Source organism: Molothrus aeneus, chromosome 28 (assembly GCF_037042795.1).
Source record: "Molothrus aeneus isolate 106 chromosome 28, BPBGC_Maene_1.0, whole genome shotgun sequence".
Taxonomy (NCBI): domain Eukaryota; kingdom Metazoa; phylum Chordata; class Aves; order Passeriformes; family Icteridae; genus Molothrus; species Molothrus aeneus.
The window spans coordinates 4,394,025-4,597,058 of record NC_089673.1 but is presented as its reverse complement, the minus strand read 5'-3'; the positions used below and the strand labels follow the sequence as shown (position 1 = coordinate 4,597,058).

The following is a 203,034-nucleotide window of genomic DNA, read 5'->3' as shown; positions in this document are numbered from 1 at the left end:
CACTCCACACTGGCACAAAGCTGTGCCTTGCACACTCACACTCCACACTGGCAGACAGCTGTGCCTTGCACACTCATCGTGCTGAAGCCCTGGGGCTCTCACCCTCACCATCCTGAGCCCACTGGGGTTGCATGCTCGTCCTGCCAGGGCCAGCGTCAGGCTGGGACACGGGCACGGTGCCGTGCCAGGCCCAGTGCCACTCTGCTGCCTGCAGAGGAACAAAGCCTCTCAGTTCCCAAAGCACTGTGAGCACCCCCCAGCATCTCCCTGTCCTGTGCCACGCTCCCTGCAGCTCTGCCGCGCCCTCTGAGCAGGGGGAGTGCCCTGCTGCTCCCACCTGGGCCTGTGGGAGCTGGGATTAATGCCAGGACCCGATGGGTCTGGGGGGCTGGAACCCCATCTCTGCTCACTGCAGACCCTCCAGTGGAGTCCTTCCCTGTGTTGGAAGCACTGTGTTTCCTATGGAGAACTCCCAGTCCTTCTGGGTGAGGTGGTGATTTCCCTGAGGGGCTCTTATTTCTGCTTGTAGTTAAATTTGGGTATTTTCTCGGGAGGAGTTTCTTCACTGAAAGGGTGATTAGACATTGGCAGGGGCTGCCCAGGGAGGTGGTGGAGTCTCCATCCCTGGAGGTGTCCAGGGAATGACTCAACATGGCACTCGGTGCTCTGGTCTGGTTTACAAGGTGGGGATCATTCACAGGTTGGGCTCGATCATCTTGGAGATCTTTTCCAACCTCAGTGATTGTGGGAAGGCGGGAGGGAGCGGAGCCCGTCTGGTGCCCGTCATCCCCTCGCTGTAATCTGGGCTGATGACAGCAGATGGCTCCCGAAGCCCCTCGGAAACCCGCACGGACCCCCGGCCCCGCGGTGAATTCACCCCGCGGGTGAATGAGGTGTCAGCTCCAGTGCTGCGTCCTCCAGGAAAAGTCCCGCAGGCCAGAGTTCCTGGTGACTCGTTGGTGTGACAACATCACTGCAGGATCACTGCCGTGGTGCTGCTGCATGATGCAATCCCTGCCTCAGAGCCGGCTGAACTCTTGCCCTGACAAACTCGGGGACAAACCCTGCGCTCAGGGTGCCCACAGCCCTCTCTGCTGCCCCGGGAGTGCCATCCCGTGGGAAGGACGGAGTTCTCAAGGACAGGTGACGTGCAGGTGCCAGAGCAGCCTCTGCTTGTTGAACAGGAGCGGCTCAGGGCTCAGTGTGCAGCCCCAGGGTGTTTGATGGAGCCTGTTTCACCCACAGAGGTGTTCCCCGGCCCTTTGCAGAGCTGGCAGAGCTCTGGTGGCTGCTCTCCTCCAGGAGTAAAGTCCCTCCTGGCTCCTGGTGTCTCTGAGAGCTGTCATGGAGGGGGAAGCTAGTGCTGGGAACTGCCCTTCCATGACACCTGGTCCAAGGGAATCTTGGCTTTAAGCGACATGAGCCCAGGAGCCTGATAATTCCCACAAGGTCCCGTAAGTGAACACATCCTGCGCCTCCCTGATGAGTCAGCTCTGCCTCTTGGAGACACGGGCTTTAAATGATCTGAAAGCCTCTTGCAGCTGGTAATTTAGAAATGGAATAATGATTAATTAAAGATATATCTGTCCTTAGGGGTACTGGGTCTTGTATCTTCTGGTTTAGGTGTTGGGCTTGTGTGGCTTCCGCACAGCTGAAAAGAGACAGGAATAATGTTTTTTCAGATGGGGTGGGGTCAAGAAGGGCCGGTGAAAGATGGCTTAAGTGCCTTGACCTCGATTTTTTGGGTCTCATCATTTGCTAAAGAGGTCAGGGTGAAAGGGTGAGTTTGTTTATTCGGAGCCCAGCAGTGCTGAGGACCTGGCCGGCTCTTTGTGCTGAGTCACGGCCCGCTGGCCGCCTGCGCCGTCCAAGCCCCGGGAACCTTTCTGTCCCCAATTCACATCCTCGCAGTCCCGCTGGCCTTGGCAGGCCGGCCAGGCTGCACCGTGCCCCCCACTACCGTGGACATGAATTGTTCAGTCCAAAGACGCGTCCGGTTTGCGGGGAAGGAGCCAGCTGAGCTCTGATCCCCCCGAGCCGCAGCGTCCCGCGGCTGCTGGGGAGGTTTTGCGTGAGCCCTGCTGCCTCTGTCCTGCCGTGACACCGCAGGCACGGCCGGGACGCGCTTGTGTAACCGCTGCTCCCGGCTCCGCAGCTCTTACACAACCCAGCTGGTGTCCTGGGCCAGGGCCACGGGCGGGGAGCGCTGCTCCGGGGCTCTGAGCCTGGGGCTCCTCACCGGGCAGGGGTCGCACCTGCTCTGTCAGCACCTGCGCTCGCTCTGGAACCTTCCATCCCGTCCGGTCGCTTTCAAAATCGCGGTGTGAAAGCAATTAGCCCAATTCCTTAATTTAGGTGAGCTTTAACGGCCAGGTTGCAAAAGGATCTGGGTAGTGCTTTAATGGAATTAAGCCAGTGCAGAATTTGAGTATTTATTTCAGCCGGGATCATTATGGTTTTGCAAAAGCCAGGCTTAAGCTGAATTAAGTGACTCAAATGAAGCAGCTTGTGGCCAGAGGAGGCCCTAGGGACATCAGACTCGTATAACCCAGAATATAACCCAATATAACCCAGAATTTCTAACGCAGCTGCTGCTCTGCAGGTCAATTCCTGCCGCAGGTGAGACCTGGAAAGTGATGTTCTGCCTTCTGTGGCACCTGCCAGGGAAAACCTTGGTAGTTATGAAACAGGGGACAGACCTCACCTGGGAGGAAAATAAGCTTGGTCTTAGGAGGAAGATACAGGTATGGAAGATAGAGACTCCCTCCCTAAAGGATTCCTTGATAGCTTTGTGTTAAAATGATATACACCTAGCAGCAGTATGGGCCAGGCGTGTGGAGGAAAGAGCAGCCTGGCCTGAGAATGGTAGGAAAAACTCCCAGATCCCTTTTCCAATAAACAAAAGCCCCTGTAAACACGAAGAAGAGCCGGAAGAGCTCAGTGCAGTAATTAAACTCTGCATCAGCTGTCAGCCTGCTGCACATACAGGTGAGGGATGTGTCCTTAGAGAGCTTCTCTGCAGTTCCTCTCAGCTGGGGCAGGATCTGCTGATCACCGTGAGCTCTTCCAGCCCAGGGCTGCACTTTGGGACTTGGGCTGCCCCAGCAGTTCTGGAAACATCTCGGTGTTACTGCAGCAATTGATTCATTTCACTCTTGACCGTCCTTTGCCAACAGATCTTCTAAATGGCCTGGATGTGGCTGTGCCTGAGCCCGGGCTGGCACTGGCTAACCATGCCCCACTGCCCAGCCCAGGATTTCTTGGATCCAGACAGGATTTGCGCTGGGAACTCAGGCAGATGTAAGTGGGCATGGAGGTGACTTCAGGAAGACAGGTGTTGTCATGCTGAGCACTTCAAGAAATGAGGCCCAGAGTCTCATTTGGTTTTGCTGTCTTTAGATGAAGGAATAATCCTGTTGGGGGGTGCTGAGCTGACTCCCAGCCAGCCTGTTGCTCCTGCTACATCCCACATTGCCTGCTGGAAGAGCTGCTGTCCCAGATTGGGCTCGAGATGCTTGCACTGCAATTCATTTTGTTTTCTGTTGTCTCACAAGGACGGATCCCCTTGTAGCACTGTAGTGTTTATTTTACGATTCCCAAAGCTGTGATAGATTTTTGAGAAGTTTTTTGCGTCTAATCTAGGAAAATTCTCCAGCTAAATTGTAGCGGGTACTTTTTAGGCAGTTTAAAAATGGACAGAAAAGAACCATTTCTCTGGTTTCACATGGCTCATCTACTACTATTGACCTGAAAACAAACAAACCCAACCATCTCATAACATTGCATGTTCATAAATCAATTTTTTTGTACAATTCTAATCTGTAAGTCTGCAGTTATTGATACTGTAGTAAGAGAAGAGCTTTGACACTCCATAAACCTTTATTCCAAACCAAGAGAGATCATTCCCAATCTGGTCTACTTTAAAAAGCAGACTGGTGCTGCACATATGCACACCTGGACAGACCTGGTGAGGAAACTTCCCTTTTCCCATCTAAGTTAGACTTAAAGATATACCCAGCAACTACAGGTAAAAAAAAAAAAGGCTTGAAGAAGAACCTGGTGCTGCAGGTTCCTCGTCTGTTTCTCTCACAAAAAGCCCGTTCTTAGGCTGGATGTTTGTCCTTGATTTGCACCTCAGTGTTTGTCAGGAAAAACTGAAAACTGGATCCTGCCCTCCTGCAATTTCTCTATTAAATCCAATTATTAGGGATAGAAACTCTCTCTCTGGACACAAGGTAGCAATTCCTCCGAGCGATCTCCACTTTGTCCACAGCACTTCCAGGAGCAGCAAAAGCGGGGCCGGAGCGGGGCCGGGCCGTGCGGGGCGGGGGCATCGCGGCAGCGCCCCCTGCAGGCCGGGGCAGCGCCTGCGCCCGCTCAGCGCCTGCGCCCTGAGTTGTGCTGAGCCTGGTCCTGAGTGGTGCTGAGCCAGTGCATGGTGGGGCTGAGCCGGGTTAGGAGTGGTGCTGAGCCAGTGCATGGTGGTGCTGAGTCTGGTCCTGAGTGGTGATGAGCCTGGTTAGGAGTGGTGCTGAGCCGGGTCCTGAGTGGTGCTGAGCCGGTGCATGGTGGTGCTGAGTCTGGTCCTGAGTGGTGCTGAGCCGGTGCATGGTGGTGCTTAGTCGGGTCCTGAGTGGTGCTGAGCCGGTGCATGGTGGTGCTGAGCCTGGTTAGGAGTGGTGCTGAGCCGATGCATGGTGGTGCTGAGCCCGGTCCTGAGTGGTGCTGAGCCGGTGCATGGTGGTGCTGAGTCCGGCCCTGAGTGGTGCTTAGTCGGGTCCTGAGTGGTGCTGAGCCGGTGCATGGTGGTGCTTAGTCGGGTCCTGAGTGGTGCTGAGCCGGTGCATGGTGGTGCTGAGCCGGGTTAGGAGTGGTGCTGAGCCTGGTTAGGAGTTGGTGCTGAGCCGGGTCCTGAGTGGTGCTGAGCCGGTGCATGGTGGTGCTGAGCCTGGTTAGGAGTTGGTGCTGAGCCGGGTCCTGAGTGGTGCTGAGCCAGTGCATGGTGGTGCTGAGCCCGGTCCTGGGTGGTGCTGAGCCGATGCATGGTGGTGCTGAGCCGGGTCCTTAGTGGTGCTGAGCCAGGTTACGAGTGGTGCTGAGCCAGTTACGAGTGGTGCTGAGCCCGGTCATGAGTGGTGCTGAGCCGGTGCATGGTGGTGCTTAGTCGGGTCCTGAGTGGTGCTGAGCCGGTGCATGGTGGTTCTGAGCCTGGTTAGGAGTGGTGATGAGCCTGGTTAGGAGTTGGTGCTGAGCCGGGTCATGAGTGGTGCTGAGCCAGTGCATGGTGGGGCTGAGCCGGGTTAGGAGTGGTGCTGAGACAGGTTACGAGTGGTGCTGAGCCCGGTCATGAGTGGTGCTGAGCCGATGCATGGTGGTGCTGAGCCGGGTCCTGGGTGGTGCTGAGCCGATGCATGGTGGTGCTGAGCCGGGTCCTTAGTGGTGCTGAGCCAGGTTACGAGTGGTGCTGAGCCGGGTTAGGAGTGGTGCTGAGCCGGGTCCTGAGTGGTGCTGAGCCGGTGCATGGTGGTGCTGAGTCGGTGCATGGTGGTGCTGAGCCTGGTTAGGAGTTGGTGCTGAGCCGGGTCCTGAGTGGTGCTGAGCCCGGTCATGAGTGGTGCTGAGCCCGGTCATGAGTGGTGCTGAGCCGATGCATGGTGGTGCTGAGCCCGGTCATGAGTGGTGCTGAGCCGGTGCATGGTGGTGCTTAGTCGGGTTAGGAGTGGTGATGAGCCGGGTCCTGAGTGGTGCTGAGCCCGGTCATGAGTGGTGCTGAGCCCGGTCATGAGTGGTGCTGAGCCGGTGCATGGTGGTGCTGAGCCCGGTCATGAGTGGTGCTGAGCCGGTGCATGGTGGTGCTTAGTCGGGTTAGGAGTGGTGATGAGCCGGTGCATGGTGGTGCTGAGCCTGGTTAGGAGTGGTGCTGAGCCTGGTTAGGAGTGGTGCTGAGCCGGTGCATGGTGGTGCTGAGTCGGTGCATGGTGGTGCTGAGCCTGGTTAGGAGTTGGTGCTGAGCCGGGTCCTGAGTGGTGCTGAGCCGGGTCCTGAGTGGTGCTGAGCCCGGTCATGAGTGGTGCTGAGCCGATGCATGGTGGTGCTGAGCCCGGTCATGAGTGGTGCTGAGCCGATGCATGGTGGTGCTGAGCCCGGTCCTGAGTGGTGCTGAGCCGGTGCATGGTGGTGCTTAGTCGGGTCCTGAGTGGTGCTGAGCCGGTGCATGGTGGTGCTGAGCCTGGTTAGGAGTGGTGATGAGCCGGTGCATGGTGGTGCTGAGCCTGGTTAGGAGTGGTGCTGAGCCTGGTTAGGAGTGGTGCTGAGCCGGTGCATGGTGGTGCTGAGTCGGTGCATGGTGGTGCTGAGCCTGGTTAGGAGTTGGTGCTGAGCCGGGTCATGAGTGGTGCTGAGCCCGGTCATGAGTGGTGCTGAGCCCGGTCATGAGTGGTGCTGAGCCGATGCATGGTGGTGCTGAGCCCGGTCCTGAGTGGTGCTGAGCCGGTGCATGGTGGTGCTTAGTCGGGTCCTGAGTGGTGCTGAGCCGGTGCATGGTGGTGCTTAGTCGGGTCCTGAGTGGTGCTGAGCCGGTGCATGGTGGTGCTGAGCCTGGTTAGGAGTGGTGATGAGCCTGGTTAGGAGTTGGTGCTGAGCCGGGTCCTGAGTGGTGCTGAGCCAGTGCATGGTGGTGCTGAGCCTGGTTAGGAGTGGTGCTGAGCCGGTGCATGGTGGTGCTGAGTCTGGTCCTGAGTGGTGCTGAGCCTGGTTAGGAGTGGTGCTGAGCCGGGTCCTGAGTGGTGCTGAGCCGGTGCATGGTGGTGCTGAGCCTGGTCCTGAGTGGTGCTGAGCCGGTGCATGGTGGTGCTGAGCGGGGTCCTGAGTGGTGCTGAGCCGGTGCATGGTGGTGCTGAGTCTGGTCCTGAGTGGTGCTGAGCCTGGTTAGGAGTGGTGCTGAGCCTGGTTAGGAGTGGTGCTGAGCCAGTGCATGGTGGTGCTGAGCGGGGTCCTGAGTGGTGCTGAGCCAGTGCATGGTGGTGCTGAGTCGGGCCGGGCAGAATGGGGGATGGAAGCGGGCGAGGCGGTGTCCCGGGGGGGGAATCGGTGCGTACCGGGTGGGTACCGGGTGGGTACCGGGTGCGTGCCGGGGCTCGGTGCGTACCGGGTGCGTACCGGGTGCGTACCGGGTGGGTACCGGGTGGGTACCGGGTGCGTGCCGGGGCTCGGTGCGTACCGGGTGCGTACCGGGTGGGTACCGGGTGCGTGCCGGGTGCGTGCCGGGGCTCGGTGCGCACCGCGGCCGCCGCAGGCCGGAGCGGGGCCGGGCCGTGCGGGGCGGGGGCATCGCGGCAGCGCCCCCCGCCGGCCGGGGCGGCGCGCGCGTCCCCGCTCCCCGCAGACAATGGGGCGGCGGCGGCGGCGGGGGCGCGCGCGCGGGCGGGGCGAGCGCTCCCCGCGAGAGGCGGGGGGCGCGGGGCGCGGGGGGGTGGGGGGGGGGGACAGTTCGGCGCCGCTCCGCGCACGCGCGCGCGCGCTCCCGCCCCGCCGGCGCGGCGAAGGTTCCGGAGCCCGCGCGCGCCCCCGCCCCGCCCGCGCCGCCGCCGCCGCCGCTGTCACCGTCACCGCCACCGCTGTCAGCAGCCGGCTCCGGTGCGGACACCCCCGCAGCAGCGGCAGGTACGGGGTGGGGTGGCTCCCGTGGGCTGGAGGGGAGCGCTGAACCCCCCGGGCGCGCTCTCCCTTCGCCGCGTCCCGCGCGGAGCAGGCGGGGGGGGGGGGGAGAGAGAAAAAAAACCAACAAAAAAAATCAATCAAGCCCCGAGAAGCAAAATCCGTCCATTTCATCCCAAAAGCGAGGGGAGGGGCGTGTACCGGTGCCGGCGCCCCGGGGCTGCGGCAGCGCGAGGCGCGGCCCCTGCGGCAGCGCGGGCGGCCGGGGCAGGTGCGGCGGGCGGGGAGCGGCGGCCAGGGATGGATGGATGGAAGGATGGATGGAGGGAGGGAGGGATGGATGGATGGAGGGAGGGATGGAGAAGGGCGGGTTTGGGGCTTTCTCCCCGCTTTGCGCCCGTTTCGGCCCCGTTCCTCCCGGCAGGTGGGGCCGGGGCTGCGGCAGGAGGGGCGGCAGCGCGGGGCCATGTTCTGCAGCCGCCTCGAGGGGGGAGGCAGCGGTGATTAAAAACGGGAAATTAATCAATAACGGGAAACCGTAACGAGAAAGCGTTTCGAATAAAAAAAATGGAAAAAAGGAGCTGCACACGCCCAGCCCTAAATTTTGCGTGGGGGGAAGCGATATTGAGGTCACGGCACCCCGGCGCTGCCCGGCTTTGTTGCACCCCCCGGTGCCCGTGTCGAGGGGTTTGGTGTTTAACGTGAACGAGGTGGGTCCCATCCTGTTGAATCCCGGGTGTTTTCCAGCCCCAGGATGGGGATGGGGATGGGGATGGGGATGGGGATGGGGATGCCCAGCCTCGTGGGTTTGGGGCTGGGATGGGGCTCCTTGCTGTCACTGGTAGTGCCTGGATGTGCTGGGCACATCCCAAGCATCCCAGTGCCATGCTGGGATTGCCCTTGTCATGCTGGAATTGCCCCCTTGTCCCTTCCATCTTCCTCTTCCCGTGCTGTCTCTCCTTTCTTGTCCCCAAATCCCACCAGGTGGGGCGTGGAGCTGCCCCCCCCTTTCTGGGTTTTGCCTTTTTTTTTACCTGTGGTTATTGGGTATTTCTTTATTTTAAGTCTGACTTAGCTGGGAAAAGGGAAGTTTCCTGGCCAGGTGTTTCCAGGAGCACACACCCGCCCTCCTGCCTTGGAGCAATTCAACCTGCAAGGAGCAGAAACAGCTCATTCCAGGTGAGGGATGGAGATTTCTGCCTGCATCCCCGACTGCCACATGAGCCCAAGGGAGGGTTGGCTTAGGCAAGGCGATTTTTCCTGCTGTTTTTGAACACCTAGAAACGCAATCCTGCTGCTGCTCGCAGAGGGCAGCTGCCATCCCTTCAGAGGGAGTTTCTCCTTCCATTTGCTGTGGTACCACCCCGCGAGGTGCAGCTCCATTTGCAGCGAGAGGCTGCTCGTGCTGGAAGGAGCAGCTGAGAGATGAGCTAAGCTGTCACCATTTGTATGCAGAGTATTCCCGAGCTTCCCCAGCGTGGATGTGGGCAGATGTTGGGTGCGTGTCTGAACCAGTGGAACAAAATTTGCTGCTGAGGATCCTTAATGTGCCTTGTCTGTCCAGCAATGGCTGCCTGCTTCCATCCATTGAAGGGGCTTTGGCTCTGCTGCTAGCACGTCACATTTTTGGGGTGTTTAATGGCTTTCCTTGTGGGGTTCAGTTTTCTTGGCATTATTTTTTTTAGGGTGGTCAAAACAGGTCTCAGTTGGGCGTTTGCAGGCTGCTCTTGAGGGGAGAAGAATTAAAACCTCGTTCTCTCTAGGAGTAAGGAATTGCCTAACCCAGTTATGCTTTGTTCACTCTTGAAACACAAAATGCTTGGTTTTCGCCCCAAGATGAGCAACTTAAGGACAAAAGCAAAGTGCTGGCTGATTTACCTGTGATTTGTAGAGGATTTGAACATAGAATCGTGGAATGGTTGGGGTTGAAAGGAGCCTTACAGACCATGTCGTTCCACCCCCCTGGCATGGGCAGGGATATCTTCCATTAGACCAGATTGCTCCAGCCTGCACTCCAGGCTTGCAGGGATGGGGATCCACTGGCAGATGGTTCACACCTGATTAAAGTATTGCATTTTCTCATTCTTTGAGTAAGATGCAGGTGGGGTTCATTTTTTGAGACCCGGGGACCGCGATGCCCATCCCACAGACGGTGTCACAGATCAGATAGGGATGTTTATCCTGCAGGGATTAACTGGGGATAGCGGTGGTGGGAGCTCTGTGTGCAGCTCCCTGAGGAGGGGATGGGCCCAGCCCCTGCAGGTGGCAAGTGCAGGTTTGGTGTGTCTCCCTCTGTCAAGCACTGTGTGAAGTATTTGCGCTGTGTGTGAAGTATTTACAGCTCTTGCTTCCAATTTGGGCTTGCTCACCCTTCCCACTCCCCTGTATCCCTTGCTGCCCTCTGCTTCCAGCCTCTGCCTTCCCAAGGTGTTCCATTCAAACTGTCCCATCCCCTCTGTGCTTAAAGAACTGCAGCTTCAGGAGGACCAAGCAAGTGTATTCATTTCATGTATTATATATATATACATGAAAAGGGAGTGCTGTAGCTTTGTCATTTCCTTCCCAAAAACCGTGGGGAAATTCTGCTCCCCTGGCCAGACCTCATAGGATAAAAAGGAGGAAAATGTGACACTGTAGCTGCCCTGTCTCGGTGAGGAAGAGCTGGGTGTAGCCAGTCAGGGATGCTCGTAGCATGCTGCTGCTGAGGTGGGTGTTTCATCTTCTGCCTTTTGTGTTCCTCTGCTGCATTTCAGAGAGCCGTGTTCCTCGTGGAGTGCTCATTGATCCCTGTAGCACCACAGGCTTTTTTCCAGTGTTTTCCAGGCGCGGGGTTTGGAGGTGTGTGGGTACCACTTTGCTGAGCAGTCCTTGAGGATGCAGCAGCAGGGATGGAGGGAGTTGCTCCCTGCTCACCTTTGTGTCCCCACGTGGAATTTGGGCTCGGCAGCATTGCGGGGCTGTTGGAACAGCCACGTTGGGAGTGTTTTGGAGCTGGTGTCGGTGCTGAAGCTCCTGAAAGGCTGCCTCCATCAGCACGGGAGTGACAAATTGTCCTGACACATCCTGCAGCACAGCCGTGGCTGGTGGGCCCGTCTTGGTGCTGGGTGTGCCCACCCCAGACCTCCAGACAAATCCCTCTGGGTTGGCAGAGCGTGGAAAATTGGATCATGAGGCACTGGCTGAGGGGAAATGCTCAGGGTGGCCGGTGCCTTTCTTCCCAAAAGCAAGATTATTCAAGAACTGAAAGAAAGCTGTGGATTTGAGTTTGTCCTGAGCAGAATAATCTTATTTTGTCAGCCCAGCGTGCTGATGAGGCTTGGCTGTGGTGCTGATGTCCTTTGGGGCAGTGCTGCTAATTTAGCTGTAGGAATGCTCTGACACTTGATGAATGAGTCAGGGAAGAGCCAGGGCACTGGTTTCCACCTGGCTCCCAGTATTTTCCAGTTTGCTCAGCTTGCTGGCTGCTGAGCTCAGTCAGTTTGTAGCTTGGCTGGTTCACTCCTAGGCTGTGTGCTAAGGCTGGACCGAGAGGTGGGAGCTTGTAGTGCAGTGCCTTGGGCTTGTGGCATCCTTCTGGGTGATGCTGGGAGGGTGTTGGGGCTGCTGGAATGTGGCAGCGGGGTTTAAAAGGAATTTAGAGGGGTTGTGGCTCTGCACACAGGTAGAGCAGCCAACCCTGAGCAAAATGGGCATGGCTGATGCTTTCTGGCTCCTTCTGAGGTCTGCAAACCCACGAGTCTGTGGGAAAGCACCGAGAGCCCTTTCTTGGAGCAGAAGGGGCCTCTCTGGCTGCCTTGGAGCAGCCAAGGCTGTTAAGCCCTGAGGGGATTTGTTCCCCTCGTGTACCTGTCCTGTAGCACAGGGAGCCCCAGCTCGGCATCCTGGCTGTTCCCAGCCTCAGCTGAGAGGAGCAGCAGCTCTCTGAGGGCCTCTCCCTCCTGCTGCAGTGGCAGCAGAGCCGGGCTGGCTTTCTAGGTTTTTCTGCCAATGCAGTGTAATCTCTTCCTACCTCGGGGGCTCTGCTGGCCTGGCTGTGCTGCTCAGGCTCCAGAGCTGGCTGGGTGGTGCCTGGGGCTCACCCCACGGGCACATCCCCAGGGCTGGGGGTGCTCATCAGTAAATTGGGCAGTCCTGGCTGCTGCCTGCCTGTGGAGATGGAAAAGGAAGCGATTGCAGAAGTGGCTGGGGCTGCCGGTCCTGCAGAGCAGCACGGAGATGTCCCCACTCCCCTGGCAGCAGGATTAGGGTGAGTGGCCTGGGGCAGAGCGGGGTGGGCTTGGAGAAACCTCCCTGAGCCCCAGGCTGGCTCTGCCTTGCCAGAGGTGCAGCCCCCAGCCTGGGGGAGATGTGGAGCTGCTGCTCTGGGCAGTGCTGTTCCCTCCTGGCTGTTCAGCACCCACAGCCCTCAGTCCCAAACTGTCTTTGCAGGTCACCCTAGGATGTGCTGGGCAGAGCAGAATTGCGGCCCTTTAGGCAAACCCTGGTGAGGTTTTTAGGTGGGCACAGCTCTGCTGTGAGGGACTGAGTGAATGTGAGTCTCTCTTGCAGCAGGATGGATCTCCCTCCTCCATCTGTGAGCTGGAGCTTTGTTTTACACTGAAATCTGCTGGTTGTAGGCTGGGGTTTTTTTTGAGTGCCTGTGGAAAGCATGTGTGGTTTACACTGGAGTCTGGAGGAGAAGTATCTGCGCCTTTCGACTTGAGTGGGTTTTCTTTGCAAGTCTAATGAGCTTTTTTGCTCCTCAGAAATCAATCCACTGGTTTTCCCCTTTTCTCTCCTAGCAGACCAATTAGTAAAGGTGGTCATAACACACAGCGTGCCTCCTGTTTTCGGTGTCTCTTCTTTAAATATCCAAGGAAAGGGAGCACCGGGGGATACCTTCTGTGCAGCTAAAAGGATTATTGCTGCAGTTGGGCTAATTATTTCCATCTTTGCAGCCTCTCCACTCTACCTGCCCTGACCCCTCTGCCTTCCCTCCGTGCTGCCCTCCAGAGCAGTGGGGTTGTCCCACCCTGGGCAGGGCTTTGTCCCCAGGTGTGTTTGGACAATGCCCTCAGGCACAGGGTGGGACTGTGGGGGTCGGTGATCGCTGTGGTCCCTTTCAGCCGGGGATATTCCGTGGTCCTGTGATCCCCAGCTCCGGGGTGATGCTCCAGGGAAGGACGGAGGCTGGCGAGGTGCAGTCCGAAGGGGCAGGAAAGGCTGTGTTAACTCTTGACGCTTCAAGAGAGGCGATGAAATCACTTGTACTGAGGGGTTTGAATAGCACGTGTGGGACTTGAAGGGCTTTCTGCCACTTATCAGCTGCACTTTGTGGCTCCCCCCCAGCCCCTGCCCCGGGCTGTCTGCCTGGAAGTGCCAGATGTAATTTCAGATGGGTTTCATCAGCGGCTCGAGTCAGTTGCCGCAGAATGAAATTCCATGAGGTGCTTGTAAATGACTCGAAACATCCAAAGAAGCCCCTCCTGTGACTCCGGAGGACATCCAGCTCAGCCTGTTTGGGGAGGGCTGGAGATTCGCTTCTGAGATAAACCAACTGTTTTCTGTGCCCTGCAAAGACGCGTTTGCACTTCTGAAGCTGAAATTGGCACAAGTAGGGGAGGTGTTCAGAGTGGTTAAATTGTTCCCTGTCCTAGGAAACATTTTATCTTTTCTTTGATTAAAGGTTCCTTGAATCCTGGCTGTGTCGGCTCGGTCTCAGTGTGCGGTGCTCAGAAACCAGCTCTGCTCCTTCTCTGTGAAAGGAAATGTCACTTCACCTGGGCTTCCTGGGGCAGGGGCACATCTGGCCAGCTGTTCTCAGCCAAAGCCCAGGCAGACCAGGGCTGTCACACCCAAATCGAGAGGCCAAGTGATGGGCAAGCAAGGCTTGTCCTGCCTGGTTGCTGTGGATCTCAGGATGAGCCTCGGGCAGGGGGAGCAGGGGCTGTTCCTGCTCTGTGTGTTAGCTGGAGACCACGGGATGACAGGAGAGAGGAGACTGTCCCCAGAGAAGGGATAATCTGCAGGGATTCCTTCCTGGAGGCTGGTCTGTGTTTGTGCCCACTCAGGGTTATGTGAGGAGCCTTTGAATAAAAATGACATTTATATATGAAGCTGTATTTGACTTTGGTGCGGTCAGAAGAGAAGGAAATGTAAGATTTGGAAATGTGGCTAGTGCTGACCCACCTGGTACAAAGTGCTGACTCCTCCCTGCAGGAGCCAGTGCTTCATTGCCCTCCTCAGATCCTGCCTGTGATGGGGTGAGAGTGGCTGGGGTTGAGTTACCTGTGGGCTTTAAGGCGAGAGGAAACTGGGTGATGTGGCAGAACTGGAGCTTCTCCTGCTCTCTGCTGGTAGCTGTAGTTTGTGGTGTTAGTGAGCCCAAAGCTGGGATTTAATCCAAAGTCAGAATTGCCTTTTGTGGTTGGTTTTTCAGCTCCCACTGACTCTGAATTCAAGGGCAGATTCCACCCTGAGCAAATTCTGCCCTCTGAAGTTACTGCTTATGTGTGTTTTACCTCCTGCCTCATCAGCATGACAAAGGGTGCTGCCTGGAGCTGCCTGGAGGGATTTGTACAAGAAGCTTTTAACAATGGACGTCTCCAAATTGGACAGAAAACTACACGGTTTTCCCTCAGCATTTCCCGGTGTAATAATGGAGAGCCTGGCAGGCGCGAATAGGCAGAAGTAATAAATGTTGCTGTTGGGAGGGAAGAGGAAAGCAGGTAAAATCTGTTCAAACTATGGCATGGCTTGGGGTCACTGCCTGGGAGAACAGATTTAGAGAGGATGGGACCAGAATGAGGGTATTGGGACCAGAATGAGGGTATTGGGACCAGAATGAGGGTATTGGGACCAAAATGAGGGTATTGGGACCAAAATGAGGACGTTGGACAAAGGGAGTGACTCTGGGGTGTGTGGAGCCCTGCAGGGTTCTGGTGGTGGGTGGGTGATCCAAAAAGAGCAGCTGAGAGCAGGAGGGGTCCGTGGGGCTCCCTGGTTTTGTTCTCATCCTGAGCAGCATCTTGGGCACACCTGAGCCTGCTGTCCTGTCTGCTCTGCTTGCTCATCCATCTCTCCTGTTCCTGCCCTCTCACCCTTCCATATTAAACCCTGCCTGGCAGCCCCAGGCTGGTGCTTGCCTGAGAGCAAGGTGGGGGACTCAGCACCCTGCAGGATGTGGAATTCCAGCATTGGGAATTGCTGAGCTGCATCTTTATTTCATGGTTTTGGAGCTTACTTTGCATGAGCGCTGCTTTTCCCCCATGTCAGTGGTAGCTGGATCACTTTGCCAGCTCCTCCCTTCCCCCAGGTTCCTCCAGGCAGGAGGTGAAGAATGAATACTCTTTAATGTGAAGGCACTTATTAATGCTTAATCTCTCAAATATGTCACTGCTTTTGTGTCTAATAGCAGGGCTTATTGTCAGGGCTGTCTGAGGCCCGTGCTCAGCTCCAGAGCAGGTTTCCTTAGCCACTGCTGCTCACCTTAGCAGAGGAGTTTTGGACTTTTGGGCTTGTTTGCTCTCTCAGCATCCAGGAGCATCTCCTTGTTTTCTTAAAGGGAAAAATCGTGCTTAGGGGTTGTGGTGTTTGTGTCCAGGTGAGCAGCAGCACCTTCTCAGTGCCGGGGGGAACACCAGGCTCGGGAGGGAGCTGGGCGGGTGTAAAGTGACTTTTTGAGTAAGGATCGCCTGGCACTGGAGTGCTGCAGCCAGGAAAAAAAAGCTGTGAATGCTTCTCCTCAGCAAAGGGGCAGTCGTGTGAGGTGGGTGAAGCTTTTGGCTCGGTGGGGAGAGCAGAAGGCTCCTGCCTCCCTCGATAAGGGATGACAAAGCCGTGGCTTTAGGTGTGGTCAGAGCCTCTCCAAACAGGCTGGCTCCATTCATCCACGATAAAAACAAGCAGTGCTGACACACACCAGCGGCCCTGCATCTTCCAGCCTTTGTTTTAGTGATCGAGAGAGAGCCTGTGACCCCGGGGAACATGAATGGAGCCCTGGTAAGCCGAGAGCAGGAGTGAGATTATTTTGGGGCAGAAGTGAGGCTGGGAGGCAGGCGGCCCCTTTGTACATGGCACACATGTGACAGCAGAGCTGCATTTAGAGCTGAAAGAGGATAAAATCCCCGAGGAGGCTGATTGCACCTCGTTTATTTTTAACTAATGTACTGGGGGAGATTGAGCTGGAATTCCGAGACTTGGGGCAGGCTTAAATTCGGACAATTTCCCTCATCCCTGTGAGGAGAAAGATTGGCACCAACTGGGCTAATTCCTGGGGAAGATGAAATGCATGTGGATTATGGATTTTTTTTTTTAAACTTTCTCCTCCTTTAGCCTTTGGGTTAGGAGGGGAAATAATGGTTTTACAACTCTTAGGCTGAATTTATGGTCCGTGTTCCCATGTGGGCTGTCACTTAGTCACACTGCCTGCATCTGCTTGTGCTGCGAATCTGCTCATCGGCCCCATAAAACTAAAATCAAGACAAGACAGATTGCTGCTTGATTGTCATCCCAAGTGGCCCAAACTGGGCAAAGACCAGCTGGGGAGAGACATCCAAGAGCTCAGTAGGGATGTTTTGGTATAAAGGTTTTTATTTGCTGTTCATCCTTACTGTAAAATCCTCATTTGTCTTGTGCCTCAGCACAAACTGTGCTCCCTTGTTAGGAGAAATAAAGGTACAAATGCAGCTACTGTCGGGTTTTTGTGCTAGAAGGAAGAGCTCTGGCTCTCAGATTCTGTGCAGGGTGTGGGGAGCCACAGCCATCTCCCATCACAAGTCCCTTGCTGTTCGTGTCACGCAAAGCATGAGCAGAAACAGGCACTGGTGCCTTGTTGATCCTTGTGGGATCAACAACTTCTGGGAGCAGGGCTGGAGCTCCCGGGTGTTCAGGGGGTGTGAACCTGTTGGGGTCCCCACCTGCTTCCCCTGGGCTGGCGTGTCCCAGTCCCTCCCCTCCCTGTCAGGAAATTAAGGATTCTCTCATCCTTACGCTCAGCTCTCCTGCTGATGTTTGTTTGTTTTCTCTCTTGAGCTTTTCCAGATTAGGCTTTTTTCCCCCCCCCCCCCCCCCCACTGCGTTTATCTTCTTACTGACCTGATACAGATTTAATAAAAAAATGGAGCTTTTCGTTTTAGTAAATACAGTTGTGAACATTTCGGGGAACAGTGTTTTTTCTGCTGTTATGCAACAATATAAAAGCAAAACAGCGACACTTGATGAATGTCCCATTGTTTGTTGTCTTTTGGCATTAAAGAATGAAAGATGATGTTCAGGAAACACACTGTGACTTTTGACCTCATCTGAAGAGCCTCTGAGTCATGAAAAACAAAAATAATTCAGCAGAGCCAGACAGAAGCTAAAACAGGCGTGACAGAGCTTGCTCTGGTGGCATGGTGGCTGCTGGGGTGAGGACAGGTCCTGCTGGAGCCCTGAAAACTGGTGAGATCTGACGCGTTTGCTGCTTTCTAGGCTAAGGAACCAGTGTGTCGAGAATGCCTGAGCCTTCCCTCTGTATTTATAGAGTGTCCTGGTGAGCTCCTGCTGCATTCCAGCTCTGCCAGTCACCCCTGGGGAGCTGGAGCTGGGCACGGGGGCCAGGGACTGGCTGGTGCCCAGTTTGGGGTGTCAAGTGGCTGGAAGTGATGGCTTGGTGAAATGAGCACGGTGTGTGGAGTGAAGGGGAGACTGGTGCTGTCCTGCAGGGGGGAGCTGGGCTGTTTCAGGCTGGGAACGCTCGTTCCAGCTCTGCTGCTGCACACCCTGTCCTTCCCCTCTGCTCCCCTGGGAGGTGTTTCTGCCACTGCACCCTGGAACCCACTGCTGCAATCGGGATGGGATCCTGCAGGGGGAAAGCAGGGATGGGATCCTGCAGGGGGAAGGCAGGAATTGGACCCTGCAGGAGAATGGCAGGGATGGGATCTGCAGGAGGAAAGCAGGGATGGGATCCTGCAGGAGGAAAGCAGGGATGGGATCCTGCAGGGGGAAAGCAGGGATGGGATCCTGCAGGAGGAAAGCAGGGATGGGATCCTGCAGGGGAAAAGGAGGGATTGGATCCTGCAGGAGGAAGGCAGGGATGGGATCCTGCAGGAGGAAAGCAGGGATGGGATCCTGCAGGGGGAAAGCAGGGATGGGATCCTGCAGGGGGAAAGCAGGGATGGGATCCTGCAGGCGGAAAGCAGGGATGGGATCCTGCAGGAGGAAGGCAGGGATGGGATCCTGCAGGAGGAAGGCAGGGATGGGACCTTGCAGGGGGAAAGCAGGGATGGGATCCTGCAGGAGGAAAGCAGGGATGGGATCTGCAGGAGGAAAGCAGGGATTGGATCCTGCAGGAGCAAAGCAGGAATTGGACCCTGCAGGAGGAAGACAGGGATGGGATCCTGCAGGAGGAAAGCAGGGATGGGATCCTGCAGGGGAAAAGCAGGGATGGGATCTGCAGGAGGAAAGCAGGGATGGGATCCTGCAGGAGGAAGGCAGGGATCCCTGGGGAGCCTCACCTTGGCTTCTCCCCTGGGACAGGCTTTCTGTGGCTGCCAGAGCCATGCCAGCCATGGTGGCGTGACAGTAGCTGCAGCAGATGGTGCCGTTGTCATCGTTTTATTTTCTATCCATGTGCTGAAACAGCTCAAAATAACTTCAGAAATGATGGCCCAATCCATGGAGAATGTTTTCCTGGCCCTCAGAAAATCTCCTGCAACGCTAGTGGCCACAAGGCCCTCCTGGTTCTGTCTCATCTGCTCTGGCTGGGATCGCTCACTAGACTGGAGCTGTGGCATGAAGAATCTTTCATATTTAATATCTTCATTACTGTGGCAGCATTGAATATTCACAGAACTTCTGTCAGGGTGCAGCAAATGTTGTCAGCACTGTGAAATCAAAGACAGAGGAGCAGCTGAGATCAAAGTAAGCAATAAACACGCACCTTGTGTCTCACAATGTCTTTTCCAAGCCTGAGGCAAAACTTGGTGGGGCTCAGGTGCAGCTGGGTGGTGGCTGGTGCTGGCACAGCAATGGCCTGGCAATTTTTGCAGTCAAATGCAGACCATTTGACCCATGAGGAGGAAGAGCAGAGCCAAGGAGTCTCTGTTCACAGCCTGCCCCAGACACCCTGATGGATGGATCACCCTGAGAGCTCTGCCTGGCTGCGGATTCTCACCCTCCTGGTCCTGTGAGGCTGTTCCACGTGTGGCTGGCTGACTGAGTGACTTTTGGGGTATTTCTCAGCTCTTTGATTGGCTGAATTGCATTGCAGGGAGCTCAGGAGGGGTGTAGCAGCGCTCAGTGCCCTCCCAGATGGGCTGTGCTGGGGGAGATGGGGATGGTCTGGATCCACCAGCCTGTCCCCGCCTTGGGAGCTGGTTTGGTGCCCATTGGAGCATGAAATAAGTTCTGTCGGCTTGTTTCTGGCCTCATATTGATGGAGAAGATTGTGATGGCCATGAGACCCTGCTGGCCACAGGAGCTGCCCTGTGTTTGTGAGGTGGCAGCTGTCCCCAGAGCGGGTGAGCCCCGCCGGGCTCCTGTCCCCAGAGTGCTCTGCCAGCAGCTCTGTCCTCTGCTGCCCATCCTGGGCACACCCTGACAATCCCAGTGAGCCACCCAGGGCAGTGTGGCAGTGTCAGTTAGTGGGAATGGATGATTTTCTGCTTTTCTTCCTTCGGGCAGTGCAATCTCTCCCAAAGCCATTGCTGCCTCCTCATGGTGTCCTTTGCCAGTCAAGGTAAAGCAGGCACTTGATGGGGCAGAGCAGCTGCTGTGCCATCGATTGTCCCGATTCATTAAGACTCCGGGGGCATTTTTTTGGGAACTTCTTTTCCCTCTTTTCCCCCTCCCCATCAATTCTGGGGGCAGTGGGGAGGCTGGGGGAGCAGTCTGTGACTCTGTCCTGGGCTCTGCCCTGCCTGGTGTTGCAGCCACATCTGGGCACGAGCCCAGCCTTGGGAAAGGCAGTGCTGGGAGGAATATCAGCCTTCCAGCACTTTCTGTTCAGTGAATAATGGCTGCTACAAGCCTGAGAGCTGCCGAGCCCGCCTTAAACCTGCGGCAGCAGGGGGGGAGGCTCTGGTTTGCAGCAGGTTGGGCTCAGCCTGGGATGGGAAGAGTCAAAGGGAATTAGCTGGTAAATAAGATCTGCCTTCTCTTTGATCCGCTCTGCGTGTTCAACTGCTTAAAGGCTTCCCAAGCAAGCGGGATTTTGGGGAGGAAGAATTTATCCCCCCACCATCGACCATCTCGGGGCTGGGTGGAGCTGCAAGATGCTGTAGCAGGGGGTGGGAAGAAATCCTCAGGCAGCCTGGCAAATCCCTGCCAAAGAGGCTTCTCTCCCCTCTCTGCAAAGAGCCTGCTGAGCACACAGGGCTGCTTTAAAACTGCTGCTGCCTCCTTTTGTGCTGCCACGTAAGCCCTTCTGATCAGAGCTCTAATCTACCTAAAGTTAGGGGGACTTAGGGGCAGCCTGATTTTTGCATCATGTTATGGCATGAGCTGGGTGATCTGGAGGGCCAGCACCTCCCTGGGCTGTGCCCACCCTGAAATGCCCTCTGAGAGCTCGCAGGGAAGGCTGGGGTCTGCTCTGCTGCTGGGAAAGGTTGGTCAGGTCAACCAGGCCGGAGTGAGAAGGAAATTAAGAAGGGGTGGAAGATCAAGGAAGGAAGATCCATTCAGTGCCAGGAGATGCTGCAGGTGGAGATGGAGATGCTCAGGCTTTGAGGTGGAGGTGGAGCAGGTCACAGTTGTTTTATTGGGGACGTGCAGACAAACCCATTCCCCCTGTCCTGCAGCTCAGGCCGTGGGCTGGGGTTTTTGTGCTGGATAATCTGGTCTCTAATTGCTACCCTGCTCCGAGGCAGCTGCTGAACTGGGCCTAAGCTGATTTGGGATGGCAAATTCTGTTAGTTTAATTCTCAGCAGCCCTGAGGAACTTACCAGCATGTGAGTGAGTTTTCCTTGGCTTTTCTCCGGCCGTGAGACCCCCGTGGTGACCCCTGGCAGGGCCCTTGGCTCTGAGCAGCTCTGAATTGTAAGGGCTGTGCTGGGGGAATGGAGTGACAGGAAAAGAAAATGGGTGTCCATGCTGCTGTGGGTGAGACTCTGGTGCCCCAAAAGCTGTTCTGCTGTGAGCCCAAACCCATCTCGTGTCTCTTTGAAAAGTGTCCAGCCCCTGGAGAAAGGGGCAAAAGTTTCACACCTCCAAGGAGTTACTCAAACTATAATAAATATGGAAAAATTGTAAAAAGAAAAAAGAAAACATGCATTTTGGAGACAATTTCTTTTGCAGCTCTGTCCTATTGCTCCAAGAGGCATTTATCTGTCTTTGAACCTAAAAGAAGTTTTCCGTCCTCTTGACTAGATATCCTGAAATTCCATGTAATTTCTCAGCTCACTGCATATTAGTGCCTGCAATTAATGAGATCATCGTCCATATTCCTTCCTCTGTCAGCTTCTGGGAAAAACAGTACTTGGAGAAGAGCACAAAGGACATGAAAAGGAAGTTGCTTATGAATTATGAACAGCCTTTCAGGCTGATATTGTTTCACGGTGCTGTCACTCTGTTTTAATTATGTAATTCAGACGGAATGATGCTTCTTTAAAGCCCTGTTCGTGTTTGATCACCTTTCAGAAGTAACACTTAGCTCGCGTTTGTTGAATTTTCATTTTTGACAACAAGAGCGAGTGCTTTGTCCCCTTTCTGATTAAATAATGGGGAAGGAAGATGCTGAGCACGAGACAATAGCCTGGAGGCTTGGGAGTTACCTGGGTGATCACTTGGATATTTTGTGGGTATTTTGTGGGTATTTCGTGGCTGGAATGAGGGGTGGAGCTGCTCCTTGGGCCACTGGTGAGTCCCAGAATGTGCAATTCCAGCCAGCATCTCCTCCTGCTGCTGAAATGTTCCTCTCCTTTCCCTGTGTTTTCCTGCCCTGGTACCTCAGGGCCCCTGCACCACCCGCAGGCAGCTCTGCCAAGGCCGGGTTTATTTTGGGCTGGGCTGTGTAAATCGAGCCCCCGGTCCAGCCTTGTGATCCCGGGATTGTCCCTGCCCTGCCTGGGGACAGTCCTGGGCCGTGTCCCCTGGGCTGTGCCCACTGTGACCCACGGAGGGGCTCTGGGGGGGCTGTTCCCCTCTGCCTTGTGCCAGGGCTGGAGGTGCCTGGCACAGATTGCCCAGCTGGGTGCTCCTGGATCTGCCCTGTCCCCCTCCCCTCCATGGGGCACCCTGGGCTCGCCTCGTCTGCAGCCTGGGGTTTGTCTCCCTTCCACTGCAGAGGAGCTTCGTGCCCAAGGGTTGAGAGTTTGGGCTCTGAACTCGCCGGGCAGAGGGTGCTGGAGGCTTTGTGCGGGGTTTTTGGGGCTCCCCAGGGGCTGCAGGGTGCAGGGGGCCCTGGTGCCTCTTTGGTGTAGGGCAGGAATTGCTGCTGCAGCCTGGACGTGGGGCTGGGGACAAGGAGCAGCTTTGGGCTGAGCCAATGGTGCCTTCCAGTGTCTGTGGGAAATGGGAATATTGGGAAATATTTCCAAGGACCTGCAGTGACGGGACAAGGGAATGGATTTAAACTGAGAGAGCAGGTTTGGAGTGGGTATTAGGAGGATGCTCTTCCCTGGGAGGGTGGGCACAGCTGGGGCTGCCCTGGATCCCTGGCAGTGCCCAAGGCCAGGCTGGACAGGGCTTGGAGCCCCCTGGGACAGTGGGAGGTGTCCCTGTCACGGCAGTGGTGACACTGGATGGGCTTTGAGGTCCCTATCAATGCCAGGAAGGCTCCGGGTTTGGAAAATGGGAGGTTTGGAGGAGGAGCTGTTAATTATGGGATGGGCTGTTGCTTTTTAGATAGTGTCCCTGGTTAAGGAGAATAGTTCTGCTGGGGATGGATAAGGTTCTTTGGAGGGTTTGTGCTTTATCTGCCATGTGGATGGTGCTGTTCAAGTTTATCTCTGTGCAGCTTTCTTTGCTCTAATTATGCATCACTGAGCCATTGCTACAAGGCGGGGCTGGTTTTACATTTTTAAGAATATTTTAGAATTTTTTTTTTCCCCCTTGATGTTATGTTTTTCTCTGAGAAGGATTTCCCCTTCCCCCTCTCAAAAGGAAAAACAAAGAGGATTATCATTGTGGACTTCTTTCAGAATTTTCAGTCCATCTTTGAGCATTCGAATCTAGAGTATGCCATTTTAATAAGATTTAAATTCTCTTTGGTCACGGGAGTTCATTACCTGAGTGAAAACCCAAGGCCAAGCTGAGACTTTCCCTCCCTCCCGTGCCAGCTGGAGGTGGTTTTGTTCCTCACTGAGGGTGGCTCAAGGCACAGGGGACTCTCAGGAGCAGCAGGAGGACGCTGTGCTCCATCTGCTGGGAGATGTCTCTGCTCTCCAGAGCCATCCAGGCCTCACCCCCAAACCTCTGTGTCTGAAGGAAGGGGCTGCAGCTGGGTTTGAGGTGCCCCCAGGGTCCCCCTGAGTGTTTCAGTGATGGACCTCCACGCCCTTGCTGGTGCTTTTTCCCTGTAACAGGAAGGCAGCTCTTCCTCTCAGATTGTCTCTGAAAAATTAATGGCTGCATCCTCCCGAGCTGCATTGTGCCGTGCCATGGTGGGAGTGGGGGCTGGCCCTGCCCGTACCTGAGCAGCACAGGCAGGGAGCAGCACCTCAGCTGCTCTGCACAGCCCTGGCCCTTCCTTTGTGCTGCAGAGCCCCGGCACCGGCTGGTCAGGGCAGGCAGTGACCACCAGCCCTGCCCACAGCAGCCTCCAGCCTCTGCTGAATCACAGCACGGGGGCTGCAGCCCTGCATGTCCTGGAGAAATGCAAGAACTTCCCCTGGCTGCAGCCCTGCATGCCCAGGAGAAATGCAAGAACTTCCCCTGACTGCAGCCCTGGCATGCCCAGAAGTGCAAGGACTTCCCCAGATTGCATGTCCTGGAGAATTGCAAGGTTTTCCCCAGGCTGCAGTCCTGGAGAAATGCAAGAACTTCCCCTGGCTGCAGCCCTGCATGTCCAGAAGTGCAAGGATTCCCTGAGGCTGCAGCCCTGCATGCCCAGAAGCACAAGAACTTCCCCAGGCTGCAGCCCTGCATGCCCAGAAGTGCAAGGTTTTCCCCAGACTGCAGCCCTGCATGCCCAGAAGTGCAAGGTTTTCCCCAGGCTGCAGCCCTGCATGCCCTGCAGAAATGCAAGGTTTTCCCCAGGGGGATGCTGTCCATGGAGCCAGCAGATGAACCTCCAGCAAGCAGTCCCCTCTGCATGGTGCCCCAGGAAATGGTCCAGAAAGGCAAGAAAGGACCAGATGTGGGCAGACACTTGACTGCTCTTCTCCAAAAAACACCTGGGAGGGAGAGAGGAGAGGAGGCAGAGTCAGGGAAAGCCTGGTGCGGATGCAGCACGGCAGATTTGGGAGTTTTTGCCCTGGATGTGCAGCTGGGAAGCAAAGGTGTCACTGCTGGGAGGTGTGTGGTGAGCAGAGAGTGGCTGGAGGGGCAGGAGCTGCTGCTGCCATCCACATTTTCCTGCCCAGGACAGGGCAGTGCTTTGGGAAAGCTGCTGGACCCAGTGCCAGGGGCACAGAGGGAGCTCCTCCACGTGCACACACACCAGAGCAGCACCTTTCTGTGTCGTTTTACACTCAGGTCTGTGCCTAGGTCGCTTTTTAACACTAAATTTTAGTATTTCAGTGCTGTAAATAATATCAAGCATCAGCCAGATGAGGTCTGGATATAATCAATATGATCCTTTCAGCTCTTGGCAGCCATATGTCCAAATAATTAGGACCCGCCAATTAGAGCAATAATTAGATACTTAATTCTTTCTTATTTTATACCTCCATTTTTATGGGTGATTTCATTCCAGTGCAAGTCCTCCAGCTTCCTTGGTTCTCCAGTCCTGTCAAATGGCTTTGTAGCTGTCTAAGGCAGTAATTAAATTGCAGAGTCATCTTGCTAAGGCTTAAAAAAAAAAGCTGGGTGAGAGATCTGGTTACTGGCCCTGGAGTTTCTCTTGTGTGGTTCCATACATGCAGTTAATTTATTGCCAGCAGACAAAACCACAAGTTTCCTCCTTGCTGCTGGTAACCTGAGCTCCACTGCTGAGCATGTGATCACACTAATAGCTGATTATTAATCACTGCCAATGGCTGTAATTAAGCAGCTCTTAGGAAGGCAGCTAAAAGCACTGTCTGTCCAGCCAGCACAGAGCACCCTGCACCAGGGGGCAGATGATGGTTGTTGGAGACTTCATTTCCTTTTGCAGATCAATGCAGTTTAGAGAAAGGGCTGGGAGGTTTTGCACCTTCCTGCTCCCACCCCTGACCTGTTTGCTTTGCTCTGTGCTGTGCTGGGGCTCTCTGAGCCCTGCAGGAAGGGTTTGGGGTTAAAGCAGGGGCTGTGCTGTGCCCTCACAGCCACAGCTGAGCGAGACCCTGTCCTCTAAGAGTCCAGAATCCATCCCTGGACAGTCCTGGTGTCCCCCCCCCGTGTCACTTTTGGGTGGCTCTTAAGGTGATGAGTGTGTTGTGGTAGCTGTGTATCCCTGCTGGACGTGTCCACAGGGATGGAAGGATCCCCTCCCAGAGCAGCATCACACCCCAACAGCAAATACAGCTCCTGGGAGACTGGTTAAACTGGGAAATGCAGAGTTTGGAGTGTGCACAGGGGTCAGTCAGCACTTAACCTGCTGCTCTCATGGCCCTCCTGGGGCAGAGCTGTGCCAGAGCAGTGTCCTGGGTGCACCAGGGTGCTCACTTTGCTTGGCACGTCTTAAATACTCCTGGAACTTGAATGCAGCTGGCAGGAGTTGCCTCTGTGTTTGCTGTGAGGGATGCAGTGACTGGCACATGCTTTTGCTTGTGCAGGACTGCCCAGACCTTCCCTTGGCTCCTGTTGGGTCAGGTTTTGCCTAATGGGTGTTAGTTTTTACTCTCCTTTTCAGGTACCTTTGCTGAGAGGTGGCAGAGCAGCCTCAGGACACGACCATGATGGAGGATCACGCACCTGGCCAGGAAAAACACTTCTCCTCAGGTGAGCACGTCCAGGAGGTGGTGAAGGACCTGCTGGGCCACTGCTGAGCTAAGGAGGGAGAGGGAGAGCACGGTGGTGGTGTGAGGGCCCCTTGGAAGGACACTGAGGGTCAGCCAGGGCACCACAGGGAGCCCACAAGATGCTCCAAAATGCACAGTCATGGCAAAATGCTGCTCGTGGGTCTCACTGTCCATGGAGCAGAATAACCCCAGACTAGGGGGGGAATCCCACTGCTGCAGCTTTGCAAGTGTGTGTTTGTGTTCACTCCTCAGTTTGCTCAGGAAACACAGCACTGTTTTTATTTGGGGTCACAGCTCGAGGATGCTGCTTGCTGCCTGCTTTCCTCACCTGCACAGGGCCCTGGGGACAGCTGAGCAGAGAGCTCTGGGAGTGGGGGCCATGCCAGACTCTTCCTCACCATATTTCAGACCTGCATTTCTTCAGAAGCTTTTCCTTTTCTCATTCCACCGTGCTCCACAGCTGAGCTTGGAAACCCGCGCTGCCAGCAAACCTGCTGGGACTCACTCCTGGCTATGCTCCACATAAACATCATCTTAATTTCCTTTTCTTGAGGTGCTTTGGACACCTCTTTGGCCAGATAAATGGATGGCCTCTGTCCTGGAGAGCATCCAGAGCCTCCATTCATCCTGGCTCTGCAGCATTGCGGTCCAACAGCTCCTCTCAGCTTGTCTCACACACCACAGGCTCCCAGGGATTTCGCTTCTTCTTTCCCAAATCACTTTTCCCAGCTCTCATTATTTGATTTGCCCACACCCTTGCTGAGGGGAGACTTGTGCCTCTTGCCCTGCTCTTCCAGAAGACTTTTGCCACCGTTTCTTGGCACAGAATGTTGTCCTGCTCCAGCCCTGTCACAGCCATGGGCTGGTTTGCAGTCCTGGGAGTGCTCAACCTGCTCTGGGAGGGAGGGAGAGGACAACAGAGGCCCAGAAGCTGCACATCTTTCCTCCTTACGTTGCTGAGATCTCCTGCCTGCTTGTGCCATGCTTTGCTGTTTCTGCCTGCCCAGTTCACTGGGCTTTTCTTTTGCTGGTGGGTTTCCTTTTGTTCCTTTTGGTGGTCACCCTGGTGCTTTTGGTTGGCATTTTCACGCTTTGCTTGCTTTTAGTTCAGGTGGTTTTTACTCTCCAGCTGCAGCTTCTTTGCAGCTGTGGCTCTGGGCAATGAGAGTTGGTAACCCCCAGGCCCCAGGTCATAGCCAAGGACTTGTTGTAAGTATCTGAATGTTTTCCAGGCTATCCCCTTCAGATACCAGTCGATGATGGATCGGATGAGCCTGTTTCTGAAACTTCTGACGCTAAGAGCACCCCAACTACAGAAGGTGGGAGCTCTTTGACTTTCTGCTTTGGAACCACGATGGATGGGGTCGTGGTAAACCTCACCACAGAGTCCCCGTGCCGTGTCCTGGTGGGGTTTCTCGGGGGAGAAACCCCTTCGTTGGTCTCATCACTAGTGGTGTTTGCTGAATGAGGTGCAGAGTGGGCTGGAAAGCAGAAAGGTGAATTGTTCGTTACAGCTCAGGAAGTTGCTGGTGGTTTGTTTCCTGCAGACTTTGCAGGGGCTCTGCAAGGTCCTGGCAGTGCAGCCAGGAGCAGTCCTGTGTTGAGTGACACAGCTTTGTGTCACTGTGCTCCCCAGGTCCTGAATGCCTCGCGGGTAGAAAGACTGATTCCAGAGTGGTCTAGAGACTTGCTCACTGTTGTAATTACCTTCACTTTTTTTGCTGCTCAAATCCCAAGAATCTGCCTTTGGAGACTTGAGGTAGAGGCTTTAGCTTGCAAAATTGTTCTGAAAGGCAGGAAGGCTGGGCAGAGGTGCTGAGCAGCCCCAGCCCTGTCCCGCTGGAGGCGTGGGCTGAGTGATTGTTGGGAAAGCGCCTCAGGAAATCGGGACATAGAGCCCATCTGGTGCAGGAGGGGATTTTACCCTGCTTTCCAGTTGGAGTGGGGCTGTCAGGACGAGCAGCCAGCGCTGTGGCAGCTGGGGCTGGGTGTCCCTCTGTCCCAGAGCACGATGCAGCCACGCTGGGGTGTTTGGTGCAGCCCAGGGCAGCTGTTCTGTCCTGCTCCAGCCCAGCCGTGTCTCCAGGCAGGATTGCTGTGCACCAGGGGCTGCTTTCGGTGGTGGATTCAGCAAAGCCTTCAGAAGCATAGGGAGCACATTGTGGCACACAGTGTGCCAGGGGGCAGCTCATGGTGTCCCTGTGGCTCTGCCTTTGCTGTGCCACGCTCAGATGTTCCCTCTACCAGCTCCTCTGGCTCGAGGGGGAGCCGAGTGCTTCTCTGAGCAGAAACTTCTTCAGGCCCATCCTGGCCTCCAGAGGGCTTTGCCTCTCAGCAGCTGTGTGAAAGCTGTGTTGTTTTTCAGATGCCACAGCACCTTTAGTGGAGGAAGGAGACCACGAGGATCAGGGTGGTGCGGAACAGCACGGGGAGATCCCAGAAGGAACCACAGGTGAGGGAGACCAAGGTGCAGCTTCATCTCTTGCTGCAGACAGAGCAGAGAGCTGGACTGGTCGGTGCTGTGAGACAACACCACGAAACCTCTCACAGGGACACTGCTCCCAGTGCTGCTTCCTTCTTCTCCAGAGAATTCCTCACTCAGGGCTGTCCTCTTGCCTTCCCCATCCTGGGGGGAACTCGCAGCCTTTTCTTCTCTCTTCCTCTGCTCCACATCTCACCATCCTTCTGCCTGGTGTCTCTGTGGTGGCTTTGGCTCCCACCTCCAGGCTCCTACCTGCAGTTCTGGGTCGTTCCTGTGCCAGCAGCCCCTGGGTGCCTGTCCTGCAGCTCTGGGGCTCTGCCCAGCCCCGCGGGTGTCTTTGGAGTGGCAGGTGAAAACCAGGCCACTGCAGCAGTGCTTTTAAGGGTAATGCAGAGGAAGTGAAGTGACTGATTCAGCCTGAATGCCCTGTGGGCACTCACTGCACCTGGGCCTGGTTTTCCAGGGAAGGATGGGGCCTTCCAGAGGCAGAGCAGGGAGTGACTGTGGCAGTGCTGTGTGTGGGAGAGCAGGATCTGGGAGGGCAGGTCTGTGTGCGAGAAATGAGGACGTGTCCCCTGTGCCATAGCCAGTGGCTTTCCCTGGCAGCATCAGGCAGGACCTGAGAAAAGCAGCGGGTAGAAAAGGGCTTCTGCCAGTGCCAAGCACTGAAACAAACTCACAGCAGTGAAATTTCTGTGCTGCATCCAGTCTCTGTGCTGCTGGCAGAGCCGTGGGCTGAAACACGGAGGCTCTGGTGCAAGATCTGACTGTCCCAGGGAGCCACTGTATCCTGAACTGCTTGGAAAAAATGGAGAAAACAGAAGAAGTCCTAGTTTGACTGGAGAACTGTGGCATACCAATATCAGTGTTTAAGCTAGTTTGAAAATAGTCATAGAATAAACTGAAAAAATGCTGATGGAGACAAACCATCATCACTGTGAAGAAAACCATGCTTCTCTGATGTACCTGTAGTCCCGAAATTCAGGATTTCTCTAGATTTGTACCAGGATTGGAATTGCTGGTCTCACAGAGCCTTGGCAGGGTTCACAGGTTGGTCACAGGCACCAAGAAGGTGAGCACAGGTAAGAGACACTCACGGGAGTGCTGCTGGCCATGTAAAGGCCACGTGGGGGTAGAAGAGGAGATATGCATCCACAAGTTTCCTTGCTCCTTAACAGCCTGTTTTCTGCCTGGAAAAGCTTGTACTAACCTGCCATTTAGGATGTGGAAGCTGGTGAAACACTGCTCTGCTCTGTAGAGCAGGGGCTGAACAGACCTACCCAGATCCATCATCGGTGTGGGGAGATTTCCTTTCTGTGATGCAGCAGAGATCCCGCTCCTTCTGCTGGGCAGCCTCAGCAGGGAGGCACATTCATTCTCCAGGCACATGCTTAAACTCAAGTTCTTATTTTGATCCTGTTTTTTCCCCTTCTTTCTCCAACCTGGGAGCAGCTGAAGAGGCGGGCGTAGGAGCCACTCCCAACCTGGAGGACCACGCTGCAGGAGATGCCACTCAAGGTGGGTCAGTTGTCTGTCACTGGGACCATTTGGTGCTGCCCACGTGTGCAACTGGTTGGTGGTGGCTTGGGGATTCTGTTCTGTGGGGAAATGCTCTGCCCTGCTCAGCAGCTGTGCAGTTCTCCCTGTTCCTGGCAGAGCAGGGCCATACACGCTTGGGGTGTTCCAACATACTCATTTCAGGCAGCTGCAGTTCCTCATACACCAGATTTCCCTCTCAGATGGCCAAAGCCAAGGTGTTTGTTTGTCCACCTGCACAACCAGGGCGTTCTCCAGGCTGGGAAAGCTGATGGACAGAGCTGGGATGTGCTGGGGCCAGAGGAACTGCTCAGATTGAGCAGAGGCAGTGCAGGCCCTGTGCTCACACATGAAACCAGCAAATTATTTAATTACCGTGACTTTCTAGAGTAAAATAGGACTCAAACCTACTCACTCATGCCCTGACTTCCACATTAAGGGAGTTTTCTCCTCAGCCCAGTCCTGGGGAATGTGAGTGAGGAAGGCAGGCACAGTGGGCAGTGAGTGTTCCCACAGCATTCATTGTCAATCTGCTTAGAAGGGCTGAAAATTACCCAGGGACCATTTGGCTACCTGGAGAGTTTCTCTTGACTCTCCTCAGTTCAGACTTGATGGAAAGTTGGTTTTCCCAAAGCCCCCAGTGCTGGCTTGATTCCATGGGGCAGACTTAGGGGTTGAGACTCCCTGTGCTGTTTCTGTCCTGCCTGCACTGCACACCACAGCACTAATTTATTGTGCTGCTTAAAATCTTAGGCAAAAGCCATTTTGTGAAGCAGTTTGCTGTGCAGTAAACATAACAAATCCCTCCAGTTGAGCAGTGTCTTTCCTTTTCATGGCTCCATTAGTGCTTTTAGACATCCGTGTCTTTTACAGAAGTAAAGAGGTTTTGCCTTCTCAGCTCAGGGCAGAATTCAGGTTGTTGTTGCTTTCCACACAGAGATGAGCACAATTCTGTGCACTCTGCTCCCTGCAATTAGAATAAAACCTTTGCTTGCCTGGCCAGTGGTTTTTGGACTGTCAGCTCTTCTAAATATGAAATAGTGGCTCCATTACAAAAAAGAAATCAGGATTGTTAGTGGAGGGGGTTGAAGTTCTCTCTTCTCTCTGCCCTGGTTTTAGTGCTGTTTCTCACCAGGTTTTTACTAAGCCCTTTCTGCCTTGTCCTGGGATCTTTCAGCTGTCACATCCAAGCTCTTGGTGTAGTTGTTTCACTTAACTGTGATATTCTCTTAAAATGGGAAGGATGCTGATGAAAGACCAAGTCGGTCTCGACTTCATCTTTTCTTGTTTTAGTCTTGTTTGTCCATCTGCCAAAGCCACAGTTGTGATATCAGGGCTCTGATTTAGGCTCTTTACCTGATCAGTGCTCAAAGAGACCAAAGGGTCCTTGAAGCTGAGCCAGCTCATAATACAAGAGGCACATTCTTACTGGGCTGGTGACTCCAAAGCAATGCACCCAGGTGAATTCTCCATTGCTCAGGGCATCTTTCCTTCAGCTGGAGGGATTTCCAACAGAAAAGCTCCAGCTCAACCTGGAAGACCTGGCTTCATGCAGCAGTTGTTGGGTGGAATTGTAAAGGTCTGTGTCATGCACAGAGCAGTGACAGAACAGAGTCCCCTCTTCCACACACACACACCAAAAAAGAAAAGAGAATCAGGCAAATCTTTGCCTCTGTGGCCTCAGGCTCTGGGGTTCAAATGTCACCCAGCCCAAGTGATGGCAGAGCAGCAGCATTGGAGCTCTCAGGGGTCCCAGACTGCTGTGGCCCTGTGGCTACAGCCACGTTCTTGTCCCCAGTCCTTTCCCTGCTCTGGCATGGCATGGAGTGCCCTTCCCAAGCTCCTGGGCAGTGGGAATGATCCAAGGGCAGAGCAGAGCTGGTCTGAGCTCTGAAGCCAGGGCTGTGTGTGCCTGAGCGTCTCCCAAGGGGAGGGGAGGCCAGCAGGGGCTCTGTGAGGTCAGGAAGAAGAAGGACAGAGCTCTGGCCCTTGCTCAGTCCCTTGGGACAAGAAGAGATGGGCACTGACCAGCAAACTGATGGCCCAGTGGTGGTGTTAGGGAAAATGGGAACACTCTTGGCTTCTGGAAACCTCTACAGCTCAACCAGCTCAAGGGGTGCAGGGTGAACCCAGCCACCTCCGAGCCGGGCCCAGGCAGGAAGCTGATCTCCCAGGTGCTGTTCCTGATTTCCGTGGGGATCAGAGCTCTCTAAAGGCAAAAGCCACTCTAGGAGTGAGTTGTCTGTTCAGTGGGGCGGGGTGGGACTTGCTTTTATCCTTGATTGCCAGTAGAAATGCTGAATCTCTCCCGTTACGTGATGTTTGACATGCCTGTGCTAATTTCTTGCCCATGCTTCACACCCCACGTCTTCAGCTCCAGGCGAGCCGAGCTCTGCAAAGCTCCAGCCTGGCCCCCAGGAGCGTGTGGGAGAGGCACTGAAAGGTGCCAGCCAGCCCCCAGAGCAGGGGCTGGGGCCTCAGCAGCCGCCCCTGCCCCGTGAAGCCAAAGCTCCAGCAGCAGCTCCCACCAGGATCGAGGTCACCATCCCAATCCCCCTGGACATGTACCAAGGCTCTGGAGGCAGCAGGGACCAGGCAGGCAGAGAAGGCAGCAGTGCAGAGCCAGAGCTGGGCCTGGCAGGAGCAGGAGGCACAGGTGACCACAAAGATGGACCTCTGTGTGCCAGAGCCACGATCAAGGAAGGTTCTGGTGGACGGGAGAGGGATGAGGACCGGGATATTGATGAATCTCCTGGGCAGGGTTTGCCTTCCCTCGTGGATCAGTTTGTTTCTCCGGCACCTGAAAAAGGCTCGTGTCCAGCAGCTGCCCAGGAGACTCGTGAAGAATCTGGTGGAGAAAACAAGTCCAAAGGTGTCCTCAGAGACACCCCAGGAGAGGCACTTCTGGTCGAAGCTGAGTCACATAAAGCAGGAGAGGACCAAGAGGAGAAGCGAGAGCTGCTGGGGGAAGGAGGCGCAGCCACCGCCCTGCCAGAGCCTTCTGGAAGAGTCTCCCAAAAAGAGGCTGAGCCCAAGGAGGCAGAAGATTCCGGGCCCGTGCTAGAAACAGCCAAGCTCCCTGCTGAGGTGGAAGATGCTGTGAAGGATGAAGATGCTGCTTTGGGAGAGGCTGTGCCAGCCTCGGGGGGCCGCCGGCCGCCCCGCAGGAAGCCCGCTGGGCCGGCGGCAGACAAGGGCAGTCGTGTCCCTCTGCTCAAAGGTGTGTGCTCCAGCACTGCAGCTTGCTGCCACCGGGGCTGCTGCTGCTTGGAGCTGGCCTGGAGCGTGCTGTGACTGATCCAGAGCGCTGCTGCTCCCTCCCTGCCCTCCCTCCTCACTCAATCCAGGCCTGGATTGACAGACCCTTGTGCTGCGGTTCTGCGTGCCTTGCATGGTGCTGCCGTGTCCCTAATCATGCTTTTTTTCACCTGTTTTTGTTTTGATTTCCTTGGATCTGTTGGGTGGGGCGCCTTCACTCCCACCTGAGAAGAGGAGGACCTGGACGTGGCTCTGGCATGGTGGAGTGGGGCTCACCTGGCGTGTGCAGCTTGTTCCAGCAGGACACGTGCCATCTGGTTTGCATGTCTGCTCCAATAACTCTTGGAATTGGCTTTCCTAAAGAGGAGGGAGGAGGAAAAAAGGCAAGGATGGCAGGTCTAACCATGGAAAAGCTCCCACGCTGATCCTGTTTCTTGTACTTTCCCCTTAAATGTCACTGCTGACTGCTGCTGGAGGCACGGGCTGCAGCCAGCAGGGCCTTTTCCCACTGCCAGGCATGTCCATTGCTCTTCCAAAGCATCCTGCTGCCACCCCAGCTCTGGAGATGGGGTGTCCCTGGGTGTGCCAGCACAGTGCTGGCTCTGGGGGCTCGGCAGGAGCTGCCTGTGTGTCTGGAGGCATTGAGACAGTGTGTGGGGCTGGGAGGGCAGCCTCGGGCAAAGCTTTGAGTTCACCACTAAGTGCTCGAGCATCCCTTAGACCTTTCCTTTGTGTTTCCCACCTCTCCTGGGGTCAGGAATGTCCCAGGGGCCCAGCTCAGAGGCCAAAGGCAGCCGGTGCTGTGAGCTGTGGTAGGGAGCCAGGGCAGCAGGACACCTCACCGTGCTGTACCTCAGCTCTGGCTCTCCAGGGCAGGTCCTGGGGGAGGCTCTGCCTTTTCCCCCAGCTCCACACATTCCACAGGCTGGCTTGGCTGCTCCCATGGGCCTGGGAATGCTGCTGGGCTTGGGGCTCTGCTGTGGGGCTCAGGCAGAAATTGTGGATGGAGCTTTTTTCCCCTGGAGCCAAAGCTCACAACTCATTTCTCCTTGTTCCCTGTGGGATCTGCAGGGTGCAGCTTCCCTCCTGTGCTGCAGGCACTGGCATGGCTTGCACTGGAGCCTGGAACCACAGCAGGGTGGGGAGGCACTGCCCAGAGCCAGCCACCTTCTGATTCAGTAGGAGAAGTTCAATTATTTAATGGTTTTTCCCTTCAAAGGCAGAGATGCTTGGTGGCTGTTTGGCTCCGGCCTTGCTCCAGTTCAGCTGAATTTGGGAGGGGTCAGGGCTGGATTAACAGCATCAGGAAAGGGCTGATCCCCCAGGATGAGTTTCCCAACACTGGGGAGAATATCAGCAGCTTCTCCTCCCAATTAGTTGAAGATGGGGGGGGAAAAAGGGCTTTGTTATGAGTGCCTTGGAGTGGAAACCTTATCTCCTCCCCATTTCTGATCTCCTAATTAGACTGACCCAGGTGGAAGGGGCAGAGAGCAGCCTTTCAGGAGAGATGGGAATTTACAACAGCCAGGGATAAAAGTGCTCTGCAGCACCAACTGAGGAACCCCTGAAACCAGATCACAGAGCTGCTGGACTGGGGCTTCCTCCAGTTTGGGTCTCTGTTTATATAATTGTTAGAACAAGTGGGTGTTTCCGAGGGTTGAAGGGAACTTTCTGTGCTGAACTGGATGGATCCTGCAGGAGCTGGGTGGAAATCTGGGCGAAATGCTCCCTCACAAACCTCCCTGGTGTGTCTGGTCCCCAGTGCTGACTAACACAGCATCACCTGCTAGCAACAGAAGGAATGTGATGTGGAGTGGTGCAAGGATTTCTGCAGGAGGTGGTGACTTGGTCACATTTCTGAGAGCAGTACTGAGGGACAGGGAACACCCCCAGCAGTGTCTGGAGTTTATGACCAGTCCCAAGAGGTGTAACTGTGTGTTTCCATCTGTCAGGTCGTGTTGACAAGGAAGGGACCGAAGCTGATGAAAAGAAACCCAAGGTAAGCTGAAAACCCAAACCAGGGGTGACACCTGTCCCTGCTCCTGGCTCCTCTCCTGCCCTCCTGCCTCTTAGGAAACCTTCCCATTATGTTCCATTTTTCCATTTGTTTTCAAGAGTGTTTTTGTTTTTTCCTTCCCTCCCCTGGGTTTGGATGGTGCAATCCATGGGTTTTTTGAGGGTGAGGAAATGATCCAAATCTAAATCAAGCACGTGGCTCATGGGGTTGGGTGGGAGGTTGGAGAAAGCATTTTATCAGCCCAGGACTGAAAAGCAGCAGCTGACCTTGGGGCAGGCTCAAAACTGCTCTGGGGACAAGCATAACTGTGAAAAGAGCAAAACATGTAATTAAAACATTAAATTAAATAATCTTGGCCTTGCAGACCATAGAATATCCTGAGCTGGAAGGGATCCACAAGAATCATCAAATCCAGCTCCTGGCTTGCCCCAGGACAACCCCCAAAAAAGATGCTGTGTTGTGTTCTGGGTGAGGAACAGAGTTTAGTAATGGGTAAATCCCAGAAGTTAAACAATATCTGTCACACTGGTAATTTGGAGGAGGTTTAGCTCAGATGGCCATTTTCCTGGTTATTGCCTGAGTGGGATAATGGACAAGCTGAGGGGAAATGCAGTGGGTGAAGAGTTAAAGACGAGGAATAGAAATTGGTTATTTCTCTATGTACAGCCCTGGCAGTCCCTACCCCACACCCAGCTCTGTATTGCACCTTCTAATCCTATTTAATGTCACCGATCCCGTTTTATTTCCCCTGCCATGCTGATTTTCTTTTGTTTTTTTTTTTTTTTGTTCCCATTTTATTTCATTTCATTTCCACGTTCCAAGAAATCCTCACCTTGCCCTGCCAACCCCCCTGGCTCCACTGCCCCCCTCTGGCACGCAGCCCCTCCGAAAGCACCCGGTGCCTCCAGAGCACCCTGCAGCCCTGCCAGTGCCTCCAGAGCACCCTGCAGCCCTGCCAGTGCCTCCAGAGCACCCAGCAGCCCTGCCAGTGCCTCCCAACGAGCCTGTCCTGCCACCCCCAGGCCTGCCAGCGCAGGGATGCAGGAAAACAGAGCCAAGGTAAGGGACTGGGCTGGGACAGAGGCCAGGGCAGCACCTGAAGGCATTCCTGGCATTCCTGGCTGCTGCAGGTCCTTCCCTGTCCCTGGAGAGGGGAATGTGCTCCCTCCACCCAGGTTTGGTGCTGGGAGGACCCAGCACAAAGGGCTCCCTGCTGCAGGTGTGCCCCCACCCCCCTGTCCCTTCGTGCCCTTCCTTGTCTGGCAGCTCTGTCTGTGTCTCACAGGTGAGCTTGAGCTGTGCCAGAGCTGCAGGTGCTGCGTGGGGTTAGGGAGTGCAGCACATGCATGGCTGATCCTGCAGGGTGAACAGAACCTCAGAGCTTTTTCCCTTTGTGCCATTCAGTCACATAAACACACCCATAGGGAAAGCACAGGGGGTGCAGGTCACAAAGAACTGCAAAATCCTGGCATGGTTTGGGTCGGAAATGAGCTTAAATCTCATCCAGTGCCACCCCTGCCATGGCAGGGACACCTTGCACTGTCCCAGGCTGCTCCAAACCCCAGTGTCCAACCTGGCCTTGGGCACTGCCAGGGATCCTGCTCTGGGCACCTGTGCCAGTCACAGATGCTGGGATTAATTTATCTTCCGTACAAAATTTTGGCAAAACAGGGGAAACCAAAGGGCGAAATTTAGAGAGCAGAGGTGTGACCAAGCCAGGTGTGAGGGTGCAGTGCACCTTTCCTGTGCCCTGCCTGTGGGTTTGGGACACAAGGTGTGAACAGGCACATTCCAGGTGTGGGGAATCCCAGGGAAAATTGGGAGGGGTGCCAGCCTGTCCCTGACTGATCCCAGGGGTGCCAGCCTGTCCCTGGCTCTCTGATCCCAGGGGTTTCACCCTGTCCCTGACTCTCTGAGAGGTGTCACCCTGTCCCTGACTCTCTGACTGAGAGGTGTCACCCTGTCCCTGGCTCTCTGATTGAGGGGTGCCACCCTGTCCCTGGCTCTCTGATTGAGGGGTGCCACCCTGATCCTCTCTGATCCCAGGGGTGCCACCCTGTCCCTGGCTCTCTGATTGAGGGGTGCCACCCTGTCCCTGGCTCTCTGAGAGGTGTCACCCTGTCCCTGGCTCTCTGATTGAGGGGTGCCAGTCTGTCCCTGGCTCTCTGATCCCAGGGGTGTCACCCTGTCCCTGGCTCTCTGATTGAGGGGTGTCACCCTGTCCCTGGCTCTCTGAGGAATGCCATCCTGTCCCTGGCTCTCTGACTGAGGGGTGTCACACTGTCCCTGACTCTGATCCCAGGGGTGTCACCCTGTCCCTGGCTCTCTGACTGAGGGGTGCCACCCTGTCCCTGACGTCCTGCTGTGTCCCCAGGGCCCGGAGGCGCGGGGTGGCTCCAAGACGGGCTCGGCGCGCGCGGGGCAGGCGCAGAGGAACTCCACCAACGCCACCCGCATCCCGGCCAAGACCCCCACGGCCCCCAAGACCCCTCCCAGCTCCGGTAGGTGACGGTGGCAGCGTGTGCCGGGGGCTGGGTGGTGCTGCTGGGCAGTGCCAGGGGTTAATGACCGAACCCAGCCCTCTCCTGGGACTCTGAGCCCTTCCAGGTGCTGCTCAGTGCCTGCGTTCCTGCAGTGTCCGGTGTGTAGGAGAGGCCGGTTGCTTTATCCCGTGGGATTTCCTCAAATTTGGAAGATTTAGGCAGCTCCATTTTTTTTTAATCCATCTGCTCGTTTTCTCTCTGATGATATTCACAAAGAGCAGGGGTAAGAGGATCAATTCTTCGATTACAGGAATGGAGATTAGCCCATTATGCTCAGAGAAGAAAACCCCAGAAAGCATCAGGCATTGTGAATTTCCATTAAAATGGTGCATTTCACTGGATGTATACATATATTTCATACTTAACCAGAGCTGCATAAAACCTTAAATCAATTAATTTTCCAGCTTTATTATGTTTAAGCATCTTTCTCATTCACTAAACAGGCAGAAAGGAGCAGAAAAAGCCACCTCCTGCAGCAGCAAAGACTGAGAAAGGTGATGTTTAAGGGTCTTCTTTTCTTCTTTCATTTCCTTTTCAAACTGGGGACAGTGCTAAGCTGCTCAGCGATCAGCCTTAGTTAATTGCAGAAAATAATTTTGTGCAAGTGCTTCCAAATTTCTGATAGAAAAGTGGTTCTGAGTGTCTTTTGTCTGTAATTCATCGTGCCACGCTCGGGTGGGGAGTCTTACTGACGATCCAGGCAGTGGAGACCATCTTCCTTCTGGGATGTTAGGAAATTGCCTTTGAATCGCAGTTTTGCCTTCAAAATGGAGTAGAAGAAAGCGCAGCCAGCAGCCTCCCCCTGCGCTGGGCTGTTGGGTGGGCTCTGGGACGAGGCAGAGCAGCCCCCAGGGGCAGCAGGGGAGGGCTCCTGACCGGGGCTGTGCTGTGTGCAAACTGCAGGTGAGCAGCCCAAGTCCGGAGACAGAAGCGGTTACAGCAGTCCCGGCTCCCCCGGGACTCCAGGCAGCCGTTCCCGCACCCCCTCTCTGCCCACCCCACCAGCCAGGGAGCCCAAGAAGGTGGCAGTGGTTCGCACGCCCCCGAAATCCCCGGCCTCCGCCAAGACCCGCGTCCCGCCGGCCGCCGCGCCCATGCCCGACCTGAAAAACGTCAAGTCCAAAATCGGCTCCACCGACAACCTGAAGCACCAGCCCGGAGGTGGCAAGGTAAACACAGCCTCTGCTCCTGCTGCGGGGGGGACAGAGTGTGCTGGACGCTGCCTCTGGGCTGCCAGGGCCTCCCTGCAGCGGCACTGGGCACTGGGCACTGGGCACTGGGCACTGGGCACTGGGCACTGGGCAGGGCTCCAGCCTGACTCTGCTCCACCTGGAAGGTTTTTGGGGTTGGATGCTTGGCCTGGAATTCCTTGCTCAGCTGTCCCACGGAGAGCTCATGGTGGTGAGGGTCTGGTGGGGGAATGACATTCCCTGGTGGTGACAATGCCCAGGCAGGGACAGCAGGCTGTGGGCTGAGGAGTGGCAGGGTCAGGGCTGTGTTTCTGAGTGCCACCCCGTGCCTGGAGCAGGGCACAGGAAGGTCTGTCTGCTCCTTCTGAGGGTCTCAGGCTCAGACCCCACATTTTGCCAGACATTGGGATTTTGGATCCAGCTCTGTTGGCAAGGTTTTGGGTTGTGTTGTGCCACCGGGTGCTACACAGTGCGTGGTGGCACAGCCAGAACTGGTGGCACTTCTGTCCTTTCAAACACTTTGCACTCCCAGAAAAGTTGTTTCACAAGCAAAGTGACCTCTGGGCTTGGGAATGAGGGTCTTGGATTAAATTCTGCAAGCCTGGCAGGGGACACTGCCTGTCCTGGGGTGACACTGCCTGTCCTAAAGGTGACACTGCCTGTCCTGGGGTGACACTGCCTGTCCTGGGCTGGCACTGCCTGTCCTGGGGTGACACTGCCTGTCCTAAGGGGGCACTGCCTATCCTAAGGGGGCACTGCCTGTCCTAAGGGTGACACTGCCTGTCCTAAGGGGGCACTGCCTGTCCTGGGGTGACACTGCCTGTCCTGGGGTGGCACTGCCTGTCCTAAATGTGACACTGCCTGTCCTAAGGGGGCACTGCCTGTCCTGGGCTGGCACTGCCTGTCCTAAGGGGGCACTGCCTGTCCTGGGGTGGCACTTCCTGTCCTGGGGTGACACTGCCTGTCCTGGGGTGGCACTGCCTGTCCTGGGGTGGCACTGCCTGTCCTAAGGGGGCACTGCCTGTCCTAAGGGGGCACTGCCTGTCCTAAATGTGACACTGCCTGTCCTAAGGGGGCACTGCCTGTCCTGGGGTGACACTGCCTGTCCTGGGGTGGCACTGCCTGTCCTGGGGTGACACTGCCTGGCTGCAGACCTTGCAGAGCCATAACAAACCTTCCCTGAGTGCTGTGCATGACATTTTGTGTGAGCAGGTGCCTCGGTGGCTCTGAATGTTCCCCTTTGGCACGGGGGGAGGCTTTGGGCTGGCTCCTCTGCATCCTGTGAAGTGGCAGCCTGCTTCTCCATGGCCTTTCCAGGCATTTCCCACCGTGGCTGGCGATTCACTGGCTTTGTGCCACCATCCAGGGGGGCTCTGGAGCCTGGGCAGGGCTCTTGGTCATGAGACAGCAGCACATGAGCACAGTGTCCTTTTTGGGGGGCTCAGCCCTCCTGCCCACTTAGCACAAGACATGGGTTTTTCTTCCCACCCCCACAAACCCTGTTCTCCAGGGATTTTAGAAGGAACCCTTGTTTACTGGAAAATAGTTAAATTATTTGCTCGTTCTTTTTAAATCCAGCTTTCACAAGTTGCTTTTTTTCCCCCCTCTCTGCTTCTCTGTTTGTTGTTGTTGCTGAAAGAGTAAGAACAGCTGAATTTGGGACAATTCCTTGCTCTTTGCAGGGGAGAATGGCTGGATGCTCTGCTGGGGATTCTGTAGACTGCTCCCAGCAGAATGGCTGCAGCTGGAGCAGAAGGGGCTGATCCCAGACATTTGATTTGAGGCTGCTCAGAAATGGGTTTGGAGCCTGTTGTCTGTGCAGATTCCAGACCCCCAGGCTGGGCAAGCAAAGGAGCAGCCAGGCCAGGTCTCTGCCTGTGCTGCTGCATGTCTGAGCACTCGTGCTGTGGCTGCATCACCCAGTGAGGCTCTGGCACAGCTGCTCTGGCACAGCTGGGTCCTGATTTGTGGAATGGTTGATGTAAACTGGGACAATCCTGCTGGAGGCACACGCCAGCCATGGTGCCTCTCATGCTGGAGAGCCAGGGCACTGCAGGGAGCTCTCCTGGCCGAGCAGGCTGGGGCTGCAGTGCTGCCATGGAGGCCAGGTGCCTGCTCAGCTCTGGAGAAGGTGCCACCAGGAGTGTCTGTGCCCAGGGAGGTGACACTGCCGGGGGCTCTCGTGGTGCCTCTCACAGGCTCAGACCTGTGGGCTGTCGCCTGCATTCACACCCGTGGGGGTTGTGAAGGCACTCCAGGGTGTGTGGGGAAGGAGCAGGGGTTGTCTTCACCCTGGGGCTGTCTGGAAGAGCTGCTTGGGTGCCTGAGGTGGCTCCAGGGCAGCTCCCTACACAGCCAGGGGGAAAACGAGCCCTGAGTGGAGCCAGCTTTGTGAGCACGGAGACCAGCGTGCAGGGAAGGCCTTGGGGCTGCAGGGAGTGGCCAGCAGTGGTGCCCATGTGGCCCCAGCCCCACTCCCACCCACCAGGGACGTGTTAGGAATGTGCCACAGCACTGGGGTGGGGCTGCATCCCCGTCCTGGGGCTGCATCCCTGTCCTGGGGCTGCATCCCTGGGATAGGACCTGGGGCTGCATCCCTGGATTGGGACCTGGGGCTGCATCCCTGGGCTGGGACCTGGGGCTGCATCCCTGTCCTGGGGCTGCATCCCTGGGACAGGAGCTGGGGCTGCATCCCTGGATTGGGACCTGGGGCTGCATCCCTGGCCTGGGGCTGCATCCCTGGGCTGGGACCTGGGGCTGCATCCCTGGCCTGGGGCTGCATCCCTGGCAGCATTTCTGGCTTTCTCTTGGCAGCTGTGGAGGGAGTGTGAGCCCTGTGCAGAGCAGGGCTGGGTGTCCTCTCCCAGTGCTGCACACACAGCTCCTGCTCCCCAGCCTGGCCAGTGGCACCTGTTTGCCCAAGGCCAGGTGTGCCTGGCCCAGAAGGGGACTGTGCTGCCTGGCATGGAGCTGGAGCTGGAGCTGGGCAGGCATTTTTCTCTCAGCTCCATCCCTCCTCATCCCCTGGCTCTGCAGGAGCTGTCTCTGAGCCCTGGCGGTGCCTCAGCCCTGCCTCCCAGCGGGTTTGCTGTGCTGCCCAGAGAGTTCCCTGTTCTGTTCAGTGGAAGGATCCAGGCTGAGCTGGCTTTTTGGCTGGTGTTTGTGGCCTGGGACCCAGGGCTGCAGCACTCCCCAGGCCTGTCCAGTCTCGAGCTACAACCTGCCCACCTCCATCTTCCCTTTCTAGCCCAGGAACAGACAAATCTGTGCAGCAAGCCAGAGATTTAGATTTTCCTTTTTTGCTGCTGGCCCTGGAAGGCAGGTTCCTGGTTTTAGGGCTGTAACACATGGTCAAGCTGCAGATGGTCATGTTGTTTCTCACGCTCTTTTCTGGCTACTAAAGGTGCAGATAATTAATAAGAAGCTGGACTTTAGCAGCGTTCAATCCAAGTGTGGCTCAAAGGATAATATCAAACACATCCCGGGCGGAGGCAGTGTGAGTACCTTCACACTTTCAATGCTCTATCTTAGTGCTGATGATAACTGGCATGTTGTGTACACTGAACTGCCAATGCTATCTGCAGTGACCCTGCCAGCAGATAGCTATTGGTGACGTGCAATGACTCTTTTCTGGCTACCAAAGGTGCAGATAATTAATAAGAAGCTGGACTTTAGCAGCGTTCAATCCAGGTGTGGCTCAAAGGATAATATCAAACACATCCCGGGCGGAGGCAGTGTGAGTACCTTCACACTTTGAATGCTCTGTAATAATCCTGATTTTAGTGGCATGTTGTTACACTAATCACCAATGCTATCTGCAGCCACGCTGCTGTCACATAGCCATTGGGGACGTGCTGTCATTTAACCCTTTAACCCAAAAATGAACCCTAACGAGTCCTGGACATGCCTGCCATGGACAGAACTAACTGCCCCGTGTCCAAACCACGTCTGTAACCAAACATCCCAGCAACCCCAGGGCTCTGCACTGCCTGGAAGGCTGGAAGCCTCCTGGGCTGTGGGATGGGGCCCCTGGCACAGGGTGATGCAGGAGATGGGTAGGTGTATGAGCAGACCCAGTCCTCATTGCTCAATGTGCTGCTAAATTGGACATGGTCCTGCCCAACATGTGAACGTGCCCGTTCCCATCAGGCAAGTATGATCCGTGCAAATATTAAGTTTCTCCTTGCTAATGAATGTGTCCAGCAGCGCCCACGGGGGCTGAGCCTGAAGTATTGTTGAGCTAATTGATTTGAACACTGGCATTTCCAGCTGTTCCCACATAATCCAGACTCAACTTTCAGTTACTGTGCCAGAAACCTGGAGAAACTCCACAGAGGTTGGTGGATTTACAGCTGGAGACAGTTTGGGTCCAGGAAAGATGCTGGGCTGAGGAAGGCACATCCCTGAGACCCCAGGCTGTGTCACTGGGGCTTGTGGGGCCCGCTCTGAGATGTTCCCCATGGATTTTCCTTGATCTCTGTGGACGCCCTCCCTTGGAAACTGAGCCTTGCAGAAGGCTTGGCAGGTGAACACAGGGACACAGCTGGCTTTGCAACCTCTGGCTTAAATTTGGTGTCACTCTGCAGTTCCTTCACAGGCCAGAGGAGCTGCTCTGCAGAGCTCACACCGCTGTGAAGCAGTTCCATGGTTGTTCCTCTTCCTTACTCTGGGGTCCTGCACTGCCTGGGCTGCCCAGGGTGAGGTGGGCCAGGAGCTGGTGCTGGCCACGCATCCCTTGTGCTGTGGCTGGTGATGAGCTGGTCCCTTCCTCCACAGAGCTCACACCGTGGGCCTTTGCAGCTGCTCTGGGTTAAGAATTACCTGAATGTTAATCTGGGGGCTGTGATCCCTCCCCAGGCCCTGCCAGAGCTGAAAACCCCACGGGCTCTGCCTGGCTGCAGCAGCTCTGGGAGCAGGGCCTGACAGGGGCAGTGTCAGTCTGTCCTGGGGCTCCTTGGGAGGGGGGCAGCAAGAGACCCCAGGGCTTCAGAGGCCTTTGGACTTCAACCCATGGCAGCAGCAGCCCCTGCCCAGCCATCCCTGCTCCCAGAGGGAGCTGCCACTCCCTGGGCTTGGTGCCTGGGTTTTGAAGCCTGTGGATGCCCTGACCAGGGGATGCCCCGGGCAGGAGTTGGCCTTGGCATTGCTGATGCTGAGGGTGGGATCCCCAGGTCTCTGGCACTGCTTTCCCAGGCAAACAACTCTGTTCTCCTTTTCCCTTCTTGCTAAAACGGGGAGGATCCTTCTCTGCTCCCCAGCAGGATGGGAAGGGATGACAGAGTCCTGTCTGTCACAAAAGGGACTGGGAATGAGAGCAGAAAGTTCCAATTGCTGACTGCTTGTTCTGGAAACGAGAGGACTTTCAGTCCCAGGTCTCAGTGGTGCCTGAATTGCTGAGAGACCCTTCAGGGTCACAGCTGGGATTAGAAAGGCACCAGCTGCCCTTTTTGGGTCTGTTTCCTACTTTCCAACCAAATCCAGCTCCTCTCCTGCCCAAGTGCATTAAACGTGTGACCTTTCCCTACGCTGTCCCCACGTCTGTGTCCACGGTGTGCCCCCAGACCCTGAGGGTTGCTTTTCTCCCTCTCTGTCTCCTGTCAAACGTGCCTCTTGGTCTGTGTGAGCAGCAGAGACAAGGCAGGTCAGCAGGGCTCTGTGCCTGGGGCTGTTGCTCCTGATCCTGGCTCCAGGCTGGGGTCAGGGTTGTTTCTCAGGGCTGTGACAATCACTGAGGGTGCTGGGGCCAGGTGGGGACTGCAGGATGCACCCTCCCCTGGGGCATTTGGGGTCAGCCCCAGTGCTGGGACGGGGAGCAGAGGCTGCAGTGGATCCTGGTGCTGGTCTGGGGGCTGCTGGCAGGAGTCAGCTCCTCTGCACAGCTCCCTTTGGTGCTGGCACATCCTCCTGGGGCTGCTGCGGGCGTCACACTGCTGTGGTGCCTGTGGGGAGCACAGAGAGCAGCAGATGCTCCCTGGGAAGGCCAGGCTGTCCCCAGAGCCAGCCTGAGGTGTGGATGATGCATTTTTCCTGCACAGCCCCACTCACCCAGCAGCAGCTGACCCTCAGGGGCTGGTGGGAGCCCCCAGCCAGGCTCCAGGGTGACCTGGGGGGTTCTGGGGGTGTTTTGTCCCCCTTGTCTCCTGCTCCTGCCGTAGCTGCCGTGTGTGTGCCTGCTCTGAGGCTCCTCCCTGGTGTGTGGCTGCTGCCCAGCCCTGCAGCCCCGTGCTGTCCCTGTGTCTGTCCCGTGTCCCCGTGTCCGTGCCACGAGCGCTCTGGGGACAGGGGGGGATCCCTGCAATTGCTGGAGCCCACCTCAGAGACATCGTGGGCAAAGCACAGCGAAACAGAGCTTAAATGTCACAAAATGCTGTTGTGGTTCAATACTTTATAATTTTTATAATTGCCATTTTAATTTCTATGATGTGAACTCCAGATATTTAGATTTTGCTTTGCTTTTTTTTTTTTTTTTTTAACCCTTATTTCCGTTACAGCATTTTTCAGAAATGCATATTTTGGTCACTCTTTTGAAAGTTCTGTGCACATTGATCATTTCTGTTCTTTCAGTTTTTGTGGACATAAGCTTTATGTTTTACACCAGAAAAGGTATTTATTTTTTACGTTTTTCTCTCTGGTATATCTCCTCCTTTTGGATGATGTGTATGCAAATCTTAAATTAATTACCACTCCACTTTCTCTCTCACTCGAGCACTTAAAAATTGCCTCTACTCCCCCCTCTGTGGAGAGGTGATCTCGTGCATGCTGACATGTTAAGAGGCTCCTGCACACGGGCATTAATGATCTCCCATTTCTGATGGCAGTTTCTTTGGTGTCATTAATCCTCCTGGGGCTGGAGCTGTCCTTTCCCTCCAATCCAGCTCAGGTGCTGCTGTGTGTTGTGCTCCCCCTCCCCAGCTGCCCGTGCTGGCCTCCAGCTCATCCCCTTCTCCTCTCTCCTACGGGCAGGTGCAAATCGTTTACAAGCCAGTCGACCTGAGCCATGTGACATCCAAATGTGGTTCCCTGGGCAACATCCATCACAAACCAGGTACCCTTGGGGCTCAGGGCGGTGGGAGAGGGGCAGAGGGCTGGGCAAGGGCAGGGGCTGAGGGGAGGCAGTGACTGGAGCGCCCCAGTGAGCCCTGCAGTGCTGGGTGCTGCTCCCAGCTCCTGAGCCGCCTCTCACGCTTCTCCTGCAGGTGGTGGCCAGGTGGAGGTGAAATCTGAGAAACTGGACTTCAAAGATAAGGTGCAGTCGAAAATCGGGTCCCTAGATAACATCAGCCACGTCCCTGGAGGAGGCAATAAAAAGGTAAAGGGGCCCTGGGGACAGGTGTGTGCTGCTGTGGGTGTGAGGGGACAGGGGACAGAGCAGTGGCACTGCCCAGGATGGCCCCTGAGTGAGCACGAGCCTGTGACAGCCTCTGCTGTGGTTTCCTGCTCTTTCTGCTGCCTCTGGAGTTTTCTGTGTCTCAAACCCTTCCCACCAAGTGTCACCATCAGCGAGTCCCGTGCTGTGCTGCTGCTGCTGCTGCTGCTGTGACACCGAGCTGGCAGCTGCAGAGGTGTTGGATCCCCAATGAAAGTGGAGCATTAAAGGCTCAGCTTTATTTAGAGCAGGTGACTTTGCAGCAAACCGGCCCTTCAGAAGGTGATTTCTCCTTCCTGACCCAGGGCTCTGTGAAGGGAGGGGAGTGTTGGGGGGATGAAACTGAGACACAAAAGGCACTCGGGTCAGGGAAGTGAGCTGGGGCTGAGCTGTTCCCACCAAGGCTTTGATGGTGACTTCAGTGAGTCTTGGCCAAGTAAAACAGCCCCACAGCTGGGCTTCAAGGCCACCAAGTCCCCAGCAGGCAGGGGGGTGAGGACATCAGGTAAGCACGGAGCTGAGACTCCAGCCTGGCCACACACAGGGTTCAGCTTCCCCGGGGAAAAGTGGGTTTTATCTTGCTTGTTTTTGCAGCACTTTTGTCTCAATGGGAGGGGAAGGTTCTGTTTCAGCTCCTGTATTTTGGCACTTTGTTCTTGGCCACGTGCTCTCTGTGCAGCTCCAGCTCTCACCTCCAGCTGGCCTCTGACTGCGGGACCGCTTGACTTCCTTACCCTTCTCTCTGCCGTGCATCAGCTCCCCTGTGCTTCACTGAGCCTTTTGCCATCGGTTTTGTGATCCAGTGATGGCTCTGGCACATCCTGGCACATTCACTGGGCCATAGTTTGAAGAACTTGCCTTTTTCAGGGGAGTTTCTCTGCAAGGCTTTGACCCAGCAGTGGCATCACCACCTCAGCCTTCCAGCCTGCTTAGGCTGCCTCTCCCCTGCCTAAACCCAGCCTGGAGGAGGTTCTGGGTGTAACTGAGTCCAGGTGCAGCTCTGCTGCCCCTTTCACATGTCCCCAAGCCCCTCCTTGCTCTGTGACACACAGATCCACACCGGGACTCACAGTCCACAGCTCTTTAGGCTGAGCTCTGGTTCCTGTGCTGGGTGTGCCATGGGGAGCTGGGTGCTCTGTGCTCTGCCCAAGTCCCTGTGCTCTCCTGTGCTGTTCCTGGAGTTTTCCCCCCTGGCTCCAAAGGCAGCCACTCTTCTTTCTATGAGTCAGTGAATGGCCCTGTTTTTCAGATCTTTTTCTCCCCAGTTTTCTATTTCTTTTCTATATTTTTTGTCTTTTTCCTTCTGGCTGGCATTTCTTGGATCATGGTTTTTGTTGCTGATGCATTTTTTGCCCCCCACTGCCCTGGGTGGGTTTCTTCACCTGTAGAGAGAGAAAGGCAAGGAAGACAAGACCTGGACCCCGAGCCCAGACCCCGCTGGGCTCCAGGCCCTGGTGCTGGAGCCACTCAGCCCCATGGAGAGCCAGCCCCCGGCCTTGCACTCGGCTGGGGAGGGCACCTGTAAGTAGCAAAGCAGATCCAGTTCAGCGGGAGAGGGGTTTGGCTCCTGGGAGCAGCAACGTGGGCTAAGGGGAAGCTTCACATGCCACGTCCCCCCACGATCTGTGCCAGGGGAGTGGGAGCAGCCCAGGCTGTGCCCTCTGCGTTCTGGGACCCAGGACCTCTCCTGGGGAGGATTTGGCAGCATCCAAATGCTCAGGTCCTGCTGTTGCCTCTGGTGCCTGGGACATGCTGAGGCCTGGGGACTCTGGGTCGCTGCTCTGAGCTCTGCTGCCACCTCCCAGCAGCCGTGTCTGAGCGCGCACCTGGCAGGTCCCCCTGTCCCCGGCCACGGCCCTGAGCGCCCTCCTCTCCCTCACAGATTGAGACTCACAAGCTGACCTTCCGCGAGAACGCCAAAGCCAAGACCGACCACGGCGCCGAAATCGTCTACAAGTCCCCCACCATCTCCGGAGATGCCTCCCCGCGCCGCCTTAGCAACGTCTCCTCCACCGGCAGCATCAACCTGGTGGACTCCCCCCAGCTGGCCACGCTAGCCGACGAGGTGTCCGCCTCGCTGGCCAAGCAGGGCTTGTGATCGCGGCGCGGCGGCCACCAGGAGAGAAGACGAGGAAAGGAAACGAAAAAGAAAAGAAACAAAAATAATAATCTGGCCTTCTTCCTCTGTTCCTTTTACAGCTGCTTCCCCGTCCCTAACTGGTTAATGATTTAACCTGCTTTTACTGTTCATTCAGCTCTAGCTCCAGGACTTCAAAATCAGTGACACTATGAGGTACAAAACCTCCTCTCCCCCTGCTCCTCGGAGCGCACAGCCCGTCCCGTCGCGTCCCCGCGCTCCCCCTGCTCCTGCCCTCGCTGTCCCAGCCCTGCCCGGGGCCCCCCGGCGAGGCGGGGAGGGGGCCCGAGGGGCGGCCACAGCACGACGCTGACCCGAGCACCCCGCACCAGCACAGGGCAGCGGGTGGCCCTCCCGGGAAGGGGCTGTGACCTGGCCCAGCTCGTGTCCTGCCGCTGGCCGGGCTGGGTGCGCAGCCAGGGCTGCGGGGAGGTGCCCTCCCTCCCTCCTTCCCCGCGTTAAATTTGCCTGCTGATTTGGAAGAAACCTTTTGTTTTTATTTCCGAAAGCCGAGATGTGTATGAAGATAACGGCCCCCTAACCCGCTCTCAGCTCCGGCAGCTGGAGTCCCGGCGAGGCCGGGTGCCCGCTCCGAGGGGCCCCGGGCGGCCGTTCCCCTCTCCGTGGCTGTGCTGGAACCGCTGAGTGGATGAGTAGAGGCTTTTCCCCATTCCTTTGGCAGCCCCTCGTGTCGTAGAGTAGATTTGTCTGTATATGCTTGGACCGTGCCAGGGTGATTGTTTTCATAAACGAGCATGTGTTTGAAAAATAAATGCTGTAAGTAGTTTTGAGCTGCCCCGCGCCGGCTCCGCCGCAGCCCAGCCGGGGGCCCGGGGAGCTCGGGCGGCTCCGGCCGTGCCCAGCCCCGGTGCCGCAGGAGGAGCCCGGCACCGCATGTCTGCCGGAGGAGGGGCACCCACAGCTCCAGGGCTGGGATGGCTCCTGGATTTGGGTGCAGCTTGTGACATTTTTGGGTTGTTCTTTTTCTTTCCCTGCAAGGTCAGCTCAGCGATGGCGGAGGTGGCAGCTCCATGGCTCTGCTGTGCCGGTGGCAGCGGTGAGACCCCGGCCGGACGCGGGGGAGGCGGCAGCAGCTCCCCCAGCCCGGGGCCAGCGGCTGCTCCCTGGCACTGAAGCCCCTTTGCGGGCGCTCCCCGGTGTGAGTTGGCAGCGCCTCACCCCTCACACAGCACTGACCACCCCAGCACACTCGGGGACAGGAGCCGGTCGAGTTATTGCTTTGGCTGCTCTTGTTCCTGTGGCTCCCTGGGGAGCACGAGGAGGTCCCGTGGCTGTCCCTGCCTGCCCCTTCCCTCTACAACCAAAGAGGCCGAGATGCCACCAGTGCAGCTGTGTGTCCTCCTGCCCTGTCTCCCCCAGGGGCCCCAGCCGAGCTCTGGGGGTTCAGCTGGAGCTGGGAGGGCAGAGGGGGCCCCTGCACCCCCGGGCTGTGCTGCAGGGAAAGCCGTGCTTTCCCAGCAAGGGCTGCAATCCTGGTCCGACAGGGCTGGCGGGGGTCAGGGCCCCTGGTTGTCCTTGGGGTGGTGGCTGGGTGCCACCAAGGCTGCCAGAGCAGCTGTTCCTGGGCAGAGCAGCAATTCCTCCCCGGACAGGACCTGTGGGAGCTGTGAGCCCCCTCTCGCCCCTGTCCCTCTGCAGGGCTGGGCTGCCGCAGGCCTGGCTGTGGATGGACGTGGTCTGGGGGGTCCAACCCTTCTCTGTGCAGCCCCAGGAGCTGCTTTATTGCTGGGGAGAGGCTGGTCCAGCAGCACCATCGTGTCCAGCTTGTCACTCGCTCCGTTCACTTGACTCCATGATTGTAAGACTCTGTGCTCCGTCCCTGACTCTGTAGCGCTGTAGGAGCCGCCGCGCTTTTTGTCCTTTGTAGAACGAGCAAGTTGGGAGAACCCTCAAAGCATCACCTCCTTACCCCTCTGGGCTGCAGGACAGGGTAGCTGAGCTCACCCGTCCTGTGCCACCCCTGTCCCCTCCGTGCAGCCCCGGAGGGACACCAGCACCCAGGGTGGGATGGCCTCGGTGTGCACCGAGCTCCAGTGAGCAGCCCCTTCCTACTCTGAGTGTCCTCAGCCCCGGCTGTTGTCCCCCCCGGGGGCTGTGGGGTGCCAGGACAGCCCTTTACAGCCACCACGTCACCCGCTGTCCCCTCCAGCAGCCCGAGCCACGTCCCCTGCCCCAACCCTGCCTTCAGACCCAGGCCCGAGGGTCCGGTGAGCAGCCGGACAAAACCTGACCCCCGGCTTCTCCTTTACTCCACACACATCTTGGGTCTGAAAAGGGTTAAAACCGGCACTGATTTAAAAAAAAAAAAAAAAAAATCGTATTTCTGCACTCCAAAAGATTCTGCGTGTTAGCCAAGGTCGGTGCCAGCCTGTGTGGTGTTGGCAGCCCCGTGCCCCCCGCGCCGCGCCGGGGAGGGGAGGGAAGGTTTGATCTCAGTGTATCATTCTAGCTTAGCTTCTGTCTGTGGGTGTCCATAGTGTATCGTGTGTTTAACAACTGGTTTACACTGTTGCCGTAAAAGTGAATTTGGAAATAAAGTCATTACTACGATAATGATAATTGGCACCTCTTTTGCATGGGGGGATGTGGGGTGGGGGATCCATCCACAGAGTCATCGACTGGGGCAGCACCGAGGGGCAGGGACTGGGGTGCAATTTTTTACTTTTAAAGCTCCCACGCTTCTTCCTGGGGCACAGAGGGGTGCAGGAGGGGTGACCCTGCCTGCCAGAGCCAGGAAGGACCCAACAGTGCTTCCCTGGATGAGAACCAGCAGCACCCAGTTAACCCGAGAAATGTAAAATAACCCCCAACCCAGGGGTTCCTCCTCTGGCTGACAATAACTGCTGGAAAATAACATCACACAGGAAAAAAAGAGGCCACTGAAACGCAGGAGGGAAGGAGCTGATCTGAGTGCACTGAGGGCCCCTTCCCAGTCTCAGCCCAGCCTTTCACACTCATCAAATGGAATATTACATTTTAATTTTTTTTTTAATCTTTTCTTCTTTTTTTTTTTTTTATAAGCACATTTGTGCTTTGCCAACAGAATCAAGACATTAACAAAGATCAGCTTCTCGGAAGAAAAGCATTTCTATATAACAAGGACATTACACAGCTCAAAGCAGGAAAAGAAAATATTTACAAAATACAAGGTGGGTTTGTTTTTTTTTTTGTGTGGTTTTTATAATGCTAAAAGGGTTATTCAGAATTTTCAACCTTATAAATAGAAAAGCACTTCTGCAGAGGGATATGGTAGCGCCGTTGTTTGTTGGGTTTTTGTTTTAAAGAAACGATGACGGATCCTTTAAACTAGAACAGAACCAAAACCACGAGATCATGTTGAAAATTGTGAAAACCCCGACCATGAAGCAGTTCAGCGACTATTTCTTTACGATTACAAAATGGAAAAAAAAAAAAAAAAAAAAAAAAAGTCCTTTGTAATTTTTTTTTCCCATTTTTTTTTTTTTTTTTTTTTTGGTGATGTGATTATACATAAGACAGGCACAATGCTAGCAACAGGACAGGGCCCAGGAGCCACACCGTCGGGACCGGGAAGCGTGACAATGGTGGGGACGGTGTGCGGGGTCCGGGATTGCTGCGGGTGCGGAACCGGGCGGGAGGGGACGGGGAGGAACAACAAACTGGGGCTCAAACTCAAATACCTGTCAGGAGGGGGCACGGCGGGCGCCCCGAAATGAAAGGGAACCGGCACCGGAGCTGGGACGGTGCGGGAGTGGAGCGAAGCTGCGGTGACCCCGGGCGGGACCGGGGTGACCCTGATGCCCCAGCAGGAGCTGCCTCCATCCTTCCCTCTCTGCCCCCTTGTCTGACACAAACCCACCTGCGGGACCCCCGGCCCGGCCGCTCCTCGCTCACAGCTCCCCCAGCTGCACCAGCCCCAGCCCAGCTCCGGCTGAACAGCCCCACCCCAAAGGGCATCCAAGTGCTCTGGGAATTCTGTTCCTGCTCAAAGCATCGGGGGCTCTTCCCCTCCCTGCCCTCGCCACACACCAAGTGTGCACAAGGTGCTTCCCAACTCCCACCTCTGCCACACCAAGCTGAGTGTGGAGCAGCCACAAGGTCCCTCCTTTCCCCCTGCCAGGAAGGCAGCCAGAGCCATGGCTGCTCCAAACCAGGGGAGAAGGAAGGGAGAGGTGTCCCCAGGGGCAGAGCGAGGATCAGGGAGGGACAGAATCCCCCCCTTTGGATACCTGGAACTACAACCTGGGGCAGGAAAAGGCAGGAGGGTGAAGTGCAGGTGGGCACTCTGCAGGTGAGGACAGCCAGACGGTGAAGGTTGCAATCCCAAGACATCACTTTTCACCACTAATTTCACTCCACTAAAACCTTTCAGGGTGGGGGGAGTGGGTTAAGAGAAAACGACACCCTTTTGGTGGGAAAAACTATCCCCGAAATCTGCTAGTCAGCTAAATCCTGTGCTCTAGTTTTATACACCTAAAGGAGGGAGGAAAGGGGAGGGGGTCTGGTGGGCTGCTCCCCTCCCGAGGCTTCACTCCGCTGGGAGGAATCTGGGGGCTCATTCATGTGACGAGGAAACATGGAGAAGAAAAAAAAAAAAAAAAAAAAAAAAGAAAACAAAAAGAAAAAAAAAAAAGAAAACAAAAAACAGTTTCTAAACTCCTTAAATTCACTAAAAACTGTGAAAATTCCCGGCAGGATGTTTGAATATCAAACGCAGATTTTGGAAGCTTTAATGCCAAGAGTTAGTTCTGTGTGTTGGTTTGCTCATGTCTCCCCGTGTGTCTCTATCTGTGCGCTGGCCGCAGGACTGCGGAGCAGGAGGAGGAGGAGGAGGAAGAGGAAGAGGAGGAGGAAGAGGAGGAGGAGGAGGGGGGGGCCAGCGGGGCTCGGCTCTTGAGGCTGGGCAGGCTGGGCGAAGCCGAAGTGCCATCGCATTCCCGGGAGGATTTGCTGCCCGACGTGCGGCGGGTGCAGCGCGAGAGCCGGTCCTGGGGGTCGGGCTGCTCCTCGCACTCCGTCCGGGGGTCGTAGGAGAGCGGGAAGGTGCGGCGCTCCCAGGGCTGCACGGCCTGGGGGAGAGACAGGAGTCACGCAAAATCCCCAGGAAATCCCCGCAAACGCCTCCTGTCCTCACTCCCGGCACGGATCCGGAGCTCAGAGCTGCTCCTGGTGCGGGTTCCCAGCTCGGAGCAGCGCCCGGGAAGCTCCAGCAGATGTGGAGAGGACATGGAGGCAGCTGCTGGCAGCGCTTCCCGTGCCCTGATCCCACCTGGGCCAGCGCTCCAGCACTGCCCACAGGCAGCTGCCAGGCTGCTCCCCACACCAGGGTCACCTGCGGTGCCACACCAGGGTCACCTGCGGTGCCACACCTGTGTCCCAACACCACGGCCACCTCTGGTGCCATGTCTGCCTCCCCATACCAGGGTCACACCTGCGTGCCCACACCAGGGCCACCTATGGTGCCACACCTGTGTCCCCACACCAGGGTCACCTGCAGTGCCACACCTGTGTCCTCAGACCAGGGTCATCTGTGGTGCCACACCTGTGTCCCCACACCACGGCCACCTCTGGTGCCATGTCTGCCTCCCCATACCAGGGTCACACCTGTGTCCCCACACCAGGGTCACCTGCAGTGCCACACCTGTGTCCTCAGACCAGGGTCACCTGTGGTGCCACACCTGCCTGCCCACACCAGGATGACCTGTGGTGTCACACCTGTGTCCCCACACCAGGGTGACCTGTGGTGTCACACCTGTGTCCCCACACCAGGGTCACCTGTGGTGTCACACCTGTGTCCCCACACCAGGGTGACCTGTGGTGTCACACCTGTGTCCCCACACCAGGGTCACCTGCCCTGGCCGCAGCCAGCACCCACCTGCTCGTCCAGGCCGGCCTCGGGCGTGGAGCACCGCGTGTCCTCGCTGGACAGGAGCCGCAGGGAGTCCCGGGACAGGGGGGTCAGGGGGGCACAGAGCAGTTCAGGGCTGATGGGGCTGCGTGGTGAGTGGGTGTGGGACAGCTCCAAGTGGGAGTGGTAGTTGCCCACCTCAGGGGATGCTGGCTGGGGAGTCGAGGGGTTCCCCAGCTGGGGGGTTGTCCGTCCGTCTGTTGATCTGTAGGACCTGAGACAGGAGCAGGTTTGAGAGCCCAGCCATGCCCCCCCCCCGCTGCCTGATCCTACCCCAGGATCCTTTTGCCCTGATGGGAACACGAGCAGGGAATGCCACAGCCCAGAGACAAAATCCACCCAGGCCCATCCCTGTCCCCTTTCAGTGTCTGGGTGCATCACTGATGCTGCTCTCCTGTGGTTCCATGTCCCACACATCTCCTACACTCCCAGTGCTGCACAAACACCATGGTGAGAAGCTCCCTATGGAATCAAGACACTTCCAAGTGTTTGCCCCTCCTCACACCAGGTCACCCTTGGAAGCAGCTCGAGGACTGAGTGCAGGGAATCAGCAATGCTGGAAATGCAGCAATTTCAGCAGCTGGGAGTGGGAGGAGCACAGTGAAATCCCGAGACCTCAGATTTCAACCAAGAATTACAAAAGTCTGAGCTCTGACACAGAGTCCAGATAAAAACCCACAAGCTACAAGCAGAGAAATATAACTGAGTTCCCAAATCCACGTGCAACTTTCCGAGATGAAATACAACAGCAAGTGGCCATCAAGGACTTCAAGGGTAAGAAATGGGCTAAAGAAACAGCAAAACATCCCAATCTCCAGGAGCACTAGGAACTGCAGCTGCAGAGGAAACAGGGCAGCAGCAGCAGCACGAGGGGGGTTTGCCACAGGCCAGGTTTGCACACCTGCAGGAACCCCCACAATGGCAGGAACTGAAACCAAAGCAGCATCAAGGGCAGGGACAGAGCTGTGGCTCTGCCCCAGAACAAAGTGACTTCAGGCAACCAAATCCTGGTGATGGAACTGAGAAGAGCAAATCTCTTCTTGAGCAGGTTTATGATGAGATCAACAGCTGGAAACAGTGGTGGTTTTAGACACCCACTCATAAAGACACAGCAGAAAGGGAACTGAGTGCCCAGTGCCAGTGTCCCTGATCTGCAGGAATGATGCCATTGCCAGCCCTGTGCCTTACCCTGGACTCTGGGCTGGCACAGCATCTCCCACACTTCTGGAACAGCAGAAATGCTCGAGGAAGCACTTGGTGCAGCTGTCTGCAGCCAAACTGGGCTGTGGCTTCACCCCCACCTAAGCAAGGCTGTGCCCCCTCCCACCTGGGCTCCTCAAGCTGGATGACGCCAAACTTTTCAACACCAGCTTTCAGCCATTTGTAGGAATCCCCAGCTGCTCCCAGGAGCACCCCAGTGCTGGCAATGTGGCCCTGAGGGCAGGGCTGTACCTGCTGCCCCGGCGCTGAGGGGGGACACTTGTGCTCCAGAGCCACCGCGCCCGCTCCATCTCCTCACACTTCCCGTGCCGAGCAGCAAAGGCTGAATCTGACAAGTCCTCAACCTGGGAAGGGAAGGGCAGAGGGCTCGGTCAGAGCTTTCTTCTTTAAAGCAATCATCTCTGTACAGTTTTGCCAGCACTAGTTGAAGTGAGAAATTAAATGTTATCATTGAGTTGTAGGATGTCCTGAGTTGGGAGGGACCCACAGGGATCATCCAGTGCAGCTCCTGGCCCTGCACAGACACCCCAAAAATCCCACCCTGTGGCCCAGAGCATTGTCCAAACACTCCTGGAGCTCTGGGAGCCCTGGAAAGGAACCAACTCCAGCTGTTGGTTCCCTGCTGAGGTCCCTGCCTCTGTTCCCTCCATAGACACTGCTCATTTACCACCACCCTCATCCCACATTACCTGGGAAATAAAAATCCTTCTTACCTCCTCGTTGTCCTCCTCAGGGTTGGCTTTCAGAGCACTGATATCAACTTCACGCCAGCTGCAACACAACCACCATGGGCATCACTCAGGGCACTGCTAGAACCAGCTGCACATCCCCCTCCCCTCCCAACACTGCCTTCTGGGAAGGGGAAATTCCACCCTGCCATGAGGAGCAACACACTTAAAGCTCAGTTTGAAGCACCAGACCTCCTCAGTGGTCTGGTAGCACAGCTGGAGCTCCCCAAGGGCAGAGGAAGCAGAGCAGAGGCTGCTGCATTTCTTTCTCTTCCTCCCACAGGCTCCCTGCTGCCCCGCTCTGAAATGGGCCAGGGAAGAGCACAGGTGACCAGGAGGAAGACAGAGGGAAGTTGGGAAGAGGCAGAACTGCAAGGTTAACCCAGCCCAGGCACCTGCAGAGCTGGGAAACCACTGGGACCTTTGACTTAGCAGCAAGACAAGGAGACAACCAGGAGTGACTTTAAACTGAGCAGACACTGAGCTGAGCAGTTGGCTTTGATGGCCAAGGGCCCCTCAGAGAAAACACTCCCAACTTAGCCAGTCTCCAGCAATGCTATGATCAGTTTTCCAACCTTTCCCTTACTCCCAAGAAGAAGCAAAGCACTGTGCTTCCCCTCTGGGGCTGGGGCAGTACCTGGGGGTGAGGATCTCCTTGTACTGCAGCTTCTCCACGCGGGTGGTGGCAGCCACGGACATGGGGATGACGATGTTGTTTATGTCAAAGGAGCTCTCACCCCTCCTCCTCCTCGGCTGCTGCAACAGGGAGAACCATGTGAGAAAGGGATGTGGGGTCTGGCACGTGGGAAAGTCATCACAGGAAGTCAGTGATGGACAGAGGACAGAATGGCCCTGTCTGACCGACGGACACTTCAGAGCCAACACCAATTTGCATCAGACTAGAGTTCTCCTACTGCTTGCTCCAAGTCCTCTCCCCAACCCAAAATCTACTGCCCCAGCAGCAAGGAAAGCCAAATCCCAAGGTGTGGCTGCCCAGAGCAAGGATTGACCCTTTGGATGGAGAGCCCTCACAGACCCGCAGCTGCCTGGGACGCTTGAACACAGGAGCTCCACCCCTGAGCCCAGAGTGTGGAGCCCAGGGCCTGGAATCCTCTTGCTGGGGGAGGGAAATCTCTTCATCTTGCATTTCTGAACGAGCTTGTGAAAGCACAGCAGGAAAAGCAGCAAGAGAAAACCAGGGTGGGTGTGCAGAGCCAAGGCAAGGCCTCCTTGAGGTGTCAGAGCTGCTGAGATGGGCTGTCCTCTCCTCCAAAACACCAAGCACACTCAAGCTGAACCACCACTGGGTTCTTCTGACACCCTGATGTCACAGCTGGTGATGGAACAATTGAATTCTGCAGTGAAGGAACCCAGTGGGGACCCAGAAGCCCATGGCAACAAGCCTGGAGCAGGGGGCTCAATGAGTCCTGCTCTGCTCTCCCTGGGTCACATCCAGGCTTTGGCCCCAACTACCAAATGGGGGGGCAGAAAGAAGCCAAATCCTTCAGTGGGCCACCTGTGAGCTCAGCAGAATTCAGTCTTTCATTGAAGGGCTTCTGCTGATGTGGGCCTGGGAGGATGAGAGCATCTGGCGGAGGAGCTGTGCCATTGCCCTGTCCCAAGCACAGTGCGAGGGAGTTTCGGCCCAGTCTCAGAGCTCGTGAAGGTCCCACACCCTGCCACCCTCAAGCACTGTGGCAGTCTGAGTGTGTCTCAGAAGATGGTCTGAGTTCAGGGACTGCTGCACAGGTGGAAGATCCCCACCACCAGTGCTGTGCCCTGGCCCTGTGACCCCAATCCCATTCACAGCCCGGTGACACCGAGGGGAGCTGTCCCAAGGGAAGCAGCACTGCTGGGGTTCAGCTCTGCTCCTGGCAGCCCCACACTGCTTCAGACACCAAAATCTGGGTGTGCACCAAAGCCAAGGGACTGCTGGGAATGGAAACATTCACCAGCAGTTGCTGAGCTGATGGTGAACCTGGAACTGCAGCACAGCCAACACATCCAACACCCACCCAGCAACCCCAGCAGCAGCTGAACCAAAGGGTCCAGCGTGGCAAGAGGAACGCTGAGCACTCCCTAGGCCAAAATCTGTGTACCAGCTGAGCCCCCACGATGGGCTGAGCCCAGAAGCCCTGGGAAGGCAGCAGATACTCACAGCAGTGCCAGAGGTGCCCTGGGAAGCAGAGCTGGCGGGAGCAGAGCCCTCGGAGGAGGTGGAGAGCTGCCGAGCTATGGGGCTGTGAGGGGTGGGGGTCACAGCTGCTGCCAGGTAGCTCGGGCCACCGACGTCCGTGTGATGCTTCAACACTGCACAGGGAGGGGGAGAAAATGAACAACAACATTAGCAAAAAAACCCAGCCCACCCTAGGGGGTGGTGGTGGACAGGAAAGGACCATGTGCACCAGAGGTGGCCGGTGCTGAGGAGCACTGTGCAGGAAAGAGAAGCCACCTTCTGAGGGGCTGCCCTGGGGAAGAAGCAGGTTAGAGCACACGAGGCATTGCTGTGGTGGCGGCTCGGCCCGAAGCAGTGCGTGCCCCCTTCTGTGTGGGGCAGAGAGGCTGGGGATGCAGCAAAGCCCAAGCTCCCCCCGAGACACCTGCCCCTGGGGGCCTACCTTCACTCCTCTCAGATGAGCAGTCTCGCAATCGCTTTTTGTCAAAGGCAGGAGGCTGGGCAGAGCGCTCTGGCGCTCTCTCGGCCTTGGACACGGCCGAAAAATCGTCTAAAGGCGGCCTGTGTGCCTTGTCTGCTTGGGCTTTTTGATGGGAGCGCTCTGAGGAGGGGAACAGAGAAAGAGCTATGAAATGCCTGCTTTCACCTCTCTTTCTGCTGGCACAGGAGACTGGGGCAGAGTTTTCCAGCTGCACAAATTGTCCACACCATGGGGGTGGCTGGGGAGGTGTGCTCAGAACCTGTGGCACTGCTGTGGGCACGGCTGACACCGAGCACGGGGAGGTCCCTACACACCTGAGCTGCACCTGCACACAGCTCACCTGCAGCCCTGCCATAGCCCTGCCTCACCCCTGGGAGCGGGATTGAAGGGCATCCTCCTCCTCCTCCTGCTGGGGCAGGGGCAGCACTTACTGGCCGCGGTGAAGAAGGAGTTGACCAGCTTGTGGCGGTCCTTGCGCGCGGGGTCAGCCAGGCTGGGGGGCACGGGGGCTCTGTGCTTCAGCGACAGCTTCTTGGGAGCTTTAGTTTTCTCGTAGGGCTTGTTCTGCCACTGGGATTTCAACATGCTCTGGAAGTGCAGGCTCGTCGGCACATCTGCAGGGGGTACAGAGCATTAATCCAAATTAATCGTGCGACAAAGAGCTGTGGTCCCATTACCCTGCCCCAGTGCTCCCAGTAAGAACAGCCCTGGGTGAACATGCAAGCACAGACTGTCAGACCCGGGCTTCCATACATTCTCCCCATGTTCAGGAAGGACCTGCAATAGGTCCCAACATTTGTAATCTGCAGGTCTTTGTGAAATTCCTACAGGAGTCACAGCCCAAGCATATCCTGGCAGGAGAACGAAGTTTTTTAAGTCAGAAAACTCCTGTGTCTTCACCTCTGTAGGTATCTCATGTGGTGCTACCTTAGATCTGACCTTCAAGAATCTGAGGTATCTCAGCACCAAATCTGGGCTGGAAGAGAGAAATTCAGCCTAAATCCTCAATTTCAAGTCAAGCCAGAAGCCAACCAGGCACTGCAGCATGTAAATCTGCCTGATGTGGCACCTCAACCATGAGAAATTGTGCGTGATCAGACCTGAGAAGCCCCAAGGGCAGGAGGAAGTCCTGGCTGGTAGCTGGACCCCTGTCCAGTATTGCCCTCCCAATTTCAGGGACTGGGAAGCCCCAGCAGATCCAGGCAGGCAAAGGGGATGGAGCTGGCAGAGCATGGGCTGGAGCTGGGGGGGACTTGGCTCCCTGGAGAAAGCCAGGACAGCTTCATTCCAGGTACCTTGGTGGTTAAAGCTGTCAGCCAGCCCCTTGCTAAGAAGGGCAGTGACAGGGTGATGGCAGCTCTTTGGCCATCACTGCTGGCTTGTGGGGACACGTCCCAAAAAACAGAGAGGGGCCAGGCCAGTCCTTCAGGGAGGCTGCCATCCACTGGAGTGGCCAGACTTGGGGAAAATGGCCTCTGCTCTCTGCTCATCTTTTGCTTTCTCCTCCCAGCTGACATCCCACACCATCTGGGGAAGGAGGGGGCAGGTTGAAGGGAGGGGGAGCAGGCCAGGACAAAACGCTGCCAGCAGGAAGGGAGTTCTCTGCTGGTTTGGCAGCAGTGCCACCATCCCTCCTCCCCCTGCTCCTCGGGAAGCAGTGCAGGGCTCCCAGGGACCAGCAGATGGCAACCACAGTGAGCCCAGCGCTCATCCTCCCTCCAAGGTTATTACATCATCCAAAAATTCCCAGCGAGAAATCAAACCAGAAAAAAAACCAAAAAAAAACCAAAAAAACCCTACACCAACCCTGGAAGGAAGGGGACAAAGCTCTGGTGGAGCACAGGGGTTAAAGGCCTTGCTGGCTGGGTCCTGCTTGCCAGGGAATAAGTGAATAAATGATCTTTTTCTCCTGCAGTGCCTGGCAGTTTTGCCCTTGGCAAACTGCTCTGGAGATCCCGGCTGGCACCCAGAGCCGGCTCAAAGTGAAAGTCAGCACATGCTCACAGCTGTGCCCTGGCCACAGGAACCCTCAGCGTGCCCTGCACACACAGCAGCCCCGGCAGCACCCTGGGTTCACCCCACAGGTGTGCAGAGAGACACCCCAGAGCACACCAGCAGCACAGGCACTGCCATTTCCCCACCTGAACACGTTACCTGGCTTTTCTCTAGGACAGGAATCACCCCCATCCCAAAAATCAACCCTGGCCAACTGCTTTAAGCATTAGTGAATAAATAAAGTTCACCAGTACTGGAAAATGGGTATTCCTGCACAGGTGTTTACACCAATTAGTTTTAAATTCAAAGTTTTTGATCTCATGCAGCCAGAACTGATCTTCTACCCTGTGAGGCAGCTGCAGGGAGCTCTGAAAATGGGAAGAATATGGGATAATTTGCCTGGTGCCTCTGCTGCAATAGCACCCAACAGGTTGTCTCCCCATTTCCCAGGATATTTGATTTAGCACTACAGAGGATCACAAGTGCTGTGAAATCAGAAAATGAATTCCTGCTTCAGGAGTTCATTAAGTTCCTTGAGCACTCCTGATCAGAGCTGTGTCTTTGGGAGGGGAGGGATCTAGCTAAAAATAGCACCAATTTACTATTTTAGTCTGGTTTAAATATAGTGCTAATGAAAGAGGCCACACTAATTGCTCCCAGACACTCCCTGCATTTCCTACTGTCACAAAAAGTTTGTGAAAAGCTGGAATTTAAACCCAAGCACACGCATTAGCCCAGACCAAGCAGCTGACACCTCCATGGGAGGCCAGGCCACACACCTTCCTGCCAGTGTGAGAATCCCAGAATGGCTGGGGCAGGGACACCTTCCACTGTCCCAGCTGGCTCCAAGCCCCATCCAGCCTGGCCTTGGGCACTTCCAAAGATGGGGCAGCCACAATTTCACACCCCAAGCAGCCATGAACTCCCACCAAGGCAAGGAACCACTGTGATCCACGCACTTCCCAACTCTCCTGATAAAAGCACAGTTGAAGAAGACTCTGGAAACTACTCCTCTCTTGGGAAAAGTCCCTACACATGGAATTTGTGAATAGCCCATGGTCAGGGCTGGTTAATTATTCCTCTCTTAGTGCTGATTAACCCTGAAGCTGTAACACAGGAAATTGAGTGTCCTAACAGGAACATCCCTTCTTGCTGTGCCCACCGAACCATGGAAGATCATTTTCAATTCCTCACGAGGTCAAAAGGATTTCCTGCGATGAACCAACCCACAAATCACTCTATACAGATGGACAAACTCATGGAGGCAAATATTTCCCAAGTGGTTTAGAGCCCCAGAGGCAGGTCCCAGGAAGGACTCCCAGGCACTGCTTGGCTTTCCTGCTGTGAGGCTGCAGGTTGAGATTCCCAAAACTCAACAGAGCCCAGGGTGTGACACTCCCCCAACCCCTCGTGCTCCAGTCAAGGCTCCCATCCCAACTCCAGCTGCAGATGACCAGGTCTGGCTGTACCCCAGCAGATCTGCACCTCCCCAGAGGCAGCAGGCGCCGTGCTCACCATCTGGGAATGACAGGACAGGATGGATGCAGGAGTCCAGCTGCGAGAGGCGCTCCAGCAGGGGGGCGTCGTACTGGATCTCCAGCGTGCCGGGGCTGCGGGTACCACACAGGGCACACGAGGGGTTCACGTCGCAGCTGCAGCGCGCCAGGCTGCCACGCTGGGCCTGAGGGGACACAGGGACACGTCACAGCCAGCCCAGGGACACGCCACGGCCCCTGGGACAGCTCATGGGGGACACCCGAAAAGCGGCTTTACTGTTTGAATGTTCCTTCTGCATGTATGTAAAAATACATACTGTATGTGTATAGAAAATGGCTAAAATCAAACTGCATTTTACAGATTATAGCTACATTTGATTATCAATAAATAAATAATAAATTCATTTTATTTCTACGGAATTTATTATTAAATAGCTGTTATGTGACATTTAAAATATTGTTAAAATTATTTATAATATTAAATAGCTGTTATGTGACATTTGAAAATATTGTTCAAAATTATACTTATTATGCATAATATATATAGTATATTCAATATTAATTCTATATATTCAATATTAATTCTATAGTATATTCAATATTAATTATATTCAATAGTATGTAGTATATATAGTACATTCAATATATAGTATAGTCAATATTAATTATATAGTTATTCAATATTAATTATATATATATGTAATTTATATATATAATTTCTATATATATGCACACATACACACACCCTTTTTTTCTCTTGTACAGAATTTATATATATATATAATAAAACTAATATAGGTAATTTTTATATATATAGATAATTATATATATATATATATATAAATATATATATATATATGTATGTATGTCTGTACACACAGCCCCCCCCTTTTTTTTCTCTACCTTGTACAGAACGTGTTAATTTAGTCTGGCCTCACGAGAGGATGCTTTCACTTTGCATAAACACAACTGAAAACTACGACTTACCAGCACAGACAGTTTAACAGCTGCTAAATTTGACTAAAAGTGTTTAATTTTATCTAGGTTGAAACCTCATTTATAAAAACCATGAGGCAGCAGAATTCTGCTGTCAGAGAAGGGGCAAAGAAGCCATTTTTAGTTCCAGTGGGTCAGAGCCATCATTATATGCCAGGAGCTGACACTTGCAGGGACATCTACAGAGTGACAAAGGTGGTTCTCAACGTTGTTCCTTAAACCAGGAGAGAGTCACAATTCACAGATTTATAGACTTGATACAGACTTCATTTGTGTGAAACCACTGCAAGCAGACACACAACTGGATATAAACTCCATGCAGAGAAAACAATCCCTGCTTCCCCACCAAAATGGAAGAATGGATCAAACTGGATCCTGCAGAAGCCTGTTCTGAGTCAGAATTATTCAAATAATTTTCATGAATGACTTGAAGGATGGGAGAGAATATCCACAGCAAATAACACTACAATGGGAAGGGCTGCTTGAAGCAAAGAGCTGGAAACCCACTCCTGGTTACAAAGTTCCGAGAAATTATCTAAAATAAATCAAATGTAATTCATTGAGGGCAAATGCAAGAAGCCAATGCAGTGCCCAGAGAAGAGGAGGAAGGGGAAACTGAGCAGTTATGTTGCTACCTCTGGAAGTTCTGCCCGGAGGATGTGGAGGTTGTGATGGATCCAAAAATGAGCATGAATCAGCAGTGCTGTACCACTGCTGGGAACTAATTAATTAATAAAAAATAATAAAGATTAAGCCCACAGGGCTTTCTAACCAGGATGGCTGTGCAAGGAGAGAGGCAGTCCTGCCACTCTGCCCATGTGTGAGCTGAAGGGCTGCCCCCAGCTTTGGGCACAAAATCCCATCAATGTGTGCACTGAATTGTGAGGAAAACAATAAAAACATTACAAGATCAAAACCTCCACAATGCAGGTGGCAAAGTTCAATCCACAGCCACTTTCTGCTGGGCAGGGGAGTGGAGGCAACTGGACATGGTATTTCTGGAGCACGACTTGGCCATGACTCAGCTGTCTCTGGAATGACTGGAGGAGGGCTCAGAAATCCCCTGCTCTCTGCTACTTTCATCCCTGGAACTGCTCTTCTGAACCATCTCTGATTACCAAATGCATTTGATGACAACAACAAAGATCTAACACAGAATTTGCAGCCAATTCTTCAAGCACTGAGTGTACAAGGCAGCATCCACCAAGAAAATGTTCAGCAACTTCCAGATCACTGAAGATCTTGCAAGTAATCACTGCAGAGCTCTCCCAGAAATACCCCAGATAAAACTGCAGATATGTGATCAGTTAAAGCTGACTCAACTGAGGAAGAATCTATTTTGCTCAGAAAAATGCTGCTTTTGGAGCTTCTCTTTACAACATCCGCAGAGTGAAAACCCCCCAGCCCTTGTGGGAAAGTTAGACTTGAAACACTTTGTCTCAAAGGTAAGTGGATTTTTGCCATTATGGTTCTGCATGGCCAAATAAAGATCCTTATTTCCTTCATTTCTCACTATTTTCCCTCCAACTGACAAGTTTATGGTATTCCTAAGAGAAAATAAAAAGAATTAAACATGGCCCTTCCTCATGCAGGCAATAAACCACATTTCCATTGAATGAATTCTGCATTAGGGAGAGGAGTATAAAAATCAGTAATAAAGAAAACAAAACAGGAAGAGACAGGGCATTCATCCCACGTATGCCTGGGCAAACAGCTGTGGTTTTCCCTTGAGCAGCAGCAGCAGCGAGTTCCTGGGCTTTGCTAATTCCTGTCTCAGAGTTAAGGTTTCCTGATCCTTGACTTCTCAGGGCTTCTTTCTCCAGCTCAGACTGTGCCACACTGACCTACCTGGCCTTGAGTTCACCTCAGGTTGGCTGGCTTAAGAAAACTCACGAGTTCAGCATCTTCCCTCCCCAGTGACAGCAAAGAAAAATCTTCCAACCTGTTACAACTTCTCCTTCATTTCTCCTTTTTGTTTTTCCAACAGCATTTACAGCCTTGCTGTCCTGCTCTTCCCTTCCTGTTGTTTTCTCAATCTTTACAAGAAATATAAGAGCAGAAAACACCCCGACTGACCTTTTTGGAAAGGGGCATGATGGTGCTGGGTCGGACGAGGCGCCGCTTCTTGCAGCTGAGGACGGGGCGGGTGCGAGCGGCCACGCACGTCCCGTCCGCGGGGACCAGGGACAGGCGCTGCCTCTTGTGGAGCAGCTCCTCGGCTTCCTGGCCATCTCCCTGAGCGTGTTCTGCCAGGCCAGGCTGCAGACTGCCCCACAAGAGAGGAGAACAGGAAAACTCCAGTTATTCGTGCGGCACTACCAGCAGGTTCGTGGTTTGCACCCGAGTGAACGCTCCATGCTGAGTTTAGAGCTCTGCAGTTCATGGCACAACAGGTTTTATTAAACCAACTCCATTTTTTGCTTTTACTTCAGTCACCTTCCACTCTCCCATGACTGAACCTTTGACCAAATCCCTTTGGAAGCTCTGAACAAAAAAGCAGCACTGAAAGCCACAGAGAAAAAGCCACTCTAGACCTGAACAGCTTTAACCCTAGAATTCAGCTTCCTCCAGAATGAGAGTTTGGGGAATCTTTAGACAAGAGGTTTTCTGAGTCTAAATGCCAGAGAACATATAATTTTATAGAAAAAATATTTAGCCCCGATGTAAACTTGGTTCTGATGGGTATTTGAGATCTCTACCTGTGCCAGCTCCCAGCAGTGACCCCAGAAAGGTGCAGAGTTAACATCAACCTCTCCGAGGCACAAAGGCTGCAGCAGCCCTGGCATCAATGCCCCGTGCCCCGAGCAGATCCCAGCGCAGCAGCACCTCATCTACAGAACCTTTTCATGTCTCTTCTACAAGTGTTTCATTTCTAAAAATGCAAAACATTAAAGCCCTGTGGTCTAAGGCTGTGCAGTTCAAAGGCTACAGGGATACAAAGGGCTCTGTTACAGCCTGCAGTGTTCCAGCTGCAGCCATGGGCTCCTTGATCTGCTCGCATTACATCGGTGCAGGATCCATCCCTCCCTCCCTCCCTCCTTCCCTTTTCCCCTCTCTTTTTCCCTGCCTCCTCAAGGCACTGAACAAGTGCAACGTTTTTCAAGGGTTTTCAAGTAGTTCAACCCTGTAGCATCAATGAATGTCTTTCACTTGTTTTCATTTACCCGTTTCAAGACTTTGTCAACAAAAGCAGCCTGGAGAAATAAGAATTTAGGAAGTTTTACTCCCCAAATCAACGGAATTCCTCCATAACTCCAATAAAGTGGGTCAGTGGTTACAGATAATTCTGTGAGCAGGGCATTAGTACCTTTGAATCACACAATTTGCAGATGTATTAAAACTACTCATAGTTTTGCCCATGCTCAGTGCACAGCTGCCTGCAGGGCTTGTTCATGTAAACACAGCTCAGTTTAATTCCATTTTCAGCAAAACAATGCAGCAGAAAACCTCAAGCAAGCAATCTCCTCCAAAATGTTTCCAGGCATGATCTACTACTGTACTTTTTTGAAAAAAGACACCATCTGTACCATTACCAACCCAGTTACAGCCTGGTTTCCAACGGGACATTGCAAAGATCATAAAAGCAAACTCTTCCAGAATATCCAAGAGCTTACGTGTTAATAACTCCATTGACAGGTCTTGGTGCTCCACAGGGCTTGGTGGGATGGGATTCAGGAGTATTTGCAGCAGAAATTCCCAAGCTTTCTAGGGGCTGGGATCCAGACACACTCTAAGGAAGGGTGAGAAAAATAGAAATAATTAAAAGCTTCTTAAATAGCCACAATTAGTATAACTGGGTTCTGGTTGAGGATTCTGCACTGTAGCCATGGATTTCCACACAGGACTTCAAAGCAGGGTTCAGAAGTCACTGTATGAACAGGAGAGCAGGGACATAAGGGGATCTTAGGGACAGCAAGAGGATGGATACATGGCAGCTCTTTCATTCCAAGATCCAAAGGACTTTAATTCCCCTCAGGCAACCAGGAGCATGAAAGGCTGAGGGCTTTAAGGAGATTTTAGCATTTTGTCTCCATGGTGCAAACAAGTTCATCACCACCTGTAAACCTCTGCAGTCTCTCCTGCAGTTTGGTTTCTGTTCTGAGCCATGTGGTTGAAAGCTCCTGCTGAAGCACTTTGGGGGAAAACAGGGAGGGAGGGAGTGGGGAACTGACTTGCAAAACTGAATTTGCATTTTAACTTACTACCTGTGCAAACAGAGTCCAAACAGCATTTTAGGGAGTGTTTTAAATGAGCGTGAACCCAGGCTGTGGGGCTGGGATGGGAGCAGGGCGAGTCTGCAACACTGAAAGTGCTGCATAAACACAAAGCTGGAAACACCTTTTTGGCAGAGTAAAGTGAGTAAAAATTGAGTTAAAAACACTTTGCTCCCCAATCCCTTCTGCCTGAGGTCTGAAACACAACCCCCCTGGCTCTGCAGGGAGCAGCAGGATTGTCACCGAGCCTCCAAGGACACACTGGCTTTGTACCTCCCACCAGTGACATTCCTGCTCCCCACCCTGCAGCCCAGCAGTGTGTCCAAACCTCTGGCATTCACCACCTTCAGCCCCTCCCATGCAGCCCCCTGTTTGTGGTGTCAGATGTGCTCCTCCCTGGGGTTAAACTTGATTTCATCCTTTGTGTGGTACTTCCTACACTCCCTGCCCTGTCTCTCGCTGGGGTTCCCCCTTTGAGCACACACAGTGGTGATGTGGTTCAAGTACCATGAAAAAAGGCAAAAGCAGAGCTCTGACACCACACAGATGGTCAGCCAAGCCCCCTGCTTGGCCCTGACTCCATCCCAAACCCATCTGGATTGTGGTGATTAAATCTTCCCAGCAAACACCCCCCAACTCAATACACAAGCCCAGGCCATGGCACTGCTGGATTAACGGTTTCCAGAAGAGGAGACACCTGAGTCACCCCGGGAAGGGCCATCTTCAACAACTCAGACAACTTCTGCCTGGGCCTGTTTGAGGAACTTTGCAGGGGTTTTTACACTTCTGCTAAAAGAGATGTTTCTACTATGGGGGAGCAAAGACAGGATGAGACCAACCCAGAGAGACGGAGGAGCGAGATCAGCTCACACCTGAGACATCAGGTAAGCTCAGCAGCCCAGCCAGGTGAAGTCATGCAGGAGCTGAGCACTTTCCCTCTGCTTTCCAGAGGCTTGGCAAGGCTGAGCCTCCATGTGACACCCGCCAGAGGCACCCCTGGTGCAGCAGGGCGGGTACTCGTGACTCACAAGCTCTTTTGAAATCCTTTATTTTCTTCTACAGAAAGGGTCTTAAATGAGGAACTTCTTCTCCAAGAGTTTGCTCTGTCTTGGTGGTTCAAGACAGGAACAGAGGGACTCAGCTTCCTGTGGAGAAGCTGGAAAGCATCAATCCAACGTGTATTTATCAGGAGCAGCCCAGGCTCCCTTTATCACCCTGGGATGGGTGTACCCAACACACGAGCAGAGCCAACACCTCCTGCACTCTCACTCTCATGCCAGCTCCTGGTGCACCTCCCTCCCAAGGCTGTGCTGTCCTCCAGGGCTGCCTGGGATCCAGAGCAGCATCCATAGCACCAGGATCACACCCCTGCTCCTGACTGAGCTCTTCTATGTGCTTTGGGTCTGGAAGTCCAGGTCCTTTGGATCCCTGGGAATCTTGGGGGGGGTGTGGAAGATTCAATTGTAGTACATCTGCTGTTGCACATCAGGGCAGCAAAGCAGCTGTGTGCAGACAGGTCATGAGACAACACCAGGAATGTCCTCTGTATTCCCAAAAATCCCTAACAGAAGCAGGCAGGTTCAGACCTCCACCCTATTACTAGAAATATTTAATTAGGGGGCAATATCAAGTGCAGCCCCTCACTAGACAAGCAATCCAAGGAACCAAAATCAACAGCCAAGTAATGTCTTCAGGGCTTCATGTCATTTCCATCTTCAGACAAAAATATTTCTTCACCTACTGAGCTTCCATTTCCCAGAAGATATTCCCAGGCCTTATTTGCAAAGCCCTTCCCTCCACTGGTGATAGGATTAGTTCCTCTGGGGATTATCAGCCCCATCCCACGTAGGAAGCCGATGCCCAAGGACACGGATCCGAGGCATTCACGAGAGGAGGAGATCCAGGGGAGCTGGGCATGAGACAGGATGGATTTCTCCCTCTGCTCCACGCTGCAGATGTGTCTCTAACTCTGCCAGTTTGGGGGGAAAAGGCCTGGAGGGGGCCAAAATGATAAGCACCTCTCCAGGAAAGGCCCAAGAGATCCCTTTCCAGTAAGAGCCCTCAGTCTCTGGGTAATCTCTGGCTCGAGCAGATCAGGGCTCTGACTCAACAGCCTGCCCTAATGAGCAGCCCTAATTAAGCACAAAGCCAGGGGCTGGGTGCCGGAGGCGGCGGTTCCAGGGGTGACACTTCCAGCAGTGTCACAGAGAAGCTGGGAGTGTGGAGTGATGGGGGAGTCCCTGTGCAAGGGGAATAAACACCCTTTGCTTCCTAAAAAGGCACAACAGGGCTGCAGGAGTGGCCACAACAAAGTGCCAAGTAGAACCTGCCCAAGTTTCAGGGACCACCCTTCTGCTCCTGCTCCACCACAACTTGCAAACCCTCCATCTTAATGCATTGATGCATCCCCCAGGATCCAAAGCAATCACAGGCAGGATGAACAGTATGATCAAGCCTTCAGTCTGTGCCCTACATTTCTGCATTAAATAATAAATACCTGGCACTCTGCATAGTTTCCAGTGCATCTCACTGCAATCATTAGTGCCCTTTCCAAGGGGGAATGCTCAGATGCTCAGGCAGATATTAAATAGCCACATCTTTAGCAGCCTTTGCTAATCATGCTGGTCTCAGTTTGAGGTACTTTTTTTGCTGGAGGGAAGGGATTAGTTAGGATTTTAAAGCTTCACAAAATGCTAATGCATATTACAAAGGTACCCCCAGGAACTCTGTTCCAAAAGGTGTTTAAATCCTATTGTTTATTAACCCCAGAACAATGCAGGAGGGGGTGAGCTCAGACCAAGATCAGTGATTCCCAGCAAGGAGCTGCTCCACGAGGCCAGTGCCATGGTTTGAGCATCCCTGTGCCCCACAGCTCGAGGGATGAGCCTTCCCTCCCCAGACTGGAGCAGTGAGCCCCACGCTGGCACTTACCAGGCGCTCAGCCCCAGGCTCCAGCCTGACTTCAGCCCTAACAGGACGGGAGGAATCATCTACTGCAGGGTCAGGGGGCGAAGCTTCACCAAGAACTATCAGCCCCTGCAAGAGAGGAACAGGAATGAGCTGCAGATCCTTTGGTGTCCACAGGGAAACTGCACCCCCACACCCCCAGTGCTGAATTCCTTCCCACCACGGCCTCCAGACCCGATGCCAAACCCAATCCCTGCTGCCTGCCTTTCCCTGACACCTCAGCTGAACAGCTCACAGCCTGTCCCCAGCCTGCCCTCCTCCCCACGTGCCAGCCAAGCCACAGCAGCTGCCCTCGTCCTGCAGAGGGGAACTTGCCACCACAGCCAAGCAAACAATTCTGAGCTGGTGATGAAAATGTACCAACTTGTTCCTCTGAGCAGACTTCCCCCTGCCCCCTCAAAAGTGATATTTACAAAAATTCAGAAAGGAAAGAAAGACATTGCTATAAACTTAGTGGGACAAAGCACAGTGGCTGAGCACTGTTTTATCGGGTTTAACATATGCTGTCCTGCTCCTGTTTAACTGAAGCCTAACCTAAAGGCAGGACTGCTTTGCTCTCAGAACAACACGAAGTGAAATAAAATCATTGTAATTATGCATATTCTGGGCTGTATTATAACAAAGCAGGGCAAAATGTGCAAGGGATCAGGGAGTTGGTGGAACCTACAGGCCACAAACACAGCCCAGGACAAGGACAAGCCCCAGTGAGCAGCATCTGGTCAAAGAGGGAACTGTGATGGGGCTGCTCAGATCAAGAACAGGCAGATCAGTCACGTGAAAACAATTCTGGGGGTTGCACAGTGTGTCACAGCAAAGTGAGCCTGGAGGGAACCTGGGCACGTTATCTGCAGGGAGGACAGAGCCACAAGGCTTCCCTGCTATTTTTAAGTGCCTGCAAACAGGGTATTCTACAACCAGCTCTGAGCTCCCTGATTTGGTGTTTTCCTCCACTTCTCACCAGGCTCCGACTGAGCTGATCTGAATGTGCTGAGAGCACAATTCTTGCTGAGACTCCCAGGCAGCAGTTTACCCTCAAAACACAGGGTTATTTTTGACTGCCTCGTCCTTCCCTTGCTTTGATCTGACACAGCAATGTGTCTTTCTTGAAGGGTACACTGGGATGTAAACTCTAACACATAAAGGTAATTAAACTAAAAAAGAATGAAATCAAATTTCTTTGAACTTTAGAACTTGCAGAACTCTGAATTCCTGCAACAGCTACATTTTAACCTCCTTATGGCCCAATAAGCTGGAGTTAAGTAATATTGATAGAAAAAACAAGGTGTTTCCAAATTCTTTAACTGTTTTCCTTGTACAATTTGAAGCCAAATCCATTCCAACAGGCTGGTGTGTTACTGAAACACAGGGCTGTTTCTCTAGTCTCCTATTCTTGTTCCAAGCCCTTTTAAGATGGTCTCTAGTTTTTCATTGGTGCAAACAGAATCTGTTTTACAACCATCCCAGAGCTCAATGACATCAAGATAACAACAGCTGGGTGCAAGAATAATCTCCAGCAAGCCCCATCAGAGATGGGGTATGTGATACTCATGGTTCTGATTTTTTTCTTCTTCAGGCAGAACAGCCACTACCCAAAACACTCAAGTTCTGAACACCCTGCACCTTAAGCAACATGTTTTATCTTAAATTCATGTCCTGGGTATCCCAGCTGAGTTTTGGTTTGAACAAATCAGAGAGGATGATCCTGTTGGCCAGAACCTCCTTTCAGACCTTGAAGCTGCAGCCTTATAAAAGCACAGGGGATGCTTGTAACCATTACCAGGCCATTTCATGAGCCTGTCAAGTTGCCATCACCTGGTGAAAGCCCTGAACCTTCCACGTCATTACATTATTTTCCTCATTTCTTCCATTACTTAACTTCTAGCATATAAACCTTCAGCTATTTTGTATTTTGCACTTAAAACCATGCTGCACTGTCAGCTCTAAGACAGAAGGAAGATGATTCTTTCTGAAGAATCATTCATTTGCCTACTTCCCAGAAGCCTTTTGCCCTAATCTCAGTAATGGATTCTGCTCACAAGCCGTGCTCTTCCACCTACTCATTTAGAGCCCTCACTCACTCAATTAAGCCTGTTTTTCTGCACAGCTGCATCAAAGTCCAGTCTCCCTCCCCTGCTTTCTACCCCCTGGAAGCCTCTCCCCACCACCCCCAGAGCAGCACACATCTTGGGAAAGGCGTTTGCCAGACTGAATTCCTGAGGATCTCTCCGTTGATGCAATACCAGGAGCCTTCTTGCCACAAACTCCAGACATTCCTTCCTCCAAGGCCTGACATTTAGATGTGCATGCCTGAACAAGCCTCCATAACAATCCCTTCCTCATCCCTTCTCTGCTCTCCCCCATTCTCCCACCATCTGAGAGCAACGCTAAAAAAATACCTTTTACAGAGAAAGGTCAGCACCAAAAAATGATCTTTTTTTATGGAACAGACTCAATTTTAAGCCTGTTCAGATAGCATCTGAACTAACTTCCTCCACAGGCCTCTCCCTTTTCCACTAAATCTCAGTTGTTTTTATCCCAGAAAGAAAGAATGGGAAGGTTTTAAAAAAATATCAAAGAAAAAGGCTTGAGTGATGGGGAACAGCATCACACATGCAACAGCAGCAGCTCTGCTCAGCACCTTGACTCTAAAGCAAGGTACTGCTCCCTTCACGCCATCATACTGAACCAGGGACAGGAATTACACTCAGCCCATGCCAAATTGCATTACAATTAGTCACAGCTTTGCAATCTGCTTTGGGAGAGAGGCAGGAGGGAAAAGCATCAGACTTCACATCTGCACTCTCTGGTGTCAGAGAGAGCCATCAGGAGGCAAAGCAGAAGCACAGTGCACAAAGGCCTCCTGCCCCATCCTGTTCCATCCTGCTCTATCCTGCTCCATTCCTGCCCCATCCTGTTCCATCCCATCCTGCTCTATCCTGCCCCATCCCATCCTGCTCTATCCTGCTCCATTCCTGCCCCATCCCATCCTGCACCATCCTGCCCCATCCCATCCCATCCCATGAAGCTCCATTCCTGCCGTGTCCTGTCCCATCCTGCTCCATCCTGTCCATCCTGCTCCATTCCTGCCCCATCCTGCTCCATTCCTGCCCCATCCTGCTCCATTCCTGCCCCATCCTGCTCTGTCCCATCCCATCCTGCTCCATCCTGCACCATTCCATCCCGCTCCATTCCTGTCCAATCCTATCCCATCCTGTCCCATCCCATCCCATCCTGCCCCATCCTCCTCCATTCCTGCCCCATCCCGCTCCATCCCGTCCCTCCTGCTCCATCCCATCCCACCCCACCCCACCGCAGCCCTCACCTTGTTGGCTCTGATCTGTTTGTAGATGTCCGTCTGCTGCCGGATGCGGTACTCCAGGTCCGACACGTGGGCCTGGAGCCAGTTCCAGCGGCTGACGATGGCGGCGCGGTCTGCTGCCCACCTCCACTCTGCCCTCCGCCTCCTGCAACACACACACACACACGCTCAGGGTGATTTTAATTACACAGCACACGCAGAAATCCAAGGAGAACTGACAGACAGATCAAAAGCTGCATTCTGGATGGCAGGACTGATACCATCTCACCACTGCTAATAATTACCAAGGAATTACAGACGTGCTGCAAGGGCCGTGTCTGTGCAGAGCAATATTCCAACATCTGCTGGCACCCCCAGTGACTGAAGTCTTCAAAAAAAGTCCCTGGCATCAGTCCCCAAATCCACCTGAACACAGCTCATACCATGTGGCCACAATTAAACCTCAGTGACAAGTTTCACAACCACCACTGATGGGGTTTACAAGTTGGAGAGGACCAACAGGGCCAACCTTGCACAAGCTGCTCCCTCGCAATGGTGTGCTGCAAAGGACAGAGCAGGCAGCAGCAAAGCAACCCTGATTTCTGCATCTGATGGATGGACCAAGCAAATAAAGAAGCCAGGAAATAACATCAGCTGTCATCAAAGCACCCTCAATCCCTACTGCTGCACTCCAGGGCAGACAGGAACACAGAGATGGTGAGGAATGGATAAATCCACAGCTCCACTCTCCATGTTAAAAGCCACAGTATCATGAAAATATACCCTAAGCACACTGATTCCTGTGGATAAACATTAAGGCTTCCCAGAAAGGAAGAAAACCCTGACATGGTGTGGAAACAAAGCATCAGCAGAAAGTGCTGACAAATCCAATGTTGCTGCACAAAGCCTTTGCCACATCTGGATGCTTAGCAATTAAGAAATTAATCACAAAATAATTCCCTTTGCCCATCTGCCCCCCTCCTTCTGCGTAGGAATTTTGAACCAGCCAGAGCATGTGGGGCAGGGGAGCCACAGCAATGTCCAGATGTTTCCTCCAAAATCAAACCAGAAAGTCTTCTGCTGAGATGAACCCATTTCAGAGCTGAAACCAGCCACGACAGCAGAAGCAGCACGTGGTAAATGAGGTTTTGTACTGAGGCAGCCCCAGCTGCAAAGATGGGAAGGAGAAGAAATCATCAAGTTCTTCAAAAAATCTGCACCTCCTGGGCCTCTGCCCTGATTCAGGCATAACTGCTACCAAATGCACTTGCCTAAAAATGAAATAAATACAAAAAAGTCCCAGGGTTATTACAAGTTTCAAATCAACTAAGAGAAATACCCTGAAAAGGAGGAGTTGGTCGCTTCAAACTGCAAGTGAAACCCCTGCATTTAGAACAAGACACGTTATCCATATTCCTGCTGGACCCTTGGCTGTCCCTGCAAGACCATGTTCCCACAAAAGAGGCAAGAGCATCCACTGCCTTCTGCCCTTCCAGCCTTCTCCAAAACACCTTCAGGGGTTCAATAAAGCCAGATTTCAGCAGTTTGCTCTTTTGGGGAGCCACAGAGCCCTGGGAATTTTTAGAAGCAAGTTTTTAGAACCAAATGCTGCTGAGAGTACATCCCAAGTGCCAATTCCCTAAGTTTGCCTCTCCCAACATTACAAAGCACCTCTGCCTGCTGGGACACTGGCCTGTGCTGATAAATACAGCCTATTCTTTTGCTCAGATTACACAGAAATTGAGATTAAGTATGAAAAGAATAGTTTAAAATCCATTTAGTCTCTTAAATGACATGGCAGCACAAGCAGCAGCAGACCTGCTCCTCACCTTAAAATCAGGACACATCCTACCCCAGAAAAACCCACTGGATTTGAACCAAAAATAACCCAAGAAAGCGAAACACAGTAATGCACACTTCATCCTCTGACACCCTGCGGCAGCACTGGAGGAGGGGAAGAGCAGAATGATGGCTCAGCCACACTTTCCAAAACAGCACCGAGCGGAGTGCCTCTATATTTAGAACTGAGCCTTTCCCAGCTCGGTCCCACCCTTCCCTGCGAGGTGCTGGCAGCAACATCATGGGATGGATGCTCCCTCGTGGGGATCAGCTCTGGGACAAGGACCCAAGGATATTCCTCAGCTTTAATGCCTCTACAAGCATTTGTGAAAATGATTCTTTTCTTGTCTAGCTTTAGAAAGGAGCAACCATGCACACAGCATAGAGTGCGATGTCCTGCAGTGACCACTGGGGATGTGAAACCTCCTCCTGCTCTGGGGGAGAGGAAAACCCTGAAAACCCTCTCCTTTCTGTCTGAATCTGAACAGAGTCTACAAGGAAAACGGAGAGGGACTTTTCACAAGGGCACGGAGTGACAGGACAAGGGGGAACGGCTTTAAAGTGACAGAGAGAAGGGTTAGATTGGATATTGGGAAGAAACCCCTCCCTGTGAGGGTGGTTACATCCTGGCACAGGGATCACTTAGTTCCATCCCCTGCCATGGCAGGGACACCTCCCACTGTCCCAGGCTGCCCCAAGCCCCAGTGCCCACCTGGCCTTGGGCACTGCCAGGGATCCAGGGGCAGCCCCAGCTGCTCTGGGCACCCTGTGCCAGGGCCTGCCCACCCTCTCAGGGAAGGATTTCTTCCCAATATCCAATCTCAGCCTCAGTTTCAAGTCCCTCAGGCAGCCCATCCACCCACCAGCCCATGCTGCTTTCTGCTGAGTCCATGCAGCTGAATTCCAACCAGGCAGGCAGAGACAGCCCCAACAAACGGAGGGAATTAGAGATTAGCAGACTTATTTTTCACCAGGAGACTGCCCTACTAAAGGCCCAGCTGCAAAGTGAGCAGAGCAGGCCCACCAGCTGTTGCCAAACCACCCTGGTAATGACATGGAGCAGCACAGAAAAATGGAGCTAGAACTGATTTCAGATCAGAAAAAAGTTACAGACTGGAGGGGAGCTACATTATCAGATCCACTTCCAGGAATCAGCAGAATGAATGAGAAACAGCCACTGGGGTCTGGAGGGAGATTGTTTCTGCCACTCCAAGCACTCGAGCAAACCCAAACTATCTCGATGTTAAATGAGGAATAACAGGTCACGCTGCAAGAAACAGTCGATGCCAGAAGAGAGAGAAACACAGCCCAGAAACACTGAGAAGCTCTGCAGGCAGCCAAGCAGGCTGAGAGCTGGAACAGCCATGGGAGGGTTCACTGGGAACCAGAGAATGCCTTTGGCACCGATGCCAGGAGGTGGCACAGCCCAGGGCAGCTCCCAGAGCTCGGGCACTCACAGATTAGTGCCACAACATGAGGCAATAAACTCCAGGCACTTCCCATATGGTTCCCCTCCTCCACCCTGGACTGGTGTATTCCCAGGGGCTCTGCTGTCCCTGGAGTGCAGTCACCTTCCAGTGCAGAGGCCACGCTGTATTTACTCTCCTCTTTCCTGCACAGCTTTGGACAGAAGAAATCACGTGAGAGTGATTTGAGACTTTTCCCCCAGGGACACCCAGCTCAGCCTCCCTCACCTTCCAGAGGTAAACTGGGAATGTTCCAGCCCTTCCCACAGAGGGGCCTCACCGTGGCACTGGGACAGAGCCCAGGAGATACAGGATGGGACCTTTCTTCAATAAGACAACCAATTCAGCTGCTATTTTCCACTTTGCTCATGTCCCTGTATATTCTTCACATTCATTCTTCAGCTCACCAAGGTGTTTTATATATATACATTTATTTATTTTATTATTATTATTTTGTATCAATGCAAAACCAGATCAGTGTGTGGAGCAAGAGTTAAAGCTCTGCCAAACCCACTCTCATGATGACTCTGAAGGAGGAAGAGAAAACCCCACAAGGCTCGAGAACAATCTCATTAGCTGATCGTAACATTTCTGCCTGCAAAGAAGCCAAAGTGAACAATTTGTTCAGCTGAACACCCGCCCCCACCCCTGGCCAGAACCATCAGCTTTGAAGGGCTCTTTATTCCCAGCATGTGCTCAGCACTCTGCTGAATCTCCTTCCAACCTCCCCTTGGCTCATTCATTCCAATATTCACACAAACCCAGGACCTCCACGGGCTGGGAGTAAAGACTTATTCCCACTGAAAAGCCCCCACTGCTCAGGGAAAACTTGGGAGCACAAATCCTAAAGCATGAGCAGGGCTAAGCCAAGCTCCTGCCCCAAGACAGAAGTGCCTAGTTTCTCAGCAGTAAACTAAAAATCACTGGTTTTTTAATTTCCCTGCTGCTTGTAGCTCAGACAGCACTGCTGGCTGTGAATCAAGCCCTGCACAAACTGTGCCATCAGCCCTTGCTGGGGTCTGGAATGGAGTTAAGGTCCCGAGCAGAGCAGCCCCAGAGCTCTGCCCAAGGCTGGACCAGATGGTCTCAGAGGGCTTTTCTAACTGAAAGGACTGCAGGACTCTGTGAAGGTGGAACTCCACAGCCCCAGGTGCTACACCAGGCTGGTGACACAGCATCCCATCCCATCCCATCCCATCCGCCCAGGCCTCGGGGGTTTTTCGGGATCCTGCCCGGAGCACCAGGGTGACTCACGGGGACACTGAGTCACTCCTGCCTGTGCTGGCCGTCCCCAGCCCGTCCACAATCCCTGTGCAAACACTGACCCCCGAGAGAACAGGCAGCAGCTCCCACCAAGGCCTGGAAATGGCAGAACGCTGTCTCAGAAGTTCTTCTGCGCTGTTTCAAGTCCAAGTGCCCCGCATCTTTACACCACCACATTTATGCACTGCCCCGAGCATTTATTCAGCTGACTGCCTGAAAAACAGCCATTCCCAGCTCTAGCTGCTCTTGAGCCCTCAGCAGCAACAATTGTTCTGTGACAATAGCCAAAAATCAGGATTTTATTCTTGCAGCTATGCCAACACAAGTACTTTGGGCCATGCCTGAACCCTGCTTAGCATCCACGGACAAAGGTGTGAGGAGAGAAGGGGAAGGTGAAGGACAGGAGGCTGGATCAGAAGTGTGGTCACCACAAGCTGCCTGTTACACCAGGAAAACATCTCTCCAGAGGCTCAGCAGAGCAGTCAGCTGAAAAATACCACGTTCTGAGGGAATTTATTGGGCCCATTTTTCAGTATAGCTCTCCACGTGCTCATGGGCATTGAGGCAGGCAGAGCAGAGCAGCTTGGACTGTCTGTGTGCAGACTCCGCCTGATCACCCTCACTCCAGAAATTAAGGCATTTCTTAGTCCCTTGCAGCTAAATCCAGGAATGAAAAGGTGACACTACACAAGGTTCCAAGGTTTGCTCCAACTGGGTTCAGTTCATCGGGAATTTCTCCCTTAAAGCTCTGGTTAAGATGCCATTCTCAACACTACAAACTATGAACCAAGAATGCCCACTTTTCCCTCAAAATGCCTGAAACACCATTGTTCAAACTTACAACAAAAATCTTCCAGGGGCATATCCTTTTTTTTTGCTGAGAAGGATATCAATATTATAATTTTGCTTTATCAATATTATAATCTTGCTTATAGCAGCTTCCCAATAGGTCTGGGTTGCACAGGAGAATCATTACCTTTCTTAGACCCAGATTTTTCACTAGGAGTTAAAATTCTACAAGAAAGCACGAAGTGGCAGAAGCACAAAACCAATGGAAATTGTGCTCTTTGGTTTTTTTTCTCCTCTTCTCATTAAAGGTGGGATCTCACCAAGAGATGTATAACTTTCTTCTGGCAAACTCAGGAGCTGAGGGCCAGTGACTCCTGTTCGCTAAGAGGATACAGCAAGCGATGACAGAGGTTTGACATCATGAGCACAACCAGCAACAACCACAAGCCATTATCTTGGATATTGCACTTCTATCCTAAAGCTCTGCTTGCTGCCAAAGCAAAGCCCCAGCAGAGCAAAGCAGGCACTTCCCAGCTCCTGGTCTCCCTTCAGCACCATGAGATCACCTCACTTGGCAGCATGGGATGATGTGACTTTCTGGATTGCTGGAAAACAAGCTTCCCAGAGAATAATGCCATTAAAACATCAAAGAAGAGAAGGAAGGGGGCGTTCAGTGTTCTAAGCCCTTCAAACAAAACTGAGCACAACAGAGAGGAGACAATTACGGCGCAGAGTAAACTGTTTGAGAAGTTATTACACTTGTTCCACAGCAAAGCCCTTTGTATGCAGCAAATAGAGGAGTTTGGTGTCCAAGTGGGGGAGCGCTCGCTGCAGCCCATTAGTGCCACAGTCCCCGGGGAACAAGAATAGAGACTATGCAAATCAGGATCCATTGTTAAAAGGGAAAATTTATTTCACATTCCTGAGCAGCAGTGTTCCTGGAGCATAACAATTGGAGAGGCCCTTCTGCTGAGTACGGCACATTTTTATGCTCCACAGTAAATCAATATTCCATAATACAGAAACTACAGAAATTACAGCCAGGGTGAGGATGACAGCCCTGAGCTTTGGTGAGCAGCACCAACACAACACTGTGCCAGAACAGGACTTATCTGGGACCTGCTTTCGTTGTTCAGGAGAGTTACTGAAGGAAGAATTTATGGAATGATTCTCCAGGATGTTAACCCTTCCAGCTCAGGCCATAAGGTGAATGGCACTAACAAAGGTGTTTCCTGACTGTGCTGCTCTCAACTCCATCTGAACAAGTGCCACTACACTTGTCTCAGTGTCCTGAAGTTTCCCCACTTGGGCAGCACCAGCAAAACAATCTCACAATGAGATATCTAAGAAAAAAGTGGAGTTAATCTCAAAGCAAAGAACTCTTCCTTGCAAGAGGGGAATTGATTGACTATTCCTTCAGTATTTACCAAACCTCCCAACAACAGAGCTCACTACACACTGATACAGGATGCAGAAACTTGTTTTCAACTCAGCCACTCCTGATCACTGTCACTCCAGGGTGGAAGTGAGCAGGGCAACAAATAAAACCTGCTTTCATTTTCCTCTCGGTTTATCTCACAGGAGATAGAGTCTTCCTCTCAGCCCCCACCCAGTGCACCCAGTAAACACTGACAGACGAGTGAGCAGCACTGGATACTCCCATCTCTCCAGGCATGAAAAAGCAGCTTCAGTCTCTCCACTCCTCATTATGCAGCCGTTAAGACCTGAGGTCAAAGGGTGTTTTGTCATGGCTCATGGGGACCAGGGGGGCTTTTGTTTAACTCCACAGGTTCTGCAGCCCAAGATCAAAATGAAACTTCAGGATAAGTGATTACACTGAAACAGGCTCAGCTCGAGGCCTGGGAAATTTCTGCACTGCTGGGATGACCTCACCCTCCTTATCTGCTCTTTCATGTCCTGGGAGGAAGAGGAGAGAGCTCTGCAAACACGTCTCCAAATGCAGAATTCCGACACTGTGCCCCTGAACACAGCTCTGAGATCACAAACTACACTCTGCTCTGTACCTGGAACACAAAAGCTCTAAACCCTCCTCACAGAAGTGTCCTAAAAAGTTTTTATTTCCAGTTTTCCTCACAGTACATTAGAGCAAGGAGGATTTTAAGCTCACACAAAGGCATCAATCAGGAAGTCCAGATAATTTTTGACTCCCCATCTCTGGAAATGTCCAAGGCCTGGGACTTGGAACAACCTGGTCTAGTGGGAGGTGTCCCTGCCTATGGCAGGGGGGTGAGACTGGATAAGCTTTAAGGTTCCTTTCAACCCAAACCACTTTATGATTCTAAAAACTACATTTGTTTGAACCATGTAATGACATCAGGACAAACCAAATAGAAGCCAGGGAAGATTTCCAGTAGGAGCAGAAGTTCTCAGCAGGGCCAAACAAGACTGAAATGGGCTGGGCTTGGAGTAAGGGGGAATCCACACTGGATTTTAGGGGACAAAGCAGCACAGAAACATCAATGCAGAACTGCATCAGAGGTATGAATTCACCAAGCAGGTGCAGTCCCAAGGCTCCCTGCCTTCCAGGGGAGCAGCAATCTGCTCCCCAGCCTTTGGGAGAGCACCGGTAGCAAGTTCCACGAGTGCAACCCCAGCTCAGGCCCACTCACTCAGGGACTTGCCCTGATTTCCAAGCCTTCAATCCCAGTAGCTTCAGAGTCATAGGAAAAACGAGATTTCCTTTTCTTTTTTGGCTTGAGGCATGGGGAGGTCATCCCTGTTCAAAGCAACCGGAACACCATGTCTTTTTAGGAAAGAGAACACCCAGGGATGCAGGTATTCTCTGTGCTGCTGTGCTCTGCTCCTCTGCAGCCCCTCTTAGCACAAGTCCCTACCCAACACAGCTCCCAGCAAAGATCACCTCTTCAATCCAAATCAGAGCAAGAATAAAGCTACACATCAATATTAAATCTGAAGGTCATTTAGTCAAGGGAAGGGGCAGCCATGCTATTTCTGGCACCAATCCAAGCAAAGTTTCCTCTCTCAACCCAAAGAGCCATTCCAGTTAACACAGAAATAACACATTTCTGGCCTCCAAGCGCTTTATCTAAGAAATGAGATAATATAATCCTGGCTGAAGGACTGCTGTATAGTAGAGGAGCATGGAAAAAGTCCAGAGAGAAATGGAAAGGGAGAGGGAGAGCAGGAGACTGATGTGAGTCACGCTGTGCTGGGCTTTGCCTGGAGCCAAAGAAATGGTGGGAAGGGGCCATGGAGCATGGGGATGAGAAGGGCAGCAGCTGCTCCCAGCACTCAGCTGTGGTCAGGCAGCACCTGAGGCAGCACATCAGAAGGTAGAAATGATGGACTTAGCAATTGTGTTCCACTGCAAAGATGCAGAAAGGTTTCATGGCACTGGATCAAAGCTGAGACCGACATCCCTGGGGACGCAGGGGGAGCTGCTGGTTTGGGGTAGGTAAACTGGGGGCACAGGAGAAAGGAGCTCTGGGCAGAGCTCTGTCCTGGGGGTGGCTGTAGATGGCCAAAATAAGGCTGTGAAAATGCAGTTGTATTTCCATGAGAAGAAAGGAACAATCTGCATTGTTCGGCCACGTGAAACCCCTTTTATCAGCGACGCTCTGGCACACAAAGGACTGAAGAAACACTGGATTCAAACATCAAATGGGAGCCACAAAACAGCATCTCTGCTTTCTAAGAAAGGGCTGAGCTCTGAGCAGGTCGAAGAATCTTCCAGAAGAGCAACTCTGGCCACTAATGAAGGGTTTTCAGGGAGCTTTCCCATCTCATCTGCATTCAACCACCAGCACATGGTGTCACTTTCCTCCACTCCTCATCACAGCTTTGGCACCAATGGCTGTCTGTCAACACCCGTGAATTTCTCGGGCATTCCTGGCTCCTTTATCGAGTTTTCCATCATTTAATGAATCTCATTTAATCAATCTGCAAATCTCTCTGCATGGTCCCAGAGAGCACAGTTTAAGTGCCACTATTTCAGCCTGAACTACCTTCTGAACGTGTTTGCCAGAAACAATTTTAAACCCCAGCAGTTTCTGGACAGTAGAGAGGAGTATTTCACCCAACACACGGCAGAGGTGGCACACACTGGAGGCTGGAGCTGAACAACAAACACTGGGTGATTTCCTAGGAAGTGATGGAGACAAAAAGGAGCCCCTTGGCAGCTCCTCTGAGGGCTGCAGCTGATGCTGAGGGTCCCACCCTGGCAGGGGCCCTGCCTTTGGGACAGGGACTGAACCCTCTCAGGTGGCTGAAGGGGAGCTCAGCTCCTGCCAGAGCTCCACCTGTGCCCTGCTCTGCTGCCAAACCATCCTTCAACACAACCCAGTGAGTGCCCTGTGAAACAAGGGCCTCCCCCAAACAGAGCTGCAGCCACAGGAGGCCTCTGCTGCTCTGGGCTGACAAAGGCCTTAATGTTTAAACTTACAGATCCCCTATTTACTGTGCTGAAAGAGAGCAGGGAGTAATTCAAAGCCTGGGAGCACAGGAGCGTTGGAGGGGGAAGGAAGCGGGGTCTGGGTGAGCCTGCAGAGCTGGGGTGGCCGATGCTCCCAGACTGAATGCTGGGATTCGGACATGACCCATCCAAATCACAGATCCTGTTTGCTGCACGAGGCCCTGAGGGAGCCCCCAGGACGAGGACAGCCCTGCCAGCGCCACGTCCTCAAGGACTCCTTGCAGGAGAGTTTACACAACGACTTTGGATGATGAGCTCTGGAGAGTCCAAGTACATAAAAGTCACATGTGCACATGCACTTCTCCTACAGAGCCAAAAGTCACTGTCCCACAAGAGACAACACAGAACTAGCACTGAGAGCACAGTTAAGGGTTAACTCCAGGTAGGCTCCAAGGAGGAAATCCACATCTGACCTGGGAGAAGAGCAAAGAACAAACAAAAAGGAAGAAAAGCAAGAAGCTGATAGAAGAGTCCATGTATTTCCTACATCACAAAGAAAGACCTTCCCTCAGGGAATAGGACACTGCTGAGGTGGAATCCCAACTGAGGGCTCTCACCCATCTTGTGCAACACGGCAGAGCAGGGGGGAAGAATAAAGCCTTACAGTTTAAAAGGCTCAGAGCTGGACCCCAGCCCCACTCTGCTACTTCCCTGCTCCATCACAGATTTGCTGTTTGATCCTGGCCATGGGACTTGACATCTTTTTCTCATCTATTAAATGGCCAGAGGAGTTCTGGCTCACGGTCAAGAGGCTCTGTTATCTGTGGGGTATTTATTGTCCCAGGCACAAGATCACTTTAGAGTGGAATGGTTTTAGCATCATAGAAGACATTCCACTGTAACCATCAATTTACTACCTTCTCTCTTTTAATTAATTAAACACTTGCCAAAAAGGCTTCCTCTGATCAGGCCCACACTCCCTCCCAGGCACAAGGGAGGTGGGTGAAGAAAAGCAGAACCAAGGGAGGGTTTTCACCTTGTGGCATCTCTGATCCTATAGATGCTTTCCCCAACCATTGCCAGGCTCTTCTGGAGCAAAATATGTGTCACAGACACACACACACAAATTTAGGAGTGATTATATGGGCTCCATTTCATTTCTTGAGATTAAAAGCAAGGGGTCATCTGCGGGTTAACAATCCACTCATGAAGTAACTCTGTTGTTTGGGCTTTTTATTAGTTCAGCTACATGAGGCATCTTCAATGTGAATTTGGGGAGCAGGACTGAGCAGCTCTTCCCATGTTACAACTGTTACACCCTCCTGAATGCTTCCTCCTTCTCTCCCTGCAGCTCAGGTCCTTCCCAGAGACTCTGGCTATTCCCTAAAGCTGGGGAAAGGACACGCTGTGTTCAGCAATTCTTTTTGTCCCCTTGTGCTCCATTTTCTTTCTTCAATGTCTCAAAAAAAAAAAAAAAAAAGAAAAAGCAAACCACAAACAAAACTCAAAAAGCTACAGCTATTTTTCCCCTTTAGTAATCCTGAATATATTTATTATCATGTCTGACCTACAAAAGAAAACACGATCTGATCTAGAGAAGCCTGTATTAAGTGTTATTTTGCCTTTTTGTTGTTTTGTTTTTAAAATCCACTCTTCCCCCAGAGCTCTGATTTTGCAGCAGTTGAGACTGGACAAACACTTCTGAAGGAAGTGACAAAATTTCCTAGATGTATCTGCTGAGAAAGCCTCTACCCAGAGGCACCGGGGAAATTGAGGAGGTTTTCAGAACACTGCCATCCCTTCACAGCCACCTCTGCCTGTGGAACATTCGATTCTGGGAAAAATAAATGAGGCTGGACAGGAGCAACCCGGTCTAGTGGAGAGTGTCCAGTAGAAGGGCGTGATCTTTAAGGTCCTCCCAGCCCAAACCATTCCAGGATTCTCCAGAAGCAGACCCACCCACGCTGTGTCTCACCCCATGTGTGCCAACAGCCATCCCACTGCTCCCAGAGCTTGCTTGCTCCTGGGCTGACTTTGGGACCAGCTGCAGCAAATCCAAGCCTTAATCCTTGCACATGAGAAAGGAGAGAACCCCAGGGCAGGAGCTGAGGCTGCTGCTGCCCTCGACAGGTGTGGAGGCAGAACCTGGATGGGTGACAGGGCCTCAATGAGCCCCTTCATGCCCGGCAGTTCTGGGACAATGAAACCTCTGTCCAAAGCCTCGGAAATAAAGTTCCTCTTTGTGAGAGTTGAACTCTGACAAGCAAGAGCTGCAACCCAAACCCGACTCCACCTCCTGCCAGGACTCAGACAAATCCCAACCTCTGAGGTTTATGCTGTGTCCTGCCTTGCTGTGACCAGAAAATTCTCTGCACAGCCCTGGTCTGAAACCACTGAGGTGTCACTTAGGACAAGAGCAGAGACACCCACTGATCCCAAGGGGTTGGAGCTGACAAACTGAACAAAGGGGAAGAGGAAATAAATCTGGTCACAATTCCAACACTCCTCTCTGCAGCCACTGCAGAAGGGGTTGTGCAAACATATTTCATAAATAGGTCAGAGAAATGAAAAAGCAGATGACAGACAGATGGCACAGCGAAAGGAGACAAGGAGGAAGAAGAGGGCAGGACCATCTGAGCCAAGAGAGAAGCAGCCAAGGAATTCTTCAATGAAATCCCAGTTGGATTAAACAGCTCCACGCTCCAAACTTTACAAGAGGGAAAACACAAATAGGAAGTCCACTTTATTTTGGAAAAGGACCCCCATACATGGAAATCACATCTCCAAGCAGCAGATGCTGCTCACCTTCCAGCACCTCCAATTCAGGTCATTCCTGGGAATGGAGCCAAAGTGCACTGGTAATTAGGGTCTAAAGGACAGCATGAATTTAGGGCACACCAGCTTCAAGGCTAGCAAAGCTCTAACAAAACCTTTGTACAAACTTTACAAGAAAAACATCACCTGGTGTGTGTTAAAAGAAATTATTGTAGCAGAACATTTAGTGATGCATCAGACTTCATCTATCCCCAAATGAATCCCAGAATGGTTTGGGTTGGAAGGGACCTCAAAGCTCATCCAGTGCCACCCCTGCCATGGGCAGGGACACCTCCCCCTGTCCCAGGCTGCTCCAAGCCCCAGTGCCCAACCTGGCCTGGGACACTTCAGGGATGGGGCAGCCACAATAAACCCCTCTCATGGCAGAACCAGACATGTCAGAACTGCAACACACTTCAGTATCTTCTGTACACATTAAGTTTCTCCACGTCTAAAACTCCACATATGCAAGATAAAATGTGTTTAAATGCTTAAAGATAACTCTCTTTGAAAAAATCTCTGGTACTCGACAGGTTCTTGACCAAGCCATCAGCATGGTTCTCACCCACAGAGCACACAAACCATGTCCCAGATGATGAGCAACTGAAAGGACAGACCAGGAACAGGAGGCATTTTGAGTAGTTTCTGCAAAACAAAAATCTAAATAAACCTTGATTGAAGGAACAAAAAGTAGTGAGACGCAGCACTGACAGCAAGATGGTTCACTGATACTGACAGCAAAAGAGAGCATGGAAACACACTTAACACTTCTGACTGCATGCAGCTGACACAAAAGAATATAGGGCAGAATTATAGTATTGGAATTTATGGGTTTTTAAAAGATGGAGAGAAATGTGAGTCTGGATCACTGAGGAAAAGCACAGTTGGATTACAGCACTAAGAAGCCTTCTTTAAAAAAGAAGGGAGGGGTGGTAAATGATCCATCAACAAGCCAGAAAATTTTAAGTCAAGTTTTAAGTAAATGAGAACAGATTTAAAAAGCCATCACATCTCCAGTTCAAATTCAGGCTCTGTTCAGATGGCAAGAGGCTACAAGATCACACCCACAAGAATCTGTGTTTGCTCCATGGCTTCCCAACCCAACAGGCAAGGGAGGAAACAAGAACTGATGCCTACAAGCAGGAAAAGAATGGTTTTGAAAATCTATTCCAGCTCAAGCAAACAAGCCTTTACTCAGCTAAATCAGCCTCCACAGTGATGTCTTCTCACATAAATGATCTCATCTGGCCTTATGATCCAAGGCAAAAACAAGTATTCTTGACACCAGTTCTCTGAGCTTGCTTGCTTTCTTTTCCTGCCAGTTCTCTCAGGATCATTTTGCCTTCTCTCCCAGCAGTGTTTATGTCCCATTGCCCAAGGCCCTGCACCACTCCATCCATGGCAGTCCTGTCCTGCTCCTTCCAGGCCAGCAGCTGGAAGATCAAGACACACTGTCCACACACACACCATGTGCTTGTTCAGGAGAATTTAAGCACAAAACATTTTCAGTCTCAGCACAGTGCCCCAACCACCAGCACCCAGCAGGTACTCACAGCATTCAAACGCTCAGCCCTGCTCATTTGGATGTGGTTGAAAGACAGAGCTGAGTGTGTGGATCACTCCATGGAATCAGCCCCATTGTGACAACCAGAGCTCAGCTCTGCACCCACAGCTGGCAGGGAGGAGGTTTTGGACCTAAACACCTTTCAAGAGATGCTCAGGCACAGCCAGAAGGTGCACCTGCCCCTCCAAACTGGAAGTCCTGCTGGAAGGGGATGTGGAGCTCACACCTGCTTCACACATTATTCAGAGGACAATAAAGAAACTAATTATGTTTGGAAAGTCTCTAGTTATTTATAGCATGACAGCAAATTTGTTGCCAGGAGAGCTTCAAGCAGGTCAGGGTTACAGTCCTACAGTCACCTGCACAGGGCAGCCTAAAATACCTGGGCTGGCCTACACTTGAAATAAAACTGAGTTCAAACACAGCTAGGTCCTTAAAAGCAATCCTCCAGCACATATTTGCTAAAAATCTTAATGGAAACATCATTTAAAGACCTTTATCAGAAGAGACAGAGATAAGGGTCATGTAACCTGTGGGTGTCTGATTTATTACAGGTGAGCTAGGCAGGGAGACATTCAAACACATAATTAGAAAACAGGGAGGTGGAACAGACTCAGAACAAGCACCTCTTGCAGCAATCCCAGTTGCTCACCACAGCTCCAGGAGAGTCACCCTCCCAACATCCCAGTCAAAACTCTGAATCACACACTGAGACAAGAGCAAACAAGGAAAGTGTCCAGCCCCCATTCACTAGGGAATCTGATTACTCAGATTGTCCTGCAGCTAATGGAAAAAGAGACACAGTGTGACAGAGGTGACACAGCCAGACCTGCAAAATCAGTGCTCAGTTTTCCCTCCAGCACCTGCAGAGCAAAACCCATCACCAGCATCTGCCTCCCTCCCTTTCTGCTGCTCACACTGTTGACAAAACTCAAAGCATTTTAAGATGTATTTAGTAATAACTGAACTGGGGGTTTTTTGTGTTTTTTTTTTTTTTTTTTAAAGAAAAATTAGGCCTCTGTTGATTTCACAGGCCAGGACAGGCTGCGCCCATCTTCAGCTGTTCTCACAGAAAACGTGTGCAGAAACATTATCTAATTGCAGCAGTGGAGCATCTCTGCATCTGCACTCCATGCACTTCACAAAGCTACAGAAAGAGGGACAAAAGTGAGGGAATGGGGAAGGAATTTAATAAACATCCAAATTCATCATGCAGAAATTCTGTTCAATCACCCACTATTCCACGATGAAGAGAGCTGACCATGTTTGTTCCATCTTCCCATGCCTGTCCCAAGACAAAGTGGGTAAATCCTGGGGCAGTGAGTAAAACCTGTGACCCTTCTTTCTGTGTTTCAATGCTTCTCCTGGATATATTCTCCTTTTATAGGACATCTTCTACTTCACAACTGAGAAACCAAGAAACTAATTGCTTCAAAACAGCAAAGAATTCCAGAGTAACTATTCCAGACTTTTACAACGCTGGTGGGAATAAATCCTCAGTGAATATGGCTTCAAAAAGCACCCTGTGCCCTCTCTTCCTCTTTCAGCTCGCTAAAATAAGACTTAAGAGGAAATCTGCCAAGACACCAAAGAAAAAGGCCACCTCTTCTGCTAAGGGAACTAAGGGAAGCAACAATAACCCTCAGCAAAAGCACAAAGATAAAGGTTTTTAAAGCTGCACCACAATCTGAGGGAGCCAGGAATGGTTCTCAAGGACTTAAACACCCGTGATGTGTCCTCCTGCCCTGGGAATGGCAGCAGCTCCAAGCTGCCCAATCCCCCCACACAAAACAGCAGAGGGCCTCTTCTGCAGGTCCTGACAAAGGTATCTGCAGAGTAATTTAAATTTAAAATATTTTCAAACAAAAATAATTTAAAAAAATAAAGTTAAGAAGAGAAAAAGGAAAAAGCTGCGGCTGCCCCTGGATCCCTGGCAGTGCCCAAGGCCAGGCTGGACAGAGTTTGGAGCAGCCTGGGACAGTGGAAGGTGTCCCTGCCATGGCAGGGGTGGCACTGGATGAGCTTTGAGGTCCCTGCCTACCCAAACCAGTCTGGGATTTTTTTATTCTATAACTGTGTTTCCTTCAACCATTCAGCTCACCTAATTCTGCCCTTTGCCTGCCTACATGAAGTAATTACCAGCAGTATGGCAGCAACGGGAGGACAGTGGTTTCTGGAACATGGAATTACGCCAGAAAAGCTTTGGGATCCAGTTCCCAAGCAGAGGGAGTGGAAGCTCACTGCTGCCTCATTTCACAGCAATGACATCAGCCTGAGCTCCCTGGAAATCTGAAGCCTCTCTCCAGGAGGATGGATCAGTGCTGGGCTCACAGTGGTCACGGGGCTGCTGAGCACATCAGGTGATTCACACACAAAAGGCATTTCAGTCTCCCTCCACCACCAGCTATTTATTCATCTATCAGACAAGAGGGATTTAGATCATATATGTTAGTGTGTGTATATAGATGTTAAAAATTATTTTATACATATATAATTATTATATATATATAATATAGTGTCTCTCATGCCTGAGTAAACGTCACCTAGAAAAGTTTAAGGCTCAACTGCCAGGTTAGTTCATGTTTGTGCAGTGCTTTCAGGATTAAAACACTCTTGTGTGCTAAGCATTATCATCAAGTCTAAGAAGGGCAGACTTGGCTCTAGGAGAGATACTAGAATTACATACACACAAATTAAAACACTTGGATTCTTTCCAGAGCAGATCACTCCGATTTTGTCTTTCTGCTTGTCAGTACACAGCTCCACAAATGTCTGCTTTTTGGAGACATGGGACAGAAATCCATACAGTCAAGTTCCTAAAGGTAAATAATATCAAAACCCATTCCTAAATGGCAGAAGATTATCCTCAAAACAAGGAGAAAAAGCAGCCTCATTTTTGTCATGGGATACCCAGAGAGCTTAAAAAGTCTCAAATTTAAGGCCCATAAAATTTTTCTGACCTTCACAGTGAGACACCAAACCCCTTCAATGAGAAACTTCAGCGAAAGAAAAGATCTAAAAGGTTCCCAAAGTATTCTATATAAACATTGAACATTTATATAAATATTTATGTATAGTAAGTTCCAAAACGAGATTCAGGCAAGAAGCAATCAAATAAGCTTCCAAGTTTCCACAGAAAGCATGGCAGCCTCATGGAAAGCCACAGCAAGTGGCTTCAACCAAACACCCAGCTCAGGTCTCACTCCTCCTATCTGAACAAGCCTCTCTGTATTGTGCTGGCAGCTTCTGGAACAGAGTTTAGTCTTTAATCAAAGTTTATTTTCCTCTTGCAGAACACCGAGTACTCACATATCAAAAGCCTTGACAAAATTCCTAGGGCTTCACATTTTTCTTTACTCCTAATGAAAACCAGCCTGGCTGGAGCTGTGAATCTTATCCTTGTTACTGTGATTCCCAAATCCTGGGATATGGAGCTGCCCTGAGGAGCACCTGGGCATCCCTGGGGTGGCTCTCACCCATCCCAAAGCAGCAGCAGCAAGGCCTTACATCCCTCTGTGCACAATGCAGCAGGGGCAGCTGGCAGCCTGCAAACCCAATTTATCTCACCACAAGTGTTTTGCATGTTTGAAGCCCAAGTTTGTGATTCAAGCCCTTCCTATGGACAAACAGGAGCCATCCTTGGCCTCGTGAGAATAAAAAGATGCTCAAGTATTTGCAATCACAGCAAAAAGAGTTGCTGAGGCCACAAACCCCAGCTGCAGGAGTTACTGAGAGATGTATTAACACTGATTTTCCCAGAAAGGTGTGCACTAGTGAAGAATGTCACAGCTTTTATACGTTCTCACATGCAAGAGAGACATCCAAGTGCTCATGGTACCATTTAAGCATGGTTCTCTAGAAAACAGCTTCACTACAGAAGTGTAGAATGAATCTTTGGTGAAGATGAAGAATCTTTGGTGATTAAGAGGGAAAGAGCTGTGAAGTAAAATCTTCCCCACGCAGTAAGAATGCAGCTATCACAGAGCCTCTCTCCCATATGGATTCTGAACTGTCTACTAAGGAAATTAAAAACTACCCATTAAGCTTTCTCTCTCTGCTTTCAGAGAAACTGGAACAGAAACAGGGGACTGGCTCTACCCAACAGCTCCACAACTGCTGGGGGAAGGTGAACACACAGCTTTGGGGTATTTGGCAAGGCAAAGAGCAGAAATAAAAGCAATTTATTTCAGGAACGATCAGAAGCACTTTCAGCCATAAGAAATCATCGTCCCAGTGGCAGCATCCCCATCACGTGCTCAGTGCTTCCTGCAGGAGACAAATTCCTGCTGCATGGAAGAGAGGAGAATCTGACATGGAGTGAATGGAGTTTAATCTGTGCTGGCAACTCTCAGGAGCTCTCAGGGAGGAGGTTGTTACCTCAGTTCACTGCCAACTGCAGCAGCCTAGCACACCATGCATCCCCTCTCCCAACCCCACAGTAAAGCTCCCTGTGAAAATGGGAGATTTAACAGGACGCTCATGTACAAATCTTCCCCCTGTGGAAACTCGACTGCTATAAAGGGAGACCATGTTTTGTTACATCTCCTGAGAATTTTGTCTCCCAGGACCTGTGACCAAAAACTTCCCAAAACCACTCAACTTCCACTGCCACCCTCTTCCCAAATTCCTCCACACAGGACACCCTGATCTTTTTCAGCTTCCAACTGCACCCAGATCCAGAGATTCCCACAAAACGAATGGGGAAAACATCAAGTTCACCCAAACACTCTCCAGGAAATAAAACCTTTGCCAGGGTCTTATTAACTTATTTTGACAGGCAACATTTCTTGCATCAAGACCTTTGCTTTTATCTCCCTAGGAATTGAAGAGATGTCCAAAGTTAGAGGCCAGGTTTTTGAAAGAGGTAGTGTTTGAGACCAAGAAGATGACTGACTAGCAGAGTTTTTGGGTTTGCTGTGTGTCCCCCCAAAAGGACAGAGAACTTGCAGCTCCCTCCCAAACATCAGAGCAGTAACAGAAAGAGGATTAAAAATGGACAGAATTTTAATAGAAGAAATCTTAGTAGAAGAACATGTCTGTGACTGGAGCACATTTCAGTGAATGCAAGAAAGAACTGCAGAGCTGCAGTCTAGATGCTCTTATTTTAAAAAGCACACGACTTCAAAGCCCTGAGATATGTTCTGCCATGAAGCAGCACTGAACTTGGCTGGCTTCCCTCCTCTCTCCAAACAGCAACAAAGGAACACTGTTCTCCCCCAGCAGACAGCAAACACTGGCACATATTTTCAGGGAGACACCTGTTAGGGCTGGAAGAGCTCGGGGAGTGCACAGAGGTGGCCACAGTGACCCAGTGAACCTCAGAGAAGCACCAAGGCCCTTTTTGATCCCAGCTCTTCCTCAGCTCAATGCAAACGGTTTTACAGACAGCACAAATGCTTTGTGCTCACCAGGGAAGGGTTACAAGAGGATGTTTAGGCACATTCCACAGATAAAGCCTTACCTCCCAGAGCAGCACTTTCCCCTTATTTCCCTAAGGAAAAAAACCAAAATGCTGCAAAAACCCACTTGGGCTTCGGTCAAGGATAATTTATACTTATTTTACTTTAAAGAATCATCCTTGCATGCAAACTATGCCAACTATTCCTGCTAAGAGCCTGTGAAAGCCTCATCCTTGAGGATCTGGGGCAATAGGCAATGCTGTTACAACTGCAGCTTGAGACACAGAGCATGCACAGGCAATATTTAATCTCCAGGATATCCTCTTCCATTTAAAAATGGAGCAGCAGATGCCTTCACAGTCTCCAGTGGGGAAGAAAAAAGGGGAGAGTAAAGCTGATGTGAGCTAAAATGCAGCAGTACTGGTTTTGGGCAAAACTTTCCTCCCCAGAGACACCAGTCCAGACTGATACAGGAGAATCCTGATGTTGACCTTCATAAGGCAACAAAGAACTCATGATTTATGTCCTCTGATATAAAAACAGAACTTACAACAAAAATAAAAGCTCCAAGACGTCTATTGGACCATCTAAACAAAGTCCTGGACAAACTGGTAACTCCATTCAGTTTAATTTATTAAGAACAAATTAATTTGCAACCACTTAATTTCATCTAAAGGCTGACTAAGCAAGGCTTACAGGCTGTTTTCTTACTGACAAGTCACATCTTTAAAAGCTCCTTATCTAACAGCTCTCTGCTTTTGCCACAGCAAGTCAGAGAACTAAGATAAAACACCAGTGGTGCACAAGCCAGAAACAAGGCACCAAGATATAGGAATTGAACCATGTTTAAGTATTTTGCATTCTTCTATCCACATAAAGATAAAAATTCTAGAAGAGATGTTTCAAACTTTAGAATAACCTCTAACCAGCATGGATGAACTCTGCCACACACATTAAGATTCCATATTCAAGCTCTCAAAACAGTTGTTTTTACCCAGTGACCTACACATCACCTCCTGCTTGCCCTAAAACCTGCTTTAATAAAATTATAATGAGATTGCATTGAAAAAGAAACTGCATATTTCCTCCTTGCAGCCAACAAACTTAACCATACCTGTAACTACAGAGATGAGAGCATGGGCCTCAAACTGCTGGGGTCTAAATAAACACAGAGACTTCTTTAAAATGTTGGTTGTATACCACGCACAGAGTGTGTACATACACACACACACACCCCAAAATGCTTCCGAGCCTTTCAAAACTCACTATAAATTCACACAAGTCATTCACAATTCCCTGTAGCTTAAAAAACACAAGAAGCTATAAAAAGGACTCTACGTCACATGTGAAAGAGAAAACAAAGCCATTTTATTTTGGAACAGTCGGATTCAGCTGCTGTTTGGGAAACATATAGTCTATTACATTTATTTCTGTGACTCAGGATTCCTGCAGCCTGCTTCTCTTCCCAGAGATACCTGAGTTATCCCTTCAGCATTTTCCAGCTTTCTGCTGGGCTGTTACACAGCTTTACGTGGCCACAGTCCTTCAGCTCATGTCTGATGATTAACACAGTCCTGCAGAAGAGCAGAATGCTGCTGATTCTTTGTAAAGGAGCCCCCCCAGAACACAGTATTAATTTAATCTCATTTAAAACAGATTCAGCATTTCATTCTGCAAGGGAGAGATGCTTTCTACTACGTCAAGGCAGCGAGCAAGAAATCAAAATAATGACTTCAGAGCCACATTGCTGGGTTCACACAGACTGGAATTCCATAACGTGAAAGAATAAACTGCTGTCTTGAGCAATTAAGCAGCATTTTCTATTCACAGAAGTACATCCTCCTTGGGTGTCACTAAACACCACACTGATTCCAAGCAACTCAGCTGCTCTTAATAAAAAAAGAAAAAAGAAATCCTCTTTCTTGCTGGCAAGGTGAGTTACTGGAAGGCTCTTTCCTCGTCAAGGACAATGCGGGTCTGTATCGAGCAGACGTGGCAGGTTTGCCACTGCTACACGGCTCCTCCCTGCTGTAAATGCAAACAGGGGAGCTCCTGCCTCACCTGCAGGAGCAAGGGGAGGGACAGGGAGAGGAGGCAACCACAGACAGCAGCAGGGAGCCGTGCCCTTGGCACCCAGGGCTGATTTTCAGCTCCTCTGCCCTCCCTCCCTAAACAGCCCTGTGAGATACCTCTGCAAGCCAATAACCCCATGCAGCCATGGTATTCTCTGAGAAATCCTTTCCTCCAGGATATTTCCTCCTGAGAGGCTGAGAGGCCTCAGGAACAAAAGGTAACCAATGGTTATCTGCTGCTGTGGAATGCAACAGGTGCATCTGGGATTGGGCTCATGTGGTTGTTTCTAATCAATGGGCAATCACAGTCCAGCTGTCCAGACTGTCTCAGTCTGTCACAAGCCTTTGTTAGGATTCTTTCTTTTTCTATTCTTAGCCAGCCTTCTGATGAAATCCTTTCTTCTATTCCTTTAGTATAGTTTTAATATAATATATATCATAAAATAATAAATCAAGCCTTCTGAAACATGGAGTCAGATCCTCATCCTAAGACCCCTGTGAACACCACCACAACCCCAGAGCTGGGGCAGCCTAGGAACCCCACACCAGCAGCTCTGTGGGGCTCTGCTGGCACTTTGGGGATGAGGCCTCTGCTCTGCCCCAAAACAGCTAAAACCTCACCCAAGAAAGTTAAATTTAAACCAATGCATCAAACTCCCTCTGGGATGAAAGCAAACAGTGCCCTGAGATACCCAACTCCATGGGCCACAGAGCAGGAGAAAAGGGAGAAGCTCTTCTGTAAGATCTAGAGAAGATCAGAAAGTTCAGGGTACAAGGTGGAAGGAGAAGCCATGGGAACAAGAAGTGGTGAGAAAACACCACAAACTGAATTATTCCAGGCTATAAAGAGATGGTTGTATCTTAATTATGTCTGTAAGGACACATAAAAATGGTCTTTACCCCCCCCATTTCATCCACATTTCCCAGAGCCAAATCAAAACCACCTTTGTGTACCACCCCCATCCCTCCAGAAGTGATTCATGTCACACACTCTGTTGGCTGCTCCACCAGAAATTTATTTTTCTTGGATAGATTTTCCTCAGCCCTTTCAATCAGGTTCAGCCAAGACACACTCTCTACTCCAGGACTTTTCACAAGGACTAGATAATGTTTGTTTCATGCCAAGACACAAGGCAGGAGACAGAGTAAAAGTATCTGTAGAGCAATCAGGCCACTCTCCACCTTCTGAGCAAACTCCACTGCATTTCAAGTGCCACAGTTTGGAGCATCTCATACTCTAATTTTATTTTTATGCTGTGTGAAGTCTGCAATAAATAATCCAGCATTTCTATAAGGAGTTGGAAAGGGAGAAAAGAGAGAGGAATAGCAGTGTGTTTCTTTAATTTGGACCCTTTGCAACCAACAGTTGCAATACTGGGCTCCAATTTGCAAGAATGGATTCTTCCTGAAGATGGGATATTTTTAGAAGATATTTTGATTGGTGGCATTCAAACATCTCATCCAAGCAGCAGAGCTTCCATCGTTATCCCAAATCTCCTCAGTCTCTTAAAAAATCAAGACATCAATCTCATCAGGAGGGTTTTTTATCAAAGATGTGTTCAGGAGGGTTTTCCTGTTCTTTTGGGGGAAGAGGGAGTGGGAGTGAATGGAGCATTACTCACCCTGCAGTCACCACTTTCTAGGAGTTGGGCTTTTCTAGAGATGTGAATACGAGGCCTTTTATTTAATTTAGTTTTTTTATTTACCAGCAGAAGCAGAGCATGTCACATTCACATATCTAAAAGCCAGCATAAGAGCCAAAAAAACTGAACTGGGGCAACCTTCAGTCAAATAATCCATGAGGAAAGGCAGCAAATGAGAATAGTTGGAGTATTGCAACATTGCCCAGACCTTAATTCTTGGTAAAACTACAAAAGGTTCACACAAGGAACAGAATAGAGCTTCTCAACCCAGGGGGACTTCTGAAGAGTGCTGAGAACAGCCTGAGAGCCCTCCTCAACCCACTGGGACCTCTGGAGAGTGCTGAGAACAGGCTCAGAACCCTCCTCAACCCACTGGGATCTCTGGAGAGTGCTGAAAACAGCCTGAGCCCTCCCATCCCCAGGGACTGCTCCCCATCCATCTCAGGGTACCCCAGCCTGAGCTGAGGGTTCCCAGCTTTGGGACTGCATCCTTCTCCCAGCCCATCCAACCCACTGGGATCTCTGGAGAGTGCTGCAAACAGGCTCAGAACCCTCCTCAACCCACTGGGATCTCCGGAGAGTGCTGCAAACAGGCTGAGAGCCCTCCCAGCTCCAGGGACTGCTCCCCATCCATCACAGGGTACCCCAGCCTGAGCTGAAGGTTCCCATCTTTGGGACTGCATCCTTCTCCTGCCCCATCCAACCCCACTGGGACCTCTGGAGAGTGCTGCAAACAGGCTCAGAACCCTCCTTCTCAACACACTGGGATCTCTGAAGAGTGCTGCAAACAGCCTGAGCCCTCCCAGCCCCAGGGACCGCTCCCCATCCATCACAGGGTACCCAGCCTGAGCTGAGGGTTCCCAGCTTTGGGACTGCGTCCTTCTCCCAGCCCATCCAACTCCCTGCACGTGTCAGAAGAAAGCCTACAACACATGGGAGGTTTTCAAACACATTCACAAACTCTGAAGCCAAGAGTTTCACAACAAAAGCCAACACAAAAGTCACTGCAGCAGGGACAAAGAGCCGTGGCTGCGAGTCCATTACTGCACAGCCTGCAAGGGTCCAAGGGCCAAGCAGGACCTGCAGCCAAAGCATTACACATTTGCACCTCCCCAGATCTAGAGGATTCCCAGCTCTGGAAGAGATATGACAATTTTTTTTTCATTAGAGGAGCTGGAACAAGCTGTGGTAAGAACTAGAACTGTGATCAGCCAGTGCAGCTCTGCACTGTCAGCTCCCTCGAAGGGCCAGGGAGTTCATGACTACTAGAGAGGGTGGGACGTTTCCATCTAAATAAAAAAGAGCCTTGGTAAAAGGGAAAATGTCCCTCTGAAATTATCACACCATCTTGTGCAATAAATGCAGCTTCAGAAGTGACATTACCCAGCTCTGAGCTAACAGGCAATTACAGTGACTGGAAAAGAGAGATTTCTGCATGGATTTCTACATTCTCCAAGACCTCTCTGTGAATGAAGACAACACTTCTCCATCAGCTCTCTGCCCTAGTTGTATCAAAACCTGATCAGAGGTTCGATGGAGATGATTAATCCTGGAGGGAGCCAGGCAGCTGCTGCTCTCTCTGTGGCAGGGAGGAAGAGGAGGAAGAGGAGGAGGGGAACTACCTGTCTCCTTTCTGAGACAGCAGCATGAGCCACAGCTAAGGAGATAATCACAAATTCTCAGAACTCCCTTTATCCCACCAAGCATCAGCTAAATGAATAAACCAAGATGCTTTTGGACAAACTACTCTCAGAAATGAAGCGAAACCCAGGAGAGCTCCATTACTTCAATTAATACTCCCCATTTGTACCAGGTCAGCAGTTCCCAAGGGCAACCAGGACAGGCACATCCCACTATTCCTCATCCAACAAAATCCCCAATGGCTGGGCAATGAGCATCACTCATAAAAAGTGAGTTTTAACTCACTTTAAAACTCCAGCAGAGCTCTGTAGGACCCAAGAGTAGAAACAGAAAAATAAGGAAAAAAAAAAGAGAAAAGGTTTCCCTGGACATGCTTTCTTGAAAATTTTGGTTGCGGTCTCTCAAACTGGAAGGAAAATTACACAGCTTTACAGAATCACAGAATGGTTTGGGTTGGGAAGGGACCTCAAAGCTCACCCAGTGCCACCCCAGCCCTGGGCAGGGACACCTTCCACTGTCCCAGGCTGCTCCAAGTCCCATCCAACCTGGCCTTGGGCACTGCCAGGGATGAGGCAGCCACAGCTGCTCTGGGCAGCAACGTTTTCTCCCGTGCCTAATAAATTGAAGTAAAACCAATTTTTTTCTCCCCAGTATGACAACTGCAGCAAGCCCAGAACAGGAAGATCACTTTATGTACTAGTTTGACTAGCTGAAAAAATTCAAACACCTACATCAGAGAGGAAAAAAAAAATCCTAGCAGAAAGCTCCAAAAGGAGGAGGGGGGGAAAACTTAAAATTATGTAAGGCAAAGACTGAAAGTAGCCAAGTGCTCTGCATGCAGATGGTTGTTAACAAGCAGACAGGAAGTAGATGAAAGGGATTTTGAGGAATGCCGCGACATCAGAGGAAAACAATAAAGAGAGGATTCCTCCAGCAGATTCACCCATAACACTGGGCTCCAGAACAGACCCTCATTAGTGGGGACCACCTCGTTAGTCTGTGAGGGGCTGCAGAGGGTCCCTCCCTGCTGGAGTCCTGCAGTCACTGCTGTTCCAAGCATCACAGCTAAAAGCAGCTGGGAATTCACAACCAGAATCTTCACAGACGTGACAACAACGAACAAAACACCCACTACATTTTCTCCTCATCCTCCTCTTTCAAAGAGCTGCATCACTGAGCACTACTAAGTTTTCACAGAGCGTGTTTTTAATGTGGGAGCAAAAGAGGCACAGGGTGGGATTGTTGGGGTCTCTGTGTGGTGATTCTCTTCCAACTCCAGATACTCTGTGATAATTTTCACTAAAGCCATTAAAACACTCAATCGAGTCATTTTTCCTTTAATTTTTCAGAGAGGAGCACCTTGTCCTGGCACACAAATTCATTGCTCAAGCACAAGAAAACACTGGCACAATAACCAACCCAATTTGCAGAGCAGCTAATCTGATCAGGGCTTACCTGTACCCAGCCTGGAGGGCTTTGGTTTCAGGAGTTTAACATAATCAAAGCATGCCTGGTACAGAGAAAAAAGGTGGAAAAACAAAGGCAGAGCTGTGCCACTGACAACTAGGATGGGTTGTGAACATTTTCTCTCCTCAGAGGATCCCATTTTGAAATAAATACTATCTCAAGAGGCAGCATGCAGGAGAATTAGCTGCTAAAAGAAACAGAACTCTTTCCATTCAAAAGACCCAGCCATGAATACTCGAGGAGGGGCACTGGGGCAGGTCTGACAAGTGAAAGATTCACACAAAAGAGTGAACCAGCACAGAACCACCGTAACTGGAGACAGATGTAACTCCAGCCTGTTAGGAAGAATTTAAAATGCAGGAAAAAGGCAGCCAAAAAAGAAATACCAGCAGTTACACACTTCATAAACCAGGTTAACATCTAATACACAACACAACGTCAATCAGAGCCTTCAGGTAAGATTTTTTACAAGTATTACTTATTAAAAGTAGGCTTAAATAAGTCAGAGTTAAGCTGGTTTGGGCTTCCTGCCCATTTCCAGAGGCAGGGAGAGGGGGATGGTAGGGGGGAGAGTGAGGGCTGAGTATGGAAAGCAGTCTTTAGGCACAATATGAATCACCACACCGAGGAATCCTCCTTAAGTGGCTGGCTACTACTCAAACAGATTTATTTTATTTGAAATGGGATGATTTGGACCAATGTACACACAACGAACCTTGGAGAAGTCATTACACGACACTCAGCTGTGTCCATCACAATGAAAAATACTTGAAAATTAATTTGCATCAATTTAATCCACCCTGACGTAGGAAAAGTGGTTGATGCTTTGGGAGATTTCCTAATGTGCTTAGTTTCTTAACATTATTTTCTGCTGTCTCAGTATAAACAGCACCTTGCCTTTGACTTTCAGAAATCTCTGCTAATGGCAGGAGAGCTACCTACGACATGAAAGGAGCAGAGAGAGAATAATTTTCTTGTTTTAGCCTGAGACAGTAAAAGCCAACACCACAAAATGTTGCATACATGGAGCAAGAGCCCTGCAAGTGTTCTGCATTCAAAATGCACATCTACAGAAGGCTGATTGTCTCATTTTTTTGAAATAGCCAGCACGGGAATAGCAGAAGTCACATGGAGAAGGGCTCCAATTCACACAAAAATAGGCAGATTTAGCTGCTGCAATTTTTATTCATGCAACTGTCCCAGCCTAGGAATAGCAACAGCTGCTGAACAGAAATATTCTGCCCCTGGCCATTGGGATGTGGGAGAAAAAAGTCACCAGGAACAGGAAGAGCCATCACCTCCTCCCATCAAAGCACAGGGAGCAGGAGCTGGGAGCACAGCAGTGCAGTTTTGTCAGAGCAGAGCCAGGATCGCTGAGCACTGAAGCTGTGCCCTGCTCAGACAGATCCCTGTCTCAATTTCTGTCTATGGCACCCACAAAAAAACCTCTCTGGTTCCCTCTCAGGAGTGGATTTGCTAATGCAACATCACCAGCCCTGAAACAGCTAAAGCTCAGCACTGGGTATTAAAGGGGAGCCACCAGGGAATTCAGGAAATGCAGATTGAGCCTATGAGCTGCCTCAAGGCTTCTAAATGAAGACATTCAATTTTATCTCAACTAAGCCTAAAGCCCCCCATGAATGCCAGTGGGTAACAGCTCCAAATCTTTAACATCATGGGAGGAGCTGAAGCTCTAACTGCACATGGGCTGAGATGAGAAGCACTTTGGAGACAAAATGTTCTTTACCTGGACCAGGAGAAGGAGCAACAGCAGATATTCCCAAGCTTCACCTACAGCACCAGAAAGACTTCGTGGTAAACATTTCCCAGATGACTGAAGCTCTCTTATTTTCCTGTTTGCTGGCCAGGACCAGTTCAATGTACGGATGGCTGCTCACTCCAGGCACTACATCAAACCCTTCCCTCTGCCTCCCATCACACACATTTCCCTCCAATTCACACTGCTTTCCATTAATATTTGAAAGTCCTCCCTCACACAAATAAAATTCTTGCAACATTTCTTACAACATCGTTGTGTTACTATGGAAACTGCAAAAATGTCACAAAATACAAAAGCCTAAAGCTCTGCTGCATGAGGAGAACCCTGATCATCCTTAGTTCCCTCTTTGGGTAATTTGATGATCAAATGTTTTGAGCCTAATATTAAAAAAGTCACTATTATAGTGGGGGGGGGAGGTGTTATGCATTTTTTTGGCATTGCTTTAAATTACTGAGTATTTCATTAAGTCAGCAGCCAAACAAAGTCACTTTTCACAAATCCACCCTGAAAGGAGGCACTTCTGAGGCAGCAAAATGACATTCAAAACTCTCTGGAATTCCATTCTGAGCAGAGCAGCTGGGGCTGCCCCTGCATCCCTGGGAGTGCCCAAGGCCAGGCTGGACACTGGGGTTTGGAGCAGCCTGGGACAGTGCAAGGTGTCCCTGCCATGGCGGGGTGGCACTGCATGAACTTGAAGGTCCTTTCCCACCTAAAGCGCTCTGTGATTCTGTGAGTGCATTTACAGAGGCAGGATGCACGGACTGAACAGACAGGAGCTCTACCTCTTTAAAACAGAGGCTCTCTGAGAATCAGGGAGTTGTGCAGAGAGCACCCTGTGCTCATTCATAAGGCAGCAGGGACTGAAGTGCCTCAGAAGCAGGCGCGTCACGGGATGCGCCAGCCGAGCTGTGCCACCACTATCGCAGGGAACATCTCGTTTTGCACTGAGACACCGCGCTTGCACACGAGCATGGGGAGAGAACGGAGCCAGCTCCATCTGCCAGGAGCTCACCTCACTGACCTGACAGATCCTGGCCCCACACAGCCCCAACCACACCCTGGGGCTGCCCTCAATGCTGGGGCTGCCATCCCTGCCCAGAGTGACCCTCCATGCCCAGAGTGACCCTCCCTGCTCAGGCTGCCATCCTTACCCAGAGTGACCCTCCCTACCCGGGGCTGCCATCCCTGCCCAGAGTGACCCTCCCTACCTGGGGCTGCCATCCCTGCCCAGAGTGACCCTCCCTGCTCAGGCTGCCATCCCTGCCCAGGGTGACCCTCCCTACCCGGGGCTGCCATCCCTGCCCAGGGCTGCCCTCACAGCCTAGGCTGACCCTCCCTGCTCAGGCTGCCATCCCTACCTGGATCTGCCCTCCCTGCCCAGGCTGCCATCCTTACCCAGAGTGACCCTCCCTGCCTGGATCTGCCCTCCCTGCCCAGGGCTGCCCTCCCTGCCTGGATCTGCCCTCCCTGCCCGGATCTGCCCTCCCTGCCCGGATCTGCCCTCTCTGTCCAGGCTGACCCTCCCTGCCCGGCACAGCCAGGACAGCACTGGCAGGGCACACTTTGGCACAGAGCTCAGGCTGGTTTGGGAGGGGCAGGAAAAGGGAAAACACCCTCTCCACGTGACCAGTTTGCTGCAGAATTTTTGAGCCCGTAACAAAAGCAGTGAACAGGAAGTCTCAACAGCACAAGACTCTGTCCCCTTTTAAACATCCTCCTTCACCAAAGCATCGTGCCCCTCACTGCTGATGCAATGCAATGAAACAGCACATTTTACAGGAAAATCCCAGGCATCCTTAGCAAATCCTTAACTCGGCATGCCTGTGCCAGGTACCCTTCCCATAAATAGCTTGCTCAGTGCTGAGGTCAAACCTGGAGCAGGCATTCCAGAAAGTAACCTTATCCCAGGGAAGGTCAGAGGGGGGTGAAAAGAAATAGGACAGGAAAAAAAAAAAAAGAAAAAAAAGGTAAAGAAAAGAAGGAGCTGGATCTTACTTAAGCAAACCATTCCAGTACTTCAAGTGAAAGCAAATCTTTCAAATGCAGAGAGCCACAACCAGAGACAACTCCAAATGCACTGGAGAGTTGAATCAGTCCCAGTTGGCTCCAGAGATGAGAAGGGCAACTGCAACAAACCCAACGGCGATTCAAGCTTCTCTTCCCACTTCCCATCTGAATTCCTAGTCAATACACAGGCCCTCACCTATTTATATTTTTAAGCCCTTCCTTTCATTCCAAAATCCAGCAAATAAAACCTAAGCCAATTCTTTTAATTCTCCCCCACCTAAAGGGTTTTATCTGAGGATGGCCCAGCAGAGACACCGAGCTCTCCAAGCCTTTGAAACGAGACACTTGCAAAACGCCCCACATCCAGGGTGTGCCCAAAACACACTCCGTGGAAAAATCTCTTGGGGTAGTGCCAGTTTAGCAAGAAAAACATTTTCCCCCAGCTGGAAGTCTAGCACTGCTGAGCGAGTGCAACCAGAACGGATCCACAGGAGGAGAGAACAGAAGGGGGGGAAGCCCACGTCACTGCAGAATGAAACCCCAAATCTTTGAGGAAAACACCTGGGAGTACCTTTACAATCTCCTCCTTAAGGAATTCCACGTTCACCCTTGCTCCACTTGTAATCTCAGCCATGCAGTCATTTGTTGTCTTCTGTCAGTACCAGCATGAATAAAAACGCAGCTCTGAGCTGGGTCAGCCTGCAGATGCTGGTGTAACACTGTGTAAAAGTCTTTTCCCATCCCCCACAGAGGTATATTAGACTTCAATATTGGAGATTAGCTCTAAACAGGGCCCCTTTCCCTCGCTCAAACACTGACTTCAATTTCAGAGGAGACTGCAGCAAAGCAGATAAGTACCACACTGGGTTTTTTAACACCAGTTCACATTCACAAACTTCTAAAAAAATTTTTTTTTCTGCTGCTTCAGATGTTGTGACAGGCTTTTTCCAATGAAAAGTAAAGTAAATATTTACACAACCCTATTCACGGTGTCACCCACAACTCCTAGAAAATGTGAACTAGAGCCTGTTCTTACTCGCTGCCCCACTGGGTAAGGGCTAGAGAGACAAAGAGCAGCTTATTGGCAGTACCAGACACAAATCATTCCCAGCCCTCTGCATTATCTTCCATACACCAGCCCAGCCTGACAAGCAGGGAGAGAAGACCTGGCTCTGAACAGAACAGCCCAAAACGCTGCAGGGGCACTAAAGGCATCTGCCAGAAAGATGCTTTGTCTGCATTCAACACCCCACACACCAAATTCAAACCTTTTCCTCCACGCAGCACTGATCCAAATGCTATTCCTTGCACGTGTGACCCAGCTCTGAGTGCTGGTTCACAGAATCCCAGATTGCTCTGGGGTGGAAGGGGCTTTCAGCCTAAATAGATACATTTAAACCAAAGCACCAAACTCCCTCTCAAATGAAAGACAACCACGCTGCCTTATCTGAGGTCTGTGGATGGCCACTGACCTACACCAAACCTCCCTGCCACTCTCCACTGAGGTCTGAACGAGGATCAAGGCTCTAATAAAAGTCAGAAACAACTTATTAGACACCCATAATGTCTGTAAAAAGTGCACTAGGACCAGCATCTCTTTGAGAAATAACTGACTATTCTTGTTTGCCCTCTTTCCTTAAAAGCAAGAGGGACTTGGAGTGTCCTACTTACTTCAGATACCTGATTAAGCATTTTTGAACAATCAGCCACTCTATTGTTCTGCCTTCAAAGGCTAAGCAAAAACACTTCAGGATTTGCTCTCTCTTTCTGAAAGAGCTTTCAGGACTTCTCGCCTGACCAGCACATCACTGCTGAGACTAACAACTCAGACAATACACAAGCAAGTTCTCATAAACAGCTAAAAAATACAGTTAAGCACCTTGCTGTCATCAGTACCCACAAGCACAGCTAAAATTCAACAAAAAAACACCCAAAGTGTCAAGCAGGTGACTGAAAAAGTGATAAAGAGTAAGAGACAAACTTTTAGGATTGTTCTGCATAAATAATTTAGTGAAACATGTTTGTGACCAGTAGGAAAAGATTCCTTAGTCCCCATGGTGTGGGATTTGATTTCTGAATTAGGTGTGGGATCTGCCATCTGAACCACAGCTCCATAAAGTCATGGATTTGAGAAATATTATTTAATGGGCTTTGAGATACAGGCTTCATTATCATTTATCACTAGAAAAACATAATCAAGGGAAAAGATTAAAATCCCATAATCCCATTTCTCAGTCAGCTGATGCACCCACTGCAGCCACTCCTCAAGCAACCCCCAACCCAAGCGCCCCATGCATTCACCTCCAACACAGGACTTGGAAATCAGTGCTGGGAAAAGCAGTTGTGAGAAATGTTAATTACTACTCCAAGCCAGCCACTCTGAGATCCCAGCAGCACAACGTGACGCAGTGCAGGGAGGAGACAACACACAGGCTGTGAAATGATTCACTGCAACACCAAAGTGCAGAAGGTGCTGGGATTTCCCTTCAGTAAATGGGAATAATTAAAGTGTGCTCAGGCATTGTGGCCATAGGCATCATAACAACCACAAGTGAATACTGTAGGGACTGTCTGACCCTTGGAAAGGTTCTGTGGGAAGCCAGGGGTGTGAGAAGTTGGTCACTAGGAACTTCAGTTCCCTCTCAGCAGCTCGATGCAACTGCCAACCCAACAGTGACTTTCCAGATAAGAAAACCATGAGCTAAAAGATAAGTCCCAGTTAAATATTTGGTTTCATTACCTTTTCAGAAAATTTTTCCATGGTACAGACTAAAGTTGAACTAAATCACCTACCACTCACTAGCTCGTGTCTACATCACTGCATAGCACAGGTCACCAACCAGCCAAAAATAATTGAGAAATTCTGATTAAATTTGTCTGCAGGCAAATCCAACACAACCAAAGAAACCACCATTCTGAGAAGAACAACTACTATAAAAGTGTACAAGCCACATGAAATATTTCTTGTTTAAATGTATTAGCACAGGGACACAGAAAAACAACAGGACTTTGGTGACTTCCTAAACCATCACTCAGCCACACAAACCAGATTTCAGCCAGCAGCCCTCCAGCACTGGGAAGAATTCCACATCCTTCTCTGAACCACATTTCACAAGCAGTTCCAGCATGCTGACAGCAACATAAAACCATGGAATGGTTTGCCTTGGAAGGGACCTTAAAGCTCATGCAGTGCCACCCCTGCCATGGCAGGGACACCTTCCACTGTCCCAGGCTGCTCCAAGCCCTGTCCAGCCTGGCCTTGGGCACTGCCAGGGATGCAGGGGCAGCCCCAGCTGCTCTGGGCACCTGTGCCAGGGCCTGCCCACCCCCAAAGGGCACCTGGGCTCTTTGACAGTCGCACAGGTTTCTCAGGCACTGCTGCCTCCAGTCACACCCAGCCAAGGAAGTTTGGATTCTCCACATGGGAGACTCCCACCTGCCTTCCTTCCTCACCTCCTGGCAAAGGCAAAGCTGCTCTCCTGATCCTCACTCTGCACTGCTCGCACTGCTCTAGGCAATCCCAGCTGTGAAGCAGACCTGTGCATTGCTGACCTGGCAGCAGACACAATCCAGCAGGGTGGTCCTTGATGCACACAAAGCAAAGGACTCAGCACAACCCAGCCCTGCCTGCACACACCTGCCTTCCCCATCCATCGGCAGCCTGAGAACCAGGAGCACCTCCTCAAACCAAGCCCACGGCTGGCAGGGCTTCCCAAAGGTGTAACAAATCCCTCCCTGCTTTGTTTATGCATTACATGATGGCCTGGTTATGCACCTGAATGGCAGCACCTTCCTGGGCAGCAGGTCTGGGAGTGCTTTAAAAGGACCTACCAAGTTCTGATACATCCCTAACACCACTGGAATGAAGGATTTCTCAGGGAGATGGTGCTCTGTGGCTGAGATCAGGCAGGTCAGAACAGTACAAATGCTTCAAAGTCTGTCCTTGACCAGATACCGCTTCTGGAATGTCACCACACCAGAAAAACTCAAAGGTCAGCTCTTATCTAAGCATGATGTAAACATGTCTTTGTCTCTTTTGGGTGCTCCTACTTGAATCTCTGAGGTGGTCGGTGACATGGCCACTCATGGCCAGCAGCTCTGAGACACTGCTGGTGCCACAGCTCTCACTAAAGGTCTAGAGGGAAACAGGAGATTTTTTTGGGGCAAAGCAGGGGCATCCAGAAGCAATGCAGAACCAAGGGATGGTGAGCAATGAGAAGTGTACAGAATCACAGAACTGCTGGGGTTGGAAGGGACCTCTGGAGATCACCCAAGGCAGGGTCTCCTAAAGCAGGTTACACAGAACACATCCAGGTGGGCTTGGGCTTGGAATGCCTCCATTACACACTGAGATATTCCATCTCACTATCAAAATTAAAATAATCAGGGTTCATGTCTTCCTTCTAAAGAAGTAAATTCAGAAAGACAAAAACTCCAGCCCTACTTGAGCAGCCTCTGCACTCACACAGATGCCCAACAATGGCTCTGTACCATCAGCTGGTCCAAGGCAGCTTCCCAGTGGAAAACTCAGCTCTTCCCTTCCTGCCTCCTGGCACTGCTGGAGAAGAACGGTATTTAGATGTGCTCAGAAGCTTCTACCAGCTCTTAAGGGTGACTTGAGGAGCTCCACTGACAAGCACCAACAGGCACTGAGCTCGGCAGTGCCAGAGCTTGGGCCAATGTCACAGCACCCATCCAACAGGACGGTCAGTGCCAGGATGGCTCATTCCTGAATAGCCACAGGCACCAACTTTACACGGGCTTTGGTGGGCCTGGCCTAGATGCCAGCATGCATACACACCAGCTTCTGAACCCAGAGACAACAGAGGGATCAGCTTTTTTATTAGCTTTCGAATCTTGGGCTTTTTAAGAGCACTCAGAACATGAAGGCGTGACTAACGCAAGGGGCGGAAAAGTCAGCAAAGAATTTCATGCGCCATGGCTCTGAATGCTGCACTTCCTCTTGGGATTAAGGAGTGGCAAAGAAATTTCACTTTGCTAGACAACACGTGAAGCCATGAAACCCACAATATGGGAAATTTAATATTATTTTGGACAGATTTTTCATCAAATGTCTCCTCCAATAACTACTACAAGGCTTAGAAATACAATTCTATTACTAATCCCAACAGTAAGTTTGTGGATGTTATAAAACAGGAATAAAGTTACTAAACTCTTGTTTCTAACAGCACAAGAAGGCCTTTTATGTCCACCCAGGAGAGATCACATGATAAGCTAGCTACCAGCTTTGCACTGGGAAAAACCCAATCTCAAGCCACATTTACAACTTCACACGCAGAAATTCATCCTGCGCCACCATCCCAAAACACAATGTGACATTTAACCGGAATTTGATATTCAAAAGCTGTAACATCTGGTTACTGGCACCCATCCACATGAGCATGTTCTCAGAGGATGCTGAAGTTACCAAGTGCCCACAGTTCACATCCACCCAGCTCAGTAAAATCTGTGTCACACAGCCCTCGACCAGTCACTAACACAGCCTGGACAAAAGGTATCCAAATCCATTCAAAGATTTCTCCAGAGAGATATGAACAACCCCAGGACAGTGCAGGAATTCAGAAGTCCTGGTGACTATTTCCAGCCTGGATGTGAAAGCCACTGGCATTCCAGCCAGGACCCCTGTGCCCGTGCTGGGATCTTTTTGTTGACCATAATGACACTTCACAGACTGAGGTTCAACACGTCCATCGGGGTGGAAGAGACCATCTACTGATGCAAGCAAGATTTCACACAGACTAGACTCAGAATATGAGATTTTAAGAGATTTTTGCAAAACACTCCCAGGGAAAAAAACTCCCAGGTATGCACTCCCAGGGAAAATTCTGGGTTTGGAACAAAAAAATCCCTTCTTCCCTGACCTGTCTCAAGACCTTTTGCCTTGAGAAGGATCTTCCTCCTCCACACACACATTGACAGCTAATACTTATGCAAACAGCATCCAGTTAACAACATAATTATGAAGCTGTTGTCATCATTTAATGCAACTCACAGACAAGAAGAAAATTCCCAGCAGTAATTTCCCAGATTCAAGAAGGGAACACACTCGTTTCACACTTCCGCTGGCACTTGAACTAAATCCTTTCTGAGTACTTTTTTCCAGGCAGTCCATTTAACAAATAAAATAATTCCCCAATGATAAATATACTGTCAGCTGCACAGATCCAGACTGGCCTTACTTTACACAACAGGTTTATAACACATATTCCCATTGTAAAACAACAAGCATTTCCTTTCAGGAGACAGGACCAAAGCATCTTGGAGAGAAACGTTCCAGGTCTGTATCTGCAGCTCACACTACTCCAGCCAGCCACTATCTCCACGACTTGCTGCTCCAAAACCACCAAAGACTATTTTCAGTAAGCATGAAGAATTTTATCTTCAGTGCTCTACGTGCTGCAAACCACACCACACCAGTTTTAATAATTCTTTGACCCAAGACCGTCCAAAATTTAGGATTCCTACAAAAACGATATTTCTATCTGCCACCTTCCGCCTTGCTGCCCACCACCAGAAGGAAACAAGTGAGTGCTACTTACAGTGGTACGTGGGGTTGTTCTGGGTCTGCTTTGGTCAGTTCCTCTTCTTCAACGTCCGACTCTCCCCCCGAGCTGCTGTCAGTGACATCCGAGTCAAAGGCCTGCTCGCTGCATCTCAAGTTGGCCATGCCGCTGGCCGTGAATCTCTCCAGTTCCTCTGATATTGAATCACTCTTCAGGAAGTTGCTCAGGCCTTCCGAAGTAACTGTCTCGCTCGCAGCTTTCCTCAAGGCTGCTTCTGCTTTTCTGGTCAGCATCAGTTGGCTCCGATGCCTCAGGGGGTCCAAGGCTGGAAGCTTGCTCAGCGTTTTCTCCAAGAAGCCGCCCAACTGCTGCTGGATGTGTCTCTCCACCTGCTTGGCCTGCACCACCTGCAAGCGCTTCTGCAGCCGCCGGGCTCGGCTCTCGATGTCCGCCTGCCGCCGCAGCAGGGCCCTCGTCCTCATCTCCGAGTCCAGAGCGCTGTGGTGACCAGGCAGCACGGAGGGCTTCTGCTCCTCCAGCTTACCGCCGCCCGCACCGGGCACCCGCGCGTCCCCGCTGCCGCCCTCCAGCACCCACTGCTGCTCTGCGGAGTTTAGGGAGGATTTATTTGCAGTGCTATTATTGCTAAAGGGAGTTGCGTGCTCTGCATCAAGGCTTCTGTGTGGAAGAGTGCAATTGGTCAACCCAGTCTTCAAGTCCCCCAATTCAGAACCTCCTGTATTATAGTCAACAGTCTGGAGGGCAGCAGAAGGAGAAGCACACTTCCCACCATTCAGAGAACTAGAGTTTTCATGGTCTGAATTGGTACTTTTGGCCAATTTCTTGGCCAAGCCATTCACAGGCGCTTGTGGGAGAGGTGGCTGGCTATTAGTACTCATTGTTTTTAGATTCTCCAAAGTGAATTCCAAAACTGGTTGCCTCCCCAACAGATCACTTGTTTTCAAAAAGGACTGAGATAAGAGAGAGTGAGATTTAAGGACTGTCTGCTTGTTGAAGACTCCTTGCAGCTTCAGAGGCTCTTTTGAAGAGACAGATGTTACATCCGAGCAGAGATAAGAGGCCACTAGCGGCTGCAGCTTGCCCAGCTCTTCCTTGGTGGGGTTGTTTCGGAAATCTAGACTGGGATCCTCCGGAGCAATGGCTTTCCTTTTGGTGCCGTTGGCAGCCAGGAGGATGTTGTTGGCGTTGCCGTTGCTCTCGGCACTGCCAGGCGACAAGGTGGAGGACGGGGGAGCCAGCTTGAATCGGATGTGGTGAGCTTCGGCTGCTGCGTCAGTGAGAGCGGGCGCCATCGCAGCCATTCAGCACAGACACACGGGAAGTCCAGCCTCTCCCGCTGCCGAGGCCAGCTCCACTGCCTCCCACTGCCGCTCCCGAGGGCAGCCTGCACGGGGGAAGGCAAAACACACAGTCAGGCGCTGCACTGGGGAGGGAATAAATCAAAAAACGCTTTGAAAACGGCAGCGAGATGTGGACGCGACGCTCGCGCTTCGCCAACGCTGAGCGCGGCCTCCTCCCCCCGTAGCCCCAGCTGCTCAGCAGAGCAGCACCAGGGAACAGAAACAGGAACACGCAGCCCTCCAGAACCCAGCATCTCCCACAGTTGGTGCCTGTCTGTAACTGCTACCCCCATCTTTCACAGAACCCTTCCAGGCCTTCGTGAAAGCTCCAGCCCTGGATGCTCCTATTCTTCAATGCCAGCAGCTCACCAACTTCATCATTAAAATCCCTGAGCTACACCTATGAAATAGCTTTCAGTGCTTCTACTGCCAGCTCAGGGGTCTTAAAAATGACAAATTTGACTATAACATGTAACACAGACAGGGCTTGAGGGGAACAAATCTCCATATGCTTAAATTCCCAGTGGCTGAAGGAACCCCACTGCTTCCCTGAAACCGGGATTTCAAGAAAGTCTCTTCCCTGGTGTATACGAAACCTACTTTCCCAGAAGTACATTTCCGAATGAGCCAGGTGATTTCCAGTGTTAGCAATTCCCATTTCTCTTTCAAGAGCATGGATAAAGATTAACCCACACACGCACAGAGGAGTTCTACACTGACTGTCAGAGTAAGCCTGGGTTTAACTCAACTAGAGCAAACAAGTAAAAAGAAATAACTAAAGAACTAAAAACTCTTTGTTTCTCTACACTGCAGCCTCTTCCCATCCACCTACAAGTCTCTGGTCATTCATCCACTTTGCTTACCACTGAAACTGTCAGTGTTTTTAAATGCCTTTTTAAATTGCATTCAAATACCCCACAGCACTGGCTGTGCTGCCAGTGAAACAATTACTTATTTTCCTTTTACTGCCGAAGTTATTTAGCATCTTCATAAGCTATTTCACATCAACTTTAAAATAAAAAGTTGCCCTGATCTCTTGCCTGATATGCCAATCCTCTAATTTCATATAAATTTGCATAAGCTTGTTGTAGCTGCTCATTAACACACCCCAATGACCATATTAATGCACCACTTAACAGGAAAAGCAAGGACTATCTGAAGTTTGAATATGTTTAACAAGGAAAATTTCACAGCCAGTTTTGTTTCTGGGCTCATCCAGTTGCTCCCAACATCAGATTCAGGTGCTTTTCTGTAACAGGGACCAGAAAGACATCAAGGCTGAAATCAAAGTACTAGAACCTGAATTCTTGTGAAAAGTCAGAGATGAGACAGAGAAACAAACCCACATTCCCATTTGAGGGAAGGCTCAAAATTTGCTCTGTGTGGTTTCCAGTGAGTACATACATTGGGTCAACTGTCCAGCCCCTCACCAGGTCCAAAACACAAACCCTCCACAGTCCTGGAATCCCAAAATGATTTTCATCTGTTCATCCTCCAGCCTGGACTGGGCCTGAGGGCTGTCCCTACCCTGCTAACAGTCCCTCTAACTCACTCTCCATAAAATCCAGTTAGGTGACACAGAAGAAGGAGCCAGAGAAGGAAGAATACACTCCCAGAGGAACCCACTTAAAAAAGCTGTTGCAGCAGAAATATTGAGCTGCTGGAGGAGGGTTCAGGCTTCCCAAGTCCCCAGCTCACAGAACTTATGGTATTCTGTAATTGACTACACTTTATCCTTACTAAAAAAGGATCTGCATGTCTAAAAGTTTAGGCCACACTCACTGAAAATGGCTTTTAGTCACCATTTGGGTCCATAAATAAAAACTGAACATGCCTATTCAGGGAAGAATGAAAAAAAAAGGAACTTGCAGGGAACTTTCCACTTGTAACTAAGACACCCTTGGGAGAGGAGGGAGGAAGACTGTCAGAATAAAGACTTCCTCCACTCCAGCCTCCTTCCAAGACCTTCACTAGAGACACACACAACTGGGGATGACTGCCCCTGACAGGTTCCCAGTTCTGCAGAAACATGTGGGTTTCCCTTCCAGAGGGAACTCTGGCTCAGGGCTCTCCACCACAGTTACCACCAGACATTCACAGCGGCTTTGGAAACACCCAAGTGCAAAAAGAGCAGAAACCTCTCCCCTTGGAGCTAAATGACTCTTCATGAAGGCAGCTGCACAGCCAGGAGTCTGCAGGAGATGCAGGCTGGAGTGAGTTAATTTGTAGGTCGCCAACTTGAATTAACAGAAGTGGGAAACGGAAGCAAAACTTTGACACTGCTTTTTCCTCCAGGTTAGCAAACGCACTTGGAAACAGCAAATCCTCCTGGCTAAGCTACTGCAAACCTCCTTGGCTCCACTTTTCCTTGAGTGGACAGCATTTAGAGTACTTTGGAAGCCTGGAAAGCCTCCCCTAAGAATAAGGCTTTGTTCTAGCAGCTTATAGATGACCTCCAAAAATTATTTGGTCTATTTTTTGTATTTTATTTAAGTCCTTATAAACTCTCTGTGTACTGGACAGCACTGGCTCCTCTAACACTGAATTAGACCTCAACTTTTATGAGCAACCCTGGAACAGACATTAAGGAACATCTGTAAGCATGTTCCCTCTGTTTATAGTGTTGTTATTAAAGCTGTATTACACTTATCTGGAATTTCTTCCTAACAGGGAATTGGAGGGGAGAAGGTGTTAAAGCATCTCTGAGGAAGGAGAATAAAGAAAAGGAAAGGTCATAGAATGGGAAGGTCATTCACACAGACTGAGGAACTTTCAGAGCATTCTGCTAAGTCTCACAGTAATTCCAAGAATTATCCCCAATCTGTTGCCTGCTCCTGGGACTCAAACTGGGCTGGCAAGTTCTACTGAAACTGCTGTCCCCCATCAGTATTAGCAGATCCATGTGAGCACCCACAGCTCCCTCTTTCCACTGTTTTTCCCTGCCAAGGGTCTTTAATTCCCAGCCCTCAAGGTGACACACGTGGGACCAAGGAGCTCCTGCTGTGGCACCAGCCCTGCTGGCAGAGAGCTGCCAGGGTGACTGGACACTGCTCCAGCTCCACCAGCACAGCTCAACCCCAGCCCAGCCTCCAGCAGCCCTGGCACAACCCCTGTGCTGGACTCGGCCTGGCCAGGTCCAGGAGGAGCTGCCTCTGGAAGGCCAGCGTGGTGTTTACAGCACGTCTTTAGCTAATCCTGAATGAACGTTCTTCATTTTCCCTTCAGAAGCAGAGCACTGCCAGAGCACTTAGCAGTAATTAACAGAGCTAAGATGAAAGGCTGCAGCAAGCAGGTAAAACCAGGGTAACCGTAACTCACCCATCTTCCCTCGCTCCCCAGGAGCAGCAGAGCCACCAGGGCTCCTTCCAGCTCCTGGAACCCTGAGCAGAGGAAGGAGGAGGGGGACACGGCTGGGGCAGAGCTGGGAGGTCAGAGGGGCAGGAGGAGCACACCCAGTCACACTACACCAGGAGCAGGAGCGGGTCACGACACCCCTGAAAACAATCCCCTGGCCTGCTGACTTATTCAACACCCTCTGCTTCTAAAAACCAATTTTACAATCAGACACTGGAAGGAGAACTGGGTTTCCAAGCACGTGATTTTGTGCAGTACCCCAGAAAATAAGCCCAAAACAAACACAGGAAGTTTTGGCTCTCTGAATTCTTTGTGGAAGGAATTTCTTGGGGAGAAACCAGGCACTGAGCTTCCAGTGAGGGTCATGAGAAACATGGGGAGGGCTGTCCATGCTCTCCTCCCAGACATCAATCCCACCATGGCACCCACCTGGCTCCATCACCTGTGCCCTCCATCCCTCCCTGCACTGCCTGGCCACACACACACACCTACCTCACACATTTATGTTCCTGGATTATGGTTTAGCTCCCTGACACGATCCCAAATTCTGCGTTACTGCACCCTGAAAGCCCTTCAGCCCAAGCAGTCCCCAACACCCATTTCCTGACGCACACCAAGGTGCTGTTAGAAGCAATAGAAGCAGAGTTACCCTGGAGGAAGTGAGCATTCTACCAATTCCCACTTCCCCTCTCCTCCCCCACTACAAATCTACAGCGCAGACAACTCTTGAGCCCGTGCGGTTACAAATATGTTTCAGTCAAAAAACCAAAACAAAGCACACAAAAAAACCCCTAACTTGGTAAAATAAAATCCCTCTACACTTCATTTTGCAAGTAAAACACATCATCTGTGCTAACCTCAGCAGATAACAACACACAGCAACTCCCTGATCCCTACAAATATTTTCCACATCCACAATGTCCATCTACCAAAGTTACAACTGTACATAACAGATTCTCTATGTGCCTTTTGTTATCACCTCTCAACATTTTGTAGTTGTAAGACAGGTGTTTACCAATTTAGAAAGGGATTTACCTGAGAAGCAACTCTCAAAGCTTTAATTAAGGGAACGTGACAGGCAAGTACAGGACGATCACCTTATTGATAAGCCAGTTATCACGTGCAGACCGTGTGCTTGCAATGACCCACATTTGGGAAACAGGCTCTTTTTTTAAATATCAATTAAAAAATGGTTAAGAACATACACAAGAACCACAGATTTTTAAAACACACACATGAGTACATTCCACAGCTATTAACACTACAGACTTGCACCTAATCTCCCAGGGAAAAATAAGAATTTTAGTAGTAAGAACATACCAGAAATACTACTGAGCTCCACTTTTGTTTGTTTCCAAAGAGAAGCCCTCAAGATTAAACTAAAAGCTGCTGTTTCCACTTCCTTGTCCACATGAGTGGCAGGGTCTGGTCAACTCTGAGATCTCTTTCTGCAAGAATAATTCTCTCTTACGCCTGCGAACTCTCACTGGATATAAATAAACCAAACCAATTGCATCATCTGAGGTAAAGGAGGTTTCATCAATATGATGTCAGAAAGAAAAACAGAAGCCACAAAGCAAGATTAACTGTCATCACTGCCAAAAAAATCTGGAAAAGTGATTAATTCAAAGCAAGAATGCCTTCACCTGGAAAATAAGTGGCTGGAGATAAAAATACCCATTGCTGTTAAGCTACTCTTCAGAACAAAGTTGCAGTTTAGAGTCCAATCAAAAGAAATATGTTTCAAAAATAATAATGGGACATCTGCAGAAAGCAGCAGCCTGTCAGAGACAAAAAATAAAAAATAAAATAAAATTTTAGAAAGCTTTAATTGTGAAATCTGGGTCTCCCCCATCCAGTATCAGAAAGATTTTGTTTTTCTTTCGCATAATCTGGGCAAGTTGCCCAGTAAATATGAAAAACTGAACTCAGGACTCAGGGAGCAAGTTAAACAAAAAACAGAATTGCCTTTTAATTTTAAAGATACATTTTCATTCACCCATCTTTGCTCAAAACATATAACTGTTTCCAAAACCCTTAACACCCCTCTGGCCCATAAAGTGACACCACCTTAATACTTCGTATTTTATACTTAGTATTTTAGAACAAGGCATTGGCTGTCTCTACAAAAAGTCCTTTAGAGTGCCTTGGGATAACTGGCCATACCCTTAACAACCCCCTGCCCCACAAAGTGGCATCACCTTAAATACTTCATATTTCATACTTAGCATTTTAGAAGAAGGCTGTCCCTACAAGAAGTCCTTGGGATAAGTGGCCATGTCCTCAAGAGGAAATGACAGCCCAAAGGGGAGCAGAGCTAAATTTCCCAAACCAGCAGAGCCCTGCCCAAGCTGGCAGCCAAGTTTACAGACTTTATCCGGACTGCAGTTCAGGATCCTCAGGACAGAGACTCAGCTGGCTGATCTCAGAGGAGAGCACAGCCCACCACGGGCGACACCGGCTCCAGAGCAGTTTAATCAAAGGTGATGCTCACTCACACATCACAGGTTCTTTTCCACGGCCGCAATTACAGCCTGAGCTGGGCTTGCTCTTCCTCATTTAGTGCAAAGCAACCTCGCAGTAACCTTCCCATCACATCCTGTCGCTGCAGACCCTGACAGGAAGTTATAAAGATTTCACAGAGATGTTTCCTAACGTTTGAGAGCTGAAAATTAGAAATCTTTCAGGTCCACCTTCTGCTAAGGCCTCTGAGGCCTGAAGCAGCTCCCAGTACAGAAATATATATTTCAATTAAACTTTTCTTACCACCAAATCTGAAAAATATAAGTTTGCAGCAAGAGACTAACTCAGGCACAGATGAGGACGAGGCCTGTTCAGGCTGACACCTACCCCCATTTCCCCTCCTGAGATTCGATTTTGTTACCTTTCTCCTTCATTTTATCAGATAAACAGCACAGTTTCATCACTAAATTCAGATACTGCACTGTCAGAACTCCAGAATTAAGTCTCCCCAACTACTAACATCTCCCATCTCTCCATTTGTCTCACTCTCCAAACTCTGGCAGTCACCTGCTGGCTGCACCTTGTGGTAGGAGAGACCCAGACCGGTTTTCTAAGTTTCTTTAAAAAACCTGAACGAGTCCTTATCCAAACTCTCCTCTTCCAGAAACATGGCTCTGAACTCAGGCTGACGAGGACATGGGCAGGGTTTAATGGAATTATGTTTACTCAAGTTCTGCATCACCCAGACTCTTGCTGATTTGGGTATGACAACTCCTGGCCCAGCTGAGAAAGAACAGAAAGCTTTTATTCTAATTTAAACGATTTGTCACAGAAAACTGCATCCTCCAACATGCAGCCAAACTCCTGTTTACAGGGAAGGATTTTCAAACCAAGTCTTTGCTGCTTTTCATTCCAGATAGACATTGTATTCCTGGAAGTCATGAGCAGGGACATGGTATTTATAAAATGCAGCAACGGAAACGCTGCTTCTCAGATCACCTGCCACTGCAACTGCCCAGTGCTCAGAGCTCTTTTTAATGGAAGGATAAACACTGGGAAGAGAGGCAGGCGTGCAGAACTTACTCATTATTTGGTCTCATCACCATGTGATCCACCTGAGACCCTTCCAGGAATTAAATTCCCATTTATACCCTAAGTTGACCCACCTGTTTCTCTGACAGTCCAGTAAAAACACTAACAGAAAAGTACAAAATCAGGTGCTGTTTGGGTTCAGGCAGAGATACCACTGACCTACACTCAAAAAATGGTGCCAGAAAAAGGCACTTTTCCATAAGAGGAAAATTGTATGGAAGGGGGTGGGGGGAAAGCCCAGAAATAAAAATATGAGCTGCTTGCCCTTTCTCCCACTCCCCAAGCTTTACCCTTCCCCTTGGGCTGGGCCTAAGAATCCCCAGGCCTTATCTTTACCTCGCTGTCCATTGAGTCCCATCCTCCCTGGAAAAGCTTTTTGAGGTTCCTGAGGACAGGCAGCAAGTGGAGCCCGAGCAGGGAAGGGTGGAGTGCTGGAACTCCAGAGACAGGCTTTGTTCTGGGCGTTCATTAGATAATGGCAGTGGCCTTCACCAAAACACGAGTTATAAACAGGGCAAAAGGAAGTGACTTTGGTCACAGAACCGCTCAGTTTTCACCCCTGCCTCGCATGATGTCACACTCTCACCAGCTCTCCGGTTACCGGATGATCTCCGAGAGCAAATGGGACTGAAATACAGCTTTCAAAAAAAAAAAAAAAATACAAGGCAAAAGAGGGGGAAAAAAGGCGTAAGAGAAACCCACAGCCACATCTGCCTGGTCATCTGCTGCTTTATCACCTCTGACGAGAGAACACAAGTCATTCCTCATTGCTAAATCATTACAAATCAGCTATAACAGTACCACAACCAAGTTCCACAATTAACTGCTCCTGCAGCATATCAATCCATTAAGCCCCACACAGCTGTGCTACCTTGGCAGTGCGGCTACAGGGGAAAAAAAACAAAACACCGTCCCCATCCCCGCCGCACCAAAGCCGGGCCGCCCGGCCCTGGTGCGCGGGGGCGGGCGGGGAACCGGGCCGGGAACCGAACGGGGAAGGGAGCGCGGAACCGGGCCGGGAACCGAACGGGAACCGAACCGAACGGGGAAGGGAGCGCGGAACCGGGCCGGGAACCGAGCGGGGAACCGAGCGCGGAACCGGGCCGGGAACCGAGCGGGGAACGGAGCGCGGAACCGGGCCGGGAACCGAGCGGGGAACGGAGCGCGGAACCGGGCCGGGAACCGAGCGGGGAACGGAGCGCGGAACCGGGCCGGGAACCGAACGGGGAACCGAGCGCGGAACCGGGCCGGGAACCGAACGGGGAAGGGAGCGCGGAACCGGGCCGGGAACCAAGCGGGGAACGGAGCGCGGAACCGGGCCGGGAACCGAGCGGGGAACCGGGCCGGGAACCGAGCGGGGAACGGAGCGCGGAACCGGGCCGGGAACCGAGTGCAGAACCGGGCCGGGAACCGAGTGCAGAACCGGGCTCGGTACCGGCCCCGGGCTCCCCCGACTCTCCCCGCTGCCCCCGGCCCCGCTCTGCTCCACCGCCCCCTCCGCCGATATAAAACGCTGCTGACTTCTCAATTAAAGAAAAAAAAAAAATATAATCATCTTGACGAGCGTCGCTGTTCCCGTGCCAGAATGGAAATCCAAGAGGATACGCTAAAGCAGGGAAGAGCATCAGAGGTTCCTCCATGAAAACAAAGGCTATAAAAAGGACAAATATGGTTTTAAAGAGAAAACGCCTGCACGCAGGCAGATGCCCGGACTGGCAGAGGTTCGGGGCGCACACAGCCACGCTCACAACTCGGGCAGCCCCGGTGTTTCATCCCCGCAGCAGCGGCACCGACCCACGGCGAGTCCTGCCCGGCCCAGAACCGGCTGCTGCCTCCTCACCTTATTTTCACAGGCACAAAGCACCCTGAACGCAACACACACGACATGATGTAACCACCGACACGGCCGTGGCCCAAACCAGTTCAAAATATAATGGTCAGTCAAAACAAATAAAAAACCTGCAGTTCCTCCCATATCCTGACCGGTTTCATGGAAAACTACAGTTTGTCATTCAAGTGCATTTTACATAACAGGGAATATAATCTATGGAGTGCCTGCCTTCTGCTCCACCTGGACACAAATTCAAGGAGAGGAGAGATGACACCTCGGTTTGGAAGGTGGGTCTGATTTTTGGGGGGAAAATAAGTTTAGTTCCCAATATATCTAGCGGCTTTAGTTTTCCTCCTGCATAACCCCCATTTACACCCCAAATGATGGAAATTTCTCCGTAACCAAGCACTGGAAGATGCTAATCCCGTGATGGAAGTAAACACACGTAGGGATCACGGAAAGCATATCAGGACAGCCGGACTCCTCCAGCTTGTTTTGGGAAAAATAATCCTGGATCGGCAGGGCCGGTTTTCGAAATAAATAAAATACAAGATATGCGGCTAGAAAGTAAATACAGGGAAACGGTTTTGGAGCTCGAAGCCACCTGGAAAATGACGATATTGTGCACCCCGGGAGCAGGGAGAGCGCCCGGTGACACGGCTCCCGCCGGTGACAGCCCACCGGGATTACCGGCACCGCTCCGCTCCTATTTTCCAGGCGGATTTGGGGCCGCGGGACCTGCTCCCTCCACGCGTTTTGCAAGCTTTGAGGTTATGCAATTTAATTTTTTTTTTTCTGTTTACTTTTAAAACTTCGCGTGTGCCCCCCCCCCCCCCACCCTAGCCCCCCTTTCCCACCAGGTTAGGGAACGGTGCCCCCCCTTCCTCCCTCCCGTCCGTCCGTCCGTCCCTTCCCCTCCCCGGGGGCAGCGGCCACGTGAAAGGCCCCGGCCCGACCCTGCGGGACCCCCGGGGCCGGGATTTCAATGTCGAGCGGCGCCGCCGCCCCCCGCCCGCGGCGCCCCCCCCGCCCCGGGGAGACGCAGCACCGGGGGCGGCGGGCGGGCGGAGGGGGGGGGGGGGGTGCGGGGCGGCTCTCCTGCCGCGACCCCCGCACTTTCCGCCGCACCGGGGAGGGGAAGGGCAGGGGAGGGGGGGGCTCGCAGAAGTTGGGGCGCGGCGGCGGCGGGGCCCGGCGGGGCGCGGCGGCTCTAACAAAGGGGCGGCGGGGGAGGCGCGGCGGGCGCGGGGCGGCGGGCGCGGGGCGAGCGGCACCTACCACGTGACGAGCGGCGAGCGCGGTCCGGGCGGGCTCGGCCGCGGCGAAACGGGCGCAGTTCGCAAACAAACCAAGCGGGCCCCCCCGGGACGAGGGGCGGCAGCCGCGGCGCCGCCACCCCCGGCGCCCCCCCCGCCCGCCCCGGCGGAACGGGGGATGGGCTCGCCCGTCTCCCTCGGCGGCCGCAGTGCTGGGGGTGGGGGGGGAGGGGGGGAGCGGGGCCCCCCCGCCCCCGGGTCGGAGCGCTGGGGCGGAGCGGGCGCTGCGGCGCTTCTCGTCGGCGCGCCCGGTCCCCCCCTGCTCCGGGCGAGCGCGGCGGCGGCGCGGCTCGAAAATGGCGGCCGGGCTCCTTCCCTGCCCTCCCCCTCCCGTCAGCCGGAGAATGCACCGGGGGGAAGGAGGAGGAGGACGGCGAGGAGGCGGGGGGGCGGGGGGCGCCGCCGCAGCGCCCCCGGCGGCCGCGCCGCGCAGCGCAACCCGCGCCCGCCCGCAGCCGGGGGGCCCCGCCGAGCGCCCGCCGCGGCCGCGCGGAGGAGCTGCAGTGCGGGAGGGGAGGGGAAGGGGAGGGAGGGGCGGGCACCGGCACCGCCGCCGCCGGCGGGGAGGGAGGGCGGGGAAGGGGAGGGAGGGGCGGACCCGCCGCCTTTTGTCCGCCCGCCGCGGCCCCGCCGCTGCCGGACACCGCCAGGGGGAGCCCGCGGCGGCGCGCGGGACACGCCGGGAGTTGGAGTCCGCCCGCCCCCGCGGCCGGGGACACACAGGACACGGAACGCCGCTGGTTCAACGCTGCTTTAACCGTTTCCTGCCCAAAATGCACGGCTCTGCCACCGCGAGCTCGCTCCCGGGAAAAATAAAACAAACAACCTTCGCCGTTTGAGCGTTTCCCCGCAAAACTGCACGTGACGCTCTCCCGCGCCCAGCCGCAGCCCCGGGAGCTCGCTGCCGGCCCGGCCCGCGCTGCTCCTGCCACGGTCCCCGGCCTCATTGCCAGGAAATCTGCCCAGGAAATCTGCCCAAGGGCTCCAGGCAGCCCCCCGTGGCCCAGCCGGGCTCCGGGGCTGTCCCACAGCCCCCGGGCAGGGTTTGGGGCCGCGGCCGGGGCACGCAGCGCTGGCAGCCCGGCCAGCGGGGCTCCTGCTGCTGCTGCTGCCCCGATCCTGCCCTTCACAGCTCCCTCACACAGCACGCACCGAGAGCAAGAAACCATTCCCTTGGGACCACAAATCATTTCCCCTCTCTGACCTTCAGCCTGGCCCCTGGCAGGCGGTGACACTGACTGTGCCCAGCACAGAGCCCGGCACGCCGGGGGTGCCACAAAGCCGCTGCAATTCCGGCCAGGCAAAGGCTCTTCCATCCCTGCTCAGGCTCTGCTGCCTCTACAGCAGGAACGCAGCCCTGCCAAGGAAAAAGTGCTTTATACCATGGTTTGCCTGCAAAGAGGAAGAGCCACAGCAGTGCCAGCTGTGCTCACCGTCACTGAGAGATGCACTGAGTGAAAACAAAACCTGTCCTGCTCGACTGCAGAGCTAGGAAAGGAGGAACCGTGTTTCCAGTACGTGCAATCCTGGCCTGCACTATGCAGCACACACAGACAAGTTTGTTTCCTCCTCGTGATTCAAGTCCCAGCACCACACAGGGCGGTTCAATAGCACAGAAGCAACTGCAGAATACCCTGAGCTGGAAGGGATCAGAACTCCTGCACAGGAATCCCACCACGTGCTTGAGCAACGCTCCCTTCCTCTAAAAACCATTTGGAGATACAGAGTCAAGGCACTACGGTTACGCTTTAAAATCCAATATATTGCTCAACAAACCACACCACGGCACTCTCATTACAACTGGGTTTTCTGGGCCAGGAAATTCGCATTTCATCATTTTTCTAAGGGTGTGTGCGACCACCTGGGCTTGCAGCCAGAGCCGCCCAGAGGTCTCTACTGACCACACAAATGCTGAAAACGCAGCTTATACCTAAGTGTTTCTCCAATAAAAATATTCAGCTAATGACAGCAGTGAGACTAATGCTGGTTTTTATGCCCTAGCAGGGAGCTGCAGACAACCAGCCCCAATCCTGGGCTGTCCCTTGCAGTCCCAGCTGTCCCCTCAGTGATGGCCATTCCCATCCCCATACCCACCCCAGGCTCAGCACTCTCATGCAGTACCTCAAGAAAATGAGTGTAAAGACCTTGAACACGGCTTTAAGTCAGCAATGAACCAGCACCAAGGAGGACAGCAGGGCAGTGTGTTATCAGCAGCCCCACATCCAGCACCCAACGGGGTCACACAGGGAACACTATCTATTCTTAAGGGTAACAAAAATACCTTTCCTGAAAGACAATTGCGTGAGGAACTCAGCAGCTGCACACTCTCTCCTCACCTCGTCTCACTTGGAGAGAACTTTAGGAACCCAGGACCCTATGATGGCATGCAAACCTCTTGTATTATTGGTTTTTTAATCTACCTTGAATTAGAGCTTAGCTAAAAAGCAGAAGTAGCAACAAATGTGGTTTTTATACTGGAACAGAAGAGTGAGGACAATCTGTTGCGAAGGAAATTAAAAGAGATTCCTGTGCAATCAAGCTTCTGATCACTGTACAGTGTAGGATTTTCTGCTGAGGCACAAACCAAGAGCCCAGATTCCAGCTTGACATTCCAGCACACATCTGGATCTTCCTGCAGCACAGACACAGCTGCAGCTTCCATGGCCCAGCCTGATCTGGAGATGAGTAGCAAAAATTGCTATGCAGTGTAAGATTACACAGCTTTGGCCTCTGACACGTACCTTCTATGGCCCTGCCAGTCTCAGTTTCCCACTCAAAACTGTGCCACAACTGGCCACTCCTGGACCAGCCACCCACCTGTCCCTCACACAGGATGTTCCTGACCTGGAGATGCCCCCATGAACAAGAGCAGCTGTCCCCAGTGAAGCCCCATTTTTACAGCATCATCCTTTGAAGTGTCCTCTTCTGCCAAGCATCCAGAACACTCAAACCACAATAGCTGGTGAGGGCTGTGTGCCCAGCTACTCACACCTGATTGTTACCTCATCTTTCCACCTATTAATTCTCATTACTTGCTCTGATTAGATCTGCCTCAAAAATTTAACAGTCTCTATACAATAAGTATATGCATATCTGTAAATAAAATAACTTTTAAGTGTTATTATTAATGGCTTTTGAGCCTAAAACCATGCTATTTCAGTTTGGGAAACATCCTGTATGTGGGAAAGGTGGATAGCCACTAAAAAACACAATTATGAGACTCTACCTGTTCTTAATAACAATACTTCCTATGAAAAATCCAGCATGGGAGAATCAGAGCCCAGGCAACCACAGGGAAGTGGCAATGGGAAGGAGAAGGCAGGAGTCCCCGTTCTGTGAGCATGGCACAGCCAGAGCTGGAGCAGCACGTTCCCCTGGAAGGAGCAGGGAGAGCTCCCTGCCCCTCTGAGGAGCTCTCGGTCATGAGCTTCACAGAACCCAGGGGCTGTAACTGAGCTGGTCTCTTCTGTGCCAATAAAACATTGCAAAACTGTGACAACACCAGGTGCCAGGAGCTTGAGCACAAGTGGGGGGGGGACAGTGAGAACAGCCCTCAGACAGGTCCCGGTAGAGCTGCAGAGCAATTCAACCTGTGACACACTCAACACACCACAAAAATCAAGGTCCAGAAAGACCCTCCCCTCCAGAAGCAAACGCCGCTCAGCAGAGCTGCTGGGGGATGCAGCAGCCGGACACACCGACAGCCGGACACACCGACAGCCGGACACACCGACAGAGCCGGACACACCGACAGAGCCGGACACACCGACAGGGCTGGACACACCGACAGGGCTGGACACACCGACAGCCGGACACACCGACAGGGCTGGACACACCGACAGCCGGACACACCGACAGCCGGACACACCGACAGGGCTGGACACACCGACAGGGCTGGACACACCGACAGGGCTGGACAGCCTGATGGCCGGACACACCGACAGCTGGACACACTGACAGCCGGACACCCTGACAGAGCTGGACAGCCTGACGGCAGGACAGTCTGATGGCCGGACACACAGACGGCCGGACACACCGACGGCCCAACGGCTGGACAGCCCACTTGAAAGGCTGTGAGAGATTTACAGAAGACGCCGACGGCCGGACAGCCTGACAGGGCTGGACAGACTGATGGCCGGACACACCGACAGCCGGACACACCGACAGCCAGACACACCGACAGCCGGACAGGGCTACACATCCTGACAGCCCGACAGGGCCAGACAGAGACAGGCACCCTGACAGGGCTGGACACCCCACAGCCAGACAGCCTGATGGCCAGACAGCCCAACAGGGATGGACAGACAGCCCGACGGCTGGACACTGACAGCCGGACAGACTGATGGCTGGACAGCCCAACAGGGATGGATGGACAGCCCGACGGCTGGACACTGACAGCCGGACAGACTGATGGCTGGACAGCCCAACAGGGACGGACAGCCCGATGGCTGGACACTGACAGCCGGACAGACTGATGGCTGGACAGCCCAACAGGGACGGACAGCCCGATGGCTGGACACTGACAGCCGGACAGACTGATGGCTGGACAGCCCAACAGGGACGGACAGCCCGACGGCTGGACACTGACAGCCAGACAGACTGATGGCTGGACAGCCCAACAGGGACGGACAGCCCGACGGCTGGACACTGACAGCCAGACAGACTGATGGCTGGACAGCCCAACAGGGATGGACAGCCTGACAGCTGGACACTGACAGCCGGACAGACTGATGGCCGGACAGCCCGAGTGCCCCAGCAGCACACCAGGCACTGCTCCTTCCCTCAGCTCCTGCCGGCTCACGGGAGCCACAAAGGATCCACAGCACCTCCCCGGGCCCTGCCCTGCCCTCCCACAGCCTCCCACACCCGCCCCATCTCCCCATCCCACAGGGCCTGCAGCTCTCTGAAACCTCACTGGGTTTTCTCCTCCACCGTTTTCCAGACTGCAGCATGAGACTAAGGAGCTGGCATTGAGGATGGGGACAAATGGGACATGCACAGGGCTGCCAACACCCCAGTGCCCGCGGGGGTGAGGCTCCACACAGCCACACGTCAAACCCCAACACATCAGCATGTGGCACTTTGGAAATGAAGACCAGTCTGCAGAGAATTTATCTCCTAATTCCCACCGGTGTCAGCAGGAGCTACAACAACACAGATTTCCAAGGTATTTCACAATAATTTCCAAAACCACAGCAGGGAGATTTAATTTGATTTTTAAAGCCCACAAAACAACTCACTGTTATTCTGTGTACAAAGAGCAAGAGCTTTGCTGCTGTGTTGGCCAACTGGAGATCAGATACCACAGCAGATTTGTGTAAGGTCAGTGTGAATGGATTGAGATAAGATTTTTGGTTTTCCCATTACAAGAGAATTTGTCTAAATTCAGCCCCAATAACTGGCCTAAAGTCAGGCTGCTTTAGCTTGTAGACTTATGAAAATAGGGAAATATCCTTCCCTTTAGCACTTTTCTTCAGGTTTTATTCAGCTGCACAGAACTCAATTCCTGTACCTGAGTGTTTAGGACACATTTTTAATGTGCAGTAACATCAGCAAGGCAAGAGGTCACTTTTCTAAAGAAGCACCAGCAAAGCCCTGCCAAGCTCCACTCACACACAGGGAAACCAGAGGGACAGAAATGTGAGCAGGAAACTCCAGCTTTAGACCTTTGGTTTTCACAGGATAAAACCAAGACCCCTCTGACAGGTGTAGAAAAACCTCTTTTGATACTACAAATACATATACAAACCAGATCAAATCAGCAAGTTAAAAGAACCTTATAGTGTAAACTATAAGGGGTTTAAGGATGAACACAATAAAGAGAGGAAAAAAAAGCAGGAAATCTTTCTTTTTCTGGGCAAGTCATGCCTTGATGTCTCGATGCTGCTGCACACAAGGACAGGTAACACCTGTAAATACACACACCTGCTCCCAAGAGGAGCCTCCACATCTCTTCACTACCGGCATTGGAATGGCTTTGGAAAGAGAAACACCCTGTACACGCACAGGATGAATCCACGCTTCCAGCCATAACACCAAACCTCCATTTTAAAGTTCTGCATCAGCCAAGAAACTACGTGCAGGGCTCCAGCGTCATCCTGCACGGTCGGGAACCAGCCCAGCACCTGCCGAGGCACCTGAGCACAGCCGAGCGGGCCGGGGCCGGGCCCGGGGAGCCCCGGGCAGCCCGGGCAGCGGGGCACACGGGACGTACCTTGCTGGGCATCTTGGCCAGGCCCATCCTCACACCTGCGCTCCAGGTGGGCAGCACGGGGACGGCCTCCGGATCCTCGCAGCCTCTGCCGACGGGATGTAAGTTTCTTATTTATTTACTCGAGGAGGTGGGAAAGTGCAGGAGCTGGGGACAGAAAGGGCTGTCACAAGGGGGCCCCGCCGCCCCCTCCCACCGTTACCTCCATCCCGCCCCGGGTCGGCCGGCGGGGCCGGGCCCGGCGGCGCTCGCAGCGCGGCCCGGGGCGCGGGGGGCCGGGGCTGCTGCCACCCCCGATCCTTCTCGAAGCCCCCCGGGCCTGGCCTCGCTTCCCCGGGCTAAAATGGAGGCGCGGGGCGGGCGGAGGGGTCCCCGCTCCGCACGGAGCCGGCCGGGCCCGGCCCCCCGGGGCAGTGCGGCGGGGCGGAGCTCTCCCGGCGCCCCGGGCCCGGCGCCCGCCGCGACCCTGCCCGCGACCCCCAACTCCCGGGCGAGAGCGGCCGCCCGCCCCCCCCGGCCCCGCCGCGGCCCGGCCCCCGCGGCCAAGTTGCGGGACGGCGGGGCCGGGGCCCGGGGCCGGCGCTGCCCGCGGGGCGGGGGCCGCGACCCCCGGGCCGAGCGCGGCCCCCTCCCCGAGCCCCCCGCCCGCTCCGCGACCCCCGCCCGCTCCTACCTGCGCCGCTCCACCGCCTTCAAGCGGGGACCTTCCGCCCTCCCCCGCGCCCATTGGCTGCGCGCGGGGCATGGGCGCGCCCCATTGGCTGCGGCCGCGTCAATCAGCGCGGGGGGCGGGGCGGGCGGTGATTGATGCGGTGCCGCCGCTCGGCCCCTGCCCCGCGCCCCCCCCCCCCACCGCCCCCCTCCCCGGGACCCCCCCCCCAAACCCCGGAACCGGCACCGACCGGGGGGTCCCGGGCGCGCCCCCGCCCCCCGGGGCAGCCGCGGGTCCGGCCGGGCCGCGGGAGCGGCGGGCGGGGGGCGAGGGGGCGGCCCCGGGTGCGGGGCGGGTGCGGGGCTGGGAGGTCACGGGGCGCCGGTGTCCCGCAGGTGGCACCGGGCCGGCAGCCGGGGCACGCGTGGGGCGTCCCGCGGGCCGCAGGCCACTCGTGCTCCGTGCGGGGCGCGGGTCCCGCGGCGGGGAGGGACCTGCCGGGGCAGCGGGAGGAACCGCCGGGACACCGAGCAGCGGCGCGGGGGACGAGGGCTGCGGGGACAGCGGGGACAGCGGGGACAGCGGGGACAGCGGGGACAGCGGGCCCACGGATGGCACCAGGCCCGCGTCCCACAGGTGACACAGGGCCCGTGTCCCCTGCGTGGCTCCGGGCCTCTGTCCAGTGCCCACCCAGTGCCCGCCCTGCCATGGCAGGGACACTTCCCCTGTCCCAGGGTGCCCCAGTGTCCAGCCTGGCCTTGGGCACTGCCAGGGATCCAGGGGCAGCCCCAGCTGCTCTGGGCACCTGTGCCAGGGCCTTGCCAAAGTCTGAGTAAAGAATTTCCTCCTCACATCTATAATCTAATTCTCTCCCAGTTAAAGTGGTTCCCCCTCTTGTTCTATCTGCCTGTGTAAAAAGTTACTCTCCCTCTTTTTTTCTAAGCCCTTTTGAGGACTGGAAGGAAGTTTGAGATGCTCCAAACACACTTTGAGAGGTGGCCATGCTGATCCCACACAGAGCAGCTGCAGTCACTGTCCCCACACAGACACTGTCCTTGCTCTCCTTCCCCAGGGAACATGAAACAGCCAGGTTGTTTTTCCTGGTTATCCAGGAAAATCCAGACTAAGACTTTATTCTGAGGTGACAAAGTTTAAAAGCACTGGGATCCCTGGCTTAGGAAAACCCAGTTCCATTCCATTAAAAATAAAAAGCAGTTCATGCTCATGGATCAGCTCTTAAAGTTGCAGACTTGGACAGAGGGACAGAAAACAAGATGTTGCAGCACCACAGTCAGTGGTGAACAACAGAACAAACTTTGGTAAGATGTAGGTGTTCCTAAAGAGCTCCTGGTGCTCAGCACACGGCTGTGATTCAGCCCTGGAACGATGGACAAATCCAACTTCATCGCTGCTTTGCCTTTGTCTGAAGGCACCTAAAGCTCAGCCTGCCTGAGCGAAGCCTGGGTGCAGCACTAGGCAGAGCCCATCGGGGAGGCTGCAGAGGGGCACAGGAGAACAGCTCAGCTCTCACTGCACCCAGACACAGAACACATGTCCAGGAGCAACAGGACCACGGGGGAAAAGAGGGGGAAGCAGCTAGGAATGGGTTAATCTGAGTGCTGCTTGTACAGCCAAACTCAGCTCTCAGAAATTACCAAATAGGTTGGGCAAAAATGAGTGGTAAAAGGTTCGATCCAAGATGCCCACGTGCAGCAGGAGGAATTTCTGCACAGCCATGAGCCTTCCTTCCTGGCAAGCTTTTCCTCCAGCTCTGCAAGTGTAAGACACTGTGATAATTAATTTCTCTGCTGAGCCACAGCAGCTGCAAACACAGGGTGAGGACCTGCTATGGAAGGCAGAAAAAAAAATAAAATAAAACTAACCTGGCTCCATACCTGAGAGCTTCTTGAACCTCCTGTCGCTGCAGGATGGGAGGTGAGGATGAGCAGCAACAACTTCTCTGGACACCAGGAAGGATTCATCCCCAATATCCCACCCATCCCTGCCCTGGGCAGGACACATTCCCTGCGTCCTGTCCCTCCATCCTTGTCCCCAGTCCCTCTCCAGCTCTCCTGGAGCCCCTTCAGGCCCTGCCAGGGGCTCTGAGCTCTCCTTGGAGCTTCTCCTCTCCAGGTGAGCCCCCCCAGCTCTCCCAGCCTGGCTCCAGCGCTGGAGCAGCTCCAGGGCCTCCTCTGGACTCATCCCAGCAGCTCCAGGGCCTCACACCCAGTGTCACACCCATGTCACACCTCCCACCTCACCCAAAACTCCAGCCAGGGCCTTGCAGCCCGTTTGGAAGCTGTGGTAGATTTACAGGTGACACAGGACAGAAAAGAGCCCTGTGCACCCCAAGGTGCCCTTAAACCTTTCCCAACCTCTGTCACTTGCCCAGCTCCTGAAGGGCAAATCCCACCCCTGACCCAAAGCAGCTGGGGCTAAGCCTGCTTTTAAAAGTAATTTATTTGGATTTTCCACATCCTTTCATGAATTGCAAATATATTAACAGAAAAGAATTTTTTCCCCCTAGGACTGTACAATTTTTGAAATTAAAAAAAACCTCAAGAAAAGCAAAAAAAAAAAAAAAAAAAAAGGACAAATTACATTGTTTCAATGCAAATAGCAACACCACACCCACACTTTGCATTCTTCCATAGTTTTGTTGTAAGAAAATGACAGTTCCCTAATTCTCTTCAGTGAACACTTGCTCACCTCCCTGCCAGTGTCTCCGTGCTCAGCCTCTTCCTCCCTGTCCCTCCTCAAAGAGCCAAATTTTAGTCCTTCAATACTAATTTTGTGTTTTTCCTTAGAATGTAAAATAGCAGCAAGGGCTAAATGTGACCCTGGATTCTTGGGAAAAAAGAAAATACCTTTAAGGTAGGATGACCATACAAAGCCAGGAATGTTTTTATGTATTAAATCTTCCAAATAGCACAAAGGTCCTTTGAACATCCCAGCTCAATTAAGAGCTTTTTCCAAGGGGTTGACAGTTTTACTGCAGTTTTCAGGGAACAAATAAAAAAGAAAAAAATGCCCCACAATTCCTGGATCTCTGGTCCCCACATGAACAACTTTTGTTATGGAAAAGTAAATAGCACCTGCTTCCTCCTGCTTTTTGTTTAGAAAATATGCTGGGAACCAAAAGGAAGCCAATTAACACGGTAATTAGTGGCGTTCCACAAGTGCTGCCTGCAGACCTTACCGGGAGGTGCTGCTCAGACTCCTCTGGTGAGGGATGTGCTGGGAAAGCCCAGCAGGAGAGACCCAGGACCTCGGGAGCAGGGCCTGGGAGCTCTGCCCTGGGTGCGGAGCAGCTCCGGGCAATGCTGAGCCCTCCAGGAAGGGGAATCACCCAGAGCAGCCTCAGCCCCAGGAATGGATCCCTGTGAGGGCCTCACTCCAGCCCAGATCAGCCCCAGCCCCAGCTGATCAAAGTGCAGGGCACAGGCACAGAGCTCCTTTAACCTCTGCTCATTCCTCAGATTTTAGAGGGGTTTTTTCATTCCCTCCGAGGGGAATTGAAGCCTATTTTTCACTGCCCATCCTCCTACTTCAAAAAAACCCCACTGCACCACAGAATTCTATTTTTGCTCAGAACTTGGGGATGATTTTTCAAAGGATAAAGGTGTCCATGTGGCTCTTGATCAGAGAGAAGCTGGGACAGAAGAGGTGCCAAGTGGACAAGGACAGAATTCAAAAGAAATTGAAGTGTGAAGGAAACTAAAGAGACACCTAAAAACCAATAGATTAAGAAAAAAAAAATTAAGACTGATCACAACAAATACGGTGCTATGAAATTTGTATCATTCCCAATTTATTAGGCATAAATTGCTCTTTAAAACTGCTTGTATCATACACTTTCTTTATCATCACTGCACAAAGGGCACCAGTTGCTGCTGCAGAATGCTACAGAGAGCAGTTTGGACTCACTAATGTGGCACAGCTTTCTCCTCTCAGAAACAGACCCTCGAGGAAAGGAAAGTGTTCCTAGAATGGGAAACTGAAAGAACAGCTTACAAAAATAAGGTAAAAGACAAATAATTGCACATTTTTGCCTCCTGCTTGGACCACACTTTACAAAATAGTTTTCAAAGTGATAGCAGACCTAAGGAGATACTGATCTGAGACAATTATTTGATGCATTTGACCAAGGTTCTGATTGTATTAAGGCTTCCAGTCTTCCCACTCTCACAGGATTAGGGGTTTGATGTTTTACGTTACACTTGTATCTACATTTCTCTCTTGATTTTTCCCTTTATTAATTTTTATTCTTCAAAGGGGAAGAACAAGTTCAAGGGGTGCATGAAAAATGAAGCAAGGTGGTGCTGACAGAAATACAAAGTAAACACTGACCTTTCCAAAACCGGGTGAATAAATTAACTCATGGTTAGAACACGAAAGCATTTGATGAAAGCTCTGATCCTGCAATGTGATTCTCCTGCAGTTGCACCCTGGGCAGGGCCAGGGCTGTTTCACGTGGCCTGGCACACGCCCAGTCCTGCTTGCTCACTGGAGACACTGCAGCTTTAAGGTCATTGACACTCCCTGGCATTTAAGTTACACTACAATATGCAAAAGTCTTGAACAGCCTGTTTGTCAACACTGTCCTTGGAGAACTTGGAAATGAGGTTCAGCACTCTGCTTACCAAGAAAGACCCAAACTAAGACACATTTCTGGAAAAAGAACAAGACACCTCGTCATTAGTACTATCCCCACATCTACTGGCTTCCATACAGCAAAGCACAAGTCTGTCTTCCATGATATTTTTTTTCCAGCAAGGGGGAGTTCAAAACCAGCATTTTCTCCTCAGTCACTGCCATAAATGTGTAAGAGCCAACTAGTCAGACTCAGCAGCAGCTGGATATTGCACTGCCATGAACTCTGCTAAGCTCAGGTCTGAGGTGCACTCGTGGTGTCAGTGGAGAACAACGACAGTGCTGGCTCAGAGATGTAGAACCCAGGATGCCAAGGAAGGGGAGAACACGACAGTACCAGTCACACACACTCAAGCTCAGACACTGGCTCTTGGAGGTTAAAATTCATCACTTTCCACGGCGTGGAGCTGCGTGTCGTCCGCGTCCGTCATGCTGCTCTCCTGGGACTCGTCTGTGCCCACTGTGGGGACAAAGAGACCTCGGGGTCAGGGGCTGTCCCCCTGCACAGCTCCCCCTGCCACCAGCCCAGCCCAGGCAGGGCAGCCAAAGCATCCACAGGAAAATTCTGCTTCCCCCCCCAGATTACCTGAAATTACTTTAATTTGTCCCGTGTAGCCCGGGCAGTCATTCAGCTGAGGCTGTGGAACTCTTCCACACTTTCTCTGCACAGCCAGGGAAGCTGAACAGTGGCAACCCAACACTTATTTTGTTTGTGCTTATTGGACAGACTAGGCTGTTAGGTTTTTTTTCCTTTTTAATTTTTTTTCTTGTTTGGTTGGTTTTTGGGTTTGTTCTGCACTGCTCAGGTGTGGCTCAGCAGTTCCAGTCTCTGTCTCCATCTCCTGGTCAGAACAGGCTCAGCCCAGGGAGCTGGGGCTCAAAATCACCCCAAATACAACAGCAGGGAGAGAAAAACTGGGTACTTCCAGAAGTGCAGTGCGGGGTAAAGTTTCCATATTAAAAACCACACAGGACCAATAAAAACCAAGGTGATGTACAGCTGTCACCTTTCCCTATTATTCAGTTGAGAATCTGCAATTGCAGGACACAGCCATTTGTCTATTAGTAAGAATCCAAATCCTGCTGTAGGTCCTTCTTTGTGGGAAGAGAATTAAATTGCTTATTAGCATGTATTTTCTATCTCCATTTCAGCCTGCAGACAGGTCAATATTTATGACTGTCCATGCTTTATTGAATTTATGTTCATAATCAAAAGCTGAGAGAAGAAAAACCTGGGCTATTCCTTTCTGTGAATTACTCCCCATAGTGTTTTATTTTCTCTTGATCCAAATCAAACTGCTTCCATGACCTTCATCAAAAGCCACCTTTTATATTCAGCACACCACGTATTTGGATCCAACATCCAGTTTAACTTCTGAAAAAAGCATCTGCAGACAACTTTAGCTGCAATTCATTTACTCTGAAGTTATTTGATGCTTTATGATGGAATATTTGCAGCCCTGGGAATGTCTTGCTCTCCTGGGATACTCTTAAAGCCACCCATGATTTGTATAAATTTAGAGTTACCACAATCTCTGTTGAAGTACATCTAAAGGAATTTCACAACCCTTCATGCCATGCTTTCTGTAGGGACAATATAGGAATGTGCCCTCTGTTAATTGAGTGACAAAACTATCCTTTGTCCCCTCAAAAAAAAAACCCAAAAAAGCCCAAAAGTTTCTCTCCTTGATGAGGTGAAAAAGCCACCTCATAGGCCTAGGGGACTTCACCTCAAACTTAAAGACAGATAATTAGACAAAAAGGCACAAAGTCCCACCTAGGCAATCTGGGGAAGAAAAGAGAACAAAGAAACGAATCACTTTTGTGAAGTGTTTTACCAAGAGCAAAAACCTCTTGCACCTGACTCAGTTTTTCTCTGTTTATTTTGCCTTTTATTAAGTCTTTTTGTTTCCAACACTGCTGATTTTACGGCCCCAAAAGTAGCTGAGCTATCTTGAGTGAGTAATAGACCTCCAAGGGCTTATGAGACCTGGCTCAAAGAAGCCACTATTACTGGACAATGGATGAATTCTGAGTGAAGAACCTCCAGAGCTCCCACTCACTGGGCAGAATGTTCCACCTGTTAAAGCTGGGCCTACCCAGAGCTCAGGGCAGAGGCTCCTGGAGCACAGAAATGTTTCACCTGTTAAAGCTGACCCTGTCCCCAGGCTCAGGGCAGAGGCTGCTCCTGGGCTGGAGCACAGAAATGTTAAAGCTGGGCCTACCCAGGGCTCAGGGCAGGGGCTGCAGCACAGAAATGTTAAAGCTGGCCCTCCCCAGGGCTCAGGGCAGGGGCTGGAGCACAGGAATGTTAAAGCTGGGCCTCCCCAGGCTCAGGGCAGAGGCTCCTGCAGCACAGAAATGTTAAAGCTGGGCCTACGCAGGGCTCAGGGCAGAGGCTCCTGGAGCACAGAAATGTTAAAGCTGACCCTGTCCCCAGGCTCAGGGCAGAGGCTCCTGGAGCACAGAAATGTTAAAGCTGGCCCTCCCCAGGGCTCAGGGCAGGGGCTGCAGCACAGAAATGTTAAAGCTGGGCCTCCCCAGGCTCAGGGCAGAGGCTCCTGGAGCACAGAAATGTTAAAGCTGGCCCTGTCCCCAGGCTCAGGGCAGAGGCTGCTCCTGGGCTGGAGCACAGAAATGTTAAAGCTGGGCCTCCCCAGGCTCAGGGCAGAGGCTCCTGGAGCACAGAAATGTTAAAGCTGGCCCTGTCCCCAGGCTCAGGGCAGAGGCTGCTCCTGGGCTGGAGCACAGAAATGTTAAAGCTGGGCCTCCCCAGGCTCAGGGCAGAGGCTCCTGGAGCACAGAAATGTTAAAGCTGGGCCTCCCCAGGCTCAGGGCAGAGGCTCCTGCAGCACAGGAATGTTTCAGCTGTCAGAGCTGGCCCTCCCCAGGCTCAGGCAGAGGAGGCTCCTGCAGCACAGACCTGACTCGTAGGGGTAGCACTCGCTGATCTGCTCCTCGCGCGTGATGGGCTCCTCGTCGTCGGGCAGGTAGCGTTTGTCTATGGCCTCCTTGATCTGGTTGTTGGCTCCTTTGGGATCCAGGTCCATTGCCCAGGAGAAATTCATTAGGGCCAGATGTGTCTGACCCAGCTTTTTATAAACCTGAACAGAAAGAAAAAAGCAGGAAAGGCTGCATTTACATGAAGCTGCTACTTGAAGGTTTGGGGAATGAATGTTCCACAGTTCAGTGATGTTTTATGGAAAGCAATAGAGGGTGGGTATGAAAAACTTATTATTATGTGAGCCCCAAGGGAAATAAGTATGTGTAGAAAGAGCAAGTGTTTCTATTTAAAAATAAAAAGAAATAAACTAGCAGCTAAGAGATTCTTTATCATTCAGGGCAGATGGGGAAGTTATTTATCTGTGTTAAGGATTTAAACAGTGAAAATCTTCAGTTTGTCTAGACATGGCCACTCATGTCAGTTTGGAGGTCCAGCCACTCCTGGACAAATACCAGTGAACACATTTCAGCACAAATCCTTTAACTCTCTCCAGTTCAAACAAAAGAAAGCAATCTTGCTGATACAGAGTTCTCCAGCTCTGTGTTAGAGGGAAGTTTGTCTTGGTGCTCCCAAGTGACCAGACACTCCCCACAGAAAGCTGCAGAAGTTATTTAAAGCTTATCAGCAGAGGTGGTGGTGGGAAGGAGGATTTCTGTCACTAGATCACTTCTCTGGCATTTCACACAAGAAGGGTTGGAATGTAGCTGCTTCTTGTTCAGTATTTAAAGCTTTGGGAATTTTTAGAAAACTGCTCCAAGTGGAAGCATCTTAGTGACAGGCATCAAATTTTCTCATTAAGCAGCAAAGGAAGTCAAAGAACTTAGGATCACAGTGAAGTTTTACCTACCTTTCCTATTAAAAAGTAAACAAGAGACTCTTTGGGAACAATCTGTTTCAGTTCTTCAAGTTCTTGTAAAGCCGACTGAAAGGTTGGAAAGAGTGTTTATATTAGGCATTTGAAACCAAACACTTCTAGTGAAACTTCTGCTTTACTTTTAAATTAGTTCTTGGTGCTGGAGCTGTTTACTCTGCTGTGACAGTCACCTGGCATCATTAAGAAATTCAACTGAAAAATATTTAGTCTGCAGTTAGAAATAAAAAAAAGTTTGAAGTTTTCCCTTTCAGTGTGCAGACATGTTTCTGAGGCAAGTTTCAAACAGAACTTGGCTTGTCTTCTGGAGCCAAAAAACATTGGCCTGAGGAAAAGCTGCTGGATAAACAGTGTGGGAAGATCTTCTGTTCTAAACAGGGTTCAGGTCAGCAGGGAATCAGCCCAAAACTGCTTCACTTCTGACTTTGCACTCCACAGCACAACCTTGGAAACAGCTGGTTCTTATTGCTGTAATTGGATATGGGGCAGTTGGCTGAGTTTTTTTTAGAAATTTAGTATAAATGATAGTGGGTCAGACTAAAACAATAATTTAAAAAGCAACACCTGGTGGCCCCAGATTTTATTACAACCAAAACATTCAATGCCACCCTGCTGAGGGTGGCACTTGCCAAAGGAAATGCTTCCCATGTCCCAGGCTCTTCCTGCAAGGCCTGGTGCTCCCCAGGTGACCTGGAAAGATTCCCAAGGCACCCCCATTCCCAGCTACAGGGATTTCAAGGCTGCCACAAGCACCCACACTGACCTTGTACTTCTCATTTGCAAACAACACCGAGGCTCTGTGGAATTTGCATAGTGGGTTCTTGGGGTCGATGTTGATTGCTTTGTTCAAAGTGTCCAAAGCCTTCTCAGATTTCTTCAGTGCATGTTGGACCTGGCACACAAAGAGAGAACAATTCCAAAAGGGGAAAAATAACAGCTCATCTGCTGGGCAAGGACAAACCCTTCTGACCATGTTTACTTACACCCTGCTCCTTTAGGAAAGTATTTGCCCACTTCTAGACCAAGTCTGAGTTTTCTTCTACAGGAAGAAAAATCCTCCTCACCTCCTCTGCACCCCAAGCCCTTCTCCCCACCCAAGTGAAGTGCCATGTACTTACTACTCCAATGTGACACAGCAGGACTGAGCTCTGGGGGTTGATATCAAGTGCTTTCTGGAAATGCATTTCTGCCAGACTGAACTTCTCCTGTTTGTAATAAATCATTCCCAACCCGTACCTGCAGCACAGAAACCATTCTGGTAAGTGGCACTGGATTTTAACCAAATTAGTTCCTGTTAGTGAATGTGACATAGCAGGAATGGTTTTTAGCCTTGCCAACCTCATGTAGGGTGGGAAGAGATTTCCTGGGGGAAAAAGCTGTCTAAAATTTTATTTTTTTGTTATCCATTGGGTGGCTGAAGAACTGATGTCTGATCCACAGCAAGACTGGCTAAATAAAAGGACACAAAAGTTATTAACACTATCACGCTCACAGATCTAACTTTTACTGCTTTATATATTAAAAAGCTGTAAGAAACAAAGTGTGTCCTAAGGTAGGAAGAGGCTGAGATCTCATCTCTCCAACTGCAACTGAGGACACATAATGCACAAAGAATGCTGCCCAACAGGACAAAATAATGGGGTAATACAGCCTAAATAATCTGTGAAAACAAACAAAAAAAATCATCAATTTTTTGCCTTCCTTGTGAAAGTAGGCCCCCATCTTCTGCAGGAATGGCTTTGCTCTTTTCCAGGAGGGAAGAGCAGTGGGCAGAGGGTGGGATGGTGGCTGTCCCATCCCTGGCAGGGTCCCTGGCCAGGCTGGATGGGGCTTGGAGCAGCATGGGCTGGTGGAAGGTGGCACTGGATGGGCTGTGAGGTCCCTCCCAGCCCAAAGCAGACAGACAGAGCTGTTCCTCCAGAGGGAATCCTGCAGCCCAGGGAGCAGCAGGGTTTGTAAAGCCAGACCTACCAGGCGTTGTAGTGCCGGGGGTTGACCCTGATGGCGTTTCTGAAACAGGCCAGAGCCTTGTCCAGCTCCTCTGTCAACACAAACTCGTGGCCCAGCAGGGTGTAGGCATAGGCATAGTTTGGATCCACCTGGATGGCCCTCTGGAAGAACTTGATGGCAATGTCGTGCTCCCTTTGCAAGCTGAAGCAGTTTCCTGCTGCACACCAGGCCTGCAACAACAGCAGGGCAGGACCAGAAGCCTTTTTACTACTCTGAGTGACCAGAAGCCTTTTTACTACTCTGAGTGACTAAATTTGAGCTGAACACATTTATCTATACTGCTTTAAATAATCATAAATAACTTCTAGACTAAAAAGTAAAAAATAGGAATAAATCAACAGTTAGTTCAGGCTCATTCCTGTGAAGCAAGCAGGGCTAAACACACCTTCTAAAATAAATAAAGAAGCAAGCTGAATTACAGAAATGGAGAATCCATGGACACCCAACAAGTTTGCACCAATTAGATCCTTTGATGACTAATGACTAAAGCTTTTGAAGGTGTTGAAAAGGCCAGAAATAAAACATCTTTAAGAATAACAAAGGGGGAGATGGTATTTTATTTCTTCAGCTCCCTCCAAGTGACAAATCTGGAAATCTGCAGAGGAAGAATTTTAGCAACAACCTCCTCTTTCCCTGCTGCTCAGCACCCATCAAGACTGTAAATACCACAGCCCAGGGTCCCCCACTTCCCCAAATTTTTAGCATCACTGCCAAAGCACATAACTATTTTCCACTGCTTGGATTAGAATCTGCATTTCCCTCTATCCTGACTAATCTTACTACAACCACCAACTGTTCACTGAGTTTGTTTTCCACTCTTAGACAAACTAGCAGGATAACATGAATTGGATTTCCTCCTCCACCAAAAAGATTTCAAATATCCTCTACAGTTTGCTCAATTCTTAAGAGCACATTTATCAACTCACATATTTTATTTTTACTGTGGCACTTATTGAAAGATCTCTGGGTTTTGGCATATTGTGACTACATTACCACACACCCTGCAGTTTAATGGACTTTGGTATAAAAATGTGCAACATCTTGTCTGCAAATAAATTCTAGAACAAATATTTTAAGTGCCAGTAAATTAGCTACAGCAATTAAAAGGTACAGGAAAAAGATATTCCTTATCTCTGCACACTGGCAGCAGCAAGAGTCACTGACTAACCCATGATCTTCCTGGTTGAATAGTGCCAAGGCAAATTTAAATAACCATTAACAGATAAAAGGTTTCAACCTGTTCCACATAAGCTGATATTCAAATTTTAAGGAGCCATTTCAGGCATCAGCAGTTCATGCCAGCTCCCTCTCCAGTTTTGCCATGTTCAGGTGTATTCCCACTGGAGAGTACACTGGATTAGAGCTCAAAGTTCTGTTCTGAATCACTGATTTTACCACATACAATTCCCCTCTTCTCATTCAAGCCCACAGCATTTTATACCTCTGGTGAGTTTTTATCCATGTCTGTCAAATCCTTAGAAAGAACTGAAAGGGCAACATCTTTCTGCAGATGCCAGAGTGTTGTTGAATAGATTTCCATGCCTTCTACTCTGTAGTTTTCAATCCTCCTCACTTCTGAAAATATTCTCTCAGCCTGAGAACAGAAATGAAACTTAAAATAAAATTCCACCCACCAAGGCAGAGCACAGAGGTCAAGGTCCAAGGCCCCACATCCAGCCTGAGCATCCTCTTTACTTTTTAAGTGTTCTACACAGAGCTGCAAGCCCTGAACTTTCCTTTCAAGGGAAGGAAGTGACTGGATCCCAGGATATTTATGCCAGCAGGAATGCAGCCAGCTCTCCCTCCTGCTGACTCAGCTGCATTCCTGTTTCTGTCCATGCATGAGTGAGGCAAAACCATCACCCACAAAATCAGAGAGAGTGCAACAGACTTTTATGGGCCAGCTGTTATTGGTAACCATCCAATAAAGAGTGACAGGACAAGGGGTGATGGTTTGAGGTGAGGTGGGATACTGGGCAGGGATTGTTCCCTGGCAGGGTGGGCAGCCCTGGCACAGGTGCCCAGAGCAGCTGGGGCTGCCCCTGGATCCCTGGCAGTGCCCAAGGCCAGGCTGGGCAGGGTTTGGAGCAGCCTGGGACAGGGGAAGGTGTCCCCTGCCATGGCAGGGGTGGGAATGGATGAGCTTTGAAGTCTCCTTCAACCCAAACCACCCTGGAATTCTGTGATTAAAATCTGCAGGCTCGCCTTTCTAAATAATCTATGGAAGCACCCAGCATCTGTTCCACCTGGAAACAGACTGTGCACAGCTCCAAACCTCCCTCTCCTTTGCCTCCTGCACACATTCTGCCAAGGAGTGCTGAAAACCCTTAGCAAACAGGCACATCAGCTGTCAGGACAACAGTGCCAAGGAGAGAACTGTGGGACTACCCTGAACTGCTCACTGCTGATTCTGGAGCAGTTTGGCATCACCTCAGCTGTGCCAGTGCTTCACTTGTGAGGCTGGGAGGGAAACTGGGTCACTGATGTGATCAGAATTAACTAGAATGGAGAGAAGTGTTTTGGTTTAGAGCTGAAATTGTTGAGTGATCTACTCTAAAACAGTGCAGTGCACACAATTCCATCAGCACAGCAGGAGACAGAGACAGGACACACAAGGAGGAGACCCCAACATTTGGATACTAGAGGAAGTAACATTAAGAAAAAATTTTAGGAAAGCTCAATGAGGAAGCAGATTCAAGACCTTAATCCATTCCAGGTGTAACTTTTATATTTACCTATTTACCACAACTGCAAACTTTGCCATGGATTTTACAGGAGATCTGCAGGGTTTGTGTAAAACTGCCAAAGCAAAGAGAGGAGAGGAAGGCCTGGCCCCCATTCCTACCTGCATGTATTCTGCCAGCTCAAAGTAAGCTCTCCCAATTTGGCACAGCACCCAGCCTGTGTTGTAGTGGTGGGATGGCAAATGGCTCAAAATATTGATGGCTTCTTTGCAGTTGTATGAGCACAAGGCCAAATAACCTTTCCCCATGTCCCGGAGAAGGCTCATCAAACCTTCTAGGAGAAAAACACAATAAATAAAAGTGGGGGAAAAAAAAAATCACAGCTGAGACTTATTTAGTTGGAAGTGCTAATCCCAAAATCTCTCCCTTGTGCACTCCTCCTATGAAAACCTTTCAGGAGTTCCCAAACAAGGTTTATATACTCTTAACATTATACACTTCATTAACATGAGCATGATATTCTGATTATCAGCTAGAAAATAATGAGTCCTTAAACTCTGGGGCTCAGAGTGAGTGGAGTTCTGCATTTCCAGCAGCTATTCAGACATTTCTTTAGGTCTGAGCAGTTCCCACAAGCCTGGTAGCCATGGATACATCCTCTTGCTGCCTGGAAACATTACTGAGCCAAAAGAGGGGAATTCAGCATTTTCCTTAGGATTTTCTGACAATCTGAATAAAGATTTGTTTTTAAACAAACGGGAAACATCAAGGGAGAACAGACCACATAAAGCCCATGTTAAGAGGTGACTGGGTTATGAGTAACTCCTTTGGATCAGTTTCCAAGGATAATACTGTCATAAATTACATACTTTAAATTTTTCAAGTTCTACTTTATAACAACATAACATAATCATAATAATATAACTTATTCTATTATCATAATTTATACATTGTATAACAATTTATAATACTTTATATACTTTGAAAATACTTTAATCATTAATAAGGACCAGAGCTTGCAAGATTTATCTGCTGACAATTACCACTCTCAATATTCCTTCACATGTTTCTAAGTTAACAAGACGTTGAATTAAATCAGTTTTTATCACTACACAAAGGTGAGAGCTGCATGCTAAACGAAATGGGAAAGAAGCAAATACTGAAGCAACATTAAAACCCAGATATATCAGATTTTACTGTTCTAGAGACCAACAGTGCTCAAACAGACCTGCTGCTGCCTTCTGTAGCGTGAAAGCTTGGATTTGTGGTGCAACAGTGGAAATTTTCCCTTCTGAAATGATGGAAGAGTCCAGTTTGGTAATTTCCAAACTGTCATTTAAGTTTGGTTGAGTTATTCCTCCCTTATTTGTTTTACTTTTTGTTTTTCTGTTTGGAATCTTAGGTGGAAACTTCATTTTTAATTTTTTGCTATTTTCCTGCAAATAAGAAAAAGAAGAGTTACATATAAAAGAATCTTTTCAATCCAGAAATCTAAACTCGGGAGTAAATTGTGTAAAATTATGTGTAACAACCATGCCCTGCTCACGGCAGGATCTGTTCTTAAGGTGCTACAAGTGCTGTAATACATGGGAATTCACAGCTGGGTGAGGAAGGCAGGGGTTTGCAGCACTGGGAGCTTTGGTACCTTGGTGGTGGAGCTGTCGCTGGTAAACAGGCGAGAGCTTCGCCGAGGCAGCGCGTTGGGTGGAGCAGCAATGGTTGGGCTCAATACCTGAGGTGTTGTACTGAAAAGGAAAATGGAAAAATGACACACGGACAGGCGAGCTTCTTTGCTCCACTTTTAATAATAATAACAGCTTTTAGATTTGCTTTAACCAAAACTGCTCCAGTACCAGGATTGTTTTACCTTGTCTGGGGACCAGAGCTCTGTGTTTGTGCAACAAGAACTGGAGTGACTTCCCGGCTGTTCCCACTCTGGGAGAACACAGATTTTGTTCCAGCCTGGCTGATCCTGCTGACAGCCTGCACAACACAGAGTTTCTACAGGTTTGTTATTATGTCACTCAGGAGTCTCCATTTCTGCTGTGCCAAACCCATCCCACTCCGCCCACCAAGCACTGCACGAGGAGAAACAGAATTATTTGAATAAAGGAGAGAGCTCCCCCATGCCCAGGGAAAGCCATCCAAAGTGTTTCTCCTTCTACCTGTTAATAACAGCAAGTCTACAAAGCTTGTGCACTTCATTTGAAGATATAGAATCTCCATCTAATGGCAAGAAACTATATGTTAAAGTGCTTGTGCAAGAACAAAAGGGAATTAAAATACATCATATTTAAAGGCTTTTTCCTGCAGAAAGTTGTAAAACAACCCCACAAAAAATAGAAAGAGATTTTAAAATTATCCTATTACAATCCCATTCAGAAACCATTCACAAACTGCACAGCAACTCAGCCTGTTTTCAGAACAGATCCTCCTCTTCATATTTTAAAAAGCATTAAAAAAATTATCTTTCTGCCTCCTCCAGGGACACCAACATTCAATTCAGTGATGGCTGTTTGGAAGAGACACCAGAAAGGGACAAGGGGACCGAGAGCAGCACAAGCAATGTCACTTTGTGCATTATCCAGCCCCTGAGGCTCTGGCCTTCTGATCCTTTCCCAGATTCTGTTACCAGAGGATGGTTTAGTGGCAAGGAAACTTCCTGCCCACTCAGCCAGGAAGCCCTTGGATTCATCCTAATGCTTCACTCACTTATGTAAGTGTTTCCTAGGAAACTGCCTCTGTTCAGCCACAGCTCCACCAAACCTTGTCTGACACAAACTGGAAGAGCAAAGTGGAAGTGGCACAGTCACTGCTTGCACTGGACAAAGCATGAACCAGAATTTAGGTTGTTTATTAAAATGTATTTGATATTTATGTTTTTGTAGAGGCACAGCTCCACCTGGGCAGGGCCTAAGTGTGGAGTAGTGAAGTTTACACCTCAGTGCTGCTGTGTCACACTCAGCAAAGCAACAAAACAGCAGCAAATCCAACTTGATTTCCCAAAGCTCTTCAGCTCCCAGAAGAGCTGCACCTTACAAACTTTATTTCCATTTTCAGACTCATGGAAATTTCCCTTCCTATATGTGCACAGTCCAGCACAAGCCACTGTTTCCAAAGGGTCCTGAGCAAGCACAGGGTGGGGATTGGATCAGCCAAACAAAGCACATTCCTCACTGACTCTTTTAGCACAAGGCCCAGATTTCCCTTTCAGAATGGCACAGCATCAAGATTTGTCCAGAGCAAACGTGGCAACTCAAGTTATAATTTTCAGAGATTCAACATTATTTCAAAATAGTTCCCCCTATAAAACACCAACACCCCTCATGCAACTTGTAGATTTACTAAAAATACAGGGGAAAAATCATCAGGTTTTTGTTTTTAGAAAGGAACAAATAGTTCTTCAACTGTCACCAACATTCCACCTCTCATTTATCACTATGGCAACTACAGCAGTTTCTTCCTGAGTAAAGCAGGCATTTTTTAGTTTTAGCAAGACTTTGCTGAGTGAAACAGCACCATTCTATCAGTCCTTCACAGACCAGCAGCAGGATTTTTATTACTCTGGTCTGTAAACTACAACTCAAGAACTACTTGCAAGAGATCAGCAGCTTCAGCTCTCTTGAGGCTTCAGAAAATACATTAAATAAATAAAACAAACAACTCCAAGTCTTCGCACTCCACCCTGCAAACTGGAAAGTTTGGATCTGCTGTTGTTGGGAAGCTTCAGTGTCTGTACAACCCCTCTGTGATGGGAGGTGGACAGAACACAAGAGATCTTCCCTAGGTTAGCCCAGCAACCACAGCCTGGGCATCTGGGGGGGAAAACTTGGCTCCCATGTTTTTTTCCTCTGCATTATGGATTCTTCTTTAAAGTGCACTGCAGTGCCAAGCTCTGAGCAGAGGAGCTGGGCTCAGAATGCCAGGTACCTTCTTTGAAGGTGCTCCGGTGGATGGCACGTCGATGACAGAGGAGGAGTTGGTGTAGTTCTGTAGATAGGATCCATCTCCAGGGCTTGGGGTTTCTAGTGGCAAAATTCCAAAGCTGAGAACAAACCAGAGAGGAAGGGTCAGTGTGTGAATGTTAGACCTGGTGAGCTGGTCTGATGCAGGGCTTAAACCACAGACCCAGAGCATGGAATATCCTGAGCTGGCAGGGACCCACAGGATCACCAGGAGCTGGACTTCAAGAAAAGCTCTTTACAGTGGCCTTTCTTCAGAATAAAGTTTATTCCAGAGCAGTAGCATATTCCTTCAGAGATTTTTTTCAAGTGAGAACATGGCAATAAGCAATACCTTGAATCAACAATTCCTCTCCAAATAACCAACTGCTTGTTTAAAAACCAGAAGAGATCAACACTAGGAGCAAGAGCAGTTCCTGAAGTTGTTTGGGTTTCCCAAATTCCCCCACCAAGTGTGTCTGAGTGTGCTGTGCAGCCCCAGCCCTCCTGCTCCAGATCCCAAAGAGCAGCAGCAGCTCAGCCCTGGGCAGAGCTTGGCCATGCCAAGGACTTACCTTGGAGTTAGTGGGCTCAAAGCTGCAGGTCCCCCCAGTAAACTCCTTCCAGTTTTTGGTTTATTTTGAGCCTGTTTGGACAATATGGCAGTTCCTGACCCCAGAGGGACAGAATCTGAGGAAATCACAGCCGAGTCAATGTAAGACATGGAGGAATCTGAATTCAAGGAGGAATACTTTGAATTGGAGGACTCTAGGTTGATTCTGTTCAACTCCTGAAGAATAAAAGGCAGCTCTTAGGTACTCAGGCTATAGTTTAATTAACATCTTTCAGTTAAGCTGGAAAAGTGAACTGATTTCAGTAAATGATTTTACAATGATTTGAGAAAAACTCACAATTGTGTCCTGGGGTGTCTCCATGAGGACACTCTCGGGCTGTCTGTGGGATATGTTGTGATTAGACACCACTGTTGTGCAAGTGTTGGGCAGACAGCTGCTGAAATTCTGTAAGGATGTTAATTTAAATGTTTGGTCAGGGTCTGGCTTTTCACCTGTAAGAGTGGAAGGAGATTTAATAGTTATTCCTGGGTCTATACACTGAATATTCTGAATATTCTGAGTCTGAATCAAGGGCAGGGGACAAAGGATTTTAGAAGTGTTTTAAAACCTTTGGGTTGGAAGGGACCTTTAGGAACATGTCATTCCAACCCTCTGCAATAAGCAGGGACACCCTTCACCAGACCAGGTAACTCTTTGTACTAAAGCAGAAGTATTCTTCTACTACAAAACCCCGGACAATCAATATTTTTTATAATTTTCATATATTGGTTTTTCAAGCTATTCTCAGAAACAGGTTCTAAGTGTCCACTAAATGTAGGCTGGAAAGCACATTTGGATTGTTAGATCCAAAAGTGTATAAATAATGAAGATGGAAGAAAACAAAGACAGAAGTTTTAAACAATGGTTACGTATTTTAAATGAATTGTTGCTCACAAAAACCTCTCCCAAGAATGACATGAGTAAAACAGTTCTGCAGACTCACCTATTTCACATAGTGATTCAAAAGGGGACCAGAGGAAAGGATTTAAACTAAGGCTCTTTTGGTAACATTCTGATCCTTTGGCAAGCCGGTCTGTCTTGCTGCAGAAAGAATGAAACAGTTCACAGGGAAACTTCAGCACAGCATTTTTGCTCAACAGAGTTTTCCAGAAGAGGAGTTGAAAAACAAAAACATGTTGAGAGGCATAGAAACATTCCTCATCTTTCAAGCCCAAGAAATACTGAGTTCTTTTGAAGTTACTTGACATATTTAGACACAGTTGTCAAAAAAAGTTACATAAGCACTAGAATAGCTTGAGAATTTTCATTTTTAGGGAGATGCAGTTCTTTGCAACAGCTTGTTTCTTTTTTGCCAACAGTAACCTGATTGCCAGCCTTCCAGCCATCTTGAGTATCTATGGATAATATTTTTGCAAAGAAATTAGCAGCTAAACTGAACACTTAAGTATTTGGCTACAAAGAAATAATATTGAGAATAATTGAGAATAGATCTAGTAGAGAAGAATCCAAGAGCCCAACTACTCTGATCATTCACATTTACTGAAACCATTCTTGCATCTTGGCAAAATCAAAACACAATTGGCAAATTATTCTGCCCAGCACCCTGAGAACTTTGATTTTAGGGTTAGAGCTACACACAACTAACACAGATAGTAACAATCTAAATGGTAACACTGAGAAACAGGCTGAGAGTTTTTCTTAGGGAAGAATTCAGAGCAAATCCAAAGGTATCTAAAAATCTCAGACTTTTGGATTGCATTCTTACCCACCCAGAAAAGAGGAATTTGTGTTTTCAGTCTTTGGGTGAAAATTAAAACTACCATTCCCAAAGCAGCCTGATTCCACAACTATCCACCTGAACTTATCATGCTCCAAAATGGTGCAAACCAGAGAGAGGTGTCTCCTGTAATGACTAAGGATATGTTTGACTAAACCTGGGCTTGGTCAAGTAAAAACCTTCCAACTTTATTGGGCAAAATGAAAATCAACTTTACCAGTAGACATGTCCCAGTAAGGAGAGTGTAAAGCATGCAGAGTCACCAAACTCCATAACAATGTCATCATGGCTTTTCTGTTTATTCAACACTCCACCAGACAAGATCTGCTCTCCTTCTGCAAGCCTTTTTAAAAAACAAGAGGTTTAAAGGGGTTACAAGGCTCACAGTACTGGCACTCCAGTGTTTTCACCCTGCTGCAAACAAAAACAGAAATCCACTGTCAGTGTTCACAGGTTTTAAACCACAAACCAGTTCCTGCAAATGAACATTAAGTAACCCATGGATTCCTCTACAACAGGGAGGTTCAGGACTCTGCAGTCAAACAGCTCTACTGGGAGGGAAGAAAAACAAAACAAACCCAAAAGCACAAAATTCAGCACGACTTTTCCAAAAGTGGCCAATCCTGGCATGAAGGACAAGAGAATCTTCAAGACACTTGATCTTTGAAGGTGCTTTATCTAAGCAAAACCAGTGCTTAATTTGGCTTTGTTTCCCAAAGAAATGCAATCTGTAAGGCCCCCCATGCACTGAGTTAAGAGCCAATATTGGAATATGGCAGAGATCATGGATTTTAAAGCCTTTCTTTCTTGCAAGAAGGGCTCAAAAGGAGAATGAAGGGTCACTTTGCACCTCCTCCACCTGCAGGAGCAGCAGCACTCACACAGAATGGGCCACTGGCTGGCAGGCTTCAAAATTACTTTATACAACTGCTGGGGTGGGAGGCATTTTTCAGGCATCTGAGCCCAAACACCTGAACAAACAAATCAGCTTTTCTTGCCACCGCTTGAAATTTTACTTGTTTGTGTATGCTTCTATCAGAACAGACCATCCCCACAAGAAAATAAGGCAGAGCTGTATAAATGAGCCCATAAAAGATCTGTTTTCTTTCTACACAGATTGGTAATTCCTGTCTAAGTTACTCAACAATTTTTAGAGGTTTTTGCAACATGGGTTAATGCTCATTAGATCCATATCCGAAAGCAAAATAAATTGAACTTAATTTTTTGTGCTGAAGGACCAATGAATTTCTAGTTTATACAAGACAACATCTTCCAAAGAGAAATCCAAGCAAAAAAAAAATAAATCCATTTGTAACCCTGGACAGAACATGAAGGATTTACTTACTTGCTGAGGTCCACACAACATTTTGCAAGCAGGTATTTACACTGTGGGGTGGTACAGCTGTGTCCCTTTAGGAGCCTGTAAGCTTTGTAGGCCTTTCCTGAGCGGTAGTAACACGTTGCCAGTAAAAACAGTGCTTCTTCTGAGTGAACTGGGAAACAAAATCATCAGTGACATGTTAATCATTTTAGTACCAAAAATCTGGGGGCAGAGAGTAAAAGCCAGCCATGGATAAGGTGGAGTAAAATGGGTATGGTATTAGAAATTCATGCCTGAATGAAGTGTTCTTTATCTGTTGGTGGTTATCTCCCTATGCCATTTCCTTGGCTAGTCAGATGAACTCTTGACATCTACAGCTTTGAAGGAACTTTGATCCTTCTGGCTACCCAATCTGAAGAAATGATGAGCCAGCTTGCAGGTAGAACAGCAGCAAGCCAAGCAAAGCAGCCAGGCCAGAGCTGCTTCTTTACCAACCTGCTGGCCACACCAAGGCTGACTTGGCTCAGAGTGTCACCACGCTGCAGCTACTTACAACTGATGGCTGTTTCCAAATTTTCTTCCACTGCAATGAATTATGTTCCATACTGAGGATGTTCTACTCAAAGAGCTTGAGTTGACACACAGGTTTGAGACTGAGGTCAGAGCCACTCATGGTTACACCATAAATGACAGAATCAACCCCTGAAGTGACTTTAATCCTTCCTGTAAATTCACTGATTTTGTATATCCATGGTGGCTTAACCCACTCTGTACTTCCCCAAATGTTACACTCATATCACCCTCACACAATGGTATTTTAAATCAAAAGCTGTGCATGAACACAAGCAACTTCAAACTCCAACCACTCAATAAACCCACATTACCTTTATACTTTTCAGAAGACATTATCCTGCAAATGGAATTCAGCATTAAATAAATAATTTTGATGTTTGCTCACCCACCTATAGGGAAATCTTTAGAAAAATCAATACGAGCACTGTATAAAAACCTCTTTGGGAATCTGCCCAAATCCTTTGCTTCACTGAAAACTGACTATTTTAAGTTTTTGTCATCACCTGAACAGTGACAGTGGAAACAGAAGACCCAAACAGAGGACATTTTATTAAGCTTTATCCTAAAAACACCAGAAGACCTTTTTGAAAATTCAAGTTAAATCAATTTTTATCCACTACTTGAACACATATTGAGAGTTCTGGGAAACCACCAAGCCACAGATGTCCCATCAAGGACAGTAATTGCAGATAGACCAAAAAGAAGTTTCTCTCAGGGTGAAATCACTCCTGCCAACATGGAGCCACTGTATTCAAGTTCTGCAGCTTCCACTCTGCAGTGCAACCACTTCTTTTAACCAGGAGCCAGATGTTTTGTTAGCAGTTAATTGCTTGCACCAAGTGTCAGCATTCATGCTGCTTTCTCTCAGCACTGCTGGCCACTGAAAAAGGCTGTTTGAAGTGCTCTTGCAGAGAATTATTCTGCAAAGATGTGTCACTATCAGGTATTTTTCTACTGGCTGCTGCAAAAAGTGGATTCTCTTTGTTCCAAAATCCTTGGCAATTACCTTCAATCTACCATTTCCCTGCACCTCACAGTGTGTTGTGTTCAGGGGAGCTCTGTCATCCCTAAAATACTATTTTCTTCACAAACACCTGGATTATCAGGTTCCATAATACCCTACACAACATTTCTCATTTCAGCACCAGATCAAACACCCCAGATTCCATTTGTAACCCTGACACAAGGAAAAAGAAGCCTTTATTTCTCAAAACTTAGGTTTGTGCTTCCATTGTTAAGACCTGCATCGTGGGCATGGCAGGCAAAATATTTCATTACAAAAACAGAGCATGAAATAGCTTATACAGTTTTAATTCAAATTATAAGCTTGGGTTGTTTAACATGAGAAATTATATGACACTTGTATTTCAGCTCAAGGATTGGGGTTTTTTTGTGTGTGTTAGTGGTTAGGGAACAATACCTTTCAAAACAGAGAATGAAAGTTGACCACCAGTATCAAGGAGAAAGAAGTACAGAAGAACAAAAAGCTTATCTGAGGTCATGGAGAAAAGGTTAGAGAAATAAAAGGTGCTAGAACACACCAAAGGAGTGTTTGAAGGAGCCAGAGAAAGTACAGATTGGTGTTAGTGCTGCCTGCTCACTGTCCAAGATACGCCAGCTTTACAATGAAGTAACACTTGGCAGGGATTCAGCAGGAGATACCTGGTCCATATGTTCTGATTCTCACTGTCTCAGTTTCACAGTGCTTTTCTCTCACCATCACAAGACTCTCTTTGAGCCAATCAACATATCTGAGCAGCATTATCAGCAAAGACAGCTTTCAATGTCAAGCCAATTTGTAGAATTTGTGTGCTGCATCTATCCTCAAGTGCCCTTGGAAGACATGCAATGCTTGAGGGTTATTAAAAAACCCCCAACATTCTCCCATTTGGTACCATAAACCAGATCACTGTAAACACTGCGCTTAAACACACAAATCTGAATTTAATTTTCAGGAGATTTTACTGTAAAATAACATTGCTGCTATTACATGATTTGATTTTCCAGACTAATTGCAAGGCATCCCTCTGCTTTCCCCAAGCAGAAAGCTTAAACTTCATGATGAGAACAGGAGGAAAATAAAGCAGGAGCAGAGGCTCACAAATCCCAAATTAGAATTGATAAAAAGCATCAGGTTTACAATTGCAAAGTACACACCTTCAGCATATAACCTCTCTGCGAGGAACACGGCATCGCGATAGGCGTAGTGGTTCAGTGCTTGCCAGATAGCAGCCTGCAAGGCAAGAAAACCATCTTCATTTAGCTCTGAAAATGCAAAAAAACCCATCACCTCTCACTGGCAAAAGGCAAAGTTCAGCTTGGTTTTATAGAGCTATAAAACGAGAGGGGAGGGTTAACATGGCAGCCAAGTTGTATTTGTTTCAGCTATTAGGAAGGAGGTTTAAAAAACCCCACCAAACCCTGCACTGAAGTCATGTATCAACCTCAGAGTGTTTCTTACTCATTACCAGCCACAATCATCCAAACCCCTCAGAAATTACTGAGTCCTAGCCTGGTGCACAACTCAACACCACACAACAACACCTTCAGTGAAGATAAAACCAAAATCCAACCCCAACTGGTCAGAGTATCCCATTGAAGCATCTCCCCAGGATGCCAAACCAAAGCCCAACAGGCCCAGAAACCTCTCAGGGGTTGATCAAGATGAGACTTGTAATCTAGAATTTCTCTAATACTCATCAGCAACCAAAGACAAATAGAATTTGCTTCTAAAACCCACGAGACACTCCAAAACGAAAAGAAATATTCCACAGAGAAAGCAATACTGTCCTGCAGAGCTATTCCCAGCTGGAAAGGCAAGTGCCAATTCCATCTACAAAAAAAAAAAAAAAAAAAAAAAGAAATTTAAAAAATCCAAACATCACAGAGTTACATGTACCATATGCTACTTCTTCCAACACAAACTTGACAAACACAGGGTGTGAAAACTGTGCAAGTTCTCTTCACGGGAAGCCCACACAGCCGTCATGAACAGCACACACCAGGGCTCCCAAGTACTACAGGGAATGTTACAAACAAATCTCTACAGAGAATCTCTTTTTTCCTATCAGTAGATCCCAAGAATATGCTTAAGAAGTCAACAGGTGCTTTTAAGCTTGTGTGAAAGTATTTGGACGTATTTAAAAGTGAATTCTCTTGGTCTGATCATTACAACACAAACACACTGTTGTTTCTCTCTGCTTGTATCCCATATTTCAGATAACTGAGCCTCAGAGCCTCCTGAAGTGATTCCTCCCTGCTGCCTTGAAAGGATCCCAGGCTGAAGGTGGTTCCACGCCCTGCAGGCAGAGCAGGGCAAACAGGGAGATAGAAGGTCAGGGTTACAATCTTTGAAGCCATCCTGAAGCCAGAGCAGCCCAAGGTCTCCCATTTCTCTTGCTCCCAAGAGCAGTTCTTCCTTCACCAAGCCACAAGTGACATTTAGATGAACCCAGCCAAGTTGTGGCAGGTTAAGAATCCTGTCTTTGCAGGGCTGTAACTCAGCCAGCTTACAAAACAAAGGTGTGGGGGTGGGAGTGGGAAAATCAGGGTCATCTGACTGCTGAAACCACAGCAAGTTGCCAGGAACAATCCTGCCAAAGGCTAAGAGGGGACACGAGGGATTTGGGGCTGTGTCACAGCCACTTTGTAAGAGTTACACTACACCCTGGCTCAAATAACAATTGTTGTGGAGCAGAGTCCCAGTGAAAGCAAGAAACGAGCTGGTAGAATCCCTGTTCTCTAGCAATTATCATTTTGCAGCCCAAAATGTGCCTCCTGCCCTCAACTGCCCCGTGCTGCAGTCTGGATCCTCACACACACTCTCCTAAAAGAGCAGGAAGAGGAAAGGAAGGCAGCAGGGAATCAGCCACACGTATGCAGCAACAATTGTCCATGGGAACAGATGCCTAAACCATGACTGGGCCTCAAAAAAGAGGATTTCTAGCCCACTGTCTACAAGGATTAATCTCAATATAGCACAGTAATTTAGTTTGTTCTAGAAGAAGCACAATGCATGTACACAGCACCAGTGGCACTAAACCACACCAGAAGAGTGTTCTCAGGGCTGCCTCATAGGAAGGAGGAAAGTTGGAAGTGTTTCCACATTTTATTCAAGTGTGCTTGCAGAGAGGATGAACCTCCAGGTCCTAATCACTCTTTTTAAAAATAATTAATTTGAAATGCAAAATTAACAGGAATTCCAAAACTACCACACACAGCCCTGCAGCAAGGCATCTTCATAAAGGAGAGCAGGAAAACAAAATCAGATTCAGACAGGTCCATCTTCTACCCAGAAAATCCTGTGCACCGTCCAAGTGTCACCTCATATCTAAGCCAAAGAGCTCTTAAAAGAGATGTTCTCTTGTGACAGTTATACAACCTTGGAAATTGTTTTCCAAGCTGTTTAGGCTATATTGCCATGCTAAGCAGATTCTGCCATGGTTTCAGTCTTCAGGGTGGGCAGGGAGGAGGAGAGCCCTGGGATGGGCCGTGCTGCATTCCCCAGTTCCACAAACTCTGCCCACTGAACAAGCACACGTTGGTCCTGCAGCTTGCAGCCAAGTCCAAGCACCATTGCAGTGAGTCACAGCAGATGATCACCTTGAACAGCTAAATTCCAAGCAAAGTGCTCATTTTCTTTCCAAGATGTTTTGCAGAAGTATTTGGAAGGCATCCAGCCTGTTTCTTAGCACATGGGACACAGTTTTATGTTGGAGCTGAAGGGTTTTAAATCGACCGTATCAGGAAGAACAGCACAGGGCTGTAAACTCTGGCACTCTGTTCAACTTCAAAGAATTTTAAAAGTTAGCAAAAACCTAACCAGTGGCCAGAATGCCTTCTGGGACATGAATTTCATGTAATTAAAGCACAACATTTATAAGGCTACATACAAATACAAATTCTGTTATTTATCTGTCGTGCTGTGACAAATAAGTAACATCACAGCTGTGAGGATATAAGGATGACAGTTCTTTCCTGGAATGCTGAGCCCTGTAGACATCTGAAAGACTGGGAGAGAACAGACAAATAGACAGGAAAAAAATCTCTGCAATAACAAAAATGAGAACTAGTGTCAACTTTCCCAATCATTTCATTTAAGTAAATTATAAAAACAGAGCTAAGTACGTGGACTTCAGCTAAACTGGGAATTCAGAAACGCAATGGACTTCACCCAGACACAAATAATTCCTAAACTTATCAGTGCTCCTGTAAGTGAGGAACAGCAGTAAAACTGACAGCAGCAGAACTACTGCTAAAGGAATGATCCGTCATTTAAAAGCAGAATCTAACTAGATGTAGTCAATCTAAATAGATATATTCAACATAGCAAAGCCTCATCAAAACATCTAAGCTAGGAAGAGGTTAAGAATGGAGAACAGGATTAGAGGGGTCTTTACCTTGCTAAAATACCACAACAAGACCCCACTGTTCTATCAGGGAGCTCTCAGGAGAGCAGATATTTCCACTTGGTCAGTCTACTTAGCACAGCACTGGAAACATTTGGTATTGTTTCCTGTCAGCTTCACTCATTCACACTGCAGTGCATTCTTGCTTCCTTTTCTATTGTAATCCCATGTTTTCCTAGAATGCCCAGCTGGTGCAAAACAACCAGCCCAGCTCCACAGCTAACACCAGCGGTGCAGGATGGCCTCTGCAGGAGAGGGACCAGCTGGCCAAAAGCATTTCCAGCACGGCGCTGACCCTGCTCTCAGAGGGGATGAGGAGAGCAGTGCCATCAAGGACACAAACCCCTGGTCTACAAGAATGTCCTCACTGTCACCATCTTCCACAGACAGGGTCAAGTCAGCAGGATGGGTTTCCACAGGAGCCTTTCTTCCCCTTCCACCTTTTCATTAGAAAGAAAAGAGCCAAAAGCAAGAATTCTCACTATGTCCATTACAGAACACAATCGTGTACTAACAAGAGACACTGCTGCCAGGAACCTCTTGCTGTAACTAGAAAAAAAGCCCAAAACATCCTGTTAAAATGCTAAAAATATATTTTAAAAAAGAATGGGAATATGAATGAGATGACTGATTAATGAAAATTATGAATAGTTAGAGAATGGGCATACAGGAACTGCGGAAAGAAAAAGCAGCTCTTAATTCTGTGAATCACGACTTTTGGATGGGAAGGCTGAGCACGAGAACAGGAAACCCATCAGAGTAACTGCAGTGAGACTGAAACGCGAGAGAAAAAAACTGAAATTTACATTATTTTCTCTCCCATCAACCCGAAAAAACCAACTCCTTGGGAATGAGGAACGTCCTTCACTCGCACGACACGGAGGGATCCGAGCACGCTGCGAGCATTTAAACACGACACGGCAGCAAACGCAGGAAGGTGAGCGAAGTATCAACAGGTCTCCCGGGGGACCCGCGGGCCCTTTCCTGGGAGCCCAATGGGCTGAGGAGCGGCGGGGACACCGACACCGACCCCGGGGGCCCGGGGGGCAAAGGGGCGAGCGCGGCCAGCCCGGGGATAGGAACGGGAGGCTGGAAGGGGAAGCCTGGCGGGCTCCGGCAGGAGGGAGGGCGGAGGAGCTGGAGGTCCTGCGGGCCCACCGGCCGAGGGGCCGCCGGGAGCGGCCCGGAGCCGCGGCCCCGGAGCGGGCGGGGCGGCCTAACCCGGGCCGGGCCAGGCTTTGGGGCCTGAGCCGCCCGGGGGTCGGTACCTGGACGGGTTCCTGCAGCACCGTCATCCTGCTCTCTCCGGCCTCCGCCTCCTGGTCGCTGAGCCCGAGCGGGGTGGCCCCGGTCCCGGCCCGGCTCAGAGCGAGTCACGGCGGGGCCCGGCCCGGCCGCGGCTCATTTGAACCCGCACCGACCGTTACCGGAGCGAGCGAGGCCGGCGGGCGCCGAGTCCGCCCGAACCGGCGGCGGAAATACCCGAACCCTCCGCCGGAAATACCCGAAGGCGCAGGCGGAAAGAGCCGAGCGTCGACGGAAAACAGCTGGGAAAGCCGCGCTCGGCAGCCGGGAGGAAACTCGGCGCCGGAGATAGCCGAACTGGGGCGGAAATGGCCGAGCCTAGACGGAGATGGCCGAGCTGGAACGGAGGTGTCCGAGCAGAGGCGGAGATGATCGAGTGAGGACGGAGATGGACGAGCGTGAGGGGGTTGGTGGAGGCCGGCCGGGCCTGTGGCTCGTCCCTCAGAGCGCCCGTGGAATGCAGAACTCACACTTGGTGCCACAGAACGGGCTCTGGGGATCCCCAGGTGTGTCAGGAACCCCCGCGTCTCTCGGGGTGCTGGTCCGAGGGCTCCCCCTGCCATCACCAGTGCGTCCTGAGCCAGCCCGGCCCCCGCCCTGGGTTGGGCTGGTGGTTCCCGAGTCCCCGTTCCCATTGCCGGGGTCAGCACGGCCCAGGTCGCGTCCCTGTCACTGAGGGGTCCATGCTGATGGTGCTCCCCACATAGGCTCAGCCACGATATCACAAAATCGAAGGATCATGTGGGTTGAGAAAGACCTCGCAGATCATGGAGTCTAACCTGTGACCGACCGATTGCCACCTTGTCACTAGAGTGCCACGTCCAGAGCACTGAGTGCCACGTCCAGTCGGTCCTTGGACATCTCTGGGCATGGGGACTCCGCCAGCTCCCTGGGCAACCCATTCTGTGGAGAAATTCCTCATGATGTCCTCATATCCAGGAGTAAAACTGGCAGACAGGGGTGTAAGTACAAGGCAGGTAATTTGCCAGTTACAACTTGAATGTGTTTGAAAGTGCGATATCTGGCACATAGAGCTTTAGCAAAAGAATGGAATAAAGATGCACAAATAAACCTCAAATTGTTAAATGCACTGACCTATCAATAGCCACCTGCAGCTAGCAGAGGCCTTCCTTCTCCAAATCCTTCTGTGGGCTTGGTGAATGAGCCATAACAGCACCCCGATGCACACACACCTACACACAGACTCTGTGCTCCGTCTCTGTTCAGTGCTCTGCGCTTGCACTCGGGCCCCAAGGTCAGATCCTGATGTGCTGCCAAACACACGTGGGCAGGGGCTGTATCTTTATGTGAGAACAAAAGCTGTGTGTGGAGCAGGAGGGCTCAGCCTGCCTCCTTCCCCTCTTTCTCTGCACTTCTGCAAGGTGTAGTTACAAATTTGTTACAGGCAGCAAATCTGCGCGTGTTTGCATTCAGAGTGTGAGCAGGTAAAGCTTTCTTCAATCCTTCACCTGAGACAAATAACAAATTTTAACTGCAGAGCAGTGCTGTCCCCTGGGATGGACACCTGGTTTCCTAATTGGGTTGATCCGAGTCATTTTGCCAGACAAGAGGAGGGTGTGAGTAACATGACAGTGAAGTGTCTCCTCCTCTGAAGGCCTTTGGCCTCACTCACTGGTGGTGATGATGGTGGTGTACGTGGTCCGGGGCTCCAAGGAAGGAGCCTTTCAAGGAGCACAGTCCATATTCACCCTGCTCCTGATCTCGTGCACTGCAGATAACTCCTCCCGGGGATGAAAGCTGGCTCCATCTGTCTCTCCCATTCCCCGGAGTACAGAACTGACATCCAGACCTTCTTTGGTATGAGAATCTGTCTTATCACAGCCTGAGGAGATACAGGCCCTCCGGAGCGTGGGGGCTCCTTGTACTTCTCCTCAGAGTCCCCTGGAATTCCTGTAAAACATCCAAACTGTAAAAGGTCAGTGTTTGCTGTTGTCTCTGGATATCTGGATTTACAGAGACTCCTCAGTCCTCCAGTGCAGTTCTGCCTGTAGGGTCACTCACTGGCACCCACAGATGCTTTTATAAATGCCCATGGGACTAAAGCTGCTTTCTCTGTGGAATCCTCAACTTTTCCAGAGGAGGAGGGGAGCAGCCTTGCCAGGAGGAGGCACAAGCAGAGGTACAGACACACATACTGTGCCTGTTCAAGTGCATCATTCCAACCTGCTTTGCTACAAACCAGCTCTGCTTTATCTTCAAGAGACACAACAGGTCCCTAAAGTAAAGTGTGGCTGGCTCTTCCCTCAGGGGGCCTTCAAGGGCTGGATATTTCACACAGAAAACCATTTTCCTGTAGTTCTGTCATTTCCCACTGCTTACCTTCTGTCTGTCTCTTTGCAGGTCTCAGGTTGGTTTTAATTTGGTGTTACTCCTTTCCCCATGGAAGCTGGGGGCTCAAACACGAGGCCTGTGCTCTGCACAGAGGAGTGAGAGTGCAGCCTCTTGGCTTGTAGGGAGGGATGTCACAGCTACAGCAGGAATATCACAGCTGGCAGGGATATCAGGGCTAGTAGGAATCTCGTGGCTGTACAGGGATATCGTGGCTACAGCAGGAATATCGTGGCTATAGCAGGGATACCCCAACTCCAGGGCCCCAGTCCCTGCTGTGGATTTCCTCTGTGAGCTGAGGCAGGTCCCCACCTCTCCTCTGCTCCATTCCTCTCTGCCACAACACGTTCTGCTGCAGGAGCCGGTGCCACAGCAGTGACAAGGACAAACGTGACTCCAGAGCGAGTGTGCAGCAAGCAGGGTCCCTTCTGGCCCTGTCACCATGGTCCTCCAGGAGGTTAAAGCACAGAGAGCACATTAAAAACACGAGGTGCCCAGATCCTGCCCAATGGAAGCTGTGGGAATAGCACAAAGAGGAGCTCAGATCTAATCTTGCATCTATAAACAGCTTATGTTGCTTTTTATGAGCGGTTGAATCAAACAGTGGGAATTGGAAGCAGCTGTTACTCAGTCACTGCACAGGAACGAGCGAGTGGCAGCTGAAGTCAACACATCGGAGCAAAGTGCCTTCAATTTCTAGTCAAAGGCAGAGGGAGGACGTTGGAAGCAGGAACAAATCAAAGGAAAGTGTTTTCTGCTCCCAGGTGTTCTGCTGATGGGAAGGCTGAGTTCTCTGTCATGAATTATTCACTGCTTGTGGTGATGCTCTGAAGGTTGCTTTGCAGGTAGGAAGAGGGAGAGAGTCACCAGCTTGTACCACACAGCCCCCAGACAGCTCCTGGCTGGAACACACCCTCTGCCTGGAGAAGAGCCATCCAAAGACCCCATCCTGGCTGGGCTCCATTCCTGGCAGGACACTACCCACACCCCATGAGGGTGGACCTGGCCCAGAAATACCTTTCCCCATTCTTCCCATTTTTCTTTTCCCATTTTTCTTCTCCCTTGCTGATTCAGCAGGAGTCAACTTTCTGAACACCTTCAAAACTAGAGTTTTGGATGTCTCATGATACAGAACAAAGAATGATTTTCATGCTTTTCTGATGTTTTGGGGGTTTTAAGGGCCTTTCCTGACTGGAACAAGCAGTGCATTGATGAAGGAGCGGTGCCTGTGGGTTGCTCTGTGACAGGGACAGTGGCAGGGCCAGCAGGTCCCTCTTTGCTCCATGGTGCTGTTCAGCCTGGACCTGGAGGGAATGCTCCTGGGACAGTGTGATGAAGGATGGATGGCCTACAGTTTTGAGAAAGGATTTGTTTTAGGGCAGAGAGGAAATTAGGAACCTCCCAAAACCAAAGGATGTGTCTTTGATGCCACCTGCCCCTTGTGCTCTCCTTGCTCCAGCTCTGCATCAGCAAGAGGTGACCAGGCTGCAGCCCAGCTCCTGACCAGTGCCAAGGGTGGGGTGAGGATCCTCACAAGTCTGAACTCTTCCTTTGCAATCCCTGCCTTTCATCCTCTCTGTGGAAATACCCTGTTACTGAGGGCTCTCCTCCACCCACCGTGTCAATAAGTGGTCCCAAGCCAAGGCAGACAAACCATTTAAGGGAGGAAGGAATGAAATTTAATGAGACAAATGTCACAGGGAAAACCTGAAAAGAGTAACTTGAGGTTTAAAACCTAGTTGCAGATATGTCACTGAGTACCAGGCTCAGGCACACACACGTGGTGGCCAATGGTGGCTTAGGCAAAACATCCAGGGAAAGGACATGCATGGAGGAATCTTGCTCTTCATGGTGCTCAGGTGGGTTCAAGCATTTCTGAGAGCCTGGGAGACAAATGGGAGAGGTCTGGATGCAAAGAATCTTTGGGATGAGAGTATTCAGAATATTCTTTCTCAGATGAACCCAAAATGTCAAAAGCTGTAATTCAACACCATTTAAAAAAGAGTTTTATATGCAAATAGTTATGTGAAGAATTAAATCTCCTGACAGTGTTTGCCACCCAACCATCTATATTGCTGAGCTGATGAACAGGAACTGAAGAGAAATGGATTAAAAAGAAGATAAAAAGGATGCTGAACATTCAAAGTTCAGACTTCTGTCTGTCTGCATTTTAACCTTCTGATGTTTAAAGAGATTTTGGGAGGAGAGAGATTTTTAAATGTTTAATTTGTGTATTTAGCACTATCTGAAGGTCATTTTTACTTTTTTTTTCCCCCTGGCCTCCTGCCTTTTACATAGCTGAGGGGTAGGAGAAATGTTTAGAAAAGTAAATAGATAATGAAATCATAAGAAATTGGTGGGGAAGCTGGGGTCAGGCAGCAATTTGGATTTTCTTTTCAATTGAATAGATTTTAGAGGGATAATTCAGCCTCAAAGAAACCTCATCCCCTTAGCAATGTTTCTCTCTTTTCCTCAGGCAGATCTGAAGGAACATGAAAAAGTTTAACAAACATCCATGGTACATTTTCCTTATTCTTTGTAACATTAATGGGAATGTTGATATTTCTCAGTTCGGAAATTTCCTCTCTAAGCACTTAATATCTTCTTAGCATCGAGTCATTCACTGATGCAGGTTTAAAAATATTGATTTCCACTGGCTGCTGTTGACCCTCTCAGCTTCTGGCAGGTTAGAAAACGTGGCACCATAAACCACCTCTTTCTTTCCAAGCAGAGTCCCCACCCAATTACCCAGACCACAAAGGACCATCTTAGCTGTCATTCTGTCCTGATAAATTTTAATTGGCAGGAGTTACAAATGAAATTCCTTATCATCAACATAACTTTTATGCCTTCAGAGCTGGGATTCCTGTGGCATTAATCCACTGCAGGTTTGGGTTTTGGCTTCCCTGCTCCAGGCTGTTACTTGCAGGATTTCCAATTTTGAAGTGAGCAGCAGGAGACGTCACTGAACTCACCTGAAGTTTCTCGTTTCAGCCAGACATGATGTGCTTGACAAAAGCTGAGGAGAAATGAGAGTGTGAGGGGTCAGGACATGCTGTGAGCTGGGAGGAGCAGGTGGAGAGGCAGCAGGGGGGACCCCCAGCCCGGTCCCCCCAGGGATGAAGGGGATGCTGTGCCAGGACAAATATTCCTCTTTCTGTTCCCACTGTTTGCATGCCATCTCCAGCCTGGTCAGAGTGATGCCAGCCCTTGGAGATGAGCCAGTACCATTATCCCCATTTTTCTGAGACCAAGGAAAATGGGTCCCCTCTTTTCCTCACTGCTCTCCAATTTTAGGGGTTCCTAAATGTAACCACCTCCCATTCCAGATTTTCACCCTCTTGGAGCAGTGAGTGATCCAGGTCTCCAAATGTTCCCAATTAGCCTCTGCTGGGAAAGATGCTGGCTTTGTTTATTTTCAATAGATTGCAACAAAACAGTGCCAAAACTGTGGATAAACCAGCCCTGAACTCCTTGGAAACATGCTGTCTTCAGCTGCTTTTCCTGGAAATCACTGGCACAACCACCTTGTTCCCACCCCAGCTGACATATCTCAGTGCTTTTTTGGAAAGGCTTGGGAGGGTGGTCCACACCTCCCTTCCAGTGCTCACCAGTGTCATAAAATCATGGAATCATTAAGGCTAGAAAAGACCATTGAGAACATCAGGTCCAACCAGAGCCCTTGCAGAGGGTGCATTTTGCACCCTAAGACAAAACAGCCATGTCTGAGATGGCCCCAGTGGGAGTCTCCTGCCCTTACCTTCATAGTTGATACAGCCATTGGCATCTTCCTGCCCTGCCATGAGCTGCTCCACCTCGCTTTCTGTCATCTTCTCTCCTGGAACAGGAGGATGGAGAGGTGAGGGGAAGGGTTTTCAGCCTGGCAGGACCTGCCCTGCTTCCAGATAACCAGAGACACCAGAGAGAGGAGAAGGGGATTAAAGCAGAGCTGTGTGTCACTACTGAGGAATGCTGGTGGGAGATGGTGGAGAGAAGAAGACCACACTGCAACTGTTTTCTGATTACTGAGGCTGTTCTGGAGTCTCCATCTTGCCTGGGTCATGCATGAAGCTGTGGCATGAGGTGGAAATGGCCACACACTCAGGACTATTGACTCCTAAAAGAGCCTGTGAGCAGCAGAGTGAAAAGGGCCTCTGTGATATGTGACACCAGGCAGCTACCTGAGCCACTTGCCCAGAAAGAGCTCGGGGCCCACGCCTTGTCCCCAGGGCCACCCTTACCCAGCGTGACCAGCACATGGCGCAGCTCGGCCCCCATGACCATCCCGTTGCCCTCCTTGTCAAAGACACGCAGCCCTTCCACAAAGTCCTCGAAGGTGCCCTGCTCCTTGTTGCGGGTGAAGTGCTGCAGGATGGGCAGGAAGGTCTCAAAGTCCAGCATCTTTGTGTTCATTTCTGGAAGAGGAGGAGATGGGGTGAGAGATGCCACCTCAGGGGACTGAATTCAGCCTCTGAGGGTCTCTTGATTAACTCTCTTGGTCTCTTTTCCATCAGAGTGCAGGGGAGAAGCCCCTTGAGCAGACAGAACTATTGTATTGGACTTGAGATTGGAAAATCCATATGAGGAATGAAATATTAACATCAGGGGACTGCACAGAGAGCCCTGATATCAGCCCAAAACGAAGCCATCAGGTGCATTGTCTGTCACCACAGTCATGTGGCTGCACTGGGACTGGTCTGGTTATACCAGTTTGTACCAGTTCAGTCTGCTAAGCATCACTTGCCACCATTCCTGTGCAAGGACTGCCTATCCCATATGTCATCCCCCATGGTATGGAGAAGGGAGCGAAGGAATCACACAGGAATGAAGCCTGTCTGCATAATTTCCTTCTCAGTTCCTTCACCTTGCAGGGTTCTTCCTGCAGGGAATGTAACCCTCTACTCGCTGACAGGGAGCACAGGAATTACTTGTCCCACCCTGTCCCCAGCTTGCTGTCACCTTCTGGTTTGGGCTTGCCCAGCACCTTGAGGACCTCAGCGTTGGTGGGGTTGTGGCCGAGGGCCCGGAGGACGTCCCCGCACTGTCCGTAGCTGATCTGCATCGTCCCCGCGGGCGTCCGGTCAAACAGCCCGAAGGCTTCTCTGAACTCTGCCGGGAAGAAGAGCTCAGAGTGGCCCCATTCCCACTCCAGGGAAGCTCAGTTGTGCCTGGCAGGCAGGGAAGGGACAGGGGACGGACACAGACACGTGCACGTTGTGCCCTCTGAATGCGTCCAGCCCCAGTGAGCTTGTGCAATGTGGGCTGAGGTTTGCCAGACTCCTTAGAGAGTCACTTGGCTGCTCGAGCAGGTTTTGTCACCTCTGCAGAGCTGGCTGGGTCACCTGCTGGATCCCTGCACTCTCAGCAGCTGGCTTTGCTGCAGGACATCCATACTTATCCCCTTTTCCACTCACATCTCCACTCTCTGGGGCTGTCCCTGTGTCTCCAGAGGCTGTTCCTCCCACCAGATGCCCTGACTTTGACCCAGGCTGCATCCCGCACCATGAATGAAAAATACCTTTTCCCTGCCAGGCTCTGGATCCTGCTGGCCTTTCCCCCAGGGGGGAATTTAATGTGTGGGGCCTTGGCTCTTATGTCTGTGGTGAAAACTACCTGGAAAAAGAATTCCCCATTTCTAAAGCCATTTCTGAGAGAAGCTGAACTCAGCACTTACCTTCAATCTGCTCTGCTGTGAATTCAATCTGTAAAGAGAAGGAAGCAGAGCTGGGCATGAGATGTGGACTGCTGCTGGAGGGAGCAAAGGAACTCTCCCCTCTGGACCTCTGCCCTCCCAGGCTCGGGGCAGGGGGCTGTATCCATGCCGTGTCCCATTTCTATGCCATGTCTGGCTGTGCTGTGTCCCCAACTGCTGCCCTCGCTATGGAGCTGACATCCCTGTGGAGAGCACAGCTGGCAGCAGCACGGGCAGGCAGGAGGGATGCTCAGACCACAGTCAGGACCATTTTGGGTGGAAAGGATGTTATTTTAGGGCCTGATCCCAAGTTCAAGTGATTAAACAGCCTCCATGCTGAGCCTGCTCTTAATAACACTCCTGCCACAGCTATGGCTTAAAAATCCTGAGGAATCATGGAAAAAGTGAGTTCCTGTTGTGGAGCTGTTGGATAAAGGATGCTCTTATGAGGAGGAGGCAACACAGGCAACAAAATACTTCGGGATGGAGACAGTGGGTGGCAGAGAAGCTTTTTGTTGCTCCTGAGGCCCCGACACGGGGTCTCAGCAGGAGCTGGGGGTTCGACTGCAGCCGCAGCTCTGGGAGTGGTGTCCTGGCTCCCTCCAGTGAGTGCTGGGCAGGGCTGGGTGGGCAACACTGAGACATCTCCCCAGCGAGGACAGCATCACTCCCAGCCTGCTGCATCCACACAGTCGGATAATTTCCCCCTCCCTGGGCCGGCTTGCAGCCTGGCTATTGCCATTTGCAGAGCGCTTTGCATCGCCTGTGCCTGGCAGATGACAGGCACGGAGAAACACGGTGACGTCTTCATTCCTCACTCACCTTCACGCTCTTGGGATCGAAGGCAGGCTCCGAGCCGGGAGCTGCTTTGGCTGCTTCCTTCCTCGGGTCGGGTTTCTTGAGCGGCATCGCGCCGGGATTCGCGGAGGTGCGGGATGAGTCCTGCCGCCCAGCGAGGGAAGCGAACGGAGGGATGAAAGGCAAAGGCTGCTCCTTCCCTTATATACGGAGCCCAGTGCTCACCCTGGAGGGGCAGGCCAGCTGCTAGAGCAACTGCTACTTACTATAAAAGGAAGAAAACTCAAACGAGAGGGGCCCCAATTTGACAATTGCCCATTGTCATCGGCTCCTGGCTCCACGGAGCCACCAGCCCCCCTCCCAGCTGTACAGGGGGGACATGTCCCCCTCCAGCACCTGCACCGGGTGGGCTGCATGGGGGCTGCTTGCTAAATGATCACTGAAACCTAAACGCGGATGGCCACGGGGGCCAGGCAAGAAAATAGCAACAGGATGGCTGATAAACCTGCCCTGATACCCACGGTGAAATGCGCCTGTCTGCAGGCAGGCTGCGAGGGCCAGCCCTGCAGAGCCCTTCTAAGACCAGGATTTACAAAGTGCTGCTTCAAAGGAGCTCCCAACTCTCTGAACACTCCCTTGGCCTCATGCTCAGGGTCTGCTTTGTCCCAGTCTCTCTCCAGGGCTGAGCTTGAGCCCTGGAAAAGACCAGTGTAGGTGCTCACGTCCCTCAGGGTGGCTAATGAGGAAATGGAAATGATGGCCAAAGCCACACCTGAATTCACCAGCACAGATCTTTCCCAGCTTTGTACAACCCATCCCAAGCACCTCCAAAACCCGCAGGGCAGATGGAGTCTCCATTTGGCTCCTCTCCAGGGGCTGGGCAGGCTCTGGTGGGAGATGCTCCTGCTCTCACCCTCCTCTCCCAGCTGAGGACTCAGAAAGGCACAGAACTCATTGAAGTTCAGCATCCCAGAAAATGGAGCTTGAGGGTTTTACTGAGACATTCTAAACCATCAACTTAGATAAGATGTGTGGGGCACCAGGGCACAGGAGGAGTTATGGGGGTCATTCCGGAGGAGGGAGCAGCCACAAACTGCTGGGAGTTCTCTGTGTGCCATCATCTCCTCATTGCTAGCAGAGCCTGGGGGGCTGAGGGGGCTGGATGGGTGTCATTTGCAATCATTGCTTTCCAGAGCTCTCTAGAATATAACGAGTCATTTAGCAAAAAAACTCAACTTGTTTTGCTAAGTGTGAACTCAGAGCCTGGGTCGGGTGTCGCCTGGGAAATCAAGGGAATTGAATTGCCCCTGAGCTGCCTCCCCCTCAGCATCCATTGACTCCAAAATAACCTCACCTTAACTCCATCGTCACTCCCCAGCAGCTTCTGGGTCAGAAATTAGCCCCAGCAGAGCCTTCAGAAAACATTCATGGCTCAGTCTGACTGTTTGTCCCTTGCTCACCCTCCATGCCCGTGCAGCATCCAGAGCTGGTGTCACACCCACGCCATGGCTCGGGCAGTGGAGACAGGCAGCTGCAGACAATGTCCCCAGTCCCTCCTTGATTTTCAGCTGATGGCCACCCTGGGGCTTGTTTTGCTGTCTGATTCCATCAGCAGGAGCAGCAGCCCCTCCTGAGCCCTGTCCTTGGGATTTGCTGTGTTCCCTTGGCCTCTCCTCCCCAGCAGGCTCTGACCCTTATCACGCACTCGGGGGGGCTCATGGCTGGGACCAGAGTGAGCTGCCTTGCCAGGAACACCCCAAGGAAGGCTCTGGGGGCTCTGCTGCTCTGTGCAGGACTGGGGCACTCACAGAGGCAGCAAGAGCTGTGTCTGAACATGGATTATGTGCTCCAGGGGAGGGGCCCAGGCTGGGAGCTGCTGTTCCAGGGATTTGGCACTGGGCTGTTGAATTCCAGCCTCATCCCACTAATGATAACCTGCCTGGGGAAAGGCTCCCCTCTTTGTGCCTCATTCTGTGCCCAGGGGGACGCTCTGGCTGCTTGGGGGTCACAGGCTGTTGGAACTGGCTGGGTGGTGGGAGCAAGCTGGGCATCAGCACGACCCTGAAAGGCAGGGGACAGCCCTGGGGCCATGCCAGGGGGATGCAGGTGACAAGGGATGGTGACAGCTGGGACCTGCTCTGACCTGATGCCCAGTGATGGTGTGGGACCCCATCCAGGAGGCTGCTCCCTCCACCCCCCTGCCCCAGGACGGAGCCTCCAGCCCCTCTCCCGAGGACACTGAATGCAGATGTGCCCTGAGGTCACTGTGGGTGCCTGGGAGAGCAGGACAGATCCCAGCACACCTCCCCAGAACACATCCCAGCCCCCAGAGAAGGAAAAGGGTTAAACTGGCATCTGCCTGAAAGACATCCCATCGCAGGAGCATCAGCTCGAGGTGCTGCTCACGTGCTTGCACCCTCTGCCTCCCTGCCTCCAGCCACCTCGCTGGGATTTTCCCCACCTTCCTCAGACTACTTGGGACCAGTCTGGGGCTAGAAGGGACCTAGGAACGTGGGGGCAGTGGGGGAATGCTGTGACAGCTGAAAAATGAGCCACGGAGCAGTGAGAGAAGTTTCTGAAAAGAGAAGAGGAATCTGCCTTGAATGAAGAGGATTTTAGCACCTTGGGCTAAGCCAATAAACCTCTGCCATCCCCATCCAAACAGGAATTGTTTGCACACGCTCCCGGAGCTGCTTAAAGCAGGCAAGACACAAAGAGAGAATAGGGTCAAGCATGGTGGGGGGAGAAACCCCCCTGCCTGAAGAGCCTGTGAGCAGATCCCTATAGAGATCCCACAGGGACAAGGAACTCACCCAGCCCTGATCTCCCAGGGCTGTGCCCCCCCTGCCACCTCACCTCAGCGGGGCTGGCAGCCAGGAGGGTGCTCCCAGAAGATGCTCTGTCCTGCTGACCACGCCAGCCCTCTCCACCACTGGCAGCGATTCTGGTCCTTGAAGTCCCCATCTGAGTGACACACTGGCACCATGGGGACATCTGGCCCTGTGGGAGGTATCCTGGTGACTCTCCTCTGCTGCTGCCTCCTGAGCTCGGCTCTGGTAAGTCTGCGTGGCCCCGGGGCTCCTCCACTCCCTCTCCTGGCTTTAAACGTTGTGCCGCTGGCCCGGGCAGGGCTGGCTGTGCTCCCGACTCTGTCCTGCTCTGCAGAGCTGCTGGGCAGGAGGGGAGAGCATCTCCACTGCTGCTAAAAGCTTTCCAGCAGCCATGGAGGCTCTGCAGTGTGATGGCTTTTCCATTTCTTGGACACATCCAGGGCAGGGGTCAGTGCCTGGGAGGATCGGGGGAGCAGAGCGGGCGGATTACGAGCACTGCAGGAGGGGCTGGAGGCAGAGCTGGGCACAGCCAGTGAGACTCCCACAGCCAGGCCCCCATCCTGCTGAGGCACCCCCAGGATCCCCCTCCTGCCCCCCATTCACCCACCCAGGTGCTGCTTTGGGGAAGAGCACGGACAGGAGTCCTGGATCTCCTCTCTGGGGTTGGATTTGGCTGTGCTCACTGGAGGCAGTCTGGGCAAAGTGATTCTTCTGCACCCCAGCTCCTGTTCTCTTCCAAAGCTGTGTCCTCATCCTGGTCAGCTCAGCTGTTGCCCAGCTCAGCACAGGCAACAGGGACACCCAGCACTGCTGGTGGTGGGTGACAGGAGGCTGGGGCAGGAGCTCAACAGGCCACTGATTTCTGCATATAACCATGAGCAGAAATGACCATGGAGAGGGTAGGAAGGGGCTTGGGGTCAGCATCAGCCTTGGAAGAGGGAAAAATGAGAGCAGGAATGCAGGAAGAGCTTTTTTCTTCCCTGTGTTGTTGAATGTACCCAAAGCCACCCAAACCTGACTCTCCTGGAGAGGGCTGGGAGAGCACAGCCATGCCATGGCTTGAGCCAAGGGGTTGTCGCTTGGGCTCTGTCTGGGCAGGTTGATCCTGATGATGTTCTCACGAAAGAAGAGCAGATCTATCTCCTGGTGGAGGCCAAGGCAAAGTGTCAGAGGGACATAAAGGCCCAGCTGGAGAAGATCAAAGGTATTGTCCCTCCCCTGTGTTTGGGTGAGGCAGCCCTGGTGGAGCTGGTTACACCCTGGGGAATGCTGTCCTCTCTGCTGGGGTGGGATGGGGCTGAGGACACCCAGCTCCTGGGGGTTTGTGGAGCTCTGGGTGCAGCCAGCACTGGCTCCAGCATTTTCCAGACAGCTCCATGTACACCACAAATGAGAGCTGTGGAGGGGCCTTGCCCCATCTGGAAGAGGTGGGATGTGTCCCCTTCCCTGGCCCCCTGCAGCCTCTCCCTCTCTCCGCCCAGGGGAATCTGTGGCAGAGCTTTCCTCCCCCTGGTCCAGCACACACCTGGGGAAGCCAGAGGTTATGCTGAGGCCCTGACTGGAGATGTGAGATGTGTCTTTGCTCTTTGGCCAGACCCCAGCTGCCCTCCAGAGTGGGATGGGATCATCTGCTGGCCAAGGGGCTCCCCCAGCCAGGAGGTGTCAGTGCCTTGCCCCGACTACATCTACGACTTCAACCACAAAGGCAAGTCTTGTACCTGGGCAGAGAGTGACCTCACCCTGGTGACAATCCACGGAGCAGGGACAAGTCTGGGCTTCCCACGGGCCCTTCTGCTGCCACAGTGCTCGTTGCTGTTCCCAGGTCACGCCTACAGGTACTGCAGTGCCTATGGGACCTGGGCCATGGCTCTCAGCATCAACAAGACCTGGGCCAACTACACCGAGTGTGCCCTGCTCTTCTCCTCCGAAGGCCGAAGCCACCAGAAGGTGACCTTGTTTGTCCAAGGTGCTGGGAAAGGGGTGTGATGGGGGCCAGGGGAAGTGCTGGGGGCAGGGCCTCTTCCCTCTCTGCTCCTCAAAGCAGCCCTGCTCCCCCTGTGCTCTGGCAGGGAGGTGGAGCTCAGTCCTTCTCTTCCAGGAGGTGTTTGACCGCCTGCACCTCATGTACACCGTGGGCTACTCCATCTCCCTGGCCTCCCTCATCGTCGCTGTCTGCATCCTCTCCTACTTCAAGTAAGGAGAGGCCAAAGTCCCTCCCATGTGGGAGCACAGGAACCCATCCCATCACCCGTGCACACAAGCCCAAGGAGGGGGCAGCCCCCAAAGGAATGGGAACAACCCCAGACCCAACACAAACATCAGCCAACTTCCCAAAGCCCCAGACATCCCCAGTGTGACCAGCTCCTGATCTCTCCACCCTGCCCTTGGACAGTGTGGACACCCCACTTGCTCCCAGATGTGGTTTCTGTGCCCAGACACCCCAGAGCCCCCTCTGAGAGCCCCCATTCCCTGAGCCCAGGTGTGGTGAGTTGGTTGGGCAGCTGGGGTTCGGTTGGTGTCACATCCCTTCTCCGCAGGCGCCTGCACTGCACACGGAATTACATCCACGTGCACCTCTTCACCTCCTTCATCTGCCGGGCCCTCAGCATCTTCCTGAAGGACCTGGTGCTCTACTCGGGCACGGCGCCCAGCGACCCCGACAGGAGGGAGGACGACTTGCCAGGACAGCGGGGACACCTGGCAAGTGGTGCATGGGGGGAAAGGGAGATTTAGGAGCCCTGATGCAGTGGTATGTGCTTGGGATCCTCCCAGGCTGGGGCTGTGCTGCTCAGGGGATGAAGGTCCAGCTTTGGCTCTGCCCAACTCCTCCCTGTCCTGGTGGCACACTGGAGACAAAAGCCACAGAGTACCTTGGCCAGTGTACAGGGGATACCTGTCCTATGGGAAGGAAGATGCTGGAATACCCCAGAGGAGATGCAGGTCTCTGCAAGAAGAACATGGGCCACAGCTGGGTTTTGGTGACCAGAAAGCAAAAGCCACCGGGTTTTGCTTTTGGGGACCAGCCTGACACAGGCATCTCCCACAGGTTGGCTGCAAGGTGGTGGTGACTCTGTTCCTCTATTTTCTGGCCACCAACCACTACTGGATCCTGGTGGAAGGCCTCTATCTGCACAGCCTAATCTTCATGGCCTTCCTCTCCAACAAGAACTACCTGTGGGTCCTCATCATCATCGGCTGGGGTGAGCAGAGCCCAGCCCCAGCCGGGAGCTGTGGCATTGGCCATGGCTGAGAGGGAAGGGCAGTGGGATGCAGGAACTGGTTGGATGTGCAAAGGTGATGTTCCAACCCTGCTCCTCGCTCTGTCCCTGCCCTTCCAGGTCTCCCTGCTGTGTTTGTGTCCATCTGGGCCAGCGTCAGGGCCTCGCTGGCAGATACACAGTATGTACACCCACCCTCTCCAGGGCCTTTGGGAGGGGAAGAGTGCTGCAAATGCCAGCAAAGTATCTGTGGGCACCAGAGCTTTATGGAAATTAAAATTTTCAAAAAGAACAACAGAAGGGAACACCATTCAAGGCTTGTTGATAGAATTGTCAGTAATACAGAGTGATAGTTGTTTTGTTCTGCGTTTGGGAGGATGGTGGATGCAGGTTTGCAGCATAAATTGATCAATAAACAGCAGAGATGGATGCTAAAGGGCACATTCTGGAGTGAGGCATTTTAAAAGGAGAAAGGCCATCATATGAACAATAGGGGTTTGGGATGAGGTGGTCAAGGAGCCCTCAGGAACATTAATGCTCATTTAAACCTGCTTTGCCCCACCATGATGGTTACAAATGCTTATAGCCACAGCTCAAGATTTACACAAAGCCCACCAAGGGGTGGAGACTAGGAGCTGGGGGTGCTGGGGTGGTTGGGGGTACAGGGAGCCATCCTTCCCAGTGGTGTCAGGTTTCTCCAAGGAGTTTCTTTACTGGTCTTCTCAGGTGCTGGGACCTCAGTGCAGGGAACATGAAGTGGATTTATCAGGTCCCCATTCTGGCTGCCGTCGTGGTAAGAATCCTGTGCATGAACCTCCAAATTCCTTTTGGGGAAAGAGGATTGATAGAGACCAGAGCTGTTCACTTGTGGTCGCTGGAGTTTTGTCCCAGCCACTCCAGCACCCAGGGAGAGCCCAGAGGGATCCAGGAGCTCTGGTCCCTCCTGCTCTGACCACAGCATCACTGCCATGTCCCTGCCTGCACCTCACCCAGAGCTGCCTGTCTGTGTCCCTGGGGGTCCTCAGGCACACCCAGCTCACAGTGGGCACCACCACCACCGTGGGGTCTCTTGGCAGGTGAATTTCTTCCTCTTCCTCAACATCGTCCGGGTGTTGGCCTCCAAGCTCTGGGAGACCACCACGGGCAAGCTGGACCCCCGGCAGCAGTACAGGCAAGTGCTGGCAGCACCAAAGCCTCGTGTCCTGCCTGTTCAGCCAGGATGGCTCCCCATGGAGGAGGAGCAGAGGTGTGGGAAGGGCTGGAGCAGTGAGGAAGGGTGGCAGGACAGTGGCAGCCAGCTCCTCTGGCAGCTCTGCTGGATTGAGGCTCTGGCGTTCTGAGCTCTTCCTGCTCCCACCTCCAGCCTGGCCATTGTGGGGCCAGGAGCTGCCCTGCAGGCCCTGGGGAATGATTTTGAGGTCTCTCCTTCCAGGAAGCTGCTCAAGTCCACGCTGGTGCTGATGCCACTTTTTGGAGTCCACTACGTGGTGTTCATGGCCATGCCCTACACCGAGGTCTCCGGGCTCCTGTGGCAGATCCAGATGCACTATGAGATGCTCTTTAACTCCTCCCAGGTGGGCTGACACTCCCAGCATTGAGGGATGTTCATCCAGGGAGGCTCAGGGACCTCACACTCCACCTCTTTTGGTCTCTTGGCAGGGTTTCTTTGTGGCTTTTATCTACTGCTTTTGCAATGGGGAGGTAAGTGGGAAGAGTGAGGAGCTAAAGCTCCCTGTTCCAGCCCCAGGCTGTGATAACCAGAGCAAAAAGCTCAGATCCATCTGTCTCAATAGGATTTGGAGAGGAAGAAGGGAACGGAAAAAGGGAAAGGGAGGGAAGAGAGAAGGGAAAAGTGCAAGGCAAGGCAAGGCAAGGCAAGGCAAGGCGGTCTTGCTGTCTCTGGGCACAGCAGCCCCCTCTGCTCTCGCAGGTGCAGGCCGAGATCAAGAAGGCTCATTTCCGGAGGCTCCTGGCGCTGCACCTGGGGCAGCAGGCGCGCCCCGGCAGCTGCTGCTGCGCCGGCCGGGGCTCCCAGGCCCCGCAGAGCTGCAGCACGAGCCTGGCGGGGCGGGGAGCGGGCGGCACCCGGGGAGCGCCGCTCCCGGCCCGGCCCCGCCCGCCCGGCTCCAGCCCCGGCTCCGGCCCCTGCCCCGCGCAGGAACTGAGCCTGAGAGGCCCGGGGGAAAACACGGTGGATTCGACAGAGCTGACTCAGTGTCACCCCAAGCCCAGCAAGGAGCTGGAGACGATGCTGTGAAGTGGAGGGTGGATTCCCCACCTGGGCATGCAGATGTGCCTGGAAGGATGCTGGTCCTCACACTTTGAGCTCTGCTTACGCTTGCATGGAGAGCCAGGGCTGGGATAGCAGCCAGAACAACCCAGCTCCCTTTCCGTCGGAACCAGGGTGCAAAGGGACCACGTACTCTCGCTCCTCCTCCACCCCGGCCCAAAAACAAGCCATAAAACCTCGTTTTCCTCCACGTGCAAGTGACTGATGTGATCTCTGTGCTTACAAAGCCTTGAGTCCTCACCAGGAGACACGACCGTGCTCGCTCCTACCCCCACAAGTGGGAGGCGACTTCTCCAGGGTGGTTAAAGCCCATCCCATGAGCCAGATCCTGCCTTGGACTCCCCCACCCAGCACCAGCTCCAGCCTTGTCCAGCCAGGGGGAGCACAGAGCGCCCGTGGGGCTGTTCTGCAGCTCACCCTGCCCTCCTCCATCCTCTGCAGCTCAGCTCATGGATGGAGTGAACACCATCACACTACCACAAACTGCAGCGGGAGGCACTGGGACAGGGTGGGATGAAGGAGGCAGGACAAACTTTATGGCCTGCAAGGGTGCAGGGTACACTTGAATCCCCAACACTTCATCCATTACCACAAAGGCCCCTGCATGCAACTGTTGTGGCCCTGTCATCTCACTGCAGGCTAAGAAGTGAGTAAAGAGAGTCTGTCTGGCTTGTTTCCACCTTGCATTCCAGCCTGGACTCAGCAGTGGGGGAAAGGCTGGAACCCTGGCCCCAGCCAGGTCTGTTCTCCCTCTGCCCCTGCCACAGAGAGCAGCCCCAGCATCCTCCTGCCCTGCTGGGAAAGCTCACTGGGAAAAGGCTTTCCCAAGGATCTGTGGAGATGGCAGATAAATTAAACAGCATGGTGGTGGTGGCATGGAGCATCTTCTTCTTACACATCTCCTCAAGGCAGGAATTTCTTGGTAAGGACAGGGACCAGGTAAATGACTGTGTGCATTCCCATATCTTCCAGTGAAAAGCTATGGTGCAAAGTGAGTCACAGGGAACTGGAGGGACAAAGAGCCAGGAGCCATGCCAGGGAAGGGCTGTAGGGATGCACAGTTTTAAAATCATCTCTTGGAAGGAATTAGTATCTTTGGAAGACACCAGCACAGGGCCAGATCCCCTGTCAGGGCAGCTGGAATGCTGCTCACACTGCTCCCTTGTTCCCAGGGATGGAGGCAGCCCTCCCATGGACCTCACACAGCCCTGCAAGCTGACATCTGTGCTCCCTGTCACTGATCAATATTTAATCACTCTCTTCCCAAGAGGCTCCTGGGAGGTGGGAGAGGGGTGAGGAATTCCAATAATCCTAACAAGCAGCAGAGGGAAGTGTTACCAAGAAGGGGAGAAGCCCCAGCATTTGCCTCACACGGGGCTGGTTCCCAGTGGCAGCGAGCTGGGAGCAGATGGCAGCTCAGACCATGGGGCTATTTTTACATTTTGTTTTGAAACTCCAATCTTTAATTGCAGCAATGAATCTTCAGGGTGAGAAGGGGAACACAGCTTGTAAAGCCCTGCCAGTCTGCCCTGAAACACCCTTGCATTCACACTGAATGTGCAGAGCTCAAACCAGGGCAACAATTCCTGCCCAGACGGTGGGGAGGGAATTCTGGAAACTATTTTATAAAACTCCAGCAGATCAGAGCTGGTTTCTGAGGGGGCCCAAATAATCATGTAAGCCAGTTCAGGTGTCAGATCTTGGGGCTGTTGCTGAGCTCTCCTTCCAGGTCTGCCCATGACCCCACAAAAAGCTGGGGGAAATGAATCACACGTCCTGGGCTGTATCCTTTCCTCTTACAAAGCGGAGAAAAATCTATTCCCCAGGAGACCTTGAAGCTAAAACAGGGTTTGTAAAACATTTTGGGGTGAAAGATACCAAGAAAAACCACAGGAAGTATTTTATCAGCTACAATCCACAACTTCTGGTGAGACAGACACAGTCAGATCTCCAGACTGTCAGTTCTCCATTTGTACATCAGGGCAGCCAAAGAAGAGGAGAATAAAAAGCACATGCTGCATATTTTTGTACCAGTAATAAAACATTTACTAGAGCAAGCAGAAAGTAAATGCACAGCTGATAAAGAAAACATCACAATGTCACAAAACCCTGACAGCTTCTGGTACATCTTCCAGTGGAAACGAGCCAGCGGTGGGTGCTGACATGTCCCAACTGAAAAGTTCTTCCCTACCTTGTGGCAAAAAAAAAAAAAAAAAGAAGTTAAAAAATGGGAATACACACAATGAGTTAAAAATGGGCAAGCAAGATTTTACAGATTTACTACATGTGTCCAAAACAAGGCCAGATTTGAGCTGTTTCTTTTCATTAATTGTTTTCTGAGTTCTCCCTAAAGGCTTCTGAGCAACAGATCCCTGAATTTATGAATCTTCTTCCTTTAGCCACACTTCCTGGGGGGCTCCAGCCTCTGATTGTTGTGGTCTATCTACATTGTCTTCCCTTTTTTGTTTTTAATTTGAAGAAAGCACTCAACCCTCTCAGAACAGAGGGTGCATAGGCACAGCAGAGACACAGGTTTGCTATGCAGGCTTCCACCAGAATGAAGGATATTAGAAAACAGAAGGTTCTTCAAAAGAAAAAAAATATCTGGGCAATGGGATTGGAATTAAAGTACTGACCACAAATAAGCCAGGGAGTCCAACCTACACTACAGGTGAATTTGTGGTTTGCTGGGATGGAGAAGGATCCCTTGAACAGCTCCACACACACCAAAATAAAAAACAAACAAAAAAAAAGAAACCAACTTGCTCTGCCCCACCTTAGCAAAGCAAATTGATACATTCTTAGTGGATGGGGAGAGTGGTAAAGGGTAACCTGGAGGCCAAATTATTTGGGGAGAATATGTGATAAGGAGATGGAGGAAGAACTCACCATACTGACCAAACTGCTGCAAGATTAATGTCTAACAGGCAGGTCCTGAGCATCTCTAGGTGGACTGGACTGGTTTGTAAATGTGAACGCTGGTTAAGAAAAGACTAATTTATACTTCTATGGACAACAGTCTCTTAATGTTCCAAGGATGTGGAACAGCTTCTTTTTGTCAAGAAGATCTGTTTAAATCCAGCAGAGTCACTCGAGCACTGAATGTTTCAAAGCAGAACCCAGGGAGCTTTATCAAAATGATTTCTTTCACTAAGAGTTGTGTGCACTTCATTCGGGTGAGTCTGTCCGCAGATGAACTCGCATGGGGGCTCTCATGGTTTCCTTCTCCTGCCCCAGCTGCTCAACAACCAGTTCCCAACAACCCCGAGTAATCCTCTGGAAAACGACACCACCACCTGCAGAGATTCCAGGCTGTGAACCCCCAGATTTTAACTGTCCCACCGGCTCTTCTTCCGTTTTGGGGGCTCTGGGACAGCAAAGCCATCTGTCTTGTTGTCTCGGCTGTTGGCCTCCTTCCTGTTCTCTCCGTTCCTGCTCTCGCTGTTCCTGCTGTCACCGCTGTTGCGGTTGCCGCCCGGCGAGTCGCTGAAGTGCCGGCCCTCGCCGTGGCGATGGGCATCGCCGTGGCGGCCGTCGCTGTGCCGGGAGGGGTCGCCGTGCCGGCCGCCGCCTTCGCCGTGGCGCTGGCCCTCGGTGTAACGCTGGCCATCGTAGCGCTGGCCCTCAGTGAAACGCTGACCATCATTGAAGCGCTGGCCCTCGTTAAAGCGCTGGCCATCGTTGAAGCGCTGGCCCTCGTTAAAGCGCTGACCATCGTTAAAGCGCTGACCATCGTTAAAGCGCTGACCATCGTTAAAGCGCTGACCATCGTTAAAGCGCTGACCATCATTAAAGCGCTGGCCCTCATTAAAGCGCTGGCCATCGTTGAAGCGCTGGCCATCGTTGAAGCGCTGGCCCTCGTTAAAGCGCTGGCCATCGTTGAAGCGCTGGCCATCGTTGAAGCGCTGGCCATCGTTGAAGCGCTGGCCATCGTTGAAGCGCTGGCCATCGTTGAAGCGTTGGCCTTCGTTGAAGCGTTGGCCTTCGGTGAAGCGTTGGCCTTCGGTGAAGCGTTGGCCTTCGGTGAAGCGTTGGCCTTCGGTGAAACGCTGACCATCGTTAAAGCGCTGGCCCTCGTTAAAGCGCTGACCATCATTGAAACGCTGGCCTTCGTTAAAGCGCTGGCCCTCATTGAAGCGCTGGCCCTCATTGAAGCGCTGACCATCATTGAAGCGCTGGCCCTCATTAAAGCGGCCACCAGCGCCCTCCCCTCGGCCACCAGCGCCCTCCCCTCGGCCACCAGCGCCCTCCCCTCGGCCACCAGCACTGCCCTCCCCCCGGCCACCAGCGCCGCCCTCTGTGCGCCGCGGGGCCTCGCCGTGCCGACTGTTCCGGCTGTCGTTGTAGCGTTCTCTGACGATGCCGCCGCCGCCCTCCCGGCTGCTGGCGCTGGTGTTTGTGCTGTTGAAGCCCTGTGCCCCGGCGCTCGGGAAGGGGGGCACGCTGCTCAGGCTGCCCGTGCTGCTGAAGCCCGGCACTCCCTTCGCTGCTGCCGTGGCTGCGATGGGGCCCTCGGGATTGGCGGCGTTCTGCTGCGCTGAACTCGTCGGGACGGAGTTCAGGCTCCCGGCGCTGGTCCAGCCGCTGGCGCCAGCGGCAGAGCTCCCAGTCTTTTGGTTATTTAAACTTGCAGCAACAAAGTGACTCTTGTACTGGGACTGCAGGAAAGGGAGAGACAAGAAAGAGCAGGTTTGGCTCTGTGCTGCCCCACAGAACACGGAGTCATCGTGCGGTCACAAGCCCACCTTGGATTTTGGGGCAACAGAATTCCTAGAAAAAGTCAGTCTTGGAATGAGGACATTCCTCCTGTGCTTATGGACACAGAGTTAGTAACAGGCACCTCCTACCAGACAACACCAACAAGGGAATTCTTACATTGTGGGGTTAATTTTTACACTGAAGGGAAAGAGCTTCTGTTTCCCCTTTTGATTGCAATTACCCTACTGCTACAAAGAATCGAGCCCAAATGCACAATCCAGAAAGAAAAAAGAGCAAAGAGGCAGCAGAAAACAAAGTAAGTTTGGCAAATTTGTGCAAATGTGTTCAGTCCAGCCCGTACCTAATTCCACCACTTGGGACTGCCATGCTGAGTGTGCTGCAAATGACACAGCCACAACCACCACCCTCAACTTCCCTTCCCTCAGCAGCCCATAACAGGGCTGCTGCATTTTCAGGGGAGAAAAGGAGTCCAAGCATGGAACCAACCTGGAAAGCTGCTTTCATTGCTGTCAGCCTGTCCCCCATGGCCCCTGTGGATGGCTTGTAGGCCTCATAGTTGCTCATCACACTGTTGTTGTTTCCACGGTCCTGTGCAAAAACACAATGGGATCAACCTCTGCAGCTGCCCTCACAGACACACTCAGTTCAACCACTGCTCACATCTATCCTGTCCCTGCACTCAGGAAATACATCCACTAAGGATGACAGACTTCTGGAGGGCCCTGACCAGTGGAATAGTTTGCTCCATTTTTTCTTTTCTGCCAAGAATCAGACTGGAAATGGCTGGAAATTTTGAAGTAGTTTATTAGCATTTATTTTACAGCAACAGTCTATTTTATGAGGAATCTCCAAACCTTCTGGATCACTCTAGCTCTAAAAAAACCCAGCTCTTAACAAGAGAAGAACAGCACAGGAGACTTTCACTTGAGATATATGATCCTAACTCTGAAAGATGCTGAGCTCTGAGAATTTTTAAAGCAGACACTGTAATCCAGTAGCAAGATTTTTTAAATTAAAGAATAATCAATACTAAGTTAAAAGGTGCCAAGAATCTGTGAACAACCTCCTCAGCATCTCTACTTACAGTATTTTCTGAGCCCAGCCCGGGGCGCTCACGGTACCCCAGGCCACCACCACCAATATTCAGCTTCTTGCCCTTTCCTCCTTTAAACCGGGATTTCCGGAACCACGGGTTCTGCAAGAGAGGGACAAGTGCTTCTCAACACAGGGAATAAAAAGCTTCAGAAATGCATGTAATGAGGCTGAGAAAAAAGGGATACTGAGCATTGCAAAAGAAAAATGTAAATACTGTTTTCCATTTAACCACACAGCTGCTGTAGGCAATTGTGCCATGTGGGTCTGATGCTTTGAGCTACAAATACTTTCTATGAAAACTAATTTTATGCCTTCAGCTCTCATTCAGGTTAAGGTTTTGGGGGTTTGCATTCTAATAAACCCAGAATTAAACACAATTTCCAATGCCATCACTTGGGAGCTCTTGCTCATACTTTGGTTTCACTGATTTAGCCCAGTGCTTGGCTAAGGAGAAATGAGGGTCAGTCAGCAAAACTTTCTGTTCCAAGCAGTGGCCTGGGAATGTCAGCCCAACCAGACCTGCTGTTTGCAGGTGTTTAAATAATAGTTGGCTGCACCTCTTTTTATGCCCTACAGTCTCTCCAGATGTGAATAAGTCAGTTGGCTTCCTACATGCTCCTCTCAAGGCAGTCAGGGGAGCTCTGCCTCACTAATTCTGTCCCTTCTGAAAATGCTGCCTTTGTCAGAAAAAGTATTTACTTTTGGCAGCTGCTGTCCAAGCTACTTGCTAATGTGTCCACATGAGCTAATCCATCTCTGAATCTGGGAGTTGCCAAAAAGCCTGGGCTCTCTTGCAGCTATACAGGCAGCAAAAGACCAGAAATTAAAGAGTTGTTAAGTTCAGTGGCACAAGCACAATTGCTGCAGCTTCCTGTCATGCCTATATATAGCAAACCTGCCAGAGAACACTGCCAAGCAGGTGGAATAATCAAGCAACAATCCTTTCACAGAGGGAATATCCCTGTAATTGTTTTCTAGTTTAGCTTGCAACTAAGCTGCATCTCCCAGGTGCCTGCTATAAATCTGACTGTAATGAGACACTGGAATGCTCTGCTGGCCTCAGCAGATTACAGCTCCTCATTTCCTAGGCAGTGCCTGGCCCCAAAATAGATCACATACTGTGTTACAAAATCTTCATGGATTCTTTCAAAGGCCATTAAAACCACAAGGAAACCTACTTTAAACCAGGACAGATCCCCAAAAGGTCACTGCTAACACCTGATGGAGACAGCAACGTGAGCTGGCTGATTTTGTGCTGAATCTGGAGCGAAACTTCCTCACCTCAAGTTTTGCTGGTTCATACCTGCATTGCCAAGTCCAGCAGCTCTTTGGAGACGTGCTGGTTGGCACCCTCCAGGTTCCTGACCAGGTCACCAGCGAAGTTGCTGTCCTTGGGGGTCAGCAGGGTGTAGGCCACCCCCTTCTCCCCCGCGCGGCCGGTGCGGCCGATCCGGTGCGTGTGGGTGTCGATGTCCCGAGCCACGTCGTAGTTGATGACAGTCTTGATGGAAGGGATGTCCAAGCCTCGAGCTGGAAGAAAAAAGCAACGTGGTGGGAAGTGTCATTATGCCAATTAACTCAGAGCAATTGCTCTGGTACCAGAGTATCACCCTGCTCTGCTCCTGTGGGCAAAAAGAACGTCAGCTGATCAATGAACAGCGACACTTCCTTAAGACACAGCTTTTCTTTCTGTAGATTAAAAAATGTCAGGCTGTAATTTAGGCATCATAACCCCCCTTGCCAATGCCATGTACTGCACAGGCACAGAGTGAGACTCCTGAGGGTGTCTGTGCAGGGCCAGGAGTTGGGCTCCATGATCCCTGTGGGTCCCTTCCAGCTCAGGACATTTCATAGTTCTGAAAAGCACCTGGAACAGTGTCCTGCAGGTGCAGAAGCCAGCCTGGTTGCCTTTCCCTGAAACATTCTTGCCTTTCTGCTGATACCCAGAGGTTGTCTGAGCTGCTTTCCAGAAGGTCACGTACCTGCCACATCAGTAGCTACCAGGATGGGGATCCCCTTTTTCTTAAATTCCGAAATGACTTTATTCCTCTCGCTCTGGTCCATGTCCCCATGCAGCAGCCCCAGGTTATGATCCTCCTGCTTGAGGTTATTGGCCAGCTCCTCTGCGTTGGCTTTCTTGGTGACGAAGAGGAGGACGCTCCCCGAGGACGTGAACTCCACCAGGCGCCGTGTCAGCCAGTTCCACTTGCTGGGCCCAGAGGGGAAAATCTCCACAATCTGAGTGACATCTTCATTTGCCTAAGGGCAGAAATGTCCTCAGAGTCAGGAAGGTGGGAGCAATACACAGACTTCCCACACGTTCTGCATCACAAGTAATACAGTGCAGCGCAGCTTACAGCGCTACCAGCAAGTTTTCTCTGAAACGTTTAATTTTTACACATTTTAGGATTATTTCAAGGATGATGCTCCCATTATACAGTCATAGTTTAGATCAATGAATAGAGGCCCAGTGATTGAGCTGTGAAAGCTGGTGTTTTTCTTAAGCAAAATCAAGGAAAATTTTTCTCAGAAAGAAGGGGCTTCAGGCAGTCATTTCCTTTGTTATAAAGGAACCTGATGTAAAAGCAAAAAATACAGGGAACTGGTTGAAAGAAGGATGTTCTGAAGGCATCTTGTGAAATTTCTCAACAGTTTCAATATATTATTAGCAAAGTTTCTTCCCAGCAAGTTTATATCTGCCCACTTCATCAGCTTCCTACCAGATCCCAGCCTGCTGATAGCTCAGCTGTCACTGTCAAGCAAGTCCAGCATCAACATTCCCATGTAAACCATAGGACAGAGATTTTAACTTTCAAATTCTTCACTGCAGAAGTTGCAATGGCTTTGTTTATGCTTTTGAGACAAAACTGAAAGATACAACCATTGATTCAGCCTAATAACAAAAATAAACCACCACGGTGGAAAGGTCAACAAGATGAAAACAGAAACCCACTAAAACTTTCTATTTTTGCTAAGCACAAATTATTTAAAACTTAACTATAAATGATGATTCTTGCAGTTTAACTTTAAATTTCAGAGAACAAACTGAACAATTCCTTGCTGTGAGTGTCTCACAGGTATTATGGCATTACCTCTCCAATGTCTCCTTGCACAACCCGAATTGGGTCGATCAGGATATCCCGAGCCAACTTCTCAATCTTCTTACGGAACGTGGCACTGAACAAGAGGGCTGGAAGAGAAACAGGCCTCAAATGCCTTGAAGTAGAAATTTCCTGTCAGAACTGTAAAAACACTGCACAGATGTTGTGAAGGAGGACTTGGATTCTTGAGTGTCAGTGAACTGAAGCTGAGGTTTTATGGGTTCTAATGGAAATTACCAACCACTGTTAGAATACCACAAAATGGAAACACATTTCATAGCATCTGAAATATTGATAATGCAGGGCACTGCTGTGAACTTTCTCTCATGGCAGCTCAGAACACTGAATTTCAGGGCATATGAATATGAATTCAGCTAATCATCTTTGCTCTGAGTGCAGTCAGTGGAGGGATTACGGAGAGATGAGTTCAATGCCCACATGTCACAACTGCTCCCTCCCAACAGCCCACGCTGAGAGTAACACCAGTGGACTTTGGCACAAGTCTCCTGGTGTGGCTGTGTCCAGAACTGGAAATCCAAGCTCTGCTCCAGACTCACTGTTTACTCACTCTGTCTGTCAGGACGTACGTGGCTCGCGATTGATCTGACCTGGTATTCTGCAAAGGAGAAGAAATGCTCTCATCAACCCTGGAAGCTCATTGTTTACAAAAATGAGGTCAAAATGCAGTTTCATTGCTTTATTTAACATATAATCACAGAAAGAATGAGTGCTTCTTATTCACTATTTAATTTTACAGACCCCCTAAGCTGGGACTGGGCACCACTGTTTCCAAAACAGTGACTTGGGTTCAATACGTACCAAACCCCATATCAAACATTCTGTCAGCTTCATCAAACACAAGGTAAGTGACTCTCTGCAGGTTTGTAGCTTTCTTTTTCACATGATCAATCAAGCGACCCTAGGGAGAAAAAACTCCAAGTTTTTAAAACACCTTTAAAAACATGTTAATATGTACAACCACCTAGCTGCTTCTCATCCTGACTTACCAGAGACTTACAACAGAAAACCTCTCAAGGTTTTAGTCCAGAATTAAGTGTCAATATTCACGTCAAAGGAACAGATTTTGACAACGTTTTTCAAGCTGAACAGTGCAAAGCCCTGGTTTTGGTGGCCACAGTACTTACTGGTGTGCAGACCACAATCTCTGCCCCCTCCTGCAGGGCCTTGGCTTGCTCCCACATGCTCCCTCCTCCGTACACGGCCACCGAGCGCAGGTTGTAGGCCTTGCCAAAGCGCTTGCACTCCGAGTGGATCTGAGGGCGTGACACAGACACAGCACAGCTCACATCACACAGCTACCCTGGAAATGCAGCAGGGACCTTGAAATGCACTCCTCAGCTGCTAACTTAATGGAATGATTCCAAACTCCTCAGGGGTGAACACTTCGACACATGTGGATAATTTCCAGTAACTTGAGAAACCTACTTAGGCATCCAACAATAATTTAACCTGCAGGCTCTATCCTTCTGCACATACAGTTTGTCACAATGCATGCACAGCATTCTTATACCTAAAAATAATATAGGAGCATGGTGCAAAAATTTAAAATTTTAGGTTTGTCATGATTCTTCAAGAAAACCACGGTAAGAAAGAGCTGTGAGCTGGACCCAGGCTACTCATGCACAAAGTAATTTTTTCAAATACTTTCCTGATGTTATCTGATAATTTCTGCCAAGGATTTTGCCTCCTTCTCCAAGCAGACTGGCTGGTACATGCAGGAATGCTACACACCTACCTGCTGGCAGAGCTCCCTGGTTGGGCAGACAATCACTGCAATGGGACCATCCCCTGGTTCCAGCTCCTTCTGATCCATGATGTGGATCAGCATTGGCCAGATGAAAGCAGCTGTTTTCCCACTTCCAGTCTTGGCTATCCCAATCATGTCTCTGCCACTTAGTGCAACTGGAACACCCTAAAAAGAAGGAGATTGTAAGCCCACATTATGCCTATCCTTGTGCTGGACAGTACATGAAAACTCAGGTAATGAGGAAAGCCCAAGACAAAAAACCCCTGAACTTTTCATACATTTCTCTATGCAAAAGACATCACTTGAATGTTCTTCATTCACCAAAAAAAAAACCAATTAAAAAGGAATATGGATATAGTTACAGTGATCATTCAACAAGAAAAAAAGTGAGCAAACTTGTATTTAAAAAACACCAAAGCCATTTTTCTAGAAAAACCCACTGTACTGCAACCAGAATTGCATTTGTCTCCTCCTCATGTGGATGAGGGAGCTTTGCACGTGTTATTTTCGTTCTCTTTACAAGTCTGAGAAGCAACAACACTCACCTGACACTGTATTGGAGTGGGTTGGGTATACTCAGATTTCCTAATCTGATGCATAAGTTGCTCATCAAACCCAAAATGAGCAAAACTACTGCCAGGCCTTGGAGGAGCAGCCCCGGAGACCTTGGAAAGAGAAAAAGATCTTTGTTCATGAACAGTGAGAGAAAAACAGAGCAATCTGTTAAAAAAAAAATAAAGGGCTTCTTTGCCTCTGAAAAAGAACTATACTTTTTGAGTGGACATTAAATTTAACTGGGTGCAAATTCCAGGTGTGTTGTGTAAATAAGACTTTCAGGTATAAAAATTTAATTATCTGTCAATCAACATGAGCTGCTAAACATTGTTTTTACCTCCTTGTGTCTATCTGGTGTTTTACCCCAAATAATTCCCTTCACAGCAGGTCACCCCACAAACACGTCAGAAATGGCAAAGACCTAATTTCTGCATTTATTTCCAGTTTTAACTCCTAGCTCTGGAGGCCTTTAGTCCAAGCAGCATTCCTCACTGCCCACTTTCACAAATCCATAGGAGACTTCCAAGAAATCAGCATCACTGCAGGAGTCTGAGAGGACTGGATTCAAAAGCTGGAGTTCCCAGTGAAAATCTTCATTTAAACTAAGATAGTCCAGAGCTGAAAGGGAGTTCAAAGCTGCTGGCAGAGCAGTTTTGGCACCAGCTTACCCGGAGATTCAGCTTGTGCCGTAGCTCCACCACCTGCTGCGGGGTCAGGCTGGTGATCTCCTCATGCTCATCATAGAAATTTTTCTCAAATGCTGGGTATTCAATCTGCAATGTAATGAATTCATTACTCAGTTAGTCCAGACTCAAGATTCTTTTTTTTTCTCAAGTTCTTAATTGTCTGCCAGAACATTTGCTTAAATGAAGCCATTCCAAGGAAATATAGTATGACTTACCTAAGAAAGCACTGAAATATTACAGGGGCCTCCTCAGCTCCTTCTTTTTGGAATGCCTCAAACAGAACAGAACAGAAGAGAAATCCCTCCTACCTCTGAATGGTCAATAGGTGGAAGAGGATCGATGATTTTTTTGGAGGGTGCAATCGGATTCCCATCGCTGTCATACTCCAGGTTATCCTCCTCCTCCTCCTGCACCACACCAGCAGTGGGGTTCTCTGCCATGTAGCGAAAATACGCTTCCTGCAGCAAAACAGATCAGCAAACTCACACACAGCAGCATGCAGCAGGACTTCTGACTGAAGTGAGGTGTGTGCTAAGTGGCTGTTGGCTTTCACACCCAGCACTGAGGAAAAAGGCAACTACTTCCACTAGAGCTGATTCTTCTAATAAACACCAACAGATACATCCTGAAGGGCAAGAAGTGCAAATGAAGAAAACAACTCCAGTGTCAGCTACACCACAAAATGCTCTTAAAAGCCAAGCTTCTCTTGTGTCTGTTTAACAACTCCTTCTACCAAGTCTTGTTGTGTTTACCAACAGAAGGATCTATTCTAATTTCCACAGGAACAAAGCACAAAGGACACAACACTGCAGGTTTCTAACCAGAAAACACATTGTTACTAAGCACATGATATTGATTTTTTTGAACATGCTATGCCAAAGATAGTTTCTTGACTTCCCCTAACTAGACTTCAGGAAACGAAGAGAAATCTATTTTTCATTGAGTCAACAACAAATGTGAAAGAAAGTATTTCAGAAGAGCCCTTCAAGACAAGCCCAAGTTAAGACACTGCCACCCTGTCACGTGCCATCCTCATAGCTCACAAAGACGTTTGTGTCTCAGATTCTCACTGGCACACCAGTGTGACACTTCCTCATAGAGAAAACACCAGTCTTGCTTGACTTGAAGCAAATATTTAAGATCAGATTTGTAAAGCAAGGCTCAATTACAAATATATATAAATATACATATATACTCATCTGGATTTTCCATTTTCCTGGCCAATTATCCCTCGGTCTCAGAGCTATGCACACAATACACTTGAACAGCAGCTCCCTCAGGCATAAAGTCACCTCAGCTCAAACTCTGACACAGCTACACTGGAAGGAGAGGCCCTCAAGGCCACACAACCCTGCCAAGCTCTGCATGAATGCAAGTAACACAAGTGTTAGTAACTACAACTCAGTAGGAAGGTACGTTTTGAAATTAAGTTTTTTCTCTTGATTATTTCTGCTATTGTGATACTTATAAAGCTCAATGAGAACTGGAGCTCCTCTGAAAACAGGGATCAAAGAGCCTGATTCTTGCCCTGAACAGACCCCACACTGCACTGTAAGGAGCCTCCACAGTCCAACAGCCTCTCCCTGGTGTCTGCTACAGCTGATGGTGCTAATTGCAAGGTGTAAGATCCTCAGACACTGACAATCTGTACAGGAAACTTCAAACTGACTGAAAGGAATCTTCATCAGTGAATGCAATTGTCTAATATTCTTCTTAAAACACCTGGAAGGGTAGCGAGCAGGGTAACCACTACAGCTTCCTGCTGAATTGTCTGGATACTGGAATTTTGTTTGTCCCTAGCAGTTAGGTGTTTGGAGAGGGAAAGTTAAAAAATACAAAACAACAAAAAAGAAGATAGAAAGACTGCATAGGAACTCACTTGGTCATCTTCCTCTTCAATGTCATCTCGAATACCCCTGGAAAAACAAGCGGAGAAAAAACTTCCCTGCAAGTGTTCCACAGACTCAGCTCAATAGTTTCATTTGATTAGTGCTGAGCTCCAGATTTCGTGGAAGACACAACACTATCAACAGGGCAACATTTATATTCCCAACCCATGGAGTTTTCATATCTGGTGCCAACCATAGCAGTGACCCTGCAAAGACTTCTCTTTACTTCTAGTACTGGAAGATTAAGATTCCATCTTCCCAGCAGAAGCCACATCAAAGATCATCCTGGTCTAAGCTCTTGATGCTACAGAAGTCCCATAAGTGAAGAGGAATATGAGCCAGGAAGTGCAAATCCAGTTCAGAACTTCCCCAGGTGGTGATTTGGATCCAGTGTCTGTGTCAGGACCATGTATGATCTGATCAACCCCATGCAATGTAACTTCTATCAATTTATCTGACATTTCTATCAAGAATCAGCAGCATCATTATTTTCCTTAGCCAAAACAAATGGATAAGCTGCATGAATTTAAACTGTTTTAAACTCCAGATGTCATGTGCTACCTAATCTATCAGCTTTAATGTCTAATACCTAGTCCAAGTTTAGAAGAGTCTCCAGTAGTCCAGGTACAGCAGCACTGACTTATTTTGCTCACATAAATGCAATTTTAAGCTAAACCACTCTGATCTCTCCAAGGGTGTGGGAAGCAGAGAAACTATCCAGGCTGATCTGGAAAGTGGCAGGAGTACAACATGTTGCCCCTATTTCTGTGACCTAGAAAGGCTTCTGGCAGGGGATAGCTCTCAGTATTGCTGCAGTTTGCCATGGGATGCTGCCATGGATTCTCTCCTATTATCCCATTTTTACAGCACAAATCATTACCCACAGCATCTCAAGCACAGGTTCATGATGTTTATTAGGTATATGCTACACTGCCTAATGAAGAACCATCATCAACAAAATGCACTGGAATTCTCTGAGCACCATCCAAGACACAGCAGGCATGGGAATGAGAAAAGAGAACTTACTTAACGTTCTTTTTTTCCTTGTCTTTATCTTCCAGTCTCTTCATGTCTCGAGCAGCTTGATCCTAGCAGGTCATAAAGTTGTCACATGTTAAAAAGACCAAGATGGTAAAACATGGAAGGGAAAAATGTTCCTGAATAATTCAACCATTATGTCACAGAGACAACACTTCTTGGACTAATCTTTGGCTTGTTCCATATGTGATTATGCTAAATAAATTCTCCTACTAGTACCTTTGAATTTATATACTACTCTAAGCTTGTGACAGTGCTATTGAAAAAATAAATTCCCCATATTCCTCCTGAATCCAACTAATAACAGAATTGTAGCTAAAAATCAGCTCATAAATACAAACAATTTCCATTTAGGTAGTGAAAAACACAGAAAACCTTAGTTTGACATTTAGAAACAAGCAGAGCTCTGTGTTGCATTATTCTGACATCCTCAAAGCTGTTAAACAGTTAAATTACTGTAAGTCACATCCACTCTCTATCTAATCCATTTCTGAGGTCTAACTAACACCATCCTACAGAAACCACCAAGTTCAGTGGCATTTTGACTGCAGCTGCCAAAGCCCTGAGTGACATTTGCTGCCCCTGACTGCACACAGGGACAGCCACAGCAATGAATAAACATCCCCCAAGCTGGCTCTTGCCTCCACTTCAGCCATGAATGCCTCCAGAGGATCATCATCGCTGTCAGAGTCTGCTGATTTGGAATGGAACTGCTGCCGAGTGGGGGAATTCTCTGCAGGAATGTAGGGCAATTCCACATTGCTGGAATCCTCCTCTTCATCCTCAAAGTACCTGAAAAAAAGTGAACAACAGCCCAGTCAGCACATGGTTTACAGCACTGTGCTGTCTTTGATGGTTTCTGGTTGAGTCAAGGTACCCATATGGACAAGAGAAGATGTTGAGATTTATTTATTTACAACTATTCATGTTAAAAGTTCAAAGCAATGGCAGGGCAAAGAGATATCATAAAATTGAGTCTCCCTTCATCTTTCTTGTAGGCTCCCTTTAGGTACCAGAAGGCCACAATTTGGTCAGCCCCAAACTTCTCCAGGCTGAATAATCCCAATTTTTGCTGCCTCATTTATACATTTATGCAGCCAAGAGAAGGGTTAGTAAAGAACTGTGGAGATCAATGTTTTCCTGTGCAAAAGACACCCAAATTTATCCTACTTGGCTCCAACTCTGAGAAGACTATCGAGTGAATAAAATATGTTCTGGAGAGGGGAAAGCTGGAGGAGGAAAACTTCTGCAGGCTACTGTAGCATCTCACAGTCTTGTAAGTATATTATGTATATTATTCGGTATTTATTTATATAAATGTCACAGATACTTCCCCCGACCTCAGAAACATAACAACATTAAAATCTAGAGATACATAAACATGAGAAGTGACTGCACTCACGCATTCTCCTCATCAAAATTGGCTCTCTTTGACCCAATTTTGTAGAAGGAAGGCAGCTGAGGAGGCCCCGACTTCGCAAATGCTGCCGAGGAGCCGGCGGTGCCAAAAGCACTGTGGGACTGCTGAGACAGCTTGGGCTCCTCCTTCTTGCCAGGTGTGATGGCAAAGCCACCAAACCCAAAGCCTCTCTTGGTACCAGGTCCACCTTTATTCCAATTCATGATGACCTGTTGAAACAAGAAAAGACAAATTAATGCTCTGGTTCAGGCAGTTATAGGTAATTTGTCATGATTTTTCTTGTGCGTTGATCACTTCAGTCATGACACGGGGGCTGGTGGAACTCTGAGTGACAAGAGTTTAATCTGTTTCCCAAAAAGGACGGGGCTCTGGTCTTTTGTCAGTAGCATGAACATACCCACAATTCCAAAGAAGAATAAAACCAAAGTGGTTGTCTTCCAGAACAGGTCGTGTTTAGGGATTACTTAAGGATTACTTAAACACATTTAAGATGTTACCTGTCCTGTTTGCAGTCCAAGACAAACAAACCCAAGGCCAGAACTTTGAACACCAGGAGGAACAAGAGATGAAAAGGCAGCTCAGTGCATATTTTGCATGTCCAAATTGTCCCATCTGTGTTTCATTGCCTGTCAATACCTCACTCCTGCAACCCAGCAACCTCCAGAGAAATGGGCCCAGAGCAGCACCAGGCCCGTGTGAGCCCAGGCACATCTCTGCCAAAAGCCAACTCTCAAACCACCTTCAGCCATATATACCATTTCTATTGTTATACAGATACAGATTTATGTGCTCCCCCATCTCTGTTTCTCAAACAGTATTTTAAACCCTCCACATAACAGTGTCTGCCCAGAAGTCGATTTTCTAAGGTGATGACTGAACTGATATATTAACATTTACAGATTTTCTAAGATGATGACTGAACTGATATATTAACATTTACAGATTTTCTAAGATGATGACTGAACTGATATATTAATATTTACAGTTTCCATTCTTGAGTCATTTAGTTACCTGCACGGTCAAGCAAATCATACCTGTAAGGCAGGAAAGAGAGCAAGACAGCCACTGCTTTCCAGTGCATTATAACTGACTGTCCAAAGGCTACAAGTCTTATTAACCAAATCCTCACACTGAGAATCTTCAATGAGAGCAGAACTCACGGGCAAAAAAACAACTTCAAACAATCTGAAGGTAAATAGTGCAGCTGGTCCCTGTGCTGAACATTTACCAGCGTGGGGCTTGCTCAATAAATCTCGAGTCAAGACCAAAGCTCAGTAGTAGATTTCGGGGGAAACTCTGCTGTTCAGCTCTCCATGGCAGCACTGACCATGGAGTCCTGTTTTCCCCCTTGTCCTGACACCCTGTAGCTTTTACACCTGCGGATCCGTGGCACTGGGAGATCAAAAACTACAACAGAGGGGTGAGAGGTGGAACCGCATTTCTGCTGTTACAGCACAGTGGGAATCTCTGAAAACTGTTAAGTTAAAATCTGATTGTAAGAATCCTTCCTCACTGTACTTATCCACCTTTTTTCCCCTTCCGCTACCCCAAAAAATAAGGCGGACCACTTTTTATTGTCATACAGCAGCAGAAGTACAAAACACGGTCAGTTCGCCCACTCGCCAGCAGCGAGCGAGCAGGGAGAGCTTCCCACAGGACGCAGAGTCCGCAGGAAAACCCCGGGGGTTCGCTGCCCTGTGGCCCCGTTCCGCGGGAGGGAACTCGCGGGACACGGACCCGCCTGCGGCGCCCGAGATCCGCGGGCACGGCCGCGATGCGCCCCGGCCGCTCCCGTTCCAGGGGGAAGGGCGGAGGGACCCCCGCCCGCCGGGCCCGCCCTCCGCAGGGCACGGCAGGAACCGGGGCCGGGGGGCACGGCAGCCGCGGGCAGGCGCTGTCCCGGCACACCGGGCCCTGCGCAGGGCCCTTCCCGCCCGCGGAACCGCGGTGCGGGGCGGGCCCTTTGTGCGGGGCAGGCCCGGGCTGCCCGCGCCCGCTCCAGGCCGCGGCTACGACGGGTGCCGCCCGCGAGAGGCCCCGCAGGCCAGCTCGGGAGGATCTGCCGCCGTGCCCGGCCCCGCTCCGCTCCCCTCCCTCAGCGCCCCGCACTCACCGCAGCCGCCGCCGCCGCCACTTCCCCGGTTACCGGGGCGGGGGGTGGGGACGGACGCACGGACGTGCCCACGCACTGTGCGTGAGTGACGCGCGGCGGCCGCGCGTGCCCCGGCGCACGCGCACCGCCCGCCGCTGAAGCAGCGGGGAGTGAGGGCGGCGGGACCGGGCACAGGCGGGAGCGGGACCCCGGCAGCAAAACCGAGACACGGTAACGTCAGCGGCGGCCCCGGGACCGCGCTGCTTTCCCGGTGCTTCCCGGGTGGTTCTCGGGTGGTTCCCGCGCCGCAGGGCTGGGCTCGCCCCCCTTTCCCTCACGCGTGTGTACCGCACACCCCCGCACATGCGGCGGGCCCGCAGTGCGCAGGCGCCCCGGTACGGCGGGCGCGGAGCGGAGCGGAGGGCGGGGGCCGGGCCCGTGACTCAGGTAACGCTGCCCCGGCCCCGCCGGACGGGACACCCCGCTCCCACCTCCCAGGGCTGCCGGGCAGGGCTCGTTCTCTCCGGGGAGCTCGGTACCGGCAGGCTCCCCGGGAGGGGCCGCCTGGTGCCGAGGGCACCGGGCGTGCGCGGCCTGTGCTGCGCCCCGTGGGGCGGGAGGGGCTGGCGGCGGGGCCGAGGGCTGCAGATCGCTGATTTTATCTTGTTAACCTTGACTCGTGTTCCGGGAAGGAGCTGGGAGCGTCCCTGGAGCGGCGGGATAACGAACACCTCCGGGACGTGGTGTCCCCGCTGCGGGCGGGGGGCACCGTGAGGGCCCGAGCTGCTGGGGACCGGCGCTTCTCCACCGAGCTCGGCTCTGGGCTCGAGATCTACCGAGCAAGCCCGAGCCGGTGAATGTGCAGCACAGGCAGCAGCAGCAGGGTTTGCCTTCGGGTTGTTGGAAGTAGTTTCTCTTGCCAGTGGGGTCTGGGCAGCCGGTATGGAATTGGAGAATGAATCTGGTTCCTCTGGCAAGGGAAACTCGGTGGCGTGTGGGTCATGGAGGGCCTGCCGAGGGTGTTCTGCTTCCTGGAATTTGAACTTGGAAGCCGTTCTGACAGATTGCTGACCTAAGGGGGTGCTCCAGCTCTCACCCACCTCTGGTTCAACTGTTTCCTTCGAATTGGCTGCAGAAGCTGATTTTGCATTAAGCTATTTGGAATTGTTGGGTCTTCTGAAGGTGGATGTGCTCAAATAGTCTTGGAGTTCTTGATGTGAAATGTTAGAATTTGGTCGAGCAGGTGGCTCTGTTGTCCTGTTATTTTCAACAGTGTGTAAATTCTGTCCTATTGAAATAATATTTTGGGTTTTTTTTTTTTCTGCTTAAATTCACATAAAATTGTGACGTTCCCTCAGAATTTTCCAAATTCCTGGGCTCGGTCTTGCTGAACTTTCCATCCTGAGTAAGGTTCTGTGACCGTGTTCTGTGCAGGTTTTTGCTGGAGTGAGGAGTGTTTGACAAAGGTGTTTATTTCAGTCGTCCTTGTCATTCATAGCAGGGTTCCCTGCATGAGGCACTCAGAGGAATGCTGGTCAAATTTAGAAACAAATCATTTCTATTCTAAGTTTGTGAGAGAACACTGTGATTAACATTCAGGTTCCCACTCGGATCTGGTTGCGGGAGGGAGTAAAATGAGCCTGACAGCAGAGCCTGATGCAGCTGATCCTCTGTGCCTGGTTGTGGAGTGCAGCTGGGGGGCTGTTGCTGCCTTTTTTGGACCTTGGAGAAGGTGCTCCAACCTATAGGGGAGGTTGGGACTGTTTTGAACTCAAGCAGAAGAGACGGGAAGCTGAGGGCAAAACAAGGGGAAGTGACAAACTCTGCAGGGTTCTGGCTGATGAGGGGAGAGCTCTGGGCTCGTGAGCCCCAGTTTACTCCTGTGTTCTGGGGAGCAATGCCATATCTGTCCTTTTCCCCCTTTTTCTTTTTTTTTTTTTTTTTTTTTGGCACAACTTCCAGCTAAAGAAATGCAGAAATCATGATGGGACTCTGTGGGAATTTAGTTTTGAGTGTGCAGCCTAGAAAATCACAGATGAGCACTTTTGGACTAGCAGAGGCTCTCAGAGCATTGCTGTTTAAAGGAACCAAGTGCATTTTAAGGTTTACTACTGCTGTTACACATTTAGTGCTCCAACTGTGCCTAATTGCTAATTAATAACAACTGTAGACACAGAATGTGGTCTTGGAAGTGAGCTGGCTGGGAGATGCTGTTGGAGAGTCAGTTTTGTAGCAGAACATCCCTGCTTTCCATCTCAGCTCATTTGAACAGTGTGGCCAGATGTGCATTTGCTGCTGCCACAAGCAACAGAGTGCAGAACCTCTCCTTCAGAGTGATTTTGTTCTTGGACCAGCAGTCACTTTCTTTCTAGAGAAGATGGCAAGATCAAATTGTGCACTGTGGGTTGGGTGCTGCTGGAGGTGTGATGTAACAGAATTGACAAGGACTTTTTGCAACGATTGATTCAATTTTTTTTTTCCAGTGAAAATGAAGAATTTATATATTTTTATCGCTGTCCTGTTCATCCCATGGAGCTTTACTTTGGCAAAATATGATGAATTTGAGGATGGAGATGACATTATGGAATATGATGATAATGACTTTGCTGAATTTGAAGATGTGAGTGAAGATACAGTCACAGAGTCTCCTCAGAGGATCATCACTACAGAAGATGATGAAGAAGAAGCCACTGTAGAGCTTGAGGGTCAGGATGAAAATCAGGAAGACTTTGATGATGCAGACACACAGGTAAGGCCTTGCCTCCTTCCTCAATGTGCTTCCTAATAGTGTCTCTGCTTCCTTTCTCTTTTTGGATTTTACTTGCCGGGCTTTGGATTTTCATGCTGTTTGTGATTTCATCCCTTAGGAAGGTGACACCGAGAGTGAGCCATACGATGATGAGGAGTTTGAAGGGTATGAAGAGAAACCAGATGCATCTCATAGCAAAAATAAAGACCCCATAACAATAGTTAATGTAGGTATAAGTGTTGATGCAGTGTCTATTTGGAGTTTCATCACTTATTTTCTTAAGACAAGTATGCCAGGAATGTCACTGGGGTACTAAACAATGAACACAGTGTGTTTTTAGCTTGTCTATGGCTTAAGTGTCAGATTAGAATTTGTCAGCTTGGTTGGTTTTTGAAGCCAATCTCTCTGCCCACCCTGCATCACCTTTTTGCCTCCCAAAATAATCTTTCACAGAATGATCAGGTGCTCAAGGTGTGCATTTTTATGGAAGTGAGTACTTTTTTCTTTCTGTTAAGCAGGTATTTTGGGAATGCTGTTATCAGTTGTTTCCTGGATGATTACTGTGCCCCAGTAAGCCAAGTGCTTTATGTAGGCTTAGCTCTCTCCTGTTGCCTTTGTGGAGCTTATTGCTGTGTTGGGGATGGAACTTCACTACTCTGTGTTTCCCAAATTTTTGTGTGGATAAAATCCACTTGTTCAATATGTAAATCACAGTTTCTGTTCCCTTACACAGGTCCCTGCTCACCTTCAAAACAGCTGGGAGAGTTACTACATGGAGATCCTGATGGTAACAGGTCTCCTGGCTTACATCATGAACTACATCATCGGCAAGAACAAAAACAACCGCCTGGCTCATGCCTGGTTCAACACTCACAGGGAGCTGCTAGAAAGTAACTTTGCTCTTGTTGGTGAGTTCATAATGACAAGAACCTGGTTTTAGTGTTTGAATAAAGCTGGGTTTAGTCTGGCATTTAGGCTGCAGAGAATCCTTCTCTGTACTGTGGCATTGTGAGCTGTAAGCCCGCAATGCTGAACTATGGTGTCTCAGTTTGTGAGTTTAGATTGAGGTTCTTTCACTGGTGTTTTCCTCAGGGGATGATGGCACTAATAAAGAAGCTACAAGCACTGGGAAACTAAATCAAGAAAATGAACACATATATAACTTGTGGTGCTCTGGAAGGGTGTGCTGTGAAGGAATGCTCATCCAGTTAAAGGTGAGATGAGGGAGTTTGTGGTGCTGTTTGTGTCACCAGTTGTCAGGTTCTAGAGGCTCTCCCATTCCTATGTGGGCAACATGGAATCCCAGCTTGGCATTTGTGCTCACATTCAGACACAGAGTTCTGAGTACACACACATGAGGAAAAACTGATCATCTGAAGGTCTGTACAGACCTGTGTTCTGCCCCTTAAAGTTGGCACCAAAGAGCAAGTGCTTGCAGGAGCAGTGTAAAAACCAGAGGTGTAGTGTGAACAGAGGTAACTCTAGGCTGAAGAGCCTATTTGCCATTTAGAGGGATAAATGGACCAGCAGGAATTCCAAGGAAGAACAGCAAAGACAAACACAAAGCCCTGGGCCTGGGTTGAAACAGTCCCACAGTTCATGTTCTGACTTGAGGGGACAAAGCCCTGAGAAACTCCTGCAATACAGAAAGTGGGCCTGCTTTTGAGCTGTGTTGGTCACACAGGGAAAACTCAGGTTAGACATTAGGAAGGTGTTTTTTAGTGATGTCTGTTCAGCTGTTTTCTGTGTTTGCCACCTTGTGTTTTCAGTTTCTTAAGAGGCAGGACCTGCTGAATGTCCTGGCACGCATGATGAGGCCGGCGTCAGACCAAGTGGTGCGTACTCAGATTAGCTCTGATAAACTGTTGCATTCCTTCACTTCTGCTCTGCTGCTTTTGATTGTTCCAGGTGATTTCTGTAGTATTCCATATCTTCCAGTTCAGTAACTATTGAAACAACCTCAAAGAATTGTTTGTGTTTCTTTCCTGCCTGTGAAATGCAAACTGTTGATGACTGGAAGTTGCTTTATCTGTGGATTTTATAATTCGGGTGGTTTTGTGAGTCTGTCATGATTCAAGAGGTCATATTGATAAGAAGTGGTTTTACAATCTGAAATACTTATTGATTGTTCATCTGTCTGTTCACTCTGCCTGAATAGGACTGCTTAAACCCATATGTTGGTCTGGATATTATAATATTATAATACTATATTCTTAATGTTACCTTTTGCCTTCCAACTCGCTCTCAGAGAGCAGAAGTGCCAAGAGAGGTTACATTTGGAAGAACGGTGACTGTGTGCACTGTGAATACTCTTCCCATGCATCTGTAATTGTATTTACTTACATCAAAATATTTAATTGCAAATTATTTTTACAACTCTGCTGTTTTAGTCACTGTCATTACAGCACAATACTGAATGGTGTGCTCAGTCTAATTAAAAACTTCCTTACTTTAAGACATACTGAGAAGCTTTAAATCAACCACCTTTTCCTTAGCTGTGTCTGTCCTTGCATAGTCCTTGTTCTTAGGAATCAAAGTATCAGACAAACATTGAAATCTGACCAGGGCTAATAACATTCCGTTTCACAGCAAATAAAAGTGACAATGAATGATGAAGATATGGACACGTATGTGTTTGCTGTTGGAACCAGAAAAGCACTGGTGAGACTTCAGAAAGAGATGCAGGACCTGGTATGTACATGCACATTATAAACAGCATATAAGAATCTAATCTGCATATTCATTGTTTTCTTGGGAACAGCTGAAAACCTGTGACTGACCTGTTGGAATTTGTGTGAAAAAGATATTTCCATTTACAGATAAAAGTCTAATGGAATCAACCATCAGAAATGCTGCCCCCGTCAGACCTGCAGGGAAGGAGGCAGTGGAAAGCAGCTCACACCTTTCCTTTGGAGTATAGTTGGTTGAAGTGAGGCTGCAGATTTTTGTCAGCAAATATGTGTGTCACTCCACCTCATTTCATTTGCACAAAAGACATCCTCAAGGATCGAAAAGTAAACTTAATTAATGATTTGTGATGTGGAAAATTTAGGTTTACGTCATCTGTTTTTACATGATCTGGAATGAAAACTTTCCGTATGTTCAAGCCATGAAAAGAATTGCAGAGCTTGCAAAGAATCCAGTGATAACAAGTAACGTTAAAAAAATCTTTTCTCTCAAGTAATAGCATGAGGTGTGGTTGGTAGGATGCCAGTTTTTGTTCTGTTATCAAACAATGTAAGCAAAATGCCTTAATTCACTTTGAACACTCCAGTATGTCTGTATTAGAATTGTTCTCTCTTCTTCCTTAAAATGCTGACTCCTGAAGGAGAATACTAGCTCAAAGATTGTTGATGCTGTGTGCTTTACTTTGTTTGAAATGTCCCCAGCCAGGATGAGTGAATGAGTGTATTTTTTATTGTTTCTTTTCAGGTACTTTTAGAGGTTCCTCAGTTCCAGAACAGTTCAGTCTGATAAGATACTTACAGGCTTGTGTTTATTTTTCTTTTGCATTGTTCTCTTTGAAACAGAGTGAGTTCTGCAGTGATAAACCTAAGTCTGGTGCAAAATATGGGCTTCCAGATTCGCTGGCCATCTTGTCAGAGATGGGAGAGGTCACGGAGGGAATGATGGACGCCAAGGTAAACTTGAATTAATGAATACAAATACTCCTTGGTAATCCTGGCATTTACAACTTGTATGTTCTAAAAAAAGTTAAAATGAAAAGTTAAAGGGGAAAATTCATATCTTTATCAGTGTCACTGTGGCAAGCTGGGCACAGCAATTTCCTGAGTGATATATAGAACTGTAGAATTGGTTTGGTTGGAAGGGACCTTAAAAATCATCCAGTCCTAGCCCCTGCCATGGGCAGGGAACCTGGCAAACCCCTCTGGAGTGGGCAGGCTGCAGCTGGATTGGTGTTGGGAAAAACTAACCCCCGTTTCTCTTTCAGATGATCCATTTCCTCACACACTACGCTGACAAGATCGACTCTGTCCAATTCTCGGACCAGTTCTCCGGTCCAAAACTTATGCAAGAGTAGGTATAAAGCTGTCTGTCAGCTGTGCCTCAGCAACACACAGGCAGCAGCTCTGCTTCTCCCTGAGCCTCCTAGCCCAGAGGTGCTTTCAGGGGCTGCTTCACCATTGCCAAGTGGTGGGTGATGTGTCTTACCTGAATTACCACGTAGGTTTTTGCACGTGCCTGTGTATTATGCTCACGGGCATAGAAATAAATGAACACAAAGGAACATATTTTGATTTAATTATAAGACAGCTAATGTGTATACCTTGTACTAAAATTGTTGAGGATCTGTGAAATAGAGGTCTGAGATTTTCACATTGGGATTTTGGGCAGTGAATACTTAAACTCTTGAGAAAATATTTTGTTCTCCTAAATATTTAGAGCTCTTTAGTGGTATAAACAACAAGGGGGTGTGTGAAGCTGATTTTAATTCAAAATACACAGGCCTTCTTAGTGCTCCCATGCCCACTTGACATTAGAGGGGCTGGTGCTGTATGTTTTCACACTCATGTCTTTTCTCTGCAGGCTTTTGGGTAAAACACTTCTGGAATCTGATTAGTTCCAAACTTAGCTTTGGGTTATAGCCGGGCTTTTAATGTTTATTTTTTCAAGTACTTTCCAAGTGGCTTTTGATTCTTGATGGCTTTTCAGACCAATGTTAAGTTACTTTGTATTTTTCTTCACTTTTTCCAAACACTTGTTTCTTTCCTCCAGGGAGGGCCAGCTTACAAAACTGCCCGAAACTAAAAAGACACTTTTGTTTACATTTAATGGTAAGGGCTCTATTGTCTGTGTGTGTCTGGGGGAGTGTGTGTGGCTTTATTTGGGTAAGTCACATGCTCATGATCTGTCACCTGTGGAAAATAATGTGTGATGAGTGACTTCAGTGCATGTAGCAGGATCATTGGTTGATAAACAGAAGGCAGCAATACACTGGAGACTGAGCAGCATATTGTCATGATAACAGGACACTCAGTCTTGCTGTTCTTGACCTCAGCTCACACTCCTCTCAGGGTGGTTTGTTTTTAAACCACAAGCCTTGCAGTTTGAACATGCACAGGCTCAGTTAGTTTACCCTGGTTTGAAATAAAAGCAGCCTGTTGGGAGAATTCTAGAAAAGAGTAGATCTTCAAATCTCTTCAAAATTGAAGCCTATAGCTCTAAATGAAGCTTCCTAAGGAGCAGGATAAGAGCATCTTTATTTCATGAACAGTGTGAGCCATAAGGGAAGAGCATCACAGCAAGCAGACAAGTACTGCCAATCTGTGTGAGTGAACAAGGAACTCTTTATTTCAGTGCCTGGTTCAGGCAACACTTCCCCAAAGGACATGGAGTCTTTGCTGCCTCTGATGAGCATGGTTATCTACTCCATTGACAAAGCAAAGAAGTTCAGGCTGAACAGAGAAGTAAGTAGTGCCTGGTTTTCTGTCTTCTGACATTGTGTGAAACTGGAACCATTACCCCTGGCTCCTTATGGATCCACTGGATCCTTCTGTTTCTGTACGACCGGTAGAGATCCTGCATCCTGCTTGCGGGGAGCTCAGTACAACCTGAGTTTGCTTTTCTCTGTGCCAAGGGTAAACAAAAAGCTGACAAGAACAGGGCTCGGGTGGAAGAGAACTTCCTCAAGCTGACCCACGTGCAGAGACAGGAGGCTGCGCAGTCCCGCCGCGAGGAGAAGAAACGGGCGGAGAAGGAGCGAATCATGAACGAGGAGGATCCCGAGAAACAGCGGCGCCTGGAGGTGAGGGCAGCTCCACCTTGCTACAGGCACATCCCTCCTGGGAGACCTCCAGGGCTGCCCTGGGGGATAGCAGCAGTGGCAGCTTTGATTTCTGTTTGCTGCTCCTTTCTGAAACACACAAAGGCTCCCGGTGAGCTGTGAACCCAGTGCTGCAGGGCTTTGTTGTTTGGCTCTGAAAGGATCTGCCTGGTCCTTGAAGGGGTCACCTGGGTTGATTCAGATCCCTGTCCTTGCCTACAGGAAGCTGCTCTGCGGCGTGAGCAGAAGAAGCTTGAGAAGAAGCAGATGAAGATGAAGCAAATCAAAGTGAAAGCCATGTGACTGTGCTGTGAGAAGTGTCTGGTGCCACCTGTGGAACTGTGATTCACAGGGTACAAAGACCATCATAACTCCATAATCCTCTGATTCCTTGAACACTAGTAACCATTAAGAGAAAAGTTCTTGCATTGGTGTTACTTATTTAAGTATTACAGCAAAATGTGTGGAGAGCTTTGTCTCGGCAGCTCTGTTCAGGTGGTACAAAGTTTTGCTACTTGTCTGTTAAAAAAAAATTGCAATATTCTTGAATGCTTTTTGTCATTTGTTCTTTAAAAACAGAAGATTGTAAACCTGTCCATGTGTGCTGGTAACATATTCATGCTTTGGTTTTAAACTTTGGTTTTAGTTATTGTGAGGGAAAGGGGGAAAGGGGAAAAACTTAGGGGGAGGCAAACTGCACAATAAACATTTACTGTGTGCATTTATTTGCATCAAGGCACAACACTTAGAGCCTTCCATACACCGTATGGATTCTTCAGGGATTTAAGCCCAGTAGAATAGAAGTTCTAATAGAAGTAGAAGATTTTTTTATCTTCATTTTTTTTTACAAACAAAGGCCTGAAGCAGTATTAGGTCAGCTGTGGGCATGATTGGCTTATGTGTAAAACATAGAGATGGTTAGAACCAAGGGAATGGAATCCATGGAGAGTTTCCTACTTGTTTGGATGCTGCAGACTTAACCCAATGTGGAATCTGTGATGTCAGCACAGTGTTCCTTCAGGAGTGAGTGCATGCTGAGTTAGCAGTTCAGCCAGCTTTCCTTCAGTATTTTTAAAAGTTCAAGTTTGCCTCAACCCCTTCTCTCCTGATCTCAGCAGCTGCTGCCCTGCTCACTTCTGCCAGGAGCCAGATCTAGTGGAGTACCCGCAATTCCTGATCTCCCCAAGCCAGTGAAAACCTTTCAGAGGATGTTCCTCCTCCTCATCTGGTCAGTGATCTCTTCAGGGTTTTGAATCTAAATGGGAAGAATGAAGTGAATGCCCTGTGCAAACACTTCGCTGGGAGAGCTCTGCATTTTATAAATGCTTCCTGTCCAGAAGGCATTTTATTGTTGCTTGTAACAGACTTTTAACAGTTTTGTGGGGAAACAATGTCCTGCATTTTCCTGTTCGATACTTCATGGAAACTTGGTTCTGAGGCAATAAGAATTAGCTGCTGTTCAAACAGCAATTGCTTAAACTCCTTCTTCCAGCATGGGATACTTCACCCTGATTGAAATGCAAATGTCTGTAACCTGATACATGCAAATACATTAATTTTATAATGGTTGGTAAAATTATTTAAAACCAAAACTAATGTAGATTATGTGAAATTTTAGCACTATTTAGCTTTAAAGATTAATATGTTATTGTTTCACAGAGTTCTTTGAAAGGAAATACTAGTTAGTGCTCTTTTGAGTAAGCAGACAGCTTTCCTGAAGTCCCATCCAGTTGTGGGCCATGGCAGCTAATTTTGTAATACAAACATTCAAATGAACAATCTAATGAAGAGTAAAATATAATTGAAACACTCCTGCTTTACTTGGCTTGTCTCAGTGTTCCTTTCATTCAGTAGGCTCTGAATGAGTGAGTTGTGGTGTGGGTTGTTAGCAGCAGGAGGAGCTGGTTCCTGCTGGGGAGGCTGCAGGAGCCGTGTCCCCCTTGGGCAAGCTGGGCTGGGCCCACATGGAGGATTTGCCCCGGGGTTTGTGTCACAAGTGGGCACAGCAGGGTCCCTGCTGGGGCACAGCCTTGGCTGCTCTCTGAGGGACCCACAGAGTCACAGGACTCATTTGTTTGGAGACCTCACAGATGGTCCAGCCTGCGATGGATCCCCACGTTGTCACCCAGCCCCAGAGCACTGAGTGCCACGTCCAGTTGTTCCTTGGACAGCTCCAGGGATGGGGACTCCACCAGCTCCTGGGCAGCTCGTTCCAATGTTTAAGAACCCAT

At 50.7% G+C, this 203,034-nt stretch overlaps 8 protein-coding genes across 27 annotated transcripts in view; 3 read left to right on the top strand and 5 right to left on the bottom strand.

Annotated features, from left to right (window-relative positions):
- SLC25A39 (solute carrier family 25 member 39) overlaps window positions 1-190 on the bottom strand; it is a 6,897-nt gene extending 6,707 nt beyond the window's left edge. The window contains exon 1 of one of the 2 annotated variants that reach the window (XM_066566865.1): window positions 103-190. In XM_066566865.1, coding sequence (XP_066422962.1) covers window positions 103-111 — 9 coding nt within the window. In that variant the 5' untranslated portion in view covers window positions 112-190. The remainder of the gene's footprint in view (window positions 1-102) is intronic. The other variant, XM_066566867.1, reaches the window with a different exon arrangement.
- A 7,353-nt stretch (window positions 191-7,543) lies between these two features.
- Window positions 7,544-50,759, top strand: MAPT (microtubule associated protein tau). 11 transcript variants are annotated; one of them, XM_066566977.1, is made up of 17 exons: window positions 7,544-7,662; window positions 25,548-25,636; window positions 26,889-26,975; window positions 28,022-28,108; window positions 29,591-29,656; window positions 32,055-32,894; window positions 34,885-34,931; window positions 35,772-35,877; window positions 35,953-36,008; window positions 37,324-37,450; window positions 37,936-37,986; window positions 38,396-38,661; window positions 42,086-42,178; window positions 42,326-42,418; window positions 45,646-45,727; window positions 45,879-45,991; window positions 47,931-50,759. In XM_066566977.1, the coding sequence occupies exons 2-17, from the start codon at window positions 25,591-25,593 to the stop codon at window positions 48,144-48,146; spliced, it is 2,376 nt and encodes a 791-aa protein (XP_066423074.1). In that variant the 5' UTR covers window positions 7,544-7,662; window positions 25,548-25,590; the 3' UTR covers window positions 48,147-50,759. The 11 variants fall into 11 exon arrangements, with proteins under 11 accessions (XP_066423074.1, XP_066423067.1, XP_066423063.1 ...); XM_066566970.1 differs by lacking the exons at window positions 32,055-32,894; window positions 35,772-35,877; window positions 35,953-36,008 and having other exon boundaries at window positions 38,498-38,661; XM_066566966.1 differs by lacking the exons at window positions 32,055-32,894; window positions 35,772-35,877; window positions 35,953-36,008.
- Window positions 50,760-52,802: 2,043 nt separating this feature from the next.
- On the bottom strand, window positions 52,803-128,136 carry KANSL1 (KAT8 regulatory NSL complex subunit 1). Of its 4 annotated transcripts, none has more exons than XM_066567120.1 (15): window positions 127,958-128,136; window positions 110,363-111,731; window positions 73,690-73,831; window positions 70,332-70,436; window positions 66,801-66,916; window positions 65,263-65,452; window positions 62,210-62,375; window positions 59,131-59,313; window positions 58,661-58,819; window positions 58,201-58,352; window positions 56,680-56,795; window positions 56,028-56,085; window positions 55,546-55,658; window positions 54,061-54,307; window positions 52,803-53,254 (listed from the first exon to the last, which is right to left on the bottom strand). In XM_066567120.1, the coding sequence occupies exons 2-15, from the start codon at window positions 111,646-111,648 to the stop codon at window positions 52,970-52,972; spliced, it is 3,318 nt and encodes a 1,105-aa protein (XP_066423217.1). In that variant the 5' UTR covers window positions 111,649-111,731; window positions 127,958-128,136; the 3' UTR covers window positions 52,803-52,969. The 4 variants fall into 4 exon arrangements, with proteins under 4 accessions (XP_066423217.1, XP_066423215.1, XP_066423216.1 ...); XM_066567118.1 differs by having other exon boundaries at window positions 56,680-56,798; window positions 127,958-128,135; XM_066567119.1 differs by lacking the exon at window positions 127,958-128,136 and adding an exon at window positions 121,706-121,790 and having other exon boundaries at window positions 56,680-56,798.
- Window positions 128,137-132,385: 4,249 nt separating this feature from the next.
- CDC27 (cell division cycle 27) lies at window positions 132,386-156,870 on the bottom strand. Of its 4 annotated transcripts, none has more exons than XM_066566815.1 (19): window positions 156,692-156,870; window positions 152,173-152,248; window positions 149,467-149,614; window positions 148,339-148,464; window positions 147,327-147,424; window positions 146,681-146,835; window positions 146,345-146,559; window positions 145,759-145,873; window positions 143,696-143,829; window positions 143,474-143,573; window positions 143,057-143,264; window positions 141,990-142,162; window positions 140,586-140,738; window positions 139,106-139,314; window positions 138,253-138,370; window positions 137,898-138,026; window positions 137,111-137,185; window positions 136,183-136,363; window positions 132,386-133,719 (listed from the first exon to the last, which is right to left on the bottom strand). In XM_066566815.1, the coding sequence occupies exons 1-19, from the start codon at window positions 156,716-156,718 to the stop codon at window positions 133,637-133,639; spliced, it is 2,523 nt and encodes an 840-aa protein (XP_066422912.1). In that variant the 5' UTR covers window positions 156,719-156,870; the 3' UTR covers window positions 132,386-133,636. The 4 variants fall into 4 exon arrangements, with proteins under 4 accessions (XP_066422912.1, XP_066422913.1, XP_066422915.1 ...); XM_066566816.1 differs by having other exon boundaries at window positions 141,990-142,159; XM_066566818.1 differs by having other exon boundaries at window positions 141,990-142,159; window positions 143,696-143,811.
- Window positions 156,871-160,733: 3,863 nt separating this feature from the next.
- LOC136567347 (myosin light chain, embryonic) lies at window positions 160,734-168,471 on the bottom strand. Of its 3 annotated transcripts, none has more exons than XM_066566938.1 (7): window positions 165,592-165,787; window positions 164,752-164,779; window positions 164,037-164,186; window positions 163,319-163,492; window positions 162,838-162,915; window positions 162,053-162,096; window positions 160,734-160,960 (listed from the first exon to the last, which is right to left on the bottom strand). In XM_066566938.1, the coding sequence occupies exons 1-6, from the start codon at window positions 165,676-165,678 to the stop codon at window positions 162,068-162,070; spliced, it is 546 nt and encodes a 181-aa protein (XP_066423035.1). In that variant the 5' UTR covers window positions 165,679-165,787; the 3' UTR covers window positions 160,734-160,960; window positions 162,053-162,067. The 3 variants fall into 3 exon arrangements, with proteins under 3 accessions (XP_066423035.1, XP_066423034.1, XP_066423033.1); XM_066566937.1 differs by lacking the exon at window positions 160,734-160,960 and adding an exon at window positions 168,424-168,471 and having other exon boundaries at window positions 161,851-162,096; window positions 165,592-165,711; XM_066566936.1 differs by lacking the exon at window positions 160,734-160,960 and having other exon boundaries at window positions 161,851-162,096.
- A 72-nt stretch (window positions 168,472-168,543) lies between these two features.
- LOC136567409 (parathyroid hormone/parathyroid hormone-related peptide receptor-like) lies at window positions 168,544-173,873 on the top strand. Its single transcript, XM_066567008.1, has 13 exons — window positions 168,544-168,623; window positions 169,497-169,602; window positions 169,993-170,103; window positions 170,221-170,345; window positions 170,497-170,591; window positions 170,936-171,098; window positions 171,445-171,598; window positions 171,737-171,797; window positions 172,343-172,409; window positions 172,693-172,791; window positions 173,053-173,190; window positions 173,276-173,317; window positions 173,547-173,873. The coding sequence occupies exons 1-13, from the start codon at window positions 168,552-168,554 to the stop codon at window positions 173,871-173,873; spliced, it is 1,560 nt and encodes a 519-aa protein (XP_066423105.1). The 5' UTR covers window positions 168,544-168,551.
- A 2,055-nt stretch (window positions 173,874-175,928) lies between these two features.
- Window positions 175,929-192,332, bottom strand: DDX42 (DEAD-box helicase 42). The gene is made up of 18 exons (XM_066567018.1): window positions 192,291-192,332; window positions 190,160-190,386; window positions 189,399-189,549; window positions 188,746-188,807; window positions 187,710-187,746; window positions 186,139-186,288; window positions 185,813-185,917; window positions 185,135-185,254; window positions 184,578-184,754; window positions 183,967-184,095; window positions 183,641-183,740; window positions 183,390-183,437; window positions 182,813-182,910; window positions 181,703-181,979; window positions 181,024-181,250; window positions 179,710-179,820; window positions 179,112-179,213; window positions 175,929-178,564 (listed from the first exon to the last, which is right to left on the bottom strand). Exons 2-18 carry the CDS (start codon window positions 190,378-190,380, stop codon window positions 177,236-177,238), a joined length of 3,444 nt encoding a protein of 1,147 aa, XP_066423115.1. The 5' UTR covers window positions 190,381-190,386; window positions 192,291-192,332; the 3' UTR covers window positions 175,929-177,235.
- A 300-nt stretch (window positions 192,333-192,632) lies between these two features.
- CCDC47 (coiled-coil domain containing 47) lies at window positions 192,633-202,623 on the top strand. The gene is given in 14 exon segments (XM_066566996.1): window positions 192,633-192,680; window positions 192,683-192,716; window positions 194,753-195,018; window positions 195,137-195,244; window positions 195,752-195,926; window positions 196,111-196,232; window positions 196,788-196,853; window positions 197,608-197,709; window positions 198,549-198,659; window positions 198,971-199,056; window positions 199,756-199,814; window positions 200,338-200,447; window positions 200,618-200,785; window positions 201,026-202,623. Coding segments are annotated over 14 exon segments (1,536 nt in total). The 3' UTR covers window positions 201,107-202,623.
- Window positions 202,624-203,034: the final 411 nt, after the last annotated feature.

Bases quoted from the DNA above. Each gene is read 5' to 3' on its own strand.
- LOC136567347 (XM_066566937.1), bottom strand. From the start codon at position 165,678: ATGCCGCTCAAGAAACCCGACCCGAGGAAGGAAGCAGCCAAAGCAGCT. The intron at 164,187-164,751 runs GTAAGTGCTGAG...TCTTCCCGGCAG, and splicing joins CACAGCAGAGCAGATTGAAG to AGTTCAGAGAAGCCTTCGGG. The intron at 163,493-164,036 runs GTGACAGCAAGC...CTCCTCTTCCAG, and splicing joins GGGCAAGCCCAAACCAGAAG to AAATGAACACAAAGATGCTG.
- MAPT (XM_066566977.1), top strand. From the start codon at position 25,591: ATGATGGAGGATCACGCACCTGGCCAGGAAAAACACTTCTCCTCAG. The intron at 28,109-29,590 runs GTGAGGGAGACC...ACCTGGGAGCAG, and splicing joins GATCCCAGAAGGAACCACAG to CTGAAGAGGCGGGCGTAGGA. The intron at 37,451-37,935 runs GTAGGTGACGGT...TTCACTAAACAG, and splicing joins CAAGACCCCTCCCAGCTCCG to GCAGAAAGGAGCAGAAAAAG.
- KANSL1 (XM_066567118.1), bottom strand. From the start codon at position 111,648: ATGGCTGCGATGGCGCCCGCTCTCACTGACGCAGCAGCCGAAGCTCAC. The intron at 70,437-73,689 runs GTGAGGGCTGCG...CCTCTCTTGCAG, and splicing joins AACAGATCAGAGCCAACAAG to GGGCTGATAGTTCTTGGTGA. The intron at 58,353-58,660 runs GTAGGCCCCCAG...CTCCCTGTGCAG, and splicing joins CTCATCTGAGAGGAGTGAAG to TGTTGAAGCATCACACGGAC.
- CDC27 (XM_066566815.1), bottom strand. From the start codon at position 156,718: ATGACGGTGCTGCAGGAACCCGTCCAG. The intron at 143,574-143,695 runs GTAAAACAATCC...TTTCCTTTTCAG, and splicing joins AGCTCTGGTCCCCAGACAAG to TACAACACCTCAGGTATTGA. The intron at 133,720-136,182 runs GTCTGTGCTGCA...TTGTCCCCACAG, and splicing joins GTGCTACCCCTACGAGTCAG to TGGGCACAGACGAGTCCCAG.
- LOC136567409 (XM_066567008.1), top strand. From the start codon at position 168,552: ATGGGGACATCTGGCCCTGTGGGAGGTATCCTGGTGACTCTCCTCTGC. The intron at 170,592-170,935 runs GTAAGGAGAGGC...CCTTCTCCGCAG, and splicing joins TGCATCCTCTCCTACTTCAA to GCGCCTGCACTGCACACGGA. The intron at 172,792-173,052 runs GTGCTGGCAGCA...CCTTCCAGGAAG, and splicing joins CCCGGCAGCAGTACAGGCAA to CTGCTCAAGTCCACGCTGGT.
- DDX42 (XM_066567018.1), bottom strand. From the start codon at position 190,380: ATGAATTGGAATAAAGGTGGACCTGGTACCAAGAGAGGCTTTGGGTTT. The intron at 183,741-183,966 runs GTAAGTACTGTG...TTTTCTCCCTAG, and splicing joins AGATTGTGGTCTGCACACCA to GGTCGCTTGATTGATCATGT. The intron at 179,821-181,023 runs GTATGAACCAGC...CCTCTCTTGCAG, and splicing joins TGCTGGACTTGGCAATGCAG to AACCCGTGGTTCCGGAAATC.